The sequence below is a fragment of the Falco rusticolus genome, chromosome 1, assembly GCF_015220075.1.
Source record: "Falco rusticolus isolate bFalRus1 chromosome 1, bFalRus1.pri, whole genome shotgun sequence".
In the NCBI taxonomy this organism is placed as follows: Eukaryota; Metazoa; Chordata; class Aves; order Falconiformes; family Falconidae; genus Falco; species Falco rusticolus.
This window is the reverse complement of record NC_051187.1, coordinates 63,862,559-64,150,916: the sequence shown is the minus strand read 5'-3', so window position 1 is coordinate 64,150,916 and position 288,358 is coordinate 63,862,559. Positions and strand designations below refer to the sequence as shown.

General features: G+C 37.7%; 1 protein-coding gene across 6 annotated transcripts; it reads left to right on the top strand.

Moving 5' to 3' along the window:
* Positions 1-140,003: 140,003 nt before the first annotated feature.
* Positions 140,004-252,146, top strand: FAT1 (FAT atypical cadherin 1). Of its 6 annotated transcripts, XM_037381812.1 has the most exons (30): positions 142,476-142,586; positions 148,269-151,557; positions 178,331-178,645; positions 197,562-197,623; positions 202,497-202,826; positions 203,357-203,567; positions 205,725-205,793; positions 207,765-207,904; positions 215,808-216,083; positions 216,303-216,513; positions 219,058-223,125; positions 223,765-223,961; positions 225,368-225,521; positions 226,973-227,206; positions 228,472-228,861; positions 230,103-230,317; positions 230,726-230,863; positions 231,179-231,322; positions 234,448-234,645; positions 238,892-239,693; positions 240,965-241,096; positions 241,206-241,369; positions 241,953-242,415; positions 242,922-243,075; positions 243,337-243,447; positions 243,663-244,294; positions 244,538-244,675; positions 246,652-246,711; positions 249,461-249,496; positions 250,441-252,146. In XM_037381812.1, exons 1-30 carry the CDS (start codon positions 142,560-142,562, stop codon positions 251,064-251,066), a joined length of 13,986 nt encoding a protein of 4,661 aa, XP_037237709.1. In that variant the 5' UTR covers positions 142,476-142,559; the 3' UTR covers positions 251,067-252,146. The 6 variants fall into 6 exon arrangements, with proteins under 6 accessions (XP_037237683.1, XP_037237675.1, XP_037237701.1 ...); XM_037381786.1 differs by lacking the exons at positions 142,476-142,586; positions 205,725-205,793 and adding an exon at positions 140,004-140,329; XM_037381778.1 differs by lacking the exons at positions 142,476-142,586; positions 205,725-205,793 and adding an exon at positions 142,044-142,150.
* Positions 252,147-288,358: the final 36,212 nt, after the last annotated feature.

Genomic DNA, 288,358 nt, shown 5'->3' with positions numbered 1-288,358 from the left:
CAGCAATACTAAAATTTTAAAGAAAGATCTCTTCCTAAACTGACAGCACTTTCATTTTGCCTTGACTGCTTTTTGGCTTGTGGAGAAAAATATGGGAATATATGTAAAGCTACAAACACAAGATATTTTTTATTTTTTCCAAATCTTCTACAGTGACAAGATGAAGGAACATGGATCACTGTATCAGAAGAATTCAAATTACGCAGGAGTAGACTGTCACTTTCATTCTAGACTTAAATAAGGGGTAGCACATACCCCCACTCCCTCAGGAACAGTCTAAATTATAGAACTGGTCTGTTATTGCCTAGTTCCTGAAGAAGAATACTCCACTTAAATGCCCACTTATATCAATGCAGAGATGTACTATACTCTGTATTTTTCAACTCTTCTCTTTTCATGGGAAAGCAGTAATTCACTGTGGTTTGTTCCACTTTTCAACAAAAAATATTAACTTGGGGGTGTCTTACATTTCCTTGCATCCTGCATTGTTTATGTTGAGAACTAGGAAGGGGATAAAAACTAACTAGTTTATTTGTAGACACTCATCCATACCTGAAGAAGAAAAAGAGCATGAGAGAGAACTTAAACTCTGTATATTTTACTTCTGTTTTCACTGATGATATTATGGTGATCACCTGCTTTCTGTCTGGTATGGCTTTCAGTCTTATAAATTGCTTTCAACTACATGGTAAAGTCTCACTATAAGATACCATATATGGAATAGGATATACCCTCCTCTGCTTCTGACACAGAACAAAATTATACTTCATTTTGTGTTTAATTTTAATGAATTCTTCATGAGTTCTTGGTTATTTCATTTTTAGTACAGCATAATATTTTCTCTGGAATTTCATTAGATTCTTTTGAATAATTTATTAATACATGTATAAGTAGATATAGTTCTGTTGAGGATTACTGAAGTCACTAAGAATACTGGTTCATTTTCATCATGTCTTTTTTCTTTTCTTCTTATTTTTTCATTTCTGCCTTGCAACCATAAGGCAATACTTTATAATATGGAATTTCTTCTTCCATTTAATTTCTTCTTCATTCTGTCTTATTCTCTTAAATGCTATAATTGCTTGATATTAAGAATGAGCCAGTCACTATAGGATTTATTTTCCTCATCATGAAAGACAGGCATACAGTACAGCAATAGTCTTGGACTACATGTATAAAACAGTGCATAATAACATCCTTTCCTTAAAATGTTATTTATCCTAGAAGAAAAAAAAAAAAAATCAACCTAATGCTATCAAATTCTGTAGAAAATAGAAATGCTGTCAACTAGTTCATTTTCTAGTTGTGTAGAAATCATTTCATAATTTGTTCTTCCAGTTATTAAAATTGAAAGACTTTTCCATGTCATTTGGGTCTCTTCCCATGGCAGGGAGGTTGGAACTAGATGATCTTTAAGGTCCCCTTCGAACCCAAACCATTCTATGATTCTATGATTCTATGATACTATGATTCTACGATTTGCATTAAAAACAAATTCAACCTTTGGTAATTCTTAACTGATATAAGAAGGACACAGTATTCCTTTTTATCTGTACATAAACATACTAAATAATCACCCTAGCCCAAGCAATCTACATGGTTACGACAACTATCATAAACTGTAATAGCAATAGGACATTATTTATAATCATAGAACCATAAAATCATAGAATGGTTTGTGTTGGAAGGGGCCTTAAAGATCATCCAGTTCCAATGCCCCTGCCATAGGCAGGGACACCTTCCACTAGACCAGGTTGTTCAAAGCCCCATCCAGCCTGGCCTTGAACACATTCAAGGATGGGGCATCCACAACTTCTCTGTGGACAGCTTGTTCCAGTGTCTCACCACCATCATATTGAAGAGTTTCTTCTTTATATCTAATCTAATTCTAGCCTTTATCATTTTAAAGCCATTGCCCCTTGTCCTATCACTACATGCCCTTGTAAAATGCTTTCCTGTAGGCCCCCTTTAGGCACTGGAAGGCTGTAGTAAGGTCTCCCCAGAGCCTTCTCTTCTACAGGCTGAACAACCCCAATTCTCTCAGCCTGTCTTCACAGGAGAGGTGCTCCAGCCCTCTCATCATCTTAATGGCCCTCCTCTAGACCTGTTCCAACAGGTCCATGTCCTTATTATGTTGGGGGCCCCAGAGCTGAAGGCAGCACTCCAGGTGGGGTCTCAGAAGAGTGGAGTAGAGGGGGAGAATCACTTCCCTTGAGCTTCTGGCCATGCTTCTTTTGATGCAGCCCAGGATATGGTTGATTACCTTGCCCCCAAGTGTATATTGCCAGGTTGAGTTTCTCATCAACCAACACCCACAAGTCGTTCTCCTCAGGGCTTCTTTCAATCCATTCTCCACTCAGCCTGTATTTGTGTTTGGGATTGCACCCACTCAGGTGCAAGGTCTTGTATTTGGCTTTGTTGAAGTTCATGAGGTCTGCACAGGTCCTCCTCTCATGCCTGTCAAAGTTCCTCTGGATGGCATGCCTTCCATCCAGCATGTTGACCACACCACAGAGTTTGGTTTCATTGGCAAACTTGCTGAGGGTATACTCAGTCCTACGGTCCATATAGCTGACCAAGATTTTACCTCACTGATACTAATACTGGCCCCTGGGGAATGGTACTCATCACTGGTCTCCTCTTGGAAATCAGGCCATTGACTACAGCTCTTTGAGTGTGACCATCCACCCATGTCCTCATCCGTTGAGTGGTCCATCTGTCAAATCCATGTCTCTCCAGGTTAGAGACAAGGACATTCTGTGGGACAGTGTCAAATGTTTTGCACAAGTCCAGGTAGATGACATCAGTTGCTCTTCCCTTATCCACCAACACTCTAACCCTGCTGTAGAAGGCCACTGAATTTGTCAGGTACAATTTGCCCATAATGAAACCGTATTGGCTGTAACCAATCACTTACCTCCATGTGCCTTAGCATAGTTTCCAGGAGGATCTGCTCCATGATATTTCCAGGCACTGAGGTGAAACTGACCAGGCTGTAGTTCCCCAGGTCTTCTTTATTTCCTTTTTTAAAAATGGGGGTTATGATTCCTTTTTTCCTGTTAGTGGGAATTTCACTGGACTGCCATGACTTCTCAAATATGATGCATAGTGGCTTAGTCACTTCATCCATCAGTTCCCTCAGGACCCACGAATGCATCTCATCAGTTCCCATGGACTTGTGTACCTTCAAGTTAAATGATCAATGTTAAATGATCTCTTTAAATTGTCCTAAATATATAAGACAAAGTTTACTTCAAAGAGACAAATGGAATGTGAAATAAAGCATAATTGTTATTCCTGGAAAAATTTGCTGAAAGAAAAGTCAATCACCTTTCTGTCTGACTAACACGGGATATGGATATGCCCAGTCCAGTGAAAATGCATCTCTCATATAAATGTAACAGAAATCATGACAGAAAAGGAGAATATCTCAGATTCTTTTTAATCACTGTCTTTATGTTGTAAAAGTCACAAGCATCTTATCTTTCTGCATTTCTTAAGAAATCAATGGCCAGTTGGTATTAATGGACCTCATATTCACCTCAGGACATGAATACTTTCTTCAATTAGTATTCTTCAGGAAATGCACTGAATTGTGATCATCACTGCTTAATTGAAGTGGTATCTGGCATTATTAAAAGCTCTTGTACACACAGCTCTAAACCCACACAGAATTCTCCAAATCTCTTCTCTCTGATGCGATTTACTTCATAATCAGAGTCCTGCTAGTCAGTATAATGAAGCAGTTGCTTTGCCAAGTTTTTGAAATAGCTTAGCATCAGGTTTCAGGAATATTGCTGGTGTGAAAGCTACTGTACTTTCATTGTTGGGACAATTACACTGCCTATTTGTTATGTGTATTCAACCTTTTTGTACTAGTTAAACATGTGGCTAGGTTGTTATCCACACTGTAGCTAAAAATATAAAATCATCCAGCAATTAGAGATTCAAAACTGTTAAAATAGAAAGAATATGAAATACCACACTTAGTAATAAAAATCCCTGTGTTATTTTGTAAAACACCAAAACAATTAGATAATCGTGTGTCTTTCTGTAAAATAGTGGCAATTAAATAGAATGGGAAAGGTTATGCATTATTTTGCAGTTTAACTAGAAAAATAAGAATAATAATATAAAATAATAAGATAAAATAAAATATTAAAAATAGAATATATGGAAATACTGTACTGTAGAAATACTGGTAGTACTAGGAAAATGTGTTGGAAAAGTTTATGTTTATCTGTTCTCACAAGTCATTTTAGATAGCCCTCATGGAAATAACTTACAAAGGTAAAAGAAACTACCAATCTATAGAAATAGAATATGATCCTATAAAAATCAGTCAAAAAATTATGGCATTTACCAAAAGAATTATTTCTTTTCTATTACGGTTTTATTTGTCCCATAGAATTCTACAACCAGCATATAATTCCTGTTAAAATCCAGAGGCTGGTTCAGACAAAGGCTATTTAGGTAAACAGGAAGCCATATCCATTAAGACAGTACTAGGACTTTTTCTGCAAAAGTAAGTTCTTGCTATAACATTCACTTTCAGGTTCTAAGTGTAATCAGAAAGCATTTGCATTTTATTATGTACTTCAATAGCAACAAAATCAAGTCTTAAATCTGGAAGTTAGTTGACAGTTGTTCTGTCTGATGCAGAGGGGTCCACTTTTTCTTCATTGATGCTTCCCATCTTTCAGTGGAAAAACCACCCCAGAACCTCAGAAATACCTTTGCCATCTTCCCAGAGACTTTATAAGAACTCCATTATAAAATATCTTAAAATTAATGCTGCTTGAAGGGGAAAAATTGAAAGAAGTGATGAAGCTTGATGGCCCAGGATATTTAAATAGTGTGTACTTTGGACATAGAATAAGGAATTTTACTTTAAGGAACAGTCCCACACTATTACAGTGATAACAATTGAATCATTGCATATAGATCCCTCATCTGTATTAGTGAGTTATGTCACTCCAGTCTTCAAAAAGTGCAAGGAGGAAGACCCAGGAAACTACAGGCCAGTCAGCCTCACCTCCATTCCAGAAAGGTAATGGAACAGCTCATCCTGGAGGTCATCTTGAAGCATGTGCAGGAAAAGGTCATCAGGGTTAGTCGGCAGTGGATTCACCAAGGTGAAATCATGCCTGACCAACTTGATAGCCTTCTATCATGGAACGACTGCCTGGGTAGGCAAGGGGGGACAGTGGATGTTGTCTACCTTGAGCTCAGCAAAGCTGTTGACACTGTCTCTTACAACATCCTCACAGGTAAAAGCTTAGGAAGTGTGGGTTAGATGGGTGGACAGTGAGGTGGATTGAGAACGGGCTGAATGGCAGAGCTCAGAGGGCTGTGATCAGTGGCACAGAGTCTGGCTAGAGACCTGTAGCTTGTGGTGTTCCCCAGGGGTCAGTGGTGGCTCCAGTTCAACTTGTTCATCAGTGCCCTGGATGAAGGGGCTGAGCGTGCCCTCAGCAAGTCTGCAGGTGATACAGAACTGAGAGGAGTGGCTGATACCCCAGGAGGCTGCGCTGCCATTCAGTGAGACCTGGACAGGCCAGAGAGCTGGGCAGAGAGGAACCTAATGGAAGCTCAATAAAAGCAAAGGCAGAGTCCTGCCCCTAGGGAGGAACAACCCCCTGCACCAGCACAGGCTGGGGGCTGACCTACTGGAAGGCAGCTCTGTGAAGGATGTGCAAGTTATGGTGGGCAGCAAGTTGCCCATGAGCTGGCAGCGTGCCCCTGTGGCCCAGAAGGCCAATAGGATCCTGGGGTGCACTAGGAGGAATGTGGCCAGCAGGTTGAGGGAGGTGATCCTTACCCTCTGCTCTGCCCTGGTGAGGTGCATCTGGAGTGCTGTGTCCAGCTCTGGGCTCCCCAGTTCAAGAGAGACAGGGAACTACTGGAGAGGGTCCAGCGGGGGACCACAAAGATGATCAGGGGACTGAAGCATCTCCATCATGAGGAAAGGCTGAGAGAGCTGGGCCTGTTTATCCTGGAGAAGAGAAGACTGAGAGGGGATCTTATCAATGTCTACAAATGTCTTAAGGGCCAGTGCCAAGAGGATGGGGCCAGGTTCTTTCCAGTGGTGCCCAGTGACAGGACAAGGGGCAATGGGTACAAACTGCAAAACAGGGAGTTCCACCTGAATATGAGGAAAAACTTCTTTGAGGGTGACATTAAAAACCCATCTGGACACTATCCTGTGCAACCTGCTGTAGGTGGACCTGCTTTAGCAGGGGGTTGGGCTAGATGATGTCCAGAGGTCCCTTCCAACCCTGATCAGTCTATGATTCTTTGATTTGGTCCCAACTTGTTCTTTCCAACTGATGTGGAAGAAAAACTGTATATCTGGAGCTGTCACCAGATCTGCCGGTGCTGGAGCGCTCACTGCAGCCACAACCAGCTGGAAGCTGAATCTGGGGTCCACAATCCATGTTGCCTCCCCTCTACAGTTCATTCTTCCCAGCTTTTTTATTCCTGGCTGCATCAGACTGAAAGTACAAGTTAGGCATGCCCAGCAAAAACGACTCAAAAAGACTACATTTGGCCTACCTTTGGTCCCAGAGAGAAAGGGGGAGGTGGCAAGGAATTTTTTCCAGTTTTCATTTGCATTTTTTTCTGGGAACCAGAGTTTTTAATTTGATCCCTCTGCAGAATACTATGGCATTTCCCTTTACTCACCTTTGTGGTACGAGTCATAATTCTAGTGTAAGGGATGATCTCAGAGGCTAGTGCTGAACTATAATTTTGGATTGTCTAAGGATTGTTCCTCTATAGTGTACCTCAACAAGTGTCATTGCAGTCTTAATTCCATGCTTCCTGGACAAAGTCTAAAACACTTATTGTAAAATATTATGTTGTATTGTCCGAAAGCATTGGGAAGTTAAGCACAAATTGATATTCTAGTGAATGTTTTCAGTGAGAATATGTGCATAAACCACTTTTTGTCCTCTCACCATGTTCCTGAAGAATTAGAAAGTTTGCAGTTCTCTCTTCATAGTCTGGGCATTCATATGAATTTGCATCTTTTTCCTCTGTGTACTTCAATCTCTAGAGTTACCAAATGTTACTGCACTTCTGAGCTGACATTTACCACTGGAGAAGAAACATAAAATAATGAAATATTTGTAAAAGAGGCAACGACAAAATAAATTAGGTCTCCTTGTAAACGTATATGTTTTTCTCTTCCTTACAGTATTCCCTTTTCTCCACTGTATTTCCCCATATTATTCTACCTTTTCCTCCTCAAACACCTTAAATTTATTGTGGTCTCTGCAATTTCCCTTTTCACAGGCAGATCTCCTAAAGAATTAATGAACAATGTAATTCAGGATAGCTTCCTTTCACTAAAAGTGATATGTCACTACTGATATTTAATAGGGGTAGAAGTGTAAGTGGCAGTAACAGCATCTCACAATAATATGAAATGCTTAACTAAGCTTCTTAACATTATAAAACTTAAGGAAATAGTATAAGGATGGGCAATTTAATTAAACATTTTCCTGTGATAACTTGAGTTATATGTCAAATCATCACAAAAACTACAGTTTCAAGTACATAAATCCTACAGAAATCATTAATTTTTAAAAATAATTCTTGCAATAAGTTTTATATGTATTTTAAAGAGCAATAAAACTAAAACCTGAGCCATACCAGGGTTTCCAAAATTTTGCTTTAGAATCTACCTTAAAGTAGTACAAAAACCCTGCAATATACCTAAGGCTGTATTCAGGTGAGAAGCTGGTGCTACTAACTGAAGTCTAGCATGGGGGATCTCCTGATTTAGGCTATGCATATGATTATTTTTTGTAGACAGGCACCTAAGATAAAGAATGGACCTCTACTTTGGAACAAAAATGGAGCAAGGTGTCAAATTAGCTTTTAAAAATATATTACATATAGGGGTTACTTGCTGATCAATTAAAAATTGCTATAAAGTCTGGCAAAAATATGCTAAGTTATCAGGGTAGTTCAGACTAATAGCAGATTAAACAACTGTCATGATTTTGTAGTAATATTTCATCTTTCATTTTAGATGTTGGGCCACATATTATAATAACTCATCATTACACTGTGAGGATACAATACCTAAAGCATATTATGTGCAGACCTCCCTGAACAATTCTTAAGTAGTCATGTCAAAAGGTAATACTTTAAATGCTAAAGCAGATCCTCCATGGCTGTTCATTTTTACATTGTCTTATCTCTTTGATGAGGCGCTCTGGTGAACATCCAAAACCTACCATGCATAGGTACAGTGAAATGTCACTAGGCAAGGTATTTTGATTGAGTATTTTAAGGTCTGTTAAACTCTGCATATTGTACTTTCATGCTTCTCTAATTTTAAACACATTCTTTTGATGGGTCTTCCTATTCTTTCAGTGTCACAGCATTTATGTGCCTCTCAAAATCAAGCTTTGTTTAACTCCCTGTTCAGAAAGCTTTTCCATAAGAGAATTTAAAAATTATTTTTTTTCTAAGTCCGCAATAAGCTTGAGATTTGAATGACTATAACAACCTCTTCTTTTTTTATCACCTCTTTCACTTTTGTTTGTTTGTTTGTTTGTTTGTTTGTTTGTCATTTTATATATATATATATATATATATATATATATATATATATGAACTGTATTGAGAAAATCCAAATTCAAGATTGCTTGTACTGGAGAAATAACATAATTTATTCTTTTCACAAGTTTTTTTCAAACCTGAACCATACCTAGTTGCCCAGCCTCATACGCTAGAGAAATTTATGCCTCCATTTCCCATAGAATCTTTATGTAGATAAGCTTATCAACCAAAACCTGGACAAGAACCTTAGTATCCTTTCTGTGACAGATACAGTTTCTTCCATCTTGTCTTTTCTATCCTCTTTTGAGCATAATTGTGAAATGCGAACAGGAGATGAAGTATTGCAGCTTCTTCCCCTCTTTCAGTTCTTCCCCAGCCTTTGATCATTTCAAACTGTATTTTAAGACTTGACCCTTCCTCTGGTTGATACATTCCTTCCAACTCACAAAAGCCCCCATGACATCCCTGTATCTTAATTTTAGTTTTCCTCCTCCATTTCTAAAAACAAATAAACAAAACAAGCAAACAAACAGACAAACAAAACTGCAAAAGACCAAGCTAATTGAAGTGCTGAGTTCCAAGGATAAGCTTGTGCTTTGACAAATTTGTAAGGTCAACATTTAAAAAACAGCTCTTAAAACTAATGTAAGTTTGTGGGGTTGTTTTTTCTTTTAGTCCTTTGCACCTGCAACTTTCCAAGCACAATTACTCCTGGATACAAACACTATAGTCTAACAACCAGGCTTGAAATGTAAGAGGCTTGCTGGGACCTGTTTGAAACGCTGGTACATAATAGCTTCTCCTTTCATAATGGTTGCTTTACTACTAAGTAGTTAACTCATTACTTTGTGAAGCACTTCAAGGTACTTAGAATGTGAGAGGTGCCCTACAAAAATAAATTACAATGTAGACTTTTATGATCTTTTCTTTCTTTTCTATTCTGTTTTAGTGTAACCACTTGATAATGAGCTGTCTGAGAATATCTTCATCATTTCAAAGCATTTTGTGGTGTGCACCACATTCTGCAAAAACATGGAATGCCTGTGGAAGCTGTAGTGTCATAACTCAGTAAAAAGTCATTGTGGAAGTGTATTAGATCTTTATATTAATTCTTTTGTTTGACTGATGCTGTACTTTCTATTACATCAGATGTTTTAAAAATGCTTTCGGGTGGGGAACAAATTAATTCCTTGTACTTCAAATGCGTACAGTTATGTGATACTGATATAAGGCAAGATGAACTGATGCTTCTGCCAAAATAAATATTTGAGTCATAAATGCTTCAGGTTATGCTCTGTTGCTTTTCCTTGAAAGGAAGACATGAATTTTATCAAATATAAATTTTCTTCTATTATCATTCTGTTCTACTTCAAGAAAATCTTCTTTTTTCCCTTCGATGTATGATTCATTTTCAAAAGCTTTAATGCATACTTTTACCAAGTGTGTATATGATGATAGAAAGCAAAACAGACTGCGAAAAGAATGGATTTGTGTATTGAAGTTCCAAAATATGAAAATGATAATTGCCTTCATTTAAAGGCAAATAGCTTATGTTCTGTCTCCCAGTCTTACAACTTATCCATGCCTTACGAACATAAATGATACACTTGTAGTCAGCAACAAGTTATTCAGCATTCTGCAGAAGCAAAAATTCTGTGTGAAATTCTGTTCTTTCCTGACGTATAACAGGTGAAGCAAAAGGACCATGACTTCTTTCTGGTCTTAAATCTCATGTGTGTGTGTATATATATACAGCCATATATATATCTGTTTAAATGTATATCTCATAAATTTTTGTCACTTCCCTCCTCAGCAAGCTAACCATTTTGGAAGATAAACTCTACTAATTTATGTGTCTGTATATCCCTGAATAGGGTAGAAAAAAGTAAAGTAGTGTCAAGAGGAGAATGTAGCAAAACATCTTCTCCCCACTGTCCCTAGACCTACGCCACCCCTTCTAAACTGCTCACTGTTCCAACAACAGTAATTTGAGGATATGTATACTCGTTGGTAGAAATAAATGTCCAGGCATGCAAATGAGTATATGTTTTAATTCCTGACCGGCTCACATTACAGCTACAATGTTTATTGATGAAAGTAAAACCTAGAAAATTTTGTCTCCACAGTAATTACTAGTTTATAAGTAAGTATTCATGGAAGGTGGTTTTGTTTAACGTGCATTATTTTTTTAGAATTAAAGAAAGAAACTGTATAAGGTTTCTTCTCTTTTATCTTGGCTTTTACAAATAAAGTTTTAAGGTCTATTAGTAGAAGAATCAGCTTTTATGTAGAGGAGGTTCAGGTCACACTCACACCTGTATTTCTGTAACTGTGAAGGATAAAATTTACCCTTTTATCCTGTGTGATTTGTAGTCACAGATATTTCTATGGCAACTTCAGATATTTATATAAAAAGAACAAATGAGAGATGCATTAAAGTTACGTTTATTTTTTCAAATAACTTTTACATTCACTTATATGTGGCAACTACCCAGAATATTTTGCTTACTGCATGTATACCAAAAAGAAGTGCAAAATTCAATAATACTTACTCTGTGAGCTCTTTTGCATAATAATTGTCTGGAAAAGCGTGGAAATCAGTCATCTTCCATTCTCTAAATTTTAAATTAATAATATATTTAATAGTTTCATTGAATAATTGATGGTTTGTACCTATGAATATGCTGTTCAGAATGTAATGTTCTTTGCACACTGAACATATTATTTCAGCTGTAGCACAGAAATAAAGTTAAATATTTTCTTGCTATTTTGGTCATTATTAAAGCATATATAACACTTCTTTTTCTTGAACTATAGTAACAGTTTTAGTATTTTTACACAATTACATTTGTTTCTGTCTTTTTTTAATATTGACCAAATAAATAGCTATAGTAAGTATGATAAAACAGAGAAAACAAATCACAGATACTTCAGATTAATGAATTTATTCTTCTTTCTTTCAGCCCTTGCATCTTATTGTCTATATTACAACAGAGAATACAGAAAAATATTGAACATGTTGCAAAAATCCAACAAGAAGCATTCTGGAAAAAAAAAAAAAACAAAAAAAACAACAACAAAAACTATTCCTTTGTCAAGCCTAGATGGTATTAGCTAATAAAAGCATGCAACCATTTTAGCTGGTCACAAAATAACTTAATTTTTATTATGAAGAGTGCAAGTGCTTATGAGCTTCATTTTAAAAATTTTTCAATTCACATACCAATAATCGGAAAAACCTGAAGATATTATTTTATATTGCTGTTATATTGTACAGGTTGAAAGTAATGAGTCATGAGTCCTGCAAATGTGAATACATTTCTCAAGGCCACTGTATCCAGCATTGGCCTAAACTTATTCTGGCACTTGCCGGTATGTCAATTACTCCTTTTTTTCAGCCTGAGGTTTTCCCTTTTTAAGGGAAAGAAGCTGACCTGCAGCAGTCAAGAAAAGTGTTATTTTATGCAATCAAAGCCACAGGATTATTCCACGTTGTCTTGTGGTGAACAGTACTTTGTAATAAGTCAATTATTTTATGTGGAAATGAACACTGCAAGTGGAACCCACACAAGGATCTTAAACATTCTCTTTCAGTGAATTCATTAGGAGGTGGGATGGTAGTGATCATACTTTTAACTAGGAGTTTTCTCTTGCCTATTAATTTTCAAGGTAATACTAGAGAACCGTAAACATGTTCTAGAGCTTCATTCCAAATCAAATCACTCTAAATGAAAGCACCATTATTTTCTTTGCCTCAAAAGACCATAGCTTTAGAATAATGAATGACTCTGTAGATGCCTTTTTACCTGCTGCTACTTTGAGCTTTCAAGAAATTGGAAAGATTCATATATTAAGAGTCCAGCAATCACAATTAGACCAATATTCCAATTGTGACTTCAGCTATAAAAGATGACCTTTGTTAAAAAAAAAAAAAAATAATTCAATAAAACTGAAGTAAAAACACTGCAAAAAAAAAGTATAAGAAGGGAAACAAAGTCAAGTTAACAGCAACAATATAATGAAATTGTTAAAATTTTCAGTTTAGAAAATTTAGGATTTGTCAGCTGAGGCTGAATATGGGACCTTGAATATCAGATCACAAGCCACTACCATATGACCTGGATGAGTGATACTTTCAGTTGTACAGCTTGGTTATTACTATTCTTTCTCTGTAGCCAGTAACAGTGATTATAATCTACTGATTATAAATAACCTTGTTAAAATTACACCTGAAGGAACAAAAGAATAGTTGCTTGATTGTCAAAAAGATAAAATCATTAGTAAAATATCCAAAGGAATAAAAAAGAATAGAGTAATAAGTCAGAAGCAATGTATCTGTCTCCTGATCTCTGTACATGGATTCCTTCCATCTAGTCTTCCCATTATTTCATACAAGCCTTGAGGAAGAAAGTCAAACTTTTGTATATAATACTAATACTGCCCACCTAGTGTTTTATCTTATTGATACACTTTTACTTTGGTTTCTCAATAGATTGTTTCAGTTATGTAGAAGCTATATACTACAGATTCAGTTAATCACTTTTATGGCTTGCATATGCAGTAGATGTTTTTTTCCTTGCATGCAGAGGGAATGGGCAGAAATCCCTTTAGGCACTAAAATCAAAGAGAAAATCCATTCTGCTCCACAGGTAATTAGCCTGAAGAAAATCTCCCGAGTCTGGTTAACTGATCTGCAGGCTCTCTTTTTAGGTTAAACCATAGTGCTGTCATTCAGACAGTTTGCTCATCTAGCAAAAAATTAAGTAGGCATTGGAGGAAGGGAGCCAATAAAGAGAATTGGTGTTATTTCTGATTGTCATGTATCTAAACCACAATATAAGTTAATTATTAATTTTGAAAAGTAAAGAAATTTAAGCAAACCCTACATACTATGAAAAAGCAACATGTTCAAAGAAAAAAAATAAGTTTATATGCCTACGGTCAATGGATCTGATCTACAGCTGGGGGGACAGCTGAAATATGCTGTGTTGATTTGCTCTTCCAACTAGCTGTGGTTTGAAAAACTGACTTAAAACCGGTGGTTCACTCTAAAACACTTCATTTTCAAAAGCATCCCAGCCTGAAGAGGTGAACCACATCTCAGAATTTTATTGTTATGTTCTCCTTCCCCATCTCATTTATCGCTAGCGTTATCTCTCTGGAATCGTCTAGCTAGGTAGTGTTAGAGACGTGAATGTTATTCCAGATGGAAAGGGAAACTAATGGTGGGTGTAGATCATCCATTACATTTACAGAAAATGTACAAATCTTGTTTCTTCGGATATAGGATTATCAAAACATGAATTATAGTCCTTTCCCTTACAGTTCCATCTGCCCTCATTTTCGAATGTGTGTTATTAGAGTCCTTGTCAGGATCATGCTCTTGGTGCTTTTTCACACTGCAGCTTGTGACTGTTTCCCACCTTCTCTCAGTTTCTCAGCTCTTCCCTGTTTCCACACAGCCAAATCTTTGCACAAAAATAACTAACAGCAGTCATTGCTCAACCTGCTTTTGTGTTTTGTGGTGGAACTTCTGCTTAGCGTTGAGTAAAAGGACACTGTAATTTCTAGAAAGTTACCATTTCCTACAAATTCTTTAAAGGAACTGCAGTAATTATACTTTCTAGGTTAAATGACTTTTAAACTAAATTAGCAAACTAGGTGTGAGTGTTGTTATTTCTTTTATGTTTGGGTTTCACTGCTTTAATTTTTTGAAAGAAGCAAAAGACTAAGCTACAATCTGTATATAGTCTTTCTTATTAAAAAAAAAAACAACAAAAACAAAACACAAGAAAGTTTGGTGCCATCATGAATTAAAGAGTATCTCATTTTTCATTCTAAATAAAAAAAATCATTATTTAGAATGAATATATTTAGAATGAATACATTAAGAATGTAGATCATGAGCCTCAGCTTTCTCTAATACATTTGACCATATTTTCATCAAACACCTTGTTTTTATCAATAATCAGCTTGTATGATTATATATGGAAATTAAGTTAAAATGTTTCTTTATTAACCAATCTGCACTAAAATTACATATGAGCCTTCTTATAAGGTTTTATATATAAAAAAATATTAAAAAAACACTTCAGTCTCTAATTCTTATAAAAGGCCCCAAAGATTTCCTTGTTCACTTTCTAACTTGTCAGCAAAACATGTAAATTCTCACTGGATTGTAATTCATTACAAATATAAAACCTAATCTTCCAGTAGGTAATAATGAGATCCATTCATGATGCATTTGGATTAGTTTTTGGATTTTGAATGGCTCCAACTGACATGAAGAAGTTCTTTTCAAGGGACTATGCTGATCACTAAATACTTTCCTTTTCAAATCTTTTTATCTGTGAAAGCCAAGACAATCTCCTTACATTCTGGCCCAAAATATGGGCCATGGAGTCTGCCTTCGCTGAAGAACCTTTACAACCCTGAATTACGTCACATCTGTTAATTATAAAACAGTGCCTAATATACTTCTTGTTTACATCAGTGCCATTAATTCCACCAGAACATTCCCTTTTTTTTTTTTTTTTTTTTTTTTTTTTTTTACATATTTGATTTGAAATGGCTATAACCTCTGCTAAAACTGAGCCATATTAAAAACAATTTCTTCCTGACTGCTTTAACATTCATAAAACTCAAGGAAAGCTATTCTTACTATAAGCCTTTACTGAGGGAATAAAGATTTTGAATAAAGTCAATGCCAAACATGATTACAAGAAGCATGGGTCAATATGTCTTACCATTTTTATCTAATTTATAACTGCGTATTCTCTAAAAGCTTTGTTCTGTCATGAATTATTTTTACAGTGAACTTTCATTGTGGCTTTTGATAGTTTATGACCTTCTAAATACTGTGAAAGCATCATAAACAATGTGTCGTATAAACACATTGAAAATAACTGAGAAGGATCGCCTACTTTATCATTCAGCCCCTGAGGCAGCTGGAAATTGTACAGACTGAAGAAAAAAGCTGGGAGTATGGAAACAAACGAATCTTCATCTATCTACAGGAATGTCATTTTTCATAACCTTCATTACAAATCACTTCTGCATGGAATTCTGAAGGAAGGGCTCAGTACTGCCAAATATTTGTGGGGTTTTGTGACTAAGGAAAACAAATTATTAATCTTAATGAAACACCTGATAATTTTTTGAATCATAACCAAAAGAAAAGCACCTGCCATTTTACAAACCCATATCAAAACCTACATGATTCAGACAATGAATCTGCTCTATTTGTCTGTTGGAGTGCCACACCAGAAGCTTCAAGGCCACACACAGCTGGATAAAACCTTAAAGATGTTTAGATGAATCAAGCCATAACATGTGTCTAAAGAAGAAGAAGGAAATTCTGACATATTTGCCATTTACTGGGATGGGAACAGAATTGGGAGATGATGTTGTGCAAGTCCAGCCCTTCCATCTGGGCAAACACTCAGATGCTACAATTCATAGGACATTGTTCCATGTGCTAGATGAAACAAGAGATAATTTGCTTTCTACTAGTCTGTGCTCCACCTGAACCACAGGCTGTAGTTAAATGAGCATTTAATTTCTTGTGCTATACCTAAAGAGATTAACTGATTTATAATAAATACTTTGTTTGATTGGCTTGTTGTGAAGTCATTTGTTTACCAGTTTGTAGAACAAATGCTAGACAAGTTGAGTGTAAGCAGAAGAATCTGGTTCAGAAAATTTTGGGGAACTGTAATATGGTAGCATCTTTTCATGATATTATAAGTCATATTTGTCAGTCTTCCTGGGTTTCCACTGATAAAATTTTTGTTTTCTAATTTGATTCTTCCTTGTGAACAACTGTACTTATTTAAAACATACACTCCTTCTCAAATTAATAACTTCAAGAATTTTTAGAGGACTTGGAATTTCACTGATTGTAAGGGCACTAGTACTCCTGTAACTTTGCTTCTGGCTCTATTTTTTTCTTGGTAAAGGTTTCTGACCACTGTTTTGCTTTTCATTCAGCCACTGAAAAATATTTTTAAAAGGGGATTTTAATATATTTCCTTAACAGGCTGCAGAAATGGGCTGACACTCTCAAGAAGTTCAATATCCAATGATATCCCTGAAATTCTGCAAAAGGAAATGCAAATTCCTGCACCTGGGGAGGAATAACCACAGGCACCAACACAGAATGAGGGCCAACAGACTGGAAAGCAGCTCTGCAAAGAGCCAGGGGGTCCTAATGGACAAGCTGAACATGAGCCAGCCACATGCCCTGGTGGCAGAGAAGGCCAACATATCCTGGGCTGCATTAGGAAGAACATCATTGCCTCAGGGTCAAGGGAGGCGATTCTTTCCCTCTACTCAAATCTAGGGAGACACATCTGGAGTTCTGGCTCCTGCTCTGGCATTCTCAGTACCAAAAGGACATGGACATAGTGGAATGAGTCCAGCAAAGGGCCATGAAGATGGTTAAGGGATCTGTCATATGAGGAGAGGATGAGAGAGCTGGGACTGTTCATCCTGGAGAAGGCTCAGGGCAGGGCTTATCCTTGTTTATCTGATGGACAACAATCAAGAGGACAGAGCTAGGCTTTTCTCAGTGGTGTGAAGTGAAAGAACAAGAAACTGTTGGCGCAATATGGAATATAGGAAATTAGGTCCGAACATAAGAAAGAATTAAGACTTTTCTTTTTTTTCCTCTGGGGACAGTTGAACACTTGAACAGGTGTTCCAGTCTGGGAAGACCTGAGCCAAGGAAATTTTTTGTTATACGCAGAGTGAGAATAAGACACAAATGAGGTAAAATGCCACTAATCAAGGAAATTTATTGTGTGCTTATATAAGCAAAACATTCATGTGTTGTGGTAAGAAAATAGTGATAGGAAAGAGAGGGAAAGATAGGAAAAAAGGAAATCTAGCAAGCAGTTGGGATACAGGTGCAAGAGCTAGTCACCACCATGGATCCAGAGATGTCCCGCTGGTTCATAGTCTCTGTATCAGTGATGGAGGTCTCTGAATTGGCACTTATTGTTTGGTTGCACAGTCATTTATAGGGTGGTCAGGGTGGTCATTTCCCAGACAGCAGCATGTACTGCATTTCTCCGTGGGGCATATGTGATTACTGCTCAGGTAGGGGTGATCATCCATGTCTAGGCACATCCCACACAGCAGTGTGGCCTTTCCTTGACCCCAGCCGACAGCTGATGTTGGGCAGCTGTTGGCTCCTTATCTGTTCACAACTGTTAAGACTTCCAGAAGCTCTGCAAACAAGCTTTGAGACAGTCAGTTTGAGATATGGTCTCTCACAACAGATTGCCCAAAGAAATTGTGGAGTTTTTATCCTTAGAGGTATTAAAAATGCAATGGGACACAGCCATGGGCAACCTGTCGTACCTGACCATCTTTTGAGTAGAGAGTTCAGCTAGATCGTCTTGAGAGGTACCTTCCAACCTTGACCGCAATTCTGTGATCATACAAGAAGAGTGACTTTTGGCAGTATAAAACATTGTTGCTTTCTGCTATCTTAAGTAGTTAAGGCTTATATGAATACTTGATTACATACCAAGGAATGTGCTTTATTAATTAATATTATTAATTAAATCAGTAAACACCAGAACTATGCTAGACATGGCTTAATCACCTAGGCATGTTGTCTAGCTGTGTTTAATACCAAACAATTAGAATTGGATTAAATATTTTCTATTTCACTAAGTCCAGCCATTCCTCAGAAACGACTTTTAAAAAGTATTTGCTGAGGAATCTTCATCTGAGAGGGCTAGAAAAAAGGAGAGCAGAAAGAAAAAAATCAAGAGGGATGACTAGACTTGCTTACAACAGGAAAAAAATCAAATACAGAAACACACAGAAAGAGAGACAACATAGTTAGTGGTCTGTGGAGAAGATGACCAACAGGAACAGTCTGGTTTGGTGTGATTTTTTTGGATGAAACAATGTTCTCACCAAGCAGAAACTTTTGTCTCAACATGCAAGCTTCTTACCCACCAAACTAGAACAAATGTTTGTTTCTCTCCTTTGTTATATATCAGTTTTCATAAAATTCCAGAAGACATGTTTGAATTCCAGTACACAATTAAAGAAATTTCAGCACTGCAGCATTCGTAATCTTGCCGTCTTAATCACTTCGGATTTGCCAGTAATTCATTTTTGAAAGTAAGTAAAAATAAGTTTAAAAAATAATAATAAGACTTTTATGTGATCTTTATTTATAAACTTGCATGTAAAGAAGCTTTGGGCCAACACCTCTAAGCCATGAATATAAGCAAGTAAAGGCATGATTCCTAGGTCAGAATAGTATGCAAAAAGCAGTTTGAGGGCATATATGCCTATTTACATAATTATATTTGAGTTAAACTGAGATAGTCATTCTGTAATTATACATATAGAAGAAATGTTTGCTGCGGAATAGCAAAAACCTATGTTGTGTATCCAATACGGAGGTTGTTATGATAATAACTTAATGGAATAATAGATAGAATGTCAAGCTCTTACATATTGCCTTCTGTCACTAGATATCAAAGTAACTTACAAGAAGGCTGAGTTATTTTTCCTTTTTATTCAATAATCTACTGCTGATGTTAAGGAAAAAAATGCCAAGAGATCTCCGAACCTGAATTGGATGCAGGCAAATCTGGACAATCCTCCAGTGTTAAGACTCTTTTCAAATGTCAGCTAGTACAGCTGCATGTTTACTGAACTACATGGACCTACTGGGTCTCCATCAACTTCTACTCCCATGCACAAGGCAGGATGTGCTGTGCAGTTGGTAAGTGGATGCTCCAAGTGCAGTGCTCCATGCACTACCACAGCACATAACTGATGTTGTCCTCTTGCTGTTATGCAACAACAAAATAAGCTAAATTCTTTCATAATGAGCATAAATATCAGTGAAATCTGAAAAAGGTGGCGTGTCCTCTAAGCAAAGCACTAGATGCAGAGACTTTTCTTCTTCTGACACTATGAAACAACCCACTTTAGGATTTGGATCTCTCCAGTTTATCAGTGTTGATGAAACAGAGTTAATTAAAACATGTTTCATCACTACACAGATTACTTATCTGGAGAAGAACAGATTCATTCTCTAATGGCAAATTGCTTCATTTGTGATTCTCCAAGTTCTATTTAAATTTGCAGGCCCAAATTTAAAGTAATCTCTGAATTGTAATGGTATATTTTTTTCACATCTTCACAGAATAATTTATTGCCACAGCATCTTTTTGCATGCAAAAGTATAAATGGATTCAAACAGGCTGATTGTTGGTACTAAATGCAGTGATCTGGAAGCAGCCATTTGAGTCCAGAAGGCTCTGCCCCACTTACTGCCAGGAAACAAGAAAGTAAAAAAGGACACAGCATATTTTAGAGCTACCCTGTCTCTTGTAGTCTGTTCCTATAACTGACCACTGTCTAAAGAAGAATTATGGGTCTGATCCAGCACAGATGTTCTTATGTTATCTCGGAAAAAAATGACATTACCTGTCCTTTTCTTTTTTTCCCCCCAGCTTCATGCAGTCAGACTTCTGACTGAGACAGTTTACCACAGGGCTTGCAGCCAATGTTCTGGATGTAACAGGCTGTAACATCTACTCTGTTTATGAAACCCAACCTTGTTTAGCCTACAATTCACAAAGTGAATTCTAAATTTTAACAAAGTTAAGAAGACAGTATACACTATCTAATTAGGAGGGAGGGATTTTTTTAATTATTCATTCCTGCCAACTCTGTTTTGTTCCTTCAATTACAAAATTCCTCCCTCCTGGAGAACTGGAATTCCCCTCATTTAGAAAGGTACTTTCAAGAACACCAAAAACAAAAAAAAATGACTTGCTTTTGAGGTGTGCAATAGCAAATGCCAGATGTAAATCTATGCATTTTGTCTAGTACGTGACTGATTAATGAAATACGTCCTTATATTTTATTAAAGTAATCAAGCAGAAACCCTGAAACTGAACCTTTGCATTTCAAAAGATCATAACAGTCTTTGAACTCAGGAGAAACAAGTAATGCTAGTGGTGGTGTATCCACACTCATGATGGTCTGAGGATACAGGCAAGGCAAGGTTTGGAGGAAAAGGTAATTTTTTAAAAGATGAACTATTATAATTGGAGAAAAATAAAATAAGCTGTCTTTCCCGCAAATATTCCCTTAGCCATTATTTGGAATATATTACTGAAGGTTTAATTGGCATGGAAAGACAGGATTTTTGGAATTTCAGCATTTCTAAACTATCTGCTCTACTATGATACTTCCTGTTGCAAGAAGGGTGAAGATATCTACATGCAGAAAAATTAGAATATAGCATAATATTAAAAAATGTTAGTGTAGTGCAACCTTGGAAAAACTTCCCAGAATTTTTAAAATCTAAGAAGAATTTAATTTATTTTTTTAAAAAATTATAGAAGATACTTTCTGTGAACAGTTCCCTGCTTTAGGAATTAGCTATTATAGGATCTTAGAATCACGGGATAAACCACTTCAAAAGGGACCTCAGGTCTCTAATCCAGCCTCCTGCTTCAGATGGGGTCAGCTATGAGATCAGAATGGGTTGCTTAGGGCTTTAACCTGCCAGGTCTTCAAAACCTCTGAGGATGGGGATTGCATAACTCTCTGGGCAACCTTTTCAGCTGTCTGTCTCATAACACGAAAAGGTGTTCCTTATAACCAATGTGAATCCTGTTTCAGTATTCATTGTCTCTTGTCCTCCCACTATACAATATTGCGAAGAGCCTTACTCTGTCTTCCTGATAATCTCCTCATAGGCATGGGCAGGCTCTGCTATGTTCCCCCCGATATCTTCTCTTGTCCAGGCTGGACAAGCCTTAAGACCAATGGGATTTTTACCTTAGATTTTTGTGAATAGTCATATCACTGGGCAGTGTTTTTTTCTGGAAAATAATTCGCTTGCTTGCATATGCTGCCATTTAAAACATTGTAGCCAGAGTATGGGACAAGATGTCAGACTGTCTAAAATTTAAGACAAACAAATGGGTAGGTTGCATCATAATCATTCTTTGGTATACCAGCTGACAAAATTACCTGTTTTTACGTAAGCCTCATATTTATCTAGGTTTATGTCTACTTGTGTCTAGGTCTTATGGTCTCCTAACAGTTTCACTGTCCTTAAAACTCTTTAAATGTCCCACTAAATGAAAATGGGAAAATCTGATTTACCTATACCATAGCATATGGGCAAAATTTTGGATGGTGCACTGAAGGTTAAAGAGGGAATTATCTAAGTAAAGGTGTTGGATGAAAGCATAATAAAATTAATAGTGTCACAAGGGTACAACTGAAGTCTGGTTTTGGCATTATAATGCCTCACCTCAGTGCATGGAGCATGTTGCTAGTAAATCAGTTCTGTCTAGAAGACAAATTAGTTTCCTATCCCTGAAATGAACTAGAAGGAAAAAAAGGCAGAAAAGAGAGAGAAATAAATTAATGTTGCTCCAACTTTTACTAGGTTCAAAATATATTTTTCATTCTTTATCATTATTATTCCCATTAAAAGCAATTATAACACATTCTATTGCCATTTCATGGCATATTGCCAAGCTCCGGCATTTTCATTACCATGGTAAATTGCCAGATACCTAGAAACAGTAATGTGAAAACTGAGGAAAGGAGATGATGAGATATTTGCATTTCAGCTGTTTAAAGACATGCAAAGTGACAGTGATGTATGTTTTGAAATTTACAAAGTACCTTTGGAAAAAGCAACTCATTTCCATTTTAAAGGTATCATCCAAGCAAGTAGCATCATTACTGTGTTATACTTGGTGGGAGGAGGGGGGGGGGGAGGGGCAGGGAGTGAAATCAGATGGTTCTTTAAGTTCTCACTATGCTCTCCTCTGACCTTTTCCCTATTCTGATTTTGAAAGGAATTCCTTTCCCATTGTGGCAAATTAATGGCAATAACTTTGACACTTTATGGTATATTAAGTGCATGCTGCTTCTTGCTAGATTTCACAAACTTATTATTTAATCTGTCATTAAACACAGGTACAACTTCCTGTTCTGAATAACTAAAATCCAAACAGAAGCAATGCGAATTGACCCAGTAACACAAAAAATAGGTCAATTTTTTACCCTATAATGTATTTGAAAGCTGTTGTTCAAAATGTTCACAATGTTGTTATGCAATTTGCATTAGAAGTTACTTTTCAAGTTCAACTAGTATCTTATTCTATATAAGAATATAAAACTTTTCTATGATCTATCTTACAAGTACAGAAGTTAATGAATGGTCACATTCCTTCTGAGATAAAATCCATCTCCAGAAGAAATAAGGAAATGTCATATACTCTAATAAAAAACAAAAATCCTGTCTGTTTAAGAACCAAAAATGTTTATTGTTTTTCACTCTGAGGACTGATCTGTTTGTCTGAAAACACTTCATGAGTTTCTCAAATATATTTGTATTCAAATCACAGTTTGTGACTTCTATGCATATTCTATGTGAATAACAGGTAGAAATTTAACTTCTGAATTTCATATAAACTAAACCCTGGATTAAATTTGCTTTAAAATTATAAAAAGAAAATCCAAACAACTAACTTTTAAAATATTACATAACATTATTTCTCTTTTCCAGTTGTCCAAACACTGCATTTTCTCCCTCTTTTCTCCTACTCCCCTACCCTGCTTGGAACTGGATTTGGGAGATTCAGTTATCTCTCTTTATATGCTTTCTCTGCTAGCATTCTTCTTCTTCCAGCATTAACCAGGACTACCCTTTAGGATCCTATGGCTGGGAGCCAGTGCTCCTACCTCATCATTAAGTTGTTTCTGATCTTTTCAAGGAAGCTCCTTAGTGACAGTAGGCTGGACAGGACCAAAGCAAGAACTCTCTGTATGTGCTACATACTGAACCGGAGTATGAGGATTCTTTCCAGAAAGCTGCAAAACCGGTAGGAAAACCTCTCACAGTCTGACAGTCCTTTCTTTTATTTAGAATACATACAGAGCAAACAAAGCCCTTCTCTTCACCATCCCTGTTCCATATCACTTTCTTTTCGGCATTACAGTCCCTACAAATGCAGCATTTACCTTTCACTCCAGACTAGCAGAATCGCAAGACCCAGTCCTACAGGTACTGCTCAGGGAGAACATCTGCACTAAGTGGAAACAATGTCATTCTAATTTTCTATTTTTGAATACAAATACCAAAATATCCCCGGGGTTTGTCATCTTTGAAAACAAATGTATATTAATTCTTAGGGAAATAATGTCAACAAAAATTATTTATAGATAGCTAGAATTAAGCTTTGGCTTCAGTACAACTAAAGTACTCATTTAGTACCTCTTTAGAGCAGCTAATTATTGATAACAAAACAGCAAAATAATGTGGTGTTATTTCCCCAGTTGGAAATATAATTACAACTCACATTCCTTTTAAGTTCTTTAGAATCAAATCAGGATTAGTAGTACTAACTGATTATTATAAATTAAAAGATTAAAATATTTCCATTGGAGATCATGCAGACTTTCATGTTTCAGAAATTATTACATTTTATTGTGTGTTATTCATTTATTTCACTGTATAGTACTGTAACATACACCTATCTATAACTCCAGACATCACTTCTCGTAAGGATTGAAGTGCTCTCCTAATCTGGTATCATTTAACTTCTATTCCTGAAAGAAGGGAAAAACTGGAAGGGGCTTACTATGGAAGAGAATAACATTTTAACCCATGAATTCATTAAGAGTTCAGATTAAACCAGAAGACATTCTCCAGGAAAATGGTCCATTTCCTAAAAATCTTGAAGAAGCAATTTACTTTTATAACTCAGTAGAGACATTGTTTATTAAAATAAGTATTGCTTTGGTAAGATATGTGGAACTGAAGAGGAAAAGGGATCAGTAATGTACAGACAAGTATATAAAAGTGGTAGGAGTGACAAGTCTGGAAATACTAAAGGACTTGAATATCCTATTTAAAGGGAAATTCTGTTTTGCAAAAAAAGGCCTTGGAAGCCCCAGAGGACAACAAATTGAACGTGAGCCAGTGATGTGCCCTTGTAGCAAAACACGCCAACGGCATCCTGGGTTGCATTAGGAAGACCAGCAGCAGCAGGTCAAGGGAGGTGATTCTTCCCCTCTGCTCAACATCAGTGAGACACATCTGGAGTGCTAGGTCACATTCTGGGATACCCAGTAAAAGAAGGACATGGACTTACTGAAACAAGTCCAGCAAAGGGCCATGAAGATGGTTAAGGGATAGAAGCATCTGCCATAAGAGAATGAGAGAGCTGGGGCTTTTTAGTCTGGAGAAGAGAGGACTCAGGTGGGATCCTAATCATGTGTATGAATATCTGATAGGAGACAGTAAAGAAGGCAAGAGTCAGTCTTTCCTCTGTGGTACCCAGTGAAAGGACAAGAAGCAATAGGCACAACTGGAATACAAGAAAGTCCGTTTATACATTAAGAAAAACTCTTTTTTGAAATGAATTTTGGATTCTTAGTTCCACAGTTGCATACATCTAACAGGAGAGATGGGATATTTTCCCCTCTTCTGTCTAACAACTCATTCTTTAGGAAGCTCAGAAGCAGGATCGAAAGCCCTTTAAAGCTGTAGATGACATACAATTTTTCACTTAGGATAGTTCTCTAATGATCAAACTAATAAAAAGTGGGGAATTGGGCATAGAAACTTGTCAAGAAATAAAGATGGCCTTCAGCGTGATGTAGAAAAATTTTTGGCACAATCATTAGCAGCAGTCACTTAGGATCATTTTACTAAAATAAAGTGGCTACATATTTTGACACACAAAACTTTGTGTGTAGCTGCGGGGCGGGGGGGGGGGGCGAGGTTCTGGATCCTTGTACAGGATACTAAATACTTGAATGCTGAGTCACCATTTGAGAGATTTTTGGCTCTGGCCCAGCTCAGTAATTACTTGGTCCAGCAATTTTCATTTTGCTTTGTTTTGTCTCCTAAAGAACTTTTTAAGATCTTTTTTTAGCAGTTTTAATACTAAGGTCTTCAATATCCATCCCAACTACTTTATACCATCTTGCTGTTTGATTTTTCAGATTTCATATTTGTTCTGTGTTTATATTTATTGTTTTGGCAACTACTTTCAACCATGTATATAACATCTGTTTTTATCTTTGGATCATTCATCTTAATTTTACTTTGACTTGGCTTCCATCCAGCTACAGTTGTCAGGGATAATACAAATCCCACCTCAGTAATTCCACAGGATTTAGGGTTCTCCCACAAATATTCTATAGACTTAAGTGGATTTGTTTCCTTCATCCTCTCTACATCCTCTTCTTTCTCAGCTTTAGATCAAATTTGGAGAATGGAGAAAAGTATATTAGATATATATGGCTCGCTATGGTCCCTGAGCCTGAACAATCTCATTTTCCTACCAGTTGTTCATCAGTTTCGTCTGTACTAGCTCGTTTGACTGTTAAAGAGGATCTGCTACCTGCTTCAAGTCTTTCTCTCTAAAACAGGACTGTGAACAGCACTCAGTTTATGCAAGACACAAAATACCAGAATTCTTTGGTTTATGTAGAAGTTTTCTGCTGTTATTTGCAATTAGGTCTTAAAAGCTGTAATGAAACAGTGTCTTTATTTAACATCGTTTCTACCTCGGCAAATGACTGGTTGCATTCAGATTTTATTTTTCAATTTATAAAGGCATTAGGAGCTACTATTAGAAAGCATTGAAAATTTGGTATTGAAAATCACATAGAAGGTAAAGGTTGGTTTGAAGAAAAAAAACAATAGAAACACAGTTTAATGTATGAAACTATTGTACTCACCCTTTTCAGAATAAAATTAATTTTTCAGAACCTTGTTTTTATTTGTATTATATATATCAAAATTTTAATGAAAGATTTCAATTTTACAAAAGTGCTGCCAACTGAATGGTTTGCTTCTAAAATCTGTAAACGAATTCTTTGTCCCATTTCAGACCAAAAATTTGGATCTTATGGAATACTCTATACAATGAAAAGAAATTGCCTTTATTTATAGATGCTGGTCACTATCTGGAAAGTTCATATTCATGTCAGTCCTTGTCTTACTATGTTTTCTATGTTAATTTTTATATTAAAAAATAAAATATTTGATTAAGTGTACTCTAGAAATTAATGAATTAATCTGATCCTGTATTGCTGTAGTTTGCACTGCGATTTACACATTCTGTGGTAAAATTTATCTTTATTTCATTGCTGGCATTCAGCTTCTTTGTGAACCTACTTTGCAATACATTTAGAGACAAATACAGAATAGAACAATTCTTGTCAGTCATTTGCATTTTTTAAATTCCATGTCTTATAACGGAGGCTCTGCATGCCTGAGCACACCATCAACTGTTCTCATTGCTAAGTAAAAAAGAATTTGAACATGTCTGAAGTCCTACTGAATTCACCTGTTCCATTTTGCTTTACAAGGGCAGTTAAGATTGCCAATGTCATAAATAAAATGCACACAAAAGCATTTAAGTGGTTTCTTGATTTCAGCCAACAATAATTTTTAATCATTTGAAGATTCCCTTAGTTTACAATATTCCATCTGCTAATTTTTCAGGTGTACATGAAATGCAATGTAAAATATTTATCGACTTACTAACATCTAATTTCTAATAAGATGAGTATTCCTAAAGGTTATGCTTTCTTTAAAATACTTTCTCCATTACATTAGAGGTTTTTGTTTACATTTCCAAGGGACTGTATTGACAATTTCAAATTATCCTATATTTGACAAATATAATTTCAAGCATCTTTCCAAGTTTTCTGCCAAGTTTTCTTGTAGAGTTACTGATAGAAATGGCTTCCTGGAGTTTGTGATATGGGGGGTTTTAACCTTGTTTTGATACCTGTTGAGCATATGACACCCAGGAATGCTGGTATAGAGCATTTATTCATTAAACTCAAGAGTTTGGCATGTTTTCCCCCATAATATTTCCCCAAAACATGCCATTTTGAAGAAAAACCTGTGAAAATTCCCTGTGCATGAGCTAGCATGAGAAATCCCTAATATTTTTATTAAGGAGATCTACTGGTCCCTGGTAACTTCTGACAGCAGAAACTTTAGTATGCTTCATGCCTAAAATATCTCAAGGGAAAATCAAAATTAATTCAGTTAATTTTGATTATAGAACCATAAAATGGCTTGGGTTGGAAGGGACATTAAAGATCATCTAGTTCCAACCCCTCTGCAACGGGCAGTGATGCCTTCCACTAGAACAGGTTGCTCAAAGCCCCATCCAACCTGGCCTTGAACAATTCCAGAGATGGGGCATCCACAGCTTCTCTGGACAACCTGTTCCAGTGCCTCACCCTTTCACAATGACTAATTTCTTCCTTATATCTAACCTCACTCTACCCTCTTTCAATTTAAAGCCCTTACCTCTTGTCCTGTCACTACATACCTTCATAAAAAGTCCCTCTCCAGCTTGCTTGTAGGCCCCCTTTAGGCACTGGAAAGCTGCAATAAGGTCTTCCAGGAGCCTTCTCTTCTACAGGCTGAACAACCCCAATTCTCTCAGCCTGTCTTCACAGGAGAGGTGCTCCAGCCCCCTGATCATCTTCGTGGCCCTTCTCCAGACGCATTCCAACAGGTCCACCTCCTTCTTATGTTGGGGGCCTCAGAGCTGAAGGCAGCACTCCAGGTGGGGTCTCAGAAGAGTGGAGTAGAGGGGGAGAATCACCTGTTGGCCATGCTTCTTTTGATGCACCCCAGGATACGGCTGGCTTTCTGGGCTGCAAGTGCACATTGCTGGGTCATGTCATTACCTAAGTGTCTCTTAGAATAAGAAATGGATCAGTCCCTCTGCAGATGTAGCAGATCATAAATTAATTATTCAGTATCAAAATTCATGTGACAATTGGCTTCTGTTATGCAATATGCATAATTCATAAAACATCTGTTCTGTGTTTTTATATTTAAGAGGTACAAAGTGCAAAGGTAGAAAGCGTTAAGTGGGTATATAGGAATGTTTTATTTCATATCACTTCTTCTCCCACCCTCTTCAATAAGGATTAAGGAAACAGCCATGTACAAATTTATCCTATATATGTATTTTTTGATTGGTTTGCCATGAAAATTTACTAGCTGATAATTCGTTTTTTGATCATAGCCTCAACAAATTATTCAAGGATGGACACCATGGGTCCATTTAGCAGCAAACAAAATGCAAAATATCCGTTAACATATCAGATATAATTTTTTTATATGTCTAAAGTTATAAGTAGAATTTTCTTTGTTACGTGTGTGTCTGCAGTTAAGTATATGTGCAGGCATATATATGTATGTTTATGTATATGTATAGATACTTTGACATTACAGTGAAAATAAGGAGTAATTTCCTCTGGACATTCTTTTTCTCTTGGTCTAACTAGTGCTTAAAGGTACCCTAGCTGTAAGTCTTCAGGACCAAGAAAAACTGCCTGATATTCAGAACATCCCAGTTGAGGGTGTTTTATTAAATTGCGCAATAAGCAAAAAGAACATGGTCTCTGATCTCATAATTACTATTCAATGAGAAATTGTATTCATGTACTTGTTTAACCCTTCCTGAATGTGAGGTGCCCACCAAAACTGCTCTATCACTCCTCTCCTCAACTGGACAGGGGAGAGAAAAGTATAATGAAAGTCTCATGGGTTAAGATAAGGACAAGGGAGATGACTTCAGCAATTAATGTCACAAGCAAAGCAGACTCAGATTGGGAAAAATAGCTTAATTTTTTTACCATTCAAATCAGAAAAACACCTTCCATCCCTTCTTTCTGGGCTTAATTTAGTTCCTGATTTCCCTACCTCCTCCCCTGAGTGGTGCAGGAGGATGGGAATGGGGTTACAGTCAATAATTCATCACATCTCTGCCACTCCTTCCTCCTGGCACTCTTCCCCTGCTCCAGCGTGGGGTCCCTCCCACAGGAGACAGTTCTCCATGAACTTCTCCAACATGAGGCCTTCTCACAGGCTGCTGTTCTACATGAACTGCTCCAGTGTGGGTCCTTCCCACGGGGTGCAGCCCTTCAGGAATGGACTGCTCCAGCAAGGGTACCCCACAGGGTTACAAGTTCTGCCAGCAAATCTGCTCCAGTGCAGGCTTCCCACGGGTCACAGCCTCCTTCGGGCATCCACCTGATCCAGCATGGGGTCCTCCACAGGCTGCAGGTGGATATCTGCTCCACTGTTAACCTCCATGGGATGCAGATGGATATCTGTTCCACCATTAACCTCCACAGCAGGGGCACAGCCTGCCTCACCATGGTCTTCACCACAGGCTGCCAGGGAACCTCTGCTCTGACACCTGGAGCACCTCCTGCCCCTCCTTCCTCACTGACCTTGGTGTCTGCAGATTTGTGGCTCTCACATACTCTTACTCCTTTCTCCTGCTGGTGCAGATTTTTTGAATTTTTTTTCCTTCTTAACATGCTATCACAGATGTGTTACCACTGTCACTGATGGGGTCAGCCTTGGCCAGTGGTGGATCCATCTCAGAGCCAGATGGCATTGGCTCTATTTAACTTAGGGGAAGCCTCTGACATCCTTTTACAGAAGCCACCCCTGTAGTCCTCACACTACCAAAACCTTGTTATGCAAACCCACCACAATTCACATGCGAGGAAAGATGTTTTTTCAAATACTGCTCTTGTCTTGAAGAGGATAGTGAATTGAAATCTCATTATAGTGGTCACAAGTCTATCCAAATGTAATGCTGCTTCCATGATTTCATTTAACTTTGACTCCTGAACTTAAATGAATTTCCAGAAAGAAATGTTTAAGTTATATAAATGTTATTGAAGAAAACATTGTGCTGAAATGCAGAAGAAAATAACAAAAACTTTGAAGATTTTGGTAACGGTAAAAAGGAATTAGAAAAAACATTTAAATAATCTCCAAAAAGGAAAGCATATTTTAGTTGACCAGAAATTTTAATCCAAATACGTCTACACATTTTTTCAGACATACATATTGATAATTTATAACAGACTTACTCTTCAAACTTGCTGTTAAAACACAGGATACTGAGATTAAGAGAAGAAACACAAAATAGTTAAAGGTTATTCCTTGATACAAATCAAATGCCTATCATTATAGGTACATAAGAAAACTAATCTCAATGCATATGAAAACTAAGTTTTCTATCTTCTGGATTTAGACCAAACTTATGAAGCATTCTGAAAGGTTTGAAAGATATTGATAAGCTTTAGCTTGTACTGTGACACTAAGAAAGTGATGAAGACTCATGGCCTGGATATCCACATTTTGTTGCCATCCTAGAACAGGAACCATCTTTGAACTACTCAGTTCACATTATTTGCCACATCTTGCTGCAGGCCAGTGGGCAACTCAGTGTTGGACAACATGCCTTGTCCTCAAAACAACTGTTAGACTCAAGCATAAAGTCTGGCAACTTAGCATTTCCTAATGTCAGACACCTACAGATTCAGAGAAACTTCAGAAAATAGATGTAGAAGTTTCTCCCATTACAATTAAGAGCTATGAGCCATAGTTTCTCCATCAATTCAACCTTTTTTTTTTTTTCCAGTGAAAAGAGGATAACTGCATCTACACTATTCTGTCCCCACTAAAACATACACGACTCAGTACCATGATACTTTCTTTGCTTACCAAATACAAAGCTATGGTTCTCTTTGATGAGGCAAATACTAATTTCACAGAACCAGTGATTCCTGACAGACTTGTTATGACCAATAAGTGTGTTTATCAGTAAGCTACATGACTGCTATGACTGTTAATATGTGAGTAAAAGCTTTTGTCTAACTGGGGAGAAGATTTCAGCAGCAAATTAATCACTTTTATTCACAGAAATATTTTCAGAGTTTGAACTTTCATGTGACCAAGTCCCAGGGTTGGATTAAATGAATCTGACATAGTTGTGTTCAGAGAAGTTTGTTTCCCAGCTGCAATTTCTTTTGAAGAGATTTCATCCACCAATAATGACAGCCATACTGTACAAAGGCTAATAATTCTTTTTTTTAATAAAAAACTACTGTGTAGCTCATCTGCTTTACCACTTTAAAGTGAACCTTATTCACTTTAAAGTCTAAGGTTCAAATTATTCCTTAGAATGTGGAATGGAAAAAATGGAGATGGAAAAAAAAAAAGTTAATTTTCAAGAAACCAAACTAATGTTCCATAAATGCGGGGGATCATGCAGATAAGGCCACCGAATCCATGATCTCAACACGGAAAAGAATATCTGAAACACTTCACACCTGTGGACAGGAAGCCTTTCATATTCTTAGTGAAATCTTATAGTCAAATAGACCTGCTGTTAAATGGAGTAATTTCTACTACAAGCAAGGTCCTAATAAATCTTCAGTATGTGTGCCTGGTGATGGAGAGAGACTCTTGGCTGACCCCAGCTGCCACCCCTGGGAACAGAGGTGCACACCCCACCTGGTGAGGTTCTTTCCAAGCTGAATATGGGATCCAACAGCAGCCAGCCCATCTCCATGGCACCCTGACAGAAAGTTTCATGGAGTCAGGATCAAAGGTGGCAGAGATACACATGCACATCTCTTGTGCAAAGCAGAGCATGTCTTGAACAAGAAAGATCAGAGACCTGATTCTGAGGTTCCTACATTGCAAACTGCTATCCACCAGACTATGTTTTCTTCAAAACAAATATTACAATCTGTTTGACAGATGTGTTGAGAGTGCTTAAAACTTTTCAAGCAGTAATAACACAAGCAATTTCTTGGGTAGTTAAATCTGACATAGTAAACCCAGAATTTTTGGCTCAATACCTCCCATATTCTGAAAGCCTTAAATTTCTGAAGGGAGCCAAAATGACTTTAGAAGTAGATGTTTGAAACTAAGTCTGAATAGTTTTTTTCTTATGTGGGAAGTATGAGGTGCTCAAAGCAGGCCCACATCTGGATCTATCAGGCATTATTTTGATTATGAATGTCAGCAGGAATGAGGAAGCATCCCACAAATGTGGATAAAAGAGGTTTCCAAGGAGAGGGAAGTTATCTTAGGACCTACCCCAAGGTGATCAATGTAACCATAGAGTAAGGTTTAGTCAGAATAAGATCATAAGTGGCATAAGAATGAAGAAAAATCAGTAAAACTGAATGTAGTCAAAGCTTTTTAAAAGGATTTTCAAACATGTTAAGGAGGAAAATTCTAATTGTGATGGGATACTTCCAGGAGCAATGAGCTCGTTCCATAGAAATAAGACTCATATGACCTTTCTTGTGAAGTCATTCATCCAGTATAAATTGCTTCAATGAGAGTTTTTTCACCCTGCACTAAATTATTCAAACAGTAGCAACAACCAGAATTACTGAACTTCAATGTGAGAAATCTGTTATTTGTGGAGTAGTAAGGAAAGTTGTTTCTCCAATTACATTCATTGCAGTCCTGCGATCCTGGTAAGGTCATGGCCTCAGAATCCCAGTATCTTTAACGTAGAATCCTGAACATGTATTTACTCTACAGTAACCTAATGTTTTATAACTGCAGTCAATCTACAATGCATTCTTTGAAATTTAGTGATTTTAGCAGTATAATGTAAATTGTTAACTTTTCAGGTTTTGCTAAATTGATTAAGATTAATTAATAAATAGCAACTGTTACTGAATAACGAAGAAAGCAATGTAACACTTCCTTTTAAAAGCCTTTTTTCCCAAAATCCTTTCTAACATCAGTGAGTTTTCTGAACAAATAAGGATGTTTAAGAAGCAGAATGGTGTTAAATTCAGTTGCACTGGGAGTTAGAAGATGAGAGAAAACACTGAAAAATAAGAAAAGAGAAAAAAGTAGAAGAAAAACAAATTAATTACTGTGTTTCTAAAAGTCTCAAACAGAATTATAAAAGCTAGAAAATCTGAAGAAAGCAATTGACAGCTGGTGGTGCTTATTTAACCACTCACTACACCACTATATTGCCATCACTATTGTTATGATCAATGGTATATTATTATAGATCTGCTCAGCAACTGGGTGTTCTTGGAACATTTAGCATCAGACAGGCTGTTAATTTAAAAATCCCCCAGACTGCTGGGTTTGGGGTTTTTTATCATAGCATAGCAACTAGTTATCCAGAGTTGACTTCATGCTATATTGATGGTTCTTTCATTTCTGCTTATAAATAATGTGCATTTCTTTGATCACTGAAAACTGTTGGGTACTTTAAAATTTGTGACAAGCTTTAAATACCTAACAGCTTCTGCACCTTGTCTTATTTTGTTCCTGTCACTGTTACTATACACATACTGCATTAAGTGGCATACCTTACTCAACTGATCAGAGGACAAGTGTTGAAATGCACTTGCCTTTTAATAATACCCATTTGAAGTGTAGAAATCATATTCAGATTTCGATGCAATAACACAAAGACTTATGAAAATCTGAATATATGGAACTCAATCAACATTACATTCAGTTATATTTGGCTCACGTTAGGAAAGCAGAAAAGATGAGAAGAAAAAGCAAAAGGAATCTCTACAGTCATTATCACTTGCTTTTGTCCCCTGGCCTAGCTTAGAGACACTCTAGCTCAGTGACTAAGTCTTTACTCTGTCTTCCCATCTCTCCTTTTCTCTTATACCAAATGTAAGGAGATGAAGAGAATGGCACAGGCTACCCAAGCTTTTGTGACAGTAGGAAGAAGCTTAAGGTGAACTTTAATACATTTCTTAGAGCATAAATGCCAGAGAAAAGGAATGAGCCCATGCCCTGAACAAAGCATCTCCTTTCTTTGCAGAGCTAGTAGACAAAACACGATACCTGTCATGAAGAGAATTGGCTTACTATGTACAAATAAAAATGTACCATTTCCAGAAGCCCATACACATTCTTGATCTTTACAAATCAAGTCCTGTTTGAAATTGCTACTTTATAGAATAAGGAAAGGAGTTAGTATCCCATTTCACATCTTAAGAGTTCTCTCAGTTTGTAAAGGATTCCATGTGTTTCTTCAATCATCAGAATGCTTTTACACATCATGAATTGAGGTTATAGGGGACAAAAGAATAGATGCCATTTATGCCATTGCTTCTTTGAACTGCTAGGAAAAGCAAACCTTCTCTCCTTTCAAAACAAAATAGAAACTAAAATAGTTACTCATTATTTAACTATCATTGATATCAGCCAGCGATTTAGGAGATAAATGTTCAACCATAAATTTCAGGTCTATTTCCACCTCCTCTCCCCTCCCCATCCTGCAATAAGATATATGCCCCTTACAGCTTTAACCTTGAGATGAAGGCAATTGTTAGTACAGTGCTGTGTCCAGTACTGGGATCCTCTGTTCAAGAGAGACAAAGAGCTACTGGATGGGATCAGGTGGAGGGCTATGAAGAGGATTAGGGTACAGGAGCATCCCCCTTGTGTGGAAAGGCTGAGAGAGCTGGGCCTGTTTATCCTGGAGAAGAGAAGACTGAGAGGGGATCTTAGCAATGCATACAAAGAGGATGGGGGCAGGCTCTTTCCAGTGGTGCCCAGTGACAGGACAAGGGGCAACGGGCACAAACTGCAACACAGGAAGCTCCACCTGAATATGAGGAAAAACTTCTTTGAGGGTGACAGAGCACTGGAACAGGCTGCCCAGAGAGGGTGTGGAGTCTCCTTCTCTGGAGACATTCAAAACCCATCTGGACGCAATTCTGTGCAACCTGCTATAGGAGAACCTTCTTTAGCAGGGGGTTGGACTAGATAATCTCCAGAGGTCCCTTCCAGCCCTGATTGTTCTGTGATTAGTAATTACTATCTGCTTCCAGTAGAATTATATCCTCTGACTTTTCACAGTAGGCCTGGTGCCCCTCTCTATCACCACTTCAGCATCACTGATTGAATACCCCTGCTTACATGTTTTTCACATAAAACAGAACTTGAGAATTAGGGCTGACATGTCTGAAAGGCTTACAATAAAATGAAAGTCTAACAAAAACCTGACCTTGATAAGCAGTCATTATCACTGTTTCATCTGTGAGAAGAGTAGACTTCTATCAGGTGCAGTACACAGCTTTTAGTTCCATACTTTGGTCTAAACTACCCCACAGGGAAATTAATGTACAGGTTTCAACAGCCCATCAATCTCACTCTATGGGAGCTTTGTCTTGAACTGGGTAAGGCAAGCCCAACACTACCTGCAAACATCAATGAGTAAGAGAATAATGCCAAATAAACAGAACTTCAAAAGTAAAATGCGATGAGTTTTTAATAAATTCACCCAGATTCCAAATTGCAGTTTATTTTGACAAAGGTGGAAATAATTACCTGCTTAATTAGCTTCACTTGAAAGAGCCTTAGTAAGGTGTTCTGATACTATTGTGAGCAGTCTTGTATAAGTATTTAGAGAGACATATTTAAATATTTATTTATTGGAATGTAACACTATCATCTGTTAATGTAATGTCATAAAGTGGTAAACAGAACATCAGAAACTTATTTATTATTATAATAGCACAGCAGTAACTAGTAACTTTTTCAGTATCCTCCAGTAGCACATTCAACACATAGGCAGAGCAAACCTAAGTTTCGTTCTTCTTAATGCTACTACACCTCACCTGAAAAGGGTAAAAGTATCCTAATCAGTAATCAGCTGATTTGCAAATTAGGCTCTGCCAAAAAGTATTTTTTCACTAGTACTTAAGTACACTGTGAGAGAATCATCTATTTAAATTCCTGTTCTGCCCCTGTTTTGTGCTCTCACCTGTTTTGGCCCTTGCATACTCCATGAAAAAAATACCAAATTACTACAAACCAGCTCTAAAAAATCCCATATGCACCTTGGAAAACAAAACTAAAAGAGTACCCTAAACACTCTTCTCAAGGTGAAGACTGCCCCAAAACTTCACACAGAGGCCATGGCAAGGTATGAAACAGAGTGTCAGTGGTAGAAAGAGCGCTTAGAAAAAAGCCTGAGTACCAACTTTATATTTTTGTCTAGCAGAACTACAATTTTTGGTGCCAGGAACAAGGTCATAAATATAACGTTAAGTCATTTGTCATTTGTATGACAAAATAGTGTGGGCCATTCCAATCAGAGATAGGTCTGAACAGCATTCAGAAAGCACAGGCTTGTCCAGTAGTTGTTTATGAGTTCTTATGATAGTTTTCAACCAGGGACAGATGTACAAATCATGAAAGGCTGAATTGCTTAATTCATCATCAACCTTAAGGGCCTTTCAAAATTTGTATTACCCTCCAGTTATGGACTTTAGCATAAAGATGTCTTTGAACTTGCCTTATATTATTTTTTTCTCCAATTATTAGTCTGGAAGCAAAGAACCACAATTCACTTACTTTATCATCCAGTATGGATACACTGCAGGTAAAATACAAGCTGCAATAAGCATATAAATTATGGAAAGGCTTGAAGTCCAAACATGCACACATAGGAGACTGATTCTGTGCCATATATTCAGAAAAAGCTCCACTTGTGTTAGCTTCTGTTTTGTCTGAGCAAGAATGGAAGGAACAGCTTGTATATATCATAAATTCAGTCCCACAATGGTATTTTATTGAACAGTCTTTCTTCATCTTTCTCATACCCTATGTATACTGTAACAAGAACATAGTAATCAGAAAGAAAAGAAAAAGCATTGATGCAGAGTATATTATATGACCCACTGTATGTAATTGAATAGTCGTGCCTTTAAAAGCCAAAGAAACTCAGACAAGTGTCTATAAACATTTAGTTTATGTTTTTGTTTCAGTTAAAATGATGTACATTGTGATTGCACATTTGGCTGTCCTAATTAATAGTGCTTCAGTAAACAGTTTCAGAAAAGATTGCTTCGTTTCTCTCTCACTGGTACTTACAAAAAGGTACAATCTTGCAATAGAATCAGGACAGCAAAAGGACAAAAAAAAGTAGGGTACATAAGAGGTTGTCTTCAAGCAAAGTCTGAAAAACATACAATGGCAAGTCAGATTTGCATGGCTCCAATTGTGCAGAGAAGTATTCAGGTGAGATCAGGAACAGCCCAGTATATTTTCTAGATTTTAACACTACTGTAATATATATTCCTATTATAAAATTTCCTACAGGCAATGGAAGCAGTGATAATGATAGTAATTTTGTATCCCAAGTGAGTAGCAGCAACTGCCCTTCTGGAGTCTATTTTTTGTTTTTGTCACAAGAACTCTAATGAAAAGGCTTTGCTTTAAACTGCTGACATTTTTAGCTAAAATCTATTGTGATCAAATGCCAGAAAGAGCTGAGACTCAAAAGAATCATTACAGTAAGATTATTACCATCTGATTCAAAGGCATCTACTTGTAGCCTAGTTATTAGTCCATCTGTTCTACTCTTATTTATTGAGACAGGGAAATATATTCCAATTCCAATTCACACGTAGAGCCTACTGCCTAAAAAAAAAAAATGTTCCACAAAATGCAAGTATGGCTTAAATATCAGGAAAGGAATTAATTTGTGAAGAGACAGAGGAATGAAAAGGGTTTGGGAAATTTCAGTCACTTTGCTTAGTAAATGCAGGAAGGCATAGCTGAATATGATATGTTCAAGTGCCCAACCAGTCCACAGGAATGTTACAGCGTAAAAAAAACCCCAAACCTGCAGTTGATGAATGAGATATAGAAAGCCAATGTTTTTAACCAGCTGCTTTTCAAGCATTAGAGGCTTTCAAAGAAACCTGTACCACTGAAGTTGTTTTAAGTACATCTCTCTGCGGTGACGGTCTCATCACCCTTTGAGAGCCCATCATTTTTCTGAGCAAAATTATTACAAACATACAAAGTGGAAAGACCATTCATTTGGAATTTACTCTACGTGATCTCTGAAGCCTACACAGGTTGTGAAGGAAGGCACAATAAAACCTGTAGTAAACAGCTCAGAAGGCAACTTCTCTCAGTAACTGCCTGAAAGAATCCCCAAGTTTTCTATTACAGTTTTCCCTGACCTTTAGCTAAAGGCCCCTTCTATTGATTGATTTCTTTTGCTGGTCCCTTCCCTGGGTGGTTGTAGTAGATGAATGGACTTAATTTTACAGCAGTTGTGCATGATGGAAGTCAGTAGGGTTGAAAGCAAAGATATTGAGCTATCTATGCTCATATGCAAATAATTATGAACTAATCTGCTATCTACAGTATTTTACTTGTGTAGCATCACATTTTGCAGACCTATAAAGAACTAAGTCAACTAAAGTCAACTAAATTGCTTTGCTGTTTTTTAGTTTAATCACATTATAATTTTTATACTATACCTTTCTGAGCTCTTGGGGCTGGACCTAAATTATTTCAATATGTGTGTTATTTTTAAAAGTTTGACTATTAATTTCTGGTCCATCACTGAATCCTCTGATGACAGTGTACTCAGCTCATATTTGAAAAAAGGACAAGTGTCACTTCAGTGTTTCTGGCAGAACTGCAGAGGATAATGACTCTTCTCCACAGGGCTTGTCCATCTGCTCCCAGTGTGACCAGAGAACTCTGTGAAAAGACTGCTGAGCTTTCTTGGTAAAGCCAGCCTCATAGCTACAGGAATATGACACATGATGCTAAAATTCGTCAAGATTCCTGACAATACATGCTGAAGGAATAGCTGTGCTGCAGGATCCACCAGTATGCTAGGCTCATGTGCAGGTGTACGTGTTTGTGTATGCACACAAAGCACGTCAGAGTATTTTTAATGGAAATATGCACATAATTCAGATGTTTGTATTAATATAAACAGAAAAACTATAACTGGAAGTTGAGGATATCTCTGATATACATCCTGTATTTTCTGAGCTGTTCTACAGATGGCTTTGTGTTTTGGGGAGGGAACTCCAAATCATTTAACTGTCACAGAGCACCACAGTGCTTCAAAGGCAGCATATTTAGCTCAGGGCTTCCAGCTCTCCACATACATCTCTCATCCATTCCTGGAAATGGTAAGCACAGCACAGGTGGAGCAGTTTCCATTGCTTTAGCCATCACTTGCACAAAGATATTCTGTGGCATTATACTACAGTTCCAGTTCAAGGGCAGTTTCTACTCCTCAGAACGTTCCTAGAAGAGTGTCTTTTTTCCATGATATTTCAATAAACACAGGATGGCTGTGAGTAGCCGGTGATCTGGGAGCAGGTCCAAGGAATCTGGAAGCGACTAGAAGTCAGAGCTTCCCATGAAAAGAAGCCAGTCACTACAGAGATGTCCAAGAAGCCTTTTCTTGTCATGACTTGCCATATCATGGCATTCAGGTTAAGAGATCACAGCAGCCCAGGAGCAAGTAAATGGCTTTTTCTTGGACCATGTTAAAGTGGAAAAAACCCAAATGAAATCATAATTAATTACTGAAAGGCTTCATTAAAACTTTTGTGAAGGGAGAATGTCCTCAAAGGGCTCATTAGGCTTTCTCTGAATCACAGCTGTGAAACCAGCATATTATTGACAGAAATAAAGAAAAATACAACAGAACTGAACACCCAATTAATGCTGTGAATAAAATAATTCTCTTCCCCTACAGGTATCTTTCAAAAAAGATTATCCTTCAGAAACTTTTTTTAAAATTATAAATATATATATAACATACACATACACATCTAAGGCTTATATATTACAGTGTAAGAAGAACATATAAATTTTCTTTCTTCCATGTATATATATATGTACAGGACTGGAGATAAGTCAAGGGAGTTACACTTCTGAGTGAGTCTTAAAGTGTCCAGGGGGCTGAAATGAATAAGTTCAGAACCTTCTAAAAGGTCCTGGCTAAATCACTTTAAATTGTAAAATTATTCTGCAAATATTTCAAATGAAGGGTTTCAGTATGTGTTGTACTTTTGCTGTAACTGGAAAGAGAACAAAATCTATCCCCACACCTCACCCCACCCCCTAGCCCCACTCCTGGAATGCTGGTATTTCTATTTTTCATGTAGAACAAGCAAAAAAATTGTGATTAATATAAAAATAAAAAACAACAGAAGAACGGGGGGGATGGGGGGGGGGGGGCGGGGCGTGCAAGGGGAGGAGGGAGCAGGTTTGAAAACAAGCCAAGAATTCCCAAGCCTCCAGCCCTTTCCCCTCTTCTTTCTGGCAAGCTTTCATCTGTCCTGTTCCTCTCCATTCTTGGCTGTTTAGTCTGGTTGAACATAGCTTGTCTGCTCCGATTCATTCTTGATATTCATTGTTCTTTTCTTACTTCATTACCTTCTTTAGAATTAATTTTTCCCTAAACAGCAACAAGGTATCAAGAGACAGCAGCAAGCTCAGGAAGAAAAGAGCTTATTGAGTAACTCACAGCAGGGAGTCAGCAGCCAGGTCGCCATGCTTATGTAGCCCTATAAAATGGAGTATGGCTGAATACAACTGGGGATGAAAAAGGACGTGCACAAAACAAGATAGGTCAGGAATAAAAATCCTTGCAATCCAAAAGGTCTCCTTTTGTACTCAACTTCAGCCACTCTTGGCAGGCATTGCAAGGGCGCCAGGCTTTCAGTTCAGTTAAGACTTGACATTCTTTTGGTAATTTCAAGCTTATTGTGCCCTTGAAAAAGTTTGGAACTTAAGCATGGAAAAGTCTCACAAGCTAATCCAGTAGCAAGCAGGAAAACTAGCTAAAACTCTGCAATTATAATGATTATAATATTGGGCTGCCTCAGTGAACTCTGGAGATGGAGACACAGAAAAAAAGGCAGAGTAGAGGAATATTGCACCAGATTGCTCTTCTATTTACTGAAATCAAGACATTAGTAAATGAGAAACACAAAGTTAATTTTGACTTGGACAAGATTATCTCCTACTGATTGCAACATAAAACAGTCACATTGTTTTATAGCTCAGGTGATCATAGAAAAACATGAGAAACAGCAGTTGTAGTAAAGAATATGCTTTTAGAAAAGAGTCACATAGCTGTAACACGTTATGATGAGAAGAAAGTAAAAACAAAATCCTAAAGGTATTATTATTCATAGTCTTAACTAAAATCTCAAATTTAACTCAGGAAAATCAGTTACAGAAATTATGCCACCTCCAGTTCTGGCTCTGAGGACATATGAATTGTACCAAAAAAATAATTATTAAAGTAAACCTGTATCATAAAAAATAGTAACAAAGTGGTCACTACCACATTGTTCAATGTAGCAATTTTGTAAAGAAATGGAGGAAAAGTTGTGTGTTACTTGTGGAGTGTGGTAGCATCTTAGATAGGAATTATGTTCAACAAGTTTGTGTCATATTGTATGTGATGGCATAAAAATTGTGGTATATATTGATGGTGCTTGTAGATCAACATTAATCCTATTTAAAACATTCTTTTAAACTCTCTATGCTTGCCTTCTCCCAGTTTTACATCATCTTCAGCCTTTTAAAATGCTTTTTTATTGGGCACCTAGCTCAATTACACACTTTTTGAATAAAAATAAATAATATTTACTAAAAAGATATCTATATTATTGCAGGTACCTTCATAAGAATTAAACTATGCTATACTGTTTCAAGTTGATTCATAGAGCCAACTCAAGAAATACAATAGCTTTATCTGTGATTAAAATTGAGTATAAAATCTAATTATCTCACCTGAAGGGTGAAAAAAAAAAAGTAAGACAATACCTTCCATCTGTAGACTTTTAATTCCCTAATTAAAAAATAGAAGGGCTTTCTAATTTAATCATCAAATGGTACAAGGAAAACAAGACTTGATAGCTATGATAATTAACTCTTCATAACTCATTGCTACCAGGCAAAACTAACAATACATTAGAAAATGTCTTTTGTCATTGTAGGACCAGTAATAAAACAGCATAAGAACTTAGAAAGCATTATATCATGGCCCAGTGTCAGCGGGTTGACTTCAGCTGCTTGGGAGAACTACATTTTAACTTCATTGTTGAAAGGTGTCAGAATCTGACCACAAGAAAAGCCACCCAGAACTCTCTTGCATCAAATTCAATTCAAGGATCTGGTTCTCAACAGTGCTGTAAGAGTCAGTTCTACAGCTAGCAGCTGGAGATCCAGGGTAAACTCATAGCCCATCACTTCACTGAAGTTGTGCTGAAAAAATAATCATTTCAAACTGACTGTTTTCCTATCCTGCCTCCAGATCTGGAAATAATAAGCAACTCTCACTTCTGCAAAAGAAGGGATATTTAAATTGTGTGCATGTGCAGGCACATTTGTATGTCAAATTGGTCTTACAGGGTTCTCATATTTCCCAAAAACATGTTGTTAAGTTCATCTCTCATGTCCTGTATACACTTGAGTGTCTGTGATAGTTGCTTGTTTACACACAGCAGAGATAAAATAAGCAGAAGAAACCTTTTTACTCCCACACAAAAACATGAAGACAAGTTTGCTTATTGTGTCATTCTCTAGTATCAAAAAGAACGGTAAACATCTTTACCAGTTGCTGCATCAAGGAAATCTGACCCTGACAGAAGAGTATTGGTAAGGATAAAATACTTTTTGGCCCCTTTCCCTCCATCATGATCTCATACATATCACATCAGCTGCTCTAACAGGAGGACGTGCAACGAGGTCAAGCCTCCACTAAGCTGAATGGGGATTTTCAGCAACTACCTGTGACCTTCCCTAACCACAAAACAACTGGTATTCCCCTGATCCCAGCCTTTAATCAGATGAAAACTACTGTCAGTACCATCTCTGTGCCCCAACTCTTCCCTTGTTTCTCTAGATGATTAGAAAATTATAACATCTGCATGTCCAAAACAGCAAATATAAGTATGCACTGCTATGCGTACTGCCAGCTATAGCCATGCAAAAACCTACCAACTTCAGGCACCAATTAAAGAAATCATCACAACGCACAGGGGCTGAAAGTGTGGTGGATTTGGGCACACAGTCAGGCAGACAGTTCCAGTGGAGTATGGAATCAATAGATTAACAGGTTTTATGAAAGAATGGGAGACATTTATGGATAATGTATATATAATGCACAGAAACTTAAGCTATTTGTTGTTAGGACTATTGGGACCTGTATTAAAATCTGAACATATTCTTTAAAACAATAGTGAGAAAATATAGGCTGCCACACCTACTCTGTAAATAAAATCTAGTCTCCATGGATCTCAGTCTAGTACTTTACAAAATAAAACAGTAGAACAACAATATTCCATGAACTATATACACTTACTCTGCTAGAATAATTATCATTCTAATTCCTAAGTAGATGTCATTAAGACAGCTGTTTTGAAAAATGGTGCAGTTAACTCTTATGTTATTTTGAAGTGTTTTGGCTTAGGTTTCTCCAGTTGAAAGGGTTTAGGAAAAGCATAACTTGTTAAATAAATAATGCCATTCCAGGCTTTTTTGGTGACACATTTTTTCAGTAGAGATTGCTCCCCAGCTGGTCCAGGGCCGTACCATCCCAAAGGCATGCCCAGCATTGGAGGGGACCTGGCCAACGCCAGTCCATTTCAGCAGCCCCACTCTGCTCACCCCAGCCGAGTACTGCATTTAAAAAAAAAAAAAAAAGAGAGAGACACTAATTTTCAAACTGAGAAATCATTAGACTAAATAGCAAGCTGCCTATCACCATCACAGGAGTAGTGTAACACTATAGGAAGAAGAGGTAGATGGTAGATGGAGAAATATGCAAATACAGCATTTCAAAATGGTATAGAGAAAACAGAGCACCTCCACTGCCGAGGCTGGAACTGGTATAATCACTAAATGTGCAGATGAAGATATTAGCCATCTTCCTGATAGATATCTGACAGAAAATGATAGTCAACAGAAGAATGCCATATTAACTGTAAAATTAATTCAATAATTATCTATTTAAAGGGCAGACATCCTTTTGATTCCCAAGTGATCCCAGCTCTTCTTCTTCTAGACTACTATTTCTAATTGCCAGATTGGACTAGATTTTGAAAAAGAAGTGGAAATATTTTGGAAGAATTTTGTTTTGTTTCTAATGGAAACATTCCATGGTACTTTCTCAGATTTTCTGCGTAGCTCTTTCTCTGTATAACTGTTCTTCCATCAAGGACATTATTCCATATTCATGATTCTTGAACCAAGCTAATAGACTTACATTGCTTCTGTTCTGGAGTAGGGTCTTCGAATGAAATTCCCTTGGCGATTTTGCTTCTCCTTGCAACCTTATCTTTGTACATACAGAAAGTTCCAGTTACCTCATTTTATTAGCAGAAAAGAAAACACTAGAACTAAATAACCTTTCTGTTTTCTCAGAAGTGAACATCTGAGTTGTTTCATGTGAGTTATGACAGTCATAATTTTTGACATGGCTATTTTAAATTATATAATAATGAACACTGGGATTTTTTAATGATTAATTAATTTTTCAAATAAAAAAAATCAAACTGAGTTGCGAGTAGAGCAATAAGAAATAAAATTCAAAATTCTCAAGTGAACAAGAGCTAAGTGGAACACTTAAACGATGCAATTAGCTCAGTAAGACTTCAAGGTCAAATTAATATATATTTTTCCTTATATATATTTTAGAAGGAATAAAAAGCATATTTACTTAAAAAGGTACATTGTTCATAAGCAAGTATATAAAAGAGTGTGATTCAAGATGAGACATGCAACTCAAAAAAACCCAAATGCAAAGGCATTAAACTATGTTGACCAAGATTATTTTCTTTTCCTCAAAACATTCTTTCTGTCTAAATGAGCTTTAATTTTGAATATGGTCAGTTCCCAGTTTTAGCAGAACATGGTGAAAATTTGTAACGTGTCAATACACTAAAACTATGTAAAGCAACAGACCTGATGAAGAAGCTCTGAGTAGTGACTGTGAAGGAAAAGAACTTATATGCTATAAGCCTTCAGTCTGTAGAAATGGATAAAGGCTTTTATTGTGATCAGCAGTCAGAATTATGCATAAGACAGGATGGGGGAAACAGAAGACATCAACTACTCAGCTGTTAGGGAAGGAAACCTGGACAGCAAAATTACTTTTTTCAAGTTTTTGTAAACCCTGATCTGATTTATTACAGAATAAAATTAGGGAATGTATCTACAGGAAGATCATTTGAGATTTAATTCCTAACTGGTAAAATGAAATGAGTTAAATATCTGGAAGAAAGATGATTTAGGAGACTGGCATAAATAAATAACTCCTTTAGACAGGAGAGAAGAATAGCAGCAAAACAATAATCATTGAACTTGGGCAGGCAGATTTTGACAAACTAAAAAACTGGGAGTCCAGCTTGGGGAGGTATAGGATAAAAAGCAGGCAATTCTTCAGCAAAACATGATTTGGGAAACAACTGACAGTCATCCCACTGTGGAGGGCAGATAAGCATATTAGGAAATGAGCTAAACAATTAGCTATTTTGGACCTCAAACCCAAGTAAGAAGTTAGCAGAAACTGGAAGCTAGGTCAGATCATTAAAAGTAGGTATGGACAAAATCAGAAAAAAGAACACAAGAGACGTAACTAACTAGAGATGTGAAGAGCTAAATTCTTTTGTAGTAACATCAGTAGCATGAGGTAGCATATGGAAAATGTTGTTTTGAGCAGAAAGGATAACTTTTTTGTGGTGTTTTATACTGAAAATATCAGGTTTGATGAAAATACTTAAATAATACCAGGGAAAAAAGAGCAAAATATTGTCCTTGGATGAGGAAGGAATAAATAAGAGAGTGCATAGATAGTTCTTATTATTCCAAAGCATCTTAACCTAACTCCCCTGACAACTTAAAGAACTGACCGATGAAACTATAGAACTTTGAGAAACTGAGAAGCATGGCAAAAAAATTTAAAATCCTATACTTTAAAGAGAAAGGAAGGTCAAAGTGTGGAATTACTGTGTTGTTATCTTAACTTCAAATTGCAGAAAACAAGCATGGAAAAGCCAAACAAAGGATGTTTAGTGAATACAGGGGGAAAGATAAATGAACACTGAACAGGAATTTAGCAAGAATAAATCGGGTCAAAATAATATGCTTTTGTTTTGCAACAGAAAAACTGGCACTATGGAGAGATAAAAGTCACCAGATGTTATATATTTTGTGGCATTTTACATATGATGTTCTCATAAGCAAACTGTAAAATCATGATCTGGATTAATATTGTAGGTGTAGAACTGAGGAAAACAATGTCCCAGGAATGGTACTTAATGGTTCCCTCTAAACTAGGCAGCAGATGGACTGCTGCAGAGCTCTATTCCTCTTGCATCTGTGTCCTCATACCTATTCCATATTTTCATTAAGAGACTGGGTGGTGGACTCATGAAATTAAGATTACAAGTATGTTGAAAGACAGAATCAAACTTGACAAACTGGAGATGCATCCTGAAAAATAATTGGGTGATATTTAACAGAGAGAAGTAAGACTTACTAAAGGACAGTCATCTACATAAATACATGGTCTGAAATAATTAGGTGGGAAATCAGTCTGAGAGATGAATATAATAGTTATCTTAATAAACAGCAGAACATAAGTCAATGGAGTCATGCATTTGCAATTAGCCAACTAAACCTTAGATTGCTACATATAAACAAAGGACAAATGCAACAATCTTTCAATTTAGACAGAACTGATAAGGACAAAGTCGAAATACTTTGTGTCCAGGTTGAGGCAGTATTCTCAAGAAAGGTGACAGGAAAGGAGTCCAGAGGAGAGGCACAAATATAAGAGGATTTTAAAGCATGATTTATTACAGAATATTGAACAAAGAGACGGACGAGTTTGATCTGAAGGAGAGAAACATCTACATGGGAATAAGAAACACAGTAAGTGTTCACCCAAATAAACACTTCAGGAAAGGAGAAGGCATTAACCTAATATCATATACATATGAATATGAAATCCAGTAATTGGCTTAAATTATAAAGAAAAAGATAATTTAAAAAAAAAATCTTAATAATAGGGCAGGAAGGTAAAGCCTGGGTCACACATTTTGGGAAAGTTGTGGCTTTACTAGCACTGGAATGCTGCACAGATGTCTCTCAGACTCTACCTAAACATGATTGGCCCTGCTGTGTAGTAAGTGGATGGACACTGACTGGATAACCTCTTGAGTTCCCTTCCAGCAATATTATGATCTAACCACCTGTAATTCTCACTGCATTGAAATCTGTGCCAAAGCATTTAATAAACCCCCTTCTTTTTTCCCCATTATGACCTCTCACAAGAAAAGCTAATAATAGCTTATTAGCCCGTTTAAAAGGCAACCAAACAAATGCAACCTCCTTTCACATACTATTCAAGACAGAACTGATGAGCAGACTTCTGCATGCCTGCGCTAAGCCTCCAATGTAAAATATAAAAGGGTGTGTCTTTTTGCTTGTCAGTGCTGTAAGTAGTGCTCAGTGTTCAGCACGTAAGTCAGTAGTACAAAGACCCTTTGTGTTTCCTCTAAGAGAATCAGTGCTAAGGGCACTTTGATCACTGAAAGACACCAAGAGATACAAGAAGGCACCCTCCACCACCACCAAAGAAAGAAAAAAAAAAAAAGCCTAGCCTCCCCTCTCCCCCCAGAAAAACATGAAACCAAAAAGATGTGACTCACTGAATAAGCAGAGAGGTAGCATGGCCCAGAGCTTTAAGAACCACAGCCTGCTGAATTCCACCTCAGGAATTTGGACTCTACTGTCCGATGGAAAAACCTCAACATCTTTTGTACTCACTACCTGAAAGATAATTCTGATATTAAGGAAATGCGTACAAAAATTGAATTGCTCAGCATCAATATGTCATTGAGATACATACCTGTGCATGTGTGTGTGCACTTATATACAAACATAATTACAGATACTAAGTTTTAACTAAGCAAATAAAGACGGCATTAGAGCAACTATTTTTTCTATCAGTTAGTAGCCCAGAAAACATGGAGAAGTTCTGAAGACTCCCCACCATGAAGGAGAGTCCATACAGATTCCAATTCATCAGTGTATTATTCCACTTTCTCCTGTGTCACTCACCATGATTTTGTGTGGTCTCTGTTGGGAAATGCCATTTCAAAACACAGCTAATGTGAGAAATACTGCAGCACATTTCATCAGACATGTTTGTGGTTTATGAGAATTACCTCCAGATCACCCATCTTGTACACGCAATTGGAAAATGAATGGTAGTTCGATAGGAGTTGGATTACAAATATGAAATCTGAAACACGGTTCTATAACTTTAAACCACTGAATAATGTTGTAACTAGGTAATTGTCATTTACGTAATACCTTTCCCTTTTAGATTCGTTACAATTTCACAAAAGGACAATTCACAAATTCCAGTACGTGAGAAAGCTGACTCAGAGAGGAAAAGTAAAGAGCCAAAAGATAACCGGTGTGCCCAAGCGTAACCTAGGAAAAACATCTAGGTCTTCTGCATCTTTCTGTCTTAGCTGTTGGACTGTATTGACACTTAATCACACAGGCATTTTAAAAATATCTCTTTAAATGGAGATTCTTGCTGGATAAGAATAACCTTTAGCAAAAAGAAAGTCATATGGAACTCCAGTCAATACGATTACAGTATGCTTTTCGGTTAAAATTACAGCAGAATTAACAAAGGTTTTCTGAAAACTGAAGGGCTTAACTGATTGTTAATTTCATTCACCATTTAGCTGGGAGCAATTAATATGCTGGGAAGTCTTCCTACTCTTTTGGAATATAAGCATTAGAAGGATGGTAACATTCCTGCTCACTCTGATGGGTTACACTGTTTGGCAGAAGAACACAAAGCACTTTCCTAACCTGCAAAGACAGGATACTCAAGGTAGCTAAATGAAGAAGATAGTTGAATTTAAGCCAGATTAAACTACAAAACTGGAGGACAAAAGAGAAACTATGTGATGAAGAAGTTTGTTGCCAACTAATTTGTCCAACAGCATGTCTTCATCCGGAATTGTCACTAAAAGATGATCATGAACACTTTATGTCTGATAAAGAAAAGTAAAAATAGAGAACTTTCACAGAAATGTTATATTAAAAAATTTATAAACTGCTTCATAGATTAACTTGTAAGGACCAGATGCTAGTTTGTTCCAACCCATAAGGCCTTCAGGTAAAAGGATAAACTGCCAGATTTTAATACCAGATCTTGAAAATCCTGCTTTTGGCAAATTGTGTGTTCACATGGAAGCAATTTCAATCACTTAAAAGAAGTTCATATAATGTAAGGCATGACTTAGCATAAAGTTATTAATATTGGCCCCACATTAAGGGCCTATAGATCTGATTCTGTGGGATCTGGAACCCACTTGAATTAATTTTATAAGATAAGGAAGTCTGCCTCAAAAAGCACTTCATCCTCCCTTTTATATGCTGTTATGATTCCCTACCCCCCCCCCCCCCCCGTATTTTTTTTAGCTTATTTATGTCAGATACCCGTGAAAAATTACATGTAACTTATTTTAATTAACCGTACTGTACCAGCAAGAGGGTTATTGAAAGCAAACTGTAGAAATGAAAAGCCTTTCCTCTTAATTAAGCCACAGTGCAAACAGTAAGTCACTTTCTCTCTTGTACTTGCATTTTTTAATGCCTTGAACATTACTTTGAATGCAACAGATCTGGTAGTGAGTTGGCCCTATGCAACAATCAGGAAGTGAAATCCACAACAAACTATTTTTCCAGGCTTTTTTTTTTCTTGAACTGTATTTTATCAGTTTTCAGGATTCATATTCCTCCTAAAGCATCCTTTAAGTCCATCCTTATTTCCTCATTTTGTTTATGAATAGGAATGGATTCAGATTCTATTAGTTTAAGCAGACAGTGAATCTTGACAATCTAAGTGAGCACAAGGAATTCAGCTTGGGAAAAAAATTAGTAACTACACTATTCTTGTTTCTCAAGTTAATTTAAATAACTTTTTAGCTACCTTCTGATTTTGATAATCTCATAATTTGTTCAATCCATTCCCCAAAACTAAAAATTATTCAATCCAAAGAAAAAGCTTTGTTGTCTATTAATGATAAGACTTCATTATGAAAACAAAGATTTGTATCATACGTGAATATAAAATTCTAGTCAAAATCTTTATTTTTCAACACTACTTAAAGATTATAATTTGAATGACCATGAAACATTACAAGTGTGAATACTTGCTTGTATTTAATAAGAACAAAGGGGAGCAACATTGTTTATTGCCAGGCATTTCACTTGAAACAAAATCCAAAAGCCACTAAAAGAGATGCACTTTCTGCTGCTGCAATTTACTTTGACAAAAAATAATGATAGTTATTGAAAGCAGAGAGAGGAGATATCTGAAGAAGCAGTTTGATCAGTATATCCATTATGCTAATCACTCATCCTTGTTTGCATCATTATATTTTATCTTTCATCACTATTATAGAAGTAACTGTTGAAACCGAATAGAAAGCTATATAAGCATATTATTACAGCAACCAATTTATAACATTTCGTTCATGAATAAAATATCAAATAAATATTTTCATTACTATTTTTTTATGAGTGGTAAAAAACAATCACAAGCATATTTCCTTGATTTTCTTTTTTAAGGTATATTACTGAAGTCCTAAATTGAATGTTAGAATCTCTGCAGAGAAACTAGCTGAGAACATTCGATCTTCATCACTCTTTTTCTATAAGCATATGAACAAGTATTGGATTAGGAAAATAACACCAAAAGTATGTCTTTGGCTGTTTCAGTTTGCTTTAAGCCATACTCAACCTACTTTTGTATTCATTCCCCATTTACTTGATGAATATACAGGTGTTTGTAAGTAAATGTTTTTGACAAGAACTATTACCAGAAAAGAAAACCCCTGGATTCTCATCTATTCTTTGGTCTTTTACACCTCTTAAGCAGTGTACAAAGGACAGAAAATAGCAGCAGTGAATGAAGTGCAATTCCTTTCAGTGCCTCTACCAAACTACACTGCCATATGCAGTGCATCACAGGATAGGAAAAAAGATGCCCAGTGGGTGCTCTTCTCCTGGAACTCTTCCATAGTATATTATCTGTTGCAAGCCCCAAGGATACAAGGCATAAATTAGAGAGGGTCAGAGGCTATTCATATTTACTTTGGGTACAGAATGACTTCACAAGAAGTGGAGACTTGCCACTGGATCCCAAGGGCTCCACTATCCTGGTCCAAAAAGAAGTTAGGCCTAAGTTCATGTTTGAAGTATTCACATTAGTGGTAGTAGATGTTCACAGGCAAAACCAAAGACAAGTTTTCCTTCAAAGATTATATCTATGGAAGTAACTAAATAAACCAGGCAAGAATGTGAGCATACAATTTGCAGCTCAGACCAAGCAGAAGCATGTTGGTGTTTTATGTCAACAGCTAGTGCAGGTGGTGGACACTGTTCTTAGTCTGGGACATTCAGGTATGGAACCAGTTTACATACCTGCCACACAAGTTAAAGCTAGTCTTCTTTTAAAAAAGCCATTGACTTTCTTATTCTTACTTAGAACAAAAGCATTTTCCCATTTTGACTTAGAAGAGTTTTCTAACTTGTGATCAATTTGGGAAAGCATTGCTAATGACTTTGCAAAATGCAAGAGGCAATACAAATTTGACAGAATTAGAGAAACAAAAAACAATGCATTTGATAACCTTGTGTGGAATAGGACACTTCTCTTTTCAAAACCCCTTTCCAGAGTCCTGAGGCATTTGATGACTCAGCCATGGTTTTCAACTCTTCTTTGCAACTGAGGCTGTGCATGCTCACACAATTACACATATGAATGTGATAAAATACAATTTAATCTAAAATCTTCACTCGGTCATTAAATCTTTCAGTAGCTTAATATATTCAGGAATGATGCTGTGGGCTAAGCTAGTGTAGCCAAGTCTCAAAGCATTAAAACTATTATAAAATTCCATGATTTTTTTTCAACAAATCTACTACCTCTTCCCGAGATATTCAGAGAGCTTGTGATTACTTTCTACATGTCCAAAGCATAATTCTGACCAATCCTAATTACTCCACAAAGATCAAGTACTCTGTATAAGATACTCCTAGAAGCTGCCCATAGTCAAATCATAAAAGAAACTTTTGTTAGGAATAAATTATAGTAGTAAAGATAATTCAGACCTCTTTGTGGACATGCAGCAAGCAAGGGAAATCATATGAGCAGTTTTATTTTAGTATAAATACTTCATGTATAAATGAGAGGAATATCATCATTATTACAAAAGATTATACAGCACTTAAAAAGTAACCATTAATTTGTAAGGAAATGTATCCTCCCTTTTCCCTTCAGTTCTTGACGTCTTTGCTGTAACTGCTAAAGCAGGTAATGAAGTACATCCTTCACAAAGGTATGAACTGCAAAAATCTGTTCTACATTAAATTAACATTAAATGTATCTCTGTCTTATTGTGGTTAAAGTACTGTATCTTTTTTACAGTTATCAGCATTTAACTTTAAAATAATTGAGGGAATGCCTAGCTGTTTCTGCTTATATAGAAAGGTGAAATACCAGAAAGGTGGTAAATCAGAATTAAAAAAAAACAAACAACAAACCGTAAACTCTCAAGATTAAATATTTAAATGTTTCATAATTGCTGTAAACAGCTAATTATTGCTTATTGAAACATTTTTTGATCATTTAGTCTTTTTTTGATTCACTATGAGAACTTTCATAAAAAAGGCGATGAAAAGCCAGAATAACTGTTAATTTAAATCACATGCTTACTTCAAAGTAAATAGAACAGGGAGTTCTGCTAGTGCAGATGCGTAGAACTTGCTAGAGTTCCAATCGTAGAAATTTTATGACCTTTCCTCTGAAATCTGAAGAAGCAGATTCCCTTCCTCCAGAAAAGCAACAAAAAACAGTCCACAAGCATATTGAAACCACATTTAAATACATTGCATGCTGATTACTGTTATAATCTCATTCCCTAAATTGTTGCTATTTTGCAATTATTTTCAGGAAGTGTTCAGAAGGTTAAGATTTTTCCCCCAATCCTCCCAATTATTAAATTATAAGTGTTTTTTCTGAGAAGAAATAATGATTTTATAGGATAGGGAATGTGTTAATCTGCCTCATGACGATTCTGCCATACAAAAAAAAAATAAAAAAAATCCTCCAAACCCAAATTCTTTTACTATAAAGGGCTTTAATCTACATTCCTTGTTTTCTCTCTTTCCAATTATACTCCTCACCAACTTGCTTTAAACATGAATAATGCAATAATGTAAAAACATCCCCCCTGGTCAGAAACTTACATCATTTCCAACATAGGTAGTTACAGAGGGCAATTATAATACCAAGGTAATTACATACAGAATCATGTGAACTCTGACAACCCACTGAATGGTATTCCCCTGTAGGTTACAGATTAAGCAAATCAAAGTATTTATTAAAACAAAAAGTTTATTTTCTTAGCTGAATCCACCTTCCTTTGTTGTGTATACTCCTCCTAAAAATTCAGAAATATCAAGGCATTTTACAAAAGAATTTTGTGTAAGCACCTTAACAAGTCCCAGTCCTAAAAACATGGGAAAAAAACCAAACAACAACAGCAAAACCAAAATCAAACCCAACCATAAATCCAAAAACCTTTGTATTGGGTTTGTGTGGTAAGGTTTGGTAGTGGAGAGGCTACAGGAGTAGCTTCTGTGAGAAGTTGCTAGAAGCTTCCCCTAAGTCCAATGGAGCAAATGCCAGCCAGCTCCAAGATGGACACAGCACGGGCTAAGGCACCCATCAGCAAAGGTGGCAGCACCTTTCAGATAATGTATTTAAGAAGGGGGCAGGGGGACAACACACGACACAGATCTGCACAACAAATTGCAGTGGAAGAGAGGAGTGAGACTAGGCAAGAGCAGCCACTCCACAGAGACCCAAGTTGGTGAAGAAGGAGGGTCAGGAGGTGCTCCAGGCACCAGAGCAGAGATTCCCCTGCAGCCCATAGTGAATGAAGACCATGGTGAGGCAGGCTGTGCCCCTGCAGCCCATGGAGGTTAACGGTGGAGCAGATAGATACCCACGTGCAGCCCATGGAGGACCCCCCACCAGAGAAGGTAGATGCATGAAGGAAGCTGTGACTCATGGGAAGCCCACATTGGAGCAGGCTCCTGGCAGGACCTGTGGCCCCATGGAGAAAAGAGCTCAGGCTGGAGCAGATTTGCTGGCGGGGCTTGTAACCCCATGGGGGACCCATGCTGGAGCATTTATGAAGAACTACAGCCCGTGGGAAGGACTCACGTTGAAGAAGTTTGTGGACAACTGTGTCCCATGGGAGTAACCCCACACTGGAGCAGAGGGAGAGTGTGAGGAGCCTCCCCCTGGGGAGGAAGGAGTGGCAGAGACAACATGCAATGAGCTGACCACATCCCCCATTCCCCGTCCCTTCAGGAGAGAAGCTGAGCCCAGGAAGAAGGGAGGGGTGGATGGAAGGTGTTTTTAGGTTTTGGTTTTGTTCCTCCTTATCCTACTCTGATTTGATTGGTAATAAACTAAAATAATTTCCCCAAGTTGAGTCTGTTTTGCCCATGATGGTAAATGCTGAGTGATCTCCCTGTCCTTATCTTGACCCACAAGCTTTTCATTATATACTCTCTCCCCTGCCCACTTAAGGAGGGGAGTGATAGAGTGGTTCTGGTGGGCACCTGGTGTCCAGCCAGGGTCAAACCACTACACCCTTGTATGGTCCAGAGTCACGTTCTTCCTCACTCACACAATCATAAGCATTTTCCAATGGAACTAATCAGGGCAGCTGCCAAGATAAAATCCAGCGTCGGAATCCTGAAACTTACTTATGTCCAGTTGCCAAAATGTTCTTCAATATAGGCTCCACTGGGATTTTGGTAAAGATCCTTAGCAAGGGACGTTGGTCACTTTTCAGAAAAAGAGTCAATAGTGCTATTGATGAAAAAAAAAATATTGTAAAAATGACGGAATGTCACTGTTCAATATACCAAGCTTTTCTTACAAATTCTATTTGGAAAAGTGCTGCCTATCAGAGGAAAAAAAGTGTTTAAAACATTTCAGTGATCCATGTAGAGATGTGTTTTTTATAATTATGATAGTGAATAAGCAAATAACTACAGTTTCTGCTAAGATTCAGTATTTCCAAACCAAAAAGTCAAGGTAGGGCCCATCTATGTTCTGTGTCTGCTGCCAAATTCAGCCAAATTGCAAATAAGGATATAAAATTATAACATAAAAATTAGTGCAGTTGACAGAGAACTGAAAACAGTAGAACAGCAGAAAAAAGCCACCAACAAGCAGGCATGGCAAATGTCAGATTTTCTATATTTTATCTTGCCTTTCATTTACAACATTTTATTAATTTTTTGATATTTCCTATCACCCGTTATGACCCATGCACTTGTAAATCATATTCATGTACAGGCATGCATAATTCCCTTGAATTTATACAGTTTACAGTTTCATTTCATATAGCCTGGAATCTAGAAAGATTTTGACATTTAGTCAGTCATGTCACTGTATGTGGCAAATGACCAGAGATTACTGCTACACTCCAGTGGGGATGTAATAGGCAATGACAGTGTAAAAAACTGTGCAAGTTATAACTCAGAATAACTTGCAGCTATGGGTCCAGAAAAAAAAAAATATAAACTGTACCCTAAAGAACTTGTGGCACTGGATCTTACCTATGCTACTCCAGACATAAAACAATTATAGTCTTCAGACAGTGAAAACAACTTCTACAGGTAGAAAAGCACCTCCTGGTATATGGTAGGGTCATTGAAAATGCAGGTAAGCCAGCAGAAGATGGAGATGGAGAACAGCTAGGGTCTAACAATGTTCAGCTGATTTGATTCTATATAAAGCACAGGCCACTGTTCCTAAATTGAACTCAAAACGTTTGACTTTGACAATGATGACTGAAGCGCCTTAATCTCCTAAACATTTTTAAAAGCAGCTTTTATGAATGTAATTGTCTATACAAGTGAAGTGGTGCACAGAACTCTGGTTTAATGAACTAAACTAGAAAGTTTTGCAACGTTTTTTTCATGACTGATGAGACATTCTAAACTACTTTTTTATTTAATATATCAACCTTTGTTTAAACTTTATGAGGATATATTGTATTACACATGCACATCTCAATACAAAATTAAGTTAGAGGAATACTCTAACATATTTCAAAATGTCACACTTAATTAGGCTTTTTGAGAAATTACAGCCCCTTTCAAGTCCCAGTGGGTAAAACCCCATATTTTTCAGTAACTGCCATTTTAACAGACAGCAAGTCAGAAAAAAAGAGCTTGAGAAAGATCTGATTTCTTATGGAAGCAAGTGTGAAAAATCACTGGATTGTGAATTCTGATTTAAAATCCTGTGTTCTGGATAGAAATTACTAAAAGCATTAAAGATACTAAATGAAAATAAAATTCTTCAACACAATTTTCAATTAAATGCTATATCAATTGCCTATAAATCAGATGTAAAATGTATGATTCCTTTCCCATCCATGCTGGTAGTTATTTTACTCTTTTACTGGTTTCTTTTATCTCCTTATTAGCAAAAAGAGTTGTCTGAACAACCCTCATACACAGACAAGTCAACGCTGTCTAAGTTATCCTTTAAATATGTCCATGTACAGCCCGTACCCGTTAGTGTACATTTGCCTATTTCTATTCATGTAAATAAAATTATCTAGCTTTCTGAATCAGGCCCTAAAACAATGTCTTTAGTTCAGTTTTCCACTGATCAAAGCATACATGATGAGTGGGATGAGCAGAGGCCTTGAAAATAGAGCACTTACTGAGCTCTTGTTTGTCTACAAAAAAAAGTTAAATGTTCAACATTAAAGGTAAGGCCACTGGAGAATGGCCTACAGAATGCTGAATAAATATAAGGCATGTTTGGGTTTGTTCCCTTGTGCCCTAAACTCTTTCCTCCCACCCCCTAAACCATTCTCAAGTAGTTCCCTGCAGCAAATTCTCTCCATTAACATGCTTCTCTCTCTCTTGACTTACATGGCAGCACTCCAATATTTACTTGGTCATTCTCCAGTAATGTACAACATCTTTTGGTACTAAAGACTGATTTGAAGTCTAAAACTTGGTTTCAGACAACTTACAGTAAGTTTCCAAGGATCTACTAAGACTAGTGGAGAAGCTTTGCTTTGTTCAAGGCAACATTAATGAATCAGATTTGTGACGTCACAATTTGAGCTTCAATCAAACCTGGATCTATGGATATTCTCGGCTCAGGACTAGTACGTAGAGCAACAACTGCTATCTTTTCCCATCAGGAGGGAAGTAATCATAATAGTAACACATTTGTACAGGAGACTTTTAAATTTTCAGTATGAATATGAATCTAATTAGGGGCCCAACACTGATATTCTCCTGTGTTAACATATATACACATTACTCTGACATTGTTATATGAAAAAAAAAAAAGTTAAAATGAGTGATGCAAGACCCTCAGAAGCCTTGAGGTTTGGAAAAGCTTCAAAAAAACAGCACACACATAGACAGTTAAAGAAAGAAACAAAGAGAATCCCACAACATCCTATGATCTTCCCTCCCATCCCAGATGCTTACCAACAGAGAGCTTCTTATCTCTATCATCCTCCACATGGGGACGATCCAAAGCTGTTTCTTCACAGAAAAAAACTTCCAGTGCAGAAGCTTTTTGAGCTTCCTTTGTCTCCATAACCTCTTCTTTTTGTTTCCGTTGTTGCTCCTCAACAAATGGCAGCTTTTGTACTGACTTATTGGCAAATCTGAGAATAAGAGACTTTGTTCTTTGAGAACCTTTGTCCTTCTCACTACATATTTAAGTGGGGTGTTGCACAGCATCTTGTAGCCCCATTAGTGTCTTTACTTTTTCAGCTTACATGACTATTTCAGATTTTGTTACACTCTGTTAATTTAACCTCCTGTTTTGCTGAGCAAGCAAAAGATGGCTACTAAATGTCAATTCTGTCTCTACTCAGGGTTGAGAGATGCAAAACAAAAACAGGGCAGAGGTTGAAGTTGAATTTTATTTTTATAAATTTTAAATATTGTTAAATTTGACAGCAACAGCAAAATCTATTTTGTCTTTTTGTGTGTAAAAATAAAAGCAGACTCTTGGCTACTGTGGGCCAAACAAACCTCCTAGGCACACAATTTGTCTTATATACATCCAAACCAGGTCCACTCTGTTCAGCTACACATGGGCTTAGAATCTGAACCAAGTGAGCAAAGGTGAAAGAGACATTTGGCTGCTAAGAAACTGTCAGAGCCTTCTCATTTTCATCTCTACTTAACGGTAATACTTGTAGTGTGGCAAATTCTTTCAAACACCTTTGTTTGGGTCGAGAAACACAAAAATGTCCATGCACACTCTTCCACAGGAGAGAGTCTGGGTTTATGTATACAATTGTAACCAAAGTTAGTCACTTTTCAAAATTGTAATTGTATATAAGAGGGCTGTTGCAGTGAATATATCATTTAAAAGAGACTAAAATAGTAGCAGAACAGCTACCATAGAAAATTCATGTTGCAAAATTAGCCTATCCATTTTCACAATATATAATCATGCGTAAGAGAAGGTTTATTGTAGGAATGTAGAATGACTCAGTGTTAAATTATATGATGGCTGAAACCATTTAGGACTGCTCAGAATCTAAAACATAAAAACAAGGTCTGAAAAAACAGTGCTGTGTTTAGAACTTTAGAATGTGGTGTTAACTATACAAAGTTACTAATATTTTTGCTTATTGAGAATGCTTACATGGGAAGCTTTTATTCTGCTCTGAGTAGCAGGAAATAAGAAAAGATATTCTAAGCTTTTGGATTTCAACTTGAAAATTCCAGTAAGAGTAAATCATGGGAAAATATCCCAAAGGCCGTGGTTTGTGTACTTGCTTTGCTTTAAAAAGCCTGCCCTGTGTTTTCCTAACTGTGATGGTTAACTAAACACCAGAGATTTATTGTTGGTTATTTCAAAAATCCTTCAGAGATCTGCAGAACCAATTGCTTTCACAGGAGCAATATCATATTAATCAGTACTTAAAAAAAAAAAAAAAAAAAAAGGGTATCAAGTTGTTACTATAGCACAAAAAAGTTTAGAAAAAATTATCTACACTTTTTCCTCTCAAATAAAGAGGAAGAAAGAAGAAAGAAAGAGATAAGGAAGGAAGGGAAAGAAAGTCAAAGAAAGAAAGAAAGAAAGAAAGAAAGAAAGAAAGAAGGAAAGAAAAAGAAAAAGGAAAAGGAAAAGAGAAAAAGAAAATAAAAAGAAGAAAAAGAAAAGAATAAATAGCAATAGAGAGAAGTCTATATGATACTCACACCTAAATTTAACAAGAAAGCATGGGCATTTACTGAACTTGGTGGCCTTGAGAGGGTGGTCATTTCTGTCACATTGTAGAATTAATGGCTTCTTTTTCCAGAATATAAGAACCGAAGTCTGATACAAATATGGACTGTACAACAGAACATTACTGAATAGACAGTTTAGCCACTTCTACATTTTGTAGAAAATATTTTTGAATACTGTTTGTGATAAAAATGGAGTGATCTACAGAGGAAAGTAATGAACTTATCAGGGAAGTGAGTCTCAGTTAAAGAATGTGGTGACTTCAGAGAACAAGGAAGTTGCAGATATCTCACCCACCAACTGTTTTAGTTCTTGATGCAGTCATGATTCTCAGAAAAATACAGATCCTTCTTTCTCAGGGACATAGCCAAAGTCTATTTGATTTTTTTTTGTTGTTGACTTTAACAGGTATTGGCTGAACTAATGACTTGAGCAGGTACCGACAAGGTCCCAGACGAGTTGTGTTATGTATTTTCAGCCTTGGTGTGAGTTGGCACTGGTCACCACTGGTGATCAGAATGAATCGGAGTAATTTTGTTTAAAGCAGAAAAAAATCCACAGTAATAAAAATGCCAGAAATATAAAAAAGCTGAATGTGGTTAATCAGGAATTTAAACAAGACAGCAGTTACCCTTAAACAGAAATTTGACTCATCACTACTGAAGAAGGTGACCTTGGAGTTAATTCTACAGATCTTTTAAAAAACAACAGTAGCATATGTTTTATTTGAAAAACACATACAGAAAAAACTACCAATACTTATTACTGCATGAAAATCCTCTGTTCCTTGTAAGTGGGTAATTTGCTAATTATTAGATGAAAAAAATCATCATAAATAACTGATATGCTTTTTTTCCCTGCTCAAAAATACTGAATATATCAAGATTTGTGGGTTTAAAACTTATCTACTGAGTAATTTCTATTTTAAAAACGGTAACTTATGGCTTGTTTACAAGTTCATAATGAGACTTAGACTTTCAGAATTAAATTAAATTTGAATAGAAGACAAGTACATGTGATGCCTAGTTTCCATGTTTTATCCCTTCCACAACAGTACTGTCTGTGTTCCGATTTTATCTACAGATATGGAATCCCTCTTTCTAACAAATGAATGAAACTTTGGAGTAATATCATACTTTCACATTATTTCTCAACTCCAGAAAAAATATTTTAGCATATATTCTGAAAATAACAAGACTTAAACATCTGCCTTAGTACTTTATTGAGTCCAGGAAATGTACTTTATATGCAAAAGCTTGAAAAATGAAGTTAAAATTTTCTTTCCACACACATTTCGTAATAGTAATGCTAATATTTGGCTATTTTTATACATGTTTCTGTCAGAAAACACGGTTGCTGGAGTATTTTTGGAAACAGGAATGTGATCACAGCTATTGTACTTTTAAAGAATATTTGAATATACTTGGGATTTTTTACAGTATTTATCCTGCTCTATAATTCACTAAGCAGTGTTATTTGGTGGAAAGACTCTTTATTTCTTAGGTAAATAACTACATTTCTACTCCTGGATTACAGAAAACTTTGGTTTCGTACAGAGCAATACAAACTGTTACTGGCATTTCCTCTCTAATTTTTAAAATAGAGCATCATCGCCTTTTCTTCTTGAGGACCAGAGAAAACAAGACAATAAATATTTCACATTAATACCATGTTTGATGACTGCCCTGTGCTCGATTAACTAAGATAATTTCTGTGATACTGTGCTATTAATTTTTACATAAATATTTTATTTGTGTGGTCTTTCATGGCTATGGGAAATATGAAACAAAGCTATAAAAAAAAGAGGAGGAATCTTCCGAGGATATTTAACCACAAACACATACTTTCCTACAAAAGAGAATAGTGAAGCAGTGCATCTTGAATGGATCTACTCTTTAAAACATGAATATTAGTAACAAAACATATTCTGATCTTTCATATTTATATAGGTAGTCAGAAATAATAAATTCTCCAGTATGGTTCACAGAGATTCTCAGAAAAGAGGCTTACCAAGCAGCCTGAGGAGAAAGAAAAATTATATTGTTCTTATAGCAAAACTTTATAATGACAAAAACAATCTGCACAATGAAAACAACCTTGCAATAGCTTTGACCCAAATCTTACAGGGATTCTTAGAGTTAAAAATAAAATAGTTTTCTCTGTCTTTCCATTTTTAGATGTGAGTAGACAAGGGAAGTCAGAAATACCGTGGAAAACCCTCTGTTTTCACACTAGCAGACTCTGAAGAAATAGGAATAGCTGCCAGTATTCAGTGACTGTTCACAGTCATTATCACACAGACTTGCCTTGACTTCATGACATTTAGATGGCAAGAAAGTTGTTTGCAAGAATGTCTGAGAAGCTGATCCCTTATATCACAGGCCTGTAGTTTTTGCCACTTCCTCCCTGTGCACTCTGTTTGGAGAAAGGTCTTTTAGGAGATCTCTGTACACACCTGAAAATCCAGTCAGGGTGCAAATACAGCGTGTGTGCCTGTGTGTATAGTTACATTTGCACATGCGTTAGTCCACAAATTACTGACTGTCAAAATAGAAGTTTCCCTATTCAGATGACTCCTTCGTTAAGGGTATTTCCTTTCTTTAGCCTTTGTGCTCTTTCCTGTATTTAACACTTACCACTTCCAAGTCCATAGATGTAATTTCTGTCCAGAATAAACTCTTCATGTCTTACATCTGGCTCTAGGCCTCGTGTAAAAGCTGTGATTGATTCCCTAACAATAATGTCTTTAATTGTTCCAAAGCTCAAGTCTGGAGAGGGTAACTTGAGGACAACACTATATGGTCAAATAACATACTTGAGCATCAGCCATCAGAAGCAATATCCTAGTGGATGTCAGTTTATTTAGAATTAGGAGAGACTTGAGTGAAATTAAGAACTTTAGCTCATGAATGTTAGATGCCATATGCATTTCCAGAGCCTCTGTCATTAAAGTTTCTGAAAGTGGAGAGAGCTACAGCTACAGCTGGGCACATGCTGTACTCCTAGGGTACAATAGAAGAATAATGGTCATGCTTACATGCTTGAGGCTTTCCTAGGTCAACAGCAATGCTTTCCTGGAAGCTGGAGAACCAAAGAGTTTAAGTGCCCTTGTTCCCCACCCCCCAGTTTCCCATCTATGCTGCATCTAGTGCAGAAAACCCCTGGAAATTTCAGAATGTTAATGAAACACAATTCAGTCAAATTTTTCATATTTTTTTTCTTTCATATCCTGTTTAATTTAATTGACTCAGACTTTAAGAAGATTAACAAGGATTATTTCAGATACTTCATTTTACATTAAGAATGATTCACAGTATGGATAGCCTTTACTATCAGCATTACTCACATCTTCTTAATAACTGGAGTTACTGCTTGCCTTGAAATTCCATCCATCCCCTGCAAGCTTGGCTTGGCTTGCAGTGCAATTAAGTGTATTTCAGGCAACATGACACTGCTCTCAGATTGAGTTGTTACATCAATCATTATACAGTGGGACCAGTTACTGGTGCAAAGTCAGGATGTAGAGGTATTAATGATATAAATGGAAGGAGAGACGAACAGAGCTGCATTACTTAGAAAGGACAGAAATACTTAATGAAATTGTATCAAATTCAAAAGACATCTCAAAATAAGATAAAAATGGGAAAAACTGGAAGTCAATCATGTCAGTATGTCTAAAAATAGAACTGTATTGATTTGGTTTTAAAACTTATTTTAAATAAAGTATACATTAGGAAAGGGGCTCAACATGCAAAATAAAAGAGAATGTTTTATTTAAGATGGAAGAAATTAATTTATGTGACCTCAATCTTCACCACGGAAATAAAAACTTAGCCTTCAATAGAAGATATTTTGGTTCTGGTATTTTTTTCATTTCAGCCACACAACCATAGAGAAAATGATCAGGTTTTTACATAGCTCTACATGGAAGACACCCCACTGCCGTTTGTAAGTTTTTCAAAAGTGTAGCTCTTGCCCACCTTTGTAAAACATTTCAGGCTTCTCAGTGCAAAGGCATTGCATAATTGCAAAGCATTACTGTGTTTATGCTGTTACCCTCAGGACATAAAACATAAGAAATTTTTGTGGCCTATGATTTCATTCTATACAGTGGTGTGCCTGAACTATTTCTGATGTTGTTTACAGCTGTAGGAGCTGGGGCATAGTTGCCTTTTTTATAGAAGAAAACAGCTAAAGATTTTGTTTTCAGGGGACCTTTCCCAGTGTGAGACAGCCGTTTTCCTTTTACAGTCTTCTAGAGGCTTGTATATTGGAACTACTGAACAATCAGCTCAAGTTATGCTCCATAAATATTCAACATTTTGCCCCTACAGTAAAACCACATTGATGTTCGGCTTTCAAGGGCTGGTAATCACATTCCACCCCTGCTGTGAGGGCTTGAATCAGCCATTCAGTACAGATATGGTTAGTTTACAGATCTGGGGGTGGAGGCTGGTGAGTAGAGGGGTCAATGAGGGGAGTTTATCCAGCAGTGGAATAGCCAACGTGTATTGCATTATTCTGCCAAGTAAGGAGAAGAAAGCTCCATGACACATTGCAAGCACTCTTTCAGTGAAGACAGACACATATGATCCAAATCCCAAAGATTACTTTTGCTTTGTCCCTTCAGTAAGCAGCATGTGTGCGCAGAAAGCAAAAGGCCTGGTTTTATTAACCAGATTTAAAAGCTTGTCTCATTATTTTAGGTGAAGAAGTAACACTCATTGGTTTCTCCAGGATCTACAGGTTTTTTCACACAGGGCTTTAGCTGTAATTATTGGTAAAAAACCAAAAAAATCTGATGCAAAAAATAATTATTATATGTTTTCAATAGTTAGTGGTTGGCCCAGGCAGGAAAGGCCTGATGGGGGACACTAAATATAGGAAGAAGGGTCAATCTCCACAGTGAAGAATAACTTCTAGGCAGATGAGAGTGGTTTTCCATGTATATTGCCAACCAGCAGTTGGCTTTAGGCTCAAGCAAACTGAGCTGCAGGATCTCACAGTCCTCCAGTCCATCCTGCTAAGGCTTCCCATCCTCTTTCCTGAAACCCTTTTCTCTCATATGTGAACAGAAGTGTTGCTAAGCTTTTTCTGTGATTCACAGGTTTCGCTAATTTACAGAAATGCTATATGGAGGGATTCTTTTGCTAAGGAATTATCTGATAGGGTACCTACTGTTAGGTGTTTCAGTTTTCATAGACAGCATTAATGAGTGACTTTTAATTTCTTCTCTGTCTGGTAGGGGCAAACCATTAAAGTAATAATTTCCTTCGCTCATTCTTTTTGGGGTGTTTTCCCACCTCACCAGGTGTATTGAAAAAACAATGTTGCTTTGCTCTATATGAAACAACAACCCTACTTCTCTCCCAAACACGCTGCTGCTGCCAGGCTACAGTAGTGATCTCCAAACACCATAACGCTATCTAATGTTTGGATAAAGGATCTGTCAGACATAGTCAGACATTTTTCAAGTAGTATTTCAAAGAATTTTGCATGACCCATTTCATTCAGGCACAAGACAGAGACCCATGTCATTTTTAGATCAGGGTGCAAATACACGGTGCTTTTCACTGTATGTTGGGACCAGTACGGGAATTACCATTCATTACATCTATTTTCTTTTTACCTAACTAACAAAACTCATCTGCATTATTGACAAACACTGTTGTATGTATACTGAAACTCCAGAAGAAAAGAATTCCAGAACCACTCCAACAGAGACAGACACTCCTTGTATAACTACTTAGGAAGCTATCTTAAGTAGGACTTAATATTATCCCTGACCTTGAGCTTGCTTTCCCCCTATCCTTTCAGCAAGGATCAGCTCAAACACAAAACACTGTTGTGGTTCAGTGAGATGCATGAAGGTCTAATATTCCATATGAAAGACTGAGCTCATTTTGGGCTTAGAAGCCATTAGTGGTGGGTTATATAACAAGTTTTAAGTATCTACTTAAGTAGGACTATGATATGAGTCTCAGCCCATCAGCCAGTGAAACTAGCACCTGCATTGGTTCAGATATATGCACTCAAAGTATTCATTTGTTTGTGAAAAATAATGTTAGGTGCTTTTTCTAACTGTTGAAGTAAAATAATTAAATTTTCTTAAGTATTTACTGAATATTGTTCTGCACATCTGCAGAAGCTTCGTTTCTCTTCTGTGACAGATGAACTAAACTTAACTGCTAAATAGAAACCTTTAAGTGTGAATACTTGCATATGTAATTCACCATTGATTTTCCACAAGTGTTTTCCATTGTTTGCTTGAAAAAAAAAAAAATAGTCTAAAGCAGTATTTTAATAGGAATTGGATCCAGCAAAAAAATTGTGAAAACTGTCACAAAAGGGCTATAAAGACAAAACAAAGTATTAACATGTGAACAGTTTGCAGAAGTTTTCCAGTATTCACCTGTCTTCACTGTTTTATGAACGATGTATTCCAAACAGTGCCTACATTTGTTCAAATACTTAACCAATGCTAAATATTTTTCTCTGACAATGTTTTAAGCAAATTAGTTTACTTCTTTACACTGAACCAAATTTAACAAATCATAATTCCTAATGAATTAATTCACTGACAGCAAACATTCCCCATTTCTTAACATTACATATTGAAGTGGATTTGGATATCAAGAGTCTGCAGCCCATGTTCAAAATGCACACATAAACCAGGAACCTCTTCTGAATTTATAGCAGTGCATGTTCCCTTACAGGAACCACTGTCACCCTCAGCCAAATGCAACTGGTAGTAACAATCACAGGTATACCAGGCTGTAATTTCTGGATTCAGACCAATTTACACTCTTTCTTTTGGAATGTAATGAATATAAATATAAATATAAATATTTAGTTTTAGTTAGGTGTATTTGTTTGTGGGGATTCTTTGATTGTTTCTCCTGTCTGAAGCACTAGGCAAGGCACTCAAGTGGAAAGCTCCTTTGAATGTGGGTTAGGTAGCCTAAGTGCACAGACTGTGTTTTCACTGTAATTGGCTTCTTTAGAAGCAGTACATTGAATAAAATACTCCTGTGTTCACTATCCTTCTCTGCCTTCCCAAAACTCTCTCCTCTGTGCCCTCAAAGGCAAGACACTTCCCATCAAGATTCAGAGTTGCTGTGTTGTACACAGAAAAACAAAAGATATGATCCCAAAGACATGGAACAGAAGATATGACCCTAAAAGTACCAGCAACCCACAAGGTAATGCAAGTGTAGCTTCCAGTATTCCCTTTCTTCCTTGGGGCTAACCCATGTGCTGAGCCTCCTAGTTGATTCTGCAGCAGAGATATGCCTACAAATATTTCTCTTGAATCACCAAAGTTGAGTAACTTCATAACACAAAGTAACATGAAAGTCAGGTCTGGCACACTAGTTTTAAATATCCAGACTGGCCATATGCATAGTGATGAAAAGCAACTGTATAGAAAGAGGAAAAGGTGTTTGTTTTAGGTTTTTATTTGTCAGATTACACATTTTTCAAGTGTGAGTGGGACTATCTGGTTTTGCAAGGGCACACTGATCATGAAATTGAGTGGTCTGTAAAAAATTTCCACTGTGAGCACACCTGAATTTGCTTTTCCTTCTTTTATCAAAAGCAATAAGCACTAGCCTAAACCAGATTTCTTTCTCAGATTTCAGTTCTACATGCTAGTGACCACCACTGAACTCAACAAAGCAAAAAAAGGGGTGTCTCAGCACTTTCCAGGATGTGTTATCCAGGTGTTTTTCTCTTTGCATGAGACAGTTTCTTATAGCTGTTGCTCAGCCTGTCTTTTATTGTGTTTTTATTTGGAAACTGTGTGTTAGGGTTATACCTTGGCCTAATACGCAGGTAGGGATGTTTGTAAATCCTTACTGAAAAAAATGCATATATTACAGTCTAAAAGCTCTGCTGTTAAAATGATGGCACTATACTTCCTGGCAAAATAGTGGCTGTATTATAAAGGCTGCAAAATGATTTCCAGTCTGCCTCAAGAATGCAGAATGTGACAACATGATAAGAAGTAAGAGAAACTGAAATTTTCATTATTGCTCACAACATTCTTTCCAAGTCCTAACTTAGCTACTGGAAATGTTTGCAAATTGCACTGCCTTGAATTGCTGCTATTTAAATCAATAACTTTAAAATTGCCAACTTCCACACAAAATGAATAGCACACAACTAAAACAAGTTTATTTTTATAACTTAAAAAGAGGTATAATCTTGGGTTAAGGTTTTCCACTTGAAATGCTACAGAGAATACCAACAACATTCAAACAATAAAGCACAAAAAAGGACAGAATTTCTAAAAAAAAAAAAAGCTTTTTCTTGTGCCGTTATGCCTGTTAAATACTACAGATGGCAATGCTTTTAAGAAAACTCCTGTCTTGTCTGATAACCAATACATTTGTGTTTGTAGATGGGTTTTTGCATATGTTATCAGCCTACTTTGTATTTAAGAGAAGCTCTTTGGAGCTGAATTCTACCTAATAATATCTGTTAAGAGGTTTTAGTTGTGGGGAGATAGTGTTGTGTATACATGTAGATGAATACTTCTAATAGCTGTTTGAATTAAATAAAATTGACATTTAATTTCTAAAATCTCCCATTTATTTGGAGATGTAACAAGTTTTGTTTCTTGCACTCAGAAAGTGTTCTTTTATCTGTTTACAGGCACTAAGCTATCAGTGTGGTGCAAACTGTGCTATGTTGGAGCTTCACTGAGCATGTTTTTCTCGATTTTCATTTCTGTCAGCTTCAATATGAAGCCATGAGTCTTTTTCAGCTCTGAAAAATATGCAAGTTTTCATTCAACACCCAAAAAAACAATGTTTTTTGATTTTGGACAATGAGATTATTGCAACTTAGTAAATTGTACACCTGATGAGTTACTTATTTTTCTAAATTGTGTTTATTTCACACATTTATGAAACTTTCCTGAGGCTTCTGTGGTTTTATTGAGAAAAAAAAGATACCACACTTCCTGTGGTTTATCTTGTCCAAACCTCTTAAAATCCTTGCCCCCTTTGCAACATATGGAACTCAGTTCCACACAAGTTCATCTTGAAAGTAGAAGTAATTGTGAGGAAATGTTACTATTTGTTGGCTATCGTTGTTGAAGTTCATTATATTATAGAAAGGGGTTATAGATATGAGCAATGAGAAGAGAGATTTTTCTTGTCCATTTCTATGTAGTCACTTTCAGTGGCTCTTAAAATATGCATGATTCCCACACAAAATGCAAACTGTAACAGGGGCTATTTTGTGATTGCTTAATCACATGCATTAGACAAACACTTAGCTTGTATTAATACTTCAAGCAAGATGCCATTATAATTAAAAGAGAAGCCTTCATTTTCTTAGGAGTTTAGGCCTCCTTGCAGATTACCATTTGAAAACTCACCATTTTCAAAGACCAGTTAAAACTGCATTATTACTGTATTTCACAGCAAAAAGCAAAGATAATACGACAGTTAATGTAAAACTGCTTCTTAAGACCTCAAAAGATCCCTTAAAAGCTAAGACTCAGTGCCTAAACATGTCTTCTCAAAAATACTTCTGCCTTCTGGGAAAGAAATTTTTATCTGTAGCAGTAATAAAAGGATTGCATATGTTGTACAGCAAGTAACAGGTGACTTTTTGAACACTTTCTTCTTTTAATTTCATTTAAAGTCACATATAATGTAGTTTTATGCACAAATCTAGATTATTTTTTTTTGTCCAAAATAAAATCATACTGTAGGTTAAGGTTTTCCAAAAGAACAGATTTCTGTTTTTTTACAAAAGACTAGAATAGCCTTGGAATTTAGGATTTGTGATAGCTGCTTCTCTCTTCAGATTCATGTTCATGAAACTTAAACTAAATTGTCACCTACAACTGGAAAATATCAAGGCCTAAAATGTATCTCCCAGGTCAATATTTGTGAAGTAACTTCAATATAGAATAGTTTTCTTCAAAAAGATACAAGATCTACATGAGCATTAGGTGCAGTTCTCATTAAATTAAGCATTATGCTATGCTGATTTATCAGCCAACATCAGACAAAGAAATACTGATGCTAATTTTCTATTTGGTTTTCTTTTACTTCCCACCTCCAGTAACCTATTACAAATTTACAAAGAAATAAACTGGCCGTGACATTTGGCACTCATTGCTGTGTGATAATTATCACAACTCTACCAAAACATACCAGGCATAACTCCTGGAAATGGCTATCAAAGCTAACTGCAGAAGCTATGGAGTACATAACATCCTTAAGGCTGCACAGACATTAGCTGTGCAATGCGACCTACAAAATCACCAGCAGGCTTGCCTGCTTTCCAGATCCCTAATTTCTGCCTATGGCTTGGCCTTCCTCTCTGCGCTGCTTCAGATCCTGGCTCCAATCCTGCTCATATGCCTTGGTTCTTACTTCTACCACACACCCACTGGGAAAGCTGGACAAACAATACATCCAAACAGATTTATGGATGATCTTCTTAGCTCTTTTATCCCAAAGTCTTGGAGGCTTTGATATTCTGTATCCAAAACCACAGCTCAGCCAAGCACGTAGTGTTTGCATTTATCTTTAAGTTGATTCACAGGGACAACACGATGGGTGTGAAATTTCCCTTTAAGAAAAAGCAATTTTAACTTCTATTACTTTTGAGTGCTATGGATCATTTAAGAAGCCAAGAATAAGGAATGGCATTGACTAAGCTTAAGAACAGACAGGATGGCAAAATAATTATCTCTTGGTGATATAATTTCACAGTTGTTTAATTATTACAATAGTAGATCCTTTTCTTACACTACTCTTTTCTGCTAGTAGGTTTTTTTTTCTTTAGTTTTATACTCAACATAGATGATTCAGAATTTCTGGCATGTGGGAAGTGAACAAGATCTTAGAAATGTCCATGTATCTCCACAGCATGTAACACGCTGTTGTTGAGTGTTACAGACTCACAAAAAAAGCAGATGTTACCAGACAGTTTTGGAAGCCTAACTCACAAATATCCTCATATTCTATCAAAACTAACAACAGTTTGAAACAGATTATTTTGCAATACCAATATACTGCACAATACTGTACTAGCCTCAATGGCTTTCTTTCCTCCTATCTTATCTGTCCCACTTGCACTTTTACTCTCTTTATCTTTTTTAAGCACAAAAACATTTTTTTGTGTTCAGATTATTCTTTTTTGTCTGCTCCAAATTTGCCCTTTCCTCTTTTCTCCTTCCTATTCACCATATCCCTCTTACCAGGTACCTGCAGTTACCTAACAGGTAACACCACTTCTCCCTTCAGCATCACCTCTGCTACACTGAGATTGAGACACTTTCAAAGAATGATCACTTTGATCATCGTTGAGATGCACCTTGTAACTCTTAGTTGTTCTTCCAAAGATTTACTCAAGTTTTGATCAAACATTTGAATAATATAGACAAATATTAAATAAACACATTAAATAATAATTAATCACTTAACCATAGCCAGTCTCAAAATGCAGTGAAGTTTTCTTTGTCACCTGCAGGTAACTGGTCAAATAGAAGCAACTGATTTATTTTTTTCCTAGCCAAGTTGTTTAAACTAGCAGTGTCTACTTTCACCTTCCCCAAGCTAGTTCCTCTCAAAAGTGGGTGTTCAAAGCAGTGACCCATGGATAACAAATAGAGAATATTCTTCTGCAGAATGGCTGTTCAGTAAGGAAGGCTTCAACCACTTAGCTGTCCAGGGCTGCCCTCCCTCCTACCAGATCATACTGTCAATCTCAAGAAGCCACTGTTTTTTTGCCACCACATAGAGATCTACTTCTAAACTGGGATTTGTGAGCTAAATTAATTACCAAAGAGATAACGATAGAAACCTTATTCCCAAAACAAGTGGGAGGTTACAATTCAGTATAAACTTATTCCTTGCCTATATTGTGTTGCAGGCGTATCACCTCCATATGCCAAACTGTCTCTTCTCTGTTCAGGAAAAATCAATGATCTCAGGTGCCTGTACAGGGAACTCAGGTCCCTCACAAATGAAGTACTCACAGAAAGCTTCTGAATGTTACGTAATAGAAATGTGCACCATTCATCAATAAACATTTCCTTTGGATAAGTAAGATTGCAAATGATACTTAGACCTGAAAAGTGAATGATGGCTTATTTGTAGAACACAAGAACTGACAAGGCACTAATTAGGAAGTTAGGAAACAGACTCATATCACTGCCCAGACTTGGTCATCTGACATGACACGGACAGGTTGCAAAGTCTTTCATTTTATATCTGAAAGGCATACAGAAAAAGTGATGTTTCTATTTCATTTGAGAATTCATTGGATGAAGATATTAAGCTATGTGATCTTCTCACATACAGCACTTCTTTGTAAACTTCATAGCTCTCTTGCATTCAGGGAAGCTTGTATGTGAGATACATAATTTGATAAAAATAACATTCAATTGGATTCTTGTTTTCCTGAAGCATCCTTAATAATAGATAAATGTTCTTAGTGTCAGGGTCATTTCACTACTGTTTAGCTGCTTTGCTTCATAAAACAACATTTTGAAAAGGCTTGGTTTCTATGCAATATTTCATAAACATATATTTTACTAAAACATGTACTCTGTCAAATACAAAATTTGCTATAACTGCCTGAAAGTATACTCCTTCCTGAGAATCATTCATTTTACTGTATTCCTGATAGATCTTTATAGGCTTGTTATTTTTACATATTATAGCCTTATATCTTCCTTATCTTTTTCATACTTTACATTTTTGATGCAACATTGGTACTTCTCTAAGCTCATAATTATGAATTATATTAATTATAGGACACACAATTAGACAATATAATGAACGTAATATGTAGTTCTGGGGACCAACTGAGAAGTGGTGCTCACAGAAGTGTAAAATCACTATTACAGATAGTCCCTGCTCTCAATCGCTTTCATCTGACTGGTAAGATAAACACAAAAAAAGGAAGTATGACATACAAATACACCAGCCAATACACTATTAATTCCATCTTGGTTCCTGTGTATAAATGCATTAGTTTGTAAGAACTGAGTTTTACTGAAGAGAATGTAACCTAAGTAGAAAGAAACGTGAACAAAGAGAAGCAGACAGAGAAGGCAAAGAGAGAAGTGACAGGTGTAAGGAAAGGAGCAGGGTAGGACAAATTACCAGTCATTCTGTGACCACCCAAAATAACAAAAAAACCCAGCCAATACTACTTCTCAGTGATATGATGCACTTCCACTTAGACACACTGCTATTTCATGTGGTGTAGGAAATCCTCCATTCAGTCAAACAAAATCCTTTTTGTACGTACACACTTTCCTTCTTGGCTTGATAGATTACACAAAACCCATACAAGCCAATGACAGAATACTTAAACAGCAGCAGCCTGGGAGCAGGTGTTTTAAAACTCTTCTCTAGTACAAGAAACACCTTGCCAAGCAATGCCAAGGGGATGTAGCACTGTTTCAAGACTTGGTATAGCCTCTCAATGGATCTGTGTTTTGCTTCACCCTTTGGCCTGGAACCTGTAGCTCTGCTTCACCCACTTTTATTTTAGGGTTGCACTTAGACCCCTGTCCTAATGACTCCAGCTGTTTAGGTAACACAAAAAGATGTCCTTGGTAGCAGTCTGGAGAAGTATGGGAGAATCTGACAGATTTGTTCTGTCTGTCCCATTCCCCATCTCAGCAGAATCGGTTTACTGGCAGCAAGCCATTACCTGGCGTTTGCCAATCCCAGATAAGACTGTGACTTAAAGACAGATGCTTTTCCCTTTCTCAAATCCTGCATCATCCTTTCGCTGGGCTGAAGCAGCTGGCTTTCTGACTTTAATACTACTTAAAAGACATCTGTTTTCTAAAGCTTATCTAGTTCAGTAGCAGTTTTGTTGGGGTTTTATTGATAGCAACTCAAGCTCCCTGGGACACATCGCATGAATGGTGTTGTGAAATAGCAATTTGTATTTGCAACTGCTGTTTACTTACGTGCAGAGATCAATAGCTGTTGTATTTTTCCCCTCTTAATTCACCAAATATGAGTTTAGAATGTAATCTTTTACTATCTACTCCTCATAACAAATCAATGTTTCTATGTAATATCAGTCTCCTCAATTCAGACTTAAAATCTTTGGCTTTGTAGGCTTTTTTTCCTGCCAGTCAAATAGATAAAATGCTGAAGTTGCCCTATTAGCAGGATGTAACATGGATTGGAACAGCAATCCAGGCTTCTATTTGGATGGTTTAACTATCTTTTTCTGTAATAAGGAAATCAAATGCCATATATTCAATGGCAAGCTGGATTTAAATTCTAAAGCAATGACCCTTACAGATCCAATATAATATTTGCAACTCTCTCCAATGTTCAGGGGAAAACTAAACCTGTTATCAAGGCACTAGAAAGTTATTAAGGCCTTCTTTAAAGGCTAGTAACATCCTAATAATTTATTTGCACTTCGGATCAGAACATTGTTATACTTTGAAGAGATACTAAATAATCTATGGTTTATGTTGCTGTTCGTTGGGTTTTTCTAAGACTAGCATAATAACCTCTTGGCTATCATGTTTATTCATGGTATTTCCTGGCTAAATGTGTAATGCTTATGGGTGTGGAAAAATAAAACTTTTAGGAAGGATGAGATAAGAAGATGTAATAGCAAAGGCCACTTGAGGATGGGTTAGGAAAATGTGTGATAACTTACAGAAAACCCTGCTACTATGCCCCTCTAGGACCTAGACCCACATGGTGGGCCAGTGCATGTCACTCCATGTCCATAATCATGCCTGAATCATAAAAATATGGTAAGAGAGTAAATTTATTGGCCAGTCCTCTGTAAAGATGTTTGATAGCACAAATCAGAGGGAGTGCTTCTAGTGCTCAGTAGGCAGCCCCTGAGGCCGCCTGGCCTGGGCTGAAGCTGACTGCGGGCTGACCCTCAGGTAAATATTTTCCCTCACAGCTGCAGCGATTCACACCTGTTATTAATAAAAGAGAGAGATCACAAGCAGAGTTTCTAAATAATTTTCTCTGTTTCTCCTAACCTAGTCTATTTTCATGCAGCTGAAGGTAGCATTTAGATTTTCTAGTATCTTCCACAGCCCATCTGTAACCCCTAAAGAACACCGGCCTGTTATCCTGGAGTTACACCACCAGGAGTCTGTGTTGATAAACAATCCCACTGATAGCAGTAGATATCCAAGTTACTTTGCTTAGTCTTTCGGGGGCACTTTGGGTGATTTTCCCCTCACCTAACTTCAGACACCTAAAAATTAGCTGGCTAGATCCCTTACTTATGGAAATGAGTAGATGAAACACACTTTTGAGGCAACAGTCTCTTCCAATGACTAAAAAAAAAATTACACTGTTTGATTGCATGCTTATTCAACCAAATAAAATTATTTGAGATTAATCTCACCGCTAGTATCTACTACTAGATCACAAATATAGAATATATATATCTCTTACCCACTTAATGGATAGATTCACCATAGCCGATTTGGAAATAAATAAATAAATAAATAAATGGCCTTGCTGTAAACCAGTAAAAATACCCCCTTAATGACATCAGCTTTCTCCAGGGGATTTTCTTGTTACAAAATTTATTTGAGCAGCACGATGTGATGTTTTTCCCAAGATGGCTTCTTCCTCTAGTTGACACAGTCAGCTTTATAATGGAGAAAAAAAAATATTTCCAGATAGGTCAAGAAAACTGCAAAAACATGTTCCCTCTGTGCATGTGCATGTTGTTTGCTTGGCACATTTTTGGTTCGGTCTTTTTTCAAATAGGCATGGCATGTTGAAAATGGCTGCAATTTTCTGAGCTTCACGATCAGTAAAATAACTGTATTTAATTACATGGCAGAAGCAAAGTAAGGCTTCAGTTGATTTAATTTATTTATGTCTCTCTTAATCCTATTTCATCCATTCAGTTTTATCACCTTCCTGTCTCTGCTGCTGTCTCTTATCACTCCAGCCCTGAACCTCCCACAGTCTGGCTGTAACCACTGTAACATTTTTATTTCTGGCACTTAGCTGATTCTATTCTAAAAGCCTTTTATCCCCCACTGAATGTAATCTGACCACTTAACTTTTATATATCTGTTCCTTTACTCCATTCTTTCCTTTTACAAGGATATTGAACCTCATGTGTTTTCCTCTTCGCTTTTACCATATGCTTCTTATTTTCTGTGGACTGAAAGAGGCCTCAAGGCAGACAATAGTCAGCAGTCATATGTACTGTTTCCAGTGTTTGCTTTAGATGTGATATTTATCTTATAACCAGTATATTGACATATACTCTTTTGTTTTTACTCACAGTTTTTTCTGCCATCTCATGGAGATAGCCGGCTTCATGACAGAATACTAACTTGTCTTGTATACTGTCACAGAGGATTCAATATGAAGACCTTCTGGGAAGGAGCTTTCGGAGCAGGCTGAATCCAATGTCACGTACATATTGATAGGTCACAGATGACTTCATTTAACCTGATAGAAATATGCTGCTAGATAGGAAGTTCAAAATGAGACTGTGCTACAGCCTCCTGAACAGTCATGCTATGTGCACACTATCATAAAACCTTTCTCCTTACCTACAAACCTCAGAATGCCATGGACAAAAAAAGCAGGCATAGATAGAGAACTATGTACTGTTACTATGGTCAGGAAAGAATGGGGAAATAGAGAGCTGGCCACCTGTCCCATACAAAAAATTCACCAAGCATAAAGTAACAAAGAAAGACTTTATATTTCTGGGTCTGTTATAATTTGGGGAAAATATGATTTCATTTTTACAGTTCTAGGATTAGAAATAAGGGTATTTTTTTAAAAAAAAATGACTCATAATTTCACATAAAACTTCAGCACATCTTTGGAAATGCATTTTCCATGCATTTATTACAGTGTCTTCAGTGAAATTGTCCCTCAGGAATCTTCCTTTCTGGAGGGAACACAGTTAAAATGATATTTATTTAAGGCAAACAGAACTTTTCAGAGTTATTTTGCAGGAATTATCCAATCATCCTGATATAGCTTAAAATGTTTGGAAAGTACTGAAATAAGTAATTCTAGGAGATGTCTCCTTGGAAAGATTCAGAATCAAAAAAATATACATCTGAAGTTTTTAACCAGTGTAGTATCCTTCCTTCTGATTTTAGGAAATTCTTTTAATATATCTTCCTTCCTCAGTATCATTCATTTGGTTCTGTAAGTCTTTCAGGTGTAGTTGCAAGTTACTTTTCCTCTTCAAAGTACGATACATTTTTTCTTACTTCCCTGTGTTCATTCTGGTACAATTTGCAAATGGAAAGGGGAAAAGACTCATTCTAAGGCAAGGTGGCCTCTGACAAAGCAGCCTACAATGGCAAGACCAGGGCAACAACATTGTTCAGAGTAGTCATTTAAGTTTCAAATGGGATAATGGTTAGATGTGATAAACTGAATCTCAAAACACAGATAATTGTGAAGCAGGTAAAAATTAAGCTGAAAGAACATATAGTGACTAATGGAGAAAATAAAGGTCAACTAGGTCCAGATGGCTCACTTGATAAGCACCTCACAAACGTGGATGTGTTGTTTCCAGCTCGAAGCAAGGGCACAATATAGATAATCTGCATAAATAAACTGAGCAACAGGTTGACATGTGCAGTACACATTCAGGTTCCGATGTTCATTTATATTCCTAAAGCATGGAAAGCAGTTACTGTGAGGAAATTTGGTCAGTGAATTATATAAGTGTAACTGTATGTAACAAACATGAAAAACGCATATCACACAAGGTGTTATTTGCATGAAATCTCGATACCATAATATTGTCTTTAGGATGCGAAGAAGAGTGCCTCAGGGCACTTAGTAAAATATTTGCACATTTTATACCAATTACCCATACATTTTAGGCACACATTCAAACACTCAACTACTTGATCGTTATAATTATTGTACATTCCACATCTCTGAAATGTTCCAGATTCTTAATTGGAAGGAAGAAAATTATCTCAAGGCATGCTCTAACAAAACAATGAAAAATAGCCTAGGAACAATGCCCTTTTTGTGCTATCTACAATATCTTCCTGCTTTGTACACAAAGGCACAATAAACTTTTAATCTGAACTAGAGGAAAAACCTTCCTGATACCTAGATACTTTAAAAGCCAAAGAGAAAACTTGCCATGTAAAGTGGCTTTATATGCAACCAAATCCACTTCTGTGTTTGCTCTTATTCTACAACATAAACCAACACTCTGTCCTGTGCAGTAATCTTCCTGAAAATAAACCAGCAAGCGGTTAAAAGCAGCAAAGGAATGAGGCACCTAGACTGCTATGTAGTTTGGAAATCAAGTCCAAACAACACTGAGAAAAATTCTTACCGCGCTGCCATCCAAACTACCAAGCTGACTCACACTTTAAAACTAAATTCCAGAGATGTCTACAACTGACATAGCTGAGTAGTTCACAATGCTTGGCTCACACCTTGCTTATACGGCTAGATTAGGATCCAAAATTATGTCATTTCCTACATACGTTCTCCAAGGAACGTCAAAGCGTATCTAATACACATTCAGCTTTCAAGTTCATATCAAATGCAGTTGCAGGTAACTACAATCTTTTAAGACATGACTTCTCTTCATCATGAAGAGCTGTGAAATTGTAACACAGTCCTTAGGCCAATTTTGAATGGGTGGTTGTGGGTTTTTTCTTTATGTGACTATGACTAGAAAAGGAATAGAAAATGATGGAAAAAACACCTAAACCACAGCAATTTAGTACCTAGGATAGTTCTGAAGAGGCCTTCCTCTCTGAGCAGGTTTTATACATTTTCCAGTCCTTTAAACAGTCAGTCTTTGCTGCCTCCACGTCATTCACTTTCTCAGTCTAGTGTCCAAACTACTAGGTTCCAACATCATGTTCTTTCTCAGACCCATAAAATTCAGAGATTTTTGAATAAGTGGTGTGAGTTTCAATTCTTTGAGGCAACAAGGAAACATTAAACCACAGTTTCTATATTTCTAGGCCAAATGCTCTGACTAGAAAACTGAAGTTCTTCGTAGAACTGTATTTCTTTAAGACTCAGGCCCTTGTCTTCAGGAGAGGTGTCAGGTAGCTTCAGTGGGGGCCAGGATTAATAACTCAGTCACCCACCCAGTTGTTTAACACTCAGCAGCTACACTCACAGCATTTTATTCTAAATGTCAATCTTACTTTACCCATGAATTGCCTGGGAACTTAGGTTTCTAATACAGAATTCTTGCTTGGGAAGAAGGCCATAAAAGTAATAGCACCAAGAAGTACATTTATTTGAATTGGTCTTTTAATATTCATTACTTTGATCTTCCATCATTTGCAAAATAATTTGCAATTTACTCTCTTTGCTAGAATTAATTTAGTGTTATTTTCTTAGTAACTAATTAGTTTTCTTCATGCTGTTCTAGGAAACTTACATGCCTGATTTCCTGCAGCAGTAGAAGATTGTATGGGTTATCCACAATGTACACAAGTGTTTCCAGCATAATTATAATCTTACCAGGGAAATTATTTTTGAAAAGAAGTTGTATATTGTCCCACTGGTTGCCTTGGAAAGAAGCTGTCTTACCTATAGATTTCGTTTGGAAACTGGCATACTCATTGTTCATTTGAATACAATTTATATTACTTGTGGAAATGTATGCATGCTATGTTGATAGCTCTACAAATACAATTCTTCAAGGAAAAGCTGGGGAAAAAACCCAAACTGTAGTATAAACTACCTGCACCTAATACAGCTGGCAACTGAAAAGGATACAGTGGTAATGACTTCAGTGGCTCAAGATCCTTCAAGCCTCTGTTGTGTTATCACTGTGAAGGGGGTACCACAATCAAAAGCATGAGAAATCTATTCCTTATGGACAGAAGCACAAGGACCCCAGCCTTACCGTGAATTGTCTTTTCCTCACTGTTGTGGAGTTTCTTAAGTTCACATACTTCTATTTGTAACCAGCTATAATAATATTTTTAACATAATAATGATTATTTTTATAATAATATTTTTATCACCTCTGAAGCAGAATAGAAGAGTTTTCCTATGCAAAAAGCTATTTCAGGCCCATTTCTTATCAGACCTATCATAGTACCTCCATAGTACTATCAAACACCACTTAATTATGTATTTTTCATTACTTCTGTTTCCTATTGTTAAAGCTACTGAGATATCCTTTACTATTACTGAAACCTTGAAATCTTACTGACTTAATTGGTACTACAACCATAGCAGTGGGAGAACTGTGCCTCCGTAGTTACCTATGCAATGTTTGTTTACTTCATAGCTAAAGAGTGATTTGTTAGTCTTCAGCCTTTCCTGTTGTTGAGAGCTAGACTGTATTCCATCTTCCACATCATCAAGTATGGAATAACTCTTACAAGTTTCCCAACATTTTTCATTGTAGCGTTTCCGCAACATTCAGTCTCTCACTTCTGAATGAAAAGGCAACAAATCAGGTGTCCTTCAAAAAAAAATGTGCCTGAAACAGCTTAGGGAAGGTGAGGTGCCGCAATGCCAAAAGAAAGGGACTGGAACAACTGAAGCTGCTTTTGCAGGGGAGATTTGAGTATCACTTGTTCCACAGGTCTGCAGCTAAAGCTGAAGTCAGTCTACATCAAAGCCAAGTTGTAAGTCAAGACAAAAAACCACTGATGAAAGACATCTTTATACCTCTGTATCTGATATGTATCTGTCCCACTCTCAATTCTGCTGAAAACTCAGATTCAAGAAACTTTTATGTGAGCTTCATGTGAACATTTTGTAGGAATTAAAGCCCTCCATGTTTCACAGTTTTGAAAAGTTCCACCCATATTAATTTGAAATTCTTCAGTGCATGGGAAGATCCCTGCCAGATCTTGATCACCCAGTGCTTCCAGGTTCTGCAGGGATCTGTAGTCCCCTTCCTCGGACCTTAACTCTTCAGTTCAGTAAGGGAGAATTTTGCAAGCTACAGAGTTGTTTTTTCTGCTAAGAATATACATGACTCCAATCCTTTTCTCTTAAACTGAAGCCAATCCATTCTTCAATGTATTCTCATGTGAATGAGTCATATTAATGATTCCCAGTTGTCCCTGGTCTGGGATACACATGAATCATGTAGAGAAAAAAAAAAAAAAAAAAAGCATCGGCAGGAAAACTTTGCTCAATTTATACCATAACATACAAAGAAGGAGCAATGTAATTGAACCAATCACAATGTGGAACTTTCAGACAAATTGCCAGATTATTTTACTGTGTAGCTATAACATTATTTCTGCTTTTATTATCGCCTGAATTGCTGAGTAAAAACATTTTGAATGCATCAGATGATATTTCTGAGGTTATTACAAGTAAAAAATTCTTCTCTTACATAGTGTGGCTCTCTATCCCTCATTTTTACACTTCTTATGTGAAATAAGCACAGATCATATAATAGAAACAGAACATAAATTGAAAGGAAAACATTTTCCTTTAGTTTTTCTTCATTACCATTTCACTTACTAGTGAAGAAGTTATTCTGCTCTTCTCTGACTTGGATTCCTTTTTAGCTTCTTTTCACAGTTTCTTTCTACATTTTGAAAAAACAAGTCCAGATACCCTCACAATAAGTAATATTTGTGGATTTGTTGCTGTCTACGTCATATACCACAGATATGGAAGACATATGGGGAGCCAAATTCCTCTGGCTTTGCTATGTGCCATTTCACAAGGCATAATTCTTCCATCAAGAGGTGCTTTGTCAAAACATGTTTTAAAGGACTAAATTATCTTCGTATTGCTCAACAGGTATAACAGGATTCAAATTTCTTTCCAGAAGTAAAAGGTGTTCTCATATAATACTCTGTGTCAGGAACAAGAACTGCTCAGTGAAATAAAAGCTTTAGAAAAAAGCTTCTTAATTAACATTACCATCTGAGGAACATAATACTATCATACCATCTCCAATTAGATTTTTAGCAAACTGAAACCCATAAAGTAAACAGACTGTATGACAGTGATTAGCAAAGCACTGAGCAAAACTTAGTCACTGAGATTTATATACGTGAATCCTTGAAGGTAAAACCTCAAAGACATTTAACCAGAAAAAGATTATGTCAAAGGTAAGTGTGAATAACATCTCTTCAATGTATTTTGAGCAAGTGTGGAAACAAATAATAATATTAATATATGGCAACTGTTACTGACAGCAGAGTAATAGGATGTTGTCAATGATTATTTTTTCTTTAAATACTCTAAATATAAATTGTAATTTATATTCTTTTATTATAAAGCTTTTTCCTTTGGAAGTACAGCTAAGTTCTGCTAGTAATAAAACAGAATATTGCAAGCTATTGCATCATTAATCCCTGTAAAATCATTTAAATACTGTAGTTAGAATTGCTTTAGTAATGTTTTCCTATACTGTCTTAATAATTTACAATAGTTCCATTTTCCTGGAAGCTCCAATCTACCACTCAGGTAAAGAGGGCTGCAATTTCTACAAAAAATGCAAGACCAAACCTTGGCAACAAAAAAACCCATTCACTACATAGTGCATAAAAAACTAATTGTACCTTATACCAGCATACTCCTTTCTAAATTGTGTTTAGCAGCAGGATCCCTCAAGTAGTCCACTCCCAGTCCTCCCCTGCAGGCACTTGCAGGCATCCTTTTCAGAGATGAGGATAGACTGAGCCCCCATTTTGGGCACTCTGGAAGCTTATGCGCTCAAGGAAGTACTAGAGCTTCCAACCAGATGTTTGTGTCAAACAATAATCAGAAAGTAGGAGGAGAAAATCCATTGGCCAATGGTTCTGCTTATTCATGAAATGTGAAGGACAATGCTTCTGAAAGGACTTTTTCTTTTCTCCTAGTCACAACTGAACAGGTTGTTGGTGCTGAACAATCTAACAGAGTTGAAAAGAAAAAAAAAAAAAAATGACTGCCAACATCCTTTAAAGTCTCAATCTCTGCATTAAAACCCTATTTACTTCTCAGTTGTTCTCATGTAACGTGCCATCTGCAGAAAACTTTGCCACTAATACTTTCCTTCTTTGCTTATTTAGCACCTGAACTGTAAAAACACGATTTATGGAAAGGAAGGGGTGGGGTGGGGGGTGGGGGGGGAGGGAGCATTCCTTTCTTATTTCATACTATTCTCATAGCTCAAGCACCACTGTCTTGAAAACAGATATGGTGCAAGCGGCTGAATAGTATTCCAGAGGGTTTTCAGTTCCTGTGGAACTGAACAACATTTGACCTCAGAGTTAATTTTTCCATATTTCCACTAATGTTACAGTTAGAAGATGCAGATGCAATTAAACTGAGCCTGTGATCTACATCATCAGCCATTTCCAATTTTGTAAATGTTTTTACTCTGATACTTTTGGTTTGTATTTCTCACAGTCTATGTAGGACAGTTAATTTATTTTTTCTGGGGGAAAAAAACCAATAAGTAATCATTATTAGTGTCCTGGAAACATATTATTATTCCTGTTATTCTCTTTAAATTCAGTGTAAAATTTTCAGAACACATCATATATATATAGAAAAAAAATATATATACATTGATAATTTCTTTACAAATAAATTAGGGTTAAGAAATAAATGAATGCATGGTTAAGAATAATGGTGGTACTGTAAAAAATACTGATCAAGTGATAAGCTGAATTAAAGTGCTACTAGCCTGTATTTTTTTACCTCTACAAACAGTGATTTCAGCATTCAAAGTGTTTTGAGCACAAACATCACAGGCAGTAATATCTATCTTATATTTTTTCATGGCACAGCTGGTTTCAGTGATACCTTAATTTGTAAATCTTAAGAACAAAATGACAGCTGTAAGCGCTTTGCAGGAATGCATGCTCCTCTTTGCATTGCCCTGCAGGTTGCTTGGAAAATCACAAAGCTCTGGAACAGCAATGCCAGGTTAAAGGGAAGGTTGTGACAAACTTTATGTCATGACATTGTGAAACAAGCACTGCAGGCTGTTTACAGCCCAACACTCTTCCTGAGTTTTACACTGGAAGCCAGTGTAAAACTGCTGTTGACTTCAATGAAAGCCATAAATGCTTGTCTGCTAAAGACTGAAGTACAGTGTATTTGTTTAACCAGTTCAAATGACTCTCCCAAATTCCTGGGAGCACCGGATGAGACAATATTTATACATGTTAAGATGGAAGGCCTGATTCTCCACTGCCTTCCGAAGACTTGCATATTTGTAAAAACTTGAGTGCAGCTTCTGTCTTGCCAACTCCTTCTCTTTAACCAAGCTTCTGTCCTCTTAATATTTTCAGCTTGATGAGGCAACTGGCTGTTTGCCAAGTTTGCTTGGATCACCTCACCTCTGAAGTGCACAGATCAACAGATTAGGTGGGAATATTAGTCAATTTGTTAGGCTCATTTGTTAAACTTCTTTTGAATAACTGTCTATTAATTAATAGCTTATAATATTAAATTAGCATTGATTGAGCTAATATGGTTTTTAAGTAATTGATCTGGAGTATCTTCAGGAATACTGCTGTGAGAATGATGGAAATAAAATTGTCCCAATTATAGGTTAACTTTTAAACTCTCTTCAGAGAGTCATATCTTTAGTGAAAACTTAGAGCAAGAAGCTGAGTTCCAGTCTTGCTCATTATCAAAAAACTTTATTTTTATTCTCAGATTAAGGCAAAATTAAATTAGATGCTTACAAACCTATTCAGTGATGTTCTCCCTTTTCTAATTCAAGGGCAGATTTGTATTTGGGATTGATTTTGAATAGCTGTATCACATCATACTTAGGGCATTGACATTTCAAGTGTAAAAACTGACTTGGCATTTCTGAGTCATAACTACTGCACATTTTTTCTGGATTCTCTCTCTTTTCATTACCTGGCACACCAACATAAAGAATAGATTTCAGACTGTGGGTGAGTATACTGATACCAGACATTATGGTCTTACTGATATCAGCTGGACATATCCTGAATTACGCTTCAAAGTTCAGTTAGTTTAACTTAAGAGGACAAAGTACAAACTTTACAGGTTACCTTTTATGAACGTAGAGTTGACTCTTCGCTGCTATTTGAAAAAACTAGCCATTATATCACCTGCAAAAAGACGTACTGGCTATTGGAGTCTGGTAAGGTGTTGTGACCTCCCCTGGCAAAATCCCTTTTCTCGTGGCTATTTTCCCACCCAGTCACAATACCCGTAATTTCCCAAAGGAAAAGGTTTTTCAGGCTTTGAGGAAATAGTATACCAAGCTTGGGAAAGGATAAATATTATTTTGTAAGTAAATCAGAACCTGTCTGCATTGCATTGCAATACTTCCCTCAAGCAAAGAGAAACAAATCTTCCCTCAATATTGCATTGCAATACTTCCCTCAAGCAAAGAGAAACAAATCTTCTGAGTGTAAGAAATAGTTAACACAGTAAATACATGAGATTCGCCTGTTTCATATTTATTCTTCTAAATCCTTTAGTGGTGTATCTAATGAATATGAACATGAATATGATTTCATTGAAGAACAGAAATTTTAGCTTTGTCTTCAGTGAGAAGATACTTGGATATATAGACAAGTTTCAATGGAAAAAAAAAGGTACTTGATATCAATTAAGACCTAAGCTAGGGTATTTATTGAACTCAAACTTGCTGTAAACTGTGAATATATGGAGGATAAGTTACCATGATTCATGGGATGCACAATAGCACGTTAATTTGTGGAAACAGGTCCAGTCTGTGATCTCTGTGACACTTAGGCCCTGTTGTCCCATACCTCAGATCTTGTATCTATCCACGATCAGCCTTGTCTCAGGCATGGCCACCAGTCCTGCTGCCCCGATGCTTTTAAGCCATCTAAACTCCCTGTGGGAGCTGTGGATTGTCTGTGTCATACTACTGTGCTCCATTCTGTGTAGAATTTATTCCCGATTATGTCAGAGAGTCATCTTCTCTTTTTCTTTGTTTGTAACCTATCTTTTTATTCCCCCCAAGACTTTATTTTTCTCATAATTCTTTTCAAGGAGATCATCACTACTTTCTAGTTCCTACATTGCACTTTCAGTTATTTGCCTTAATGTGTACTTTTTTTAGCAATAAATTCAATAATTGCTTGTTCACATAAGTTTTTTAAATAAAAAAGGTGCCAATATGTTTAAAAGTTTGAGTGCAAGTGTACAGGAACCCTAAGATGTCCTAGGTTATATCATCAATAGATTAAACATTACTCCCCAAAACTGAAAATTATTTCTACACTTTCTCCCCACATAAACCCCTGTATGCAATTTTATAATGACATAATCTCTATCTTTAAACCTGTATATAAGCATGGCAGGCAGCCTTAAGAAACTCATGTAAAAAATTGCCGGATCAAATCCAGGGACTGAATCAAAATTGTCAGAGCTCAGTGGACAAACCACTCCTGACCATTGGATTAAGTCTGCCTTTTCTTCTAATGGGCTTAAACCACTTCTACAGGTAGTGTAGGGACAGTGGGATTCTGTAGAAGGAAACATGTTTTTTAATATAATGTAAAAAAAAAAATAATGTAATTTTAATGTAATGTAATTAAATAATGTAATGAAATGCCAGTTTCTTCTGGAAGTAGCTGACTTCTTACCCTGTCCTGCTTCTGCTCATGTAGGTCTTGGATTTCCCTCAGTTAAGTTAGGTGAAGTCTCAGGGCTGTGGGTGGAGACAGTTCAAATCTGAACTGGTAAACAAACCAGTTACATCACTTTCATTCTTTCAGATTTCATTACTGAAACTACATAAACAGCTCTGGTTTGACTAAATTATCTTGTCAAGTAAAGATGGGGGTAATATAGTTTATATTTACATGTTCATTTAAGTTTTCATATCAATATGGAAAAAAGATCTTTGTTTCCTTCTCTACTAAACACTTTTGTCTCCATTATCCAAGAGTAAAATGACTTCTATTAGCATATTTCCCACAACTGCTCTTCAGTCAAAAATCACGGGTTTTGTCTTTGCTTTACCAGTTCAAGAGCTTTTTATCATTAAGGAACATCCCTAGCTACCATATGGATAAACAGACACAAGTACATGATTAAATACTCTGTGAAAAGCAAGAAGCAAGTGTTCTTTTTAATAAATGCCTAGCATAAAACTGAGAGACTATGGTTATGGAAAGCACATTGTAATAGATCAAAAATGACAAAAAAAGGCTACCAGGGTTTTTTTCTTTTCCATCACTGCCTGAATTTGTATCATGATATTAAGTCCTTTCTAGCTAAATCCTAGGCAATCAAGCATGGCAATGCTTGGCTTTTAGACATATTCTGCTTAATGGGGAATTTGGAGTGCGTCCATGAATACAGTGGCATAATCCACCAAGGAATGAGATCCACAGGTATGAGTATGTTGATCTGGGGAAACATCCATAACTGTTTGTATAAAGTGTTGAAGAAAAAGATTGGGTGAAAATCTTCCCCCTTTCATGGATATAGTTAGATCTGGAGAGGCACATCTGTCTCGCATGGAGTACCACTGGTGAAGTTGGATCCTGTGCACTAAAAATGCTCTGCAATCACCATTGGTTTTAATGGATTTGAAGTCAGTCTCATAGACTACTTCTTATGCTGACATCCACAAATAAATATGATTGGGATTTTTTATTAGAAAATAGTAAATTGTAAGTTAAAAAAAAAAAAAAAAAAAAGGCTATGGAACAAACCAGAAACCTCTGTAATGCAAGACAAAATGTCATTGATATTTCAGCTAGAAGTTATTTTGGACAATAGAGATGGGTGCATCCACAATTTCACAAAGGAAACCTCAATTACAGCATAACAACACGCTGTCACATTACCTGAATGCTTGCTGTTTTGAACTAGTGCTCATAGTCAGAGATGGGTTTGTAGGGCAGAAGTCCACCACCTCTCAGGGAAATCCTATTCTACGTGGCATAGATAAACACATCTTCATTTCATGGCATCTCCATTTCCTGCAGGAAAGAGCATTTCGTCTATTTACAAAATCTATGCCATACTAGGGATCTAGCAAATGATAAATCCATGAGACGTATGTATATAAAACTGCCAGAATGGCACTGTTGACACAGTTGGATCATCTGGATGGTAACAATTCTGAATCTTATTAAAGCAGGAGAGGGAGAAAGAGACATAAAGGGATTGCTTTTATTTTATTTTATTTTTTCTTTCTTTTTTTAATGCATATGTTCTTTTGGTATGAAAGAGAAACAGAAAGAGAAGGATGTGTAAAAACAGATGTGGAACTACAAAGCCTCCCCACAGACTCCTTGAGAAGGAATATGTACATAAAGAGCAGTCTGTGTGGCCATTAAAGTACAAACTGATTCAGAAAGAGGACATGAAAAAACGTTAGAGTAAGCACATAATTTATTGCAAACGTTGAGATGCATGTAACTATCCCAGAGTAGCAGGAATTAGTCTTTCCTGCATGATTAAATACAGCTAGTATGTGCAAATATAAGGAAATCACTGCACGGCTGATCTAGATAATGCAAAGTTTGTCAGGACAAGTAATACATTTCTTAGACAAACTGATATAGCTGTAGCAGGAGGAGACAGCTGGTAGGCTAACTTATAGCTTCAGTCCGTAGCAGCTACAAATACGCTACTATGACATTGCTGATATAAACAAGATCCTCCTTTCATCTGAGAATCTTATGCAGTCCTTTAGCACAAAATGATGTGTAATTCTCAATACTGTCTAAGGCAAATTCCATTGGTAGCTTATCCTCATCACTGCAATAGCAGTAGCCTTTCTAAATGACAAGGGCAGCCTTTTACCATAGTCCTGAGTTATCTTAAGGAAAATGTCTCCCTGTCTTTTCGGTAAGATTTTCAAGGGTTATAGATCTTTTTCTGATGAATTTACAGTTTGAACTGTTATATACACTTCTTTTTTTTTTGTAGTCGTATTCTCATTTTCACATTTCCAGGCAAAAAAAAAAGCCCTGAACATCCAGTGCTTTTATCACTTTTGAATGTTCTAGTAGTGCTCTGATTAGTTTCTCATACAGCGCTGCTTCTGCAATTTCACATTCCATTCTTATTCTTTCATTTTTATTATAGTTTCTAACACTGAAGTATATTAGCTTTTATTACTGAGAAACACTTAAAATATACACATGAATTTTATGGTAAGTGGGAATTGGATTTATGCCTTTGTTCTGACTGTTTATTTATTAACCATGTACTATCTATTGTTAGTGTTAATACAGCGGAGACTTTTCTCTAAAGATTCTCTAAAGATTTCACTTCATTTACCTGTTGCTGTGATCTCCTCAGTCCCTCTCATCTTCATCACCAGCCTGTTTCAGTATGTGACCCCAGAAGTTTTCATTATTTTCTGGATTTCATGGGCCAGATTTCAGACTTACCTCTTCTTAACAGTGTATATTGCTGAAAGCAGCTACTGCTCATCCCATTACACAGTTCCCAAGTGTCATTATCATAGAAGCATGTGTTCTGAAAAGCATTTTGTGTTAAATTGTTTCATGACTTATTTCAAATATGCATACGTTCAACACAACTGAAATGCTGAGCTGGGTGGTCCCTAGTGCTTTGTGGTAGAGGCAAGAGCAAAACATCATGTGTGATTTCAACATGGTTAAGTTGTTTATTGGTAATCCAAAAGTGCTGTGGTTGAATCAGCATTATCTCCACGATAAGAGATTTCTGGTGTTAACTCTTCTGGTGCCTATCACCACGCACAGATCACAGACAGAGCAATTCCCTGTCCTGTCCTCTCTCTTAACTCAAAATGCCTACAAAAGCCTGTAGATTCTTTATATCAAGAATGGCAGCAGTATCTGTCCCTCAGGGAATACTTGTCTTTGATTTTCCTCTAGATTTCAATGATACACAATAAAAATAGAACAGAAATGATTAAGTGTGATAGCATCTTTGACTCAGACTGTCTTTATTTTCCAGACTAATTATACTACAGAATTTCACTGTTCTACTGAGGCTACTTTAAATCTTCTCCAGCTGGGCATGCTCCTCATGCACAGCATCAGATGACATTACTGTCTCCAAATTAGTTGGTACTGTCATTCAAATAGCAGCTTCCCAATTCAGACCTAAAACCATACAAGTCTTCTCATTAATTATGGTAAAAATTCATAGGAGATTGCTGTTGCACAGTACATATGAATCAAACCATCAATAAAATGCGGTTGTGTTTAGAGTTTGGTAGAAATAAACGGGTGTTCATGTGCAGCCATTTCTTAACAAATATCTGAACTCTTTTCTACTTCACATAGCAGAATTGCATACTATTTAAGCCAGAACTAAACTTATCCAGAATTCCACCAAAGTATCTAAACTGTTTGCAGCAAAGACCCAAACTCAATTTTTACTCACTATTTGCATATAGCCCTGCTGAAGCTAGTAGAGTTGCATAGGTCTTACCAGAATTTGGCTTCAGTTTTCTAAGCACATCTGTTCATTTCATGACAGACATTTCTTTGTGGGTTATGTTAGTCAGAACAAAGCTAGATGCTGATCCCTTTCTCAAAGCATCTTATTCTTCGAGTGATCCTGCTGATAAAAGTGCCTTGCTTTTGCTAAAAACAACCAGCCTACACGTGACAGTGACATGCCATAGGAAAGACCTGTTAGCCATCAAACACCCTGTTAGTTATAGACAGCATTACTCAGCACCAGTTAAGTGCTATTGAATCTTGAGGGAAGGTAGGACTCAGTTTACCTCTATGGTAGGATAAATCCTGTTTATACTGCTAGATGCTCTTAAGTTATATGCTGGCAAGGCAAGCTCCATCATCTGCCAGGGATTTACAGGGTACCTGGCAGAAATTGACAAATAGAATATATTCTTAATCAATATACCCTTTTATTTCTTCTCTTCCCTCCATAGTCTCATAGCCATTAAGTCAGCGTCATCAACCTGTGCTGGTAACTGCAGGAATTCTGGCTCAGGAGGGGACACAGATGCCTTGAACCACGAAGCAACTACCCCTCATATATTTCTTTATAAGCTGAGGGCTTCATGCCTATGCACCTGGTTTGGGATAACACATATTGCTTCAGCTGTTGATGATTTTGAATCCATTTGAGAAAACAGCTCATCTGAATTCTCCACAGCTTGTTTGCTTCTGCATCTAATTCATTACCTGATCGCTTCTAATTAGAACAGTTGCAATGGAAGAGTTGTTTTGTTCTGTGCAGTTAACAATTATTTCCTCCCAGTCAGGACACAGGATCTTTCCCAGTGGAGTGATCTGCAAAAGAATATTGAAAAATGTAGGTTTGTTTGCAGATCAGAAGGAAAAGGTTAACATAAAAAAACTTAAATACAACATTCAGGTTTTCTACCACAGGAGGTTTTACAGTAATCAAAAGATTTTAGTTTTATATTATTTTTCTGGTATTGTTATCACTTTGCATTCCCAGCATTTGTTTTCCAAAATACATGCTGTCGTGGTTTAACCTCAGTCAGCAACTAAGCGCCATGCAGCCACTTGCTCACTCCCTGCCCCTCCCATGGTAGTATGGGAAGTAGAATGGGAAAAAAGGTAAAATGTGGTTGAGACAAAAACAGTTTAAAAATTGAAATACAGTAAAAATAATAATAGTAATAACAATAACTACTGTAATGAAGAGGAGAGGGAGAGACATTAATAAAACCCAAAGGAAAAAAAACAAGTGGTGCACAGTACAATTGCTCACCACCTGCTGACTGATGCCCAGCCAGTCCCTGAGCAGTGATTGGTAGCCCCTGGCCAACTCCTCAAGTTTATGTACTGAGCATGGCATTCAATGGTATGGAATACCCCTTTGACTAGTTTGGGTTAGCTATCCTGGTTGTGCTCCCTCCCAGCTTCTTGTGTAACTCCTCACTGATAGAACATGGGAAACTGAAAACTTGATTAAGAGTAATCGCTACTTAGCAACAGCTAAAACATCAGTGTGTTATCAACATCATTCTCATACTAAATCCAAAATACAGCACTGTACCAGCTACTAGGAAGAAAATTAACTCTATCCCAGCCAAAATCAGGACATGTGGTTTGTTGTAATGATAATATACTTTTTTTTTCTTTTTTTTCCTGACTTTATTCTATAATTATAGCCAGATTTGCCTACAGATTCATGAGCTTTGGATGCCTAAGAGTTCTCAGTGAGAAACTGGGATTTTTTGCTTTACAACAAAATTATGGGGAAAAAAGGATATTATCATTTCACTTAAAACCTGTATGTGACAAGCAAATGCACACCTCTTGGGGCATTATCATCATTTTCTTAAAGCTATATGTTGTTTGCACCAGGACTGTTGCTGTTGTCACGGGTGGAGACCAATAGCACAGAGGAGAGAATGCTGCTAGCTTAGAAGTGATTGAAAGCATAAACAGAAATGTGCTCACAAGCAGGAGGCGAGACGAAGGACTATTTTTGGTTAAAAATGAAATAAGAGTAGTAGGTGTTTAAGTTTCACTAAGTAATAATAATTACATTTAAAGCATCTCTGTAGGCTACCGGCTTTGAAGTGTGCAGAAAGAAAAGTAATGATTGACAAGTGTAAGCGTTCAGTTTGTAATGGCCAGAACAGAGAGCTTAGTTTGATACTAATTAAGAACTTATTATCTCTCTTTCAGCTCTGTGCCCAGTTGTACACTAAAATGATACATTTTGACATAATTTTTTTTTGCTTGAATCCTTGAGCATAACAAGTGAATGTCACTGTACATCAGTAATTTAGGTATCATTATACAATTAGCTGAAGTGCTTGCTTGCATAATTGTAAATCAGCTGTGTGGCTTTGAGTTGCATGTTGCTCTTGTAACTGATTTGTAATATAGCCAAGATGAGAGATGGCGTCTCAGTTCTCTGCTCTTCTCCTATTAGCTCTGAAACAAAATTAGACATCTAAGAAACATCAGAACATCATTAGGCAGTTCAATTAATCAAATTTGCTTAAAGTATTTGAAGCATTATTCATCTAGCAGCTGTATTATGTGGATTAAAATTAATCTAACATCATAACTGCCAGCTTGTACCTCATACCTCTCTGTTAGCCTGGATCAGCTGTCAATCAGAATTGAAAAATTTGAACACTAAGATTTGAACTCAAGTCAGTTACAGCATTTTCTCTAAATCAGCTGTCTTCTGGCTGTTCCTGAGCAAGAGGATTCTTTTTCTTGGCTTGCTACTGTAAGACTCCTTTGACTATGTTTCATCTACCCTTGGAAGTTTAGTCTGAGGTCCAATGGCTCCCCTGTTGGACCTCTTCCCATCCCATGTTTTACTCTTCGTGATATAGAGGCATTTAAAATTGAACTCCCAACTCATAAATCCACAGAGCGCCGCTGAAGTTAATAGAGCAACATCAACTTGCATCAGCTGATGGCCTGGTCCTCTGTAAATAGGAAAGTTGGTTCTCAGCATTTGTATCCTGTGTGCTGTGCTCAGTCTGTCTCATGTGGCATTGTACCCCCACAGTCAGCTCGGGGGGGGGGGGACAGGATCGGCTCTCAGCCTTGCTTCGGACATAAGCCAACCTGTGAGGGAAGGAACCAGCCTCACTCACCTTGTTGCCAAAATAGCGAACCTCACTTTTGGGTGTTAGCAACAAACGTTCCCTGCCAAGGGCAGATGTATAACCTGACTATATATAGTATATGTGAGTTTGTTGCTCAAATCACAGAATGACTGTGAGTCAATCCAGCTATTTGTTCGAGTTGCTGTAACTTTCACCCATGAAAGCCCCTGGTTCTGTAACCAGTGCACCAACAATGTTAGAAGCCATCTTGTCTCAAATGCAACAAAAAGTGAGAGATGGAGCTTGAAGGTTTAAGAATCAGCATCAATAAGCTGCCTAAAGAGGCCTGCCATACTTGGACAGTGGTGTTGCACACTGCTAGGGCTTCAGGGTGAGACTGACTTTTGTTCCAAAGCATTTCTCTCACTATTCCAGACTAAATGCCAGTTCTTGAGAGAAGGTAGGTGAATACATTATGTGTAGGTGATTATACAACTGGTGTGCTCAAAGTTATGTTTGGCCACAACAACTTCTGCATGGTAAGTAGGTAGCATGCACTCATATCATCTCTGCCTCTACATTTCTCAAAAAAAAGTATTCTCTATAAATTATACCGGCTGCCGCATCCTTTTGGCTCCTATTAGCCAATTTGCAAACCAACCAAGCAAGACACAGAGCTAGACCAACATCAGCATACTGCACGATAAACACACTGTTCCACAGGAAACTGGTACTTACATTGAGGTATGGAATTTTCATACTTTTAAGTTCCAGTCTTGAACTAAAAGCAAGAAGAATTAACAACAAGAAAAAAACCCATATATTTTTAGCACATTGATGTTTATATTCCATTTAATCTTACTACTTGACAGTATGCCAGTAATGTTGCTTTGTATGTCAGAAAATTATCGGGGATTTTTTTGCTTCTTACCTTTGCTCCTACTTATTTTCTTTTCAATACTACCCTCTGCTTCTACTGCATTCACTCCTTTGTTTCTTTATTTAATAGATGAGGAAAAAAACTGCTATGTGGTAGTTCATGGAGGATATTCTCCAAGCTGGTAACTTGTATCTATATGGTGCCTTTTTCTTTCTCACAAGTTTCAAGAGACTTTACCCTCATGGAGCCTTGCATAAAGGAGTTATTATGAGTTTATTCCTCCTCCTCTTCTTTCAAATTCCTGTAGAATTAGTTACACTTGTCCTTGCTATAAACACAGAAAGAGAATCTCTGCAGGGTTGGGAGTCATAGACAATTCTCTTAAAGATTGTCTGGTTTAATTTTCCCTTTTTGAAATCAAGTTAATTAGTGGCAACACACTTTCTTCCTGTATTTGCTTTATCTTAGAGCTCTTGATTCCTAAATACTGAAGCAATAAGTTTCAGGTTTAGAAAATGTTGTTTCTTTGGGAGGAAAATAAGTTGTTCTCTTGAATTCAGAATATCCTGTGGGTGGCCCTGGATTCTCTCCAAGATCTACTGAAGATGAGATAAAACAGCCTGACCACTGTGAGAGGAAGAAAGTGGGTGAGAGGAAAACATAAAAATTTGTATTTTCAGATATTGCATCAGAAAAACTAGAGCTAAACTTTACACCGATCTTCTCCTTTGGCTCACTAGTCCAAGATAATAGGTGTTCCAATTTCAATATTCCTTTTCTGCCATAAGCCCTTCATTAAATAAACCCTTAAAAATAATAATGTTTTTATCTTATTATTCATATTTTTTAACTTTATTCATACAAATATCCAGAACCATTTAACATTATTTACTGTAATTTTGCTTCCAGTGTGGAAGAAGGATGGTTTTGACTTTGCAGACATTTAGTGTCTCACATTTAGATATTACAAAATCTAAGTCAGATGTAACTTAAGTCAAGCCCTCTTTTTATTTATCTCTTCCACTTTCCACAGTGTGCCCGAAATCAATGAAGGAGAAAAAAATTCCAGATAAATACCTCTCACTTTGATCCATGTGTACTTTTCATGTCCTTTACAGACAGTGGTTTTTAGACAAAAAAATGGAACTTTTTTTCTGTGCAGGCAGGATACTATGCAACAGGATCCTTACATCTTAAATACATCTAAACACTACATCTTTTTTCTGCTAAAAAGTGAAAGACAAGAAAAAGTGAAATCTGGCATCATCAATACCAACAGAAATGTTACAACTTATTTTAGTAAAGCCAGGAATTCTTCCAAAGATTAAAAAATTGGATGTGTTTTCATTTTCATGATTGCCAAAATATACTCCAGAAACACATATTGCTACTGCTTCCCAAAATTTCCAACCAAATAAAACTGGAGTGTGGATATGTTTGAACAGGCAATCTCATAATGTGTAGGTGCTATGACAAGGACCCATTGACTCAATAGGTCCTACCCAGGATTTTTTTTTGCAAAATTCCATGTTATGGGACAATTTCTATAACTGGAACATATGTCTGATGTCCTGAGTATTTGTGTTTTTAAGTCACCCAGATTGTGTCATGCAGTTTACTTGTTTTACATTCACCACACACTTCTGCAGAGAGGCTGATGAAGACAGTGTTCATATGGTCACCCAACTCCTTATAAGCCTACAGCCACCAAGCTCACTCTTCTCAGAGCCTGCATGTCATTTTGAGAGAAGCCCTTAACATCTGCTAGCCTTCCTGTCACATCAAACTGGCTGCTGGATCCGTCTCATCAAGAGATAAAATGAGCACTGGGGAAATGGATGTGGGGGGAGAGAAAGAATACTGAGACTTAAAAGCCAAGTGGAACTTCATAGAAAACACAACCCCAGAAAGAACTGGAAATGTAAATTAGTTCACAGTTGTTTACAACACAGGTAGTACAAGTGCGATGAAAAGAATAAGCCTAAGACTGCACTTCTCACTGCTGAATATACCATAATAACTCATTATTTACCACTGGACTCCCAAATCTTGCAGAAATGATGGGCTCACAGGCAAACCTGGAGCCTTTGAGGAATGTTTAAAGATGTCTGAATTAGACAAAATATGTTTAAAATCTCATACGGGCAGACCTCCCCCCACTGAACATCTTTAGAAGCCTAGGCATAAATTATTCCAACAACTGTCAGCTTTTGGAGACCACAGGGGATTTTTTTATTTTTATTTTTTTGCAGTATTTCTGTGAAATATTAAGTGTCATTTGGTGTAACTGTGATCTTGGTTGCTTAACTGACTTCAGGGGATTAGCTGCTGTTTGGAGATACTCTCTGGGTTTGAGGAAAAGGCAGTCAAGGTTCTAACGTGAGGCATGCTATCAGGTCTAGGTTAGAGGGTGAACTATCTAGGCCTAATGACATTTGAATAGATTTAACTGTGCAGTTCTGTAGGTATATCAATCTTATTCTGCTTTGTGGGTGGGTAGCCAGCATGTGAGGAAGGAACTTAATTACCTGAATAGGCTGAGGAACATAAGACAGTGATATATGTAAGAGTTAAATAATAAAGTGTCTTTTACCTCGTGAGTGTTTGGACAGAAAAATAAAGGGGTAATCAATGTATAGATGAGAATCTCTGGTTCTGTGATTTAGGGGAGAAATGGTGTACAGGCACAAAAGACTTCTAGAGGACTTTGATTCACTTCCTAAAAGCTGACCAATTTCCTGGCAAACAATACCATACAGAATGATATGTTTATTATTTTGGCTACAACTGTTTTCTGTGCTATTTAAAGTAAAGGGTAATTGTGGTTAAAGTCTCTTAGAAAATCTGGATGTCTTCTCTCAACTAACAGAAGCCTTGGAGAGTGCATTGTAAATGCAGCACATCTAAACACTCATGAATTATTCCAGAGCCCAGGTATCATCAGTAGTCTTAAGAATCACATGAGGAATGAAATGTTGCAGACAGGGAGCCTATGTCCCAAGTTACTGCTTGCTTGAGATCCTCAACAGCACATGGGTGTAAATGCTTAAAGACCTCGTGAGCATCTAGCCACTGCTGTGGCATAACTAAAAATGCCTTTGTTGTTTTATAAACAACCCCATCTTTAATTTAACTGTTCCCATAGGGACAACTGTCCCCACAAAATGCATTTGTGCATGTTACTGAGTTGGATGTTAAAATACAAAGAATTCTAAAAGAAGCATTAATTCACAGTATCTAATGCTTTTACCTGCTTGGATTACGTAAGCATGTAGGGAATCCCTATGAGCAAAATTTTCCTGAGTCTCATATTGTAAATAAATGGATTTAGCTGAGATAGGTCACAGAGGACCTTCACTGGCTGCGAAGTTCAGATGCAGTTTTTTATTCATATCTAGTATTTCTTAAAGCTTTATAATTATCCAAACTGTATTTTACTTTATGCTGAGATGGTGGCCATATTATGCTTTTTATTCAGATACATTGCTCTTGTTGACATGTGTTACTAACCAGCATGTTGGTGATAGAAATCAGTAAGGGCTGTTTTCAATAGGAACTTTACTTTTTCTATTGCTCTTTTAACACTTTATACACAGTAGCTATACTATACATCCAATATAACACATAATACTGCTGTATAGGATCCTTACAAAGAATAACGCATTTCATCTTCATGGCATACATCAAACACACCATACAGGGCAGCACATACCTAACAGATACATACCTATGCTCTCACATAACTCCACTATTAAAAAAAAAAAAAAAAAAAAAAAAGTACTTAGAGGAAAGGATTCTGGATTTAGTAAAACGTTATCATAAATCTATTGGCTTTTACCTATAAATTAGCTCATATACTTTTTTAATTTATATTTGTATTCATAACAGTGGTCAAGTTTTATTACATGCAGGTCAGAAGGCAGTTTGATAAATATAGAAATGGCACATTTTGTGCTCTTCTACTGTAGTGATGCAAAAAGTTTATCACGCAATTAATTTTTTCATTAAGCAGGCCCTAAATATTCTTCCGTGTTCCACTATTAAGATATTATATTCTTTAGCAAAAGAAAGTAATTTCTTACTGGTTGTGCAAAAGCAAGCTCATCTGTTTATATTTACCTTTTCTTTAATATTTCATTTTCCATAACAAAAAATCACTTTGACCCTATTAGGAAAACAAGGACTATGTAGCTAGCGTTGCATGGCAGTAAACACACACATGAACTGAATCCAAATGTATTTAGTGACTGTAAGAGAAATCTGGTGCCTTACTTTGTTCCTAAGTTTGTGAAAGATCCTTGCATCTGTACACACACATGCACATGCAGACAAACACACACACACACACGCATGCAGACACAAACCCCCATGCATATGTGCACTCATTTAAACTCTGTGGTGCCATTGCGAGGTCACCCCAAAATTATCACTACTCCTAAAGGTAAGTCCAAGTGTTGGCTGGAAGCAGTGTGCTTTTATGTACCTTAAAATCCCCAAGAGGGATGTTAAGGCACAAAGGAATTACGATGTGCTGTAAGACTTGCCACTTGTGTTAGCACTGGGACACAAACCAGGTCCCTGAGCCCCCAAAGCACATCTGTCCCAGCAGCGAATCTGTCCTTTACCATAACAGCCACTACCCACTGGAGAGCTTATGGAAAGGACAGGTTGCTGGGAAGATCAGGCCTATTCACACCTCTCCTAGAGGGACCACAACCAGTTTCTCTGGGAAGAAGTAGTTTTCCAAAACACTTTGGCCCTGTACCAAGCTAATGGCAAAATACCAGAACTTTAATTCGGTTTTGACCTTTCTACAGCTGGCTGTCTGCTTATTAGGAAAGGATGCTATGCATTTATGTAGCAGGTGGCAGAGGTAGTATTATCACTGATAAAACAGTATTGCTAGAAAGATGATGAAAGCATAAATGAGTAAAAGAAAGGATATCTTAAAGGTCACTTCTTTCTCCAATCCAAGATGGAGGACTTTCTAAGCATACTGAATTTCAATTTTGTCCTTTGGGAACGTTTAGCTATCCCAGATAAAATAATTTTTAAATCAATTAAAAATGCAATGGAGAGGAAAAGTACCAAGCAAACAAAAAAACCCACCCACAAAACCCCTGCACTTGTACATTGTAAGTGATTAATCTTAGTTATCTCCTAAGCTGCATGCATTTTGCCCTGGCTCTGCAACATCACTAAACTCAGATGTCCAGAGAATGTAACTGTGAAATAGCCATTGGCCACCCAATCATTACCCTTTTCCTCCTGCTTTCTCTGTTAGCATGGCAGCACAGATATTGATTTAATTAATGAAGTAAAAATTTATATCATTATAAAAGAAAGTGAGTAAAAATAAAAATGCCAACACTCATATTTACTCACGTATCTTTCTGTATAGATCACCGAACTGCATCCTGATTTTTCTTATAACAGGAGATAATCTCTTTTACAGCATAGTTTCTCCTTTATTGAAGTATCTTGTTTGTTCTGTGTTAACACGTATTTCAGCAGCTTTCTTTTCCTAAGTTATTCTTGCACAGAGGAAGAACAGTGTTCAGGTCTGTTCTGTATTTGAGAGCTGATTTACACAAGGGCCACAGAAAAGTTTCCATTTGTCCTGAATCTAATGCATTGGTCAGAGTACATACTTCAGAGGGTTTTTTCAGTCATATTTCTTCCTAAACACATACCTTAAAGTGATCATGATTCCTAATTAGATGAAATATAACAAGACATATAATTACTTTCTTTGCATCTGTTCATACATACGCATTTCCTCATCAGTAAAGATTGCATTACTTGGCCTTTAAATGTGGAAGTTTTTTAATTAGCAATGAAATGCTCTTTTTACTTCACTTACTTTTAGTTGCCTTTTTTAATATACCACTGTGTCTTCAGTTTTTCATATGCATGTCTCTTGCTTTGGTTTTTGAGGCCTGTGATTTTCTGTGGTGGTTTCTAAGATAAATATTCCCTCAGGAAAAGATCATAAAAATCGAAGCATGGTAAAGAAAATGTCAAAAATTACAGGCATTTCTCTGTGTCTGAAATGATCTGTTGGGTTTCCTGCTTATAATAAATAAGAGCACTGTTTCATTATCACACTCAGCATGAAATAGGGCACATCCCAGAGCACAGTTTCTTTATATTTAACCAAAACCTGACATTTTAAAAAAGAGACGACTCCTTAGAGGTTTTATGTACTAGACATGAGGTCCTTCACGTTATTCCCCATTACTGGCAACCTTTTTAACTTGCCTTGAAACATCAGACTTAAATAGGAAACGTTCAATGAAGTTGGTGCATTTTATTGCTCTCACATTCATTTGTGTACAATCAAATTGAAAGCTGAAAGAAGCATGAAAATCAACGGCATCCATGACTTCTGCACCAGTTGTGAGTACATTGTAGCTCAAGCCAGCAGACATTTTTAAAAGCCAACAGATGCCCACTTTCTCTTTATTCCTTCAGTTTTCCTCACAGTGTCCTTTATTAGGGGAGAAAATCAATTTTCTACTTTATTAGCTACTCCAAAATTAAAAAAAAATAACACTAGCCCAGAACAAATATGGAATGTCAACATTTTAAATTGAAAATCCAAAAAGTTTCCATGGCACAAGCAAAGGATTACTACTTGTGATATTTAAGTATGGTTTTAGATTTAAAATTAATTAAATCAACAGAAAAACTACTCAGAAATTCCAAATAAATAAATATAAATTTAGTTTGTAAATATTTTATTGTATTAAGAAAGGTGATGCTTACATCAAGTGCCTTAGGGTTGCCAAATATGTAACTTATTTGGACTTTTTTGGTCCAGCTTATGCAATCTAACACATTCAACAAAGGCTCTGTGGCCTATCAAAATATTTCAGTCTCCCAGATGCTTTCTTGCAAAATAAAATGAGTTACAGTATCACAGCTCAGCCCATTTCTCCACCTCAAATCTTTGTTGAAAGTGTAACTGAAGGAGGTGTTGCACTAAAACACCTAAGGGCTAATCACTGCAAGGCACTTATTGACTCAGAAATGGTGCAAAGATTTCTGAACAGGAAGCACAGAGCTGAATTTTATTGCCACAGTGACAAGGTCTTGGCTACCTTTGAGTCATTTCTGTGTTGGAAGATAAGAAGAGAGAAGCAGCAGCTGAGAGAAGAAACAGTAAAAAATAGCAGAAGAGCCCAGCTACTCACTGCAGCAGCTGATGTTGATGATTCCTTCTAGAAGGAACAGTTTCTGCCATCATCTATCTTAACTGCCCAAAGCAGGGCGCCTGCCTTAGGAGCAGCAGCAGCAGCCAGGTGGACTTTCCAGGACACTGCTGGAGACCACAGTCTTTTTGTTGCTGCCAGCCCTCTCCCTTCACAGGAAAATACATATCATTTTTTTAGAGTTGGCTCAGTGTTCATTTCTACTTCCTCTGCTTAGGAAGTGGGAATGTGCCACTGAGGGACAGATAGACAGAAAATATTAATTTCTTTTTTAAAAGTAGCTATTTGCTTCCAAGCATAGGCCTCAGTCACCTTATGAACTCGATGTTGTTCATAATTTCATGACAAATGATGCCTGCCTGTGCAGCCCATGCCGGCTGAAGCCGGTGGCTCAGTTGCCAGAATTTCAGTTCTCCATTCCCAGCAAATGTGCTTGGCTCCACATTTCCACCTTCACTTTTTAGCATACATTTATGTTTGTTCCCACCTGTGATGGAACTAGGTTTCATTGCAAAAGGTGATGGCTTCCATAAAGTGGAAATATTTCTCAACTTGATTAATTATCTGTTCACTCACAGGCCTTTTTCCAGATGGTCTCCAATCTGCAAGGTCATGAACAACTTTGTCTTGCAACGTTAAGTATACTATAGCTAAGCAGGCATTCTTTCCCTGGTAATATCAGACCCAGATGCCTACTTTTCTGGCACATTTCCTTAATTGTTTCATAGTGGTACCCGCTCACACTAATGATGTATGTGAGGCACATGAAGCTGCAAGCTTCAGGGCATTTAGCGCAGCAGTTCTGAAATATTTTGTCTTACCAACCCCTTAGAATGAGATCATAACAATTGCATCTATATAAAGAGTAAAGCACATCTTCAGTCTTTACCACTTTATTACTAACCATTCTTTCTCAGTTTTCTTCCCACTGCAGATACTGCATTGACTTACCAGAGATTGTTACATTTTCCTGATGGAGGTACATTTTATCTGTTTTACAGGTTTATATGTTCAGATCTATGGATATCTACATTGCTGTGATGCATATGAGTTGTGACCCTTAGTATGTCATAATGATATGTCCTCTCTTTTTTTCAAAGATGAGATAAAGGGGCATAGTGTAACTATAAAGTCCCTAACCAGGGAGGAAATTGGCATTTCCCTCTGATTATATTCTCTGACCCAACAACAGCTTGCAGATACATCCGTCCTTGTAAATATTTTCTATTTCTAGTGCTGTTTGAACATTTGGAGGTATCAGGAATAATAAAGGTATGTGTTGGGCACAGATCCACAGGAAGCACTTAAGGGCATGCAGACAGTTGAAACTGATTCCTGTTGTCTACCTGCAGAACAAAGGGTCTTTTATTAAGAAGTGTGTCTTCTGAAACATTTATTATTCAGTCCATGTTCTTAAATATTTAGTTACACACCAATATATATATATATAAAGAGTTTAAAACAAGCAGAAAACCAAAACATCTACCTGCAGAACAAAGGGTCTTTTACTAAGAAGTGTGTCTTCTGATACATTTATTATTCAGTCCATGTTCTTAAATATTTAGTTACACACCAAAAAAAAAAAAAAGAAAAAAAAAATATTTATAAAGAGTTTAAAACAAGCAGAAAACCAAAACATCTTTCTCCTGCTACACATAAACCAGCTGCTTCTCCATCTGGTGCATTCTGTACACTTCTTCATGGCTCCAGTCTTATTTACCTGAGAGCTGACTTTACTGAGGTTCCTGAACACCTCTGTTTCTTATTGATGGCTTTATGCCATCATGAGGGTTTTGGCTTTTATGACAATGGGACATTCTTCAAAGAGTATAGCCTGTTGGCGGGGGGGGGGGGGGGTGCAATCCACCTGTCTAGAAAAGGCAAGGGAATCTTTGCCAGAAGGCTGGCCAGCTGGGTGAGGTGAGCTTTAACCTGAAGGACTAGGGGGCTGGGGTCCAAACTGGCAACACTCACACCATTGTATCCAGCTGGGGATTAAGTCAGGCCAACGAGAGCAGTAACAAATGTTCCTTAGCTGCCTCCCAAGATGAGAACCAAAAGACCAACCACCTGAAGTGTACGTACACCAATGCACACAGTCTGGGGAACAAACAGGAGGAACTGGAGTTCTGCACCCATTCAGAAAGATATGATGTCATAGGAATAACTGAAACATGGTGGGACAACTCACAGGACTGGAGGATCACAATGGATGGCTATAAGATGTTCCTTAAAAGCAGACAGGGAAAAAGAAGAAAAGGAGTTGTGCTTTATGCATTCAAGAACGTTGAACAACAGCTGTGGAAGCCTCTGGGTCAGAATTAGAGGTGTCATCTCCAAGGGGGTACTACATTATGCGTCTGTTACTAACCTCCAAACCAAGATGATAAAGCTAATGAAACAATATTTGGGTCACTTAAACAAGCTTTGGGTCAACAGAAGTTCTTATGAGTCACTTCAACTACCCAGATATTTGTTGGAAAAACAATACAGCAAATCACACATCATCCATCAAGTGCCTGAAATGCATAGAGGACTGCTTCCTCATACAAATTTAGATGTACCAACCAGGAATGAGGCACTGCTGGACTTGCTACTCACAAACCAAGAAAACCTGTTTCATAACATCTTTGTTAGTGATAGCCTTGGCTGCAGTGATCACAATATTGTGGAGTCTGGGATCCTGCTACGCACGCTGAATGTTAGTAATTAGATAAAGGGTTTAGATTTTAAAAGAGCAAACTTCAGCCCACTTAGAGCTCAGTTGAGAGGGACTCCATGGGAAGCTTCTATGGAGGATAAAGATGCTAGTGAGTGCTGGGAGTTTTTCAAGAACTCTCTCCTGGAAACACAAAAACAGCTCATCCCCTTTAAAGGTAAGGGAAATAGGTGGAGCAAGAGACCCCCTTGGCTTAACTGTGAGCTTTTGAGTTTGCCCAAAACCAAAAGAGAAGCATACCAGAGATGGAAAAGTGGATGAATATCCATTAGAAACTACAAGGGCATTACCAGGGCATGCAGAGATACAGTTAGAAGAGAAAGCTCAGCCTGAATTGACCTTGGCCAGAGACATCAAAAACTCCAAGAAATTGTTCTTCAAGTATGTAAACAACAAACAGAAACAGAAGGAAAACATTGGTCCACTGTTAAACAGGAGAGGTGAATTAGTCACCAACAATGTTAAAAAGGCAGATGTTCTCAATGCTTTCTTCACCTCTGTCTCTACTAGCAGTGCTGGGCCCCAGGCCTTAGAAGCAAAAATCCAGGTTGATAGAAACAGACCCACTGTCGGTGAAGGAAGAGTTAGTATGCAACCTGTTGAAGAAGCTTGACCTTTACAAATTGATGGGCCCTGACATTCTCCACCTGAGGTTAAGAAAGCTGGCTGAAGTCATTGCAAGTCTGCTCTCCATAATCTCTGAGAAATTGGTGAGACTGGGGGATGTCCCAGAAGACTGGAAGAAGATTGATGTTACTCCCATCTACAAGAAGGGCTTAAAGGAAGATCCAGGAAATTATAGACCTTCAGTCTATATTTGGACTGAAGTCTAAAAGAGCTTCAGTCCTTGAGAAAGTTATGGAACAAATCCTCCTGGGGGTTACCACAAGTCAATTGAAGCACATGATTGGGAAAAGCCAGCACAGACTCACCAAGGGAAAATCATGCTCAACAAACCTCACTGCCTTCTGTGACAAAGTAATCTGTTCAGTTGATGTGGGGACATCAGTGGACATTGTCTACCTGCACTTCTCCAAGGCTTTTGATGTGGTTTCCCACAGTGTCCTAGAGAAACTGATGTGTTACAGTCTAGACAGGTGGTCTGTGTGGCGGGTGGGGAACTGACTGAGAGGCTGCACCCAGAAGGTGTGGCAAATAGCTCCTTTTCAAACTGGCAACCTTTCACCTGTGGGGTCCCCCAGAGATTGTTATTGGGCTCAATGCTGTTTTATATCTTCATAAGTGGTCTGGAGGATGATGGGATCAAGTGTACCCTGATGAAGTTTGTTATTGATACCAAACTGAGTGAGGACCAGTGGACACTTCAGAAGGGAGAGCCACCCTGCAGGAACACCTGGATAGGCTGGAAGAGTGAGCTAACAGGAACCTTTTGAAGTTCAACAAGTGTAAGGCCTTGCACCTGGGAAAACATAATCCAGGAGTGAAGAGGCTGGGGTCTACTAGCTGGAGAGCAGCTCTGTGGAAAGGGAGCTGGGGGTCCTGGTGGACAACAAGCTCAGTATGAGTGAACAGTGTGCTGCTGCCACAAAGAAAGCCAACAGGATGTTGGGTTGTATCAACAAGAGCATCACCAGCAGGGGTGAAGTCATTACCCCACGCATTGCTTGTCAGGTCACGCCTGGAATGCTGTGTTCAGTTTTGGTCCCTACTATGCAAAAAAGATGTGGACAGGCTGGAGAAGGTCCAGAGAAGGGCCACAGAGATGACTGGAAAGCGTGCCAGATGAGGAAAGGCTGGGAGAACTGGGTTTGCTCTGCCTTGAGAAAAGAAAGCTTAAGGGGAGACCTTACTACCACGTTCCAGTATTTAAAGGATGTCTACAAAGAAGTTGAAGACTCCCTTTTTACAAGGAGTCACATGGAAAAGATGAGGGGTAACGGGCACAAATTAGTCCTGGGGAGATTCTGATTGAACATAAAAGGAATTTTTTTCACAATGAGAACAATGAGTCATTGGAATAATCTCCCCAAGGAAGTAGTGGATTCTCCAACATTGGACACTTTTAAGATTTAGCTGGGCAGGATGCTGGCCATCTTGTCTAGACTGTGCTTTTGCAAAGAAAGGTTGGACCAGATGATCCTTGAGGTCCCTTCCAACCTAGTATTCTGTAATTCTATGATTCTATGAAATATTTTCAGTCTTCTAAAACATTTAATTGGGTGTGCTGTTGCAGTGGTTCTAGGAAAAGTATTTTGGTTACCATTTTCTTCTCTAGGCCATGTTTCCTTTTGCTGTAACTCACTGTAATTGTGAATTCCCATGTCACATTACCTCTTTTCGTCAAAAGAGGCACTCTTGTATTAGGGTATATGTGGTCAGCCCAGCCCCATCAAGAGTAAAAAGGTTCCACTGTAACATTTTTCTACTAAATGTTGTAAAGAAGCCTAAGAATTGTCACCTCAGCATGGATGAATATTTCTGAAGGAATATACAGACTGAGATTAATCAGAACTGTGAACATTCAGTAGATTTGGAAAACTACAAGTTTTTAAGGTGAATACCTTTAGAAAAAATATGACTCACCATTTAACCACATCTTCACTGTAATGCACACTTAAGTAACTAAAAGCATCTTGCAGTGATTTCAGCTGTCAGACACCTAATCATTCACTGTGGATGTGCATGTAGGCATGTATAATTATATTGGGACATTTAGATTCTTGAGTTTTAAAAAAAAATGTAAGTCCAAACCAGTCTGTTATATCAATGATGATGTTGAGTTCATTTTCCCATACCTGCTTGAACTGGACTTTTTGAAAGAAGGCAAACAGGATATAGTATGATAATGTTAAGTCTCCCCTTCATATCTGCAGCTTAAGAGCTCCATGAAGAAATACATTAAATCCAACTAAGGCAGAAGTGAATCCACTAAAGGAAAACTTGAAAGAGAAAACCATCGGAAACCTGAGCAGCTAATTGCTGTGGAGATTCTACACAAGAAATATAATGAAATACAGGAAGATATGTCACTGAGTCATCCTGTAAAAATATGTATTGGTAGATTTTCTGTGGCAAATGAATCCCTCAGAAAATGGTTGGGATTATTTTAAGAAAGCAAAGTTTAACACTGAGCATAAATGTAGGTTTGTGTATGTAAGTTTTTATTAGTTAAGGAGAACTATAGATATCTAATGAAGTCAGGATGAGGAATATACGGATACACTATGGAAGTACCTAAAGTTCGCTGAAATCTTGAATTAATATAAGAAAAGAACTGCCACATGAACAGGATAAGAAGAGAGAAAACTAAGGCAAACTGGTGAAGATGAGTACTATATATTTGCTTCCTAGGACCCTGCTAGCCATATTTATAACACTGTATCCCCAAATATTCTCAGAAAGTTAATATAGGAAATGTTTCTCAAAAATCCACCCAGAAGTTATTTCCTTCCTACTTATCAATGTGAATGATTTTTGCATCCAGCTAAATTCCTTCTAATTCATTTACCTTTGTCTTCTGCAGGTTTAAGCCCATCTAATTCTGTATGCATAGTTTTTATAATCATACTTCCTTTTCAAAACCCACCTTATTTTTCAAGGCTTGTCACAATATTTTGAGAAATACAGAAGTACAAAGGACTAAAATAAATATTTTCTTTTGAATACAGTATGATTCTAAAATCCGAGTACCTGAAGGATGATAAGCTGGTGAATTGAAAATCTGCTCTAAAAAGATACAATTACTTTATAATTAGTAAAAAGTATATGAGGAATGTGTAATCAATAACTATATATATATTAAAAAAAAAAAAAAAAAGTAATGGCTAGTATTTATTTAGTTCCATGGATGAAAATCAATAGCTAGGCAAAGGAAGGTATTCAGAGTTAAAAACCCTAAAATCTTTAGATTACTTATTTAATTTTGTCTAAATTTTCAAAACTCAAAATGTTTCAAAGAAATGGTTAGCTTGACAGTGGTGCAAAATGAATTAATGCATTTAGTTGGTTTTTGAGTTTACTTGTATCAGAGGTGCCCTTTTTTTGGCAGTAACATAAAAACAAAGTTCAAATGATCAGAATTCTTGGGATAATGAAGAGAAGCTTGAAAACCTGCTGTTTCTGTCTTTACATTAGATTTCAGGCTGCAACTTCCTTCCAACCTAACAATCTAATATTGAAGTTTTTATATTTTAATTAATATATTTTTTTTTATAGCTAACAAAGTTAATATTAGACCTAAATACCTAGTCATCTCCCTCTTTCCAACAAAGTTTCTGCAACATGAAATGTCAAAGTTTTTACTTAAACTGAGCTCCAGAATTTAGCCTTCAGCTATATGAAATCAGAATAAGGTCCTCAAGATTTGTTTGTGTTCCCATTAAACTGAGGGATAATATTGAGGTAGGAGCAGAATCAGAGCACAAGGCATCTTTCTCTCTGCTTGGGAACTTACTTTCTCCACTTCAGTGCTGCTGACATCCTGGAAATGATGGGTTTGTAATACAGTGTTCAAAGGTGCAGTCCTTTTACGGCAGAACCACAGTGGGGGAGGTTCACAGGTCATAGTCTTTGACTGCAAGTACTATTCATCAAGGGTGAATACTGAAAATACTTACCCTGGAGGGCAGTGTTAAATGGGAAGTTAGTGTGTATCTTGAACAGCCCAAGAGGTGAGCAATAAAATCTAATAGAGGTTAGCTGTTCTGTACCAGATCTTCTCTTAACTGTAATTAACTAGAAATTTTTCACTGTCTTGAACAGCACAAGCACTTGGCCCTGCATTTTTCTGAATAAACCTGCTGTAAAATACTTTCTATAATCTTTTCCCATTAGTGGGATCATACAAATATCGGATCTGAACATTACCAGAGTCATTTTGTTCAGCTCTGCTACTGCACTAAAAAAAACCCCAAACATTATCTAACTAGGCAATCTAAAACTTGACTTGCTCTAGGTCACATACAGTGTTTAAAGTTTGAAGAGTATTTCATCATACAAATACACTTGACAATTTTATGATCACACACTGGTGGAAGCTAGGTATCATGGATTCTTCTAAGAATTTAAGTTTTATGTACCTCAGTTTGAAATAATCAGAGCATTTTTTTTTTGATAATTCAAATGTGTATGTGTAAAGAAGATATACAAAATTAACAAACAAACAAAAAAAGACAGTACATATAAATGCAGCCACTGAAAGATTCATTTCCCAGCATAATACATGTTCTTCTAATTGAAGAACTGCAGATCAAAAAGAAAAAAATTAACATCTATCAGGGACTCCTTGTAAAATGGCTGATCTGGGCATAAACCTGATGCAAAATACATTTCATAAAATAGCTTCCACTAGTGAGATCATTAGCAGATTTTATAAACACTAGCTGTAAGCATATTTATGAGGTCCTTTATTCCCTTCTATTACTAAAAAAAAGTAAAAGATTTTATCAATATATTCCTCCAGTGAACCATTTTTTAAAGTATACGAAACTTCTGTTCAAAACAAAATGCAATGTTGCAAGTTTTTGCTAAGTTAAGCAATAACTCCCTTTTTACACATCGTCTTTTACTTAAAGCCAGGACCAAAATGCTTGTGGTCTCTACAACTGCTTTCAACATTTCACACTTAGCAAAATGGGGTGAGAATGTAAACAACCATATCTAAATTAGTATCCTGAACTTACTAGTTTGTATATTTTGCAGGTTTGTTTGAATTTGTTGCTTTGAACTTGGATGGCATGATTTACACTGAAGAAACCCCTCAAAAATATTCTCTGTGAAGTGACTCCAATATCGGAAAAAACACTCCCCTCCCTCTCAGTCTTGTCTTAGATACATTACAATAATCTGTTCCTTTTCTTTTTCCAGCTTGAAATGACGATATTTCTGAAAAGCTAAAAGAAACATCCATACATCACCCATAGACCACAAAGGTCACATTGAACGTATATGAAATGATTCATTTCTTGCACTAGAAAATATCACATCCTTCTTATCATCCTGTTCTACCTTCTCTGTTCCCGTTTCTTCTCCCACTGACATATCTGCATGAGGTTAAAGAGACAAGGTCAAAACCAACTAATCGGTAGCCAATCCTCTGCTAAACAGCTACAAAACAATCAGTCTTATCCCCAGTTAATTCTGAAACACGGGCAGGTGGTTAGTCCTGTAAGGGCCCTGATCTGCAGCTACTGCAAATCAGTGTCACTTTACTTGAATACAATTAAACCAACTTCACACCGTCTAAGAATACACTTTAGGATTTAGTTTAGCTAATGCCAGAGCCAACAAAAAGCAATCCTTGATTCTTAAACCCGAGGTCAACTTAGGCAAGCAGTAAGTTATTTCTTGCTTTTGTTTGTTTATCATTCAAAGTGGTGGTGTTGTTTTATCTTTTATTAAGAAAGGAAAGATAAGTGCATTAAGGTGTATCTTTCAACCCTTAAAACATTTTATAGGTCTGTGTAGACAATTGATGCTATCTTCAAAGGCAATAATCAGAAAATGTACTCTGTAAATTGTATTTTACTCTTGTAGTTTAAGGGGTTTAGTATTTTTTGTAATAGCTGCAGGGATTCATAAAGCAGGTAAAAAAATTAGAATCTCTCCACATTTTGCAAACTTTTTATTATAAGTGCTATAGGAAAGCTAGAAAAGATAGGTATGCCAGTGATTAGGAAGGGATAACTTATTGCTGCATTATAATGCACAAACAGATTTTATGTTCTTCTGCATAATACTAGAAGCTCACATTTACTGAGTCACAGCATCTTATCATCACTCAGCTTTTAAATTAAGGCAGCAACCATTGATTTATATCAGTCATAAAGAAGTACCCTTGTCACATTATTTACTGATACATGGGATATAATTCTGATAAAGTATGAGAGTATGCAGTAGGGTCATTAAGAATTATTTGCATGCATTTAAAAAAAAAAAAAGCAAAATAAATTCATTTTTACTGTTAGCCTCTTCAAAGTGACATTCTCTTATTATCTACTATTATACGCTTAAAAACCATAAGCACTCAACAAATGTGCTTGAATGTTTTTTCACTTTATAGAGTTTAAAGATAAAATGTATATGCAATGTACCTAAAAGTTAGAAATACATTTATGATAAGGGATGCAATCATATCTTGCATTGTTAAATGTCACAGGTTAAAGGAGGTTAAGATAGAGACTACTTTGATAGCTAAAAATTAATTCAGTTGTCTAGCTAGTAATAACTAGACATCTTACCCTGTTTTCTAAAATTAGTGAACAAACACCCAGGTAGTACATTAAACAAACGGGTGAAAGTGTGTGGGTAATTCATTTTCACCTTTTTGAGGCTGCAGATTGCACATATGGGCAGTCCGGGGGGGGGGGGGGGGGGGGGGGGGGGGGAGGGGAGGGCCGGTTATTCCCATAAAGAAAGCTTGCAGATCATGCTTACCATGTATATATACAAGCTTGCTTATATTTCATATTTACTGGGATCATCATACTCATGAAAAATAGTTAATATTTTCAGTGGTCCTGTAGTAAAAGCACCTGCAGAAAAAGGGCCATAGTCTGATCCTATAGTTATAATACCCCTTCAATCCGCCCCCCCCCCCCCCCCAAAACCGACAACCAAAGCAAAACTGATTTTTCAATGGAAGTTGTTCAGCTTCCATGTACATTTCTTAAGAAATTTTGATCAAGATTCCTTAAACTAATCCCTAGCCATTTCTATTCCAGAATTTTATTAAACTAAATGCTCACTTCTGCAAAATATTATTGATTCGGGCAGTTGAATTTAAAAACTAATCATTATTGTATTTCTCTGGTTCATGGGAAAGTTATGGAGAAAGATTTGAAATGATGATAAATCAGGAGACCAATGACTATATAGGAAACGTTCTATACTGATATTTTAAGATATACTTAGGCAGTCAATTTTATAAATTGCAGCCCACCAATGCTAAGGTATTTCCACATCATAAATAAATGCCTCCCAGAAAAACAGAGCATCCACTAAATACATATACTCTAGTTTTTAAATAAAACAGAATAATATACTATATGATTTTGATATTTCGCTTGTAAACCTTTGATTTGAGGCTTACTGCTCTTGTTCCAAATAACCCAGCTACCGTGTAGTTGTAAAAGTCATATAAACTGGGCTCCAGTTAACTTCTAAAAATGACTGAAATGCTCTCTCTGGTTGACAAAAAATACATGTGAAAAGAAGCATTTGCTTTGAGGGTTGTTTTAGTGATTTGATTTGTGTGCTAGGCGCTTGCTATTATTTCTTACCTCAGCTGTGCACAATTTTCAGAAAGGATTTGTCATCTCTGTCATTTAAGTATGAATGTAGAATATTTAATGAATATTCTGATGCTCATTGGATCTTAATGGTGAAACTGAACAGAACAGCGTATTAATTAGATCAATCAAATTGCAAATATTATGAAAGAAATATCTTGACAGTTACAGTACTAAAATCTTCTAAGCTATATTTTGGTCCTGTAAAACATTGTTCATGCTATTGCAATTAGTGAAATTGCTTTCATTAAATAATATCCATGTGTCTGTTATTCAGGTTGAAAAATGGCTGGAGTCCCTTAAATAATAGAACAACTTGAACAGAAGAGGAAAATTACATCAGAAATGCTCAATCTGCTACAATTTTATTTGCTCTTCTATTTCTTTTCTGTCAGTCCAGTAAGTTTATCCTACATAGGGAATAGTATTTACACTAACTCAGCTGTCTTTCATGGAAGATGATGTGAGATGATTATGTGAGCTTTTCAGCTTTCCAGCAGACTGGCAATAACAAACAGCAGCAACACTGGTAATATCTTTAAATGGCTTATCTGTTTCTGTAATCAATACCTGATCACTGCTTCATTTCAAAAGAGCCCTCTTCCTTAGGATTTCTTAGAGGCGAGGGTTGAAGGAAAGAGAGAGGCACTATATTATACCTCAGATTCTGGGTATTTCAGGTAAAATTGTCTTTTATTCTTTTTTGGAGGAAGCTAAATTGCCATGGTATATGGTCCTGAGTTATAGATAAGTATATGGGAAATCTTGTATACAGCATTTTTTAAAACCAAGACATTTGTATGCCACAATTGCTGACCCAGAGTCCAGCTGAGTTTTGCTGTCTTTACTCCTATAATCTGGAAAAAATTTAAAGGAGCTAATGATAATTTATAAAACTTTAAGGCTGAGTCTAAATCAGAGTTACTGGCAAATGCCATGTTGATGTCACCTGACATGAAGATGAACATATGCAAAAAGATGTTGAGAATAAAAACTTTTTGCACTACAGGGCTAACTCCACTGTTCATTAAACAGTCCTGGAATCTGACTACCTTAGCTAATACACAGCATCTGGATAATAAGAGAAGTTATTACCCAGAAATATGTATTATTGGGCCTGATTTTGCTTTTACACCACTACATTCATTTGGAGACACTGGTGGAAATCAAACTTTTACAGGTGTGTTACAATGCTTCTTTAATAATGGTGCTCATTATTTTCAAATAAAGCATTTACAAGATTACGGAAACAGATCTAATTGTACTTAACATGTTTCTGCTATTCAGAGAGAAATTACAGAATAAAACATTATTAAAATACTTGATTCAAAGCAAGCACTTTATTCCACTGTACTATGCACCTATTTAGACTCATATCTTTTCTAAGTTTTATTGGAAACTCTTTCAAACCAGTTTTAACCCTGTACTGGCACCTTCAACTAGGGGACCTCAAAGCGAGGAAATAAACAAAATGCAGCAAATGCATAGATGCTTTAAATTCTGATACAGTTCAAACAGTTCTGTCTGTACTTCCTGTCTCAAAATGTTTTTATCTGCACTAAACTTGTTTTATGCCAATGTTAAAGAAATTAATAGGATTCAGGAAGTTAAGAAAAAATAATGCCTTAAAGCCCAATTTAATTTCCTAAATTACACAGAATGCTACCCTACTGTATCAAGAAATATGAGATTATGTGTACGTTTATGTGGAGAAGAGGTGATAGGTGAATTATTTTACTGTGAATTATTTTCAACACGGGTTATACAAACCAAATTGGAATAAATACTCTTTTTAAATTGAGTTCATTACCAGATTTGTCATGGGCAGTTAGGAAAATCTGTAAGCAGTATGTCTCACAGAACATAATTGCTGAGATTAGCCTAGGTTTTATTTATTTTTGCATAATTAAAATATCATTTAGTCTATGGTATATTCATATGTAACAGGAATCCAAATTGTATGAGGGTTTACTCAACAAGTCATTTGTAGTTATTCTTCACGTGGTGTATTCAAGTTTCCAGATTAACTGTTCATTTAAGTTTTTCATCTGATAAAACATAGATTGGTAATAGACAACCATACCATATCTTTCACACAGATTATGTGACTCACCCTTGAGAACAGTGTAATGATAGCTAAAAATTAAAACACTCAGAGGAACGAACACCGTGTTTTACACAAAAATTGCAAACGAATATAACAGCTTTTGATCTTTCTCCCATTATTTTTACAGGAGTAGCTGTATCACTGTACCACTGTGGGTGATTTGAGTGTGTATAGAAGAGAAATCAAGAAATACTTTCAGCACCTCTCCTGTGAAGACAGGCTGAGAGCCTTGGGGCTATTCAGCCCAGAGAAGGCTCTGAGGAGACCTTATTGCAGCCTTCCAGTACCTAAAGGGGGCTTTTTTTATTAGGTATTAGGAAAATAATTGGAAGAAATTCTTCACTATGAGTGTGGTGAGGCACTGGAACAGGTTGCCACAGAGCAGCTGTGGATGCCCCATCCCTGGCAGTGTTCCAGGCCAGGCTGGATGGGGCTTTGAGCAGCCTGATCCAGTGGAAGGTGGCCCTGTCCACGGCAGGGGGATTGGAACAAGTCGATCTTTAAGGTCCCTTCCAACCCAAACCGTTCTGTGATTCTATGATGATACTATTTTTTTAGCTATCTTCAGTATGTTATAAGCAATTTTATGAGGACTCTTTGGTCAATAATAACATAAAAATTTTTATTTAAGATTTCTCCTGATGATGCAAGTAGCTGTCTTGAAAATGGGAAACGTAGTAAAAAAAAAAAAAAAGCCCACAAAAAAACAAGCAAACAAAAAACCGACAAACCCGCACCCACTGTTTTCTTTATTTTAATGCCTGCTTAGAAGTTTAGGAGATAAAAAGCAGGCACAGCAATTATTTTTTTCCTCTCTGCTAGATAAAATTCCAGATTTACAGTATTTCATGATTTCTATTTACAGCCAGAGTTTCAACTGGCAATACACAGTATTCTGAAAGCAATGAAAGAATTAAAAAAATAATTAAAAAAAAATAAAAAAAGAAGAAGAAAAGGAGAGAGAAAGAAAGGCTGGACAGCTGTTATTTTTGGTTAAGGATATTACAGTTTATAAAGAAAGATCCCAGAGAAGAATGCAATGTTTATGTGCACATTCCTTACAGATGATAGTCATTTAAGAGAGGCTTTGTGGTTAACCCCTGTCAATGGGAATGTATGGATTCTGGTAGGAAAGAGAATTATGTACTACCACAGTTTGTAGGAAAGTTTTATTTTTAAAGTATTGACTGCATGGTTATGAAAAAAGGTGTTTGAGGAGAGTAGTAGTGAGGTGAGGATTTGTTTTTGCTTGTTCTGAAATCTGTAGATGAAATAAGCCCCTCTGATTTAATGGAGGAAAAACTAGTTCAGGAAATTTTATGCCAAAGGTAGAGATCATTTTCTAATTACATATACAACTTACAGCATGTTTCTATAACAGTAAGTTAAGAATAATATTTTTTAAAAATGAATTCTATTAATTTTGTTTTACAGCAGTTTCTCTAGGTCAGAAAGATATTTTGGTAAATATCAGACGTTTGGCTATTTTAATTCTGGTGGGGTTTACTTTGTATCAACAGCTTAATAAATTATTCTGTAATAGAAGCCAAATCAGAAATATAGTTATTTAAAATTGTAGAAAAATAATAACTACTGTACCAAGTAAATCATAACATTTCAGAGAAAACTGTTCTCCTATATTTGATGGATCACTTCCTGAAGAAAAAATAAAACAAAATTGGAAACTGAATAAATGACAGAATCATGGAAAGAAGCCCCTTTGGTGTTTTCATCAGGATTTTACTTTCCAGCAATCATATAGCCTTTCTGCCACTTTAATTGGGATGAACAAATGTGGAACAATTTGCACTGTCTTTGACATGTTATTGCATGCTGACATACCTCCCTGAGAAGTCTGACCACGTATCTAATCTTGATTAGATGTTAATAAGCTTTAAGAAGAAAGAAGCTGATATATGAAGTTTAATCTCTTCTTATGTCTTAAGAAGGACAATCAGAACTAAATTTCAAAAAGACATTTTAAAAAGCCATGCAATAAACTGTGATGTGGCAGAAACAGTCTTTTTTCTGCAGAAAAAATGAACAGGTATCCAAATAAATGCATACACAGATCCAAGATTTTGTAGGAACAAAGTTGTCCAGTTTTGACTGCATTTGATATTGCAGAACAGCAGAAATCATGCATGAATAGAATTTCTAAAAAGCATACTCCTAAGGCAAAACTGAGATTCTGCTTTCTAAAAATAGTAAAATATCTCTGAAGAATGACCTCAAGTTTTAGGATTCTTTTTAAGTAGGTTACATTTTGAAAAGTTCCTAAGTTAATTGTCCCATGCTCATTGAAATCAATAGCAATCAGTGCTGGCTCTGTACAAAAGATTGTCTTATTTAGGCAATTTTTCATGGCAATTTTCCATCCTTAGGTGCTTGCCTGTCTATTGGACTCCAGAGCTCTAAGCAAAGTGGAGGAGTTTCTCATGAATGCATGGTAGCTCACCCAAAATAGACTACATGTCTCCAGAAAGACAGCTGTGATTCAGGCTCAGGTCTGCCTAGGCCAAAAGCATTTAAGCTCCACAAGTACAGAAGTTTGAACCTTAGTATTTGCCAAGCAGCTGAACTTCTGTTTCTCAGTACACAGAAGAGCTCTTTTCCTGATGGGTCAGTGCTCCCCACTTAACAGACACTAAACCAAACAAGAATCCATCTTCAGGGCACCTTATATCTTCAGCTGCTCAGTCTATTTGGCATACTCCAGCACTTCCTATCACATGGATGTGAAATTAGGAAAACCTCCTTCCGCTCTGGAATAATACTAGTTTTAATGGTACATGAGTCAAAGTGCTTACCTAATAGCATGGAGTTCCTCATTCAAGGCCTTTCTGCCTGAAGATGAAACCCTAGCTGTTCTGTAATAGTGCTCAAATTCTGAGCTATTTAAGGAGAAACAGGGGGAAACCTTTTTATCCTTGTGAAGCTGTTTCATCATGGAAAAAAAAACAAAAAAACAAAAAAAAACCCCAAACAACCAAACCACAAACAAATCTCCATTGTGACAGAGGGGAACGGAGGGATTGCAACTATGAAATTATAATATAGATAATTTGTGGGACTCGAATTTTCCTCTTCAGTCAGTTTGGGGAATAGTCTTGCATCTAATTCTCAGAAGGTCTGTGTTTATGCCGTGTCCTTTGGGCAGTAAACTCCATCTCAGCTGCTGTTTCACTCTATGATTATCAAATTGGACAACACAGAAGTTCAGCTGTATCAGTAAAAATGGGTAAGATTACTTGGGACATTCAAAAAACCAGTGAATTCAGGAGTTCTGTAGATGGCACGTTTTTCCTTCACTGGTAAATTTAGACATTCACAAACCCACATCACCAAACACTCTTCCTTCACTTACGATAATACAATGGTTTGTGGACAGGAACTATGAAGTGAAAGATTCAAATAAATTGGGAATGTTTGTAATGAAGCATCCAGCTGGCTTTTAACCAGCTTTTAATGACTCCTAACCACTGAGGAAAGGTCTGCAACTATAGATTGCATCTACATTTACCCATACCATGTTGCTCGGAGATACCTCCTTGGCACCAACTACAGTAGCTCTAAAACTGGAAGCAACTCCATTGGTGTGATGTTGCACCCTACATACTCAGGTAAAGAGAAGGAGAGAAAATATGCTACATTCTGTCAATCTCCCTTTCCAATAACCTGGAGCAAAACTACACATCTCCGCATCCCTAGTGTATCACCTTAACCTGGCTGCGTGGCACTGTTTGCATGAAGTTAACTAAGGCATCTTTGATACAGCACGGCATGATATGGCATAAAAATATCCTGCTGGAAAGCAGCCAAAAGGGAAGTGGTCAGCTGCTGGGGATGTCACTGCTGGTGTTCTGGATCACATTGCACAATACGTCTTTTCACTGCCAAGGATCACAGTAAGCTCAACTGGCTAAATATGCAAAGGGTTTCAATACAGGTAGTGTTATGAAGTATCTCTACACATAGAGGTTTTTCTGTTTTGGTTTGGTTTGGGGGGTTTTGGGGGGTGTGGGGAGAGGGGATGTCTTTACTATTCCTTTTCCCATAATCTATGGCTTTAATATCTTTAGTTTGCCCATCTGCCCAACTTTCTCTTTTTCTGTTCACCTATATTTGGGCATTGCATGTTGTTGCAAGTTGTGAATTAACCTAAAATTTAAACATTGAAGGGTAATGATTCCATTTTGCAAGACTTTGTTTAGGCCTCATCTGAAATCAGCTAGAGCAGAATATTTTAGATTGGAAAAAAAACTTAATGAGGAGAGACTTAATAATATACAGCTATATGAAAGTTTGGTGGGGAAAGTGAAGATATGAACCAAGAATGAACTTGCTTTCATTGCTGTATTCTAATATAAACTGTATGCATAAGCTGAAATGATGAATGCAGACATGAAAAGGGAAGAAAAAGGGAAGGGATTAAAGTTTGTTGAGATATCTAAAAACTTTGCATATAACACTGATTATTCATATTCTAAAAATGTAAAATCACTGTATTGTATCAATTCTTCCTTACATTAAATAGGAAAATGCTGAGATGGGAAGGACAAGCCCAGTACAAAATATTCAGCAGTTAAAAATTCAGCACTGCATTACATGGTGTTGCTGCTCAAAACAAACATTTCAAACCCTTTCTGCAGTTTCTAAAAGGCTTTGAACAGTATTAACACCATCAGACAAATCATGTCTTTTGTTGCTAACTGGAAGATGCAACTTTATAACTGCATTAAAAAACTACTGTGAAACAATGATCCAGGGTAGTGTCTAAACACATTTGTTAGGACATTCTTTCATTCTGTGGTAGTACACAGTCAGGGCACATTTCTTGACAGGGACAAATGGAAGATTGTATTTTGATGGTCAAAGATACCCAAAAGAACAAGAGAGAAAAATTTGCAATGTCTTTTTCTTCAGTATATCACAGTGCTTTGTAGTGGGAAAGAGCAGCTTTAGAAGAGTAAGACACACACTGGTACAAACTGCTCTCTTAGAAAGGAGAGCAGAATTGTAGCAGTCCATTTGAAAACTTGAAAATTAACTAAGAAAAGGATGAAGAAAATATTTTTTCTGTGTTCTGTCCCAGAGAAAGCAGCATATGGAAATGAAGATGTCTGTTATTTTACACCTGACTAGCAATTAACCTACAGGTTCATCAAACTCACAAGCAATCCTAGACTTCTCAGTTTTTGCTAACTTCTTCTGTAATCAATGTTGCTACAAAGCACAGACTCAGAATCTTGCATTGCTTCTTTTATTTAACTACACTTGTGTTCAATGTCTAGAGAACTCTCTGTATAGAAATAAAAAGAACATGCCTTGTATCTTTCCATTATGATGTGCGTTATTTACTGTAATGAATTGCACTAGTGTTCACTTTCTGAACTTAAAAAAATATTTACAAAGATTTATATATCTATATATCTCTTCTCCTAAATATACATATACAAAGAGATATATTTATATAGTAAAAGAGATGCATAAAGCATTTCTGGTAATCAAATATCAACTAGAAGAGGAGGAGATACAGCTAAATGTAACAAAGCAGGTCACTCACTGTACTTCTCATACTGAGGAACAGCATGGTTTTATAACAGCAAGGAAATGGTGGAACTATATTGGAAAACAAAGACTATAGATTGAGCTGGGTGTTTCAAAGAGGGACAAAGATCAGGGGCAAATGAATGAACATTCATCCAAGTTTTGAAGGACCTGACCGATGCAGCTTCCTACAGGTCTCAGCACTGGAAAATGTGCCCCTTCAGGATCTCTATAACTTTTTAAGCAGCTCAGATGCTCAAGAATATGAAATAGAGTTAACACGTGCTCTCCAATTTTCTTACAGTTCTATGTATTTTCTCTCCTGATCTCCCCAGCCATTTCTGGACATGGGGAATTGGGTTCCCTTTCAGACATTGCAGACATACTGTCTCTGAAGTGCTGCTACCAAACACTGACCCCTTGCTTACTCGCTGCAATTTGAGGTAGATCACTGTGGCAAATGTGGGGAATCTAAGCACAGGAAGAGGTGCAGATAAAAAGAATGGAAGATGGACCCAGATTACACACAGACTTTACAAAATTTCCATTAAATTAAAAAAAAAAATAGTAATACCTATTGTAAAGCCAGATTGTACCACAGAGTTTAGACATCTGAACCTAATGAAAAAACAGAGAAAGGTCAGCTGAAACCAGTGTGTGTGTGTGTGTGTGTGGAGAAACCAAAACCAAACAAGCCAACAAAAAAACCTTTCATCCAGCCTTCTGTAAACAAGATCAGACCAAGAGACTGTAAACTGTTCATTTTATATACCTGAGCAAGGGCCAAATTATCAGTATCTCATTCCTCTTGGAAATTAATTTTATTCTCCAGTTCAGCACAATTAAATCTTTGCCCTTAAGACATGAGTGGAAGGGAATGGGAGTTATGTGCTTTTTTTCCCCCTCAGTGACATCTCTTCTGTAGCAGACAGGAATTTGCCCTCTGTTTCCAGTTTGTATAACATCGTACTGTGCTTAAATAACCTACAGGGTGTAATTCAACCTGATGTAGCTTCAGTTCCTTCAGGAAAATACAGCTATATTTTCCTTAGCAAGTTACTCTTCAGAGGTGTGATCTAATATCTGAAATACAACATCTTAAGGATCAGAGGAAATGTCACCCATGGGGTACCGTGATGCTGAGAAATACAGAAGCCACAGCTCCTCACAGAGGAGCAAAGTTTAAATAAAGATACAACAAAGCCAGCAATGCTGGGTCACAGTAAACTGAGAAAAGTCAAGCAAGCATGAATGGGTCATGCTTTGCTTACAGTCCTACAGACTACCTCCAGTAAACATCCATCAAACAAAAATAACTGTAATCTACTTTTCTAAGTACTCAGTGTTTGTATTTTCTTTAGACAGAAGCATAAAAACAGAGTGCATCCTTTTGCTCTTGACCTATGTTTTTCTTTTCTGTCTATCTATGTAGTTTCTATACAATTTGGAAGGTTAGTTTCAAAATTAAAATTTAATTAAGGAGGAGTAATTAGTCACATTTCTTTAAGGATTATGCCATTCCACATAGGTTATCAAATACGGGCATATAAATCACTCCTAGAAAGTACACATGGAAATAAAATTTTAAAATTATAAATAACAGAACGTAACTTCAGCGACTTCTTACCTTAAAACAACTGTGTAAGCTGTAAATGATTGCTGCAAATGTTTGTTTTTTTCACAGCAGAGGATGTATCTGATGAATGTATCATTGTTTTCCTTCTATGTTATCTAGTAATCAATCCTAACTGCTGCAATTGTATCCCTTATTCATAAGTACTCTATAGCCTGAAAACTGTCAACATAAATGGTACGCTGTTTTGTAAGCCTGCTTGGTCAGTCTCCTCATATTATTCACAGTAGTCACTTAGGTCACACAGTGCTTTTTTTTGTTGTCTTGCTGGATGACTTGACGTTTTTTAAACAGGAGGATGAAAAATAACAGGTAATAATTAAGAGCAAATGTTGCTGTATCTACTAGTTATTTTGAATGTGAAAATCAGATAGGTTTGAACTAATTTACATTTTGAAGATGTAATAAGTTACATGGATTTCAATTACACCTTTTTGCCTGAGGGGAAAGAATATATTGTCTAATCTTTGGAAAATATTTATTCCTCCTTAGGATTAACCTACAGAAAGTCTACAGATACTACTATTTGTACATGAGAAGAATGACATACATTCGTTTTTCCCTTCAGAAATCCTGTACTTCTTGGTAGAATGATGTTCTCAAGGTACTGTGAAGTCTGTGCTGCTCAGTGACACCCTTCACCCTTAAAGATCTTCCTTCTAATTAAACTTTATATTAACAATTGAATGCAGACAGGTTTTTCTGCTTTCATTTATGCAAAGTTAGTAATCCAATGGCTATATGCACATTAATCATTAATTTACCTAGACCTTAATGGAATTTGCTTACCCAGTTTCAACTGATACTCACATTCACAGAGCTATGCTGAAACTCTATTCACATTCCATATATTCTTGCCTGGTGAAAATAGTTGCACATGCATATGATTGCCTCTTTGGATCCCTTTCAAAGTCTTCTTTAGGAATCTGAATACGCCCTTCTGTGGGAAAAACTGCAGAAACAAAAAAAGGAATGAAAAACTCTTTAAGACTGTCCTTCCTCCCAGAAGTTTCTCAGAACTTGATTGAGGGCTTCAGATACAAGGGATCCTAAAAGAGCAGGAAGGATCAAAGCCCCCAGCATCAAAACATTTTGGTTTCATCTTTCACTGCACCTCCTACTTACAGCCATTGGTGTAGAAACAGTACAGCACAGAGATGGAGGAGATGCAGCTCTGGGAAAGATGTTTAAATGGCAATTCCACCATGGAGGGAGCCTGGCAGAAAGGTTATCTAAGTTGTACTATTTTTCTGCTTTGATGCCTGCTGGGAAAATACACACCTTTCACTTCTTTAACGTCTGCCATCCCAGAGAAATTGCAGAGTATCTGGAGCTACAAAAGTATTGTGTGATCTGTACATACATGCACACAAACACACTCAAACATAGTGGGAGCATAAATCAGCAGACACAGTGATTCATTCACTGTGAAATCCTGCTCTGCCAAATCAATGAGTTACTGTTGTGTAACCGAAGGTAAATTTCACTCATCATGGACAATTCATATCTATTGAGTTTGGCAGGATTTTGTCAAAGAGTAATTGAAAAAAACTGATTGTATATTATGCATTAATAGTATTGTTAACATCACAGACTATGATGCAAAAAATATCTTTAAAATTTTAGTTTTGAACCACATCATTTTGGGCATGGTAAAAGAAGTCGAAGCATTTGGTGGTTACATGAAAATTTTCATTAGAAAAGTAGGTTTATTTTATGCTTCCTTTTATACCTAGATCAAAGAAGCTTGTGATGTGCCTCATGATTCTAAATAATATTAAGCCTGTCCCCAAGGTCTTCACACGTCCCAAGGGAATTGGCGGTATACATCAATTGCTGTATAGGGGTAAAGTATAATAAATGGATCTTGATGTACTAGCTATTATAAATTATATCTTTTCATGTTTTATTGATTGGAATGAGAGCATCTGTATGACTCACAAATGATGCTCAAGGAAGTGCATACATGTTCTACCTGCTTATGAGTCGAATTACTGAAAAGCCCTTGGAAGACAAGTGCTCTTCAAACCCTACATAACATAACTAACTCTTAAGAGGTCAGATGCAGCATGCTTTAACCTCTTTCCCGATGCTTGAACTGTAGGTGTCTGTGGTTTCTCATTTGGAAGGAATGGAGAAAAAACAAACAACTGTTCATACATTGTTATTAATCATTTACAGTGAAGTAACTATCCCACATTTGTATGAGCTAAATCTATCCAATGTGCAATTAATTAGATGTGAGGATCAAAGATGCTTGTTCCTTTTGATGTATTATTTTTACAATATATTTTTAAATGTTCTGTCTTTTCTTTTTATGCCAGCAAAGAATAATAGAATGGCACGTGACATGTGAACATAGATGTTCACACTGAGTTAATATAACACATGCAGAGGTTGAAGCTAAATAAGAAATTTCACACTGATTTATTCCTTATGTAATTTACAGAAAATTGTGGTAAAGAAAGCCAATCAGGATACACATTTATTTCTATGGACTTAGTTCATGGGTTAGGATTGTCAAGGCCATTTAAAGGACAAAGGTGCTCAGCATGGGAATTAAATAAATAATTGGATATTAATGTAATCTTTGGTTTGTTTGTTTGTTTGTTTGTTTGTTTTGCCAGGGAACTTAAAGCATCACAGCTTTATTGTTATCCCATCTTTTTAATATCAAGGAAAGAGCACATTGATCCAAGTGGTTCTCATTATATGCTTGGAATATGATTACAGAAAATCTCTTCTGTGCCAGTTCTTGCTTTGCAGGCCTGGGGGTGTGTTTGGGAGGGCAGACAGTCTTGGGACTATCTGATATACGAACAACCTCTTTCTGTCTTAGTTACTAAAAGAAGAAAGTCAGAATGGTCATAATGGGTCCACCTAGCCCAGTATCCTGTTCTCTAACCGCGGACAACAGAGATGACTAAGGAAGAATATTAGGAGCAGGTAACAGCTGATTGGCTGGACCCAGATGGTTGTGATCAGTGGTACAAAGTCGCACTGGAGGCAAGCTGGTGTGTACCCCAGAGGCTGGTACTGGGGCCAATGCTGTTTAACATGTTTATTAATGACAGGGACACTCCTCAGGTGAGGAGAGGGTGAAAGCCTCAGGGACTGTTCTGCCTGGAGAAAGGAAAGCTCAGGGGGGTCTTATGAACATGTGTAAATATCATATGGGAGGAAAAGAAGATGAAGGAGCCTGGACTCCTCCCAGTGGTGCCCAGTCATGGGACAAAAGGCAGAGGGCACAAATTAAAACACCTGAAATTTCCTCTGAACATAAGAAATGTTTTTTTACTGTGAAGATCGTCAAACACTGCCACAGGTTACCCACAGAGGTCATGGTGTCTCCAACTTTGTAGATATCCGAAACACAACTGGACATAGCCCTGGGCAACCAGCTGTAGCTGACACTGCTTGAGCAGGGTGGGGATTAGACTAGATGATCACAAGTCCCCTTCAACCAGTCAGGCACTCTCTGTGATGCTGGGACCATAGGAATGCCTAGGGAACAATGTTAATATAAGATAAGCAGAGAGAGATATTTCTCCTGAACACTCATTCAACACTTCGTCTTGGAAATTTCATTCAGACAGAAGTGTGTGTTGGTATTTAACAAAACAGTCATAAATTTCATAGTTTCCCATAAAATTGTTCTCTCTTTCTTTCTTCTACCGTTTGACCAATGATTAAATATTTAACACTGGAGAGGCACTAGTTTCAGCCTGTCCGCAGACTCACAAGAACCACTGAGACTAATATTTTGAATATTATTCCTGCAATGTGTAGATGTATTTAGGGCCTAATATCAGTACAGAGGTGCATAGAGGAGTTCACTGGCAACTCAGCATTTGCATTAACTTTTTGAATGAGGTGAGTGCTTAACTTACTATGGCACTTCTGAAAACACCTATAAGCATTTAACTGCATTTTCTGTCACACAAATTACCTTTGGACACCAATTCCTGATATCTTAGATAATAGCATGCTAGAAAATAAAACATAAGGAATGGTGCTTTCTTGCTGAAGTAGCCCAGTTTAGCTGCTACCTTTGCATATTTCTTTTTTAAGTTTCATCATAACTGGTACTTGATATTGCCCTAAATTTCTGTCAATAACATGTAATTACTAAATCTCTTCAGGGTCTTTTACAGTATGGCTAAAATTTATCAACCTGCAAGCTTGCAATTTTTTTCATGTAAATGTTCTTATTTCAAGAAAATTTTAATGGAATCTAAAAAGTTCCATAGGGATTAATATAAAATAAGTCTTGAGTAGAAGTATCTTGAGATACATGTCCTCAGATGGCTGATGAGAGTTGCTTTTTGCTCTCCATTCTTTGCTTCTTTTAAATGATGTCTCCATTTAAGTCCTCAGCCCCCAAACATAAACTCAATATGTTATTACACTGCAATAGTACATTACCTTCCTCAATGATGGTCATATGCTTTTCCAAAGCTTGAGAGTAAAACCCTTGATTTGAAGCCATTCACCAGGTTCACTCTTACATAGCAACTTTAAGAGGAGACACAGTCACCACAGTTTCTACTGTTCAGGATCAGGTATAGCACCAGCAGTAACAGCTAAGGAAAGTAAAGCAAAACGAAGTTGGTTCTGGTTCTGATGTCACTTCATATAAGATGTTAATTATTGTTGTTCTGACTTTATTGACCTATTTTTGATGCCTTTATATTTCACAACTAATAATTTAAAATATGGCCCTTAGGTGCTTGAATATCAATAGCACCCAGTGAGATTTTGGCATCAAAGTAATTTAAAAATGGGACTTGGGCATGTTAATGAAAGCTCTCCTTTGTGTTTCTCTTCCTCGGGTATGAAATGAATATACTAAAAACTTCAAACCACAAAGGGTTATTATAAAAAGAAACACATAGAGGTTGTGAAGTAAACAATAGTTATATGATAATGTAAGGGTCAGCACCAGATTTTGAGGCAGATCAATGATATATGACAGCTCTCCACGAAAATGACTTGTCTTAGGCTAGAAGGCTAGCTTTGCTACACTTTTTAACTTTCTTCTGCAAAGAAAATGAAGTTAAATGTCAATATCATCCAATGGTATGCTACTGAATTGCATTTATTTTATCTAATTAGGCAATTAATTTAAAAGTTCAGTCCTTAAATCTTAATATTTACTATCAGATAAAGGAAATACCCAAAATGTGAGCTTCCCTTGCCCAGGTAACCTCCTTCTATCCTATATGTTCCCTAAAAAACATTCAGAAGTCTTGTAACATCCTTAAAGAGTTGATTCATCTGGGTTCTGAGAGCAACAAAGAAGTGTGTTTCATGGCCATGAATCTAGAAAGAACAATACCAAGAGAAAGAATGAAATAAACAGCTGGAAATGGGTTTCTCAATAAATTGAGGGTCTTGTTGTTCATATTGGTTACATCGAGAAAAAAAAATTATCAAAGCAGATAAAATCTATCAACCCCGATGAGATTAGAACCACATGGAAACTGCTTACAGAGAGTAAAATATCAACTCCTTAAGCCATTAGATTTTCCCAGGCTGACCAGTTAATCTTTACCAATAACTACTTTTCTTATGGGGCCACTGAACATCACAGTGATGGCAATGAATCCTTGTCCTTGTTTTCTGCATGTCCCCCAGCATGAACAAAAACATTTCTGTTCTGAAAACATTGCAAAGCTTTCCTTACCAGCACTCTGGTGTTTTCTTCCTCTCAGTTCCTCTCTCATAAGTAATTTCTACACCTTGATGACAGAAACATTCAGGAAATCATGGAGGGATCCTTTTTTAGCACTTCAGGATAGAGGATCATTTCCAAATTCTATTTACCATGTTGTTACTTTTACAAACTTTCTCATATTGCCATCTGGAAACACACAATGCAGCACAACACATTGACAATTATTTCAAGGGACAGCTATCCCTTGACATTCTTCAAATAAGTAGCTTAAGGACATAAATTGTTTGATTGTTGAAATAACTAGTAAACATCTTGATTTATTTGGACTCACTGGCCCACAATGGCCTTTCCCATAAATGTTTTCAAAGTAACTAGTTAAAATCCTTCTGAACCAACCCCAAAAGTCTCTTTTGTTTACTAATCCTGACAACAGTTAGTTTACTGCAGTGATACTTAGTTCACTCCAGCTGACCAGTACAGGTTCACTACTTCTAAATATTTCTTGTTACCAGTTTGTATCTGTCTCTTTTGTTTATACACACATACAAACACATTATGAAATCTTTGGAGCAGGAATTTTTTATCATGTAAAAAATGAACCCAAGAACAATTGCCCCTGAAAGCATTAGCACAGAACCTGGGCTCTATTTATAGCAATACCTGATAATAGCAACAATAATACACTTCAAAGATTTATGTGTTTTGTTATGAAATTCTATTAAACAGAAGAGGGAACAGTTAGGTATCTTATGAATTTGACCAAGAAGCCAAGTTCATTTAAATAAAAGGTAAAGAAAGCAAATTCTTAATTTTCTGCAGTTTCTGTGAGGAAAAAAATCAAAGCAAGCAAGGTGTTGTGGGGTTTTTTTGGTGGGGTTTTTTTTGGTGGGGTTTTTTTTTGGTGGTTTGGGGTTTTTTTGTTTGTTTTTTTTTTTTTTAAGAAAAAAAAAAGCATTCCTTACACTTCCATTGTAAGGGAGCACATACTTGTGTGCATCTTTCTATCATTGTGCCTGTTTCAGAACATGCACTAACTAGTAAAAGGGTTATCATGGTGTTAAGAAGCCAAAGAAAATGTTTATTTAATAGCATAATGAAATGCACACATAAATAATGTTTGGAGGTCTCACTTAGACTAGACCATATTACATAGGCCAGGTTGAAGAAATATTTCAAGATCATAACCGAAGGGGGAAAGGTAAAAAAAAATCAGTCATTGGCCGTGTTCCTTTTTAATAAGTGCCTAATTCATAACTGGAAATCTGAAAGCTGTCTTCTTCACAAATAAATCATGAGAACGTTTTCCTTGGGGTTGTGTGTGAAGATTTACCTGAATTTAATTTAATAAAAAATCAGCACGGATTCTTCTACAGTTTAAGATTATGGTAAATATTTATTTGATTTTGAATTCTGTTTAGGGTCCAATTCTGCAACAGTTGCTTACACTGGATTTTGCTTATGGAAGTAGTTTTGTTTGGTAGTAGTTACAAATTTTTTCCTTACATTTAACCAGGTATTTTTAAAAGGATTATTATTGTCAGTAATAATTTGTGAATAGTCTGAGAAACTCAAGTCCTTGATGCACAGAGCAAACAGGGAGGTCTGGCAGTACAGGCTTCACTGTATTACTATTACCTACTTATTTGCATTTTCAGCAAAAATGTTAGTCTTATGATAAAGTCTCTAGAACTCTCCCTTTCTATCCTCTGAAACTTTTAAGTGTGTATAACATATTTTTCTGCATCCTAAACACACATCTACAGAGAACTACATTAATCCACAAACAAATTTCTTACAGCCAGTGATGAGCTATTAGAAGGTAACTACATTCAGTCTCCACTGAAGTAGGTCATCTTCAAGCCAATGACCTGGCAGTGAAAAATCCATTCTCACTCCCCTGAACATCCATCACCTTAGATAGCCTTTTCGCTCTGTAATTATTTACTTCTAAACAGTAAAGTACCCTATGATGCTTGGTACGATACAGGCAATTTAACTTTTACATTTGATATTTCATCAAAGTGCAGAAAACTCTTCCCTGGTCAGAGCTTTTATTCTGCTGTGCAGTCATCTTTGCAATTAGAACACAATTGGAGAAAATACAAAACAAGAAATACAGTCCACTGTGTGTGAAGATACTCTGGAAAAATATTTTAATCAGAACTGAAGGTAGCAGTTAGTATTGCCAAATATTAAAAAAAGGATCTTCATAACACATATTTGCAAATACAGTTAACACAATACAATCAAGTAGCACTCCATTATAGCCACTGCAACTTAATTATGTAGAATTCTTTTTCAATGAGCCTACCTGATGGAAAACTGTTGTTTTCATCAGAAGGAAGGCTAGAAATACACAAAATCATTTTAACAGGTAATTTTATTCATGTAATTGGATAGTGGCACAGTCCTTGTCACCATATAGACTAAGTTCAACAATGTATTTGACTGTTCAAATCAAGCAAGATGAGAAGACTTTTATACAGCAACACACAGTTTCGCACAATATAGTTTCTGCCTGCCGCCCCCACTAATGAAATGAGGAGATAGCCAGAATATTTCAGGTAGTTGAGTAAAAAACTTATCTCCTGCCAGCACGTAGTTAGACAAACTTATTCCATTGCTGTGAAAGCAGTGAGTCTTCTTTAGTCTGCATTTTACTTTCATTTTGCAAAGGATTATGAGAGAGGTACGGTAGTGACTTCATGAGATACAATCATTCTGTTGCTTTTGATTCTCTGACATACTTCAATCCTGATGGGAAAGTACAGGTGATAAACTCTTGCATTTATTTTATCTGATTTTGTTTGGGTCACAAATTAAAAACGTTAGTGTAAAAATGTTTCTAGCTCAACACATCCTTTCCTTAGAATTGTTTCATTTCAATAGTGTTTTGATAATATCAAATATAAATAAGGGAGTGATGGGCCTTACAGCAGACATTTGGTTAAAAAATAAGCTCTATTCACCTCATTTGTGAGAAGAAAGTTTCAAAACCAAGCCCTCCTGTAACAGAAAGGCCTCTTATTTATGTTGAGGAAACACTAGGTAAGATATTCTCCTGATCTTGGGTAGATTTTCAGTAAAAGTTCAAACGAAAGTTCAGTGGAGTGCCCTATTCCTGAACACTTCTGGTGGTAACAGTGATAGGAGAGAAAACTGAGCAGAAAGAACAGTCAACAATGTGAGAGCAGAGAAGGAGTTACCATCAGAGCCAGCCTTCCGTCGTGTACCGGATCGTGACGCCCGTTACAGTCATGCGATGAAATTTTCACAGGCAAATCACAGGGAAATTGTGAGACAGACAGCATTAGCAGAAATATCCTTAAAACCTGCTAAAAAGGGGAAGGGAAGGGAAGGGAAGGGAAGGGAAGGGAAGGGAAGGGAAGGGAAGGGAAGGGAAGGGAAGGGAAGGGAAGGGAAGGGAAGGGAAGGGAAGGGAAGGGAAGGGAAGGGAAAGGAGAAAATTCAAGTAAAATGACAACCAAGAAAAAGCAGGATTAGGTATGACTGTCTTCAAAATTTACTTCATTTGTACAATGCTTGGAAATGTCAAATGTAAAATTTCCACAATATTTTTCCTCATTTTTTTTTTAGTAGATTGCTCTCGATTAACTGAAATAAATTAACCTGTGGGTATTAATTAATCTGTTTGTGTTGGATAAAATACATGTTGAAGTACTTTTTATTCCAGTTTTTGAGCAGCCCTGTGTTTTATTCAGAATATTGGAATAGGCCTGGTAGGGTCTTTGACTCCACAGTCTTAAAAAATGTATTGAAAATTCCATCCATCTGTGCAAGATATATACAGATGAATGAATTTATTACTGGCTACATCTGTTTTCAAGATACAGATATATCTAACTACATTGGCTAGTTGAAAAATCTGCATGAAGCATGCAAAAATTGCCTGCTACAATGGTAAGTTAGAACATCTTAACTGAATGTCACCACTGTAGCTCTCATAGTACCTTTTCTGAAAGTGAAAATATTTCCTTCTTTCTCCCTCATGCATCACCTGTTGAAATCTACCCAGTCTACCTCACCAATCTACTTCCCCTTTCTTCTTTCTGCTCCCTGTGCAAGACCTTGGCAGATACATCTTTGTATTTAGTTTGAACTAAAGCAAGGGTAAGCTTTTCTGAGCTTAAAGCAGCTGGTTAGGAGTTGAGCCTAGGTGGCATACAAGTTTTATTATACAGCTTCAGCTTCTGAGACAGTACCTCCATAAAGATTGTCAATATAAAATAATAATAATGTAGATTTTTATGTTAAGAACAATTCATGCCTGAAGGCGTGCTCTATAACTTACTGCAGGTAAGCAATGATGTTACAATTACAAACAAAAGGACACAATATATTTCCTGTAGCTGACATATTTATATATGCTTATGACATGAAAATGGGATATATTGATATTGATTCTTACTTAGATCCTATTTTGATATATGCTTTTATTTTATAGACATTGACCTTTATATGATCCCATTTATATGAGGGAAATTTTCCACACATTCGGAGTGATACAATATTGGTCTGAATGAACACTTCCACAGTGTTCTTCATTTGGCTAATTTACATAGTAATAACCCTATGTGATGTGCCATAACAGTACTAAAGATGGTATAGAGTACTAGAGATAGTACAGAGACTGGAGCTTAAATATGACACAGCTTTGTTATGGAGGATGGCCTGTTATATTGATGTTGAATGTTGTGTGAGGCTTTTAATGATTTAGTTATTTAAAATGCAGAACTTTCAAAACAAAGGAGTAAAGAAGGCAGCAAACCATGTTCTCTATGTTTATAATGAAAAAGAAACAAAAGTTTTGTAAGTGCTGAAAGAGTAAGAAGAAACAGGTTGTCAAATCCTATTCAATAACACAGAACATGTGGGAGAATGAGAACAAGTATATATGTTTTATGCTGAACATATATATTAATCCTTTAATTTAGAAATTTTGTTTTAGTAATACGGTTCCTTTGCATGTACCAGAAAAGAAATGCCAAAGTTTTATGACAAGGATTGTGTCAGAAACACAGATTGGGTAGAGTAGGTAGACCAAGACCATACTCTTACACCGCGCTTCAAAAAAGGTTAGTAAATTAGTTTCAAATACAGGAAGGGTAGATTTTATTAACTTTTAAAGTAGAAGACTTGATTTCTTAAACAAGAAGAAAGTCACAGTGACCAGCAAGACAAATAAATAAGTTAAAAGAGCTGATAAACAATTCTTTCCCTGCCCACTGTGCCCTTGCAGGAAAGGTTCTTGTTTCACACACTGCATTCATTTCAGCTAGTTGAGCAATATTTTGAGAAAAACTTCCCCCTAGTATTTATGAGGCCATTTTTGTTTCCATTATCCCTGGCAGATCGCTGTGTATCATCAGCTCATTGTTCCTTAAAACAGAGACTCTTACTTCCTTGCTATGACACTGTGATATGACCTAGGCAGCTGAAAGGAAAGGGGACATCCTGCCATGCCGCACACCTTCTGTTTGTTACTCAGGTATTCAGGCACTTTGGAGGTCTGGTAGGCATTCATTGAACTCAAATTCTTTTCATTCATATAAGCTGAATTTTGATTAATACTATCGAGAAGAATACCATGTAAGCAAATGAAGAAAGTGCTCTTTCATGTATGTGAAAATCACCTTCTGGATCAGGCAACTCAGTTTACAGTAGGTTAGAAGTCATGTGGGATGGGAACGTCTGGTCACGAGAGCCCTCTGTCTTTTTAACTGGATGAAATAATATTCCTAAATATAGTGAACTCCAGAAGCTGGATACATGTACACAAAGATTAATCAGAATTTAATCTTAATATTAGTAAAATGGGATAAAACCATCAGTAAAGACCAGGAATCTTCATCTTGAGGAAATCTAAGGGCTTTGAGTCCATAGTAAAAGAGGATGTAATACTTTATACACACAGTAGACTAAATCTTTATGAGCTCTACAGTACACAGTCAAGCACTGGGTACTCAGTTCTTTATGATGGAAACCCCTAAACTTAGCTGTAAGTCTAGATTAATTTTAGCAGAAGTACTAGGTATAGTACTCCATACTATGGAATAAAACATTGAGCCTTAGTGATGATGGAAAACAGCTTCCTTTATAACTATCAGCTTTTCAAAATTCTGAAGTAATCTAGGTTTTTAACTATTTGGATTGGCAAATCCTAAACCAAACCATAATCTAAGATTAGTTAAACCTGGAGGAATAAGCAATACCTCTTAAAGAAACGTGAAGCTTATGACATTGTAAATGCCAGTTTAATTAAAATCTCTTTGAGCCTTACAATACACTGAAGTCAATTGAGTTCTAGACTTATATGCTATGTATATTTTAGTGCTCTAGGTTCATAAGCTGTAAACCTGAACCTAGTCTTTATAAAAGGCTCAATGACCACAATAAAAGGGCCATAATGACTTAGTTCCAGTAGAAACCTACGCTTTTCCTTCTTCTTTATGACCTGAAGAATTTTGAAGACATTCAGAGTATTAAATTCCGACATTAATCATCCTGGACTAAATTAAAACTGGACTACCAATCTATGAACATTATGCAAATCCATGGCTTATGTAGAGACCAACCTTGTTCCTGACATTTATGAGTGCCACAGTTGCTGGTGCTCTCTACTTTTTTCTACAGTTCTTCAAACCCTAATTACAGATTTAAGACTAGTTTTAGAACCAAAAGGACCAGTACCTTACTACAAAACAGAAGATCGTACTTTAACACCAGCCCTTTTTTTACCTCATTCAACCCTACATAATACTAATGTCACCTGAGCTCTTAAAACTTTGATTTTGTGAACTGTCATGGTTTAACCCCAGCCAGCAACTAAGCACCACGCAGTCACTCACTCACTCCCCCTCCTGCAGCAGAATGGGGGAAAGAATTGGAAATAAACAAAAGTAAAATTAACGGATTGAGATAAAGACAGTTTATTAGGTGAAGCAAAAGCTGTGCACACAAGCAAAGTAAAACAAGGAATTAATTCACCACCTCCCATGGGCAGGCATGTGTTCAGCCATCTCCAGGAAGGCAGGGCTCCATCACATGTAATGGTTACATGTGAAGAAAAATGCCATCATTCCAAACATCCCCCCCCCCCCCCTTCCTTCTTTTCCCCTCAGGTTTATATGCTGAGCATGATGCCATATGGTATGGAATATCCCTCTGGTCAGCTGGGGTCAGCTGTCCTGCCTGTTCCCCCTCCCAACTCTTTGTACACCCCCAGCCTGCTCGCTGGTGGGGTGGGATGAGGAGTAGAAGAGGCTTTGACCCTTTGTAAGCACCGTTCAGCAACAAAAAAAAATCCCTGTATTATCAACACTGTTTCAAGCACAAATCCGAAACACCGTCCCATACTAGCTACTATGAAGAAAATGAACTCTATCCCAGCCAAAACCAGCACATGAACTCAGACCAGCTATGGGACTAATGGAAACTGGACAACTACTTCCAATCAAGGAGTTTTAGGTCCCAATTTATCACTGTCTTTTAGCACTAAGATACATTAAGATCATCTAGACTTAAACTTCAAATTGCTAAATTTATAGCTGAAGAATCAGCTCAAGAAAACAGGAGGTTTAAGACCCAGTGGAGAGCAGATGTCTTTCACCTCTGCTTGCCCTACAAAGTGCCAAAGGCATGTTGGCTCTGGACTGGTGAGTCTGGAAATCCTGTTACTAACTCTGGTACTAAACCTGTGTTTCAGAAAACCAGAATACCAGCTTACAGAGCTTAAGGAAAAAAAAAAAAAAAAAAAAAAAAAAGAAAAAGAAAAAAGGAAAAAAAAGCGTAATCATCATTATAGCCTAGACCTTTTCTGATCTTTTCAAACACAGTAATTTTCCTTTAATTAGTTAAACTTAAATTCAGGTGTTCCTCATGTTATAGGCATGAGACTGTGAACTGATGCCTCTGCCTTGAGCAATGTGGGTTTGAACTCCATAGTGCAGTACAAGGACCACTCAGTAGAAAGAAAACAACACCTACCAAAGGGGCAAACTTATCCTACCTTGCTGAGCCAGACAAGACAAAAAAATCCCTGCATATCTCCATTCAATCATCATTCCAACCTAGGGAATATTGAAGATAAGTGGAATGCAACACTTTTGTTTGTGATGCATTAACACAAATCATTACCCTAATTTCAATCCAAACCTTTAATTAATATACCAGTACTGTCCATAACAGTGCAAATGGTTCTGTTCCAGTTTGGCAGTATGACATACAGTAGGATAAATGCCATATAAGCAAACTTATGTTACAAGATTTTTTTTGTTATTATTTATGATGTGGACTTAAAGTAACCTATTTGACTAGCCCTCAGTCTGAAATAGATCAGTGACGAAAAGTGTGATGTGAAAATGTGTCTTGTTTCTGAAGTGAAGCTAAAATGCTTCTCAAAAGTTGGCATACACAAAGGTAATCTGTAAGATCAAAATGTTTCAAGTATGAGGCTACCTAGCTTACTCCTGTTTAGAGAATGTATTTCTCATTCCTGCTACTTGGGGGCAGGGGAATCACTTCTTTTCTAGATCAGCTGTTTCTGCCAGTTTAAAGGCTCAGAAGAGAACTATCCAAATATTTGGGTGTCCTCCTTCCCATTAGTACGTAAAGAACTATTTGTACCTAGAAACATAAAATAATCTTTTAAGTATGTTTTCATTTTTTCCTCTGTAGAATTGCTCCAGGTTTTCTTCACTATTGCATATGTGTGTAGTTATCAAATATCCACAAATAGCTGTAGTTTATAGGTTTCATGATTGAGCTGCCTCAGTAAACTCTTCAGGTTCACAGGGCACACAATGGATTGCCAAATAGCAGAGATTGTTTAGCATTTCATTATACCAAAGCTGATATATGACTATTATTTTGACATTGCTGTCTTGAAATTCTTGAAAAGCACAGTGGCAGGGTACCTAATCAAATAGTCAGTGATATTTTACATAGTAAGAATTGTCGAGGGTAAAAGAAAGTCAATAAAAAAACCTAAATTATGAAAAGGTAAATATTCTTGCTCAAATTCTGTCAGATAAAGAGATGCATGCAAAGGCAATCCTAAAGGTTTTTTGGGGTTTGGCAAAACTTTCGTTCAGGTAGAAAAATGCCAGCACTCTCTCAAATGCCCCCTTTTCCCCCCTAGGAAAGGCCCAAGGATGGTGGGGAGAGAGCGGGAAATGGACAGCTGTACTTCCATCCAAGTTTACAGAGAGTAGGCAAGAACAGCCAAAAAGGCAGAATTGTTTTTTATTCTGCGGATCTGCATTTACAAGAAAGAATCAAAATATAGTGGTAAAGGAGTATACATCCTTGACTACAGGCCAGGGAGAGGATGATTACCAAGTTTTTAGAAGTTGTGTTGTTTTGTTTTGTTTTGTTTTGTTTTGTTTTCTGAAGGCTACAGCTAATTGAGATACTGGGGAGTTCTTTGTAAGACATTGCAGCCACATGAGGAAAAGGAGAATGGCCAGGGCAGAACTTCTACTCATCAGCCTCCTTCTGTCTGTGTAAATGCAATTCAGATAGGGTACAGGTTTTGCGCTACCTTTTTGTACTGTAGAGAATTTTTTACTGTAAAACCAATGTCAGATTGGTTCATATTTAACTGGTAGAGAACTAGCTTGAAACTGTGCCTGACCCCATTACTGAGAAGATGCATTTGCCCTCTGCCACGGAGGCTCAATGTTTATGGGCCCTTGATTGCCCCTGAGTCACAGGATGCTATTGTGTTCAGAAGCGCTTTTTTTGAAGCTGCACTTGGCGTAGCAATTGCAACTGTTTCACTCTCAAAGAGACCAAGCCATAATTATCCTTGCCTTTGCCATCTCTGAGCCCATGGGATTCAAAGTGCTGATCAATCTTTAAAGCTTTATGCAGCTGAACTCCCTACAATTTGAAATTAATTTCTATTATTCAAAATGGGAGCTGAGACATAAGCCCAAAGTACTTGAGATATTATTCCCCATGTACACACCTGGGGCTGGTAGCAGGAAAATTTCTTTGGAGGACACTTGACTTCGGTATTTACTTCCAATCTATTGATTTACCCAGTTGATCCATCAGCTCCTGTTTGTTAAATATGTAAGAGTTGAGATCTGTGAGGTCAGGTTTTTAGGTAGATTAGTGAGAAGAACGTTAGTGCCATAAAACCTTAAAGGTAGATGATGATGATAGTGATGATTATGTAGGAACAGAATTTGTGATTGTCTTATTATTTTATGACAAGAGTTTTTTAACATAATTGCTTTCTGGTAGTCTGATACCAGAATTCTCTTTCAGTTTTTTGGGAATAATTCCAAAGTTAAAGGATCCATGCCTCGTTTAAAATAAAACTGTCTAATCCAGAGAGCTATTTTTTTTTTTTATTGACAGCTGAGCTAAAACTTGTTTGAACTTAGGCAGTTTCATAAAGACAAGAATATGTTAATAAATGACAGGGAGCACTGAACATATTTTGCTACAATGGTTATAAGACTAGAAGTTTTCCAGAGAAGTGCACAGTGCCCTAGGCACTGGAGTGTGATTTCAAGTATTCTCTTTTGTACCTTGCCTACAGGTTAGCAAAATGTAACAGAATATATTCATTTTTTTTAGGAAATGAAAAAGATACCCTGGGAAGATTAATCTTTAAATGTGACAGTCAATAATGATTATAATAGTTTTATTGACACTATTTTCAAGAAGAAAAATCAAAGGGCAGAGAAAACATGAAATGAAAATGGAATATTCAGTAACTATCAGAATGACTTTGTCAATATGATTCATGATGTTAGAAAACTATTTTAGAAGATAAAACTACATATACCAAGATGAATTATGAATACACTTGCCTGGACATCATGGCTCCTACACTTTATCTGAAGTGCTAAGCACCATTACCCACTGTTGGAGAGTGCCAACACATCCCTTTATTCTTCATCTAAAGGACTTACTGTCTGCATAGTATGTGTATAGCAGCAAATCCAAATCAGAAGCTCCTTTTTTTTTTTTTTGGTTTTTTTGTTTGTTTGTTTGTTGCCTTTACCAGCTACATTTGAGAGATGCTCCTGTCCTACTTACAGGACATTATTGCAATCAACCACCACTACACTTCTCAAGGCATTGAAAATCAAAGTTTAGACAAAGGTTTAAGCAATCTGCTGCTCTGGCCTTTTGTTACTTATACTCAGCAACCAACAAAATTATAGCCATGAATCTGAAAGGTAGCAAATTTTAAACTCCAAAATGATGAAATATTTGCAACTGTACTGAGTAGAAGTGTGGTTCACGTTAGTTTCTGGCCCTTAACGATAATGCCTTTAAAGTGTTCCCCTTTTAGCTCTTTTCTGGAATGCTGTTTTCAATGCATTTTACTTTATGAAGATCACTTTGAAGCAGTTTTCACAGAAGGAAAGATCATTTGGCCCAGTGGCACTTGGATAAGAACTTAGCATAATTCCATTTAGGGTCTTCAGAAAGTAACTTTGAGATGCTAAGTAAATCAGCCAGCTGTGTCTGTTGTGGAAACCTACAAGGGCAGAGAATTTTCACATTAAACTTTCCAGACAGGTTCATTCAAAGTGATCATTCCCGAGCTGAATTGGTTTGTATGCACTATTTGGAAATGTACTTAGTATTTATATACTGCAGTTTGTACCTGCTCTTCCTAAGGCAGAACACTGCACGTTCACTTGGCTGACAGATTTTAGTGGTATCGCTCAGGAAATAATGACCCAATGTCTTCAGAAGTCAATTTGACTTTTGGAGGAAGGCTACAACTTCAAGGTCCTTAGGGATAACTGGTGTCATTAAAGAGTATTTTACCCTCTGAGAATCTCAGAGTGCTTTACAAATTTAGTGTTACACTATAGCTCACAGGCAAATAACTTTTAAAGCAGTTCTGTAGTTTCCCCAAAGTTTTATAAACCACACCATTCAGGACCTGCTCAGGCCCCTGCTTCCAGCTGATCCCTGCCACTTCGCAGTGCGACCTCTCCTGGACTTCCTCAAGGAGGAAAAATTGGTCGGGGCTTACTTTGAATAAGGGAGAACCACAATATAAATATGTTTTGCTCCATTATGACTTATAAATTTTGAGAAGGAGCTTTTTTTTTTTTCTGGGGGGGGGGGGGGCGGGGCACCCTTTGCTATGCCTTGAAAAATACAGCTCCCCGGAAGAAAAGAAGAAAGGGAAGAAAGCAGAGGATGAAGAAAAAAAAAAAAAGGGGGGGGGGGGGATGAGAAAAGGAAAAAAAGATTTTAAAAAAGAGAAAAAAAAGAAAGAAAGAGGAGAGGGAGAGGAGCGAACTAGTCCTAGCGCGGCTGCAGGAGACCGGGAGATTCCCGTGCAGCCCGCTCGGAGCCAGTCACGCCGTTATTGCAGCGGCTGTGCCCGCCGAGGAGGAGCCGTGCGGCGGCCGGCGGTAACGGCGATCCGCCGAGCCGAGCCGTGCTGCGGCGGCGGAGCCAGCGGGCTCCCCCAGCGCCGGCGGCCGCGGTAGGGGCCGGGGGCGGCGGGGCCGTGCAGGGCGCCTCGCCTCAGCCCCGGGCGGCGGCGGCCCAGGGGCCCCGCGGAGCCGTGGCGGCGCGGAGAGGTGCGCGTTGCTGCCGCCGCGCTCCGCTAGAGCGGTGAGGGGAGGGAGGGAGTGGTGCTGCCGGGAGCAGGGTCCGAGGGGGGCGGACGGAGTGCGAAAGACGGGGGAGAGAGAGAGAGGGAGGGAGGGAGAGAGGGAGGGAGGGAGGGAGGCGGGGGAAGGAGGGAGGGAGGGAAGGAGGGAGGGAATCGGCGATCCGGCGCAGCTTCCCCACTCACTCTCTCCGCTGCTGCAACTCCTCAACTCTGCCCGCTCTTTGCCTGGACATGTCTTAAGAAAGTTGTATCTCTCCTTCCCTTTCGCCTTCTTTTTTTTTTTTTTTTTTTCTTACCCCCTTCTCTCCCTCCCCGTCTTTTTTCCTTCCCACCCTCGTTCAAGTTTGAAGCAGCGGATGGGTCCGAGCCGACATGCCGCGCTGTGGAGATGGGGACGAGCGCGGCGCCTGCTCCGCGCCGGGGCCGCGCTGAGCGCCGGGGCAGCGGCGGAGTCCACGCACTAGAGGTGTGCGGGCAGCGGGGCGCTGGTCGCTGCTTCTCAAAAGGACAGCAAAGAAAGGGGGGGAGGAGGCGTGCGGAGATGAACTGAGCTGGAGTGGACTTTGGGAGAAGAGCGCCGAGTCCAGCTGGTCTGGTGAGTTCTTTGTTTAATGAGTTTATGATGAGCGGGGTGCTCAGAGGGATAATTCCCGTCGGAGTTCTGGCCCTCTCGGTTGCTGCGTTGTTGAAAATACTCAGGTCTTCCCTTCAGCCCATAGTTCGTAACTGTGTAGTGCATGTATGTTTCTGCATCTGTCTATCTATGGATATGTGCACACCGACGTTAGCCAAAGCCATGCGTACCTGGGGCTGAGGACACCCTCAGCCGTACGGCCACCTTCACGGAGAGAGCGGCACACACGTTTTCCGACCCAGCCCCCCCGCCGCCGGATCCGGGCTCGGCGCCGCGGGCTACCGGCTCTGCTCTGCCGGGCTCGGCCGAGCCCGGGCTGGCTGCGGGCACAGTGCCCGGCCGCCCGTGCGCTGTGGCGCGGCGCCCCCTGTCCGACCGCCGCGGAAATGCGCCGCCGCCGCCGCGGGGCAGTCGGTGCCCGGGCCGGGGGCTGCCGGCCGGGGCGGCACCGGGAGGGGGCGCGGGCCCTGCGGGGGCGCTGCGCGGCGGGGCCTGCCGGCTGCGGGCGGGTGGACCTGACAGCCGGCGCTTCTGAAGGGGCCGGCTGCTTCTTCTGATCTGCAGCCTCGGGCGGGCAAGGCTCTGGTTGCAGCCGGGCCCCCCGCGCAGCTGGCTGTATTTATTTATGTGGCTAATAAAAAACGTGGCGGGGCTAAGGCGCGGTACATGCGCCTCCATCGGCTTCTCCCGCTCGCAGCCCGGCTTCGCCGTGAGCCCGCTGGGTCGGGATTCCCCAGGCAAACGTTTGATCGTTATTAAGCGTGATCACTTATTAATGAGCGAGGAATCCTCCGAGAACTATTTCGGAGCATTAATCTTTAACGCAGGGCTGGCTGACGGACATCCCTCAGCGCGGCTCCTGCAGGGCGCTTCCCCCGCCCGAGGTAGCCCACAGCCCCCCCCCCCCCGCCCCGGGCCGGGGGATCGCCGTCGCGCAGCCCCGACTGCCCCCGGCCCCGCACACGCTAGCCGGCTCCTTAAAATAGCGGCGGGGAGCCGCGGTGGCCGTCAGTCGGTTTTGGTCTCCGCTGAGAGACCTCTCCCCGTGGGGCCGGTAAGCGGCGGCTCACCCAGCCGCGGGCCCCAGGCCGGGAGGCGTGAGGCCAGACCCGCCGGCGCGGCCCGGGGGCGGCAGCCCGCCCGCCCGCTCCCGCTCTCCGCCCGCGGGAAGGGGAGCGGCTGCCGAGCCGCTGTGGTCGCGCCAGGGCGGTCCCCGCTGCCACCGGCGCGACTGGGCACCGCGGGGCTTGTCCCGGGTACCCGCTACTCCTCGGACGGCACAGCCCCGCCATCACGGACCGCCTGTTCCCGGAGCGGTGGCGATTTCCCTCGCCATCCCCGTAAGATACGCCCTGGCAACAGTTTCTGAAGTTTCTGAGTAGCTTCTCCGAAAGACGAGCTCGCCACACACAAACCGCCCGGGGCGAGCGTGGCGGAGGTGAGGTGTCCCCACCACCGCCGGGCCACCGGGAGGAGCAGTTTATGCTGTGGTTCGCCCAGACACCGCCGCCCCTCTCCGCGCCTCGCCCTTCCCCGGCGGGGCAGGGCCCCGGGCGCGGAGGCCGGCCGGGGTGCGCGGGCTGCCGCTCCCGCGTAGCGCCGCAGAAACGAGTTCCGGAGCGGCGGCCGTCCAGCGCCGCGGAGGAATACGGCGGCGGGGGGCGGCGCGGTGCGGCTGGGCACCGGCGAGGCCCGGGAAGAAAGGGGGAGCGGCGCGGCAGCCACTATGTGGGGCCGGTCCCGGCCCGCGCCCCCGCCCCGCAGGCAGTGAGCCGCGTAGAGGTGAGGCGCGGAGCGGCGCGGGCGGGGCGCAGCGAGTTGGGAGAAGTTTTGGTGGTGGGGGAGGGCGGGCAGCGGCGCGGGGAGGGGGCGGCCGGGCCCCTCGGGAAGTCTTGGCGCTGAGGCGAGGCCGCCCGGTGGCGCTGGGCGAGCGGCCGGTTCGAGTTGCAGCGGCCCGCGGAGCGGCGCCGGCCCCCTCCCCGCTACCCCCGCCCGGCGCCGGCCCGGGGTGGCTGCCGGGCGTCGCGGGCCCTGGCGTCCCGCTGTCCCCCGTCCCCGGCGGCTGGAGCCGCGGCCGCGCTCCTCTGGGGACCGGCGGGAGTTCAGCCGGCAGGTTGTTGGCCAGCCGCGCCGAGGGAAGGGGGCGGCGGCGGTGTTTCCCCTGGGGACACGGTGTCTTCGGGCGCCTCTGATGGGCCGCTGCAAACTTCATTCCCGGGTAAGCCGGCAGGGGCGATTCGCGGCGAGCAAGTACCTTGGGGTGACTTTCTTCCTTTGTTTGCGCTTTAACTCCACGTCCCTTGCCGGATTCCTCCGTAACGCGAAGGGCAGCGCCCGCAAGGTCGCGGCGTTTGCTGGAGGACCCTGGCGGAACGCGTCTGCCGGCCCCGGCTGCTGCTTTTTCTTTCTCTTTACAGCAGTTGAAACAAAACAAAGCTTTGCTTGCAAGGTGCGCTTCTTAATCTCTGGGCATCAGTAAGTGACGGCGTGGTTTACCGCTGATAATATCCCCATGTTGTAAACTTTTTTTTTTTTTCCTGGAAACGCATAAGTAAATTAAAAATACTGCCTTCTAACAGAAGTTTTCCCCTACGGTTTAAATTCTTGCTTTCAAGTTGTTTCTAGGCAATTGCATGGGAAATGTTACCTGTATGCTCTTACCACCTCTGCAGTCTTTCTGTAAAAGAAAAGAATGCTGTGTGATGGATGCGTATCTCCTATTTACTTATCTAACCATCTGGAAATATTAATCTGTTTAGTGAGTAAAATATCATACTTTAACGCTGAAAACTATTTAATTTTTAAGATTTTGTTTTGTTCTATGAGAAATCCTAAAACCGCACTTCTAGGCGACTGGAGGGGAGCTTTAGCAGTCGTCCCAGTAGTGAGATAGTCTCCTGGGTTTTATAAATTACCATGTGAAAGAACTTTATATGGATAAGTTATCAGTGCAAATAAGTAAGCATAAAATTTCTTAAAACCCTCGGAGATTTGCATCTTGTAAATTTTTTTTTAAGTTTAAAACTGAGTTCAAACTCAGTAGAACTATTTGTCATCACAAACTTTAAGGTGCCATGTTAAATTTTGATCAGACTCATTCATAGAGATTGGAGATCTGCTTTTCCTTGTACAACTGGTGAGTTCGGTATTGCATACAGTAGTAACTGCCCTACAGATAAATTGTCAGAATTCTCTGATGAAAGATTCAGAATCTTTGCTTGCTGTTTGAATGCAATTGCGGTGTTTTCCTTTTAACAGCGAAGATCTCGAAAGCATAAACCAAAGTATCTCATGAGATTAACTCATAATGTGGAGAAAGCAAGCATAAAAGTTACAGGACTTCAGTCACAAGTTGAAACTGTTTCATTAATCTGTGCGACAATGTACATTTTTTGAATAATTTACCAGCTTTACTGAAGTAATGTTACCCTACACTTTCATCATGTGTTAATTTCTGAATACTAAAAGAGGCAGCCACCCTCCCTCTCAGAAAAGCAAAAGACGCTCTTAAGCTTTTTGATTGGAAACTTAAGCATGTTGAAACAGCTAAACTGGATTATTTTTGTTTATCAGTTTATATCAATAATTGCTGTTAAACAATTGAAAGAATAGGTGTAACTATAGTTGGTACAGCCCGCAAAGTCACATGATCTCTCATAGACTCCTACAATCAGAACCCTATCATAACAGTTTAGTTACTGCAGTAATAACTTTTCACAGTGCGTTTGTGTCAAATGACATCAGTTGCATATGCTGATCAAAACTGAGCTTAAAGTAAATAAGGGGATGTTTTGATTGGTGGAGACATTTTAGTGTTATTAATCAAAGAAGCTGGTGCATGTATCGGGGGGGGGGGGGGAACCCCATGACATTTTTTGAATGTTAGTGAAAGATTTTGGTAGACAAGCATTGTAGAAACAGCACTAAAGAACCTCTCTTAGCCCTCAGAATGCTCTCTGATGTGTCCCTAGAGTGATGTAACAGGCCATGCTCACAGAGTCTCCCTCTGCTAATGTAAATGATGTCGTTCAGTAGGTCCTCCTGGACTTGCAGATTTTGCATGTACAAAAGGGATACCGATGGGACTAAGAGTTATTGTGACTTGGGCTGTGTGGCCTGATTTAGGTTTTTTTTCTACCTGTGACTTTTATTTGATTGCTGGGGGGGTAGATCTCTCAATGTACGCTCCCCATTGATACACTATGTAAAAGATACGCTTGTTTTCTGTTTGGGTTTTTTTTGCTCTTGTTGTTGTTGTTTGCTTGGTGTTGAGATTGCCATTTACTAAATTGTGTATTTAATGCTTAAAACTTTCAAATCTCAAACTATAAACTTTGAAGTCTACGTACTGTAAACATATTGCTAAGAGAAAGTCTTTTATAAGACTGCTATCTTAGCCAGATCATATTCCTTTTTAAGTTATCAGTTTGAGGTCTGCTAGCCCCAAAGCTTTGCTTGTTGTTATAGCTTTAATGTAAAGTTAGTTCATATTTCTAATTTGTGCTTAGTATTTTTTTTCCATATACAAATTGTCTTAATGGTGTTGATGTGTGAATAATTTTGTTAATGTTGTAATTAAGTAAAATTATCTTACATATCCTAGTGCTGAATACGCATATAAATAAAAATGACTTGTATATGCATATAATTAAAAATTATCTGAATAATAATTTCCAAATAAGAAACCAGAGTTAGCTTTTTGGAATAAATATGGTGTGCACTTATAAACCTAGGGCTATGATGTTTTGTTAAGCAAACAGTTGCCTTTGTGTGTTGAAAATGGATGCAGAAAATACTAAACTGGTTATATTCCAAAGATAATAAAAAATTTAGGAGTTCAAACTGTAGCCTTTGGCTAAAATGTTTCTGAAATTCAGTCATTTTCGCTCACTGTAATGACCCATCTGAGTTTATATCTAACACATTATCACTTTATCTTAACACTTTCATACTTTCCCTTAGTAGTTTTTACAATTGGCATTGTTTAATAGCTTAGACACTTATCAAGATTATATTATGTTGATTTTTAGATAATCCCAGATAACATTTTTTAGTTTCTAGTAGCTCTGTGAATTATGACAAGATGGAAGGTTTCAATGTAACAGAAATGACTAACTTTTTTTTTTTTTTTTATCTAACATGGTTAACTGTTCAGTAGAGAGATGCTCTTAACTCTAGAGCTCTCTATCATGACGCAGGAAACCTCAGAAGTTGCTTCTGAGAAGTGTGCCCTCTTACTGGTAGTTGTGTCATTGTGTGTAATAGGCTGCCTGTTCCCAGTTCTGAGCAGACTTCTCTTGCAGAAAAGCAGCAAGAAGTGCATTAAGGTATTATGGCACAGAAAAATACTTACGGTAATAGTAAAACCTACACATGGTGCAACTTTGAATTTTAACAAGGAGTTTGGATATCTTAATGCAGTCTAATGTATCATACCATGATGCATGTTGTGTCTAACGTGCCGGAGATGTGAGGAGCAAATAAGCAAAGATACAGATAGGTACAATGTTTTTCAAAATAAACGCACCACTTCAGACAACTTGTTGCCATACATAAATGTAGGCAGTGAGTTACTGGATACCATAGCATCAGAGGTGAACCTGGACTTTGGACTTCAACATGAATTTAAATAAAAAAATAAGAAAATAAATTGAAAGAATCCTACTGTAGCTGAGAGACAAAAGAAGGAAAGATCACCATAGGTCTAGTTGTTAAGTAGTTTTTGATAATCACTTCCAAAATACCAGCAAGAGAGAGTAAAAGAACCTGTTCCTATTGATTACTTAAAAATGATGTAGTTTCTTAACATGTCTTTTTAGGATGGTCTGAGGGCATCTTAAATTGCTTGGAGTTTTGGAAGTGTTGGTATCAGCTATGTATTGCAGAGTTTTGGTTGTTTTTTTATTTGGATGTGGTTTTTTGATGAAAATGTTCGTTTACTTGGCAGTATGTAGGAGGATCAAGCCCTGGAGATCCAAGTGTCAGTTTCTTTCCAGGAAGAATCATAGCCTGGGAAGAAGCATAGATAGAGAAGGAATAATATTGTTAACCCATCGAAATGGTGGCTGTGCCAACCTCACGCTCATTTGCCTTCCCAACCTTTCCTTCATCCAGCATTAAGACCTTGTAAGTAGTGGTTCTAGCTAGTGACAGACTTATAAAAGCTCATTCACTTTTTATTGTTCTCTAGGGTTATAGCTTTAATAATGTAAATTAAATGCTAGATTTGGAAGACAGATGCTTTTCTTTCTTTTTATTTTTTTCCCTTCCAAAATGGTGCTAGCTATCTACCGTTATTTCCTATAGTTTGCATAAATCTTAGTCTTCACAAAATCATTGACTTACTAATGGTTGCAACTGAATTCCTTCCTCTGAGGTTTTGGAATGAACTGTTGGCACAAGTAGATCAGTTTGCTCTAATGCTTTGTAGTGGTCAGAGGCAGTCCATGGAATTTCAGCCAATGCAGTTGTTCACGTAACTACTTGAGCAGGTAGGAATTAGGAGAGAGAGAAATAACTGTAAGAGACAATGTAAGTGGAGGAAAGAGACAACATAATGTGATAGTTTTTGAGCTAAGACAAATGGAACCAGTGTGAGGATAGGCACTTGAGGAGAGGCTGACAGCCAAAGACAGAGTGAAGATAAACTAGGGCTAAAATGGAGGGGAAAAGGTCAGGAAGAATTAAAGAAGGGTACAGTTAGGAATTAGTACAAGTTGTAACAGACTGGATAGGGAAGAAGATGGTAAAGGAAAAATATTTAGGATAAATAGGGAAAGATGAAGGAGAAGAATTTGTACTGCTTAAAGTAATTAAGTCAAAGCTAGATTGCTTTCTACTTGCTGGAAAGAAAATTTTCCCCAAAGATTTTGTTAAAAGTTTGGACTTGTTGAGGAAGTATTCTGAAGCTTTGGTTTGTTATCCTGTGAGATTTTGAGGAGTAAAGACTTGCTGTAAACAGAGATGAAGAAGGTGGTCCCAAAGGTCTTTTTCTGGAGCTTTCTGCCTTTCTTCCTGCTGCAGTCTTGCCTGGATTTAGGCATTGGAAATGATACACTGACTTCTTCAAAAGGAAAAGCCAGGGAGGATGTTTCTCCATGTCTGTCCTGCTGCTCCACACTCTTCCCCTGTCATTTGAGAGTGTGTGAGAAACATGTCTTAATCGTTCCCCCAGTTATTTTGGTAGATTCCTGTTCTCATAGCTCTTGATACCAATTTTTTGGTTCTGTTCTGAGGGGGGAATAAAGGAATATGTCTCATCTTTTATTGGTTTTACAACTTTGATGCTTGATAAAAATGTGGGGTTTTTATTATATGTGCTACTCCTATAAGGGTACTTAGGTCTGGAGAGAATACAATACATACAGAATTACTCTGTTCATAATTTTTCTAATTCTTGGAACAGGTACTTACCGGATACTCTGAAGAATTCATGGTAATTTCAAGCCAACCCTTGCAGTTATTTCCACATCATTGGACATCAGCTATTTTACAGTCTAAGTGAAATGAGGGAGAATTTTCTATCAGAAGACAATGTCACATACGAAGTAGAGGACTGGATGTGAATGTTCACAACTCCAGATTAGTTCAGATCTAGTTCACTCGCTTATAGCATACAGCACTGACATATGTTGCTTCATGGAGTTGCTTATTTGAAGTTAACTTTGTGTGTTCCCCTTGTGTCATGGTAGTAATTCCTAGACTTTTGGTTGTGTGGATTCTTGACATTTTTTAGGAGTTTTACTTCATATGCTTTTCTGTTACTGTAAATCTTGTTGAAACTTTCTGTAAAAAAGGGTCTAATGTAAATGTGTAAGCTAGTTTTCTTTCAAGTGTGAATTCTGAACTAAACATAATTATTTGAACAGTCGTAAGTCTTAACACATCTCTCTCGTTTCAGGGTTTCTTTGTAATTGCTGCCATGGGAAGATACTTGACTATGCTGTTGCTGCTGATGCTGCTGGTGCAGCATTTTGGAAACTGTGAAGGAAATCAAAGGCCACATCATGCTCCACCAATGCAATTTACACAAGTACAGTATAATGCCACTGTGTACGAGAATTCTGCAGCCAAGACTTATGTTGGGCATCCACTGAAAATGGGCATTTACATTACAAATCCGTTATGGGAGCTAAGATACAAAATTATTTCTGGTGACAATGAGAACTTGTTCAAAGCTGAAGAATATGTTCTTGGAAACTTTTGCTTTTTGAGAATACGGACCAAGGGAGGAAACACAGCTATCCTTAACAGAGAGGTGAAAGACCATTATATGCTGACTGTTAAAGCAGTTGAAAAAAACACAAATGCTGAAACGCGCACAAAAGTCAGGATACAGGTACTGGATACAAATGACTTGCGGCCTTTGTTTTCTCCGACATCTTACAGTGTTTCTTTGCCTGAAAACACAGCAATAAGGACCAGCATCGCAAGAGTCAGTGCAACAGATGCAGATATAGGAACAAATGGAGAGTTCTACTATAGCTTTAAAGAAAGAACGGATGTGTTTGCTATACATCCAACTAGTGGAGTGGTAGTTTTAACTGGTAGACTTGACTACTCGGACACTAAGCATTATGAGATGGAAATTCTTGCAGTGGACCGTGGGCTGAAGCTGTATGGTAGCAGTGGCATAAGCAGTATGGCAAAACTAACTGTTCATGTAGAACAAGCAAACGAATATGCCCCCGTTATTACAGCTGTTACATTGACTCCATCAGAATCAGACAGGGATCCAACTTATGCAATTGTAACTGTAGAGGACAATGATCAGGGTGCAAATGGGGAAATAGCATCATTAAATATTGTTGCAGGTGATCCACTTCAGCAGTTCAAAACAGTGAGGTCTGTTCCAGGAGGTAAAGAATACAGAATAAAAGCCACTGGTCACATTGATTGGGAGAGCCACTCTTTTGGATACAACCTTACACTTCAAGCTAAAGATAAAGGAAGTCCACCACAGTTTTCTTCTGTAAAAGTTGTTCATGTGACATCACCACAATTTAAGTCTGGTCCCGTCAGATTTGAAAAAGAGATATATAGAGCTGAAATAAGTGAATTTGCCCCTCCAAACACACCAGTGATAATGGTGAAAGCTCTGCCTAGTTACCCACATTTAAAATATGTATTTAAAAATACACCGGGCAAAGTGAAATTCAATTTAAACACTCACACTGGTCTTATTACTACTTTAGAACCCATAAAAGCACAATATGCATCCCATTTTGAACTTGAAGTTGTGACAAGTGACAGAAGAGCTTCTGCAAAGGTATTAATTAAGGTACTAGGCATGAACAGCAATCCTCCTGAATTTACTCAGACATCCTATAAAGCCTCCTTTGATGAGAATGTGCCAGTAGGTATGAGTGTCATGAGAGTAAGTGCAAAAGACCCTGATGAAGGGGAGAATGGTTATGTGACCTATAGCATTGCAAACCTAAATCCTTTACCATTTGTGATCAACCATTTCAGTGGTGTTATTAGTACTTCAGAAGAGTTGGATTATGAATTGATGCCAAGGGTTTACAATTTAAGGATTCGAGCTTCTGATTGGGGTGTACCATACCGTCGAGAAGTTGAAGTTCCTGTTACTATTGTTTTAAATAACCTGAATGACAATATACCTCTCTTTGAGAAAATAAATTGTGAGGGAACAATCCCCAGGGATCTTGGTGTTGGAGAACAAATAACAACTGTATCTGCTATTGATGCTGATGAGCTCCAGTTGGTGAGATACCAAATTGAATCCGGAAATGAACTGGATTTATTTAGTCTAAATCCAAATTCTGGAGTACTTTCACTCAAACAGTCACTAATAGATGGCCTAGGTGCTAAAATGTCTTTTCACAGTTTGAAAATTACAGCTACAGATGGAGAAAACTTTGCAAAACCATTGTATATCAACATAACTGTAGCTGCCAGTCGCAAACCTGTCAACTTGCAGTGTGAAGAAACTGGAGTTGCCAAAATGCTTGCAGAGAAACTCTTACAGGCAAATAAATTGCACAGTCGTGGAGAGGTTGAGGATGCTTTCTTTGACGTTCACTCTGTGAATCTGCATGCACCTCAGTTTAGAAGTACTCTTCCTAGTAGCATTGAGATAAGAGAAGACCAGCCTGTGGGCTCCAGCATAATACTTCTGAATGCTACTGATCTTGATACTGGCTTCAATGGAAAGCTAGTGTATGCTATTTCTGGAGGTAATGAAGACAGTAGTTTCATTGTTGATATGGAAAGAGGAGTGCTGAAAATCTTATGTCCCCTTGACCGAGAAGTAAAAGATAAATATAGTCTGAATATTACTGTCTATGATCTTGGAATACCACAGAAGTCTGCCTGGCACGTTTTAGATATAAAAATTTTGGATGCGAATGATAACCCACCAGAGTTCCTGCAAGACAGCTATTTTGTTGAAGTGAGTGAAAACAAAGAGCCAAACAGTGAAATAATTCAAATTGAAGCTACTGATAAAGATTTGGGGGCTAATGGAGAAGTGAAATATTCTCTTCTTACAGATACAGACAAGTTTACTATTAATGCTGTGACAGGAGTTGTGCAGATTGTAGGTGTTCTGGATCGTGAAGAACAGCATGTCTATTTCTTGAAAGTAGAGGCTAGGGATCAACCTACTGAAGAACCTCAATTATTTTCAACAGTTATTTTGAAAGTGTCTGTAGAAGATGTAAATGATAATCCTCCTAAATTTATTCCTTCAAATTATCATGTGAAAATTCGAGAAGATCTTCCTGAGGGAACTATTATTACATGGCTAGAAGCCTATGATCCTGATTTAGGCCAGTCAAGTCAAGTACGATACAGTCTTTTGGACAGTGGAGATGGCACCTTTGACGTTGACAAACTAAGTGGAGCAATACGTATTGTACAAAGACTGGATTATGAAAAGAAACAGTTTTATAACTTGACTGTGCGGGCCAAGGACAAAGGAAAACCCATGTCATTGTCCTCTACATGTTATGTTGAGGTTGAGATAGTTGATGTGAATGAAAACTTGCACCCTCCACGGTTCTCCATATTTGCAGATAAAGGCTTTGTAAAAGAAGATGCCCCTGTTGGCTCCTCAGTAATGACAGTATCTGCTTATGATGAAGACACAGGACGAGATGGGGAGATTAGATACTCCATCAGAGATGGATCTGGTCTAGGAGTTTTTCGAATAGATGAAGAAAAAGGTAAGGTGGCCTTCTGGGTTTTTTATGTTCTAAGTAAAATCATTTGCCAGCAAAGAGATAAGAGAAGCAGCACTGTCACAGTTCTCATAGATATTCTTGTTAGGATAAAAAGATGTCACCAATAATGTGTATACCACTTCAGTGAAATTATATGTATACATTTGATAAGTAATTTTCTTCTGTTGTCCTTATTTCTGTCTAACCTACCTAAAGCCATTCTTAGAGTTTAAAATCTATGTGACCTGGCAAAAATAAGAATACTACTGATATAAAATGAAAGTCTGCCTCATGGGAACACTGTTGTCATGTAGACAGTGGGACTGTGAAGCTAAGGCAGAAAAATGCTTTCTGCATGGATTTTTGTGCTTTTTAATCTTAAGTGATATCTCTGTTGCTTCATTTACTGGAGGCGTGCATGGGTATGATATTGCAGTACATGCTGGGTTTGATAGTTACCTTTTAGAGTTGTTAGAGGTGCCCATCTATAAGTTAATAAGTGGTGCCTTCTTCATGGAAAGACTTCTGTCAAAGAAAGTATAGATGCAGTCTTTTAAAAAGAACTTGTATAAATGAAGCAGCCTGAAGTGTTGATTTATTTCATTAATAGTGCCTAAATTGTCAAGCAACTCTGAGAATTATTCCAGTGTCATCTATTTGGAAGAAACATAATTATGGTTTCAATAAAATTCTAGTGCTGACTTCTAACATTTTGGTTGGGCACCTGTGTACCTACCCATTCATTTACATCTCTGATAAAGATAGACCATTGATACTGTGCTACTATCTAAGCACCTTAAAATAAATTGAGGAGGAAACTTGTGCAAAATTCAGCTGTGGGTTACATGTAGGTAAATTGTGACATATGTGATTGATGTCTTACAGAAAAAAAACCCCTTGTAACTGTGAATAAAATACAGAAATCATATCTGATTCATCCCGTACCATTCTGTGTGTTCTGTATGCTTCCCACAATTCCTGAATGTGGGTAATACAGACTCACAACCTCACTTTACTGTTCAAGGTTTAGGTGAACAAACTGTTACTGGCAGTATTTTTTCGTCTATAGAAACTGAGTTATTAAATTATGTATTTTGTGGCTAAAGAGCTAACTCTAGAGCTTGAAATATAGCATTGCTTCTCTTAGCTTTGCTTTTAACAGAGCACATAATTAAGATTATGGAACAGATTTTTGTTGTAGTTTAACCCCAGCCTGCAACTAAGTACCATGCAGCTGCCCACTTATTCCCCTCTCTGCTCCCAGTGGGATGGGGAGGAAAACCCACGGATAGCAATGATTGTAATGAAAAGGGGAGAGAGGAATAAAAACCAAAAGGAAAAAAAAAACCCACCCAAGTGATGCACAATACAATTGCTTATCACCTCTTGACCAATACCCAACCCAGTCCCTGAACAGCAGTCGGCTGGCTCCAGCCAACTCCCCCCAGTTTATATATTTAGTATGACATTCTATGGTATGAAACATCCGTTTAGCTATGTACATTCCCAGCTTCTTGTGCCATTCCAGCCTTCTTGCTGTCAAGGCCTGAGAAACTGAAAAATCCTTGACTTGGTATAAACATTACTTAGCAGCAACTGAAAACATCAGTGTGTTATCAACATTATTCTCATACTAAATCCAAAACACAGCATTGTACCAGCTACTGAGAAGAAAATTAACTCTGTCTCATCCGAAACCAGGACAATTTTCTAAAAATGGAGAGTTGAGTAGTTTCACTTTTGGGTTTTTGCTATGTGTGTAGACAATTCATTTATAAATCAGTATGCCTTTTTTTTGACAAATACATTCAAGTTTACTGTGCATTATAGTATCTTAGAAAAGAGTATAGTTGTCCTATAGAATGAACCTGAGTTTGCCCATTTATTGTCCAAATGATAGATAACAGGAATGAGAATGAGAACCAATATGTACCTGTGTACCACCTGTTCATGTGTATGTGCACTGGTATGTGTATTTTTGTGACACTACTACTGCGGCAGAATTAATTGTCTGAGTATGTTGCCTCTTTACTCTTTTGGTGCAAGCCTAGTTTGCTTTACTGAAGAGCTGGTGTGAGTCTAAGCGAGTTCCTTTTTATGTGCCAGGTTTACAAAGTTGGCAGAACTTGGGGCAAAACCAGCTTGTAGCTAATGTTATCTTGCCCAGGCCAGTGGCTCTATATTTTCAAGGCAGGGGAGAGGCATTGGCTGTATTCATATCTGGTATTTAGTGTTTGCAGTGCTTCAGGGATACTTGGTGGGGAGGGGAGGGTGGTGAAGAGGGCTTGCTAGTTTTTGATCTGAGTGAACAACTTCCATTTAAGACAGTGGCATGGGGAAGAATGCATCCATTTGTGTTTGGTAGTTGTGGTTCTTTTCCTGTCAAATGTTGACACAGAGGAACCAAGGAAAGAACATGGTGTATCTACAAGGTTGATGATGTAGCTTAAATTTAGTCTTGACACTTTCTGGTTGTTGTTGTTACTAAAAAGCCGTGCAAATTGTTGCAGAAGGCACTGTTACACTGCAGTGTCTGAATATTTGTCATGTTTTCCAAAATGGACTGGCCTTGATACAGGAAGCAGACTGATAATTAGCCAAGAAAGAACATTAAAGAAGATGTGAAAGGAGACCTGCCAAGCAACTTCGTAACTTTTTCAGCTTACTAAAGGGCTTTTCTGACATTTCCCTTGAGCTACATGTCTCTTCCAGCTGTCTTTGAAAGCATCATACTAGCTTTCAGTACAAAGATAGATAAACTGGGTTTAGGAAGTCATCTGGTCAACACTTAATTAGTCAGTGGCTAAAAGGAATCTTTTTGTGCCTTGCTTACAAGCAGTCAAAGGACAACAATCACATTTGCAGGAAGACCAGGTGACTGATGATGCTATATAGAAGCATCAAATAGCTAGTTCCGTGTGTGGAATTTTTGCTGGCTTTCAGGATATCTTTTCCATGTTAATGAGGTTTTCAATTTTACATTTCAAAAGGTAGGAAATTGTATTAATGTTTCGTATTTGTACCTGTAATTCTGGAATTTTCACAAGAAAATTTAATATATCTTTGCCACTAACTCCTGAGGCCTTTTTTCTAGGACTTACCTTTGCTTTAGGTCCCCTGGTTTTCATAGGTTCTGTTTTCTGCAGTCCTGTCCAAACTGTTAGACGTAAACCTTTTAACAGGGAGCCCTAATGTGCCCATACTGCCAAACTCAGAAGCTGCTTTTATTTTACTTTTTTGCATAATTGCTCTGATGCTTTTCAAGAAGACACAGAAAAAAGTATATCAGGGGTGAATTTGGTAGTCAGTCATATTTTAGCTTTCATGTAAACATTCTTTAGCCTAAAAAGACAATAATCGTTGGAAAAGGAGGAGAGCAAGATGATGGAAGTCTGTAAAATTGCAGTAGTTTCTGTACCACCTTTCTCATATCACTGACTTTTTTTGGCAATGCAAGAAATAGGGCACATACAGGTAACAAACAGGTAACCGACCTAAAAGAAAAAATTTTCACATGAAGTGTAATAAAGTAATGAAACTAATTTCCCCAGGAAGTTACAGAGATCGAAAGTATGACTAAAGAAAATAAATGGTACTAATGAGATTATTTTGAGGTTTGGCTTCGTGCTATCTTCAGCTCATAAATTGTTAACTGGAAGTCGATTGGGTAAGGGAAGGAGATCAGAGATCATTGCTCAATATATAATGATTCAGAAGTATAACAGTGCATTGTGACTTACTGTACAGAGATAACATTAAAATTACATAATAAATGGAGACTAGGTGTTTTATAACAGGATGAGGGCAAAAATGTTGAAACAAGATTTTTGTGCAGTGAATTTATACACCAAAGCAATTTGTTTGTCCTTCAGGTATGTGTGCTCAGGAGAACTTGGAATTTAAGATAGCTTTTTATGTGTGAGGTAGACTGAAGTCTGCAAATTGAGATGAACAGCTGGCTATATAAATTGTGTACTAAAGCAGCTGTAAAATATTTTCCCAAAGAATTTGATAAGGAGTTGAGCAGATTGGGATGTATTAATAATAGAATGCATTGTGTTGATACACATCCCAGTGTGCCACAAGAAACCCACATGCACCATCTAAATCACATTAGCACTGAGCAGTGAAAGTGAGATAAATCATGTCTATATTGTGCTGCTACTGCCATTTAGAAAAGATTTAAGGAATGATAGAATCAATTGCTGGAGGAGAACCTAAAGCAGAAGCTATGTGGGACCAAGAGTACTGAAAACTCTTCTTTCTTTGTCCCAGTTCTTATCCCAGTGTGCAAGCAGGGAAAAGGAGAATGTCTCCCTGTTTACTTTTTGGTTGTCAAATATAAGGATAGAGAATTTCATTAAGTATTAATAATTAAGCATTTCTGTTAAGTGTATAGGCTCCTCAAAGGTAAAATGAAGCTCTAGTATGTAAAAATAGTATTAGAAAGAACTCCCAGTACTTAATCCAGTTGTATAGGTGAACAAGGCTGTTCAGTGTTGCCCACTGGGCTGGATATGACTCTTGTCATGGGAGCACCAGCACATGGTGAGCAAGTTTCCACACTGATTTTCAGCTGTGAAAAAACGAGAACTGTTATTAGTTTTGCTCAGTATCTGGCCCTCTCCAAAGAATTTTTGCCAAGCAGATGGCTCCTTTCCTTGCAATATCCGGACTTCTAACTTATTACTGAGAGCTGGTCTTTATGTTATTACAAGTTTATCTTCTTTAGGGTTCGATTGTCTTTGTAGTGCTCAAAACTTGAATAGCTGAGGGAGCTAGCAGACTTCGGGAGTGTAGATGCCCTGGGTCATTTAGCTTAAGATAGGTCTCATTGCAGTGTTTATAGAAGATGGGAGCCCATCCTGGAAGCTACTGTTGAGAGACAAAGGAAGTTTTAAGAGTCATGAATTCTGTGATGTCTGGTTTTGTCTAGAGCGGTTAGATTTGCAGCCCTTGTACACACAGGGTGTTCACATACAGGCCCTACACAGTAAGGTTTCCCCTGATGACAGTTTGTTTGAACTATTTTAATAAACCACGGTGAATTTTACAAATGCATTGTTATCAGAAACTTGCTGGCTAGTTGATCTTGCAAGGCTGCTAGCAGGTTGTTTTTTAAACTTCTGCAATTGAGAATATTTCCCAGCACATAATTTAGTTCCAGAATGGTATTAAGGGTGCTGTAGCAGTCTGGACTTCATCCATGGTAACCCTGTTATTCATGTTTGATCCAGTAATACAGTTTCTCGTTACCAGAAATCTTACTGTTTTTTCAGTAACCTGAGTTTATTAGGCCATGAGTGTTACAGAATAACAGTAATTCTGTTCTAACAACAAAGTTTAAGGTGACTAAGCTAATTTGCTGACTTAAAAATTTGTAAGTATGACTGCTTCATTAGAACAAAGGTCTGTCTAGCCTGATATGCTGTCTCCAGTAGCGTAAGGAAGCACAAGAGCAGGGCAGACATGGTACTTTCTTCTAATACTTTCCCAGTCTCTGTTTATTTTTGATTTGGAGAATTTTTGAGTCAGATGTGGTTTTGTAACCTTTAACAGATTTATCTTTCTTGTATAGTCTTCCCTTGGAACCATGTAATTTTCAAGTGTAACCTTGCTGTCATGATAAAGAAAGATACTTGGTTTGGTAAAGAATGTTAAAGGAGCAATTAACAAAAATGTTAACAGGAGCATGTGGAAGAAAATTAGTTTTATTGCACTATCTCTGTGTGCATAAAATACCATCAATAAAGCTTAATGGCTATGAGACACTATTTTTAATATTGCCAGAACCGTTTCCAGCTGGGAAGACAGTAATTCATTAAAGGAGAATGAATAGGATTTTAACTGTGTAAAGCAAAGTACTGAATTATACTGTTAAAAGGTACAGAGCATTGCTAACACATAAAAAGCATGTTAACATTTCTTTGTAGCGTTCTTGTAATTGCATTAATTAAAATGCAGGATATGATTAACACTTATACATAAGGGGTAGCTTCAGGTCCTGTTTCTTCAGTGATCTTTGGCTTTTGAGGTTTTCAAACCATTCCACCACTCACTGTTGTTGAGTTTTAATGTCAAGACGGGCACTAACAAACATTAAATACTATGATCATCAATGCAGCAGCACACTTAAATACCTATTGGATAGCTATTAAACTGGTAGCATTGTCTGGAACAGAAGTCAACTGACCTGCATCTATCCTAACAACTCTTCCACCTTTACGCAGGGTGGCTGCACCCGTATTGTCTCTTGGAAATGCTGTCTGCTGCATTTCAACTCTGAACTGTGCCCTGGTGCTCTTTAGAAGAGTGGTAGCTGGCACAGGCCAAAAGCAGTTTAGCAATGTGGAGAATCCAGTTCCAGTGCCTGGGAACGTTTTCTGTTTGTTGTACTGATACAGCCATAAACCACTTGAAGGTAGAGGAGGCATTTTTAATCAAAACTGAGACGAGTATGATTTGGTTTTAAGTTAATTGTAGTTGAGCAGCCTTACAAATATGGAACTTTCTTCACAGTCTTTCAGTAAATGCTTCATGTTGAAGTTGCACTTTCCATATACTTCATGGAAAACTTTAGTTTGTTACCTTTTTTGTACAAGTCATGGATATAAGCATTAGGATATACAAGAACATAGTTTCCCTCCATTTAGATTAAAAACATGCAGCCCCCCCCCCCAAAAAAAAAACCCCACCAAACCAAAACCCAAAAAAGTTCTTAGTTTAAAAAAGTTTTTTTTTACTATATATATTCCAAACAAGCTGCTGTCAAAGCCATATGGTGACTGTGTGCTATGTTTATTCTGAGTCTTTGCAGGTTTGTCAGGTAGGTTATAGTCCACTGAAGACTGCTAACAAAAAAAATGTGGAACAAATCTTTTTGTAAGAAAGCTGTTAAACATTAAAGTAGAAATTGTAATCAATTAGGTTATATTGATAGTCAGGAAAGAATATTCCTGGTGGCTTTCGTATGACAGGTTACAAGGAGAAGTTCTAAGATTTAGTCAAAGTTCCGTTACAGTGGTTGTGACGATGAGATTTCCTGCTTAGCTTCAGTCTCATTGGCACATAGGTTTTGCAGTTAAAATCCTTTATGTGAGTATTTTGACCAGGTGAAAAAGAGGAGTAAATGGGAAGACGATCTTTTTTTATGAGGGTCTTCTAGTGTTTTCTTCTTGCATAGTGCAGTACTTCTTCCCACTGCACTTTTTGAAGAGAGAGATGGAATAGGACGTGCTTTTTCTGTAGAACACTAAGTGGTTGCAGCTTTTTGCAGTGAAATTTTTACCCCAGCTCGTTCAGGTACAGACATGAGTGAAGCCCAGAGCACAGACTAATCTCCCAAGTATCTAATTAGCTTTTCAAAGTCTTTTTCACCCTACACTGAATTCTGTACTGCCACGTTACATTTTACTGAAGTTAATTTGCTCATATAGCTACAGCAGCTAACTTTCTTCAGTGGCTGAGATATAAATGTGCTAGAGTCAGATTTTTTAAGGTTATTTTGATGTGGTTTGCTTCAAAAAAAAAAAAAAAAACCAAAACCAAAAAAAACCCCAACCAAAACCAAACAACCAAAACAAAACCAAGCAAAAAACCCCCAACCTTGTAGAACGATTACTAGTTTCTGTAAAGTCCAAGTTAGAGTTAAGTTTTTAGGCCTGTGAATGTTAATTTGGAAAGTTAATCTTTTAAATGAGGGGCTGCATCAGCACTTAGGTTAGCACTTTAGAGCACTAAAGCCTGATTCTAATGTGTACACTGGAGATTTGATTCCAGTCAGCAGAGAGCAGGTTTTTTTCTTAATCAAAGGATTTCACACAGATTATATTCTTGGATCCTGGAACTGGCTGGTCAGTTGCCACACAGACATCTGGAACAGAAGCACAAACTATTAAACTCATTATTTCTTTGGAAAATAATACAAGAGCAAACATCTTCTATTTGTTTGAATAGTGTATAATTAAACTTCTTAAAGGAATTCAATAAAATCTGAGTTTTAGGTGCTTTTTTTTGTGCATGTCAGGATAAAAGTGTATGCTTGTTTTGTTTTGGGATTTTTTTGGTGAAATGTTTGGAACATATTTGTTAAAGAAATACTAATTTATTTCTGCTAAATAATAATAAATAGAGCTGTTCTTATTCTGGAAACAGGAAGTAGTTCAGGTCAGAGATGCAGAACAGTCCTTAGCTTTCTCTGGGAGGACAGTTTAGTAAAAATAATACAGTCTTTAAAAAAAAAAAAAAGGAGGGGGTGGACAAGTGAAGATTAATTTGGTAGTTGAATGCTCTAGAAATCAATTTTAATGCTGGTATTTGTGCAGTGTTTTTTCTAGTGGTATATTTATTTTGTGCTATGCTTGGGCATTTCCTCCCTGTGATGTTGAATTGAGAAAGACGAGCAGCATGAGAACAACTTGAGTTGGTGTGACTGGGAGACAAGATTTCAACTCTCACATGAATCCTTTGCGGAAGCGTCCTTAGCAAACTTCTCCAGAGCCCACCAGAAGAAAGGTTTTGTTATGAAAATAAATAATGAAGCCACTTACAGTACCATGTGCACCTGAACACAGTAATCTGTTTTTTTAAGCATTTATCCCATATTTTGATGATTTTCCTACCAGAATTTTCAGTGATAGCCAAGCATGCAATACATGGAGCAGAGCTGAAATCCTAGTTTAGTCTGCAAGATGGGAGAGGCAATTGTATCTGTGTGGGACACTTAAATTGAGGAGGCATATTTATGATTATAGATATTTTAAAATCTTGTTGTGTAGACTATTCTAAAAATGGAGTATTGTCTTATTTTCTGCTTTGTAGTGAATGATATCTGGTAGGTTTGAATGTGTTCAGTATCATGTTGAAAATAAGAGTGAAGCTGACAAAGAAGATCTGTATGGTTTCATTCTGGTTTTATAGCAATTTCCTTCAGTGGCATTAAGCCAAACTTGGGCCATCGTGCAAGAAAGAAATTAGTTATGTTACAAAAAACCCAAACAAACAAAAAACCCAACCTGTGCCCAAACAGAATAATAGTTGGAGTTTAAAAAAAAATTGCTTAAAATTTCATGCAACTAAAATATATTTTCCACTGTTTTGTTATGGGTTTAAAAATGAGGCATTTGGCACATAGATTCTCATTTATGAGACAGTACAAATAACTCTAACAGCAGCTTACTAAGAGTAACTGTTGAAACTTTAGATCCCCTCTAGTATTAGAAGTCAAAAAACTTTTTGTTTTGAAGAAGTATAGATCCAGTTCAACACAGTTTGTCTTTTTTTAGGAAATAAAGGTAAGAGCCAGAGACCAACTATCAATTAGATTGAGAAGTCCTAAATTTGCTGCTGTCCAAAAAAACAATCCCAAAAGCTTTTTCCTAGGAGACAGCACTCTCCCAAAAGTTAGTGATTGTTGTTACCAGTAGCCTGGCTGCCTGACACCTGAATGTAGTCATGTGCATCTAAGTACTTAAGTTCAGAAGAGGTTACCAGGGTAGCCTTTCAGGGACCATCTGGTCTTGACTGTAGTTTGCAGTTTTGCACTGCTGTACTCAGGGTGTGATTACACTCAGGCTGAGGTCTGGAACTGATGGTGCTGATGGGTTAGCCTGTGGGATGATGCTGTTGTATTCATGTTTCTTTTCAGGTGCTTCAAACTAAGCCTGGCATGTTTTGTTGAGCTAATGTTGAGCTTCAGTTTGACAGAGATTAAGCAGACCTGGGTTTGGACCAAGGTCCTGAGCAGCCTGGAGCTAGCTGGTTATGCTTCTTTCTTAGGCCAGAAGGAAACTGTATAATTTGCATTTGTGGTGATGGTGATAACTCAAAGTGCTATTAGGTTGTTAATGTAGCTTTTAGAATGTCTTTGGAAGAAGCTGAATTACTTCTAGGCAAACGTATTCATCTTACTTTTTGCTGTTGGCAGGGGGATCTTCCAAAGTACTTTGAGAGTTTTCTCAGGTATCCTGCTGAGTAAAACATCACCTTAGCTGCCAAATGGAGATCCCATACAAAAGCTGGGGCTCCCCTCCTCTTCTGCAGGGGGGCTGAAAGTAAGAGATTGTTTTGTTGTGAAAGGTGTTGATTGGGTTACAGCTTGGTCTGATGAAAACAGAGCTGCCTCAGGGCTGTGTCTCTGTAGGAGATGAACTATGCTGAGCCACATGTGGTCCCAAAGATTACCTTATAAACAACAATCAGTTCAGGCAGCAGAGTACATATTAAGGGCCTATTAACTTGCTTAGGCCTCTCTGACTTGAAAAGTACTTGTGAGCAGAGGAATAATAAAAGGGTTGTCAAAAGCTGTGGAAGGTGCATCTTGCCATATCACTGTTGGTACATCTGTTGAGTTGGGGATTTATTTCCTACTAAGCATCTGCTTAGCTTTTGAAGTACATATTAAGGTCAAAGGAGGGGAGCTTGAAATGATTGTGTAATGCTTATTCTTTTCTTTGAAGATTTTAAACTTTAATCATACAGCATTCGGACATATTTAACAAAAGGACAAACCTACATGAATATTTGGCAGACTTCCGCAACTTACAACCTGCAGTACTTGCAGCTTTAGAACCTGGATTTAAAAATGCTTTGGGCCTTGCTGAGACTAGGGTTTGCAGGTCCATTTTGTGATCTGTGTATGATTCTTATTGCATCTGTGACTCGATTGCACTGGTCATCTGAAAATGACTAAAAATTAATTTTCATCTCATCAGTCTTTGTGTGGCTCAAAAACCAAAAAAAACCCAACACCAACACCCAATAGCTCCAGCATTCCAGTGCCATCAAAGAGGGATTTTTGTGAAAATAGAAGTTTCCAAAGAACCTAGCAATAGGACTACAACAGATAATATATTTATTCAGAAATGAGTTTTCCCAAAACTCCTTGTGACCTATCCATGCTTCTAATAGCTGCTTCTATTTCATTTTGAATTATTTGTGACCAAATAAATCAATATGTTCATGATGCTTATAAGGAGTTCTGTAATTTTGATAGGCATTAGGGCTAAAGAGCAAGCTGCTGAGTTAGTGAATATAAATTGTCTTGACCTACCAGTAGTGGCGATCATAATAGTTCTTTCTGCTCAGAGTTCTGCGTCCGTGCAGACTAGTCAGTGTGGCATTGCTGATACCGGAATTTAGTATCTGCCTGTGACGGGAGATTATGCACAGAAAATGCAGTTGTTAACATTGTTTTATTGCTTGATCTACTTCTTGGAATAATTCTCACTCACATGGATTGCTTCTGAAGTCCGCATGTTTGTTAGATTTTTGGTGATTATACAAAAGGCCGTTTTTATTTTGCTGATGCAAAAAAGCCTGAACGACCTCTATATGCTAAAAAATGAAAAATCATGAGTTTTGGTTTTGAAGTTGTTGATCATAGTGTGCTTATTCAAATTTTGTACAGGATTTAAGGATTAAAAGATTATTATATTAGAAATCTCAAAATGTAAGAAGTATAGTTACTGAATACCTTCTGATTTTGGTATTACTGGTAAATGTACATGAGCATTACAGAACTGGTCCAGTCATGTTGGTAAAGAAATGAAGATTTCGGTAACACAGTGTGTTAAAAATGAATACAGAATGAATGCATAATGTGTTAAAAATTCATACAGACTTCTCGTATGTGTTGCCCGTAGTCCTGGTTGTGTTTATGTACAGAGGGAGTTTGGTAGTTCAGTTTGAAACAGTTGCAGTACAAAGAGATTTATGATGGAATGTATTAATGGAATTATATGTGTGATCTTTAATGCTGGTACCTTGTCCCCTCGATTTCTCCAAGTCTGTGAGGGTGATGTGCATAGCTCTTTCATAGGGAATGCATCTCCATTCTTCAGATTTTATTTTCTTTTTAATCCCTCTGTCCACATCCTGCCCGCACTGCCCCCACCCCCCACCCCCCCCCCACCCCCCTGCCCTTGCCCCCCAACCTTTGCCTGTAGATTTACCATGACAGGGTATATCCTGTCTCTATGAAAATTAGAGATTGCTGTCTAATGATAAGGGTTTAATCTGCAACGAATCAGACATGTGGAAACTTCTGTCTGTGGAATTTTCTGTTTGATCTGAGAGGAATGCCCTTGCTGTGCCCTTCCTGTAATGAAAGCAAGGTAGAGTGAATCAAAGTGATTCTAGATAAGATTGGAATGTGTGCATTGGTTATGCCTCTATTATATTTGGTGTTGCAATTTGGTCATATGTATTATTTTACTATCCAAGAGATTAACAGCATAGTTCATATTTTTGAAAGATACCGCTTTCTTTCTATTTTAGTTAAAACTGCTGAGTTTTTATTGATTAAATTCCTGAGTTAATTACGTAGGTTTGAACATGGAAACAAATATTGTCAGCAAAATATTTAATGTGCTATGATAATACACAGGGGGATTGTTACTGTAGATAATTTTTACACTATTCACTAAATCTGTCTTAAACATTTGTTTGGTATACCGTTGTGAGGAATGGCTAACAGCTTCTCTCTCTGTCTTTATTATACAAACAGTTAATGATTAACAAATGTCCAGCTGCCTGTGCAAGGAATGTTAATTACTTTGTGGAGGGAGGGAAAGATGACTATGCCTTTGCATAAGAAGTCTGGTATCGTAGTTCACTTTGAAGGTAGTTTGAATATTACAGTACCAATTTTAGCAGGTTAATCAGAAATGGAAAAATGACCTATGCCTCTCTCTTTAATGTCTGCTTATATGTATGTGCTTCTATACCTGTGCTGCTAGCTAGTAATGTTTTGGGTTGCCTGGGTTTGTCCAGACCATTTTAAAGTAAAAGGTCTGTAAGAAGAGATGACAACTTGTTAAGAAGTGGATTTGTGTATGGATATAAAGAAAACATGGCTTAAAAAAAAAAAAAAAAGGTGGTAAAGTAAAAAACTAAGCAGTTCATAGTCCCCACTGTTTCACACTGTTCCTAATCAGCTTTCTGAATGGGGACTTGTGTGTTAAGTGCAGAAGCCCAGAGACCAAGAACTATGCTTGCAAATACTAAAAAACTAAAACTAAAAAAAAAAAAAAAAACAACCAACAAAACAACAACAAAAAAAACTTAAAACGTGGACTTTTAAATAAGCTTTTTGCTTGTTTGAAAGTGTTCATGCTGAATGGTGAAATTTTGTGGTGAAATTTTGGCCTGACTTGAATCCTTCCGGATACAGTTACGGTAGGGGAGGAGAGTGTGAGAAGGTTCAAAGATGAGTTTCAAGTTGTCATTGACTCAAATGGCACATCAGTTTTGATGTGCCTTATTTAATAAGAAGTTACGGGAGCGATGATTACAGTGAGAACAAGATTACTGAAGATTATGTTGATTAAATTTGGAGTGAATATTGATCCAGCATGTGATGATAGGAGGAAATGGAGTAAGAAATATATGCCATGCTATGTGTGTAATTCCAGGGGTGATCAAAAAATGTTTTGGAAATTGAGTTGTTTAGTCAAACAGAAGAGTGGCCAGCATTTGAGAATATATTGTTGAGAACAGTTATGTGCCAATATGGAGATCTGAGAAAGTCACCTGGTGCAACTCCATCTCTAGTCACTGCAGATTCTGTGAATTTCTTAAACAAGGAAAAAATCATCAGTGGTTCAGGAGCACGATGCATTTTGCGCCCAAATGGTCTACTAGTTAGGTACAATATCATAGTATTCTTTCATTTACACTGAGCATACTAGTGTAGAGTTGATCTACTTTTATCATGGCTTTATGACAATTAAACTTATTTGGTGGAGAATTAGTTACCTCACTCATTCTCTTTGGTATTGATACTACAGTTATCTTCAGCGAAAAATGTTTCTGTGGAGAATAATTAAGTTTCCAATGGAAATTCTAACAGAAATTCTGTGGTCTGTTTATCCAAATGCTTGCAGACTCAACTATTAAGCAATAAATATAGAGTGAATTAAAGTTATAGGGTTTTTTAACTGTTAACTTGCATTAATTTCTGCTTCCTTTAGCAATTTTTTTTCTTCTGGAAAATGTTGATTGAAAGAGTCCAGGCAGTTATCCATTATTTGTGTGAAAGAGGCTGAACCCATTTCCCAACAAGCATCCAGGGCACTTATAAATATGCTTGACATCTAGTAAGTAATATCTAGTTCTCTAGTTGCAAGTCTCCTTTTTAGATGTATTTTTTAGATGTAAGTATTGATTCTTCAGCGTGCATGTAAGTATTTGCTTATAGATAGAGGATTTCTCATTTACTTTTTACAGTAATCCTAATGGAAGAGAATGAACATATTGTTTTAATTGCAAAGTTCTTTGCGTTCATGACTCTCCTGTCCTGAAGTTTTTACTCAGAAGCAAAGTTCACAAACATTTTTTTGTGTGGCCTTACGTTTATTTTGATTCATATGCAAAGGCAAATAATAATAATAAAAAAAACTTAGTCTAACAAGTATTGATGAGTGTGGAATCCCGTCTGGATACATGAGTAGAAATGAAGTCTGAATAAATAAATGAATACTTTGTAGGTTAATAAATTTGACTTTGTCAGAACAAGGATGAAAATATCTTCTGATGCCACTGGATCCCAGATGCTTTAATCTCATTACTTCATTGATTTGCATTGTTTGCCTAGCACTCACATGCCCACAGGTACACCAGCTCTTCTTTGTACACATAAATCTGCTTGGGAGCAGCATTTGCTGACAGCAATTAAGTGCCATTGTGTATATAGATACCTGGTGACATAACATGAACAGCAGTAATAGCCTGATTTCTAGTATCCCTCAACATGCTACTTGACTTTCGATAGGTATCAGTATCTTTTCTTGCTCAAAGCTGGTCTGGAAACTCGTTAACCAGCCGTTTCTGTCACTGAAAATAGTCTGGAGACTGAAAGCTTGAAGCAAAATTGCAGCAGTCCAAAACAGAAATCGGAATTAGTCACACACATATTCTAAATGACAGTTTTTTGCATGTGTGTTAGTCCTGAGCCAGTGTTGCTGTGGAGCACAGCTGTAACTGCTGCTTACTAGAAAGTAGGACTGCTTTGTTGAACTGGGCCTTCAAAGTTACTTCTGTGGAAGTAATACAAGGTAGGCTGCAACTGTTCAGATTGCAACCAGAAAGGGAGTATGAGTGAAATGCTGTGGATGCAGGAAAAAGATTCTTGGGATGCATGGAACAATTTTCCTTACTTAAAATGGTCATTAAACTTTGAAATTTACAGACAGAAAATGAGTATACTTGTTGCAGAACTGCCCAGGTATGTTAATAGTTTGCAGAGGTCTGAACAGCTAGATCCTTCTGGATCAACAAACCAGTTTCTGTGCAATTAAATGTGTTGCTCTTGTGCATAATTGGCTTCCCATGCGTCTCATTATTTTCCTTGTAGCCTCTTCTTCTGCCTAAGGGGGACCTAGGTTAACTTGTCAACTCCAGTTAGTTTTGAAATTCCTGGGGCCGTTTGCAGAGGAATTTCCCCTTCAGAGGCTCCCTATTTCCCAGTTAAATTATTAGAGTGGTAATATAACCACTCATATTGTCAACAATTCTTTAGTACTAGGAAGACTGACAGTGAAGTCAGAGGGGTTTTGCAGGGTGAAACCAGAATTCTAAAGAGCGTATGCGTGTGTAGGTAAGAAAATCTTACAAACTTTAAGAACACAGAAATTCATCTTTTGCATTTCTTATGCATATGGTACACATATTCTAAAAAATTGCTTAAATACATTTCCTTCTTTGTCTTTGGTGCTCAGTAAACAAACAGTAGACCTGTGGAATTCTTCACTTGTTTCTGAATTATGTACCTTTCAGTAGAAATTCTCTGTTGGTTATGAAACTGTAGTAAGAGAGCAGGATTTAAAGGTAACTGAATAGCATAACAATATTATCCCAAAGTATTTTTACTTAAACATAGTTACTTACTCTAATTTTATGATATTGCATTTTCTTGGGACATAGAAATTGTATTTCTTGGGACATAGAAACCAGTTGTGTCTTTACTTGAAGACAAAAATCTGCCCTGAGTAAGGGGATGGATGACTGGAGCAATGATTCGCATTGGGTCCTGCAAACCTTGCTCATGTAACAGAGTAAGAGGAGCTGCTTTTGTGGGTACTGAGAGCCCACATGTTTGGTCCAGAATCTGCTGGCAGTTTGTTCCATTTTCACTAATATTTTATAAACCTGCTGTAATGCTGATGTAGTAGTGAGAGAAAGCATGCTGAAAAAACACGACCTCAAATCATGAATGACTGGTCATGTCAACAGCAAAGCTTGCTTTACTTGCTCTCTCTTCAAAGAACATAGATCATACGTGGCTGTATTGCAATAATTTTTCTTATTGGCATAGGAGTTAACATTTCATTTCCCTAATGTGTACTCATCAGGGGGTTTTTATGTCTCTCCATATCAAGCTTTAGCAACATGGCACTGTTCCTCTGTATAGCAATTATATTGCCTGTCCAAAAGCTTGACATACAAGCAGCCTAGCTGACAGGAATAAGCTGGAGCTATTAAAATAACCGTAAATGAGGCTGACAATAGGAGCTGTCTGCCATTGTCCCAAAAGGTTTTCTGAACTGGAAGTAATCAGTTGAGTTGTAAGGCAAACCCATCAGGGATCTTCTAATTGCAAAAATTCCCTCTCACCATCCCCCCGACTTCCTGAGAGCCAGTTCACGATGTTTGTGGACCTTAGCAGATATACTGCTTTCAGCGCAGGCTACCTAGTACCGAATCATAATTTCTGTGCATAATCTTCTATGTAGACAATCGTAAGAACATGTTGTCAGAACTTTTTTTTTCTTTCATAAATTGTCTAAACACTCTGTTTTCCGTGCATTTGACTTGTTTTTGTACAAATGTGCAGAAAGCAATGTGGCAGGAACTGGAAGTCAAAAATGTTACTGGGTCTGATTATTTGCAACTCTTTTGCCCTGTGTTTTGTTCTGCTTTACACATTTAACCAAGATGTGCAAAATTTGTTTTCTCAATGTTTTAAAGTATATTCTGTGTTTGCTGTAGAGCTGTAACTATGCATGTCTTTTGTTTCTAGGTCTTATAACCTAGAGATTACTATATCTCTAAATGCTTATTTAAGTGATAGCTGCTCTTAACTGCTGAACATTGTGTATTTCTTCAAATCTACCTCTATCTACCTTGTTTATAAGCTGCATGTAGCAGAGATCAATCAATAGTGACCCTTTCTCTTCCTTTACTTGAACACAATTCAAATTACTGCCATCAGTTCATAGCACAGAAGTGATGCATAAACTGTTCTGTATTTTAAGTTTTATGTCAAGGTCAGGATTTGACCACATGCTGGGGCTCTCTGGATGCCAGATTTTTTCCCAAAAAGGTATTTTACTATGAATGCATTGGTAACTTCTTCAAATTTACAAAAGTGAGTCTACCGGGTTTGACTGGACACCGGTAGTGTCTGATTGTTTCTTCAACTACTCTCTTTGTTGTTCCATCAGTGTCATATGCAGAAGTTGTTTAATTTCAAATAAAGTAGGTTATTTAATGGAATTTGGGTATTTTTGAAAACTTGTATGCATATCAAGTTTACTTAAAGTATTGGTACAAAACTGGACTCAGTTATATATTTCATTACATCTGGACAGTTCAGTGAAGTTAAATTTGAGCTATAAACAGACCGTAATTTTATCATGATTGAGGTTTTGCTTTGTTCAGTTTGGTTTTGTTTAGTTATTCTATTCTGTTAAGGAGTCTGTGTGCTGTAGAGACCATGTATGCTCTGCAGTGATATTCTTCCCCTTCCACCTCCCAGAACTTGCAGTAACTAGTGTCTGGAAAGAGAACAAGCAGTTGTGGACTTGACATGTTTGAAGGTCTTGGAGCTGCACAGTGAAATGGCATTTACCAGTTAAAGAACTTGTATAAATTCACTACAGTTCCATCAGCTTGCTGATATTGCTAGTGATAAGTTACTTGAAACTTTCTAAGCCTTGATTTGTTAGAAAATGAGCAAATTGTCCTTGAAACAGCAGCAAGAGTTGCTTTCTATTTAACAATCTTGTCTAAGCATGATTTCTCAGCAGGTAGTACACAAGACACTTGAAATGTATACAGCTTTCTATTTCAAAGAGCTATAAATACAATTTCATTCAATTTTCTGGGAATCTGCCTTTATAAATGCTTACAAAGGATGTGTAATTCAAATTTGTTACTTTCAGCTTGTTTTCAGTATTTTTACCTTGTTTATACTGAGAGAAAATTTTTGTGAGCATTTGCTGAAGCAGAAATTGTAAAGTTTAATTGTTTCATAGCCTTTCTTCAGCACTTATAAAGAAATATATATGTGTATATATGTATTAAAAAGTGTATTAAGACCACTGTGTAGACTTCCTGAATATCTAAAGAAATCATTGAGTCAAACTTTAACTATTAAAAGGAATGTTTACGTTGGTGACAGATGTTAAGAGATACTGTCTAAGGACTTTTGGGGTGCATATGAAAATCTGAACTCCATAGCTTGCAAACATAATTTGTTGCAGAATTTTTCAATGGTGGTTGTGTTTTTGTAAGGTGCAGTTTTGTTTGTTGTTTTTTGGTGGGGTGTTGGGTTTGGTTTTGTTAAACATTAAAGTACAGTTAACCAGGATGCATGTAAAAGGTAAAGCCACCAAATTATTTGAATAATAAATCAGAATCTGTTAATTTAAGATTCAGCTTTACTCAGGCAAAGTAGAATCATTGAGTGGTTGAAAAGAAACAATGAAACTATTTCAAACTAGGTTATATTATTAGTTATGCACATTCATGTTACTCAGACGTGTTTCCAAACAAGTAATCTAAATTCTTCATGAGTTACGCAAAACACAGTATCGATGGTTTGTTGCCAGGTTACAGTCTTTCTAGCTGTGCCTAATTAATGTTCCTGGAGAGGAGCAGTGAACACCTCTTGTTCATGTGTGATTCAAAGGCAAGCAGTAGTTGCTAAAACTTTCTGCTCTCCTTCAAGGCTGCAACCAAGGATTATTTATATTCTGAAACAGTATAGTTTAGTCTGTGCAAATCTGCAGATGCAAGAAGTCTGATATGTGAGTAGCTTGCGTTGTCAGTGATGAGCTTTAAATTGCCGTGGAGTTGAAGAGCAAATCATATTTCTCTGGGTGGCTGTTGCACTTTTTTCCATAGAGGCGTAAACAATGCTTCCTGTTCAAAGTGTGTATGTGGTACAAGTAAGGAAGGCTAGCACTTTTCCAGCTCAGTTTATTTATCTAAAATATTACTTCTATTAAAAGATAGATTACACACACTTGTTAAAACCTCACACTGCCTGCCACAGAGTGAGTTAGTTCAAGAGTTAGAGTGCAGTGCTTCTCTTGGCATTCCGCCCTGTTTATACAGAAGAGAAGCTGACATTTCACTTGTGCGGAAGGAATCTCATTCCATTCCTTCTTTAGAAGGAGATTGTTTCGAGGAGTTCACAGGATGGAGATTTTTGTCTTTTCAGCTGATGTTTTAAGTGCTGAATAGTTCCTTGTCTCTGTGGCAGGACATGCTTGAAATCTTCAGTGCTTAAGGATAGTTTGTGTAGAATAAAGACTGGTGTGATACTGTGCTGTCATTGTTTTGGTTTTACCAAGTGGTTATTGCTTGACTGATCAAATAATATTAAGTTTTATTGACATAGCATTGTATGCTATTTCAGAAGAACTGAGGCTTAAGGTTCAGTTGTCCCTTACACATTGGTGCTTGGTAGAGGTTTGAGTTACAGTAGCGCAGCAGCCTCCAGGAAAGAAAGAATTTATTCTTGGGAGTTCAGTAGGTTACATGTTTCAAAATCTTCACTTTATGGAACTCTTTATGGCATGTAGGGTTGTGGCTGAACTTGGCTGCTGCTTCAAGGCATTTTCCTATGTCAGACTACAGTGGTGGTCAGAAGTTATCAGAAGAAAGTTAAGAAGAAGTTAACAGTAATACAGATAAATTGGCTAGATGATTTTTCTTTTTTAATTGCTCCAAAAGTGGAAAGAATCTGAGCTATGACACTGGTCAAAATTAGTAACAGAATAAATTTATACTGAATACTACAGATGGATGTAGTACTTGTAAATAGCACACTCCAGTCTGCTGTATTCTGTTTTATCTTGTGCGGGTGGGTACCATAACTATTAATAAATTTGCTTTTTTTTTTTTTCAAGTCACCTTGCTGTCTATTACTATGTCTGACAGAGAGCATACAGTGTAGAAAAAAAAAATCCCATACATAACACACAGGATTGCACTTGCCAACTGTTCTGATTTGACTGTGCCTCTAGAAGTTACTCAAGGGGAAAACGAGGACAGTAGAGTATGGATGTGTTCCCCTTTGAAACCTCTGGGGACTGCTGAGAAGCAGACAAGCACTGCATCTTCTCCTATGCCAGATGCTCTTTCCTGTTTTGGTTTGTTTTCTTGCCTTTTTTATTTTTTTCTTTTTTTTTTTTTATTCCATCAGCTGTATTATAGCCTCTGTATTTATAAAGCTCAGGAAAAAGCTTATCATGTCATAGCAGGTAATAATCTAAGAAAGAGCAGTGTATAGCAGGAAAGACAAAAATAGAACATATAAGAAGGGACGAATAGGAACAAGAAGTCTGCCAAGGAAGTCATCTGCATTCATCTGTGTTTGATCTGGGTAGTGTTGAAGAGCTGCACTGTCAGTAACTTGCACCAAAAGGCAAAGTATGGGTTGGAACAGATGATATTTTAAATAAAATGACCCAGGCATAAATCAAAAGGTAATTAAAGTGGAAAATACCAGCTTTGTAAAATGTTTTTGTTTTTCTGGCCTATTCTGGTTGTGCAAGTGTGGAGATTTTTAGTAACAACCTGAAAACTCTGTTCTGAACTGCTTAACAATATTAGAAGCTAAAGTATGATACTATTATATTTAGTGGCTTGGTTGCTTTGTATTTTAAGTAAAATCTTACTAATCAACGAGGCTGATATGATATCTTTTTTCATTGTTTTAACAACAACTAAGCTAAGTCCCACGAAATACAAAGGAGAAATTTGGGCAGAAAAACTGAAAACTTCTGGGAGTTGGGGTTCTTTGGACCCTTGTCCACATAAAAAGCTAATTTCGTAAATATTAATAACTTTCTGGAAAATATATGTAGCCTATCTAGAGGCAGCAGAGATTCAGGTAGTGAACTGCAGTATGTGCTGAGCATTTCCTCTATTTTATTTTTGATTGGAAAGATTGTGCAGACCTTAATGATAGTTTACACTGCAGTGACTTACTCTTTAGAATTCAAGACAAAGTTGCAGTCTCTGTTGGTGAGTTGGCAGAGTAGTGCCATTGAGGAACAGCATGCCTTTTGTTTATAACAGGCTTAATCCACTCAGTTTTAAAACTTTGATTTGGATTGGTTGTTGAAGGTCATATTTGATCAAAACCTTTGTTGATGCAATTCTTAAAATACTGCTGGTTTTCTTTTCCCCCCCCAGAGATGGCTTTTAAAGCAGCTGAAGAAGCTTTTTGATTTGCCCAGCTTATTAGAATTTAGATTAATTAAGTTTGTAATCAGATTTCAAGCATCGTGTTCCAGGCCAGGGATTTCTCTTAGTTTGCTTCAAACATCACTCCCAGGACAAATTCTGCTAAACTTCATTCTCATGCTTTGCTGAGAAATGATTGCAGGTTTTGATTTCCATTACAGAATCATTAATATTGTTAATTAGAGTTCTCATGGATAAGCACACTTAAGGAGGATCATCCCTGGGAATTGGGAGTATTATAGTTTGAGCATTTGTTAATTAGATAGAATTGGCATATGTAAAACTGTCAGATTTTAGGTGGATTTATATGTTTATTTTTGTTTTAACAGTGTCTTTGGTTGTAGTGACTTGGGCTGTGGGATTTAAATTGAAAGTAATTTTGGTTGTTGTTGAGAGTGGGGTTAACGTCCTGATTTTTCCTCAGTTGCTATATTTGTAAACCAGCCCAGCCTGTTCCTTTCCTATAATATTCACTTAAGACTTTTGCCTTCTTTTCATGAAATTGATATAAAAGTCCTATTGCATCAAGTGGGAACAAATCTAGTCTAAAATGTCAGATGTTAATATTGTCAAATCAGTTCTAATACCCTCTTGCAGATGACTGGGTTGTATTTCATCAGAGCTCTTTTGTACTCCCCTCTGGTGGTTAGTGACTGAATACAATATTTTTTTTATCCTGACCACCTGAAAGGCTTCAAGATCGCGTACCCAGCCAAGTTAAAAATGTTTTTTGAATCCTTACTTAACCATATTATTTGAACAATAATATTTACAAATGTTCGGTGTTACCATACGTGCTAAAGATACTTCAGTGGTGCTCTGTGGAAGATCTCTCTGCTTGTCTTGCTACATAAAAAGCAAATGGTTTGTAAAAGTTAAAACTACCAAATTCCCTCAACATAGAGAATGGATGGAAAGTTCACTGATTAAAGATTTTCTGTGAATGGGAGATGAGTTAGAGCAGAGGGTGGGGCTTTTGCAGCATTAAAGATGGAACAGAAGCACTTAAGCTGTACTCCCTAAGTGTGCTGTGCATCACTTGGAAAAGTGAAAATGCTTTCTAGGAGACCAAATACACTGTTGAAACTGATGGTACTGATCAATATCTCACTGATGCTTAATGGATCTAGCCGATTGTGAGATTAAAACAAATCAACTTTTACTTGGATTGTTTTATTACTACTTTTTGATACATGAGTTCTCATAATTTTTCTCTCTGCTGTCTAAAGAACCACAGTCAATGTTTGCAAAAGCAGAAAGCTGGTACACCAACCAATTACACTTGAAGGACTGGTTCTAGACTTGTGATTTGGTAGGATAGCTATTGTTATCTTTGTTTAAAAAAAAAAAAAAAAAAGGAAGAAGGTAATCTTAGTTAAATTTTTCTTTGGGCTTGTGGTTTTTTCCTATAGTAGACTACTGAAGTTTACATGCATTTGTATTCATTATTGTTGCATAGAAATTAAAGATGGGGTTATTAGTGTTCTCATAGGCAAAATCAGGAAAGATTTAGTGTTAAACTTGCAGAAGCAGAAGCAATTTCAACTGGAGTAATGAGAAAAGGATGGTGGTTTGTAATTACTGATAGAGGATCAGATTGTACAGTAACGTTAAAAGGGGAAAAAAAGACTATGCCATATAGTTTTGTGCATTTAGTGTTGATTGTATTTTGTGACATAAGTGCTGATGCAGAACCAGAAGAAATTCAGGTTTTGGTAGTCAGAGCTTCCCCCCATCCCCAGGCATGTGCACTGGATCAGTATCTCTTCTATTTTATTGCTGGGTGAAAGCAACAGGAAAACAGCTGAGTCACACTAATAGACCAGTTGTCCCTTCCCTTGCTGGGACTGCAGGCTTGAGTCTGAAGAAAAACTGCAGTGGGGTGGCCTCTCCTCCATGCTCACTCAATATGGGAGGAGTGAAGGGAAACTTTTGCTCCTGGTCTTCCTGTCTGCTTTTACATGAAGAATGTTACTTTGAATCTTCATTTTTAATATTCTCAGAGTAATCCACTTATGTGTGATGTCCATCTCTACTAAGTTTTCCAACTTGTCTATTCCATCTACTTTAAAAAACCTCCCTGTACCCCACTAACAATTTAAGTACCCTGTATGCCTCTAGGAAATGTTCATTTAGGAATTACTGTTGATTAGTGTTGAACAGTTAAATAGATGTTTTTGCATATCTGGCTGATCATGACATTGTTTTCTTAGATGTTTTATTTTCAGCACATACAGAAAAAACATATGTAACATTTACAACAATTCAGGATCTGTTGGGTGAGAAACGTGAGAAAAATGGGAAAATAATTTTAGTGAATGAGATTTCGTGTTACTTTGATTAATGCACACTTAGAGTGTGGGTGACCCTGTAGAAAATCAGAGGCATTCTGAAAACCAGAGCTACCCTGTTGGGTAAACATCTGTGTTGTGTGGCATGTTCAATGGTCAGATGATAAGATTACAAGCCTTTCATAGAATGTTTCTGCAGAAGTCAGTGTAAAATACACAGGAATATCGTCATATGTGCAGATCTAATTTGAAATTAAAAATGAACCAAAGAATAAAGTTGCCCTTGTATGCTGTATCATACTGTTATTCATTCTTCCTGTAATCTTTTTATTTCTTTTTGAGATACTCTTGCTACTGGTTTTTGGTGTGGTACTTTTTTCCTGTTTGTCCCTTGTGAAGTATGTGACTTAAGAGAACAGACACTTGAGAACTCATAGTCCACAAAAGCAAAATAGGTTCAGTCTTCTTTTTCCTTGAGGTAGGCTTTGGTAACTAAGGTGGTAGAATCTGTAAATGCCAGGTAAGCTGATTGCATGAGGAGAGCTGTATTACCACAAGAGTCTCTTTTTATGTTTCTTTAAAATCAGGCAAGTCTATCTTAAAATTAATCTGCCACTTCTGATGTAGCTCCTATTAAGAAAGCAGGACAAGTTTAAAATGATAATGGTTGCTCAGTTCAGCATAAGCCTGGCCCCTGTGTTCTGCATGGATTGCAAACAACAGAGCAACATTGATGGAAGCCTTGCTCAAAGGAGATACTCTAGTCTTGTGTTTGGTAGGATATGGAAGCTTTACACAATTTTGCAAGGCATATGTGGAGTCTAGTCAAACGTAAGATGAAGAAGTACTTGCATGCCACATCCAGCATTTAGGTTTAGAAGTGAGGCCGTGTTAATTAAAGAATTTATTTGCTCCCAGGGAAGTCTCTTCACTGAAGTAGAGAGGTGCAAAAGGTGTAACGTGGGTTACAAAAATAGAATCCAGGTAACTGGGCACTCTAGGCTGCGTGCCCATTTTTAAGAGCAAATTTAGGTACATTAACAATCAGAGACTGTGTAGGTAACCACAGCACAAATCCAAGTGACTACATAGGATTATTTTTTTTAATATTAAAACTGCCATCGAAAAAAAAAAAATAAATACAGAGATGAAGAGACTGGAGTTGTAAAATAACAATATCCTTAAAATTAACACCTTGGCTTAGTTTTCTGATGATGTTCCTCTGCAAAAATAAAGGAAATTACAAAGCTACCCACTTGCTTTAAAAAAAACTTCTGTAGACTGTATGCAATGCATGTGTATTTTCAGATTGCAGTGCCGCTCCTTTTTATGCAAGTTCTGAAGCGTTTGGCACTATATAAAACCAGTTTCCACACTGACATCTGCTGGTAGTTTTGAAATGCTGTGTTGCTCAAAATGCTATATATGGGTATTTTTCAGGTCTAAGCATTAGATGCTATCACCTCCAGCCCTTCTGAAGGGATCTTATTGATATACTAAAATTTCAAATGATCACCATCAGACTTTATGCAGCTTCCCACAAGACAAAGGAGTAATGAATAAATGAGTAGTTTCTCAATAGTTATCTCATTTTTCTCAGCTGGTATAATGCATTTAAAAAAGTATGAAGTGTGTGAAAGACATGATACTTAGAGTTAATTCCTTTCCTGAAGAACTCCTGTAAAAGTGCAATGGCATAGTTTTATTGAGGTCCTATTTTACTGATGGTATATGTGGGGGGGTGTGTGGGGGTGTGTGTGTGTGTATATGTGTATGTTGTGTGGAGTAAACAAGCTCAGGAGAAGGGCCACATCATGCATAGTCGCATTATGTGGCTGTATCCAGAGTCCAAAACCAGCTGTCATGGTGATAGTTTGACTCATCTTGGCTCAAATCCAGATCATACTGTGGGTATCAGTATAGCAAACAGTATGACAAAGCCCTTCAAGATTTCCACAGAAATGGTTACAAGGGATTGCTCTGGCCCTCACCCTGACATGTATCAGGTTCGTTTTAAGTCCTCAAATCAGGCAACCTGTAAGAGCGACTGTATCTGGAAGAGGAAAGTGTGAAGTTTTATTGTACCATGGCTCCATGAATCCGTTTAATATTCATCTCCCCTCGTATAGGTTATGCCATGTCACGTACCCTTTTGACACATGCATATTTTGACTGTACCTGTAGTATAAGCTGCTTATAAAAATAGATCTGTATTTCCTTCACAGTGGATAAAAGCTTGATCCTTCATTCTTTATATAGTTCTGGCTCGGACAAGCTCCTGTAGACTCAGCAGATGTGTTTTTATGAAGTTTGTGAATTGTGTAGCTGTACCATAAATGGTAATTTATTTTATGTGTATAAAATTGAGCTAAGGGCTGCTTTCCATTGCCAGAGAAATGGCAGCCATTGGTTGCTCCTAATGCTACAAAGATTAGCTTCAGGTATAACTTTTTTTTTTCTTTCCTGTGTGAACCCAAATAAGCAGATTAAGAAAATTCAGTTAAATAATTCATTTGGGCACATAGATAAGAATGTTTCACATTTAAGTAGCTGCTCATTAATATGAATAATGGTAAACAGTTCAAGAATTAGGCATCTAAATCAGATAGTTTAATATGGTATAAAATTCACTATAATCAATGATGAATAAAGAGGGTCATTCAACCCCCAAGAGACTGTGAATTACTCATTATATTTAATCTTTTAGGCAACATAGCTTTTATGAATAGTGCTAACTGATCTAATAAATCACAAAGGATGTTGAAAAGGAAACTAATATATTGTTCTAATATCTGTAATGCATAATTGCTGAAAACTGTTGTAGTAATTTTATGTTTTGTGGCTTCAAGTTAGTCTCAATATGTTTGTGTATATTAACACAGATTGTAAAATCAATGCCAGTTATTTTGAACTTTTATTAATTTAGTAAGCTTGTTGCTTCCTGTATTTTTACAAACTTCTGCCTATTTATTGAGCATTTTCTATCTATTTTTCTTCCTATTAAACAGGTATTATTGAGACTGCAGATCGCCTGGATCGTGAGACTACTTCACATTACTGGTTAACTGTTTATGCAACAGACCAAGGAGTTGTGCCTTTATCCTCCTTCATTGAAATCTACATAGAAGTTGGTGATGTTAATGATAATGCTCCTCAGACCACAGAACCAGTTTATTACCCAGAGGTCATGGAAAACTCACCTAAAGATGTATCCGTCATTCAGATTGAGGCATTTGATCCAGATTCTAGTTCAAGTGAAAAATTAACCTACAAGATTACAAGTGGAAATCCACAGGGATTCTTTTCAATAAACCCCAAAACAGGTAGGCACAATACAGTGTTTTATTTTACGTATGAATGGACATACTTGCGTAAATACATAAACCAGGCAAAATCAAGATCTTTGGTTTAACATTGTAACCATGCTTTCACAATAGTTAGGAGTTAACCTGGTATCTTGGGCTGTGTCAATACTCATAAGTTATACAAACAAGTAGAAGAGGATTTGAGAGTGAAGCAGTTGGTTCAGAGTACTTGACATCCACATTATGCATGTTTTGAGAAGGTTTACTTCAGAGTAGCTCGGCTCTAGATTAGTCAATGCCCATTTGCTTTTGTAGTGTAGTCAGTACACAGTAAAAATACATATGTTAGCTTAGTTTCATCCAAGCTGTTTTTAGCAGTCTGAGTCTTCCAATTTTCATGCATAGTTGTGGAGGTTTTTTTGTCAGGCTTTTTATTTTCTGGTAGTGTTAGTGTAAGCGATTGCAAGCTATTTATTAACGGCAAACTCACTTGTCTTACACTGAAAAGGAACTGTCTTTGTAAGTAACTGTTGCTATTGTGAGACATATAAAATCTGGAAGATAATTTGCAGGTGTGGCTGTTATGTAATGAATAGAGTCTGAGTTCAGTGATTGTTTCAGAAGCTTCAGAAAAACACACTGAGGTTTTAACAGGGAATTATAAATACAAGAAACAAGTGTCCTTTTAGTAACTCTCAACAAATACCAAAATGTGTACAGGGCACAGAGACAGGAAACAAATAAGATAATAAATTTTAACTGAAGTTACACAGCAATTTTTAAAACAAGATTGCTTGCCATCCCTTGCTTCTGAATGAACGTAGAGAAAGTAGTACATATACTGGATGTTATTTCCACAAATCTTTGCTAATGTTGAAGAATGGTTTGGGTTTGATTAAATAATATTTTGTTGGGTTGGATGCTGCTTAGCTTTTCATATGTTGCATTTAGGTACTATTTCACAGTACAAATTACAGGAGATACTTCTGATTCACTCAGCCAGAAAGTTCTTCTTAGAATCTGGAAATTTTTAGACTAGAGGTGCTGTAGAGGTGTAGGGAGTGACTTATATCTGTACGACAAACCCTGTAATTAGAAGGGAGCAATAGAAGACATTAATTTAGCTCTTGCTTGTTGGTGTAGGGAATTTCAGGGGATTTAAAGAAGCAAAAAATTGGGTGAAAACCTGTTTTGAAGGCTGGATTGACACTACGGCCTTCATTCTCTTTCACAGCTGTTTCAGCTCGATCGGCTGTAATTGCTGTGACAGCAAAGGTCTGAATGCAAACACAGGTATGTTTGAGTAATTTCTGACAATGCCTTCTTTGTCAGCATGTGCTGCATCTGCTTGTGAAGACATTGCCGAGACAAACTTATGAAATAACGATAGCAAGAGAAGATCTTTAGCATAGTTAAAGCCTGTAGCTAAATACTATATTTACAGAAGTGGTTTTAGAACAGAGGCTGCCTGAAGAAGTAAAGCAAGAAAAACTCAACCAGTCTTCTAAAGTGAAACTCTCTGTGCTTTATTTCTGTTTGCTTTTCTCTGCTTACACATGATGCAAAAGAAAAAACTTTCTGCTCTTGTATCGTCACCCTTTCTGTTCTTGAAAAGTACTGTTTGCCTGCTACTTTTCTGTTTCTTGTCATCTCAATCAATGATCTTGATAAAAATGGGAGTAAGTTGGATGAAAAGAACTGAATGACTGCAGTGCTCAAATTGCAAGTGGACATAAACTCTGCCTACTAAAGGCTGAATTTAGCCTTTAGTGTATAATTGGCCGAATATTTTTGGGTGCTGTTTCCTTATTTTTGTCTGTAACTTATTTTCTTCTGGTTCTTTCCTACTTCTCTCTGCCTTCTGTATCAGTGTCATTTAGGTTGGGAAAGACCTTTAGATCATCAAGCCCAACCGTTAACCCAGGACTGCCAAGGGACCACTGAACCTTGTCTCAAAGCACCACATCTACATGTATGGGTTTTTTAACGACTTCCAGGGATAGTGATTTCATCACCTCCCTGAGCAGCCTGTTCTAATGCTTGACCGTCCTTTCAGTGAAGAAATTTTTCCTAATATCCAATCTAAAACTTTCCTGGTGCAACTTGAGATGCAGCATTTTCCAGACGTTGTTTTAAAAAAGGCACTTGCGTGCCTCCCTTCCCTAAGTTTTGGGAGGAAGAAACCTCTTTATTCCTGTTTAATGGATAGAAAAATTGCGACAGAAGGAGATTGTGACCTGTCTTCAGACAGAGTTTGTAGTTTTCCAAAGCAGGAGCTTACTGCTGATCTCATTTATGTTAGAAAGGGAGCTTGAGGGAGCTCAATACACTAGATGGTGAAGTGATAAGGAGCACTTAATAGAAAGCTAATAAAGATTTTCTGTCAAGAGAGTTTCTTACCTGCCCTTATTGCAGCATGCATACTGTAGACAAAAGCAGTGCAGTCTGGAGTCCTTCTCAGCTCTGTTAAAGGGGTGGTGGGATGGGGGGGCACAATAAACCAACCAACCAACTGAAACTAATGAAATAATTTTAGAGTATAAACACTGAGAGGAAAAGAATCTCATTCTGATTTACATTCAGCAGGAGAAAATATTTTTTAAACTATAGTTAAAATCACAAGGATAGATAAATTCTTTGGTGTCTATTACCGTTAAAATTGTAATGCAAGATAAGCATAATAAACAAAGGAGGGGAAGAGATGGGCAGAGCAGAAGGGAGACCTCTTTGGTTTGTTTCTGTTGTGTTCCCAGAGTGCACTCAAATAAGTTCAATTGATATTAAATAGCTAGTGCATGTATATTTTTTCTTACGATATACAACACTGGATTTCATGCAGTCTAATGGCTGTCATGTCTTTCCTGTACATGTTCCATTTGAAACTGTCAGTCTGCAGTAGTCACTCGCATAGTGATTAAGATGAGTTTTGACTGAGATGATCAGGTTCATAACTTCCCAAGTCTCTCTTCTGTCTATTAGAAATCAAATACACTTGACCTGAATAGATCTTACATAGGGTGAAAGCGCTTTCACTAAGATTGGGATGTTAAGGAGTTGAAAAATCACTTTAAAAGGCACTAGTTATTGTAGTTATAACATGGTTTATTTTATCTCAGTGACTTAAAATAGAGCTCACCTGAAGAGTAAACTTGAGGAGAATTAGTGAGACCAAATCCTGTCTTGTTTGCTTATGCAGGTATGTTACCCTTGTTGGACCTTGTGGGGCCATCGCACTGTAAGGTGTTTGTCAAAGGAAGAGAAACCTTCACAGGGCCTCAGGTTTCCCTTCCAGCCAAAGGGGAGATAGGTCTGGAATATGAATCAAGTCTTTAACTGTATCCCATTGTACCACTGAAAGCGACAGTAAGAGTTAAGTGTGTGTTAACATTGATTACTTTGGGCTGCTGTGCAGCCTCAAAGGCAAATTGAGAACTCTAATGGCATTCAGTCTGAGTGAAGGGAAGGCTGGTGTTGGGATTGTTAAAGTATGTGATGAGCGTTAAAGATACATTTCAGCTGATAATATGTTGTTGTCTCCTCTCCAAATCAAGGATCCATCTTTTTCTGTCTCTTTATAGAATTTAACACTATGGTATTGTGGTCAATGGCTAGAACTCCCACATATAATAATACGGACTGTAAATAGCAATAACCTATACTGTTATTATTACATTATTACAACAACCTGTTATGTCAAGTAAAATACTGCTTTTTGTTCTCTGGAAGTAGCTAATTAATTTCTAGAATTGTATAGGCTCCAAACTAAGATATGTCTGGTTTTGTGCAATAATACTGAATTTTTAGATGGTAAACCACTGATGTGGACCTATGTAGGATATAGTTAATCTTCCACAGAAAGAAGAGATTTCTTTTCAGGACAAGAACTATTGACTGACTGATCAGTTTCTCAAAAATGGTACCAGCTGAAGTAGTATCTGCCATGCTTCTTACAGTGATCAGTTTCCAAGTATCCTCTTCAGTAAATGTTGATTGGCACGAAAAAAAAATCAATCTTATTTTAAGTATATATGAAATCATTCAGTTAAAGAAACATTGCTGAGTTTTTCTTTGTATGCGGAAATGCTGTTTCACTTCTTGGAGCAGGGTATGTAACACAGTACATCATAGGACATTTTATAATCTCTTCAGATACACCTTCATTAAAGCAAATTAAAAACAGTTCTCTTTAGTTTTGGAGTTTCCATGTAATGAAAAAACTCCTGTATGTGTGAGCTGGCCAGGTGGAATATAGTTATCATAATACCATTTGCAGGAAAGAATTGCATAACTTTCATGCTCAACCTGAACATAACTGTAGACAATATGTAACTGTAGACAAATATGTGAGTTACAATGACTACTTTATATCTGCTTAACTTCTCGCAAAATAGCTTACAATTTAATATATAAGTAAAACTCCTAGAGTTCCAAAGCATTTTGATATGTTTAGATGGAAGGAGATGGCAGAATTTTGCTAGCTGTTCAGAATATAGCTCCTGGGACTGTATGGTTAATCTTGCCACTTAACCCTAGAGCTGTTGCACTGAGGATCAGAAAGATTTGCACTTTTAGCAACACCCATGTAAAGCAGAGGGTTATATAACAGTAAATATACTCTAGTTTTTGTGCTTTGGTGCTCACAATGTGCAGTATTTTTTCTGGTATGTATAATAGAAAATAGCTTAGTAGTATTTGACTTGGGTGTGGTTTATTTGCTTGTGAGTTATTCGGATATTTTTCTTTTTACATATCATAATTACCTTGTAACAAGGTCAAAGACTATGAAAGTTAATTATCAAAATACTTGTAGTTGCTAGTTTCTGTATTTCACTGGATGCATTTGGATATGTTTTCTCTATGAAAGCAATGAGATGGACAGAAAAACGGTGCTTCAGGGAAATAGTAATGACCTGTTTCACTTAAAAGTGATTCAACTCCAATCTAGTTGTAGGAGTGAAAAGTTTAACATATCACTTATGTAAACTCCATAGTTGTATTTGCAAAATACAATTGAGTATTTTTTATTGTTTGAATTAAATTACTGAATATTTTTATCTTTACATGAACAGAACCATATTGAGTGGAAAAATGTCTATTTTTTTCCCATCTTTGTTTCTTTAATATTATAATATCTTAGTTTGCCTTATTGCTTTTTGGGGAGGAATACTGGAAGCATGACAGCCAAAAGCAGTGTTGCAGTAATTCTTAAAGAAAGTGGAACAGGTACTTAGTATGGCATCTACTACTAATAACTGAAAATACCATTGTATATAAATGTAGATTTATGAATCATAACTATATCATTTCTATCATATATTGGATTAACCATTTAGAAATGGGATCTGTTAGTGCCAGTTTCAAGACGTGGTTATTGTATTCATTTTACTAAGAGCTTTCAATCAAAACGTGTAACTTCTTACTGAGACAGAAAAGTGGGACATGCATTAAATACAAGCTCTTTGTTTCACCCAGTAAGAATTGTAAGGGTAGTATGCAAACTACCTCCCCATTTTAAAATGTATACTTACCAGAGTGACATAGTAAAGGAAATTGTTTTTCTATCATTGTTTCCTATGTTCTGTAGTTTTCATCTATTTTTACTTTTTAAACTGTGGGATTGCAGACATCATGTGAATAGAAAAAAGGTATTCACCTTTAACTCTCCAACAACAGTAGCTCTACAAGTCATGTGTAAAACACCACAACTTAAGAGCTAAGGAGAAACGTCCTTAATTGCTGCAGAACTAGAGCCATTACAATGAACTCTCTCTAAAGAAAAGGAGGTGACTGAATTCCCCTGGGCTCTGTTTCAGTTTCCATATGGATGGAATAGTTTTGCCATGCCACTGATTCTAAAGTATGGCAGCTAGTCAATGATATAGGCTTTGTGTAATTTATATCTCAAAAATTGCTAAGTTAAGGTGTCTGAAAGAAGCGTATACTACCTTGTAAGTATCAGTATGCACATTAGAGTAGCAAAAACTACATTTGCATGGTGAAGGGAGTTCCAGTTTTCCTTAGTATTCCTAAGCAAGAAGTTGGAATCCTAACCAGGTGTCCATACAGGATGAGAGAAGACCCTTGTACTTTATATTTTATTACCTCGCCCAAGTATTCAGGCAGGTAGTATTCAGGCAAGAATTTCTGATCTTTTTACTAAATTCTGCTTCCACAGGACTTCTGTTATATGTATATATGTATACTGTACCAGCTAGATTTGGCTTGGGGAAGTAGTCGGGGTTGGGTAGCAAATCACACTTTCTCCAGAAGCCATGCCTTACTTCAGAATTTCAAAACAATAATAGCAAATGAGGCAGGGAGTTACCTGCCATTGCTCCGTATAACAATTCTGAGCCAGGGTTGCAGAAGTGCTGACTGCAAAAACATAGCTTTCGTTACCTTTAATGCAACTTGATAAAAGCATGATGCATGCTTCCAAAAATTAGGCTTGGGTTCATAACTTGGACAGGAGAATGACAAAATTAATTCTGAGTGTTAATTTCCCCATATTTCAGTTTTATAGGTGTAAAATAGGAATAGTTGCATAAGCTAATTGCTTGAGAGTGTTGTGAATATTCAAATAAATATTCATCCATATTTATGAAGCATTTGGGTATTGCCTTGAGAATGCCACTGAGGTTCCTTTGAGGCAATTAGTAATCCTATGGTGTAGGAGCTAGGCCATTTAGATAAGGCCTTTCTTACGCAGGGAATTCCAGCAGAAGCATTGAGTAATTAGCCATTTCGGAACATACTCTGTCCTGTGCCTCCCAATGAGGCCTGAGTCTATGCATCTTAATGCACACAGGTGAGACAGTCAAGTTAAGATGATGTGGCAGACTTGACTCTGGAATTTCCCAGTTTGAGGGACTAAATCTGAAGATAAGTGTTTCTCTATGATTTAATATTATTTGACATAACTTTTTGCTCTTACTTTCTTTTTACTATGCTCTTTTTTACTGTCTCAAGTTTTTGAAAGTACTTACACTAAATTAATCCTGTGGCAATTTAGGATTATGGCAGGTTTTGTTTCATAAATTGTACCACACCTCAAAACATGCATTACAAAGTTAATGTCAACCTTCACATTAAGTGCTGATTTAAAGATATTTTGATATATGCAATCTTAAAATAAAACGCTATGTTAATCTAAAAAGTTTGTTCTGTTGAACGGTTCTCACTGTCATGTTTGTTAGTCTCTGGTAATTATTAGAGCTTTGTAAAATTATAAAATGTTAATAGCTCATGGGCAAATCATCTGTCTCACATGATTTTATCATTTTATGCTCTTTGTTACCTTTAAAATAGTATCCTTGTGTGCGTGTGTGTCTGATTTGGAGACTGAGTGAAGTGAAATAGGAAATGGGTATGGCTGCAAACAACTTCCATGGGTTTCCGATAACACTGGAGAATTACTTAGTGAGGAAATGAAGGGCCGGTGACCGCACAGTAGTATTGGCTTCATTTTAACAGAGGAAACCTTTGTTGTTTAACTGCTTGTGGGTTTTAATCCCAATTGACCTAATATTTTGAAACTTGAATGAAACCAGTATTACTGTATTGCACACTAATGTGATTTAAAGTTAAATAAAGACCCAGGCATTGAAATAGTTCATGTTACTTCAGCAGCTAGCAAGTAATGCCAGGCTCAACTATTGTTCATTCATGTCACACACCTCAAAGTGTATGTAGCAGCCTGCATGTGCCCAACTGTTTACTCATCACATGGAGATAAAATGGAAGTATTTGGTTACACTGTCTCTAGAAAGATTTTCTTTATCTTTACTGAAAATGTGACCAGAATTAACCTAAATGTTAAACTTCTGCAACCAGAGAGGGTTACATGAATAGACAGAAGTTTCTATAGACATACATTTGGAAAGAGAATTTAATTCTGCAAAAAGCTACCTTTATTTTCCTTCATAAATACCATTTAAAGCACTTAAAGTGCTGTTAGACTAGTGTTTTTCAACCTGGTCGTTTTTGGAACTGGGAACAAGTTCCTGTCTATGAAATTTCTAGTAACATCTTCACATCCACTCTAGAATATTTAGGGATTTAGAACTTGAAAAGACAGAAGATTTGCTATAATATAGACAGCTATTTTAAAAACTATTTGCAAGCATTTATGTAGAGACCACTTCTTTTATATTTTCGGTGGAGGTGTTGGGGCTTTATTTGTTTATTTTCTTACATCTCGTTGGAAAAAGAGAAATGGGAAAATAAACAGAAAACACAGCAGTCCTTCCCTTCTCCTTTTTCTGTCCCTGGAACTACATAAAAACTTCAGGTCATACTCTGCATGATCTGTATTGTGAAACAGAAGTTCAAAACAAAGTGAGGCCTTTTTACAGTTTTCCCATATTCTGATGCAGAAATAGTGATGAGACATGCAGACGTAGTGTATGTTCTTTTGAGCTGGAATATATAACATGTGAAATTACAATTCTAGCCAGGGAAGAGATGGTGATCAGATACTATTGTGAGCCACTTGCATAGTACCACCTTCACACAGGCTTTTAAAGATACTAGTCTTTCCTTGATAGGCACTCTGAGTAGTGTGACTTAATGGAGTCTGTGTTTATAGCAACACTAACATTAATATTGATTCATTTCCTATTAAGAGAAGATTACTCATGAGTGCCCAGATTCACATCTAGCTTGGCTTGGGTTTTGAGTGATAAAAAGAAAAGATCAATCCCAGCAAAATTACAGTTCTACATGAAGTAATATATTTTTCTATCTGAAAAATTTACAGTGGAGTCACAGTCAAAGGCTAACTAGGAGTCAGCTGTAAAATTTTTCAGCTTTTCTGAGAGTTGAGAAGACCTTTGGAAGCAGTTTATGTAATCATCTCTGTCATTAGTGTTGAATGGAGGTCTTTACATATCATTCAGTTACAAAAGCAGTTCCTTTTAAATCAGTAGATGAAAGACTGTAGTGCATTCCAGACTTGTTCTACTAGTATTGTGTCTTCTAAATATAAGAAGCAACATGCAAGTAAAACAAGGGGGGTGGGGGGGAGAGGGCAGCAGCATTATATAAATCTCCAAATTCTCACTTAGAAACTACTTTTTTAGGGTTCAGATTTATAGGGAGTTAGGGGATGTCAAAATAAAGCCTGTAATGGTGTTGGAAATACCCTAATATTCTTAGTGTCTCTTCAGTGGTTTTTCTCAGTACTTTTGTAAATACATATGTCATCCATAAACCATTCATAACGTCAAAGAAGAGAAGATAGTAAGGACAATTGTATCTAACAGAGTTGTTACACTGTTGCCTCAACTTCTGTTTCATAGGAAAGGTTTAAATGAGTAACTGAAGAAAATTCCAAGCAAGTTATTTGTAGGTTTAAGACTGCCCAGAACCCTGAAATAGCTGAAACTTCTTATCTATACCTAGTTTAGCCATATACAGGTAACACTGGAATAAAGTAGTTTGGGTTTTGGTTTTGTTTTGTGTTTGTTTTTTCTTTTTTTCTTTTTTTTAAAGAAGTTGGTTTTATTCATGGTGTTAGGTCGTATGATGTTTGGTTTTTTCTGGCATGCTGCTCTTAGTTCCTGCCTCAGTTCCTAGATAAAAAATTTTACATCCAGTATCGGTGTTGTGATAAATGTTGAAAGAGGCTGTGCCAGATCACATTTTTAATTCCTCTTCTAGTCTTTCAGAAACTTTGTGCTTCAAAAATAGAAATACAGTTCTATTTGTTGGCTTTTTAAGGAGACATATTCTTGAACTTGTCTGTCTTCAAATTCAGAAGACTATTTTCAAATTGGATGGCTAGTCCTGAAGTTGATAAAGGAAGACCAGCCATCTCTTGCAACTGATGAGCTTTCTTAAGGAAATCCTCATTGTTTGAATCAATAAAAAATAAATAAACCATATAGACATACATGGTGATGAACATTTGTAAGCTGAATTTTCCCTTTCCTTAAGCCCTACCTTCAAAATTCGGAGGGAATGGATTTTGTCCATAAGAATCAGGTAGCTAGTTTTGTATCCATTCTCTACAAATCAGTTAATTAAAAAACAGTCACACTTTTATGTTTCAAAATATAATATTAGTTAAATAAAACATTGTGACTTTCTCAGATTAGTGTCTTTTATTAATAATTTTATCTATATATAAAATGACCATTTTTAATATTAAGCTGTATTTTGTGTGGCTGCTTACTCCCTTGTTCTGTTCTGGGAGGATTTTTTGGCATCAATAGTATGGCATTGTAATGGAATTATGAGCCACTTCTAAGTATGAAAGACTTCTGTTTTGTGCTGGTGGTATTTTGTGACCTGTACGTGTTTAGATCCAGTGGGTGGTCTCATTTGTCTGTGTGTAGATGGAGTCTTAGATGTGCTAAGATAACTGAGATCAGAACCCTCCCTTTACAGTTTTGCTTCCAAGGTTGTTACAAGAAGAGAGACCACATTTAAAACTAGTACTTCAGTTTCCTGGCATCTGTATTGATTATTTGGAAACTTTTTCCAAAAGATTCTTCCTTATTATAATATGCTAAATACTAAGAAACTTTAACTAGACATTTTAATTTCTCATTTCACTTAGAACGTATCACTGTAATGTATCAAAACGTTTTAAACAGCTGTTCTCATATTTTGCCAAAAAAAACCCCAAAACAACCAAACAAGTAGCGTCAAACTTTCTACTCTCCGCCATAATACATTTTCCTGTTTGTAGAGTTTTATGAAATGCCAAAATGAGTTCAATAATTTTTCATGTTACTCAGTCGTTCTCAACCAGTGCTGCCATTAGTTAAATGCTGTAATTGCAACCAAAACACTGTTTTGTGACTAAAAACCAGTGTTAATAAAAACAGTTGAATTGCATAAAAGCAATTTTGACGTCAAGACAGTAGCCAACATGGAAACCTGCTCTAAATTCTAGGGACCATTTCTTTCTTTGTGAATTTGTCAGTGGTCTTTAATCCACATGTGTGTTGCAATAGTTTTATGGGAAAATAATAATGAAATTGTAAAATGTCTGCAGCAGAGGAATTGCCTCAAAACTAACCTCAATGCATTAATAATCAATCTGAAATAATTCTCTCAACTGGTCATGAGTTCTCTTGAAACGTATTAACAACGCAGTGCTGGCTACTGTAATATGAAAAATGCATTTCCTTTGTTTAGGGGGGTAAAAAAGCGCCAAGTTTGGAAAGGAGTGCGGTTTCTGTATTTGTTCAGGCATTATAAATGCAGTAAGATTATGTCAGGTCTGAAAGGATCTTTCAAGATGATATGAGATTTTATGGCTATAATTCTGTACTTAATTATTGAAGATGGTATGTCTCAAAGTGAGATAATAAAGGTGAGTGGTGAAGATCAGGTTACTTACAGTTGATTACTGAAGGCATTTGAGCTTTGAATTGGTGTGGCTTTAAGTATACCAGATGGTGCCGAAGGCAAGGTTTTTTTTGCAAAGTAAGCGAAGAGGTAACAGAAATTTTTAGTGTTCTGTTGATAGTAAGATCAAAGTTCATTCTACAGGAAATTTATCATCACTTAGTTTCCTTTCAATAGTCATACTTAGGTTTTGTTTTATTTGCTATTCAAAATTATTTTAGCTATTCTTTTATTATTTAAGTACCTTTTTTGCATGTCTGATCTCATTTTATACTGCTTATGACTTACATTTATGTTTTTTATCTTATATATGAGAAAAACAAACTACCAAAAGAATATGATTGTCAGTGAAACTGGACGTACCCTAAATGCTTTCAAGCACTGAGCAGGATCTTAGACTTAGGTTTATTTTTCTAGTATAGCTGTTTGAGCACATGTGATTATTTATATCTTTCTTTTCATTATTCCCCAAATAGTTTTACTAGTAAAAGAATTACTGCAGAAGCAGTTACGCCACTGTCTTGGTAAACCCAGACTGGAAATAGTGTACTCTGTGACTGATTAAGACTATACAAAACTACATGGTTTACTTTTGTAGGATACATTTGAGAAATTTTCTATAGTTGTTTGATCACTAAACACAGATTTTATACTTCATTTGAAATCTAGTTGAAATTGAAGCTTGACAGTGTTTATTGGATTGGATGACTTAATTGTTTATATGAAGTGGTTTTCCTCCTTATACCATACGTTAATAATCTTTGGTGGGTTGCTTGTCTTTGCTCCCTGCTTGCAATCACTAGAATGATTAATCGAGTTCTCTGATCAGCAAATTGCAGGTCTTTGTATCTGTATGCTGTTAAAGTTGTTTAGGGATGTGACTCAACTTCAGATGTGCACCTTGCACTAACGCTTTGTAGTAGTAGGACTGAGTAGTTAAGTTGCCTGATTGCTGATTAACGTAGTGACTGGTATGAATTATCAGCCATAGGATTGAGTAACTTTTTGACCTCATATACAAAGCTTACAGTTTCTCTTGGCAACAAGGAACAAACTCATAAACACAGATATTACTGTACTTCAATAAATGTCTGATGTGCTGACAAAAGCATGTCCCTATGGACTAGGCTGGTTATCCCTTATTTGATGTAATCCTGGCTTGGGTGGGACTGAGATCTCAATTATTACTTTATTTTTGGTGGAGTACCATTCAAAGGGCAAGATATTTATTCAGCTGGGATAAATGTGCCAAAAGGGGGGGAGGGGGGGGGGGGGGGGGGAGGGTTGTCGATGAAATCCAGAGCATATGCATCAGCATCTGAAACAGGAATAAGTGCCTAAATAAAAAGAAAAGGTGTTCTGAAGAGCAAATAGTGTGTAGTTCTACGAAGCATTTTAGACCTTTCGGTTTGGAGTTTACCTAGGTGCCTGTACACTGTGAGAATGTCCTGCTGGCTTTTGCCTGGACTGCCGCAGATGGGAAGTGAAGGGGGACAGGCACCAAAGCTGTGCAAGACTTTACTAGTTGAGTGCAATCGTGCTATACTTAACAGAAAGGGAACACTGATTTCAGCGCAGTGTACTGCAGTTGATCTACCTTTTAATTTTTCTAAAACTATTTATAGGGTAGTGTAACTCATTTTTGTAAAATACCCTGATCAGAAAATTCATACGTGGAGTGGAAAACTACTCCTTGAGTCCCAAAAGTGGATTTAAACTGCCTAGAGAAGTCTGAGCTACAGGCTGTAAACTGTGCTACACAGAAGTAATCTTGTGTTCTACCTAAACAACTGCGTAGCAAAAAAGGTAAGATTCAAGAGTCTAGAGAGAACAAGCAAGCAAAAACACAACTCTAGCTAACGGGTAGGGTAGTCAGCCAGGAGTGGAAAGAGGAACCTGGGCGTTTGATTTCCCTTGAAAAGTGGTATCATTTTTACAGTCTTTATTGAAAGAACAGAAATGATTGCTTTTAAATATTCTACTTGAACAAAAGAGGTATTTGCAGCCATTTAATGTGCTTGTAAATGATATTGCTGGTTTCTTTTGGGACGACTATGTTTACAATCATATTTTCAGCACTTGGAAGTTACTGGTGATAATTATGTTGCTGGTTTTACTGAGAGCTATTAAGATGCTTGGGACAAGGAATAGTTTAGGAATGAAAAGCAAGTCAAACTGCTAAAGAACTACCTTTAGTTAGGACTATGTAAACCAAAGCTGTTCAGTTCCTTTATGATATGCTTTCTCCAGTACAATAGCTGGATGGTCTATGATCTTGTTTGGTTTTTAACTCAGCAGCCTGCCTTCATGGTGATACTGCCTAGCTTATAATCATTATCTATACATGACTGGTAAGACACGGACTTTATCTTCTGTCAGCTGCAAAGCTGAAATCTGTTCTTAAATCCTTTTGCTATTACTCTTCATTGACCTGTTTTTATTAACCTGTTTATTTACTTTGGTTGTGAAACCTTGTCTTGGCTTAGGAGACAAGATTTGACTACAGTTTTGCCAAAAAGCTTATCCGAACATCTTTGGAAAGGAGATATGGGCTGTTTCTGATGGTCACCAAGTGTAAAGTTAGGTGGAAATCATAGTTAACCTGAAATCAGTTGAAAGAAAGAGGACTGAAAGAAATAGTCATCTTTTTGTGGCAGTGATGAAACAATCATGGATTATTGTGCTTGTCATGTTGTCCATATTTCAGAAAGGGTTGAGATACTGAAGCAGTTTAAAACAATGTCGTAAGACATCTTCCTGACAGTGGGACTTTATTGCTCACTTTATTATCAGACATGTCCAAGACATGACCTGATCGCAGTAAGTACTTTCATGAGAAGGAAACTGCTGATTACAGTGGGCTTACTAGTCTATCAGACAAAAGAAAGATCTGTTTGTCTGTCTAGAAGGGAAAGCTGTCTTGAATTGGATATAATGCAGTATTTCTTAAATGAGGAAGATTAGTAGGAATCCTGCCTTGAGGTGTGACAGCATCTTTATCACTTGAAAAGACGTAATTGGTCTTCCACTTACAGAATGTATGCTGTAATTTGCCCAGTGCTTTAGGGTTGTGTTAATGCAGTAGTCAAACTAGATTATCATTACAGCTACATGTGAGTTTTAAATCCTTACTTTCTTCAAGTATTAAACTGACTTATATATTAAGACTCTGTAAAGAAAATACAGAGATAATTGTTTTTAACATTCATTAGTAATTGGTCAATTTGAGGATGAAGTGGGAGAACAAGACTTTAAATAATAAAATATTATAAATAAATTGATCTAAAGATTTAAACTGATGGAGTTGCACTAATGCAATCCAGAGAAATCATTTCTGCTGACTGGTTATAGTTTGCATTCAACACAGAAGACAAAAATCTCATCAACAAAATGTGATGTCCCTTATATTTAATTGCAATGTCATGTAACTGTTGAAGTTGGTGATAAAAAATGTGGTAGCTGCGTTCCACATTTCTTAAAACCTTCAGTGCCCGTGCATTCAAAGATCAGAGAAACTGTATTTCTTCTCAGACACTACAATTCAAATAGTATTATACTACATTCAAATCAAGCCTATCAGGTCAGACTCATCAGAGGCAGCTTAGTAGACTTGGCATCTGTTTCAGTTTTTTGGGTTGTGGTGGGTTAGTTTTGGCTAACAGCCAAACTCCCATACAGCTCCAGAATCTTCATCGTCTCAAGCTGAATGTGCAGTTGGAAAGGCTGTATGTTTCTGAAAGCACAAATGTATGCACTTGTAGGTGTGTCTGTAGAAGGGAATAAATGATATATACAAGCAAGACAAAAATTTTGAGCCTTCCTCCTTCCCTTGAAAAGACCACTTTTTCTGATGCTATTTCTTTCATTGCTGATACAATCCATGCTATAAAGATAGCTAGTAGCGTGGAATTAATATTAACGAGCTTTGTGTGGTTATATACAAATATAAAGGTGTGGTTATTCATTTATTTCTATAGAGGGAGGGGCATGGCAAAGATTACAGAAGAGGGGGAGCTCAGTATAAAAAGTTTGAGAACTTAATTGTTTTCAGTAGAAAGTGATGGCTCTTGTTGCAGGGAGATGGCTTATATTAGGTCCTAAGGTTCTCCCCAGGCTTCTTAATGGGCAGTCACAAAAGCCACGCTGCATAGGAACACTCGACCTTATTATTATGGCCCTAATTCAGAAAAGCTCTTCAAAAACTGGTGAAATTTTTTGGTGCAGCATTAAGTGTTTTATAATATAGAAAAACCTGAAAAAATAGGAAGAACTTAGTGATTGCCATAATAAACCTTTTACAGTCTTAAACTGTAGTGAAACACTTCACCGAAGCTAAATTTTTACTTAGGTAAGTGGCTAGCAGTAAAGAGTTAAATAAAAAGAATGTCATGCATGTGTATGCAGTTCTAAATCAAGAAGTGTTACATTTCCTTTGCTGGCAGTTAGCTTCTGCTGAATATACAGGATATATATGGTGAAGACTAAACCCTTCTGTTATTGGTCTGACATGTTTTAACAGAAGTGTGGCATGCTTGGTTGAAAAGACTGGAGGTTTTGACAGATCAAAGCATATATATTTGTGCTTACTGGATATTTTTCTGCTTACCTGTTTGAGTTCTATTGGTCAACTTTATTAACAGAAGTTACATCTGGAATTGGACTTTGTTCAACAAAATGTAATACATAGAGTAGTGGTATATGGTAGAATTTTGTCTAGAGTGCTTGCAGCAGAACTGTTTGGGGTTAGTGGTGGCTCTTAAGGCTCTTGATTGGGAAAAAGTGGATAGGAAACTGTTGAAAGGTGCCATCTTCCTGCTCTCATGTGTTAACAATTCTGTACTTGCTGCAGCTGTGAGAGATGGAATGATAAAGTTATGGAATGCTTTAGGTTGGAAGGAGCCTTAAAGATCACCTAGCTCCAACCCCGCTGCCCTAGGCAGGGACACCTTCCACTAGACCAGGTTGCTCAAAGCCCCATCCAGCCTGGCCTGGAACACTGCCAGGGATGGGGCATCCACAGCTGCTCTGGGCAACCTGTTCCTGTGCCTCACCACCCTCACAGGAAAGAATTTCTTCCCAGTATCTAATCTAAATCAAACCTCTTTCAGCTTAAAACCATTACTCCTTGTCCTACCACTACGTACCCTTGTATAGACTGAATATTGAATATTCAAAGAAATGCAAACATAATGAGATTTTTCTGCTGGAATTATTCTTCCTGTGCTTTTTGAGATCTTCCCCATCCTCAACCCAGCTATTCAACAGCCAACTCCTTTAGCAGCTGTGCTGAAATTTACCCTTTTCCCTTGCAGCTGTGGTGAGTCTCAGGGAATTAATGCTTCATGGGAGGGCTTGTGCTGGCTTTCTCCAGAGGTGCTCATAGAAAGAGAGGTATTTAGGAGAGCACGTGTTTCTTTGAAGTCACCTAATGTCCCTTTGCAGAAGGGAAGTAGATGAGGCATTGGTTCTGCCATTTGTTCACTTCCAGTTTCCCCACAGAGCCTGTGAAAAGTGAAGGTCTGGCTTGATCGGCCAGGCAATTAGGAGAAAGCTTTGTTTAGACTGTGACAATAAATATTTTCAGTTGTCATTGTTCACAGCTCTGTAATCTCTATTGGAAGATATTACCCTCAAGGAGGTTAATAAAGTTGTCACATCCTTTCTCCCTGCCAATCCCCAAATTCACAGTACTAAAGTAACTGCTTTTTCCTTGTCTTTTTTTTCTTTTAATTTTTATTTCCATTTTCTTTGTAATTAAGGGCAATTACTTCATAATGCCAAAAAAAGTACTTTAACAATAACATACATATATTCTATGTGTTGTAAAAGCATAAAAAGATAAAAAAAAAAAGTTTTTAGACCTTTATGTCTAGAATACTAGTTATGTAATATATTGGTGCAATGACAAACCAAATTGCTGGAAAAACAAGTGCAGTTTTGCCTGTAGTTGAAACAGCCATTATTTGCACTATCTGTCTTTTGAAGAACAGTTTTTTGAGCATGACAGCTGTAATATTGCCTTATACTGGTTTTGTTCATAATATTTAGTACAGGCTCTCTATTTTGTAGGTATATGTAGACTACAACTGTATTTTCACAGAAGCATTGAGTAGCTGTGCACTGGTGACATACACTACACTTCTCTATTGACCTTTCTTTTTTAAGTGAAATTGAAGTCTTTATTGCTCATCTTACTTGTTCTATTTCTATCAACTGTGAGACAAAACTGAAGGGTTTTTGTTGTAGCAGATCAACCTTGGAAACTTTATACATGGATTTTAATTTTGCTTATACAAGGTCTTATTAATAAAAACCTTACACTACAGTTAGGAAAAGGAACAATAAGAGTGTGGCCTGTGTTTTGCTCTCTATTTTGTCCATAATTGGGTAATTGCTTCCCATTTTTCAGTTTCACAATTAAAGATCAAGATGTTAGTGCTTTTCTGTCACTGTGACAAGCTGGGACAGTTAGTGGAAAGGTCTTGTGACATTGTAGTGTCTTCTGTATATAGCATATACTGGACTCTTGCTGCAGAGAATATGGGATGCTTTGGCCAGTAGTGGGTTAAGCTGGGCAAATCCAGATCTTGGTGTTTGCTCCATGAAAAGCCAAGTTTGTTGTAGCAGGATTTACTAGCACAGGCTCAGTGCCTTGTGAACACAGTGATGGTGTTTGTGGGGCCAACTTGTTCATGCAAACAAGTTAACAGCTTTTGTGCAGCAAAGAAGTAGTTATCTCCTGTGCCTGCATCCATGGCACAGTTAACCCCATCACAGCAAGACGTTCAACCGTAATTGAGAATCGACTGAGTTTACTTTTCATGAAACTCAGTAGTTAAAATTTTGAACCTGCTGTTAGAGAGAATTAATTCAAATAAAATCCTTTCATATTTACATTTCACTGGGGGTTTTGTCACCTCTTACTCTTTGACTTTCTTCGTTTAAAGCAAAACTCATCATGCCTTCCTAGTCTTGCATCAAAAGAGTATTGAACTCTTGCAACACAGTCATGAATCAAAAACTTGCGCTTATTCTCTGCTATTACCAACAGTAACTGTTTGACTCCTTGTTGTTGCCAAATCAAGCCAACACACACAAATTGCTCTGGTTTCCACCATTAATGCATCTCTTCAGGTCATCCTTTTTCTGTTGTTGTTAAAAATACAAATAGATGTTTCTCCTGAAGAAACTGATAATTATCCAAATAATGTGTGTAAGCACCCTTTGAATAAGGCATACAAGCACCCTCTGAAAAAAAAGACTTCATGTGAGTGAATTACATATGTTACTCCTGTCAGAAACATGACATGAACAGATGTGTGGGAAAATTGAACCATGTCTGTTATAAGAACTACAACAGCTTTAGCTTTCAGATTGCAAAGAATATTTTCATGGCCCTTAAGGATTGGAAACCCCTCACCCCTTCCCTTAATAAAAGCATAAATTCTGCAAAAAGAGAAGAGACCACCTAAGAAGAAATTGAGATTGGCTGTATCAGTAACTATGGGTTTAACCTAACCTTCATTCAGATTATTTTCTTGAAGGATCTGATTAATTATTATTTTATTATTTACAGGTCTAATTACAACCACATCTAGAAAACTAGATCGAGAGCAGCAGGGAGAGCACATACTGGAGGTAAGTAATTTCTTTAGTTCTCTGAAAAACAGTGACTGTAAGTTTATTGTTCTTTTACAGAGAGTTAAGTTTACAGTGCTTGATTACAATATAAAGAATTTAGAGAACTGGATTTCAGAAGTAGTTTACTTCTATGTTCAATATATTACAATGCAGAAAGTTACCTATCTTATAAAAACAGTGTGTTGGAACTTTTCCATAAGAAAAGAGTTAAGATACAGATTGAAGGCAATCTTTTTGTTTGTTTTTATATCTGTAAACCAAGATTTTCTTTCAAACAGTATAAGGGCATGACTGTTAAAAGGAGTGCGATTCCTTTTTTTTATGATTTTCCTGTGTAATTATTGGAATAGCTATTCCAGTCTGCCTTTTGCTGAATAGACCTCTGAAAAACAAGTGCAGAATCTTCTATTAAGATTGAGAATACAGACAGATTGTGAGCTGACATTTTTTCTGGGTAACATATTTATCAATCACATAAGTAGATGAGTTGCAAAATAGGCATTATAGAGTCAGAGTCCAAGAGCATGAAACAAATGATGTAATTCTTTTATTTAGCTTCATTTAATTGATTGCCTGGAATTTATGTGATGGCTATTCTCGTTGGCAAACAACTTGAAATTAAAACACATAGACCACTGTGTGTCTTCCAGTTTCACCATGTTGTCATGCAGTGTGACAGCATTGTACTTCACCTGCTATGAAAACTTAATGCTCACAGTGATATATACTTAGATTTGTCTGGAACCTTAAATGTGCCTCTCCTCCGGGATGATAGATAAAAGACTGAAATGTGAGCCAGCAAAACTAATGTTAAAACTAGAGAAGCAAGTCTGGACTAAGAACTTGTGAAATCTGTAAAAAAGTTTTCTGATAGGAATGCAAGGACTGCATAGACTTGGAGGGGAATGTATTCCCTGATAGTACAAGCTGTCCTTTTGCAGAGCTCCGGTGTATATGCAGTCTTCCTGGCCCTTTTCTATCCCTTTGGTGCATTGCAAGCTGGATTAATGCAGCTGTTGGACCATATTTGAATCATTATTTTCATTTCTGTGTCAGCTTTGCAAAGAACTTTGCACCTAAGTAGCAGTACAGTGGAGTTTCCTCTTTAGTGTGTTTCTAGTAGTAGTAGAAAAGTTAAGTGGTAAATCTGATTTAGTGCTAGACATGTTATTCCTGCAAATTATAAAGTCATTATATTATTCTCTTTTGAAATTACCACCTTAAATTTGCTTGTGTCAGTTTCCCAAAGCACTTCATGTCAGTTATATCTTATTTTTTGACCACTGCTATGTATGTTGGTTATAAAATCCATATCTCATGACTTTTACTCCATGCATATTGTGCTGGCTTTTGTATTAGATTTACACAGTAAATAAAATGAGCTGTGGGTTATTCTCTGACCTTGAAGCCACCTGGCACAGTATGGTTTTGATTGCTTATACCATATCCCTGGAACAAGGTGGCTGTATCCAAATCGGCTGTTGAGAATGGTGCTTGAAATTGTGCGAATTCTCAGGCTGCAGCTAGGCAATGGTGTGGCAGCGTGCTACAGGCTCTGGGCCAAAAATTACGCCAGAGTTTACACTAGCAGTGTAATGTTGTGGGCAGTTGTCTGCTAGCAGTCATGCCTGCTAATTTAACCTTAAGTTATAACAGATAACATGTGCAGAACTCTGACAGTGGTTTTTTTAAGGTTACAGTTCACACAATGGTACATAAATCCTCTTGATTTCAGCATTCTCTATACAGATAGCAGATGAAGCTGATCGTTCTTTAATTTGGAATATTGGTTATTGCTTGCTGGTCTTGTTTATATTTCTTCATTCTTCCTTCGCTTTGAATCTCAGCTGGTTGTTAACATTTTAAATAAAAGTCTGTGAAGTGTCCAATGGAAGAACTCTTCAGTGTGATACTGATAGACAACATGTCCCAAAGTAGCAGTTTTCCCATTTGTTGGCTTTATGTTTACAACTTTGAAAATAGTTTGGAAAGAAACCCAGAAATGCACAGAATGGTGCATAAATGTTATGAGCCAAATGCTGAGCATCTGGTTAATTAATTGAGCATTGAAATCTTGACCAGATGGGTTGGTGGGTTTATTCCTTGTTTGCTATTAAATTTGATCCTTGATTGCACTCATGCTTGCATAGTAGTAATTAATATGTTCCATTCTTTTACTCCCAACTTGTAACTATTTTCTGAATGGCAATTGGTACTTTTTTTATGCAGTTATTTTAAGTTAGCTTCATGTTATTCTCTCATATCTGCTTGTTATGTCAGTAATGCCTTCAAAACTGATGCTGGATTCAAACAAAACTAGATTTTCCTCCAGTTTGCCATTTTTTTATCTGCTTGCTCAGGGCACTGCTAATTTTATATTAACAGACAAATTATTCTGTACCATTTGGAATTTCCTCTTTCCTCTTTTGGGATGTGTTTTGATTCTTGGGGGTTTTTTTGGTTTTCTTTGAACTGAAAGATATGTGGTGGTGTTCTATTACAAGTACTGAAGGGAACAGATATTCATGTATGTGGAAATCCTACCATCTGTTAGAGATGAGCATGCAATTTGCATTTCATGTTGCAGTTCATGTGTTTCATTGTGATATTTCTTGGTTTATGCTTGCAAGTTATACCACATTGAAAATGTATTTAAGTTTGGGGGTTTTTTCCCCTAAAATAGATGTGAAAGGGCAAAAATAGAGTATCTGATCATGTCCTCATTCATGTCAGTGTAAAACCATTTTTTCATCAGGGATTCAGTCAAGTCTTCCATTGGTATTCGTTTCTTTATTTTGTAGCCATATTATCCTTAAATCCTTACCTTTTTCGAGTCAGATTTCCCAAGGCATCCTAAGAATCAGTGAAGGAATTCACCACCCACATTCATGAAGAAAAACACTTGTTCTCCCCAAATTGTGGTGGGATTGTTGGAACTGGAATACTCTTTATCAGTGGCGTGTAGGGTTTTTTGTTTGGGTTAAGGGGTATTTTTTTGTTTAACACCCTCCACAGCACTGATCTTAGAATCACAGAATCATTTAGGATGGAAAAGACCTTTAAAATCATTGAGTCCAACCATATATCTTCCTTGTTTTTTCCCAGTGCTACTGTAGTGACTGAGTTCTGTACAGTTGCCTCCCAGCAAAGACTTGTTTCTTTCTTTAAAACTCAAAACCAAAATGAAACTGCAGTAACACATTTCCTGCATAATTTGTTAGAAACATTGGGTGTTTGATTTTTTTAAATCATATTATGCATTCCTCTATAGCTTTGAGAAGTATCACATAGAATTAGATTAACATACCGCAGTTTATCAGTTCCTCTAATTACAGGAGAGCTGGCGTAGGTGACACTCAGACATCCCTGTGTGTTTCTATGTAATAATAAGGAAGGTAAATTAAGTTGGGGGGGAGTGAGTAAAAGAAAATTAAGGGGAGACCATAGAAAAGCTGATAAAGTGCTACACTGAGTCATAAAATTGTTTTTAAATTGAGACACACAAGGATTAAAATTTTACAGCTATAACAAAAAACAGCCCAACAGCAAAGAGAAAGTAAGGAAAAGAACATGAAAGATTGGAAAAAAAAAAAAAAAAAAAAAAAAAAAAAAAAAAAAAAAGATGTCTTTACCCATCATTATTCCCTGTCTTTAATGCCGATTTGTTTTTTAAAAGATCCCCTTCGGAAACTGAGATTTAGCTAAACTTCTAGAGGTCAGGTAATACTGTTATCAGTGAAGAATTTGTTTTGTTGTTTTGGTGGTTTTTTTTTTTAAATGCTTTGTGTAATAGAAACTAAACACTCTTTTGAAAATATCTGAGGTCTGTCTCAGCCCATTAGCTTGTATGTGGGTGGCAGGATACAGCCAGAAAATGATGGGCCTGATTCTGGAACTCTTCTCCTAACCAAGGTCTTGCAGGAAGCAGGAACAATAAGCCCCCTATCTTTTTCTTTGAAATAGACGCTAAAGTAGTTTATATAGGCTCATATTTAACCCCTTATTAACCAATAAGGGATTAATTAGGTAAAAGTCAAGGTAATAAGGTATGATTCCTGTAAATGAACTGGTTTTCCATCTGTTCGATCCTTTTCCAGTAGATAAGAATTTTTTCCTATTTTCTGACTTCAAATAAACATAACTCTTACTATATTTTTATTCACTATCCATGCCAATAACATCAGTTCAGTCATATAATTAATTTTATAGAAGATTTCATACTAATGTCTTGGCTTTTTAGGAGAAATTTTGACTATTGCTGGAAGACTAGACTTGGTTCATTTCCCATTTCATTTAGTTTATGGAAATAGATTGTTCTGTGTTGTCTTAAAAAGCAATTTTTTCAGTGTCTTTCAAACAATATAGTGATTTTGTCTTGAAATATAGGGGATTTTTAGTGCATAGGCCTGTCAAATGATGAAACTTAAATTCTTATGAATTGCATCTTTTGAGGTTTGAAATCAAATTGTTAAATTGAAAAGCTGCAAGGAAACACTAGGCTGAATTAAGGTATTATTACAGTGAAACTGTTACCAGAGATACTATACTTGTGTGCTGTTCCTGTACTTAAGTTACTATTTCAGTCACAATGCTGCAAAATAGTGAAATATATTTTATGTATATCTGTCAACTCCTACATGCCATAAATCAAGCATCAAAATACTATGATAGTAGCTGAATAGACTTTTGGTAGTGCCTTTTGTAAATGTTCACCAAATAGCTTTAAACAATGGTCTTTAAGTAACTGAAGTTAGAGAATCACTGTACAGTTGTCGTAGGCAGTTGTAGGAAAATCTGATTTCAAAAGAACATTGTTGGAAGGACCATGTTTGAATTAGGTGCTAACCATATCATTTTTTTATAAAAACAGGTAACAGTAACAGACAACGGTATTCCTGCAAAATCAACAGTTGCACGGGTGATTGTGAAGGTCTTAGATGAGAATGACAATAAGCCTCAGTTCTTGCAAAAGTTCTATAAAATCCAACTTCCAGAGCGTGGTAAGCCAGAACGAGAAAGAACTGCCAGGAGAGAGCCGATCTATCGAGTTATTGCTACAGATAAGGATGAAGGCCCCAATGCAGAGATCTCTTACAGCATTGAAGAGGGTGATGAACATGGCAAATTCTTCATTGAACCGAAAACTGGAGTGGTTTCATCAAAGAAATTTTCTGCGGCAAGGGACTATGATATCCTTTCAGTGAGTCAAAATCTTGTATATCATAAATATGTGAAGTGTTCTTTTATCTGTGTTCTCATCACTTCTTACTCAGTAGCTGGCAGATGAGTGACTGCAGTATCTGAAGGAAGAAAGCTTCAGCAAATCCCAAGTATTTTTCTGTGTGCTTGTGGTTTGTTTGTTTTGTTTCTGAAGGATGATTTCAGATGTTTGTATTGGGAAAGTGAATCAAGAAGCTGTTGTTCTTTTCCAGAACTTGACAGATAATGAACATGATGAAGGAACATAAACAATCAGTTTGACTCTCTTTCAAGAAGAAAGCAAAATAAAAGTGAATTTATGTTAACACTTTGTGCTTCTGTCAGGTGCTGCATACTTTTTCTCCATTGCTGCCCAGATAATGAAGGGCAAGTGGCACTTTGAGAGACACTTAACCTTTCTGGATATATCTCACACAAGCAAATGTGCTTGGAGCTTATTATTACTTTTCCATTTATGTGACATAATGATTTATGTGATCCTGTAACCTAAAAGATGTGTCTGTTTCACAGATTAAAGCTGTAGATAATGGTCGTCCACAAAAATCATCAACAACGCGGCTTCACATAGAATGGATTCCAAAGCCTGTCCCACCCACAGAGCCCATTTATTTTGAGGAAGCATTTTTTTCTTTTACGGTGATGGAAAGTGACCCAGTTGCTCACATGATTGGTGTAATAGCTGTTGAACCTCTTGGAACACCACTTTGGTTTGACATAACGGGTAAGGATGACTTAAGGGCTTTTATTATTAGAAACAAATGAATGGAGTCTGAGATACTGGAGGGCTCATTGCAGCTGGGTTTCTTAATTGCTTATCTAAATAATGCAAGATTTTGGCATTCTTTAGCTGTAGATGCATACTTTTTTCCCTCAGTTTCTTTATAAATCAAAATGACTGAAATTTTTATCAGTGCCACAATATATCAAAGATGAAAATCACCTTGCAAAACATCTGCTTTGCGACAGTTTTGGTAGTGACTTACGAATATTGTTCCAATGGAATTAAAACATAGTCTGTAGAATAGGGAAAGAGATAAAATGGCAGTTTTCTACAAATCAGGATAATATACCCAAAGAGAGATTATATTGTTCACGCTGATTTTTTGGCCTCTGAGCTGCTTCTCAATTTGCTGTCCCTTAAATCAGTACTAAAAGGAAAGCTTGCAGTGTTCCTAACCCCAGCAAACTTCTTCCTGTACATATTCTTACTATGTCACACCTTAGCCTTTACCATTGAAAAGGGAATTTTAATTAGTAATATGAATATACATTGATGCTGTGGTGACAAAATGAGTAGTACTTCTTAATTTTAGACTTAATAGACCTATGAGCACCAGGAATACACAGTGTGTTCATTATATAGCTGATACCGAAAACAAGTTTTGTCGTGTGTTACATGCTTTAGAATCAAGGAGAATAGCACAGCCTTGTTTCAGGAGAGGTATCTTGTAGTGAACTGTTTCTGGTCTTAAGATAGCCCTATGAGATCAGGATTATTCCACCACATTTGCAAGAGAAAGAAGGATCTTTTTCACCTTGGTTACTGCTGAAAATTTTAGCTAAGATTATGGTGTTAAGTTGCTGGAGAGAGCATTTTTTGAACTATTTCTTAAAAATTTAGTTATTTTAAAGGTCAGGTTTGCTCTTAGGTGTTTCTTAGGGGATGCTGAGAACAGCAACAGTTAAAAATAAAGTTTGTAAAAACTGATACATGTAGCAGGAATATATGTCAAATACTTGAGGGTGTTCTCAGAAAACTTCCAAGCACATGAGAACAGAGACAACTTTTCCCTAAACGCATGCTTCATGCATGAACAACTTGTGATTATATCATTGCTAATGTATTAGATATTTACATACAGGTTTTTAAATGGTTCTTTCTAATGGTTCTTTCTAGTCTGGAAAAAAATATATCTAGTTCCTGTCCAAATACATCATAGTTGAATAAAAAGTGTTTACATTTAGACAAACCAGGGGGTTAGAGATCTATACAACTGTGTAGAGGGAGTAAAGAGTTCAAGAGACCTTCTTGCATTATCATAGGGGCAAAGCTCTCTGCATCAGAGGTATTTTGGAACTGAGGCTGCTCTTTTGCTGTTCTCCCAAACATACACACTTATAGACATGAGATCAGAAAAGCAGAAAATATAAAAATAATTTACATGAGCAGGAGAGAGGAGAAGGTTCTGCGTGATGCATTTCAGACAAGGTTATTCAGTCAACAGCAAACAGAAACATCTGTAGACCAAAAAGAGTCCATTAAAAGAAAGGTTAAGAAAAGAGGTATTGCCAGAAAAAGGTGAGTGGTTCATGGAGACGGAAGAGTAGATAAAAGAGGCCTCAGAGGTCTTGAGAGTTTCCACGGAGTACAGCAATGGCATTTCCTGGGGTCTTCTATTAGCAAAATTTGTTAATTAAATCGGGGATGTACTTTTCTATACTTTTTAGTTTGCCTGAACCACTGTACACTCTAAACAGTGTGTACAGCTGAATAGTATTCTGATGATAGTATTTTGATTTGCTCTTTCTAAGTGTGCAGCACAGTTTGGACATTTACAGAACTTCTATTGTGTGCTTAGTGCAAAATAGACAATATTTTCCTGCTATTTTTAGAAAGATATACAGGAAACTCCAAGGGAAGGAGGAGAACTTGTCCATGAACTGTAAAATAAACAATTGTATTTTGACTATTTTCTTAGTAAAAGTGTTTGGGAAAGTTTGATATGTGATCATGTTGTGTAGTTATCAGCTACTCCTACAGGTGGTCACTTTACTGCCCTCTTTTACTGTTTCTAATAGCATGAATTAATTTGATTGACAGCTTTCCTTTGTGTTCTGTGCTTGCTTTCCATGCTTTCTTTCTTTTTGGCTGAGCCAGGAGACAAGCTTGCTAGTGAAGTATTTTACATCTTTCAGATGGCTTGTGACCTGAACTGTACAGCAGAAGGTATCTGCTGAGATCACATAATTTATTACCAGATTATGAGATCTGAAATGAAAGCGTACATTTATAAAATATTTATTTTATTAACTTCGGAAATCAAAGTGCTCACGGTTGCATTTGTGACAGGTTTGTTTTTGTTTTGTTTTGTCATCATTACATTTATACAGCATCGATTCAGAGCATCCAGTTTTGGCTTTGGCCAAAACTGTTGCTATTACACTTTCAGCGTACCAGATGCAGAAGTTTGGGTTGAGTTCTGCTTCAGTGAATTACCAGATATCACCATTAATACAAAAATTAGGCAAGGCCTTTGTGATTTCCTTGATAAGAAAGAAAAAATTTTGTTAGAGACCTTATGCTTGTATCAGGGAAACTGAATGAGAAGATTCTTAGCCATTCACCCTGCTTTTTCCCTGAATATGGATATGATGTCATTTAGACATCATCTGAGCCATCTGAAAAAATGGTATCACATGCCAGCTATAAAATAAAAGCTAGAGATTCACTTTCTGAAGCTGACATATTGTGCAAAGCCCATTAAAAAAATCTCATGTCCACCTGTTTATAAAAGAAAAAGCTGCTGCCTTTCATGCTGTCCGGTTTGTATTCATTTGTGTGATTCAGAAACTGCTGCTGGACCAGTAAGAGGAGTTGGCTTTTAGTGAAACTAGAAAAATTACATTATCTTTGTCATTATCAAATATCTTAAATCTAGTGAAGCAGAATCCAGCCCATCTTTCCTAAACTGATATGTCTGTCACGCTATGAAACCTTCTAAAGGTGACATCCCTTTTACATGTGAATGGGGGCCCATTTCAGTATTTACTGTTCTTTCTGGATTAAGTATAAATTTGCAACCTTTGGGACTTCACCCTTTTGCTTCTAGCATTGGGTTTTCATGAAAGGCATTTAGTGATTATAAAACATAGCATGTAAAAACTCTTTTTTTTAAAAAAAAAAGAGGCACTCAGATGATATCTGAACACTATCCTTGTAAAATATAATTAGAAAAGCTTATACACATAATTAGAAGAAATTGGTTTGCCATATCTAGGATTGACTTGACCAAAATAAAAATTGATTCCTGCATTTTAAGCAGTTTGTTGAGACGTCTAAAGCAACTGTAAATAAATGGCAGTATTTGTCATTGCTAACAATATTTGGACTTAATGGACACTGTATTTTCATGACAGTCAGCACAGGGTGGCATGATGATGACAAACATTTATGCCAAACATTTAAATGTTTAATTGATCAAGTGTAATTATTGATCTACATGATTATTTAACTAGTTCAAAGGGTAATTGGAAAGTTTCACAAGGGAAGTTAAGATAATTTGCTTCAGAAAAGGAGCTTAGCCATATTTAAACATCGGGCACTTAAACATTTAGCACCCATCTGAGCCCTGCTTATTTCAGCAGGAGTTAGTGAGTTCTTTAGATACTCAGCACTGAGATGAGCATCCTTTGGAGGTGCTGTAGCTTTTTCAGCCTTATATATAGTCATATACCAGTATAGTAATTTGTACTCTGAGCCAAAAGACACAAATCTGACTTATATGTCTGATATGGAATTTTCATTTATTTTGATACAAGGTATGTTTTTCACTAATAAGCTGAAGATCTGCACAAAATAAACTATCACATTGAACCTCATAATTCTGTCTCCTACTATTTAGAATCTTTAAATTTTGGTTAAAAACAAACTAGAGAATCTTGCTAAGAATCTACCTGCTAACTATCCATGAGCCAGACAAATCAGCTTTGTCTAAAACTAATCAGTTTTAAATATCTGTAAGTAGCAGCATATCACATTACCAGAAGAAAGCCAAAGGGTTTAAAAGAAGTGTGTATATATATGTGTATATAGTTTCACCTTCATTAAGCATCTGAAGACAGAACATGATCATACATGAAAACATTGAAGCAGTGCTGTGTTTTATGATAGTCTTCCTCTCCCAATTTCCTGAACAAGGTGGCAACTATGACAGTCGATTTGATGTGGACAAGGGCACTGGAACTATCATTGTCGCTAGACCTCTTGACGCAGAACAGAAATCAAATTACAACTTGACAGTAGAGGCAACAGATGGAACCAGATCTATCAGCACTCAGGTAATGGTCTTTCCAATGAAGTGCTTACAGTAGAAGGAATTTGTAACTGCGGGGTGGGGAGGGTGTTGCATTTTCTCCTTACCATTTTTTTCATCCTGGACAATGAATATGGTTTATATAAATTAGGGACTCTGTCTAACGGGTAAGTGGATTCTGGTATTTGTAGAGCCATGTTGTTCAGTGATACTGGTGGAAGGTTGGTGTTAGTGTGCTGTAGTCTGAATCAGCAGCTTTTAAGTTATGTCATGTTTCTACATTAGCTGAGTAAATGAAAACAGAAACTAAACCCTTTGTGCATGATTACTCGCAAGAAAAGGATTAATACTTATCTGAATTACCTCTCTATCCAGCTCCCCCCAAATCACCAGATATGATTACTTCATTTGAAATTTATAAGATGATCGTTGTAATGTTGTTTGGGGGCAGGGGGGAGGGTGTCCATCCAAGATCTGTGGATGACAAATTGTACAGTGTCCAAGTACCATTTTAAGAAATAGATCTGCTAACATCTCTGTGTGTCTTCCTGAGTATTTTTAGCTTCAGTGGACGTAGAGATTGCCAAACACTCTCCAAAAAGCAGCAGTCTCAGACAAACAATTTTTTTTCAGATTACCTCTCTACTAAGGCTCCATGGTGGTAGCAATTCATTGCAGTTGGACTAATAAGTTTACTTGACAGCACAGCCTTTTCTGGCATTGCTGGAAATAACTCATAGTAAAGTTAACTCATAGTAAAGTTAATGTAGTAAACTCCTGTTTTTCCCATGTAGTTTCTTTACCTAGCCCAGAATCTGAATATATTTGGAAGTAAGGTTTAGCTGAGGCTGCTATGAATAGAGCCACAAGCCTTGAGGAGCTCCACTTCCAAATAGAAAGGAAAGGATTTATTTACTGATGAAAGACTCTTGGATAAGGACAGTGCTGTGTCTCTGTTACCTACCACTATCGTTAATCTGCCCCTCAGAAACTCAGAAGAGCAATAAGTGGGTTGCTGCTGTCTTTTCTGTACGTGGAAATATGTCTTCCAAACACCATTTCTTGTTGTTTAACTTCTGTGCAATATGTATGTTTTTCTGCTGTCTTTTCTAATGTCTTATATGTTGTCTTCCTTCTTTCAACCAGAGAGAAAGGTGTTTCTTGTCAATGTTTAGGATTTAAACCGGAGTCTATTGATGTCTGGAGTCTTGATAGGTCAAATAGACTAAATTTTATAGTAGAAGATTAGCAGTTTCCTTTGAGAGCTGCCTTTTCCTTCAGTGATGACAACTGTGAGTGATATTCTAGACCATGAATCTCCAAACCTTGACAACCTATCTTCCAGGCAGAACTTGCTACTATCACAGCCATGGTGCCATTTCTTCTGGTGCTGATAACCACCATAAAAGCTTTGGAGAATCCTGCTGTAAATCTATTGTCTAGTTGTAGTAAAAATATAGAGCAGATTAATTTATGCTAATTACAGAATTCTGGATAGAAGACATGAATTAGTTTGAAGGGGAAAAAAAAAAAAAGAAACCTAAAAACCTAAATCCAACTTGAAGAGAATTCCTTTCACCAGGGAAGTCAGAAAGACACCAAGAAGCTTTCCACTCACACTTCCCCTCCTTCCAAGAATGCAGTCAAAAATGCCACCATGTGGAGTGTCATGGGTAGCCTGGTGACTAGGAAAGGCTGAATATGGGCTCTTGATGACTGCAGATACTCTATCCAGTGCAGCTGCTTATGTAGCTGAATTTATTGCAGGCATCCTGAGCTGTCACAGTTGAACCATAACCTGCTTTGCCTTCCGGAACAGCCAAGAATTGTAAGGTCACAAAAATACTTTCACCCACACCCCTTCTCTTCCTCTGGGTTATGTGATTCATTTAGTTGTTCTTGGAAGTGTATAGTGTACCTTTTGTCCAATTTCTTTAAATGAATTTGTTGTTTTAGCATTTTGTAAAGCAGAGCGCGCATTATAAACATTAACCATAGCAGTCCTCTGCAGAAGAATTGGAGTAGTAGTCTCAAATTTATTATCTCTGTGACTGTTTTTTGTATGATTTTCTTTCATGTCTTTCCTTTCCTCTCTCTGCTAGAGTTGGCAAGAGCAGAGTTTGTGGTTTCTTTTACAAACAAGCACAGAGCTTTCCTTTGCATTGTCTTTCTTTTTCTCCTGCTTCTGGGATAAGCACGTTACACTGTTGCTGCCTGAGTCTTATGTTACTGAAGTGTATAGACGGAGGAGTAGAGATTAATTCAGACTCTGCAACTGCTGGTGCATGAACAGACTCCTGATTTGAACTGATTCTCTTACCTCCCCCGTAACCCCTGGCCCACCCAAATGGACTACTCTGTTAAGGTAGTATTCAGGACTATCATTAAGAAGATGCATTTCAGATGAAACTTCAGGGGAATTAAAAATGTTGATCAGAGGGTGATTTACGGCTGCTAGCGTGTCAATTCCATTACTGCTGAAATAATGATGAAAGGTTGAGTGTTGATGTGTTGTTGGACTCTTCTAAGAGCTTATAAACAGTTAAAATGGAGTGACAGGCAAAAGAAATGCTGAATACTGAGTGCATACATTAGGAACAACAATATGCCATACATGCTTTTAGCTTACAAATTAATTACTGTAAACATTGTTAAATTGTTTACTGTATTTCCAGACCTTGATTAACTGCATATTAAGTAATGTTACGTTTAATTTGAAAAAGGAAGTGACATTTTCAAGACATCAGGGAGGGGGACAAGAAACGAAAATCTTTTTGTGTAAAATGAGTATATTGAATCTGACTTTAAACTAGAAGGCATTTGCTGGCCTCAGGCTATTAACATCTGTAAATCATTTAATTCTTTCAGGACTTCAGTTAAGAAAAAAAAGTTAAAATAGCTTTTTTGAAAAATACAGCAGTAGTAGGCGTGGAGGCTATTAGAATTTTGCATGCATCTAGATGCCAAATGCATGATGCAAAACAAGGACAAACAAATTCCCGGCCTACAGTACTGGTGTTTGAAAGATGGTGTTAGAGATGACTAGTGTCACACTGAGAAGGAATATAATAAAAAAAAAAAAAATCTATGTACTTATGTTTTTGTTTTATAATGTTTTGGCCTGCAATAGAAAAGGTTATTTACAGGCTGTAAGTAGCAATATATGAAGTATTGAGTTGCTTTTGAAGGGAAAACAAAAAGAAAGAAAAAAAAATCCTGTTTCTAGCTATAGCCACTTCCAGTCGTTGCTATGTCTGTCAGGTTTTCTTCACTGGAAGTATTATTTAAGATGGTTTAAAGCTAATTGTAGCATTTTACATATCACTGTGCTAGTGCAGAATATTTAATCTTGATTTATGCAAAATTTATATGGGTATTATGCTCTGGGAATGAAGGATAGAATATTCTTCATTGATTAAATGTGCATTTTTCCTTGCGATCATCACACTGCTCCACAGAGACATTTTAGAACTGGTATGCAGTTGTATTGTCTCTGGATAATATAACTTCTTGTTTATGGAAATTATTATAAACACATCAGTGTAATTATAAATGGAGAGAGGAGGAGATTTTAAACTCCACATAGAATCAGCAAATTAAAAATTAGATTAAAACAATCCAAAGGAACATCATGTTTAAACATTCCACACTGAGTGTGTTTTGTGAATGGCACATATCTCCTCTGTAACTTACTAGCAGTCAATGCATTCCTATGTAAATGTAGGTTTCGCCTGTCAAATAGTTAATAGATTTCCAGTGCTTCCCTTAAATAATCCTGGGCTGCTTTACTCTCTGTCTGTATACCCAGGTTATATCTGTGAATAGAGGGCAGTTGTGCAACACAGCCCATGCATAGCCTTGCAAAATGAGTCATTTCTTTAGTTCCACATCGTTTTGTTTCAGAGATCACATTATGGTCTAGTAATGTCAAACTTTTCTATAGTGTGCCTCTTTAATATGCAGCTTCTTTCTTTAAGAGATAATCACAGACTGGTCAGGGTTGGAAGGTACCTCTGGAGATCATCTAGTCCACCCCCCTGCTAACACAGGTTTACCTAAAGCAGCTTGCACAGAATCGTGTCCAGGCAGGTTTTGAATGTCTCCAGAGAAGGAGACTCCACAGCCTGTCTGGGGAGCCTGTTCCAGTGTACAATCACCCTCAAAATAAAGAATATATTAGTGTATTTCATTTGAAATTAATCTTATAATGTCACTGTGAAATGCGCAATAGCTGATTTTATTGTATTGGATGTGTTACTTTGGAATAACACAAGCTTTTCATGTGTTTTGTTCTCAGGCACGTGAACCCATAGTTTTCTGTGCATGCCTTTAAAATGGTACTCGTCATTATTACTTCAGGTGCCTTTCATTTAATTTGAAGACCTTAACAGTTCACATGAAAATTTGGTCCTCTTACATTTTAAAGGAAATTGCACATCTAGCACCTGTCACTTAGCATCAGTAAGAATTCCTGTCTTGAAAGTAGGGTTTCCTTAGTACATTTATTTAGTGGTTTAGATTGGAAGGAGCCCCTGGCATTCATCTAGTAAAAACTCTTACTCAAAGTAGAGCAAACTGCAAAGTTGAAGTTGTTCAGGGCCTTGTCAGGTTCTAAGTGCCTTTTAGTTCCCCATTGATTTTAATGGCCCTTCACTGGGTTTATTTCAGTTTGTCAAAGGTCTGGTTTGGACTGCAAGGCCCAAAACTATAGTGGATCTACAGTCCCACCAGTGAGTGTCTAATAGAAGGGAATAATTCTTTTCCCCATAACTGCTGCTCCCCTTACTAAAGCAGCACGGCATACCTGCAGTTAGCCAAGTTACTAAAAGGGTGCCATTTGATTCACATTACGCTTGTCCGCCCAAATCTGTGGAGGAGTGTAAAGTAACATCAGTGAGTAAGGAATGAATCCTGAATCCTAAAGTATGTACTTAGAACACCTTTCACTTGAGTCTGGGATAAACTTTACATTTAAAATGATTGCACTAATAGATCAAATTGTATATTTGTAGTTGTGTGTGCTGGTGCGGAGAAAAACTGCATGCCTGAGTCAGTCATTTGACAACTAATAGAATACCTGAGCAAGCCACTCATAGTGACTGAGTCTTTACATGTATTCTTTAGTAATATTTTTTCTTAATAATTCATATTTAATAGTTCCTCAAAATGCATAGCACTATCTGCTTAGCCCAACAGTACCTTTTTGGAGGATGTCTCCTTATGTGTTTAGCAGTAAGGTCAATTTAACCACTTCATGAGCTAATACCAGAGGAAGTTAATGCTAAGTCCTGAGGGTATGATCAACAGATCAGATCTCGGTTAAGCTGGTTTATTGGCTATGTGGTTAGTTTTGCAGTTACCAATGTTGGTTTCAGAGTCACTACATTCCTGGAATTTAACTTTGTACTTTGCACCATTTTTTGTGGTGCTCCATTCTAGAAAAACTGGTTTTCTGTATCCATTTTGTAGTACCTTCAGCACAGGTGGCCATCCACTCCAAAGATTCATCTAACACAATTGCTCTGGGATTGCTTTCTTTCTCATCTCTGATTTTATCTAAGTTTCTGTACTTCCGGGGGGGGGGGGGGGGGGGGGGGGATAAACCTGAACTTAAATAGCAATTTTGATTTAAATTCATCAAATTTGACACTTTATCTTTTTACTTACTGTTTTTCTGAGTCAATTTAAAAATCTCTTGGGGATGGGAATTGAATAAAAAAATTTACATGTTAATTTTTAAAGCATAGTATCCATTAATCTGGTGTTGTAATTGTATGTGGTCTATTCTCCTTTTATTTATAAAAACATATTTGTATAGTTTAGTTCATATTGAGGGTTGGGGGGTTCCGCCTTTTTTTTTTTTAATTTGTTTGCTGTCTTCATTTGGTTTAATTTTTCATTTTCCTGATCACCAATGTTCAGTGAGCAGGTGTTTTTACTAAAATGCCATGTAAGTGACTGTAGTGGACCCTTCCATATTTCTTCTTCCAAGGTGCATTAAAATGTATTTTACTTATACAGAATTTTAAAGGAAACCAACTGTGCTTGTGTGACTTTAATTGCATCCTCTCTGATCATGACAATCTAAAAAATATCACATATTTAAGGTCATGTTCTTTCAATTATTGCTGTTCATTTTTCAGTTGAATTTGTTAGTGAATGTATTTAAATACTTGACTTAATGTGTATCCTGGGTCACCTACCATTAATTTTTCTCCCCACTGAAAATCAATGTTTATTCCAACTCCTTGTTTCTTTTCTTTCAGTTTCTAATCCATGACAAAAACAAACTCCACAGTCTCCATAGCAATATCCTGCAAGAGATTTTATCAATGTGCCAAAATAGTAGTTTATTTCCTATTTCTTCCATTTTCCAAGAAATCTAATAAATTGTGGGAGGCAGCATTTTCCTCTGCAGTGAAAGATTGTATTTATTGTAACAGACCGTTTCAAACACTGAAAAACTACCTATGTTTATGAATATTTCCCTAAATGTACTGTTTTTTGGATTATGGCCCAGTGACCTGTAAAGCCTAGGACTACAGCTACTAAAAAAGTCTGAGGCTTGTATGTGTGGCTGTGGACGGCAACATGTGTGCCCATACCTACATGTGCCTCCCCTCCCTGCCCTGACTTGTGGTCTGGCGGTGGAGCTCAGTATAATTACCTTGTTGCAAGTTTTAACAAAAGAATAATGTCAGATTCTAGTTTTGCAAGGGCAAAGCTGAGGAAATTTCCTCTTCCTGTAGCAGCATACATGGCATTTCCTTATTATTTACCACAAGGAGGATTCATCTCATCTAGTTTTTACGACATGCAGTTTGGTACCTTGTCCAAATTTACATCTCCAGACTCCACCAGGTATCAGTGGAAAGCAATAAGTATATTCAGAGAGCAACTCAACCAACTTATGATATCATAAGTAGTTATTTTAAACACCTGTTGATGGCACAACTAACTTATTTAAAGCAGCTAACCTTTGGGTGGCTAAAAGTGTGGCTGTATGTGCAGCACACAATAAACTTGTATTTGGCCATGTGTTCTTGGAGCTTTGCTGTCCACCTGCCAACTTCTCAGCATTACTGTTACTCATCTGATGTTATCACTGTTGAAGGAACAGGATGGTGGCTGAGTGTCTTATGCCTTTTATACAAGAGTTAGATGCTGTGTAAGTCAAGTGGGTGCGCAGGGATCTTGTGTGGTTTCAGTAAACATTATTACTCAGATGAAGAGAACATTGCCTGCATAGCACATAGGTGAAGCCAGCTGAACTTCTGTAGGAAAGTGCAATTTGAAGTATCTATGTTAATTTAACTTCAGAGAAATTGTGTTGGTGAACAGTTACCTATGCTGAGATTGTGCTACATTGCTGAAGAAGAGCAAGCAATACCTGTGATTCTTCAAAGTAATGTACTTCTGTAGGAATTCCACCACTTTTCCATTCTTGCCTAGACTTGGGAGTGTAAGGAGTTGAAAGAGGGTTGTTTCTGTGTGAGGGTGAGGAGGAGTACAGTGCATCCACTGCCTTGGAGAATATTGCTTAAAATAAAAAGGATTTTTACCCACCCTGAGGTCCACATTGAGAATTTTTTGTAATTTTTTTTTTTTTAATTCCAGAATTACCAAGGATTTTTTTTTGTCTTGCTTTAGACAAAAATCATTCCCTTTAAGGTATTTTACCTAAGGCATTTTTGATAGTATAGATTTCTGGTTTGACTTTGAGGAATGTGAGGCAGATTTGGTTTAGTGAGATCCTTCTTCCCCACACTTCTTAGATCTTTCCCCGTCCCTGAGGGGGGGAAAAAAAAAAGTTGCCTTGAGGAGGAATTACTTCAGTATTATGGTCTGATATATAATGAAATGTCATCTTTTCATCTCTGTTTCCCAAATGTCATCAATCTATTCCTTTTCCTATTGTATTGTTTCAGGTGTACATCAAAGTTATAGACACAAATAATCATAGGCCTCAGTTTTCTGCTTCGAAGTATGAAGTTGTTATACCTGAAGACACCATACCAGAGACAGAAATTCTGCAAGTCAGTGCCACAGACAGAGATGAGAAGAATAAATTGATTTACACTATGCAGGGCAGCACTGATCCCATCAGTCTTAAAAAATTTCGTCTGGACCCTGCAACTGGCTCTCTTTATACTTCAGAAAAACTGGATCATGAGACCATGAACCAACATATCCTTACAGTAATGGTAAATAAATACAAAATTTCTTCTGTAGACAGTAACTAATGGATCTTTTTTTATGTCTTTTTAATTTGTCCCCTTAATTCAGACGTGTATTTTTATGTTTAATATGTATGCAGTCTTTGTCTCTGTGACTGGTACAGATTGAACCTTGAATTAGTACTAATATTTGGTGAACTACTGAAATAACAGTGCTAATTACTAGTAATATGCTAACTGTTTCAGGTTCGAGATCAAGATGTTCCTGTAAAGCGCAACTATGCTAGAATCATCATTAATGTTAGTGACACAAATGATCATGCTCCATGGTTCACCAGCTCTTCCTATGAAGGACGAGTGTATGAGTCAGCAGCTGTTGGATCAGCAGTACTCCAGGTTACAGCATTAGATAAGGACAAAGGAAAAAATGCAGAAATTGTGTACTCTATTGAATCAGGTATATTGACTTTCTCACATCTTCAGTTTACTTTGAAACAGTGCTTGCTAATACTTTGTTTCAACTGTAGACACATAAAGCAATAGCTATAAAAAAAAGAAGTGTATGTGTTGTATTCTGTTTGATTTATTTACGGTACAGCTTCAGCATTTAAAAGAAAACCACAATGACAAATATTCATCTCCCTCCCTTAGCTGTTTATGTTATCCTTCAGCTACATTTGGAACATTTTACTTACAGCAGAAAAGAAAGCTACCTTTAAACCCTTAGGAGGGGGGTGTTCTTTAGAAGTTACAGAAGCATTACATTTCAGATCTTAAAAAAAGCATTATTTTTTGATAACATAAGTGGAATTTTATGGCATATGCAAAGCAAGAATTTGATGAAAACAGTAAGAGCCTGAGACAAGTGCTTTTGTATTTAGCACAATGTGAAGGAAAGGAACTAAAAAATAACGTAGAAATATCCATATAGTTAACCACTAAATAGTCCCAGTTTTTAAGGTAAACTTTCAGATAGATGTAGCAAGCAAGGGGTTGTTTTGCATGATTCCCTCTGGCTGATTTTAGATAGTGGGACTACTGTTATAGCTCGAGAAAAAGTGTAATACATTATTTAATAGTTAGTCAATTTGACATTAAGGGTCCTTTCAGAATGCGGGCTAGAGAAGAACGTTAGGTACTGCTGCTTATTTTTAACATCAGAGTATCTTTCTGAACTTGCCTATTAACAGTGCAATTCAAATCATGGCGATTTTGAGTAATATGAAAACAGTATAACATGGATGGAGTTCACTTACCAGATGGAAGTGAGTTTTGGTTCAGTCCATTAAGTCTAGATACAAGCCTGTCATTACCAAGGTCCTGAACTATTTAGGCACTATGACTTGGGGGGGGGGGGGTGGGAGGTATTTAAATTTCATTGCCTATGTGCAGTACTACTTTAAAGGTAAACAGTAATTTAAAATAAACGTCCCAGTAATAAGTGTGAGAGACTAGATACTGAAGAGAACAGTAGGTAAAAAGTTATTCAGTTACTGTTGTATGCCAGTTGATAGGTGCAAATGCGTTTTTATTTTACATAAGTTGCTTGGTAAAGCATAGGAATTGTTTACTGTAAATATCTTCGATTTCTTCCCCCAAAGTGTTGTCTCTATATGAAAACACACTTTAATACTGTATTAAAACATAGCTGTGATTATGATACTCTGAAAAATTTATTGAAGTGTCTTGTAAGTTGCTTAAGATATATGTTTTCTGTTATTTGTAGAAATATGACCTTTTTACTAAACAGGACACTAATGTCCATGAAACTTTTCTTTTGCCTTTCTCATTTCAGTAGTGCTTGTTTTACAAATGCCAAAGCATGGCAAGAACAAAAATGTGTGTGCATGTGCTGTCTAGAATGAAATTACATCCTGTTCTCTTCCTTTCTGCTAGCTTTTTGTACGAGTAAATGTAAGACGTGTAAGGTTTGTTTTACAGAACTGTGTTCTACTGGGAGGTTAAAGCTTTATGAGTGACGTCCAAAGCATATGGAAGGAACATTCCTTAAATGCTTGTAATGGCTGCTTAGATTTGTAATGGGATATTCTAAGAATGCCACTGTGTTTAGAGCCTCCACTAAAAAATAAAAAACCCAAACAAAAAAAACAACAAAAAAATCCCTTCTTGCCTACTTGTGTGCATAACTCAGAAGTTCTTAATGAATTTTTTCCATACTGAGAACATGGCTTTAATATTGTAATTTTTTTAAGGAAGTAAAATGTTAAATCTTACTATATTAGTACATGAGCTGAATATTGTATGCAGTGTAGTTCAGCTATATATTTGAAAATATAAAGAAAACGAGTGTTTATCAAACAGCAGCTGGTAATCCTCAGCAGGTAGTACATTTTTCTAATACTCTCACAGGGAATAACTTGCCTATGTATTAATAGGAAGTTAGGATAGAGAGAACTATTGGTCCATTTCAGAAAGACTAATTTTAAAGCAGTGATTTAAACAATACTTGCATAACCAATTAAGATTCACAAGTGTGAAATCATTAAAACACCTCTTTTCAAAGCAATCTAATTATTTTAAATCATAAAATCGAACTTGTATTCCTCCAGTGTTAACTTCTGAATATAATTTTCTTCCAGCTTCAGTAGATATTTAAGTTGACTTAAACAGGAACTAAATGACAAATATAATTCGAAGAAAATACATAATTTATAATGTTGAAACTTGCAAAAAAACTTGTTATCCTTTTAAAGTTTCTTATTGGAAAATGACACATATTTTTGCATTTATTTTCAAGGCTTGGGTGGCATTGCTAACTATGTTTTATGCAATGTTTCCACAAGTAACGTTAGAATTAGTGCTAACACTTGGTTACAGAAAACTTTCCAGAGAGGCTAACAAGTGTTTGTTAAACAAAACTAAGAAACTTTTAATATTCTCTGTGTTCTTGCTACGTGACCTTTTTTAGTATATAGCTAAATAAGCAATCATCCTTTAAGTTCTTTATGCCTTTCTTAATTACTTCTCTTTTTCTTCACAGGGAATATTGGAAACTCCTTCTTTATAGATCCCATTTTGGGTACGATTAAAATTGCGAAGGAATTAGATCGTAGTAACCAGGAAGAATACAACCTGATGGTAAAAGCTACAGACAAAGGAGATCCTCCAATGAGTGAACTGACCTCTGTGCATATACTTGTTACGGTTTCTGATAATGCCTCACCAAAATTCACAGCAAAGGAATATTCTACAGAAATCAGTGAAAGTGCCAGCATTGGCAGTTTTGTTGGAATGGTGACAGCATACAGTCAGTCTTCTGTAGTTTATGAAATAAAAGACGGTAATGTAGGCGATGCCTTTGCTATCAACCCGAACTCAGGTGTCATTGTTTCTCAGAAGACACTTGATTTTGAAACTTTTCCTATTTACACTCTAACTGTGCAAGGAACAAACATGGCTGGCTTGTCCACTAATGCAACCGTTTTGGTACACCTTCGAGATGAGAATGACAATACACCAGTTTTTTTGCAGGCTGAATATACAGGACTCATCAGTGAATCAGCTTCAATTAACAGTGTGGTTCTGACTGAAAAGAATGTCCCATTAGTAATTCGAGCTACAGATGCTGATAAAGAATATAATGCTTTGCTTGTTTATCAAATTGTTGAACCATCTGTCCACAAGTATTTTGCCATTGATTCTAGCACTGGTGCCATTCGGACGGTAATGAGTCTGGACTATGAGGAGACAAATATTTTCCACTTTTCAGTGCAAGTACATGATAAGGGGATACCACGTTTATATGCAGAATATGCAGCTAATGTTACTATTTATGTAATTGACATCAATGATTGCCCTCCTGTGTTTTCAAGAGAGTTATATGAGACATCCATTTTGGTTCCAACCTATAAAGGCGTGAAAGTCATCAGCGTAAATGCCACTGATGCAGATTCAGGAATTTTTCCACAATTAATTTATTCCATTATTGAAGGCAACATTGGAGAAAAATTTTCAATAAACCCTAAGACTGGAGATATAACTGTACAAAATACAACTCAATTAAGAAGCAGATACGAATTAACAGTGAGAGCATCTGATGGTAGATTTGCAAGCACTGCATCTGTAAAAATTAATGTGAAAGAAAGCAAAGCAAGCCAGCTGAAGTTCACACAGAGTTCTTACTCTGCAACAGTGCAGGAAAATTCCACAGAGGCAAAAACAATAGCTGTTGTTACTGCTATAGGGAATCAAATAAATGAGCCTTTGTTTTACCATATTCTGAATCCAGACAGCAGATTTAAAATAAGCCCCACTTCAGGAGTCCTTTCAACAACAGGAATACCATTTGATCGTGAACAGCAAGAATCTTTTGATGTGGTCATAGAAGTGACAGAGGAATATAAACCATCAGTTGTTGCACACATTGTAGTTAAAGTCACAGTAGAAGATGTAAATGATAATGCTCCATTTTTTGTCAATCTTCCATATTATGCTGTTGTTAAAGTAGACTCTGAAGTAGGCCATGTTATTCAACGTGTCACTGCAGTAGATAAAGATACAGGCAGAAATGGAGAGGTGCATTACTATCTCAAAGAACATCATGAATATTTCCAAATTGATCCCAATGGTGAAATCTCATTGAAGAAGAAGTTTGAACCAGACACACTAAATAAGGAGCATCTGGTCACAGTAGTAGCAAAAGATGGAGGGGACCCTGCTTTTTCTGCTGAAGTTATAGTCCCAATTACAGTTATGAGTAAAGCTATGCCAGTTTTTGAAAAGCCTTTCTACAGTGCAGAGATACCAGAAAACATTCACCTCCATAGTCCTGTGGTACATGTACAAGCGAACAGCCCAGAAGGACTTAAGGTGCTTTACAGCATCACAGATGGGGATCCTTTCAATCAGTTCACTATCAACTTCAACACTGGAGTTATAAATGTTGTTAGCCCTCTTGACTTTGAGTCTCATCCAGCCTACAAACTGAGTATTCGAGCAACAGATTCCCTAACTGGGGCACACGCTGATGTGTTTGTAGACATAATTGTGGAAGACATCAATGATAATCCTCCTGTGTTTACAGAGCAGTCTTACACTGCAACCCTTTCTGAGGCATCTGTCACTGGAACATCTGTTGTACAAGTGAGCGCTACAGATGCTGATTCTGGAACGAACCGGGGGATTTCCTATCACTTGGTTGAGGATAATAGTGAAAGTCATGACTACTTCCATATAGATAGCAGCACAGGACTCATTGTTACAGCAAGAACTTTGGACTATGAACAAATTAAACAACACAAATTACTAATAAGGGCTGTAGATGGTGGTATGCTGCCCTTGAGCAGTGATACTGTGGTAACTGTTGATGTAACTGATCTCAACGATAACCCCCCTCTCTTTAACCAATTACTTTATGAAGCTAAAATTAGTGAACTGGCTCCCCGAGGGCATTTTGTGACATGTGTGCAAGCCTCAGATGCAGATACTTCAGATGTTGACAAGCTAGAATACTCCATTCTGACAGGCAATGATCTAAAGAATTTTGTAATTGATAGTAAAACTGGCATTATCACCACCTCAAACCTACGCAGACAGACACTGAAGTCACATTATAATCTTAACGTGTCTGTTTCTGATGGGGTCTTCAGAAGCTCAGCTCAAGTCCATATAACTGTAACCAGTGCCAATATGCACAGTCCTGTTTTCAGCCAGAACGAATATGAGGTTGAACTAGCAGAAAATGCTCCGTTGCATACTTTGGTGACTGAAGTTAAAGCAACAGATGAAGATTCTGGTACATATGGCCACATCACTTATCACATTGTGAATGACTTTGCCAAAGACAGATTTTACACAAATGAGAGAGGGCAGATATTTACCTCCGAAAAGCTTGACCGTGAAACACAGGCAGAAAAAGTAATTGCCATTAGTTTAATGGCCAAAGATTCAGGAGGAAAAGTTGCTTTCTGTACTGTTAATGTAATACTTACAGATGACAATGATAATGCTCCTCAATTCCGAGCAACAGAATATGAAGTAAACATTGGGTCTGATGTTCCGCGGGGTACTTCTGTCATTAAAATCTGGGCATCTGATGCTGATGAAGGTACAAATGCAGACATCACATATGCTATTGAAGCAGAATCTGAAAATGTTAAAGAGAATTTAGAAATTGATTCACTGTCAGGTATAATTACTACAAAAGAAAGCTTAATTGGTTTAGAAAATGAGTTTCTGACCTTCTTTGTTAGAGCGGTCGATGGTGGATCCCCCAAAAAAGAGTCAGTTGTTCCTGTCTATGCTAGAATACTCCCACCAGAAGTGTCTCTTCCAAAATTTTCAGAGCCATTTTATTCCTACATGGTTTCTGAGGACATTCCAATTGGGACTGAGATAGATGTTATCAAAGCAGAGCATAATCAGACTTTAGTATATAGTCTGATTAAAGGGAGCACTCCGGAAAGCAATAAAGATGATTTTTTTGTGATTGACCGACAGACTGGACAGTTGAAACTTGAGAAGAATCTTGATCATGAAACAACTAAATGGTACCAGTTCTCAGTTCAAGCACAGTATGCAAATGAAGATTATAGTGTTGTTTCCTCAGTAGAGGTAAGCATTCAGGTAAAAGATGCAAATGATAACAAACCGGTTTTGGAGTCCAATCCGTATGAAGCATTCATCGTAGAAAACATGCCAGCTGGAACAAGAGTCATCCAGGTTAAAGGAACTGACTTAGATTCCGGACTCAATGGGCAGGTTACTTACAGCTTGGATCCTTCTCAAGAACTAGACATTATAGAGTCTTTTGCCATAAACATGGAAACTGGCTGGGTTACCACTCTCAAAGAACTTGATCATGAGAAACGAGACAAATACAAAATTACAGTGGTTGCATCTGATCGGGGTGAAAAAATTCAACTGTCTTCTATGGCTGTGGTTGAAGTTACTGTTACAGATGTGAATGACAATCCTCCACGCTTTACTGCAGAGATATATAAAGGAACAGTCAGTGAGGATGACCCTCCTGGTGGGGTGATTGCTATCTTGAGTACAACTGATGCTGATACAGAAGAAGCCAATAGACAAGTCTTTTATTACATTACAGGTAAATCTTTTGGGGTAATGTCAGTATAATCATTTGAGTGGTCCTGGAATGATATAACTTCAGCTTTCAAATTATTGAGAAGTATTTGAAACCATAAAGCCGCAAAGAAAGAACGTGTGGGTTTTAAGTATTTAGGGGAAAAAGAAAGTTTTAGAAAACAGGTCTATGGCTTTATGTTTCATATGCACCTTGCTTAAAATGTTTTCCTATGGTTATTATTTACTTATGTCTCAAATTTTATTTAAAAAGTATAATTAACTTAAATTAGTGAGGTGGTTAAAGAACAAACAAAAGACATTTCACAAAATAATAGACTATTAATTTCCAATGGAGTATTGTATTGGTTTTGTTGTTTAGCATATGTCTTGGTATGACGTTATTTATAATGCTACCTAAATTTCTTCATTTATTTTTAAAGATTGTTGGCTGCAGTAAATGTGTTGTATGAGCATCTACTGGCTATACCTACCTGGAAAATGAAGCTATTGCACTATAGAGCCACAGAGAGTGGCTGCTTATTTCCCTTTTTTTTTTTTTTTTTTTCTTCTTTTTTCGCCTCTTTAGGTATAACTTAATGTTGACAGAGTAATTGTAGCAATCTCTCTTGTCTTTAATTAAATGTTTGTTTTCATATTTCAGGAGGTGATCCCTTGGGACAGTTTGCTATTGAAAATATACAGAATGAATGGAAGGTCTATGTCAAAAAGCCTCTGGACAGAGAAGAAAAGGATAATTACCTTTTAAATATTACAGCTACTGATGGGACCTTCGCAACTAAAGCTGTGGTGGAGGTTAAAGTCCTTGATGCCAATGATAATAACCCTGTTTGTGAAAAGGTAGGCACAATCTTGTATCGTCCATGTGCGCTGGTTCCATACACAAAAATCTGAATTTTCTCTGAAACTGCTTATCAGGAGATGGACAAATAGATATTCCTTTTATGTTGGTAACAGAAATTTGGACTATTAAGGTAGAATGCTTTCAAAGAAAGGTTATTTCATGGACAATTTACTTAAATGAAAATCCAAAGACAATTAATTGATGTAATTTTAACACTTGATGGGTATTTTAAGAGTATAAGGAGAATTGTAGTACATTTCTCCTGTGTGAATCCATACTTTTCCAAAAGGAACTGTTTTCAGCTGCAGCTGTGATAGTTTATATGCTCTGTTTTCTGAAGGAAGTCAAATCTCAAAGAAGGCTGTATGCCATCACTCAGTTGAAGTATTTGTGCATTTCCTGTGATAAAAGAGTTTAAAAGACTGGAATATCAACCTGCAGTTGCACTCAACAGCACCAAAACTCTGTAGTCCCTAAGCTTTTTAACAAGAAAACATTATCTACCTTACTAGATCTGCAAAAATGGACATGAAAAATAAAGAATGGCAAAAAACCCAGAAAGATGGACCCTGCAAAATATGTAATTGCCTTTACAAGGACGCCCTGGGCTTTCATAGTCACCTATTTTTTTTCACCTTGGTACACTTGGACTTGTCATAGCCATCTTGTTAAACACAGATTTGATGTCACCAAGTGGAAATCTTTTCTTGTTCTGGGAAAGATCAAGTATACAGCGAGCATGGAATTATTTTTCTTAGTCAATGTTTATGATGGTTACTTCTATATAAATGATTACAGTTATATACAGACTGATAAGTCCGTGGTTTTAGCTTTTTTTCCTTTGTTAATATTGGTGTTATAAGGCTCAGTACTAATTTAACGCACGTCCCTGACATGGGTGAGCTGTGCGAGTGCTTAGTGCCTTTAAATTATGGGTGGCTTTTTCTTAGCTTTTATTTAAACTGGAAGCTTTTATTTTATGCCATTATGGAAAAGGCAGGTATCAATTTCTTCTAGATTGAGTCAGACCTAAAAAAGATGATTTACCAAAAGAGAAGACACTGAAATTACCAAAAATGTGTAACTCCTATTTTGGGAATGCATTTAATTATCAGTTAATCAGTTACAAGTGTTTAGAGTTCTCAGCTATGCAGTGCTACTAAAGAGCCCTTATGGTTGCAGTATTAATTACCTTTCTGAATAATTAATAAATGTGAGGTAATTAATTAGAAAATTGTAAGTTCTTTTCATTTTCAGGCATTTCATCCCCTGATTCACTTCATATGTTACCAAACATTCAAACAGGATGTTATCTCATCTGTCATTCCTTCTTCCCCTCCCCTTTCCAAGCTCTGCTTACTTCATATGTTTAGTCTTACAATGTAACTTTACAATCTTCCAGGGTTTATACACTGATTCTGTTCCTGAGGATGCCCTTCCTGGCAAACTGATAATGCAGGTATCTGCTACAGATGCAGATATTCGTTCCAATGCAGAAATTACTTATACGCTGCATGGCACAGGAGCAGAAAAATTCAGACTCACTCCAGATACAGGTAATAATAGTTTATACAAAATTCCAGTCTTCACCTCATTTTTTAAAATGTTTTACTATTATATTAAGATATACATAAATGACAGTACTTTAAGCTTTCCATTAAGAGTGAGTTTGTAACTTTTTAAAATGTGAGTTTCCACATTTTAATTTCCACATTTCCACATAAATGCTAATAATATATTGAGTAAGAGTCAGGGAAAAGGCAAGTATTTTAATATATGAGGAGCTAAAAAGTAAATAGGGTGACTGCCCCAAGGCCAGAAACTTCCATGGCCAAAGCGACTGGAGCAAAGGAATGCTATAAATTTTATATTTTCTATATTCATTGTAGTAGTAGCCATAATGGTTTATAACTGAAAATATCTTCATTCAGATTCTGTGTGTCATCATTTGGTTTGGCATATTAAATGGGATGAGGTTAGATGGAGCAACAAATTTCCTTTCCATAGTAAAAACAAAAGTGCCTCCAGTTCTATTGGAAGCATTATATAAATGAGATTAACTTTCAACTTGCCTGACTTTGGTTTTCATGGCATTTGTGTCTTCTGCATTATAATGCAGGTCAAAGCTAATGCCAGAATCCCTGTGCTCTGCAAGCTGCAGTAGACAAATAGTAGGAAAGGAGCAGTAAACAATGTAGAAAAATGTAAAAAAGATACATACAATGATATAGTGGAAATATGGATGAAAGTGATTAGAATACTTCAGTGGCAAAATAAATGAGAAGGATTTTTTTTTTCTTTTTACTTTGTCACCTGTGTGCTGTGTCAGCATGTCATTACATAAATTCAGAATCGGTGAGGCTAAAATACTCATAAACAGAATACTTTTTTGCATTGGTTAAAAGGAGACAATGTCTACACATTGTGCCTGTCATTGTGGTTTTTGTCACATTGGAAAGAAAGTATGCGTTAGACCTAGAGGTTTGTCTGTAGCAGCAAGTTATATTTGATAGTGTGAATAGCTCTCTTTATTTATTGAATCTTAGAGAAGAGTCAGCTCAATAGCTGTGGAAGGAACACAATTAAATAGCCCAGGAAAACCGTAACGTCGGTTTTGCCTTGCATATTGTTAAAGCCAGAGTTCTAATAATTTCATTTTCTTTACACAAAAATGCATGGAATGGAATTGTGCATGTATACACATTCTGTCGTTCTGCACTGTCAGGTATTTTTACTTCAGCTGACTTCTGTGTCAGAGATATTTGAAAAAGAGGTAGGCAATTTTAATATTTAATCTTTTAAAGCTGAAAAGGCATGCCACTGACATGTTTTGCCCAAAGTGGAGCTCATTAAGTGCAGTACAGCTGTTGACTTAGCCACTGATGAAATTACCATCAAAAAGAAAATTGTTTAGTTTTTCTGAGTGCAAGGATTTTATAGGAAAACATGTTAGGGACACTTAAGTCTTGCAACTTGCATCAGCTTACGTGTGTTACTCTGTTTATAGGTGAATTGAAAACATTAATGCCACTTGATCGTGAGCAGCAAGCAGTGTATAATCTTCTAGTGAAAGCCACAGATGGAGGAGGAAGATCCTGCCAAGCTAATATTATCCTGACTCTTGAGGATGTGAATGATAATGCCCCAGAGTTTACAGCTGATCCTTACTCCATTACAGTATTTGAAAACACAGAGCCTAAAACCCTTTTGACAAGAGTGCAGGCAACAGATGCAGATGCAGGTATGCAGTCTTTGACCAGTACTTTTGTCATGGTCTCAGAGTTACAGTAATGTTTGTTTATTTCTATCCTGACAGGTGTTAAGTCTTTCAGTAGAACTGACTTCTATGTTCAATACTGCTCAGGATTAGACTCCTGAAAGATATATTTAGATCTATTAAATCATATAACACGTGACTTCCCTGTGTGAGTAGCGTGGAAGACATCCCTTTTGTGTCTCTGCAAAAAAAAGGGTGGGAGAGAGACAAAAATGTAGGATATTTGTAGTGGGATAAGCTAATAACGTTATGATGAGTTAGGTCCATCCTTTCACTCCTGGTGTAAGTAAAAAGATCAAGCCATGTCTGTTCATTTAAATGTGCTTTCATAGATTCTTGAATGTGTGCTTCTCAGACTAGCCATCGATGATCATACCGTGAAGGGAACCCTGGTCAACTGTAGCTTTCTGTATGTGCTACCCTGTTAAGAGTTTTGCTGTCCCTTTATCTTTACTCTCTAGTTACAAGTATTTGAGTGAACATGAACTGAAAGTAACATTAGAAAGAGTTTTTTCTTAGGCTTTGTTGTAAGGAGTACAACAGCATAAGGTCTTTTTAAAGGCATGTGGTTTCCATATATCATCAGTTTATTAATCAGATAGTATTAATTAGTAGTTGCCTCAGTCTTGCAAAACAACTGGCCTGCTTTGTGCTATAATAAAGCTGGGTTGCTGAATTTGAAGGTAACAGACAAATGTTTTCACACTTCGCTAGTCCTTGAGGCTTCAGAGGAGCAAAATACTTGGCCAAAAAACCTGTGGGTTTTTTGTTTGCAGGTTGCCAAAAATTATGTTCCTGTTAATTCTGGGACATGGTTCTTAAATAAACTTACTGGTATAGAGTCTAGTTATTTGATGCAGCCTTAACTCTCCTATACCTTCTTGCATTATCTATAAGCCTGCTAAGCAGATGCTGGTATTCTAAAGTTATAATTAGATTTATATTACTAATTGTTTCATATTAGCTGCTACTGAGACTGAAGCAGAACCATGCTTCATGGGTTTTGTGTGGCAGAAAATCAGTGCAATGAAGCGTTAGCTTAATATCTTTAATCATTACATCTTTTTGGAAATAATTCTTCCTTTCACAAGAGCCTTTAATTCTTGCTGAGATTTATTTTAACACGAATATTCAACATGCATATTTTATTTCTATAGCTAAGAGATCTGTTACTATTTTGGTGTATTTTAATGGTTGCTTCATACTCTACAATTATTTTCAAAATGCAGGGATGAACCATAAAATCCATTATTCACTGGTGAACTCTGCAGAGGGTCAGTTCTCTATTGATGAATTCTCTGGAATCATTCGTTTGGAGAAGCCTTTGGATCGGGAATTACAATCTGTGTACACTCTAACTTTGAAAGCTACAGATGAAGGTTTACCTAGAAGACTGTCTTCAACAAGTAGTCTTATAGTTTCTGTTTTGGATATAAATGATAATCCACCTGTATTTGAGCATAGGGAGTACAGTGCAAGTGTATCAGAGGACATTTTGGTTGGAACTGAAGTTCTCCAGATATATGCTGCAAGCAGGGACATCGAAGCCAATGCTGAAATCACATACTCAATAGTCAGTGGGAATGAACATGGAAAATTCAGCATCGATTCAACAACAGGTAACAGATTACAACTGTGACTATACTTTAGGCTAACCAAGGACAGTGCCACGCTGTGTTCTACAGTAATTCAACCAAATAAGTTACGTATAATCTGTGTGCATCGCCCTGGCTGTAAAGCCAGTCCTACTGTCTGTTCTCATTTTGCCAGCACACTAACAGCAGTGCAGAAGCAAAGGCTATACAATCGGACTGAGTGGCCAGAATGGGTAAACGAAAGATCAGAAATTAAATTGATAGGGAAAACTAGCCATTGGTCCACAAAGACAGTAATTCTAGAGATGTTTAATATGCCATTAAAGAAAGGTTGGAATATTCTGTTTAATCATATATGCAGCATGACAGTGGAGATTTTAGGCTTGTACATTAGTCAGATTTAGTCTCAGGAAGCATTTAGGTTCTGCGGAGAATTTTTCCCTGTTAATGATAACTATGTTTTAAAAATCAATATATAAATCAATTCTAGTTTTTCTTTCTTATGTAGTTCTTTTTCTAGAGTTAATTTCTGGTAAAGTTTGATTATTTTTTTTTGTAAAATAAGATTTCTGCCCAAAAGTTACTGGCAGTTAATTATACCAGTGTAATTAAAATTAATAGTTCTTCCAGCTGCTTTTTCCAGTGTGCACGCTGGTACTACGTTATAGAAGTACTTTGCCAGTTTAACTTCTTCACATACTTGAAAGGAGCAAAAAGTTTCCAGGAAAACACTCCTCCAGCAGCAAATCAGAGTGTATGTTTGGGACTGCACTATCTTAACTAGCCAGTTAAAAACTCACACTTTAACTCTGACATTTCTATCAATCAAAATTCGTGATTCGTGGTCAGATACTTCTCTTACTATCTTTGCATACTCCATGCCTGACATTAATGCTGTTTGCAAGGAAAGTTAAAGGTAATTTCATATTTTTAGTTAGTTTTAATAGAAAATTATGAAAAGGACATTTTCTAAACATACTTTTTTTTTTTTTTTTTTTTTTTTTTTTGTTACAAGATGTGAGCCAGGTAGTTTTAAAGTGTGAATCTTTTGTAGTAATGGCAGGAACTTCTCACCTTTTTACTTTTACTTGTAAAGCCTGATCATTTCACTGTGTAGCTCCAGCTTTACAGTGACAAATCAAGCCCTGAATAAGCTGAGTATTTGTCAAACCAAAATCAAAAGTTGCAATGTATAATACTACAGTAATAACAGAGTTCGTGAGCTTTTGGGTTTTGTTTGTGTTTTTTTTTTTGTCCTTTCCTAGGAGCCATTTTTATCATTGAGAGCTTGGATTATGAAAGTTCTCATGAATACTACTTGACAGTGGAAGCCACAGATGGAGGCACACCTTCATTAAGTGATGTTGTAACAGTGAATATTAATGTAACAGATATCAATGACAATACTCCAGTGTTTAGCCAAGACACTTACACTGCAGTGATCAGTGAAGATGCTATGCTTGAACAATCGGTCATTACAGTATGTATTGTTTTTTTCGTTTGAAATACTGTGTCATGACAATCATGCTTTCAGTCTTGAAGGAATAAATATTGGTTTGAAGATGGACATAAATTAATTCATAAGTTTGCCACTGAATGAACTGAAAATTTATTTTGAAAAAGTTTCAGAACCAGAGACTTGAGATGCTATAGGAAAGCAGTTGATATTTTGTGATATATTTGCATTCTTCTCATGAGAACATGGCTTAATTTTCAGAAGAAATTCAGGAAATTAAGTGTTGTTGCTATATTCTATTTGGGTGACATTTCTTCTGAGAACTGAAATGTGTTAGACTAAAACAGCTGTGCTCATCTTCAGGATGAGTTTATCTGAAAGGTGATAGAGCTTATTTTGACCTTTTTTAAATGAGACTGTAATGTCCCTTAGGTTATGGCAGATGATGCCGATGGACCTTCAAACAACCGCATTCACTATGCAATTATAGATGGCAATCAGGGAAATCCTTTTACAATTGACCCTACCAGGGGTGAAATAAAAGTGACTAAACTTCTAGACAGAGAAAAGGTAAGGTTTTGATGCTTTGTGAGCAGTTGGGGTTAATTTAGCTATATGTAATTGATGACCACCATTTTTTTATTATATTTGTAATTACCATTTCATGTTCCAGAATTAATATAGCTATAATAAAGTGAAAGCATCTATTTATGTCAGTGCTTTTGCGGGGGCAGGGAGGAAGTGAAAGGATTAAATATATGAAGGCAAGCTTTACTGGGGATTTGCGCTAAAATATTTCTTCCTTAAAACAAAAGCTGAGTTTGTTACTTTTTGCTCCTTGGTGAATGTTTGAAAATTTTTATTATCATTATTATTTCTTCTTAGATTTCAGGATATACTTTGACAGTTCAAGCTTCAGATAATGGAAACCCACCTAGACTTAACACAACCACAGTTAATATCGATGTTTCTGATGTAAATGACAATCCTCCAGTATTCTCAAAAGGAAACTATAGTGTTATCATCCAGGTAAATACAGATAGTGAACTAGTCAAATTAATAATATTGGAGTGTTAATTTATGACTTGAAAAGCTCTGCAAAATGTGATAAATGCTTCAATTTTATTTCTCTATATTTTTAATTATTTAAGGCTGTCAGCGAGACTGGCTTAACCTAGTAAGTGTTAAGGGTTACAAAATTCATATTGTGCAGTCTGTTTAGGAACTTATGATGCAAGTTGAGCATGTTCTTTCTTCATGTACTTCATGTGTGGACATGTGTATATTGCATTGACATTTATACATTGCATTTATGTTTATAATATTCTTAGTATCATACAGGTAGGTTAAAATACATAATTTTGCTATTTATTTTTAAGCTTAGAGTTATTAGAAAAAGATACAAATTTACAAAAATATTACAAATACTTATAAACAAAAGGAGGGACAAAGATAATCTGCATCATTTTTTGGGTGCAGGGGGGAACATTGCTGTGAAAGATGAGAAAAAGACTGAGCTACTCAATGCTTTCTTTGCCTCAGCCTTTAATAGCAAGACCGTTACCTTCAGGGTACTCAGCACCCTGAGCTGAAAGACAGGGATGAGGAGGAGTGGGATGAAGTCCCTGCAGTCCAGAAGGAAAAGTTAGTGACCTGCTTCTCCACTTAGACATGCACAGGTCTATGGGGCTGGATGGGATCTACCTGAGGGTACTGAGGGAGCTGGCAGAAGAGCTCGCCAAGCTACTCTCTATCATTTATCAACAGTCCTGGCAAACAGAGGAGGTCCCAGAAGACTGGAGGTTAGCCAGTGTGATGCCCATCTAGAAGAACGGCAGGTAGGAGGATCTGGGAAACTACAGGCCTGTCAGCCTGACCTCGGTGCATGGAAGGTTGTGGAGCAGATCAGCCTTAGTACCATCTCATGGCATGTGCAAGACACCTGGGGGATCAGTCCCAGCCAGCATGGTGTTATGAAAGGCAGGTCCTGCCTGACAGACCTGATCTCCTTCTACAAGGTGACCTGCCTAGCAGATGAGGGAAAGGCTGTGGACGTTGTCTAACTGCACCTTAGTAAAACCTTTGACACTGTCTCCCACAGCATTCTCCTGGAGAAACTGGCTGCTCATGGCATGGATGGGTGTACTCTGTGCTGGGTTAAAAGCTGGCTGGATGGCTGAGCCCAAAGAGTTGTGGTGACTGCAGTTACATCCAGCTGGCAGCCAGACACAAGAGGTGTTCCCCAGGGCTGAGTACTGGGGCCAGTCCTGTTTAGTATCTTTATTAATGATCTGGATGAGGGGATGGAGTGTGCCCTCAGTAAGTCTGCAGGGGGGGACTGTATTGCTCTCTACAACTGCCTGAAAGGAGGTTGTAGGCAGGTGGGGGTAGGTCTCTTCTCCCAGATAACAAGCAACAGGACAAGAGGAAACAGCTTCAAGTCATGCCAGGGGAGGTTCAGATTGGACGTTAGGAGGAATTTCTTCACTGAAATGGTTGTCGAGTGTTGGAACGGGCTGCCCAGGGAGGTGGTAGAATCACCATCCCTGAAGATATTTTAAAAATGCATAGATATGGTACTTAGGGACATGGTTTCGTGATGGACTTGGCAGTCCTGGGTTAATGGTTGGCCTTGATGATCCTGAAGGTCTTTTCCAACCTAAATGATTCAATGACTCTAAGGTACTCTAGGTACCTATTACTGTGAAGCAAATTTTGCGCACTGTGGCACATTAAGTCAAGTCTTAATTCCCATTGGCCTCCTCTGGGATCAGAAGCAGTTGGAACAGGAGTAGTTTTTCATGTTGCTATACACCAATCCTTTGACTAGTTTTGCACCTTAGGATGGTGGTGGTGGGCCAGATTTTCAAATGACTGGCATGTACTTTTCTGATTCGGAAAACTCTGCTAAAGCAAAGATAGCAGAGGCAGCATCTCTACCTCTTGTCTTCCTGAATCCAGTAGAGAATAAATGGAACAAAGGAATTGCATTAAGACCTTCATAAGAGTAATGTAAGTGAGCTCAGTCCCTTGGGTTCTTTTGCTATTGCCTGTGCCTGTCCTTGTACAATAGATAAGTGGGGTTAAAAAAAGACCTCATATTTTATAGTTCATTCATATCAGCCTGTCCCAGTATGAGGGTGCCAGAGAAAAAGCTGGAGGAGTTGCCCAAGAATGCTGGTGTGCATTTCCTGATTTATTGGAGATGGACATATTTGGACATAGTTGGAAATGTGCTTAGCTATTATGAAAATCAAATTACTTTAGATATTAAAATGTAAATATTTGTACTACTTTAAAATGATGATCTGTGTCTGTTTTGCTGAAGACTGTAGGGGAGAAGCTTCAGCTGCAATATCTGATAATTAGCTTGACTTACTCTTGCAAGAACAAAGAGTATGCTTGTTAGGAGTTATTGCAATTGCAAAAGGTTAGCATTTTGTTACTGTACTTCACAATAATGTTTTACTTTTTTTGCATTTAAAATAGGTGTGTATATATATATAAAATCTGGTCAATACAGTATAGCACAAGTATTCTGGGAGAGGTGTTGTTAAATAAGTTTGTGTGTATGATAAAGCAAAGTATGTGAAGTGCCTGTGAAACCTCAGGCATCTACATGATGCAAACCTGAAGGGACTTTATGATGCAAATTTTAAAACCTGTTTTTTGTATTTTAACTGAATTGTGGCTGTAGCAGCCACAACTGTAGTCAGAACACTAATTAGGGACACAAGGGGTCAAATGCAGGAGTGTGTTTTTCTAGTCCTCCCAGCAAAGGCATTGGATTATTATTAACAGGTGTTTTAGCTAAATTTGAAATCTTTGATGACTTGGTAGTTAATCTACAGTAATCTTAATTCAGACCAGAAGTGGGAAATGTAAAGTTTTAAGGCTGAGCTACTTTTAAAAATACAAGACAAAGTTTAAAAACCAAACTTTAAAAATGTGCTCTTTCTCCTTTGACTGTTTTCGTTGTTATTCTCAGAGGGTAGTATTTTTCTTTAAACAGTATTGTCATTCTGATGTCTCTTATACTGATTAACTGGTTTGACAGTAATTTGATAATTTTTTTTCTGTTATGAAAAAGAAATCAATGTCAGGCTATATCTTAATTATAGCAAAACCAATGTAATTGTATTGTGTGTTTATAGGAAAATAAGCCTATTGGATTTAGTGTGCTACAGCTAGTGGTGACAGACAAGGATTCTTCTCACAATGGCCCTCCTTTTCTCTTCACCATCCTGAGTGGAAATGAAGAGAACACTTTTCAGATTAACCAGCAGGGAGTACTGACAACAACTGCTGCACTGAATCGCAAAGTGAGGGATCACTATTTACTTCAGATTAAGGTATGATATTCTGCTTCTAGCTGTTTTACATTATAAGTATTTAGTTAACTTTTCCCACTAATATCCAGTCCACCACTTTTTCCTGCCTACCCCTTGTCTTTCTATTACAAGATCCTGACATGCCAAGTAGTCATTTGAGGCATGTCCCTTGATGTAACACCTTCAGAGACAAAGTCTGTTGGTTTAAATGGAAATCTACACAGGTGTAACAGTTAAGCTTAATTAAATTCACAGTAAGGGTAAGGTGTAAGTGAAGTGTTAACTGGGTGAGTGGTCTTGATAAGCCCTTTCATGTGGATGCTGGAAAAGCCAGGAGACAGGTTCCTTGAGCCACCTACTCCTGGCTGCAGACTTCTTGCACTGTCTCTGACTCCTGAAGCTGTAGGCCTTGCTACACTGATACGATGGACACAGGGTTGTTGGAAGTTGCACGTCATGGCAGTACTGAAACATTTTTCTATAGTGCCACATTCTTTTTCCAATGACAGTTGAAAACGTAGTTTCTTAAGTTTTGAAAACCAGGTCAGTGGACCTCTGCCGATAGCATTGAAACTTGCAGCACAGTACTTGGAGATCTTAGAATCTTGCAGTGGAAAACACAGCAAAAAACTCAGAAATGACCCTGAAATGCTGTAACATATGCCTGCATTTACCATTGTTGTGCAAAAAGACCAGACCATGTCCAAAAATCCCAGTTGCATTAACACAGCTAAGTTCTCTAATATACTTTTTGTAACCTAATATAAGAAAAGTTCAAACCATTTTTTTAATCTTATGCAATCCTTTTTAATTCAGTTATAAATTAAGCAGTTGTGAATAGGCGACTTGAAATTGGTAAGCTAAAAATAGCTGGTCTTAATTCTTAAACTTCATTTCCAGATTCGTGTGTTAAGAAAAATTCATACCTTTATTTTTACATGAGGAATTTCTTTCAATCTCTAAATTATTCTCATACATAATATTACAAACAATTTCTGAATAAGCATGCACTTGCAGAGTTTTAGGACAGTACTGCCTTCATCAGTGTATGCTGAATTCTGTCCACATTGGGATAGTAATCATGACGTATTTACACAAAGTCTATTTCTTTTCTTTGGGGAAGGAAAAAAAAATCCCACAGTACTGCCATTTGCTGTCTGAGTTACTAAAAGGTGTTATCAGGGGCTATTAGTATAAGAACCAGCATAGACAAAGGTTCCATTTAAATGTAGTTTAGTTTAGGGTTTAAGCACTGAGATTAAAAAGGAGGCAGAGGTATATCATTGCTCTGTTAGCCATTTTTTTTCTCAATAGTGATGTGCTAATTAGTGGTGGAACCAGTTTAGCCTTCAAGGTACCTAAAGGATGGTTCTGTTGGCCTTCCTAGACTGCATGAGTCTGAAACAGCAGTAGAGCTGGGCTTTGTCACACTTGCCTAATAGGCTTTCCAGGTTCTATGCCAATTGTCCAAAGTCGCATTTTGTTTAGAGAAGAGCCAGGAATGTTTTTCCCATATGTGCGATCAGTGTAATACAAGATTCATGTGATTTATTTTATATTTTCTCTAAGCAGTAACTATATTTCTATTTATTTTGCTTCTAAAACTTATTCCTATGAATGCATGCACAGGCAGTTATGCCTGTTCTATGCAGACTGCTACACTGTCTTAGTTGCACTTTATGATTTAACTGCACCTTTGGCCCTTCCTAATGTGCCTGCCTTTTCTGAAGTACGAAGTGCCTGTCTTAACACCTTCCTCTGGGTGGAATCACACCATTCTTTCATTTCCAAGCCACTTCCTAGGCTGCAGGATGCTTGTAAACAGCCTGTCAGTACTTCAGCTACTTTCTCTTTAGCATAGCACTTGAAAAGTGCCTTTTTTCTAGAGAATGAATAAGGGGTATTTTAATGGCATGTGTTAGCTAAACAAGTGTCTTAAAACAAATGTACTCATTTTGAACAAAGGCTTCTCAGAGACTGTAAATCATTGAAGCAGACTACACGAATGCGCATTTTTTTGTATGCTGTGCTACCCAATCTCAGTTATCTTAGACCTGTCTAATCCCTTGATTTACAAGTTCCCTGCCTGGATTCTGGAAATATGTCACTGTCTTTTAATTGTCATTTGTCATCTTACACTATGATAGCTTTTTTTAAGTAGACACAGTGCTATGATTTGCTATTATCTTCTCCTCTAGTGAGTCACTATACGTGAGTATGAAGGCATCTAAGACTAAAACTAGCATTTCCATTTCACAAGACTTCAGTTCCAGGTTTACACATAAGAACAGAGATATGACTTCTGTGGGAAAATATTCTTTCCCTGTTCATTTAAAGACAGATTTTTGAAAGGCTGTAGCATCTTCTCAAGTTTACACTATCTTGAATTTCTGCACTTTCATCTTGCAGTTCACAAGTTAATGGCTGTGTATGATCTCTCGGTACTTGTTTTTGTTTTTTAACTGACCTTCACTGGTGTGCTTTTCAGTATTGACAGCTTTCACCTTAGCTGCTTTCTGAGTGGATTGCTGAAGCAGAGGTGGTCTTACATTACAGGCATACTTTAAATGAAAGAAAAAAAAAAAACCAACCACCAAAAACTCAGAAACAACCCCTCCCATACACACTACCACTAAAAAACTTTACTTAAAATGAGCCTTTCTTTTTCTTTACTTTTGTGGTTTTAATGGAAATAAGGATTTGGATTTTTTTTTTCTTCCCAACAACCCTAACACGCACATGCCACTCACGTTTGCTTTCCTTCTCTCCAAAGGAAATAATTATCCATTAACAAATGTCTCACAACATGAGTGTGTGAAATCTTCAGCTATGAGTCATACAATCCTTTGTGCCACACTCTGAAGTCTTTAGTTTAAAACCACAGCAGATTTTTAAATATCTGCACTACCGAGAAATCATTTCTCCTGGGGCTTGGCTTTTCTTCTTGGTGTCCATTTGTTATAATTTTGCTTGCCTGTTTGTTTTGAGCTCTTTCTTGTGCCCCTTGCGCATTTCTCCTGTAGCTGAACTGCCTGCCTTGCCTTGTTTCCAGGCAGAAATCTAGGCAAAACAAAACTTGGCCAACTTGAGTGTGCGCGCTCTCTCGTTATTTCTGTTTGGGTAACTAGAGGGCAGGTTTCTTGCCATGTCTGTCTTTGGGAGTTAACGGATGACGACATGTAGTGCTATGAAACATGTGGTACCTTTTAAAAATGCTACGATTATGTGCACATCCACAGATAACCTTGTGCCTGGAGTTCTTCCTTTTCTGCTTAAATTGGTAAGATCTTCAAAGTGTAGTCATTGCAAAATTATTGTTAAATCCTGAACAATGCAGGATATCTTCTGCCCTCTGAGCCTTGTGTATCCTCCTCTGTCCCTTGACATCCCTCCAATTCTTCTTTGCCCATTTCTTCAGTCACACTTTCAGTAACTGGGAAATAGCTCTGGGAAAAAGGTAGATGGGAAATAAAAGCTGAGAAATAAAAAGAAAGAAAGGGAACCCAAGGGAATGCTCTTTACTCCATTTTCTGTTCTTTTTTTGGTCCTCTCTTCATATGACGACAGTGTATGTTTTTGTCAGAAAGAGCTGGAGGACAGGGGGTGTTTTGTTTAAAAAGAATTTAAAAATTAATTGGACTGATTCTGTTCAAGATACTTACTCTAATTGTTGGAAGCAAGTAGCACTACTGGGTTTGGTTGTTTTTTTTCCCTCTCCGTGATCACAAGTAATGGACAACATCATTAATTGTAACTTTCTACATCTATTATTCTCCTTTTGAAGTACCGTTTGGCATACTGCATTTAGATTGTCTTCAAAGCCACCTCCTAGTAACTGTGGTGAAGCATATTGTAAATTTCTAATGCATGACTCACTTCAAGTTTGTGTTTCCATGCTTGAAATAAAAAAGCTTCAAGCACCATCTGCTGTCTGAAATCAGCTACTGTGCATCTCCTCTGTATTTGCTAGCGGTGTTAGTAGCTTCCTGGCATTTCCAGCTATTAGGAGCACTGTTAGCTTTTTAACCTTGGCAGAAGTGAAAACGTGTTTGTGTGTGCCTGCTTATATGAGCTTTTTGAATTTTCAGTATTAGTTTTTTGTGTTGGGAACTGTGGTATGAAATTTACATAAAGCATTTTCCTGTAGGAACTTTTTTTTTTTGGTGGAAAAACACATCTCTACTGTACACAGTACAAATATCTACAGTAGAAGTTAAAGCAAAAGAAGATAAAGCAAAAATCTAACCCTGTTCTCACCTTCCTTTAGGTGTCAGATAATGGAAAACCACCGTTGTCAACTTTGACTTACATTGATATTAGAGTTATTGAGGAAAGCATTTATTCTCCAGCAATTCTGCCTCTAGAAATCTTTATCACAGCCTTTGGGGAAGAATATTCAGGTGGTGTCATTGGAAAAATTCATGCAACTGATCAAGATGTTTATGATACCTTGACATACAGTCTGGACCCCAAAATGGAATCTTTGTTCTCTGTTTCCAGTACTGGTGGCAAACTGATAGCACATAAAAGGTTAGATGTAGGACAGTACCTCCTAAATGTCACTGTGACAGATGGAAAATTTACAACTGCAGCTGATATTACTGTACACATCAGACAAATCACACAAGATTTACTAAATCACAGCATTGCAATACGCTTTGCAAACCTTGCCCCTGAAGAATTCATCGGTGATTACTGGCGCAATTTCCAGAGAGCATTAAGAAACATCTTGGGCGTGAGGAGAAATGATATCCAGATTGTTAGTTTACAGCCTTCTGATCCTCCTTCAAATCTTGATGTCCTCCTGAATATTGAGAAGTCTGGTAGCTCTCAGCACCCAATGAGAATTTTGCTCCACAAGATAAACTCTTCTGTGCCTGACCTAGAGGAGATTTTAGGTGTCCGGATAATTGATGTTTTTCATAAGCTTTGCGCAGGCCTAGATTGTCCTTTGAAATTTTGTGAAGAAAAAGTAACAGTGGATGAGAGTATCATGTCAACCCACAGCACAGCCAGGTTGAGTTTTGTCACTCCCCGTCATCACAGAACAGCAGTTTGTCTTTGTAAAGGTAAGAAAAGCAATAAGGAAAACTGTAGCCTTGAATAGATTTTTGCTGGGTTTGAACAGTTATAATCAACATGGGAAAATTTATATTACAGGACAAGGTTAAGAATGTCCTGTAACTGTCACTGCATCATTTGCCTAATTTTATTCAGAGTAAGAAGTAATTATTGTCTTGTTACCTCATTTTAAGAGTTTACATGGTATAAGTTTATGGGAGGGGATTTTTTTTTCCATTAGTTACACCTTCATTTTCCATTTTATGAAAGACTTTCCTTTTTTTGTTGCCTGTTCTAAATTGCCAGCCATTTTCAGTTTTGTATGCATGCAGGTAAGTTCTTGAAAAGTACATGAATACTTCCTGGTTTCTGCTTAGAGGAATAGCCCACACAGCTTCCAAACTTGGCTGGGAATGACAGAGTGAACTGGGAATTGGATATCCATTAAGATACCTATAAGTATACAGATTTATAACAGAAGATTAATCTGAGAAAATCAACATCGCTTCTCAAAATCATGACTTAATATTGCTGGGTGAACTTGCACATCTTAAGTAAATATTTAAAGCCCATTCCCTTTCCGTGTCAAATACAGAACACTCTTCTGCTCTCCCCAACCCACTCTGTCCATGTTTAATATCTACATGTTGGTTTTTTATGGTATATGATAGTAATGGTAAACCTTACCACTTTAATTGCTTGAGTAACGAAGATAGCTGTGAACATCAGTCACTGTATATGCCATTTGTCTAGACTGTGTTTATTTATGCCACTCGTGTCCCGTAACTGTTACTACTTCACTTCCTTGTCTTGATAGTTGGGGCATGTAGTGATAGGGCAAGGAGTAATGCTTTAAACTGAAAGAGGTTAGGTTTAGGTTAGATATAAGGAAGAAATTCTTTCCTGTGAGGGTGGTGAGGCACTGGAACAGGTTGCCCAGAGCAGCTGTGGATGCCCCATCCCTGGCAGTGTTCCAGGCCAGGCTGGATGGGGCTTTGAGCAACCTGGTCCAGTGGAAGGTGAACCCTGCCCATGGCAGGGGGGTTGGAACTAGATGATCTTTAAGGTCCCTTCGAACCCAGACCATTCTATGATTCTACTAATTTAGACTTGTTCCCTGTTTTATGAAATATTTCTAGAAAAAATGGTCATAGATTGTTTGATTCTGTGATAATTAAGAATATCATTTGGGTTACTTTCAGCTATTGTACTTTAGTGTCCCCTTTCACAAAATGCCATTGCCACCAACAGAAGAGAAATAACGTGTTTTGTTTTACAGAAGGGAAATGCCCCTTGGTGAATAGTGTGTGTGAAGGAAACCCATGCCCTGAAGGTTCTGAATGTTTAGGAGATCCAAAAGAAGGAAAATACATCTGTGTTTGTCAAGATGGCAGATCTGGACAGTGCCCTGGTAAGAACTTAACTCTTAAAAATCTCTGTGTAAAACCATATTATTTTCCAAATATTAAGATGATTCCAGTCCTGTGTTTACACATTTTATGCTTTTCTGTATTCCTAAGCATCGGCTGGCTCTGCAGTGACATTTACTGGGAGCAGCTATGTGAAGTACCGTCTCATGGAAAATGAGAACAAAGAGGAAATGAAGCTGACAATGAGACTTAAAACTTACTCTGCCCATGCAGTTGTTATGTATGCTCGAGGAACAGACTACAGTATCTTGGAGGTATATTAAAATCTCCCTAGTGCATATCTTGTCCTCTTTTTTTCTTACCATCTTCTTACTATTTTTTGTGCCACATTAAAAGACTGAATCATTACATCTTGTAGAACTGTTATAATTGAGAATTGTCTTCAAAGTAGAGTGTGTTATACAAACTTGTACAGGGTTTTTTTAAATGTATAAAAGAGAAATAAAACAAAAAAGCCCACTCTGAATTAGTCTATTTAAAATAATAACTTTAAATGCATGTGCTTATGATACTCATTAAGGCTATATGGAAAAAGTCACTTAAAGTACAAGGTGAAAGGTCTTGAAGTATTGTGTGATCATTTGATGATGATCTGTGACTTCTTTACTAGAGGAAGAAATGTACAAAGTATACACTTTAATGAGAAGAACCATACAGAATTAATCACAATCACTGTGACTGTTTGAAATACAACGTTATTAAACTGCCTTTTATGGAAGTTATGGAACTGCCTACCATCTTCCTGTCTCTCCAGCAGACATAAACTTTATAGGCATCAGTATTTTATACTCTCTAAGTGTGCTAACCATTTGTTGATGTTGTGGTTTTCCTCTATAGATTCACCATGGAAGGCTGCAGTATAAATTTGATTGTGGCAGCGGACCTGGGATTGTCTCCATTCAGAGCATTCAGATTAACGATGGCCAGTGGCATTCAGTATCTCTAGAAGTGGATGGAAATTATGCACGACTTGTTCTGGATAGGGTACATACTGCATCTGGTACTGCTCCTGGTACACTTAGGACACTAAACCTGGATAATCATGTGTTTTTTGGTGGCCATATTCGGCAGCAAGGTACAAGAAATGGTAGAAGCCCTCAGGTTAGCAATGGTTTCAGAGGCTGTATGGATTCTGTTGTACTTAATGGACAAGAGCTTCCCCTAAACAGTAAGCCGCGAAATTATGCACACATGGAAGAATCGGTAGATGTGACTTCTGGATGCTTACTGACTACCACAGAAGGTTGTGCAAGCAGCCCGTGCCAGAATGGAGGCATCTGCAACGCACTGTCAAATGGAGGTAAGCTGTGTTATATTCTTCTGCTGTTGGTTTTCAGAACTGCTTTTCTACTTCCCTGCCTTGAAGGAAAAAACTTTATGAATAATTCTTGCTTCCCCAGAGAGCTGTGGAAAGGCTGGTTGTTGAGCAGGTAGAAAAGCTGTGTCTGCCTGTGTTCTAGACTCAGTTCCTTGGGGTATGAAGTAGACAAAGTCCATCAGACAATGTGGGGATTTAATCTTCAGTGTGAATACCTGAGGTCCATCCTCTTAACTGTCCGCTTTAGAGTCTTCCTTAAAAATTCTGAAATCGTTATGACAAGCTTGAGTTTCATGAGAGAAGTGGAACTTACTCTTCAATTATATTCAAGAAAAAACTTACTGTTAGATTTACCTTCATCTTCAATAAAAATATTTCAATTTCTTCCATTCCCCTCTCTCTTCAAACAGGTAGGTGGGTAGGGAGGATTTTATCTTGAATCCAGTGAAGCCATGTGTATCTTTCAAAAAGACTGTATTTAATTTCAGGTTACTACTGCAAGTGTACACCTTTGTTTATGGGAACGCACTGCGATGTAAGTGTCAACCCGTGTGCTTCCAATCCCTGTCTTTATGGTGGTACTTGCATCCCAGTCAGTGATGATTTTATCTGTCAGTGCCGGGGACAATACACAGGCCAAAGGTATGTTTATATGTTTATTGTACCAATGAACCCCTTAGAGAATAGGCTATAAATGTAACACTTTTTCTGTTTTCTGTTTTAATCTGTTTCCTGCTTAAAGCTCAGACTTTGAAACCCACTGGATTTAATTGAAGTTAATGCCAGCCCCTGTGTTACAGCCCTGAATCCCACACTATATACTCATTTGCAGTAAGGTAATGGTTTGTTCATGCTTGCCCGCCCCACCCTTTTTTTTTTCCTGTTTTTTTTTTTTCTTTACAGGTGCCAGCTAGGTCCATATTGCAAAGACAATCCTTGTAAAAACAGTGGCAAGTGTATTGACAGTTTGGACGGACCTGTTTGTGAGTGTGAAGCAGGCTTTCGTGGAGAAAGGTAGGTAGTGTTCCACATATATTGAATTTTTAACAGTATTATTTAACATTTAACAGTTCAAACTCATTGCAATCTGGAATGGTGATGAAATAGCGAATCACCTGGTACCGTACAGTACTGTATATTAAATATATCTAGAATTGTTGAGAACAAGGAGACTAAACAAAGTCCACTGATGTAAACTAACCATCATTTCTCTGCTCTGTTTCTGGTAGGTGCCTGACTGATGTCGATGAATGCATAGAAAACCCATGTCTTAATGGTGCTCTTTGTGAGAATACTTATGGTTCATATCACTGCAATTGTAGCCGTGGATTTGGAGGAAAACACTGCACAGACATCGTTCTTAACAAATATGTTTCAACATCTTGGAACATTAGCTTAGCTGAAGTGATTGGGATTATTGTTTTCATCGCAGGAATATTCATGTTAGTAGTGATTTTTGTTGTTTGCCGCAAAGTGATTAGTAGAAAGAAGAAGCGCCATCCAGAACCTGAAGACAAGCAACTAGGAGCCACAACAGCTTTCTTGCAAAGACCTTATTTTGATGCAAAATTGAATAAGAACATCTATTCTGACATCCCGCCACAGGTTCCTGTTCGTCCCATTTCATACACTCCAAGCATTCCAAGTGACTCCAGGAACAATCTTGACAGGAATTCTTTTGAGGGGTCTGCTATCCCTGAGCACCCAGAGTTTAGTACTTTTAATCCAGATTCTGTACATGGTCACCGGAAAGCTGTAGCTGTTTGTAGTGTAGCACCAAATTTGCCACCTCCACCTCCCTCCAACTCTCCTTCGGACAGCGATTCAATACAGAAACCCAGCTGGGATTTTGACTATGACAGTAAGAAATGTTCTTATTTTATTATTTTTCTGTTAAAGGTGTGTGCTAGTACAATTTCAAGTACAAAGTCTCTGTTTATGCCTGTTAGGGCACAAAAGGCATTATGATTTCACTGGGGTTTGCATCTGATTGGCCTTCATGCTCTGTTAAGTTTTGTATGAATGTGTAGATTTCAACCTTAAATTTTATTGACTCCTTAATCTAGAATCTATTAATCGTCTCACTTCAAACTTTTTCTTTCAGCTAAAGTAGTAGATCTTGATCCCTGCCTTTCAAAAAAGCCTCTGGATGAAAAAAGCTCCCATCCTTACAGCGCTAGAGAAAGCATGTCTGAGGTCCAATCTCTCAGCTCCTTCCAGTCTGAATCATGTGATGATAATGGTATGTAAAATAAAATCATTCTGTACTGCTGCTTGCATTCATTTGTTCTGTCTTTGCATCTATATCTTTTAATATCAATAGGATTTACATATATGGATATATGTTAAATAGTTTAATATATATCTATATTTGCTTATGTTAAATCCCAGATATGTTAACTTTTTAGGAGTATTTTGCCTATCATATACCTTGTGTTAATTTACCTTAAAATTATATGTAATCATTATTCTGTTAGAATATTAACAGTGAAAATGCAAGACAAGTTGTTCAGAGCCTTGTGTTTAAAAGGTTTTAAAAGCGTGTTCAAATGTGAGAAACTCTTCTAGGGAATTTACAAAATGGCCTCTGCACGAATATAATTTTGACTTTGACATTCAGCTCTCAGTAAAAACCTTGCTGGTGTTACAGTTTCATTTGTTTCCTTCTCTTTTTCTTGCTGCGACCTCAGCTCCCATATGGATCAGATCAGTTCTGAGTGAGAGCAGAGTTTAAGGGACTGCTTGTAAGTTTGATTACTTTAGTAATGAAGGAAGCTGCACAAAAAGGAATTTTGTTTTAGTAAGAGAGTATATTTGGCTTTCACCATGATTAAAATGAATGCATAGAAAAATTTCATTCATTAAAAAAGCCAATATAAAAAAAATATTTTGATCACAACTCTGGTCCATCAAAATATAATCAGCATATGTATTTGTGGGGTTTATTATTATCAATTGGAAGTCTTTTACTTTTCCATTGTGATGACAGATGCTTTTACAGTAGATATGAATGCATCTATGTGTTCAGAAACATTTTAGGCTGATTGGACAAAGCCATAGTTGTCTTGTTACTTAATTCACTAAGTTAAGGCATTTTGACTCTTTATTCCAATTTCTGCTTTTGTCTCTGGTAAAAAGAATTTGAAATTCCTTTAGCTTAGGAATAAAGAACATTCTGCTTCTCAGCGAAGTAGAGCGATTTGTTCTTAAAAGCATGAAAAGAAACATCTGTGTTAATGATTGGTGAAAGTAAAATAGTATGCTTACAGTACTCATCATTTTATCAGTAGATCTGATATCAGCTTTTTTACTGTGGTATTAAGTGTTGTGCAGTACGTTTTGTTCTCCCCTCCTCTCCATCCCATGTATTTAATATATTCTTACTCACATTTCTTGTCATGTATTGATTACTCATTAATACATCATTTTAAGAGAAATAGCTGTAGCATCATAGATATTGTTCCTTCCTTTCTTTCTGGTAGATTCTGAATTTATTAGTTTGAAATTTAACCCCTAAGCCATGCAAAAAAATTGCATGTGCTTACTTCATCCTACCCTGTAAGAGTAAATACTTCTTTTGCCTTCCAAAAATATCTTGGGAAAAAGAAGACAAAAAAATCATTCATTTTAGTTGTTTTTAAATAAGAACATCACAACCTGAATTTGGTATTCCTGCTGCGGTACTACTGGTTGCACACAGCTTAAGTAGGTCAGCCGTGGAAGTTTTCAGTAGGTACTTTTCATATTCTGGCATTTTAGTTCATTTCAGTGAAAATTTCTTTCATTGACGGTGAAAAAAAATGCAGTTGGCAGTCTAGAAGGGGAAGCCTAGTGCAATACTCCTTAATTCACCCAACACAAGCCTTTAGAAAAGGCTAGTTTATTGGTAACTAGATGAAATATTATGCAAATGGTGTGTTTAGGCAACATTTCAGAAATTCAAACACAACCAAAGCAGCTTTGTGCTCCTGCAGATTTTGCTTCAGGAGTAGTTACAAGTACTTCTCCATGTTTATCAAGGATAAAATTTAGGTTTAGAAATGTATTATATGAAACTGCTTTCTAGACAGAGTAAATGTATATGTACACTAATAGTCTTGTTCCATAAAATAGTAATAAATTGCAATTTCACAATGTTTTTTTGTATATCTGTATGCTGTTTAAAGTGATACTAACTATAGGTTTGTTTTCATTTGCTCCTTTTATACCTTTTACAAGCTTCCATAGTGACTGTAATACACCTTGTCAATGCTGTCGTTGACTCGGTGGAAAAAGAAGGTATATACATATTTTCATATTTATTTACTGCTTTGGCAGAATAATGCACATTTGTCTTCTAGTAATGTAGCCCTAGCAGATGGGAGTTATAAAATTTTACTTGGACTTTCTGATAAGTTTTAACAAAGAATATATTTGTGTTGTATATCTGTTCATATTTTCATGTGTGTGCTGTAGATACCCTGTGGACAGGTCTCAAAGTGTGATTTCTTCTAAAAAAAAAAAAAAATTGGCATAAAAAGATCTTGGTGCTTATTCTTTTCTGAAAATACTCATACTAAAGCTCCCAACAGAGCTGAGACAGTATCAAAGGCAATTACATACACTACTGTAGATGAAAAAGGAGCAGCCCCTGCTTCCTTTTCTTCGCCCACCCACATCAATTGGCACCTTGTCCAGCTGAGCAGAATGGGAGTGGTCTGATACTAGAACTCACTTCTGGCCTTCACATCAACCTGTCTCTTTAGCAGGAAAAAATGGTTCTAGTATGCAGTTAAGATATATAGGCATACACATCCCCATCAATTTAAGTAGTCACTTACTACCCAGCCTTACATCAGTGTCTAAAAGGTATGTTTGGGTGTATATATGTACACACACCTATATTTGTGTGTGTGTGTGTGTGTAGCATGTATTTGGAAGTTAGAGAGAGTCAAAGTAGACATTTTCAGTGGAATTGTATTTCTTTTCTGCTAACACTTAAGAACTGACCAGACTGGAAAACACAAACTCTTTACAAAATAATAGTAGTAATAAAGGTGCCAGTGAGTCTATACAAATGCTAACTGTTGTTTTATATGACCTAAAAGTCCTTAAAGTTCCAGTAATACAGTAATATGGAAGTAATTCACTCCATGACTGTGAGTCTGCAGACGTTACTTCTGAAATAACATCCACAGTGTATGTTTCCTATTTCTTAATACAGACTAGGAAACCCTACTTTTTTATTAAACCCCACTGAAAGCCATTTTAAGAACATAAAATTAATTATGGTAGCTAAAGTTTCTCTTTAGTTTATTTGAAGTACATCCTGTCTAATGTATGCAGACACACAAAAAGTAGACAAATGCAAAGACTTCTAATTACATGAAAGTATTTAATTAATGTGTACCTATAACTATAGTCCAAGTACTCTATGCACAGTATTTATGAAAGGGAGAATTATAAGACTAAAAGAGGCAAAATCTATCAAGGGAAATATTTAATTATTCAGATTTTGTCTTGAGATCTTAATAGGCAGAAACCAAAAATTATGGATGTAGTTCTTAAGTCAAGGTTGACAGTATTGCTTGGTGGTTTAGTATCACTGTAAGTTAAATACAAATATGTTATGCATTGTAGAATATTTATAGATTAAAGATGTCCTGTTCAGCTACCTTTTAATGCTTGGAAGTTTCTACTCTTAATAAGCATTCCTTCTTTCAGAGCATCTTAGGTAACGAGTTCTGCTTTTGAGCACCCTCAGGAGGGTGCCAGTTCGAGCAGCAGAGATCCTTGCTCAGGACTTCAGCAAGGTCAAGTTCTGGGACAGATGGTCTTTTTCTTTAGTCACCCCAAGTGGTTCTGTCCAGCCGGTTCCCTGGAAGCATGAATTGTAGCTAGTCTCATCCTAGGACAGCTGTAGGCCTGTGTTCTCTGCGCTGCTCCTCAAGGAAGGTTGTAGCTCCATGCAAATCAACAACGCTGAGTGCACAAGCAATTACAGCTCCAGTCTAGCAGATTGCCACCTAGAAAGACAGGCACATCAGGTTCTAGTTTGTGTTTCTGTATTTTGCCTCAGAAGAAGAGGACAGGACCAAGATCTCCCTGTTCCTTGCTCTAAATCATGAGGCCACAGTCTGCCTATTGGCTTTAGTTTTGTACCCAGTTTATAAAAATGAAGAATGGCATCTTCAAACTAGACTAGTGATCAGAACTTTCTGGAGATGAGGCCAGAGATGTTTTAAGAGTCTCAGGCTGATAGTGCCTTTAGTGTGGACAGTATTTTTCTTGTCTGGGCTAGGCAAGCTTAAAAATTAAAAAAAAAAAAAAAAAAAAAGTAGAGGACACCCTCCCAAGAGACAGCTTCTGTCCCTCCAGTCTTCCAAGAACAGATAAAAGTATCAGTTTTTAGGAGAGGATTCTGCTGTTAGGATAGGCATCGCCCATCCTTACAGACCTGATAAGGGATTATAGATTAATGAAGAAAGAAAGGTTTAATATTTGTCAGATAACATAGGACAGTTCTTTGCTGAGCATGAGTTGTTGGCATAGCTGTACAAAGGGAGGCAGGTCTCCCAGTGCGTGGAAGCTGGATACTAAAGGGCAAATTCGCATTTTTGCATGAAATACTTTAAAGTATAAGTCCTAGTAGATGCAGCCCTGTATCGAAAAACAAGGGGGGATGCAAGGAAAGAAAAAAATCAGACCCAGTCTTGTTGCCCTTTGTTGCAGAAGTCCTAAATCTACTGATACTAGGATTTCAGCAAACTACAGACTGCAGATTTTGCCACTACACAGCCATGTCCCAGGTGGGCTGTACTTTAACTCAGTAGCTATTCTACAGTTCAAATCTAACAAAGGAGGAGCCCAGGAGAAAAAAAAAAAAAAAAAAACCAAACAAAAACCAACTTTAGTACTGCTAAGTAAACTGGACAAAAGCAGCACAAACATCATAGTGACAGTCATTGTTTGTCTTCACATTGGTTCTACTATTTGATTCCTAACTACAGATATTTTCTCCTTTTTCTTCTCATTCTGCCACCTAAAGAATCTTTTGCTGTTCCTGACCTCAGCAATTCAAGAGGTGACTTCTGCATGCAGTTCATTGATGTTCACCAAAATATTTCAGTTAATACTTGGTTTTAACACAGACTTACTATCAGTTGCTTGCTGTGCATTTGTCTGCAGTGTTTACTCTTTACTAGCTTTACAGCTTATTGCAATTCTGTACCATTTTCCTTTTTGGTATTCAGATTAAAAAAACAATTATTTTTCAATGAGATTAAGCTTACATCTAGTTTTCAGCAGATGAATACAAACTTATTCAAGGGGAGTTTGCAAGAGAGGATCAAGTTCGGTCATTTATGCATGATTAAGCTTGATTTTCTTGTTTTGTTCTTGTATTTGAATGCGGAATGTCTTTACTAATAGTAAAAGATTATCAGAGGTGTGGCAGTTATATAGAGCTAACAGCATTTTGTGAAATTAACTTTACAATTCAGTTAAGGGGTAAAGTTGTTTTAAGTGGTCTGGATACTTTACCAATTAGAAATAATGTTTTTTATGTAAGAAAAACATGGTTTATATATGCTAATATATTCTTAAGATAAACAGGCAGCTGTTACCACCCTTATTTAGGTGGTATATTACTCAACAACAATTGATTAAGAATTTAGCTGCACCAGGAAGCTGTTGGTTCTTTGCTATCCAGTGAACAATTCTATGCCATTATGTATTGTGACAGCACATTCAGTAGGTGACCTACAGCTCTTCCTATGTTAGGTGAGATGTCTGAGAAAATGTAGAAGTTCAAGTGTGATTGGTGCATTACCTAATGCATGACATAATGTAAGGTTGTGTTGTGTTGAATGTTTTCTGTGGAACTGGGGCAAACTGCTCTCTAATTAACAAGTAGTGTCCTAATCGCAGTGATTGCATTGTCTTAATACATGTATTGACTTCTCAATTCAGACTGACTTGAAGACAAGGTACTAATACTACTTTCTTTCAAAAACAATAACTTTTCAGGTTATCACTGGGATACATCAGACTGGATGCCAAGTGTTCAGTTGCCAGGTATCCAAGAGTATCCAAATTACGAAGTGGTTGAGGAGTCAGCTCCCCTCTACACAGATCCAAACGCCATCGATACAGACTATTACCCTGGCGGTTATGACATAGAGAGTGATTTTCCACCTCCACCTGATGACTTTCCTGCACCTGATGAGCTTCCACCATTACCACCAGAATACAGCGACCAGTTTGAGTCAATACAGCCACCCAGAGACATGCCAGCCATAGGTAGCTTGGGTTCTTCTACAAGAAGCAGGCAGAGATTTAATCTTAATCAGTACCTTCCCCATCACTATCCTGCAGACATGTCAGAACCTCAGACCACAGCCAGTGGTGTCAACGGCAGTTACAGAGAACCTTACGCTCCTTACACATTAGGGTACAATAGAGACTTTGAAGCACCCGCTGTAGACAACACGTCCATGTCTGTGTATGCTTCCACAGCTTCATGCTCTGATGTGTCAGCGTGCTGTGAGATGGAATCTGAAGTCATGATGAGTGACTATGAGAGTGGAGACGATGGTCACTTTGAAGATGTGAAAATTCCTCCACTTGATTCCCAGCAACATACAGAAGTCTGACACACTCAACAAAAGTGCCTGGACTCTAACAAACTTTATCAATCCTAGAACAACTTTCAAGATCTCTTTTATTTTTATTTTTTTTTCCCAGCCACAGTGAATGCTTTTGTTTCAGTGAGCTAAACTGGCATGGCGGCCTTGGATCATGCAGTTCATTTCACTACATCAGCCTGTTTCCATTTCCTGACCTACTGTAATCGGACAGAATTCCATTGGCTGTGCCATTTCTGAATATCTTTTTTGTACTTACATTGTCTATGTTAAAATAAATCACATACCACTTCTCCATGTTAGCATGATGCATATATTTATATAGTTCTAATGCAATTAATTTTGTCCTACTTTTTTGTAAATTTTATGTACAGTTTTGATTTTAATAGTTTTAACTAGATTTTGTAGATATTTTGTGGATTTGTTTTCCACTGAAACTAGCCGTGTTAGTGTGCCATTAAAAAACTAGCACCCTGACATATTATAATCAAGGCGTCACTGTATGTATTCTCCCAAAAACTAAGGTATGACATTTCATCACAAAAAAATCAACATACTCACACAATTCCAATTGTACATAGGTTAGGTCTGATATTTTTCTGGGTCAGCTACGTGGAAATGTCTTAAAAGGGTTGCTGAATTTTAGAACTGTAAACATTTTTTCCCTTCTTGGAAGGCGTGTTGGGGACCCTCTACATACCAGTTTAGAACCAAAACCCACCATGACACAGTTTTTATAGTGTCTGTATATTTGTGATCCAATGGTCTTGTAAAGGTTTTTACTGAAAATTACCATTAGCCAGTCTTTCTTACTGACAATAAATTATTAATAAAATACTTTAGCTTTGCTCTGTGTATCTCTGTTATATAATATACAATTGACAAAGCATTCGGTGCAGCGTTTTTAAGTCTGTATGTGTTTTGTACTGTGTTAAGTTACTTGCTCCAAGCAACACATTTTCCTCTCCTCCGAACTCGAACTGCAGCGATGTTAGAGATGCTCACTAGATGGCAGTGTGTGTCTGCTTAATGGTGTTTTAAAAAGTAATCGGGCCAGTATGAATAAAGATTGATGGGTATCAAACTTCAGTAGCCTTCTCGGTAGTTTGCATTTTTTCTTTAAACGCACAGTATCAGCTATGTAAATTACTGAGGGTTTGGTGTGGGGTTTTTTTTTTCCCTGAAGTCCCAAAAATACGTACAGGAAAAAAAAAAAAAAAGAAAAAGTTCTTTGAAGCAGTTTCTTCCTTTTTTAATCACCTAAATAGTTATTTTCATGGGTAGTTGTCTCTTGACTGCACACTTGCATGCCGAAATTTGTGCCAATTTCTGAGTTTTGGTAAATACGGATTTCCTAGCGCATTAGTAAATTTCTGATATAGCCTGGAATTCTTTTAGCTCAGCCTCTTTATTTATTTTTTTTTTCCTACTGTCTCATAGAATTCTGTAGCCTGGAAAGGTAAAATACTAAAATCTGTCAGGCTTGAGAGCCAAGCCTAGCCTTCCACCATCTGGGGGAAAGCTACTGGATTTGTATTTAGAGTGCTATCTATGCACAGAGTGGAGCAGCTCCCAGCCTGGCAGCTGTGTAATGGAAATGGATGGATTACTGGACAGAGTGAAGAGCCAAACAGACATTCCTCAGTGTTAACTTGCCCATGTGCAGGTAAGAATCTCATTATGTGTGATGTATGTAAAAAGGCTAAAATCAGTGGGTTTAAAACCATGTTCTGGCTGTAAGCTGCAATGTTCACCCTGATAATGAAGAGCGTTTTGTACATTTGACTCAATTTTCTTATTTAATGATAGCTTTAAAAACATCTTCAGAGCTGTGAGTAAAGGGTATCATGCACTCTATAGTAGTGCTGCTACTACAATCACTGCTTAAGGTCCATCTTAAACTGTGAAGGTTAAGCTTAGTGGCAGTTCTGCTCAAGATTCTTTAATATCTGCTTCTCAGTAGGAATAAACATCAGAAGGCAGCAAGAGGAAGACACTGCACAGAACTGCATAATTTCTTAGTTGATAAAATGAAAGGCTACCCTACAGATACGTTTTCTTAAGTTGCTTGCTTGCAGCAGAAAGCTCTGAAAACAGATTTTTAAAATTAAGAAGTGTGAAGGACAGGAGTTCCAGCACTTAAATATACTTTTGTTTGTAGTACTGTGAACTGAAGGCTAATGCAGAGTATCATGCTGAAAAAGAACAATGCCTCATTACTCTGCAAAAAAACCTCCAAGTCAGCTTAAGAAAACCTTATGTTGAAAGTATCAGAATATCCTTGTTTTTCCCCCCTTTCTCAAGAACAGTGCTGCTAGGCAACATGCAACACCCAAGTTATACTTCACAGCAGGAGACAAGAGGGCATCCTAGCAGTCACTTAAAGAACAGGCAGTTTCAGCTTCACAACAGCTTTGCAATTGGTGAGTAAAGCCAAGACCATGTTCCCTTTGTAGAAGTACCAGGAGCTATTACCACCTCATTTGAAGTGCCATTAAACCTGTTTTCCCATGCAGAGCTACAACAATACACAAAACTAAGCTGGTGACATTTTTAACCCAATTAAAAAACACTAATAGAGCAGGGCATTGCTCTTGGACTTAATAGTTGTCCAAGACATCAGAAGGCATTGGCCAGATGATTTGAGCCAAACATTTTAAAATAGGGAATTTCAGTGTACTCACATATTCAAGTCCTCATAGTTACTGTTAATATATTTTAATTAACTCCTTATACCGATTTTTAAGTGGCTAAAGAAATACAAACTTCTCTCAGCTTTTAACTAATTGACATACCCATATTAAAAGGTGTGAAAGCAATACCCTGAACTGCAGAACAGCAGAGGCTGGAAGGCATCTCTTTACTGTCTCCAAGGATGGAAATTAAAAACTGGGCAACGAGCATTCATGCATCTTCACAGTAAGAGTTTTATGTTCAGATGTAGTTTCATGGATTACAATATGTGCCCATTGGTTCCTTGTCCTGCCATATGGAACCACTGGGAAGAGCCTGTGTCGTCTTTACATCTCCACATTGGGTATTTGTAAACCTGTATTAGCAAGTTCCTCACTGAGCCATCTCTTTTCCAGACTGAGCAGTCTCAGTTCTCTCAGCTTCTCATATGAAAGAGGCTTCAGTCCCTTAATCGTCTTACTGTCCCTTTGCTGGACTCTAGTTAAGTCCCTGTCCGTCTTGTACAGGAAAAAGTGGAAGTGATTTTTTTCTATTTTAAAATACTCGAGCTAGTAGAATTTAAAGTTTTATTGGCAGATCGGAGTTAAAAGTCATTGCTGTTCTGTCAGATTTGCATTTTGAGTGTATGAAATGTCATTTTGCCTTGGAGCAGAAAACAAACTGTAATTCTACCCAATTAATAATATTTGAGATAGAAACAACAACAGACAATCCTATAAAACTTCTTTTAGTCTTTATTTAACATGCACACCTGGTCTGAGGACTCCAGGACAGAGACATATAAGAAGGAACATGACCAGAGAGTACCAGGTTGTGGCCCCTCCTCCAAGGTTACTCAGATTGTTTTTCTGCTGTTCCCTGCTCTACCCATTGCCTCCATGAAACAAGTACTGTCCCAAGCCACCGAGTCTAAGGAGTTCCTGCACTGCCCAAGGGATACAAATCCAAATCCACTCAAGCCAGAGAAGGTATGAAATCAGTCTCTAACTGCAAGACACAAAACATAAGATCCACCCTTTTATTGAGGTAGAGGCAGGGGGAGAATGAATGCACCACCTCCACCTTGAAGGTATCTGTAAAGCCCTTGAAGACAGTCGCAGGGATTAGTTCTTGCTCCGGGGACCGTCGTGGGTCATGGCTGACACCTGTCTGCAGACAGACCAGGGCTGAACAGACGCAGTTCTCCAAAGTGCCTGGGGTGGTTCCTGACTTTGTGTTCACAAGCTCCGTCCAGATCACAGCTCTGCACACTAAACAGTAGCTGCTAACTGCCACACCAGGGTACCAGAAGCCTCCACACGAGAAGTCTGTGCACTTCACAGCAAAGCTCTGCACACACTCCACGCACAAAAGCCAGACAGCCGAGAGGTGGGTGCCTCAGTTGTTTTTCATAACTCTTTCCAATTTGTAGCATTAAACAGCTTTCAAGACCACACAAGCCTTCGTAAACACATTAGAAAGACAAAGTCCCCATCAAACCAAGCAGATTGAAGCAGACATTAGATTTTGGCAGCATTACTCATTCTTCCACAGCTGGAGTGGGGGAGAAGAATCAGAGAAGCACAGCACAATATCCAGCACCGCTGCAAAGCAGGACATTTTTCTCTTTGCTCTGATCTTAGAGATGAAAGTCGAAGGCAAAGCTTACTAGAATTATTTTCTCCTCATATAAGGTAAATACACTTCTGAACTTGCTGATAATCAAAAGCTTATTGGTTACCAATGCCCAACATCTGTTGCTAAATATGATCCACAGAAGCATTCCAATCGTAACAAAATTTTATTTCTATATAATGTTTGTATAGATATGCATATACATATTTATTTGATATATATGGATATATGTTTGTTATAAATATAGGTATAAAGTTATATTTAATATATTATGTATATTAAACTTATCATTTAAGATGTGCCTTTACATTTTTCTGTGGGCAACTGCTTCAAGCCATACTTTAAAAGTTGCTACCAATATACAATTTCCAGGTATACTTGCATTGTTTTTTTTAAAATGTTTAGACCTGTATACTTACCACTAAGAGACTGTCTGCAACTCAGGGGATATAATGCCGGTGTGAGACATTACTGCGATGAAAATTCAGGTCTGAAAGCCTCTCTGGAAGAGGTGAGCAGGTGACTGGAGTCAGAAAGCAGGTGCCCTCTTCCAGAGCCCCGTTCCCATGAACATGCAGTGTGCCATGATGAGGAGAGCCAAACCCCACACTCTTATCATAAGGTGCCAAATACAATTTATAGTGGTTTTCTACGCTTATTTCACTTTGCTAGGGAATTGAACATAATTCATAACGAGTAACTAAGGGAGACTTTCAGATGTCAAAGGTAACAGTCTTGTAATTCAGGCTACAGAAAATTGTCTTGCAATTCAGACCAAAGAGAGTCTGTCTCTTCTTGACATTGATAGTATTCACCCTCCATGCCGAGACCAGATTCTGTGCATGACATGTAAAAGGGCAAAGGAAGCCTGATGGCCTGCTGATTTATTTTTTTTTTTTCTGCATCAAGAGCTTGAGGAGTTGCTGATACTTGTCTAAATGTTACCTGCCTGTGCTCCCCCTCCCCCCCTCATCTAGAAAAAGAACCTGTACTTTCCCCCCCCCCCCCCATTAAGATTTACAGGTGATAAGAAGATAAGACAAGGAATTGAGCCATCATTTTATATTGCTGACAAATGTCTTCTTCAAACACAATTCCTCTGAAACCACCCCAGCACAGAGAGGTATGCTCTGTATTTTCTCAAATCAAACAAAGGACAGTTAGACAGTTCTCAACTGCATTAAAATATATTGAACAGGACAAAACTGATGTACTTTGATAGAGCATGATGACATATTTGTCCTGAAAAGCTTTTACAATAAAATTTACTTGCAGCAGACTTTCTTTGGCAATTTTTTTCCTCCATTTCAAAAAATGTTATTTTTTCTCTAAATGTAAGATTTTTCTTTCTTTCACTTCAACTACCTTTTTTGTTGTTGTTCTGGAAGAAGTTCCTCCCCAAAGAACAGGTCAAAATGTTCAGATGTTTTAAAGCCACCATGGAAGACCTTTGAAGCAAGACAGGAGAAGACCTGCCATAAAGCGTTGATATAATTCTTCTGATGGGAGAAGTACTCATCTTCATACATAAATGAAAAGAAGTCTTCATCAAAGCACACTCAGAAACGATCATTGGGATTCTTTACAATAATCTTTTGCACAACTGGATTGTGGTGAAACCTGAAATCATTCTACACCACTAAGTAATCTGACCCTTTACCATCATATGTGAAGTTTAAGACTAGTTTAGTATGGAATACTTGCTTCTGTGTTTATTTGCTGTTAAAAGGTGCATTTCAATATGCTAATTTGTATGAAAGAAATGCTCTCAGCCAATTATATCAGATTTGTATTGCGGTTTCATGACATTGTATGACATAAAGCTTCTCTAGTAGTAAACTTGTCTAACAGGACAGATACATTTTAACTAAAATTATTGAGCAATTAATTTTCTTCTTAATTCACAACATCTCATAGATAGTATTCTTCCACTCTTACTCCTCTGATGTTATATACATACCTATTGCTTATGGAATCATAGAATAGTTTGAGTTTGAAGGGACCTTTAAAAGTCATCTAGTCCAACTCCCCTGCAATGAGCAGGGACATCTTCAACTAGATCAGTTTGCTCAAAGCCCACTCCACAGTTCCTGAACTTGACTAAAAGGTTCAGGCATAAACATGATAAACTATTGCAGTGCATTACAACACTGGCTTGAGACAAAATAACCTATAAATGCCTCTATATGTGGGAGCTCAAAACGTATCCCTACTGATGGCAAGGCTGCCACTGTCCTGAAGTACAGCATTTCTCCTTCTTTAAAAGGGTTAGCTGCCCTTTAAAGAACAAGAGGGGAAAGAATTAAGTTCATGAATGATTAATAGTTCAGTGCAGTAGCCTATTAATGGATGAATAATTGACTAATTATTGCACACCTTTCTATGTGTGCCCTTAAATTAAATCCTGCCACCCCAATCCATCAAGTTTGTTTACTGAAATGTTTTGTCAACCGAGCAGTTATCTATATGCCCATCTTCTAGCAGGTGAGCAGCAGTCTTTAGCCTTTTAGAACACTAGCAGCACTGCAGCCCAATTGATCAGATGCGTGAATATTCAATTGTTGTTATTTAACAGGGACTGCAAGTGGGTCTGATGAGTTCATTCTACATGACTGGCATGTTGCACTCACAGCCATCATGGGCAGGGGAAGGCACATCATTCCCCATCCTGAGCACCTTCTCCTTCAGCAATATTTGTGGTGGAAGGTACAAAACCTGTTAACAAAGGGAAACTTTCACCGGTTTCAGGTCTTTGCTTTCTCTTAATTTGGTAGCCCAGTGAAGGGGCTGGTGGTGTGGTGCAGGTGGGAAGGAACTGAGCTGGGAAGTAAGAGTTCTGTAGTGTGTTTCTAGTTCTGATGCCAAAGTGCTTGGCTCACTTGCTAAATCCATCCCTGCTCCTGTCCCATTCCTAAAATTAGGGCCTACACTCTTTGGGATGGGATGTCAAAACGTTTAACAACTAGCACAGCATAGCCCTTCTCAGCTTTATAAAGCAACATAATAGAAATAAATGGCCAGCCTTAGCTATTTGGAAAATGGAGGTTTTGATAATGAAAACAAGGAAAAAATCCTCTTTGTTCATGGAACTGCTAATGTTTTGGCATATATGCACCCTCAAAGATATACAGAATTGGCCTCCCAAATAGTACATCTTCAATATAATGTTTGTAAATGCTGCCAAGCTTTGCACATATCATAGCCTGAACTGAACTAATCCTACAGGCTCATATTCCTCCATGGACTGGACTCCACACAACCCAAAGGACTGTGTCTGCTCATATGGCCCCACAGAATGTTGCTGAACCAAGATATTTAAATTTTTAGTGTTTGGTGTTATGAGCCCACAAATAAAATAAAATTTTCTTTCAGAAAATGCTTTTTGGGTGCAATGTCAACCAACTGAAAATTCACTTTTTGTCCTACAAAATAATTATTTTAACAGAATACTTTAGAGTAGTCCTACTAAGAACATTTATATTCCTAATGTTTAGGATAGATTTCTTTTTAGTAGCATTCCTTTTTAATTTTTTTATTTTGCTCAAAATATGGTCTTTAGAAAGAGAAATGACTGCCAATTTATTGGTACTCAAAAGCACCCCAGTAACCCCAAAGTATGCATTTGCCTGTGAGGGAAAGCAAAGTATTCCTTAAACCCCTCAATTTTTCTTATAAACTACCACGGAATCACAAGAGGGGAAAAAAAAAAAAAAAAGAAAAGAAAAAAAAAAAGACCACTCAAATTATGAATAATGCTTTGGCTGTATACTTTTAGCCTTGGGTTTACTGACGGTTATAACTCAATATATTGTCTTTTTAAAGGAGAATGCACTTTTGAAAAATTGATGTGAAGATTAAAGGTTCAAGTACTCACAGAAAGAGTTAAACTAGTGTTCGTGCCCTGACCTCATATGGCAGCCCTGGACACATAAAGGGACTTTTCTATTGGCCTTCTATAGGACTTTTCTATACTTTTTGGCAGGGCTGTGATTTCTCACAAATGCAGCTGCTTTTACAGCACTGCAGTCCCCAGAAGAATTATGTTAAACTAAAAAAAGCTCTTGCTACTTCAGAAAAATGATACTACCACCAGTTACTTTTAACTTCTTTCTCTCTATTCTTCTATAACTCTCAATCTCTCTGTTAAGAGGCACCTGAAAATGCTTCAGTGATCATATAATTAAGTCCTATTCAAATTTCCACGACGTCCACAAATTAAACTATTATAAATAATCATTTTAAACACTCGTGATACCCACAAAGAATAACTCCAGTTATCCAATAAAACCACCACATTGCTCTCCAGTTTTATTTCACAATTATTTATACAAACTGATGTGACAAGTTAAATTCTTTAAGTCTTTGCTCTGACACTGCATGGTTAAGTAGTACTGCATGAATCTTGTCCATTCAGAAATAAGGAACTGTCTCCACTTTTTCCGTTTAAGTAACTTCATGAATGACACTATTTAAAAGAAGTCAACAGCTCCCATCCTTTTCTTATACAGATCATTTAATTCCAAGGATGTCACAAAGGAAGAAAGCCCCGATATTGTTGTGTACTTAAAAGTTATTTGCAATTAAAATTCATTATCCATGTAGAAAAAAATTATCAAGTATGTATTTCCCCTTGGAATGGGTATCACCTGTTAGGTGGATTGATCCCCTGGGGATTCATTGCTGCAATACAGGAATGCCTGCTTCTTAATGCTACATTGGTGTTCAGGAGTTTTCTTATTCCCGATTTCAGTGACAGTTTTGGTGGCCCTGATGGGACACTGCTTCTGAATATCGATGGATCTATGGGATCACAGGACCTCCAGCTGGCACTGAGAAATTCTTGGGGAGAACCTCCGATCCCTGGACTGAAGAGCTCTGAGCAAGATCCCTGGAAAAGGTAAGGAACTTCCCAAAGAATGCCTTTAAGTCAGACATGAGGAGAGGCCCTGTGGAAAAAGGGAAATCCAGAGGAAGTAATATTACAGTATGTGGATGGTATTTTATTGACTACAGAATCTTGGGGAGAATGCTTGCAAATGATTATAAGCTTGTTAAATTTCTTAGGACAAGGAATATATCGTGTACTGAAGGGCAAAGCCCCAGTAGGAAAAGAAACTGTGCTCTATCTAGGATTTGAGATTTCCCAAGGACAACAAAAACTGGGAAGCAACAGGAGAGAAGCAATCTGCCGAACTCCAGGACAAAGAACTGCGCAGGAGCTACGGGCAGTCCTGGACATGGTTGGATGGTGCAGATTGTGGGTCCTCAGCTGCGGACTATTGGTAAAACCCTTTTATGAAACCCTGAAAGGGTCAAAAGGAAACCATTTACTGTGGATCCCCAAGTGCCAAGCTGCCTTTATGAACTTTACGAGAGCTCTGATGTTGACACCTGCACTGGGGCTGTCTGATTTGTCTAAGCCTTTTGAGTTATTTGTACATGAACAACTACATCTGGCCCTAGGTGTGCCGACTCAGAAATTGGGAGCATGGAGGAGAGCTGTGGGATAGTCTTCCAAACAATTGGACAACTTGAGCAGAGGATGGCCAGGATGTTTGCATGCTGTGGCTGCAAATGTTCTCCTAATTCAAGCAGCAAGAAAATTAGCAGTGGGACAGAGAATTATGGTATATGTTAGTTTCCATTTTAGAACAAAAGGGGGGACCCCTGGTTATCTCTAAGACACATGCTCAGATATCAAGTTATATTGTTGAAGCGGAACTTAAAAACACTACAGCAGTCAACCCAGCAATTCTCTAAATTCAGAAACAAAGGAAGAAACAAAGGAATCTGGATCCCTGTATCATGATTACCTACAAATTATTGAACATGTATATTTGAGCAGACAAGATTTGAGGGATGAAGCATTAACAGATCCAGATTTGGAATTTTTTACTGATGGTAGTAGCTTTGTATGAGATGGAAGACAAATGGCTGGATATGCAGTGGTTACAACTACACAGGTGATAAAGGCCAAGGCTCTGCCCATCAACACGTCAGCCCAGAGGCCAGAACTGATTGCATTCAGACAAGACTGGAAGACAGCTGAAGGAAAGACAGTAAATATACAGACCAATTCAAAATATGCATTTGGGATAGTCCATGCACATGGGGCTATCTGGAAGGAAAGAGGACTGTTACCAGCCCAAGGGTCACCAATTAATGTAAGGAAGAAATTCTTCAGCTTTTAGAGGATATCAAAAAAACCTATGGAAGTGGCAATAATGCATTGCAAAGCACATCAATTTGGACAGTCTGCAGTAAACGTGGGTAATCAACTGACTGATAAAACCAGTAAGGAGGTGGCTGAGCAAAGCATCCTTGCATTAGTGCCAGTAAAACAGGTACAGCTCTCAATTTTGAAACCCAGCTATAGTGAGGCAGATCAACAATTAACATCACTGTTAAAAGAAACTATAAATGGAGAGAGCTGGTTAATAACCCCCACAAACCAGGTCATTGTTCCATCACAAGTAACGACAGAGACAGCAGAGAACAAACATGAACAAACACATCAGGGTAGGGAGGCTATGATCTCTAGTCTTCAAAATTCAGTGAAATTCCAGGTCTCTTCATTGACTGCTTATCTTCCATATGGTCCGTAGAGCTATTTAACAACTTAGCAGGAACCAGCCACAGCTGCGCATCATCCACATCAGCCAACCCACCGCCCTAAAGCCAGCCCACAGCTGTACATTATCAATAGTAATTAACCTGCCTGCCTTCCCTACAATTCCTCTACACACAATGAAGTGGAAAGGTAGAAAGAATGAACCAAACCTTGAAACAACAAATCAGTAAAATACGTCAGGAAACTTCTTTAAAATGGCTACAGGCCCTTCCAGTAGCTCTTTTGAGAATTAGAATACAACCGCGATCTAAAAGTAAGATTAGCCCTTATGAGATATATGGAAAACCTTATCAAATACCATTAATCCCAGGAGAAATACAAGTATAGGGAAAGACAGTTTTAAAGTTATATTTGATTTCTTTATGAAAGGTCCTTGTGACTCTCCAACAACATGTTGTCGTGACAGGACCACTTGTGTTAGGCACCTACAAACATCAATACCAGCCAGAGGACTTTGTATACCAAAAGACTTGGAACTCTGAACCCCTACAAGACAAGTGGAAAGGACCTTATGAAGTATTACTAACTACAAATACTGCAATTAAGTTAGAATGAATTGATTCTTGCATTCATTATACTAGAATTAAGAAAATTCCATCCAAGGTGTGGACCTGAACATTGACAGAACCATTGAAGCTAGTTTTGAAACAGTGACACCAAACAACCATCACTGAGTAACTTTCTTTCAAAAGAATACCAATTATAAAGTGGAGTAAGATGAAACATTAAACTGGAATAATCTTATTTGTATTTTTAATCAATAGTGAGAATGGTCAAATTTTGATGCCCAAATGGGATAGAAACTGAAACATATGGGAACTTTTAGCCAGGGAAGTAACCAACATGCCATTCTTCTGCCTTTCAGTTGAAGATTTGGTGGGAAGAATGTATAGTTCTTGTCAAATAGGAGTACCAACTCCATTAGTTACTTAAGAATTATACTGTGTTATGGGGCTTTGGCTTTACCTTGACCTATGCAAGCATATATGATATGGGGAAGACAATGTGAATTAAGGAAAGAGGAACGTTGAAAGTAAGAGTCTGTGGGACACTCCCTGCAGAACTGTCTTGTGTTTGTAGGTTGTTCTTCAAAGTGTGAGAATTTAACATGTTTACAACCCCCTCTAAATTGTAGTAATGTACAATCCCAAAGTTATACATGGGCTCATACTCTATTACCTTTAGAATGGCTCTTGTTATGCGGGAGGACAGCCTATTCATGTGTCCCAGCTAACATAACAGGAGGCCCCTGCACTAGTGGGAGAATGGCGCCATCGTCAGTGAGTAAGGAGGACTTAATACACAAGGAAAGAGTTGAGAGAGTTAAAAGAGAGGTACAACCATTACCAGACTACTGTATTTCACAAGTAACTCTGTATGGCCTTAGTGAGGTATCGTCTGTAGCAATACTCACACCTGGAGTAGGGGTGGCTATGAATTATCATATGATGAAAAGAATCACTTGTGCTTCAGTTAAGAACATCAGTTACACTTTCCAGTTCTTTTGGCCACTGGGACTGAGATTACACAGATAAGAGAAGCAACCCCAGAAAACAGAGCAGCCATTGATTATTTTTTATTAAGACATAATCACGGGTGTGAGGAATTCAAAGAGATGTGTTGTTTTAATCTTACAGATAATTCCTAATTAACAGAAGAAAATACTCAATAGTTAAAGGAATTAGCAGCAGGAATTAAAGAAAAAGAATGAATTTACTTTTCTTGGGTATTATCTTGGCTTCCCAGTTTAAATTGCCTAAAACAAGTGGTTTTATTTGCATGATTTCTAATAATAATGATGATTGTCACTTGCTGTGTCACGTGCAATGTGTTCCATCATGTAGAACCCAGATTTATAAAAAAAGATTGTGAGATTCGTGATGTGTATAACAACATAAGTCTCAAAGGGGGGAATAATTGTATTGTTTGTTTCAGTGTAATCGCTATGGAAGAGACTGCTAAACAGCTCTGGTTATTTAACTTTATCTTAAGAGGGAAAGAGCTGTTTAAATCTTACAATTGCTGAGGAGACCATTGTACAGGTAACTAAAGAAACAAACGGGCTCCCCTTGGGCTCTCTGTATCAGGGAACTACATTAAGGTTCAGTGATCGGTCAGCTGTAACTAGAGCGTGGGCTACTGTTTGAGACCCCTTAGAAGACTCAGAGATGCCTGTGAGGAGCGTGCCCGATGCTTAACTAACGTAGTACCACCTGTTGAATGAATAGGTATGATTTTTCTGGGAAATGTAATGCATAAACATAAGCGTGGACTATATAATTTTGTTTGAATGTAACATACAGCCTGCACATTAGGTGGAATGATCCCCCGTGCATCCAGCGCTGCAATACAGGAATGCCTGCTCCTTAACGCTACATTGGTGTTAAGGAGTTTTCTTATTTCTGATTTTGGTGACAATATCATATAACCTGCCAAAGCAAGTTATTTGTGGCAGGTTTTTCCAACAGAAAAGAAGTCTAGTTCATAAATTATTAAACTGTGTTCAGTTGCTTCATCTTTCTGTGAACTGCAGGAAGCATTCTTTATTCCAGTTTGTGCACAGACAACAACCAGAGGAAATCAATATATAGGCCTTGAAAAACCACAGAAATTAATGGATACTAGTGGGAATGACTCCATAGACTTGTTACATTCTCGTAAGTGTTTGTAGGCAAACTAGAATGGCAGCAACCTTAGGTTTGTTTTTGCTGAAAGCAGAATTAGCAACAGTTCAGTATTTTTGCAAAATTAGGCATATGCCTGTTACAAAAGGATGTATCTTAATGTTTGTCTCTGTTCCTGTCTTTCCTTACCATTCTGGTGCAAATAGAGACCACATTGGACAGCTATTCTGATCATCCTATGTTCATTAAAGCAGAAGTGAGAGCACTAAAGCTGGCTGGGATATTCAGCTGATAGCATGGTTCCGTCACTGCTCCTCATGAAGCTGGTAAACCTCAAGCTATTATTCCCTGAAGAAAACAAGGCTTAAACAGGGGATAATCCTGGGCTTTAGGCACTCAGAAACACCAGTCACTTCTGCAAGTCATAGGCTTGGTTTGAAGGTCTAGCAGGTTGGCTTTGCTGGGTAAGGCAGTGTTGTCTCACAAATGGAGCTCGTACCCTGGTGTGCAAAAAGCCAACCCCACACACAGAGCTGAGATATCATCATTTATTGCACTGCAGAGATGGGTGCTGGGTGATAAATCCACAAAACTGGCACACATCTTAGCACATCGTAAAACACTTTATACACTTTGAACAATTGTTTGCAATTACATTTAGTCACACTTAATTCTCACTGGTTCTTACAAGCCTAGCCTCCTTTTAAAGGTACAGTGCTCTTTTTTATCACCATGCACGTTCTGCGGGGAGGGGGCTTTGTTGGTAGGGGGCTCTCTTTGCTCGAGAGTGGATCTTTTAGTGTGCTCATTAGGATAGTTCACACACAGTTCTAGTAATTTTCTATTTGCTCTCATTAACCATTTGGTTCTCCTTGAGTTTACCTTGTTGTGCCCCAGCCTGACATATTTACAATGCCTGTTCCTTCCCCCAAGGCCATATTCCGCCAGCTGTCTGAAACATCCCCTGCCTTTCAGACTCTCTCCTCTTCTTCACGATAAGTATTCTCATTTTTTGTCTAAATATCAAGTTAAATAACAGACTGGTCTTCTATTAATCACTTATCCGCAAGCCAGTCGACTGCAGCACTGCAGGTTTCACCCTGGGCTAGCTCAAACTGATGTCTGGGTTCAGGCAGTTGTAGCCCTCAGAGAAGAGAGCCCCAAATTTGCTCCATTGTCAGATAGATGTCCTAGGAAATGAGGATAGCTAAGGATGCCATTTCTGTAAATGAAATGAGTAGCACCAGATGAAAGGTAGCCAACCCCCTGCTCAGGAGCTGTAATGAAACAGTAGAGTCAGAAAACACCTCAGGGTTATCTCCTATTGTTTTGGAATAATGAGAGAGAGCAGGAATCATTACAATGTCAGCCCTTCCCGTTATTCAGTTGTGCCCAGTTGATACAAAGCTGCCTAAAGCAATAAATACATGTGCTATAGCTACGTGTGTCCCTCACGGAGCTTATAGGCCCATCCTAGTGCAGCCTGCAGGTTCAATACGAGGCACTTCCTGCAATCAGAATTTAATCACTTTGGAGACCAGCTGAAAATGTCAGTCTTCTATTTTTCCTTAGGCTCATCAGTCTTGTTCCTTCAAGTAATTTAATTACCTCCTCTCTCTCAAAGAATGCTAAATCTTCTCAGTGGCAAGAGGGAGCACCTGAAGATGGAGAGTAATTTTCAGTGGAAATTTAAATATAATGCTCATTGTTTGCTGGAAGCAGTCCAGTGTACCTGCAGCTGAATACCTCAACCAGATACAGAAGGCCTACTGTCCTTAACAGGAGGCTGCTAGCAGCTGTAAAGCAGTAGTATAAAATAGCACGCTAATTCGGGCCAAACTTGTGCTCTGATCCTGCTTCTGTATCTTAAAACTCGCGTACTTTTGAGTGTTATTATCTTTAAGGGGTTTTAAGACTGTGGTCCTTGGCAAACTGTCAAAGGTAGTTGGAATTTTGCTGGATTTTTCAGTTTTGAGGTTTATTCATTTAAATGAACTTCTAAAGAATGGGAAAATCCAGCAAAAAGGGGCTTCCAATGGCTACAACTAGAAATGGGGCAGGAAATGATGTGTAGTACTGCCATTTTTCTGCAAGTACCTGATTTTTCAGAGCACTGCCAGATATGATCACAAGAAGCCATTTAGAGCTGCAGGCACTGGATGTCTCAGCCACTGGATCTCTGCCTTTCTTCTGGAGATAGAAAGGAAGCATGGAGGCCAACACAACAAAAAATCCCAGAGAGCAAGGAACAAGGTGCTAGCACTTCCAACTAACACAAAGTAACAAAACCATAGGCAACATCCCAACATGGTAAATCACGTAATTGATATCCCAAATATATACCCATGCACATGCAAAAATCCCTATTTCTACTGAGCCAATACAAAACACCATAGGTCACCAAGGTGGTTTCCTCACCAGCACCCCAAAATAAACAGAAGAGGTTCTCCCACCCAAGAAATGACTTGGACAAATCCCGGTTAGTTGCTGTTCTATGTACGCAGGTAAGAGCCTGAGCCTGTATAGCCAAATGACACCAAAGTGTTCCCTGGTAGCTATATCTCAGTACAGCAATTGCTATTACATTTTTGTATCAACCTCATCTGACACTGCGTGTGGGCCTGACTGTGGTATGACAGCCTGACAGCGGAGGGACCTTTTCCTGGACTTCTTTAGCCATTTCCCTACAGCATCATGCTGCTCACCATGAACATTCACAGCAAGAATCAGTAGCTACCAGGATGAAGAATTTGTTTACCTTGCTGTGATTTAACCCCAGCAGGCAACTAAGTACCATGCAGCCTCTTGCTTAGCTGCCCCCAACCCCCCAGCCCCTTGCAGGATGGGGAGGAGAATCAGGAAAAAGGTAAAATTCAAGGTTTGAGATAAGAACAATTTAATAATTGAAATAAAATAAAAATAATGGTAATAATAATGACAACAACAACAATTGTATTGAAAAGGAGGGAGAAGGGGAGAGGAAAAAAATCCAAAGGGAAGAGAAAAAAACCCCACCCAGAAAAAACACCTATGCTCAATACAATTGCTCACCACCCACTGACAGATGCCCAGCCAGTCCCTGAGAAGCAATAAGCCAGCACCAGCTCACTCCCCCCAGTTTATGTACTGAGCGTGATGTTCTATGATATGGAATATCCCTCTGGCTTGCTTTGGCTCAGCTGTCCTGGTACTCTCCCATACCAATTTCTTGTGCCTCTCCAGCCTTCTCCCTGGCATGGCCTAAGAAACTGAAAAACCCTTGACTTCATATAAACATTACCTAGCAACAATTGAAAACATCAGTGTGTTATCAACACTATTAATACACCAAATCCAGAGCACAGCATTGTACTAGCTACTAACAAGAAAATTATCTGTCCCAGCTGAAAACAAGACAGCATCCACCCCTTATTCCATATCATTTGGTATCAAATGATTAATAAAATATAATGTATTGTTAGTAGTTTCACTTTAAGACAACTAGAACAAACGAGTTTTGAATGGTTAATTCAAGATACAAGCATTTCTGTATGTCCCTCAAAGTGCTTTGTTAAGCACCAGCAAGTTCTTTGTTTAAACAAGGAAAATACCACAAGATGAATGAGCTGACTGGAAGTTTACCACAAAAAGCACTAACTAAGGGAAAGATAATTCCAGCAGCGGGAGATCATGACCACCAACTTCAAGAAACCCCCAAGAGCCAAAAAGAAGCTGAGACTGAGCCTGTGAACTAACATGAGAAGTGAGAGCATTACTTGACAAATAGGAAACTGAGTATTAGAGTAATGAAGGAGTTATTTAACTAGTAACCAGTGAAGGCTAATGTCTGTGCATGCTGAACAGTATAAATAGTGTAAATTTTTGAAAATCGAATAGCTGCACATTTGTGGGTGACCACCAGCTCCCTACTTTGCACAAACTAGAAAGAAGGAATAGAAATACCTCAACTCAGCATGTGAATTGGCACTGCACACCAGGTAATGAGCCTGCCTACAGAAAGTTATTTTGGTGACCCAGGTGGCACTGCCCTGATCAACTGACGGCTCCATATCAGCACACATCCACCTTTTTATCGGGGACTGTGTACGAACAGCCCCAAAGCTGGAATGGCCATCAACTCCATGGCACAATAGTTTATACAGACATGGGGTGAAAGGGTGTGATTGGGAATTGAAAGAGAAGCAGGAGGATTTGGTCTCACCCTCATAGTACATATAGGATACCCACACGGAAGGTGCTAGGAAGGAATTCTATTGCTGGCACTCACCTTCCCTTTGTATCCCTATTGCAGCTGCAACAAAAAATGGGCTACAATCTTTCCGAGCCACAAAACAGATAACTTGCTTTCTCACTCTTACTGAGACCTACGCCCAAATTCCAAACGCCCAGTGACTGCTTCCACACAGAAGGTGCCAGGAAGGAATTCTATTGTTGGCCATCACTCTTCCCTTTGCAGCCTTATAACTGCTGCAACAAAACTTTGGCCATGTGCTTTCTGAGTCACAAAACAGTCCCCTCACTTTCTCACTCTCACAGAGACAAACTCACAAATTCAAAATATCTAGTCACCGCTCCCATGCAGAAGGTGCCAGGAAGGAATTCTATTACTGGCCCTCATCTTCCCTTTGTAGCCATATAATGGCTGCAAAAATATACATGCTTTCTGAGCCACACAACGGTCCCCTCACTTTCTTACTGTTGTGGAGCCCAGCTCCCCCATTGGAAGGTGCTTCCTGGCACCTTCTGTATGGGAGCACTCACTGAGAATTTTCAACTTGGGAACTGGGCTCCGTAAGAGTCAGAAAACAAGTGACCATTTTGTGGCTCAGAAAGCACGTAGTCCAGGTTTTGCTGCAGCAGTTATAAGGCTGAAAAGGGAAGGTGAGGGCGAACAATAAATTCCTTCCTGGCATCTTCTGTCTGGGAGCAGTCACTGGACATTTTGAGATTTGGAGCTGGGGTCCATATCAGTTAGAAAGTGAGGGACCATATTTTTGCTAAGAAAGCACGTAGCCCAGGTTTTCTTGAAGCAATTAGAGGGCTGCAAAGGGAAGGTGAGAGCCAGCAACAAATTTCCTTGCTGGCACCTTCTATGTGAGAGCAGTGGCTGGACATTTTCAATTTGGGAACTGGCTTCATGAGATTGAGAAAGTGAGTGGACCATTTGTCCCTTCCCTTCCCTTCCCTTCCCTTCCCTTCCCTTCCCTTCCCTTCCCTTCCCTTCCCTTCCCTTCCCTTCCCTTCCCTTCCCTTCCCTTCCCTTCCCTTCCCTTCCCTTCCCTTCCCCTCCCCTCTTTTCCAGACTTGCAGTTATGTGTATGTGGGAGGGGGCAAACCTGTTCTCATGATTCACAACCTTCACGTTGCTATCTGCCTCTGTAGGATAACCTGCCTGTGTAGGGAAACTTTGTGTCCCCTACTCTGATCTTATGAATTATCAGTGAAGAGGACCCCTCTCCATATAACCGATGGGCTTGAAGGCATTATAAACAGTTGTGTCCAGTGACTATGCCATACAGAGGCCATGGGAATCAACCTAGCTGAAGCCACAAGGACTTGAAGGCTTGAAGTCTTTTATCTTCTCCTGCCACATAAAAATAGGATTCCAGAGTGTGTGGTATGCGTTAGCTGTGATAATGATAAGTGTTACAGTGCAACGCAGCACTAGCAAAGCAACAGCATGGGGACTGAGCAGTATGAGGAAATTAAAGAAATACCCATCCAGTACCCATCCAGCTCTGGGTAGCCAGGAAGGTGTCAATAGCTAATTTCCCTCCACACGGAGTACCAAAAAAAAGTCATCCTCTCCCACTCCTCCCTAAACCCTAAGCCTAAAGGTCTGCCACCTGCTCTGCATTTAAACACAAATATTCATGACTACTGGGGTGAGAGAGGCTGAATGACCCAGTGTCTAGGAATCACGCTATGCAAGCCCAGGGTCTTACGCAGGTCTATAGCAGCATGCCTAGTGCCACATTATCTTCAGTGTTTTAATTTGTAACACAGGTAAGGAACAGGGGAAATCCATAGTTCCCATTACATACCTTGTTCTGGAAGCAGGATGACAGGGGAGTGCAGAATCTCAGCAGTATGGATGCAGTAATCCCAGTCATACTGCTGGCCTCGCTGCTTTTCTAGCTGAAAGCACTTTCATGGGAGCTAATGAATGAATTCACAAGAGGTATTTTTTTCCTTTCAGTACCTTGAAAGAATGCTAGAAAACACCCTTAGTCTTCAGAACAAAATCTTTCTCTCCAAGCTGGCTCCACACCATAAAAAACCCAAACCCAAACCAAAAACCAAAAAAAAAAACCCCAAACCCTCTAGGCAGTTGAAAGGCTGTGGGAGAAAGGCATATATATTCCATAGATCTCTTTGCTCCTGCTTTCATCTCCCGATTTCCTTTTCACAAGGCATCAACATCTTTACAGATGCAGGAAACAGGCAGAGACACCTTGTAAGTAGGACAGCACGACAGTGCTGCTCTGGTGGCTAGCCAAGAACATTGGAGTTCTGTTCATACCATGCCCATCTTTTGTCAGTGTTATCTCCACTCCAAAACATTGAGACCATCTGCCTACACATGACACTGACAGCTATTATGTGGCACTTGCAGCTGTGTCCCAGATACCAATTACTGTACTGCTGGGTGGCTAAAAGAAATTCATTCTTCCCATCAATCACGCAAATCCTTCCTCCCCTATTCTCCTCTCATTCATTTAGGTGAATGATAATTGTTTGGATACATGGTCAGAGAGCTGAGTTCTGCCTGAAAAGGAGAATTGCTTGCAACTTTTCAAAAATACATGAACACCTTTTCATCAGCTGAGATGATTGAAAACTTTTAATAAAATGACAATGTTTAAAATGACCATGACAAAATGGGAATGTCCAGAAAGTGTATTAATAGCAGGAGATTAAGTACCTTCCTCTGTACTATGACTGCCAGGACTCTGTTCATGATCCTGTATATTTAACCTTCTCAATCTGTGCAGTTTGAGTAGATGATTGTTTTAGGTCCCTTTCAACTGAACTATTCTATTCCAATCTATTCTATTCTACCTGCCCAGGTAGATAAAAACAAAGAATTTCTGATTAGTGAAGCTCAAATCACCACTAGCAATTAAAACCAGTAGCCTTACCAAGACTGAGACACTTATATGAGCAGCAAGATGAGGACCTTCAGCCAGCACCAGCTGGACCTGAAACTGTGTGGTGCACTGTTCTTTCCTCAGTTTTTGGAGGACATATCATGGAGTGTTGGTTCACAGAATTCAGTTGAGTATCTGGCCTAAATTCCTGTGTATTTTCTTCTCTCTCAAAAGTGTCTCTGAGAATTTCAGTAGCTCTAGGTACATCTGAAAACCCTCTGAGGAAAAGACATGAATGCTCCCATCTCAGCAGGATATGGACCTCAGCCTTTGGACCAGTAATCTCACAGGCAACCTGTGCACTTATGTAGCTCAAAACTAGCAACAAATAGGCACTACCTGCCTCAGGGAGTGGGCTTTGTTGTCTCAACAATATCTCTATGCTGAAAATGGATTGCTTGTTATTGCAGTGCTTTTGGTAAACTCCAAAATCTGTAGGTCTGGGACATGATAAACAATGGTTTGAATTATGGACTGAAAGCCCTGAGGCAACATGAAGAAGGTTGCTCTCAACTTGCTATGGTTAAACAAAGTGTTTTAGGAAGCGCTGCACTGTAAGTCACATCATTTAGCTTCTCTTAAAGGAGTGTTTGTTATTCCTAGCACACTACAAAGCTGGCCCATTGCTGTCCAGAGCAGAGAAATACTCCAGAAATTAGTCTTCTCAAAAGCGACAGATTTTTGGAAACCCATCTGCTTAAAATGCCATCTTCAGCCTTTAGCTCTTGCCCCTCTGCATCCTGCACTTTCCAGTGAGGTGACCATGATCCCTGACGATGAGGGATTGCCTTCATGGCTATTGCCCCAGTATTACTGCCCTACTAAGCTGGAGAAACAGACCCCCTGCTTGCAGCCTTTCCAAGGAAGCTGAGAGGCCATCACTTGATCTGCTGCAGTTAAGAATGTCTCACCATTTCCATTACAAGCCTCTTGAAAAAGATGCTGCAGGCTCCAAAGTAGCATCAAAGTCAGAAAAGGAAAGCAAATGGTTTAGCATGCTTTTAAAAGACTGTCTTTTACCATTCCCATAAGCAAGTGTCCAAAGAAAACACGTTTTCTCTTTGGACCACTTTACTACATTTCTATTACACAAAACTGGTATTAATTTCTCTGCATCTTTATAGACCTCTGTGAAAAAGAAGAGCTTGCTCCTCTGCTTAGACAAAACACATGTAATAATACTAAAAATAAAATTACAGTAATAATAAATTAATAACATTAACGATAACAACAACAACAACAATAATAATAATAATAATGGGATTTAAATACTTCTCTTTATCCCTGAAAATCTTTTTTCCTTGAATATCAATATCTGGCTGAAAAATGAGTGTGTGAGGATGCTGAGCTTTTCCATTTACACTCCCTTTTTCTTGCAGCTAAGCAAATGTCTCCCTTTCAGGAGACAAAATCAAGAGATCTATCCAAAGGCAAAGTGGGCCGGAAGGGGCTGTCACTTTGTCAGCAGCTTGCCCCTCTACTGCTGCTGCTGTTCATACCTCTGTCAGCTTTGTCAATGTGACTGCTTGTGGAACTGTACTAAGGAAGCTCTGAAAAGCAGTTCAGGTGAAAAACATAAAAAACTTTGGCTATGTTCTGAGCACAGAGTAACAAGAACTCTAAACAGCCAATGGCCTAATGGATAAAGCATTTGGTTGTCTTTTGGCCAGGTTTTTTATTGGGTTTTGAACAGAAATACCATCTCCAGACTAAGAAACCTCCCTTTTCTAGGTTTTAATGAAACTGACAGAGGTTTCAACCCCTGAAAATCATTATTTTCCAAAGAAAAACAGTCCTCACTTTGCAGTAGACAGTGGTGCATTAACTATAGCAGGAATGGATTATCTTGTTTATTGGATTTCATAGCAGGTCAGTGATATTGGTGTAACAACTAAGTGCTTAAGTCTAAAGTTTAAAGTTACGCGCCTGAACATTTTTGGCTTTGTGCAGGTACCTCATATGTCTCACAAGTTTCTGAATTTTCTGCTCCTCCTCATCTCAAAATGCATCCAGCTTTGTACACAAAGTCTAGATCATTGCTAGGTCTGAAGGAGATCAACCCCAAGCAACCCACTGCCTTGTTTGCTTGAAAGGAACTTATTATGCCATACCAATTCAGCTTGCCCTCAAAACACAGAAGCAGAAAATGTTTTTTTTAAATGGGGATAGGTAACCTTTCCTAGTGACTAGGAATGTGGCACTGGTGACACTAATTTGAAATGCATGCATCATCCTGGAAAGTGGAGCTTGGGCTTCCCACCCCACATGTCACCAGACTCCGGCTTCAAACGTGTGCAGAAGGTGAATGAATCTCAAAGAATATCTACCACTACAGCAGGAAAGGCTAAACCCCACTCCCTGCACAGCCTGCACTGATTCCTACCCATCCTGATAGCTGTTCTGGGTGATGACCTATCTGTGTTTGAGTTCTCTCAGGGAAAGGGGGAAAATGAACTATTCCTGAGCAAATGTGCCAGGCTGCCACCTCCAGCCCTAATTCCTACCCTCCCATTGTCAGAATGTCCTGGTCTTGCAGACCTGGCAGGCTGCATTTGTTTGCAACCTTTACTTGCACCGCTCGGTACAACAAAGCAACTGCAGGCTCTTGAAATCCAGGACGCGGGCTGGACAGCACAAGAGCACAGCCATCGCAATGCAGTGCTGCAGTGTTCATGAACCTCTCTGGGTCTAGCACCCTCCTACCCACCCACAGGCTATGTACAAAGTCCCACGCTCTGCTACTGTGCGTACAGATGGCAAATGACTGTAATTGTGATTACCAGAGATACCTAGCACTTGCTTTCTCAGAAATAGTTTTTACTTCCCAAGCGTAGGTGCTTGAGATTAGTCTCTCTTACTGTTTTTCATAGTCTGTTCCATATTTTAGAAAAGGCCATATCTCACTAGTAATCCCTTTGAGCCTTAGAGCAGGAGCTGCTGCGTGAGATTGCAATCTTGCAGGAGGGAAGCAAGGGAAGAGAAGACCGAAGTTCACAGAAGTAGCTGTCATAACATTAAGATCAGGTGATATGAAATTGAACTTTGTGGCTCCCAATAATTTTATCCATTCCTTTCTATTTCACAATCTGGAGATCAGACTTTAAATGTCATTTTCCGCTGCAGCTTTCCCTCATTTTCCCCCTCTCAGCTACAAAATAACAAACCATATAAGCCTTAGATAAAGTTCTTTTCCTCTTGTGTTTCCATTATTAAGCATTTATTCCAGAGCTAACTCTTACACAAGTAGTAAAAGGTTGGCAATTTAGTTTCCTTCATTGTCTTGGGGTTACCTGGGCACTTTGGGAAGTGGGCACGTAGCAGTGTGGAGTTGTGTTACTATAGGACCACAGGACAGAATGCCCTCTGGCTCTCAGCTAGAACTTCATTGCATGTCTGGCCCGTGTCCTGCCCAGAAACAAAGACAAGGGTGATTTCATTGTCCTAGGCATAGTCCCTAAGCCATTCCTTGAAGAGGCAAAAGATCCACTAATAACTTTGTTTATTATAAATTTGGTTATTATGAATATATTATTAATATTTTATATAGTTACAAATATATTCTAAATAAAAATAGTATAAAATAATAATAAAAAACAACTTTGGCACTGGGTTTAGCAGAATGGCTTGATTTTGCACTGAAAGGTGTTTCAAGTGAGTGCAGGGTCACTCATGGCTGAAAGCTGTCCTTTACTGTCTCCTGAGCTGGGAAGGAAGTTCAGGTGTATCATCCTCCAAGCTGCACAATGGACAGGAACTGACTTTCTGCTAGGGGACACATTCCCTCCCTGCTTCACTCCGAAGGCCTTAAGCTTACAAGCACAGTCAGGTTGCAGCTGTATTGAAAAAAAAAGGTTGTTTTGCAATATGTCAGTGAACTCAAACTCAGACAGAAACACAGACTGTTTAACAACATATATAAACTATATGAAACATGGTGTGATGTCAGCTACAAGAAGATATAATCTGCACCAAATCTTAACCCATAACTCTCTAGGGCAGCTTAGCAATGCTGCCATCTCTGTCCCCACTGTAGAGGAAAAAACTCCCCAGGAATAGCATTTTTTCCACTGTAAACTGTCTGAAAATACAAGCATCATGTAACATCATGTAAATATATCATTGGTGGCTCTCTATAACTAACAAAATTACTAGAATAACAGATAATTAACTGTTCAAAGTTCAGCTTTATGAACATCTGAACAATAGAGAGACCAATGAGCAATGGATGATCTGTCACTTCTGGGGGGAAAAGTTGGCAGCGTACAGGCTAAAGAACATCGATTACATCTATCAAAACTATTTTGTAGGATGATTCAAGGTAATCATTCTAGCAATTTGCGAGAATTCCAAGTCCAGCTAAGCTTCATCCCATGCATAAACAGGACACCTTATGACTGTCCTGAATGTGTAGCAGCACAAAGAACTCTTGAAGATAATATTACGCATCCATATCATGCTTTCCACAGGTCCTAGCCTAACTCTTTGTTAATGCATGCCAGTTTTCAGATCTATCAGGTTTTCCAGAACTCTGTAAAATATTGATAAATAGGCATTACTCTTTCCCAGTCACCACAGTCGTGCCAAAATGTATCATAAAGATGATACTGTACATGATCTTTGGAATATCTTGAATAACTTTAAGCAAAACTATCTGAGCAATGAGTTGTTCTTCATACAACCCCCTGCTTTCTCCTGTTAAATACATGTAAAAAGGAAAGTAGAGGTGTTAGGTGAAACTTTGTATCGTAGCTTTAAAGTTTAAGTGACATAGTGCCTTCTTATCTTTTTTATTTTATTTTTATTTTTATTTTTTTAAATACAGTGTGTAAGCTAGTCATTTTGAAGTCTGAGGAGAATGGGACCATTTTTTTTTTTCTTTCAAATACTTAATGTCCGAGATATCTACCACTGGCAGTATCGCAGCCCTAGGGAGTTGGTTTCCTCATCTGCAAGTGAAAAGTGATTTGATTCCTCATCCCACATAATAGAAGTGTTACAATTCCTGTCAAAAATGGCTTTTCCCTGGATTTCTAGAAAGGGATGATCTAGCAAGAAACTGTTGATTCATTTTTGCCATTTACCCGTTCTCCCCACTGTGTTCATGATCTGTACATGTGTCAAGAACTATCCAGACACAATGACATTTGCCGTTTAAGAGGAAAGACGTGCCTGAACACCTGCTGGAAGTCTTTATGACTCTGATCAGCTTCAGTCCCCATCCATGCTTAGGGGTTTGGCACAGGAGACTTTGACAGACCTGCTTTGATTGTGATACTACAGTTTAAAGAGTTCCAAGACTGCTGTTACCACTTCCTTTGTTGGACTTCCCATACAATGGACAAGCACTCAATAGTGAACAGCACTAACCAAGGTAGTATCTCCATTGTTTCCCCAGGACCTGTGCAGAGCTGGTAAACTCATTTCTGTCACATTTCACCCCCCTGCTCCCCAACCCCCACCCCACAGCTGGATGCCAGTGGAGGAAACCATAAAATATAATAGTTGTTTTGTGCAGTAAGCTATTTTCCAAAGCAGTTAAAGAATGATCAAATCCTGGCCTTAGTTTACTATAACAAAGTGCAAAGACTAAGGAGCTACACAGATCAAGAAATTGCTTTTCATTCCCTTGTTGTTATACAATCAATCTGTGCCCCAAAGTGATTTCCAGATTTTTTAACTGGTTAAAGAATAAAGAAATAATTCTTTTTGAGCTTTCCAGAATCATAGGTAACATTAAATATTGAACTGCAGGGACCATTTCTCAGTTAAAAGCAAACATAGCTGTGCAGTGTTCCAAACAGCATAAGTATATATCAGAGTTGGATTTAGTATTAATTTGGTGCAGAGCTTTGCACTGTGTGCCATGTTAAACACTGCTAGTTTCAATTTATTCCTCACCTTGGGGTAAGTTCTGAGTTATTGTCATTTGATAAGAGAATGCAATTTTATAAGACTTATTTTGTCCTGCCACAGAAAATATTTGAGTACCATGTAAGCAGAATAAATATCTGAGATCGTAAAGCAAACAGCCTACTGGACTTGCTGAAATAACTACAAATACTTGTAGAAATCAAAATGCCAAACAAAAGTTGAGAGAGAAATTATTTTTTTATCAAAACCACACATTCTTTTATATATACTAAATAACCTCAGAGAACTGAGTACGGTGGGTAGGATACATATCTCTCTAGCTATAAATGTATTCTAGGTTTATGAAGATGATAATGAGAGATTTTAATGGATATTGTTGCTTTTTTGCCTTTGTAAGTAAATTTCTTCTTCGGCAAGATAACTGTCCTTGTGAGTAAAGAAGTAAGTAGTAGAGATGAACTGCTTAGACTTCTGTGTGGCCTTCGATACAGTCCCACATGACACTCTCATAAGCAAACTGAGGAAATATGCTGTACATGTAAATACTGTCAGGCCAGTGCAGAAGTAATTGAAAAATCATTTTGAGATTGTATACCAGGCTTTGAGACAGACATCAGAAAGCTCTACCCTGGGCTTTATATGTTAATTATTGTTAATGGGACAGAGAAAGCATTAATCAAGTTTTGAGAAAACATTAAACTGAGAGGAGCTGCAGATCATGCGGAGGATGTGTTCAGAGTTTTGAAGGACTGTGAGGGATTCTTCCAAAATCATCTCAGCAAAACAAGAGTCAGATGAAGAAGACTGGTACACAAAACCAGGGAAGACATGACAGTTCAGCAGAAAAGTATCCAAAATGTGAACTACCTGCAAGCCAAGTATGTTGAATAAGTTACAGAAAAAAGAAAGAAATGATACTGAGAGTAAAAGAGTATCCTTATAAGACACAGAATGTAACTTTGCTTTCCTCAGTGTCCCATTTAAGGCACATCTCTTACAGAAGCACTGTACAACTTGTGAGCACTTCTGACCAGGGATCCCTACCTTTACTTGATCCCCACTTTTGACTGGCATTCTGTAAGGTGAGAATCAGGTCCTTGAGAAGATCCCCAGAACTTGTAGGTTTGTTTCAAAAAAGCAGGTGGGCAATTTCCCACATCCTGCTATGCACAGTTATAAGGATTCTGAAACTGCTTGAAGTATGAGATCTGCATGGAAAGGTGGAAGTGGCTGAGCTTTTAGAGGCTGAAAGCAAAAAAAGAGACCTATGAGTTTTCCAGAGCATTAATGACAATATAAAGGCTTGAGGAATAATTATTTTCCAAGCTCTTTAAGGAAAGGAAAAGAGAAACTGTCCCTACTCCTTACTCTTTTATAGGCATCTACTTAAAGCCACTGTTGGAAAACTCTGAAATTCAATCTATCTGACTTCCTGCATAGAAAGCAAGGTGTTTATGTTCTCTGCACTGGCAATAATAGAGCAGGTGAATGAAAAATGCTGTAGCATTGTGTGCTGCTCCTGATAATGTTATCTCCAAAGATTTTAATAACCCACATCATTACAGAGAAGTTAACCTCTGTCTAGGTAAGCACAACAGCTGTTTGCCCTGCTAACACTGGACTGCCATAATTTGCACATTGATTGAGAAAGTTTCTAAGGCTTTCTGGACTGTTTTGGTGATGCTGGAATAACAATTTTGTTTGTTCAAGCTACTCATTTTTAATTTACTTCTGGTTTTGTTGTTAAGGGTGACAGCCACTCGGATTTCCCACACTACAACAGAAATGCTGTCTTCACTTGGTAAAGGACACATAAAAAGGCATGTGAGTTGTTTTCATAGGGCAGGACTGGTTTGTACTGGTGCTATAAACCATGGAGAATGTGCTCCAGTAAATCTGTTCTCACAGAAGCAGAGTGGGGCAAAGCAATCTATACTCACCCTGCATTTTTTAACTATTCTTTCTAGTCCATAGAAATCAAGGAAGGTATAGGTTAGAGCAACCATGGGACTCAACAGGAAAAGTTTACCAGCCTGTATGTCCTCAAGGACTATCTCAGCAGACAACTTGAGGGGTACCTCTTCCTTTTCAAGGGGTAAGAGGAAGAGGGAAAGATTTTCTTCCTGCTCAACGGATCAGCATCAATTACAGGAGAAATGATACGGGATAGCTGCCCTCTTTACTCCTCTTATGTCCTACTTAATTCTTTAGCCTTGCCTTAACTGTCTCCTGACACATCCCATTTTGAGTCCCTGGTTCTCACAGGTATTTTCTCACCCTTCCAGCCTATATCAGCGTTTGCCCTCCAGCTCCAATGTCTGGCTTATCTAATTTAATAACCTCTCTGCTACCGTCAAAATATTTCATGTCCTCCCATGTATTCATAGGCTCCAAGTCAGAAAGTCAGCAATCTAACCTCAGCTCCACAGCCTATCTTATTGTACAGAGTTTTTCACCACATTACTTCACATCCATCTTCCCTCCCATAACCTCTCCTTGGCTCAGAAAGAGGTGCTTCTTGTTTCTCGTGTGAAGTTTCCCACTGCCTTTGTCCAGGATTGGTCACAAGTGCTTGGGGAAGGGAGGACACTGGTTTTATTCTCCCACACAATTTTTTTCTCAAATGAAATCAGGCGCTTTTTTTCAGCTTTTATTTATCCATAGACAATATGGAAGTTCTGGACAAAACCTGAAATATCAAAATACTTATCTTGAGTACTGAACTGTTTTAATTTGCACTGCAGCAGTGCATCCTGGGAGTTACAGCTGAAGGGCATGATGCATTCTTACTCTGTGTGACTGAACAATAAAATTTATTATCCTTTTTCCATGGCACAGCAAACCTTTATGGAAGGGCAAACTTTTCTAAACAACGTATTGTTCACCCATAAGTTCTTACAGCTGTAGCCTTGTTATGAAAGGAGTGGTCAGTTGAGGTCACTTAATGAATTACCACCAAATAGTGAAATGGGTTTAATATGAATACATGGAAATGCGACTACATAACATTCAATGGCAAGTTTCACTCTGTTACTTATTACATGGAGCAAATGCAGAAATAAATCAAGCTGAAATCAAGTCAGAATAGAGATAGAAATAGTTTATAAAGATCAAAGGTGTAAAAAAGTAAAGGACATCCTACCATTAAGACACAAGGTTTAGAGTAGACCCCCTTGCTTTCTAAACTCTCACAGAGTTTAGGTGCAGCTGGATCTATTCCTAGTCTCAGACTCGGACAATGGATGAGATCTAAAGGGCAGCAAAACAGAGAAAGAGAGGCTTTGTTCACAGTTCAAGACTGTTCATAAGATTTTAGCATCAAATCAATAAAATTTGTTCTAAATCACAAAATTACATAATTAACCAAACTACTTCAAGCCTGTAGCATATAATTACAGCAAAAGTATACCTACTAAATGCCCTTAAGTTCAGTGAAATACATCTTATGCCTTTGCATTCCTTAATGGGTGAAGGGTTGAGCCTTGAGGAGCAGGATCATCCCAGGCCCCATTGTTGACTTTCCACAATGGTCCTCCTAGTTTTGCAAACTTAGTGGTTTGCAAGCCCTGAACAATGTCCTGCTCAGAGGGAGATGTTGATTGCAAAGTGCTGTGGTCCAGAGGAGCTCAAAAGGATCTCACTTTGGGACTGCTGTTTATAAGGCTGTGAGATGATTTGATTTAGTCATCAGTAAATTTCCATCCCGAATCAACTTGAGTTTGTAATTTTCTTACAAATTTCAGGAATACTGTATCATTCCGCTTGGTTACCACTCAGGCTGTGGTCTGGCAGGAACATTCTAGGGTTTTCAGGGAGTAACTGATTGTTTCCATTCCTCTTCCCTGCTTTGACTAGTCAATGGGAGTTCCAGCACGGGCAGTGCCACTCTCTGCCTTAACTGATCAGGAGTTACTGGTACAGTCAAGGTGCGCTTAAATGCCTGACTCGTCTCTCAAGGCACCGAGGTCTAGCTAGCAGCTCCCAAGGTTATAGAACAGCCCAGAGAAGGGGAGAAGAGCACCACCACAAGCCTCTTTAGGGCATCCCTTGGAAGTCTACCAGAAAAAGAAGACATGGGTAAGAACATGGAATTTCACATCTCTGACATGTATGATTGCATATCTTTCTACTATGGAACCCAAAAGATGGTTAGAACCTCAGTTACTTAAGTAGAATGAGTTTGATTACTGAAGACTATAATGTAGTTTGGAAAAAAGTATTCCTCTAAAGCATCACATCTTTCTCCACGCAGTCTGTCCTTTCACACACCGAATTTCTGAGAGAACATTCAGCAGCAAAAAAGTGTGGGTTTAATTTTAATATCCACGGGAGATCAATTAATGTATTTCACATGCAAATATGACAGCAATGACCCTGATTCAGAATGCTTGTTATTTCTGGAGTTGGCATATGGTTCTCTCTAACAGCAGGCATAATGATTGCAATAAATTGGCTCCTAATGCCATGTAATGAACTCTGATTTGTGTTAATTTGGGCAGTACTTAGCAATTTCATGTTAATTTTTTTAATCAGTTTTGTAAGACTTTGTATATTAATTCAGCTTCATGTTTGGGTTTTTAGCAATGCTAAGAACAGCCTGGCATATAAATTCAGCTTTTGTTGCAAAACCATGTATCATTAATAAAAATGCAGAAGTGCAAGAAAGGCAGACCTCAACGATACTTTCTCTCATGTGCTAATGAACACACAATACTATTCTTTAAATTCCTAATTCTGCTTTCCAAAGAATACTTCATTACTCATAATAAAAAGCTTTCTTTTCATGCAGCAGCACTTCAAAAGACATCTAGGATAAGGACTGTAATTTTGGCCCCAGTGCAACCTCTGGCCTGCAAAAGCTGTAAACAAAGCACCTAAAGAGTAACAGAAAGACCCTCACTGACTTTACTAGGATTAAAACCAAGCACCTAGTGTATTAATAGCACAGATACCAATTTTGTAAATGGCTACGTGCAAGGAGAAACATGGAGTCCATGTGGAGCTTTTGCATGAAGTTTTCAGCAGTATCTGTGTGAAAGGCCTCTCCCTACCTTAGAAAGAACTTAGACTGCTTTGAGTGAAATGTATGAACTTCTTCCCACCTTCACTGGCCAGGTGAAGTAGGGTCCCAGCACCCCAGTATCTCATTGATATATTCAGTCACTTTTGGATAAGGGTGATCACAGATACTGCAGTACCAATTAGAAACGGAGTTCAAACTACCTGGGGAAGTATTATTATTGTTTGGCATTTGTATAGCATCTTGTACACAAGCGGGATCTTAGTACAAAACCAGTGCTCCTTCTAGACAAATCATGAGTTATGTCAGTGTCATGACTACAAAATACCTGCCTCTTGGGCAACTTGTGCAAAGAATGAGAGAGAATAAACTAGTAACTTTTACTGGTTTCTATATTTGATTTCATTTTAATTACTACTGAATTTATGTACTGGATTCTTCTGGATTCTTTGTACAAGCACAGTGCCTATAAACATACTTAATTTAACAGTTAATGGGACTTTTCACATGCTTAAAATTAAGCATGACTTTATGTACACTGCCAAGCAGGGGTAAAATTACATGCTTCAGTCCTTTCCTGGGTTGGTGCATTAGTCAGAGATCTAAGGAGTAAGTTATTCTTGATTAAAATCTAATTCTCAATGTTATCAACACTTTACGTAATAAAATCAGAAAATGATGGCCTTATAATGGAAAGTAAAACACATCTGTAAATTAAAAAAGTCTCTTGCATCACCATTGTCCTGGTTTTGGCTGGGATAGAGTTAATTTTCTTCCTAGCAACTGGTATAGTGTTGTGTTTTGGATTTAAGATGAGAGTAATGTTGATTACACACTGATGTTTTCAGTTGTTGCTAAGTAGCGTTTATACTAAGTCAAAGACTTGTCAGCTTCTCAAGCCCTGCCAGAAAGAAGGCTCAAGGGGCACAAGAAATCGGGAGGGACACAGCCAGGACAGCTGAGCCACACTGATGTTCTGTACCATATGATGACATGCTCAGTACATAAACTGGGGGAGAGTTGGCTGCGGGACGCTGCTCAGGAACTGGCTGGGCATCAGTTGCCAAGTGGTAAGCAATCGCATAGTGCATCCTTTGTTTTGTATATTCTAATTATTTTATCATCATCATCATCATCATCATCATCATCATCATCATCATCATTATTAACATTATTAACATTATTAACATTATTACTTTCTTCCTTTTTTGTTCCATGCCTTTATCTCAACCCATGAGTTTTCTCACTTTTACTCTTCTGATTGCCTTCACATCCTGCTGGGGGGGGTGGGCAGGGAGTGAGCAAGCAGCTGTTGTAGTTGCCAACTGGAGTTAAAAAATGACAACCATGATAAACCTAAGCCATTAGAACGTGTCATTTGGAATTCTAATTGTTTGGTCTACTCGCTTCTAACTGTTTCTCCCTCCTTCCATATAATCAGCTTTCCCAGGATTCCCATGAAGATAATTCATGAGGAGCAGGGGCGATCTTTAACACTAGAGGAAGCAATTTGATAATTAGATCAGTTACTGAAGTGCTTGAGTGTGGATTTAGAAGCCTGATTCTAGGCTGTTCTTTATAAATACTTCAGGTAGATATAGTTATAAAGATGGTTATCTGAGCATTGCAATGTGAGTACAAATTATACTTTCTCATCACTGTAAAATACGACTTTACTGCAAGATTATATAGACTCATCCGTCACATCTTTGTCCAGATAATAGGAAAGAACTGATTAGAAAGGCCATATTATGCTGTCAGTCATTTAATAGCTATTTTCTTCCAATTAATCCCAGAAATCTTTGAGGACATGTTCTCTTAAAGCTGAACTACTCTTCTATGTTGTCCTTGTATGCTAAAATGAATGAGAATGGTGTACTTTTGGCAGTTGCTCATCTCTCTGGCATATAAATTCAATGCACAATAAACTAATAGTGATGGATTTGCTTCCCCTCAGTATTTTTACCACTTGTTTCTGCCTACTGCTGTTTCTTTCACCCTGCTGATGCAGTTTCAAATGGCCACCAGGCGCCTTGGGTCAAAACCGGTTTAGGTGCTGTATGAGCTGTGTGGGGAAGAGAGTAGAGTTTTCCTGTAGGACTTGCAAGGAAGCATTATGGAGACACAACTGAGTGATGAAAGAGTTGCCTTCCAAGACAGACTTAAAGGAATAAATACTCATATTCTTCTGTCATGACACCTCACCTTTTCCTGCAGACCAATTCTAAAATTCTCCTGTTCCTCCCACGCTGCAATTCCCGCTTTACCTTTCCATTCATGGTCAATAAGAACAGATGGGGAAGGGTTCTTTGATTCTCACATTGCCTCTTTGAGCACACACCACTGTCCTCTGAACCCTGAAGACTTGAATTATTAATGTGAACATGCAGTTTCTTCCTGAAGTATAATAGAAGACCCCATAATACCACAGATTTTCTTTTGCATGAACAGCTCATGCAGATGATATGCATTGTCTTTCTGCAACTACAATGCATAAACTGCCCTGCTGCTTCTGTGCACACACAGATTTTTCTCCTTGTAAATATCTCTGAGGACAGGCTGCATACACACTTTCTTATCACTGTTAAGGTGCCAAGGCACAGCGTCTTCAACAACATCCCCTTTCCAAACTAATTTTTTTAATTCTCTTTTTCTTGGTGTCCTGTATGTTGCAGTCAGGTTTTCTCCCTTTTCTGTTGATAATAAAGGCAAATTTTTCAGTGGAGCACTATATGGGGATGTCAGATAATCAGTAACATGTTCATGTTACATTGCTGAAGGAAAGCCAACAGCACTAAATCTTGCTGTGCACTCACTTTTCCCAAGATAGGATATAAAGGGTGATGTCATTGGCATCTCAAAACAGTGCCTTATCTAGGGTGGTACAATACTTTTCATTCTCCCTTCCACAACTGGTGGTAAAGCATAGGCAAAATATCTTTGCTTCCCTTATAGCAGAATCATAGAAACACAGAAGAATCATTTGGGTTGGAAAAGACCTTCGGGATCATCAAGGCCAACCATTAATCCAGGACTGCCAAGTCCATCACGAAACCATGTCCCTAAGTACCATATCTATGCATTTTTAAAATATCTTCAGGGATGGTGGTTCTACCACCTCCCTGGGCAGCCCGTTCCAACACTCAACAACCCTTTCAGTGAAGAAATTCCTCCTAACGTCCAATCTGAACCTCCCCTGGCATGACTTGAAGCTGTTTCCTCTTGTCCTGTTGCTTGTTATCTGGGAGAAGAGACCTACCCCCACCTGCCTACAACCTCCTTTCAGGCAGTTGTAGAGAGCAATACAGTCCCCCACAAGCCTCCTCCTCTCCAGACCAAACAAATCCAGTTCCCTCAGCTGCTCCTCATAAGACTTGTGGTCCAGACCCTTCACCAGCCTCATCTGCCCTTCTCTGGACACGCTCCAAAACCTCTACATCAGGCTTGTAGTGAGAGGCTCAAAACTGAACACAGTATTCGAGGTGCAGCCTCACAAGTACAGGGGGACAATCACTTCCTTAGTCCTGCTGGCCACACAGTTTTGGATACAAGCCAGGATGCTGTTGGCCACCTTGGCCACCTGGGCACACTGCTGGCTCATGTTCAGCCGGCTGTCAGCCAGCACCCCCAGGTCCTTTTCCCCCAGGCAGCTTTCCAGCAGCTCTGCCCCAAGCCTGTAGCGTTGTGTGGGGTTGTTGTGATCCAAGTGCAGGACCCGGAGCTTCTCCTTGTTGAATTTGATGCAACTGGACTCAGCCCATGGGTCCAGCCTATCCAGATCCCTCTGCAGAGTCTTCCTGCCCTCAAGCAGATCAACACTCCCCTACAACTTGGTGTCATGTGCAGTCTTACTGAGTGTACCCTCAGTCCCCTCAGACAGATCACTGAGACATTAAACAGGACTGGCCTCAATACGGAGCCCTGGGGAACACCACTTTTGACAGGTCAGCAGCTGGATATAACTTCATTTATTACCACTCTTTGGGCTCAGCCGTCCAGCCAGCTTTTTATACAACATAGTGTACACTCTTCCAAGCCCTGAGCAGCCAGTTTCTCAGGAGAATGCTGTAGGAGTTGGTGTCAAAGGCTTTACTAAGGTCTGGGTAGACACCATCCACAGCCTTTCCCTCACCCACTAGGCAGGTCATTTTGTTGTAGAAAGAGATCAGGTTTGTCAGCAGGACCTGCTTTTCACAACCCCATGCTGGCTGGGCCTGATCCCCTGGTTGTCCTGTGTGTGCCATGTGATGGCACTCAGGGTGATCTACTCCGTAATCTTCAGAGGCAGTGAGGTCAGGCTGACAGGCCTGTAGTTCCCCAAATCTTTCTTCCTGAACAGCTTTCACAGCACCAGCCTGAAAATTTGGGTAAACCAGTCCTGAAGAACTCCACTTTAAGAGCTGTGCGTGCCTGGGATAACAGTTATGTATTTGAAGACAAAGGCCCCTTATGATTATTCAGTCTTACTTCAAGGCAGAGATTGTCATGTACACCACTCTTGCTTCAAGTAGTATGTTTTGTGCTGGGGTCAATCCTGCCTTCCAGAAAGACATCTCTGAAGATGATCAAGACAAAACTTCCTTCAGCAGTTTGTTCTTCGTCCTCCTCAATCATCTTTGCTGTCATAAACATACATTTTTATTTATCAGCTGAACTTTGTCTGTGTTTGGTTCCTGGACTGAGCTTCTTGCTATGCCTTTCCCATGAAGATAAAGAGTTCTTCAGTTTCTAATATTTTTCTCTATTAAGGGGCACCTCAATCACCTTTTCCCACAAACTTAATTTGAAGTAGATGTTGGTGTTTTAGAAAAATTGAGCATTTGTATCCCACCCTCCTTTAGTAATAAATGACTGATGTATATTGGTTTATAGAATTCGTATTAGATACTAGCCCTCTTCCTCTCCATACAAAACCAAATGTTAGGATAATTCGGAGGAATTTTGAGGAATACATTTTCATTTCATTGCTTATGTAACTTCCCTTTTACCTTTTATAACAATGGTTCTGGAGGAGAAGAATCTCTTTCAGTTTATTCTGGCTGTCGAAAAGCAAACATGTTGGCACATTATATAATACACTCTGGGCAAAATCAGCTAATGGTAATACGAAGAATCTGGCTCCTGGATACAGGTACTATCAGTGTAAATCATCCAGAGAAAATGTCTGGACTTCCACCAAGTATCTTCTCTACCCTCCAGACATACCCTCCCCCAAAACCCTACCAGAACATAATCTGTCCATAAATTCCTGAACCTACCAGTAATGAACCTGAATCTGACCTCACCATTTTCCTAGGAATGACAACTTCACTGAGGGATCAGAGGCAAAATGTTTATCCATGCCCATATAAAATGCTGACAAATAGCTGCAAACTATGAAGAGAAGGGAGGGGGGAAAGTATTGGCTAATAATTTTATTTTTAATTAAAAGTGCTTTGAAGGTAGGGGCAAATTTGAGCTAAAGTCAGGGGAGAGCTGGGGAAAGGCTTTGCACTGAAAAACTGCAAAAATTTTTGGCAGAATAACCTGTTCAACCAGCCCTTCTCATTCCATGCTTAATTTTTTTTTTCCCATTCCAGGGTGTGACCTTGGATATCCCAAGTTAACTCTCAACGTTCTTCAGCATATTCCTCACTGAGAAGATGGGCAGAATAACAATTTTCCCAGCAAGACAGTGAGAATTAATACTGTGCCAT

Coding starts and splice junctions, on each gene's coding strand:
- FAT1 (XM_037381812.1), top strand. CDS start 142,560: ATGGGCCGCTGCAAACTTCATTCCCGG. Junction 228,862..230,102: donor CAGCATCGATTCAACAACAG/GTAACAGATTAC, acceptor GTCCTTTCCTAG/GAGCCATTTTTATCATTGAG. Junction 234,646..238,891: donor ACTATTTACTTCAGATTAAG/GTATGATATTCT, acceptor ACCTTCCTTTAG/GTGTCAGATAATGGAAAACC.